The sequence below is a fragment of the Zalophus californianus genome, chromosome 4 (assembly GCF_009762305.2).
Source record: "Zalophus californianus isolate mZalCal1 chromosome 4, mZalCal1.pri.v2, whole genome shotgun sequence".
Lineage (NCBI taxonomy): Eukaryota > Metazoa > Chordata > Mammalia > Carnivora > Otariidae > Zalophus > Zalophus californianus.
Window position 1 is genome coordinate 75,248,335 of NC_045598.1, and position 288,358 is coordinate 75,536,692.

The 288,358-nt window shown below is 41.9% G+C and overlaps 3 protein-coding genes and 3 pseudogenes across 15 annotated transcripts; 2 read left to right on the plus strand and 4 right to left on the minus strand.

Annotated features, from left to right (window-relative positions):
- Positions 1-8,898: 8,898 nt before the first annotated feature.
- Positions 8,899-11,104, minus strand: LOC113926564 (annotated as a pseudogene).
- A 15,593-nt stretch (positions 11,105-26,697) lies between these two features.
- Positions 26,698-28,986, minus strand: LOC113930175. Its single transcript, XM_027607306.2, has one exon. It carries the CDS (start codon positions 28,954-28,956, stop codon positions 28,570-28,572), a length of 387 nt encoding a protein of 128 aa, XP_027463107.1. The 5' UTR covers positions 28,957-28,986; the 3' UTR covers positions 26,698-28,569.
- A 48-nt stretch (positions 28,987-29,034) lies between these two features.
- Positions 29,035-142,535, plus strand: LRRC8D (leucine rich repeat containing 8 VRAC subunit D). Of its 11 annotated transcripts, XM_027607269.2 has the most exons (5): positions 29,035-29,227; positions 50,123-50,270; positions 135,186-135,360; positions 135,744-135,819; positions 139,594-142,535. In XM_027607269.2, exon 5 carries the CDS (start codon positions 139,596-139,598, stop codon positions 142,170-142,172), a length of 2,577 nt encoding a protein of 858 aa, XP_027463070.1. In that variant the 5' UTR covers positions 29,035-29,227; positions 50,123-50,270; positions 135,186-135,360; positions 135,744-135,819; positions 139,594-139,595; the 3' UTR covers positions 142,173-142,535. The 11 variants fall into 11 exon arrangements, with proteins under 11 accessions (XP_027463070.1, XP_027463062.1, XP_027463079.1 ...); XM_027607261.2 differs by lacking the exon at positions 135,744-135,819; XM_027607247.2 differs by lacking the exons at positions 135,186-135,360; positions 135,744-135,819 and having other exon boundaries at positions 29,036-29,227.
- Positions 142,536-160,707: 18,172 nt separating this feature from the next.
- On the minus strand, positions 160,708-160,936 carry LOC113917868 (annotated as a pseudogene).
- Positions 160,937-179,593: 18,657 nt separating this feature from the next.
- On the minus strand, positions 179,594-189,180 carry LOC113926560 (annotated as a pseudogene).
- Positions 189,181-195,401: 6,221 nt separating this feature from the next.
- ZNF326 (zinc finger protein 326) lies at positions 195,402-230,686 on the plus strand. 3 transcript variants are annotated; one of them, XM_027613202.1, is made up of 12 exons: positions 195,402-195,544; positions 197,916-197,960; positions 206,465-206,500; positions 206,596-206,707; positions 208,852-209,257; positions 211,640-211,838; positions 213,948-214,068; positions 219,191-219,338; positions 221,047-221,146; positions 223,051-223,181; positions 224,820-224,915; positions 229,818-230,686. In XM_027613202.1, exons 1-12 carry the CDS (start codon positions 195,529-195,531, stop codon positions 230,151-230,153), a joined length of 1,746 nt encoding a protein of 581 aa, XP_027469003.1. In that variant the 5' UTR covers positions 195,402-195,528; the 3' UTR covers positions 230,154-230,686. The 3 variants fall into 3 exon arrangements, with proteins under 3 accessions (XP_027469003.1, XP_027469010.1, XP_027469015.1); XM_027613209.1 differs by having other exon boundaries at positions 213,957-214,068; XM_027613214.1 differs by having other exon boundaries at positions 209,116-209,257.
- The last annotated feature ends 57,672 nt before the right edge of the window (positions 230,687-288,358 follow it).

Genomic DNA, 288,358 nt, shown 5'->3' on the forward strand with positions numbered 1-288,358 from the left:
ATTTTAAATTTGTAGTTTGTTACATTTCAAAACAATTTCTTGTATTATAAAATGGAACACAGGACAGTGTGAATTAATGTGCATTTCCCATATTCTCTACAGAAAATCTTTCTCTTAACTTATGATGTGTGGTTGCAAGCAGAAAGATAGATAACCTGCAGAGAAGATCAGGTCATCTTCCCTAACCCTAACCCTCTGCTTACCCCTAACCCTTCCAAGGCCCCATAAATATGGAAGGCTGCGTTGAGCCGAGGAAAACTTTGAAACCTGGGCTTTGGCCTCAAATGCCACTGCACTCCCCCATCAGACAAGCCTGAGCCAAGTCACACAGTCACACAGCCTACTTGACCCTCCTATCTCGGCACCCTTTGAACACAGCCCCCCATTCCTGCACTTGATGGTAAGGCAAGGCCAATCCAATGAAAATGAGGAATGAAGGTCAAGAAACGGAGAACACATGAGCCTGTGTGCGCACCACTGCCCAGGGAAGAGCCACTGCGGACGATCAACCCCAGCCCTCAGCTGAACCCAGCTCTGCCCTTCTGACTCACCCAGACAAATGAGAAAAAAGAAGGAGAGAATGAAGTAGCCAGGACTCTCCCTTCTCCCTCCAGAAGAAAACCATCCCCGAAGACAGAAGTCTTACTTAAGCTCCATCTCCAGTGCTCCACACTGGAGAAAGCATGACCCAGGAATATCTCCCCACATGTTGGACTGGCACAGGACAAAGCCATACAAACATCACTCCTCCTGGGATGGACCTCAGCAGTAGCTAAGGGAACATGGAGAGTTTCCTTAGCCTCCAAGCCAACATTTTATATTCTTGATGTAAAAATTTTAGAATTTAATAACATTAGAGAGCACAAAATAATAAATGTTGGGGCTTTTGTGGAGAGCCTTGGGATCCCCCCTACCACCTGCTGAGGTCGTGCCTCATGTGTCTCCCACTGTCACCCTTACAAGCCAACACGATCCACTTTTCTGAATGAATTTATAATGCGAAACCTTCAAAGGGTGGTGTGTAAATTCCACCTACTTCATTTTTACAACAGGGGCAGGATATTTCCAGGAAGGAATTTTGAGGATGTGAATACTAAGTAAGCAGCGCTATTATGTGGATGCGAAATGGAAAAGTCTCCCAGTATTTGGGAGCTGATGCAGTGGACCAGAGCTGGTTTTAATTATGTAGAAGTGATTGGTTACAGTAAAACTCAAACTGGAAAATTGCCTCAGAGTTAGAGAAAAGAATTCTTAAGATTCTAGAGTCGGCAGAGACAAAAGGGCTCATCTCATTCAGTGGTGCCCTGCACTCTATGTAATCCAATCAACAAATATTTCCTGGACATCTATTATGTGCCAGGAACTCAAATACAAAAATTCTTTTTAATATTAAAAAAAGGTCCCTGTCTTCCCTATGAGAGTGATTGTGATTCCAGATATTGAAGGAAGAAAAGGACCTAATGGGGTAACATTAACTTCAAACAGAGTTAAATTTTAAATATTACATTTTAATCATTATTACCACAGCACCTACATTTGAAAATTAGTAGTATATGTAAAGATGAGTCGTATTATTTTCTTCCATTGACAGAAAGTGCTTGATTCACAAACATTTTCTACAATTCCTTGGAATCATACCACAGCTCCCTCTCAGTATAAAGCCTGTAAGTGGAAATCACTGATTTAGTCCCATGTGCTCATGTTATAGACAAAAAAACTAAGGTAGAGAGAAGTTATAAGGACCTTCTATCTGGTCTCACCTAGTTAGTGGTAGAGCTCCATCATGCAGCCTCTGCTTATTCGCTGTCTATAAACATAGGTGACAGAGAACACCATCTCCCACGATTCATTCTCTCCATATTCCGTCCTAACAGTTTGAGCTGAGCACATGGGCAGCCACATGAAGACGACATCTCCCAGCCTCTCTTGCAGATAGGCATGGCCATGTGACTTTGGCCAACTGGACATAAGCACGGGGATAAGAATTGACGTATGCAGTCTGGGTCACATTCTTGTATGGGATTCTTTTACCTCTCCACATCCAATCCCCACCCTCATTTGTACTTGTGAGCCAGCTTTAACCCTGCAGATAAAGTCAGCACCCTAAGGACAAAGGCATAAATAGAAGGAGCCCTGAGTCCCTGGATTCCCGGGAAGAGCAAGGCCACCCTGCTTTGCCCTTCTGGGTGGAGAGTTCTCGCTTGTCTAAGCTACTATAGTTTGAGGTTTTTGTTGCAGAAATTTCATCGAAACATAACAAAAATAAAATACTGTACACAGATAAAAGGCTGTAGGGTGGGAGGGTATGGAAAATAAAAATTATGCTCTTGAAAATAAGAGAGAATGGTATTTCGTTTGTATTTCTAAATAATGACACTAACAGATCACGACAGAAAACTAATCTCTAGGGTGGCCAGCTCCCTAGTGTTTACACCTGTGTGTAGTTCCCTCCCAACAGAACCCAATAAAAGCAATGGTGGGTGATGTCTGAGGGTAGGTCTTTTTTTTTTTTTTTTTAAAGATTTATTTTATTTGAGAGAGAGAGAGCTCGAGGGATGGGCGGGGGGGCATCGGAGGGGCACAGGGAGAGAGAAACTCAAGCAGACTCTGTGCCTAGTGTGGAGCCTGACACGGGGCTCGATCTCACAACCCTGAGACCAAGACCTGAGCCAAAACCAAGAGTTGGAAGCTTAACTGATTGAGCCACCCAGGAGCCCCGAGGCTAGGTCTTAGGTCTTAAAAGCATTGTTGATTCGACCTTGTTCTCTCTCTCTCTCTCTCTCTCTCTCTCTCTCTCAACACCAGCTCTGGGGGAAGCCAGGTGCGTATCATCAGGAGACGCAGGCAGCCCTGTAGAGAGGCCCATGTGGCGAGAAACAGGCTTGCCGTCAGTGGTGAACGAACGAGCCACTGAGGTGAGCACAGAAGTAGATCCTCCAGCCTCAGATAGATCTCCAGATAATGGCAGCCCCAGAAGACATCATGTTTGCCTTATAAGGGAGTCTGCAAAAGAACCAGCTAGTTAAGTCCCTTGCAATTGCTTCCCTGTGGAAACTGTGAGAGAATAACTCTGCTCGTTGGATCTGCTTGCTATGTTACCTTCTTCAGGGTTTGGTAGGTGCTGTCGCATGCTAGAAATGTTGGCCTGCCTCCCCTGGTGAATAGGCTCATGACGTGGAAGGTTTAGCTAACGCTCCCTAGTTTTCTATAGGATTAGAGGTGACAATAGCTATAAACACATCTCTTCTTAATGAATTTTGAAAATGTGGTTTCTGGGGGTGATGGTGGGGACAGGTAATCTCACCAAATACTACCCTAGACCCCAGATAAAAGGGGCAAGTTGGTGTCAAGTTATACGACTAATTTACGTTTAGATTCTTCCCGATGTTTTCATAAACTGAATTTATAAATGTAGAAACCAATTCTTTCATTAATCCTGTAACAGCTACCCAACGCATTGGGGCTAATACCTGGGACAGTTTGTGGCAATAACTATAATCAGGACTCCTCCCACTCCCTTATTCCACACCAAGCTGGTCACTGTGTGACTAATTCTGAATGTCCCCAGAGTCCCTCCTGCTGGCTAAGGCTTAAGCTTTCCTGGCAAGGTCTCAGGGGGAGGTGCTACCACATTGCTTTCCTGGGGGAGGGTGGTACCTCCTTACAGGGGCTCAAAGAGCATCTGAGCTCTTCGCGCTCCTTCCTGAAATGGTTGCCATAATTTCCAAATCCCATATCAGGACATATTTCAATTAAGAACTGTTTCACAAAATCCAGGACCAAGGGAGGACCATCATCACAGAGAGACAGGCTGAACTGACCACCAGCGTCCCAGTGACTGACCATTCGTGCCCCAGATATGCCAGGAGTGTCCACTACATGCCAGACAGGGCACTAGACCGCATGCAGAGGACAGGCCCAGTCCCTGCCCTCGAGGCTCTTAAAGCCTAACTTTCAGGGCTACTGCCCATGACCCCCAGGGCTCCCTCAGCTTCTCCCTCACCCCCACCCCAAGCTGGAAAGTGAAGGCAGGGACCCAGCCTGTGCTTTTCCTTCACTTCCTAGAGTGGGGCCTTTATGGACAGTGGGGGCAGGAGGAGGTCAGAATGGTAGGCTCGTTGGGAAGCTGGATGACAGGGCTGTCACCCCCTACTATGTCACATAGCAAAAGAACTTGAACTAGGCGAATATTTTTTTCAAACACCAAAGGAGCAAAGAGAGCAAGAGCTACGTTTTCAAAAACAATGTTTTGTTGTCCAAACACTGTTTCCCTGACTGCAGCAGTATGTAAGACCACAGTTACGGAGAGGCCCAGGCTGGCCTTTGGAGGCCTGTGTGCCATGCAGTGTATGGCTGGGACCTGCTCAGATGACAACGTAGTCTTCAATGCAGAGGAAGACCCTGGGTCTCCTACTGGTTACAAATACACCTTCTTTTCCTCATAGAGTATTTGTCTGCTAAGATAATGCAAAAACCAAAATGAAGATAAATATTACTTAGATCCATCTTGGGAAAGAGGCGAGACTGTTGAGGGGGGAAAGACCTTTTCCCATTGTTTCATCTGAGGGTAACATTCCCTACCTCATCAGATTGTCCCTACTCCTCCAATAACCCCCTGTGCTTGGAACGGCATCCCACAAAATCCATGTCCACCAGGACCTGAGAACATGACCTTCTTTGGAAATAGAGTCTTTGTGGATTTCATTAGTTATGATGATGCCCGACCAGAGCCCTAAATCCAATGACTAGTATCCTGAAAAGAAGGCCATGTGAAGACACAGGGGTGTATACAGAGAAGAAGGTCATATGGTGGCTGAGGCAGAGATTGGAGTGAAGCCAAGGAATGCCCAAGGCCACCGGCAGCCACCAAAGGCTAGGAGGAGACAAGGAGGGATTCTTTCCTGGACCTTCAGGGGAGCATGTGCCTGCTGACACTTTGATGTTTGCCTTCTAGATTCCAGAACTGAGGGATTAAATCCTGCCCCCCGGTTTGTGAGACTTTGTTGTCCCAGGAGATGGGCCCCCTTGCCTGAGGCCCAGGAGTCAGGGGATGTGTCAGGCTGGGGTGAGGTCCTTCCTGTAGGAAGCCTGCCTTGATTGTGTAAAGCTGATCCAAGACCCAAGAACAGGCACAAAAAGGAGGGAGCAGTGGTCACGAGTCTTGGGAGCAGGCACCTAAGGCAGGACCCGAGCTCTGGCAGGTTTAGACTGAGCCACAATGAGTCTCTGCTTAGCTGCCAAGCATCCCCTCCCTGCGCTCCTGGGGAAGCCCATGCTTAGTATTTCCTTCTTGGCAAAGGGTTAGGAAAGGCGCTACTGAGAGTGAACACAGGCAGACCTTTGGTTGTGGGGAGGTAGGCGGGCTGAGGCTCAGGAGGGTGGGGTTGCAGCAAAGTCCTTTTATATATTCCACTCCCAGGACCTCTGGATGCTGTGGGGGGTGGGGGTATTGTATGCCACAGACGTGGACTCAAACTTTGTGGAGATTACCTTTGAGAAGGGCAGGAAATACGAATTACAGGATAAATGTGGCATTGCTACCACGAGAAGAGCTGTTGTCACAGTGTATTAACACGAGGTTTTTTTGACACAGTGTATTATGTGCTACTGACAAGACAATAGGTGGCAAGGGCTCCCAGATTCCAGAAGGACTTGCGAGCTCGGCCGTGTAGGACATGCAAAGGGGGAGGCTGAGAACCGGTTTTGAGATCTTAGCTGACTTCCCAGCCCCAGTCTGTGAAAGAGGCTGGTGAGTCTGAGCTCGAGGCCAGGGACCTGCAGGAAGATTTGGTGGGTGGAGGGTGTGTGGTTTGCCCCAAGAGCCCACGGTGCACAGAGGTGGCAGGCCTTCAGGGAGACCTTCTGGAGCAATCGACATGTGTGCCTGGAGGTGGGGCTTGGACAAATGTCCACCTCTTGCCTAAGAAACCTAAAGGGCAAGAGTCTGACTAAAGCTGCCTGTGGCGACAGCGTAGACGGTGCAATTCAGGAAGTAAGTTCACTGACAGTGGGTCAAAGGTACGTGTTTACCGTGAAACAGAAGCACGGACACTGGACGGTTTGCTCTGAATTGACCTGGCATTTCGGTAAATGGACTTTGCCCCCAAGAGCCACTCCTGAAGCTGCTCCCACAGACAGAGTTCAACCCCCAAGGACAGAGGCTATAGGGGAGTCTCAAGTGGCCAGTGAGTGAGTAGATCCATGGAATTAGTGAAGTCCAGCTGAAAGATCCCCAGGCACTGGATCTCCAGAGAGTCTCAGAGCCGCCCCTGTGACAAAGAACCCACTTTGAACACTTGCCCATCCCGGAGAGCACCGACCACTGCTCCTCATCAACTAGTCAGTAGAACCTTTCTGGCCCCCTTCTCTCTGCTTCCCCTCCAATCCTGGAGGGGTCAGAGATTGCACCTGGTGGAGGGAGCGGGGGGCCTGGCATCATAAAGAGAGAAGAAACTGCCCAGGTCCCCCTCTCCTACAGGTTCATTCCTGCCCGAAATGAACCAACTTTGAATGATTCAGTTTTATTATTCCTCGGGACTGGGCACGGTTAGTTACTAAACTGAGACTGTCCTGAGATCTAAAGTAACCAGAGTACTTTTCATGATCTTCGAGGGAGCACAAACCTGTGGGGCCCGCCTGGGGGGTCTCATCTGAGGGAAACTCTCCCCTCAGAGTGATTTGTAAGGGCAATCAGGGGAAGAAAATAAGTTTGCTTTACAATTGGCTCTTTAATTCCTACCCTTTCAGTTACATTCTGAAAGAGAGAGATGTAGTGCAGGGGTGCATTCAGAAGAGGTCAGACCTAAGAAGGAAGGAGGTGGGGGGTCTGGGGGCCTGGGGGGCTCAGTCAGTTGGGTGTCTGCCTTCAGCTCAGGTCATGATCCCAGGGTCCTGGGATCGAGCCCCATGTCAGGCTCCCACTCAGTGGAGAGTCTGCTCCTCTCTGCCCCCCACCCCCGTTTGTGCTCTCCCTCTCTCTGAAATAAATACATAAAATCTTAAAAAAAAAAAAAAGAAGAAGAAGGGAGGAAGTGAGGGAGAGCAGAGAAAGGGCTCAGGCTATTGGGACTCTGGAAAGCTCACAGCCTCAGCGAAAGGAGAGGTGAAGAGCAAACAAGGAGGAGGTAGCATAGGAATTAAGATCAATGTGGCCCCTTTCTGAAATACTCTTATGAGAGATAGAATAGTTTGGGGTGACTTCCAAGTCAAGAACCTGGTCGTAGGAAGTGGTATTTGGACTAAGTGAAGAAGAAGGTAAATTAGAGCTGGAGAACCAAGGAAGCTGGGGGCTAGGGCCATCCAGGAGTGGTGAACACCGTCCAGGATGATGGCAGGATTTGAGACCGAGAGAGGTGGTTGTCAGTGAGTGAGGAAGAAAGGATAGGAATCTGCTGGAGCCTCAGAGAAACAGGGTTCCACAGATGTGAACAAGAGTTGCGAAGATGGATGGTCCAGATGGATCTACAGAAGAGCTTGGGGAAGAGAGAGTGAGTGGGAAACAGCTGGAGGAGAGGGAGCACCGATTTTGTTGGGAGTGAAATTATGGGGTGACAATAGGGAAGTGAGGCCACGGTGATGCGGTTCAGAGCACCTTGCCGTGCCGAGTGTGCTCTGAGTACCCACACCAGCAGCAGCCCCACCTGAGAGCTGCGTCCGATGCACATTTGACAAGCTCCCTCGGTGCTTCTGTGCATGTTAAAGTTCCATTCTAGATCATGACAAACTTAATCCAACCATGGCTTAGAAGGGGCATCGTGAGGTTATTACATGTTATCTGGATATTCTTTTTCTTTTAGGTTTGCGCGGGGCCATTACATTGGCCTCTTAGTGTGTGAAAAATAAATGTTAGGAGGCATTAGAAGTGGGCTTTGGGACACATTGTCCCTCACAGGTGGATGGGCCCAGATCGCCATGATGGTATTAGAGAATCTGGTCTGCTGTGTGCCCTTTGTGGCTGCCTGTTTGGTGCGGACAGTGTAGCTGAAGGGACTTGAAGCCAGTTTCATGTCTGGACAGAGTAAATAATTGAAGAGAGCAAGCAAAGATAAAGCCCAAAATATCTCTTCATCAGCTTTGCTTGCTTCATGCCTGACATCCCACATATCTCCCTCCAGCAGCCAATTCCACAAATATTTGCTGGCTACGAACCAGCGGCCAGGCAGGCACTCCCAAATATCCCTTCTCGTTTCCATAGCCTTTGCATAAACCTTATTTTTATTCTCATAACCCCCCTTTCAGGTCAACAAGGAACGTAGGATATACTTTCTCTATTCACAGGCCTTGAGGATTTCCCCCTAATCACAGAGCTAATAAGTGAATGAGTTGGGATTTTCAGCTAGATTTTCTGACTTCGATCGGCCTCCACAGAAAAGATGGGCTGTTTCACGAAGGGGCATCTTTCTTATTTCATAGATGTAAGAGTTTAATGGGCCTTGAATTGCCGTAAAGTGTTTGATTCCCTAACTATATGCGGAAGGGAGTTTGAAATGCAGAAGGAGGGCCTTGTCCCGGATGATCTCCTTTCCCCATCCTCGCCAACATAGCTCATGGGATACCGTAAACGAAGCAAGAAAGCAGACACGCCCGCTTCGATGGACCTATCTGGGGCACCGTGCAAAGAAGCCCTGATTTCCTTTGCAGAGGGAGAGCCCTCGGGAAAACTTAGCCATTGCTTTGCGGCTTACTCAGCCCCCAGGTGTCGACTGTATAGCTGGGTGGCGGTAAACACACCACCATCTGGGCCTTCTGATTCGAAGATGAAGGCACATCATGCTAAATATACCCCTGGCAGCAGTCTTAATGTTTAAAACAAGAGAAATGTGGGAGGGATGAGCCAGCTCGCTGCACCACTCCCAGACACTCGCACCTGTCTGCCCACGTGCCCCACCCTGCCCCCCCTCATGGGACGCCCCTGTCCTCAGGGAGGCGCAGAGCCTCTTTCATCAGTTTCGTCGTGCAGCCTGGGCTCCCCCCTTTCAGTCCCATGGCCTAAAAACAGAAACTGTTTTTGAATATCCAGAGGACATAATGCTGACAGGAAGTTGCCTCATTGATATAGTAGGTACCACTTCCTTCAGTCCACCAAATACTGTCGGCAAATGAGGCCAGTGAGCTCTCCTGGAGATTTTCCTCCATTGCTGAGGCAAACATTCTTTACCCATGATGGGAGGGATGGTTAGGGAAATCAAAGACGACAAGCCTACTTACAGCATCATAACTGGGCCCCAGAAGTGCCTGCCAGAGCCCACCTCTTTTTACTCTGACAGTGGGCTTGTGGTCTTTAATTGGGCCTCTGGTTTTGTCTTTGTTTTCTTTTTTTTTTTAAGATTTTTATTTTATTTATTTGAGAGAGAGAGAGAGAGATTGAGAGAGAGCACAAGAAGGGGTAGGGTCAGAGGAAGAAGCAGACTCCCTGCCGAGCAAGGAGCCCGATGCGGGACTCGATCCCAGGACTCCGGGATTATGACCTGAGCTGAAGGCAGTCGTTTAACCAACTGAGCCACCCAGGCGCCCTGTTTTCTTTTTTTGAAGAACACAGTATGGTGACCAGAATCTGGGTCGAGGACCCAGTGATAAGGAAATTCTGTCCTGCCGCTAGTCCTGACGTTTTGCCTGTGAGGAAGCAGAATGTGGAAGCCTATTCTGGGTGAGCTGGTGCCAGCTCAGGGTGCCACAGGGTCCAGCTGCGTAGAGAATTTAAAGCCCAGAGGATCCAGAAATTGAGGGCGTTTTGTATAATCATCCTGTTTCCATATCCCTGGCCTCCTAGGATCAATCGGGGTACAGAATTTCTGAGTCGGTCATTCAAGGAGATCGCCAGAATCGTTTCTCACCCAGGCATGGACCTCATCCTGTCATTCCGACACAGTCTGAGGCCTTCTGATGATTTTCCTATTAACGGGTTCCTAGAATTAAAGATGTACACTTCGTAGCGGGTCAAAAAGAATTCCCTTCAAGGGTCTGAGAATAAAGTCTTTGATTACTTATGAAAACTCATTTAACTTTTCTTTCTTAGCTTCTTTACCCTTTAAATGCTGTGATGAAATTGATCAGAGAAAAAGAAGAGCGTACACTTAGTGACCTCTTATTTTGTTCCAGGCACTACCCTCAGCCCTTTCCTGTACTTTTTCTTTTCTTTTTTTCAGGAAAAATGACTAGGATTTGGGGCACCTGGGCGGCTCAGTCAGTTAAGTGTCTGCCTTCGGCTCAGGTCATGATCCCGGGGTCCTGGGATCGAGCCCCGCATCAGGCTCCCTGCTCCGCGGGAAGCCTGCTTCTCCCTCTGCCTCTGATCCACCCCTCTGCTCTTGCACACACACTCTCTCTCGGTCAAATAAATAAATAAAATCTTTTTAAAAAGATGACTAGGATTTAAAGTCCATCTTAATGAGAACACTTTCTTACTACTTTTAAATAAAAATGATTTACATTTTTTAATATGAACATGCTCCGGCCCTCGGACTTCACTGCTTCCTGATGGACAGGGTTTCGGTACCACAGGACTCCTGAGTCCCCAGGGCTCCTGAGGCTGGAAGTCCTTGTGGCAACTTCGGGAGCCTGATTCTTACCAAGTGTTTAACCACTTGCCATTCTGCATTCACTGAAGGGATGTTCTTGAGAACTTGAGGAGTATGTGCTCTTTCTCATCCAAGCATCTTTATGATATCTTTTTCCCAATACGGATGTCTTTTTGTACTTTTTAAAAAAGATTTTCTTTATTCATGAGAGACAGAGAGAGAGGGAGGGGGAAGCAGAGGCAGAGGGAGAAGCAGGTTCCCCACAGACAGTGACACGATGCTTGATCCCAGGACCCTGAGAATGACCTGAGCCAAAGGCAGATGCTTAACCAACTGAGCCACCCAGGCGCCCCGTTTTTGGACTTTTTATTCTGGTAATTATATGCAGTTGATGAGGGTGCTGTGGATCCCCACCATATTTTTCACGATCTGCAGGTAAAGGCTGAAACACTTTATCTGGAATTCTTGACTTGGTAAATGTGTGACGAACCCAGTCTGTACAAATGAGAGGCTCCACACGGTTTGTCAGTTTGTAGTCAGCCTGGGGACCTCTGAACTATTGAGTGCAAAATACCTGCCCTGAGCATGGTGCTGTTCTCTTCAGAGGTGAGAGGAAGCAGAGCAGAGCAAAGACTCAGCCCTTTCCTATATTTCTTATATTTCTTATTTAATTACCACAACAATATTGATCCCTCTCCCTTTGTAGTTTATAAATATGAGACTGAGATCTACCTAAAGTTATTGGAGCTACTAACTGGTGGGTTTAAAACTCAGATGTGTTTGTCCTTAAAGTCCTTAGCTGCCATATGTTGTTTACAAGGAGATGACTAGAAAGGGGTTCTTATTTTAGAACCTTGTGTTTTCTTTTGGATTTTATAGTATTCAATGTATTTTGTGAACAGCTCTTTTCTGGGGGGTCTTATAAGAACTGTATATAAGACAGAGCAGGTCTTTCTCCCATTTTTTTCAGGTGAGGAAACTGAGGTCCAGACAGGTTAAATGCTTGGCCAAGGTCCCGGAAGTGGTAAATACTGGAACAGGAAAGAGGTTATAGGTCTTCTGACCCCCTTTCACAGCCCCTCTATTTAGGCAAAGAGCTCATTCTAGAAGAGACCTGAGTGACCATAGAAACTTTGGCTCTCATTTTACATTTGCAGAAACTAAGATCCAGGGAGGGAGTGTTACTTAGCCAAGGTCACCCAGTTAGCCATCAACAGAATTGGCACCAAAAATCAGACTGCTGATATTCCCAATTTAATAATATTTCTACGCTTTCAAAAGAAACTTGTAGGTTGAAGCAATCAATAAAAAAAAACATTTGAAGGAAACATTTCTTCAGTTGCTTTGGAAGCACAGAAGGGGAGGCCTCAGGATGGCGAACTTTTGTGTCTTTGGTTCTATCCTCAACCCCAAAGTATTTCCTAAAAGATTTTGTTTAGAGAAGAAAATCACTAATTGGTCATTGATATGATGGCTATAAATTACAAAGTAATTTGCCCTTGGTGCCATTGGGTAACTTCCTACTAAAAACGTTATTTTTAGGTAGGTTCTATTAGCTTTTAAGGACAGTTTCTTATAAGATCAGGAAACTTTATCCTCAGTTGGAAGACTGAAGGAGTCATTATAGCATCCAGCACTAGAGGGCGCCCTATGAGAAGGCTGGCTACACAGACTCCCAGGAAGCCACCTGAGCAGCTCAGAGACAGGCAGAGTGGAAAAGGAAGGGAAATAAAGAGTAAACAGGTTCAGCAGCTATCATGGGGCCAGACATCACAAGCCACATGACGGGTTATGAAAAGTTGTGTGTGTGTGTCTCTGTCTGTGTCTGTGTGTTTGGTTTTAGCTGTTGTTACTATTTTAATAATAGACATGGTCCTGAAAAAAATTGATTATTCACATATATACCATTTAATCCTTACAACCCTGAAGGGTAGATATTATTAGCTCCACTTTATAGATGAAGAAATCAAGGTTCAGTGAAACTGAGTGACGCATTCAGTCAGGGACTGTGCAATGGAAGATCTGCAATGCCAAAGTATCTAATTATTATTAACCATCCTTCCTATGGTATTTCCACTGTGCCGGGGCTTTTTCTGCTGAAGACCATGTAATGTCCTATTGTCTAAATAAATGCCTTTCTTTTGCAGACCTTCTTAGAATTTTTTCAGCTAAAACTTTGAGATAGTGTCCTTGCATATTCAACAAGCATCCTGGCTGACTCTGATGTAGGTGGTTCGTGAACTTCATTTTGACAAACTACTTCTCAGTGCATTCCTCTGGAGGTATTCACACTCATATGTCATATCTGATGCGATTTGCCATTTGTTGCTGTTCCTTTAGACATTTTCTCAAGTTACCTCATTTCTGTACATTTTGTTTTTCAAGAGCAGAAGCTCCATTCCCTCCCTTCAGACCCATTAGATTCCTATTGGGTTAGCAGTTTCCCAGCACGTCTCTCTGCCTAAAGCATAACCTCCTCCCTGTATCCCTTACCTGTGTAGTTCGTACCCCCCTTCAGGCCTCAGTTTAGGCTGCTCTAAGTGATCTTGTTGCCCGAGTCCCAGAGGTGCTCCTGCTTTGTGTTCCCATGGCACCCCGCCCTTCTCCCACCAGAGCAGGGCACAGGGTACACACACCTTCCTGTCTCACGCACGGGTCATTTCATATTTCCTTAGTGACTTTACTCTGACCTTACCTACTGCATACTTGCTGTATCCCTTTGTGAGAGCAGGAACTTTGGTTTTCTGGTTCATTATCATATTTTAGCATCTAGCACAGAGCCTGATGCATAGTAGGCTAATGCTTAGTTGTAGAATAAGCATTTAGGATCATTTGTAGGATATGTGAATGAACAAACTGAGAAGAATGACTAAGAAGAGAGAAGAAATTTTAAAAAGCATCTTAACTCACATTGGGCTGGGATGTATGGAGACAATGACCTCTGGGGTCAAGTGGGGCACCTAGGAGATGGCCAAGGGGAACCATGAAGCCCTAGTTACTTGGCCAGCTTCATTTTCCCTGTGGCTACAGTCGGTTCAACTCAATACGTATGTAGTGGTGTCTTTGATGCGACAGGCACTCTGCTAGACACTGGGGAAGGAAAATGTGTACACCACAGCCCCTGAACTTGTGGATGTCATATTTTAAAGTGAAACCATTTTGTGATCTCTATGCCCGTGTGTTTAACTATTAATAGGAAACAAGAGCTGACATTATTCCACTCTCAGGAGAGTTCAAATGACTGAGTCTTATAATTGCCGCATAATGTAAGGGAAGTCTGAAAGAGCAATGCAGCAGAATGGGAAAAAGCCAGGTTTCAAATTCCCATGAGGACATGAAGACAGAGCTGCAGAGAGCCTCGGCGACATGTGTGAAATAGGTCTGATGATAACACGACCACTCCTGGCCCGTGATAGCAACGGTTAACATGACGGAGCACTGTGCCAGGCACTCTGCTGAGCCATTTCCATGGATTAATTTACTTGATCCTCTCAGCTATCCAGTGTAAGTGTTTTTATTATTCACATTTTACTATCTGAGGAAACTGGCTCAGAGAGCTTAGGTAATTTGCCCAGTGTCACACCTGATAACAAATGGCACGGTCAGGATTTGAACCTGGGCCTGGCTGATGAATACACAAGATAATGCATGGTGCCTGGCAGATAATAAGCTTTCAGTGAATGGTTTCTCATATTCTTATTGTACTCAAGAAGTGGGGCCCACAGAATTATTGCTGTTGAGGTGAGTCGCTAGTCAGTGGATAGGGAGGAGGGCTGGGATCCTGGGTTTGTGACCCAAGCCAGAGGCAGGAGAGGAGTCCACTCAGCTATGAGTGCTTCTGCAATTCCTCTGGCACTGCGCTTCCCAGACCCCATACCTGGGGAACTAGGACACCTCAAGGTTACAAAGGCCTCGCAGGCCACCCAGTCGAGGTCCCAATCCGGTGCACGTGTCCCCGGACCACATGCCAAGAGGCCTCTGATTGAATCTCTGTCTCAACTCTACCCACCATCCACATGCCACCTCTTCATTACTCTCCTGCAGGGAGGACAGACGATTGAGCCCAAGCTCCAGAAGTCACCACTGGACCACATTTTCAAGATCTTCTACGTTGACCCCATGTGTTGTGCGTGTGGTCCTCCCGGAGAGGGGATTAGCAGGGACGTGACCTTGGGAGAGGCTGGAGATCTTCCCAACCCCCTACAGAGTCAGTCATTCTTTCCCACTCCCACTTCGCTCCTCCCTCCACGAGGCCGGGAGAGCAAGAAAGGCTCCCATGTTTATGAATCCAAATGAACGTTGGTATGGGCAGAAAGGCCCTAAGGCCTGGGGAACTGGTGTGGTCGGCGCCACGGCTGGGAGCTGGGAGGTGTTGCCGGAGCAGAGCTGGCTCACTGCTCCGGAGTCCAGAAGGCCCGGGACACGCAGACCTGTGTACACTGAGTCCAGAAACAACACCTCCCCAGCTGGCACAGGCCCTTGTGAAAGCTCCCGGGCTACAGACTGCTCATTGATGACTAATTTCCATCTCCAAGGCTCCCCTCGCTTTTCCTTTCGCCAACTTGAAAACCTGGGGAAGGAGGTGTCAGAGCATAATTTGCTGCCTCCAGAACCCTCCTGGTTTAGCTCTCAGCACAAGGTCTGCTTAGTGAGGGACCAGTGGATAAAACCCCACTGTCTGCAGGACTCACGCGGGCGGACCTGTTTGTCTTGTCTTGTCTTTCCTCTCGGCACACAGCAGGCAAAGCCTTATCATCCCTGGAGGAGTCAGGACAGTTGTCTTCTTCAAAGAGCCGCTGCCTCCAAGGGAAGCGAGCTGTCCTTCGGTTTTCAGTCCCAGCTGTCTCGTGAAATTGTGCCAGGGCCCGGCATCCCAAGCAGACTGAGTAAGAAATGTATGTTATGACCATTTGGTAGCTTATGGGTTACATGTTAATAGGTGCTTGGTAAAAGCAAAATCGCGTTGACTCTGAGTACGAGTCCATTCTGGGGCAGAGGCTCTGCCCCACACCACCTTGCTTCTGGAGACGCCCAGCCCTCCCCTCCTGCTGGAGGCCCACCGCTCCTGCAAGGGCTTTAAATTTCAGTTGCAAAAACCCTCCCTGGACCTCATCCCCAGTTCTTCCCAACAACCAAAGCTTTCATTGTCTCCAAGACTTGTGCTCAGGCTATTTTTAACTTGTCCTTTCTTTTTTTAAAAAAAAAGAGAAAGAAAGAAATTACACCAGAAGAGCTTAATGAGCCCCATTTAGCTTTTTGTAGAGAAGGAAACTTTGCAGACATTAACCAGTAAGTGCCGCTGAATGCCTTGGCTGCCCAGCACGCCTCTGAAAATCAGCCTTTCCCTCCGCGTTACAATAGCTTATTTTTGGACAGTGGCCTCCGCACCGCATCACAAACTTGCCAAACCAGGGGTCCATCGTGAACTTAGCAGAAGGTAGAGATTTAGGTGAGAGGTTCAGAAGAAGAACTCAGGGTTGCAGAGGGCAGAGTGGTGGAAGGAAGGGAGAGTTCCTTGCGCTGGGAAGTCCTGGAGGCTCACTCTAGCTGCTCTCTGCTCCTCTCACCTACACGCTTCCCTGCCTCTACCCCGCAGTGCCACAGATGTGAAGCAAGTGGGAGAAAGAGTGACATTTCACATTTGGGTTCATAATCATGTAAAACTAACACACACACACACACACACACACACACACACCCGCTGCTAGGGCCCCCACCCTTAAAACAACAACAGGACCAACAACAAAAGAGCTCAAGTATTCTTGCAGGGCATAAAAAATTCTGGCCATACACATCCCTGCTGTCCATCCACCCAAACCCCAGAGTCCTCCCGGGTCAAAGTTGATTCCAGGGAAATGTTCTCAGCTATTCTGCATGGTAAGAAGTCCAAGTCACAAATGACAGGACTGACCCCAGCAGGGTCAAAGCGGGCAGGACGCGGCCATTGGCCTTCTGGACTTTTAAGGTAAAGCAACCCGGAGGCCTTTCCAGGGGGGAAAAGTCCAGCCTCAATCCCTCTGATGCCCACACCCAGCCGTTGGGTTGGTCCAAAGTCTGCTGCTGACCTTCCCGGGCACAGCACGTGCATTCTTCATTGGGGTGTGGCCATGCCTTTGCTTCTGGGACACAGCACAAATGCTCTCTGTGGCCAGATGTTTCTGCATACAGTTAAAGGCACATAAATACAGTCTCTGTAACTGCTGCTGGTGTGTCTAAGGTCTACGGATGGGAGAGGGAGAGACGTAGACTTCATCAGGGGAAGAAGTCCCTCCCGGGTAAATAGCCCACTCTGAGCTGTGTTAGTGTTATAATACACCATTCTTTCGAATCCATGTTATTTCAAGCATTCCATGGTAACTCAGGAGATCAAAAGGCTCACTCAGAGCCGGACAGAGGGCTGTTGGACCATCCTGGCTAAATGAAAAGATTTGGGGGATGCTGGGAAGTAAAAGGGAAATTTGTAAATACCAAGAATCTTTTTAAAGTTTATTATTGTAAAAAAAAAATAGTTATTTGCAGTCAAGATGAATGTGAAGTATGTATTGATGATGTATACAACTTCAATTAATTAATCAAAAGCAGACAAGATGAGAAGAGGAGGTCTTTTGAATTGACACTCAAGTCTAGTGCTTATAATGAAGAAGGCAAAGATTCTCATGTTTAGACTCTCGATGAGAAATTTAAAGGTCAGCAAAGCCCCATCTAAAAAGCAATTGGCTGTGAGGTCTTTACTTGCATGTCTGCTAGCAAGGCAAAAGAAGAAAGCCAATGCTTTTGCTTTATAGACAGTATAAACAAATTGTGTATTTATCCTCCCTCAAGCCCTCATTGAATTTTGGGTAGAAGAAGCTTTGTCCCTCCTTCTGTGGTAGGATAGGGTGACAAGGTTGGGATGGAGGTGGAGAATCAAGCTCTGTCTCTATGCCCATACTCTTCCCACTTTCTGTGGGGCTTTCCCTGCCCTACTAGGTGAACCCTTATTGATCCTTTGGGACCCAGCAAAATGGTCACCTCTTCCATGAAGCCTCCCCTGATACATCTGGCAGAGGATTACCTTTGTATGTGCATCTCTGTCCCTCCCCACCAGACTGTGAGCTCTTCAAGGACTGGGATTAGGCTTTACTGATACGTGTGCTTCAGCACCCAGTGCAGTGCCTGGCTCACAGTTCATAAGTACTCAGTACGTGTTGTTATCACATGTAATGTATAGAAATAAATTCTTGTTGAATGCATGCATGGCAATGGCAGGTCAAACAAATAATAAAAAGGGTTGATGACAGGTATTAATTTATAAATTCATAACCATCCATCAGCTCATCACTGTGCAAGGCAGTGGGAGAGAAGGAAGAAACATAGGACAGAGTTTAGGTCCTGGTCAGGAGAGTCGAAAGAACACACATGAAATAGCAGGAGAACATAAAACAGTGTGTGATACAGTTAGTGGTTCAGAGTAGAAGGAGGTGGGTACCAGAGCTTGGCCCTATGAGTTCTTACCGCCCCCACCAACACACATGCACAAAGAATTACCCCCAAACCAATGTTTAAAAATCAAGTAGCTATCAGATCTCTTTTCTGGGGTGTTCCTGACCCCACTTTGCACCTTGTTCTGCTTTGCCTATTCTCTGAACAGCACAGCCCCTTTCTCATCTCCCCCAATCCCTCACACACCTTCCTGCTTTGCCCCTCAATTCTCTGTTCCTCCAACCCAGAGCCTGTGGCCAACCGACTCCTAGACTGTGACTTCCCTCCTCCTTCTTGGTTGCCCTTGCTCAGACTGACATCCAGCAGGCACCTTCCCTGATGTGACCCCAGAACCCTTGCTCGGGAGCCAGGGCAGATCTGGAGGGTTTGGCCCAGTGGCCTGGTGTTCCCCCTTTCCTTGGCCCTAAGAGGAAATGTCTCTGAGGTCCAAAGGACCTTGGGACTAGAGGAAAGGTCTCTGAGGACCAAAATAGTTATGAAAGATCCTGAAGGAAGAGCTGCTTCACCTCACCACCCCCTCTAGGCTCCACATAAAGAAATGTTCTGCTCCAAGCCCCATGTTTACAGACTTGGTGTCCCAACTGCTAAACCTCACGCATGCACACTGGCTCTCGCCATTCTTGTCTCCTTTTCTGGCCAATGATTCTACTTGCTGTCTATAGCTTCATGCAATGTTGTCTTCTTGGTGTCCAATTCCATCTCCCCTGGCTTCTGATCCTAATTTGCCTCTGGAAACTTCTGAGCATCCCCTTGCCTCCCTGGTGCAGACTAGACCAAGGAACTCATGAGACAGCTGCCTTGGGGTTTAGCCGGGCCCCTGCATTTGCTACATTCCACCTCTGTTGGGCAGTTTCCCACCATCCCTCCTGATATCCTGAGAACTAGGAGGCTTCATGAGAAAGGCAGGTCTTAAAGACTGGGTCGGATGCAGAAAAGTGAATAGGGAACATTGGCAGGTGATGAGAACAGCAAGAAATGGGACTGAAGAAAACAGGATCTTCATGAGATGGGGACCTTTGGATCAGTCTTCTGACGGTCTCATCCTGGGGCCAAACCAGGGTCACTGCCAAAGCTGCCATCTAAATGAAGGACACCACAGTGCTGGAAAGAACCACCAGTGCAGCAGCTAGAGTTTAAGTCACAGAAATCACCTAACTTTGGGCAAATCACTGCTTACTTTATTTATACCTCTCTAAGAAAGGTGTTGTAGATTTTGAAGCTTGCAACCCCATACGTAATCCTGAATGGCTGGACATTCAAGGGAACTGCTGTTTGATCAGTGCACCAACCACGGGGTATTAAGGGCCAGGTTGTATGATCATTCCACTGTGTGAACAAATAGACAATCAACAACGTTCTAGGTTTCCTGTTGCCATACCCTGGAGAACATAGGCAGAGCCCGTGATCTCGGACTGAACCCATCTTTGGGGATTAAGTTGATACCAAGCAAAATGATGGGTCCAAGTTAAGTGGCTCTAATTCAGAAGGACTAGAAAAGCTGTGGACAGCATACACCCCGGTACAGAGCCCTGAAAAAAGGAGCCTAGTGTGTTGGGTCAAAGAAACGGACTGCTTGTGGAGGCTGCACCAGTCAGCTTTCTCTGGGTTACCCCAGGACAAATAGCATCAAACTCTCAGTAAAGGTTGATTTCTTGCTCATGTTGTGTGTCACTTCATATGAACAGGAGATTTGACTCTCTCCTCCTGTGAGTTCACATTGCCCTAGGATCAGCCCCCATGCTGGCTGTAACTCCGTTCCACGCTTTCTTCATCCCAACATTCAAACTGAAAGAACAGCTCCAATTGGCACCTTGCCATTTTCAAGGAAGAGGGGAAAGAGAAATGATGAGAACCCACAGTGACTCTTCAAATTCTTTCTCAGAAGTGACACATGTCACTTTCACTCACATTTCGTTAGTCAAAGCAAGTCTTGTGGCCAGGCCTGACTGGGCGGGAAAGTATAATTCTCCTACAGAGAAGGACAGCAGACACCGGGAACAATCTTGTAGCTAAGACAAGGATGGACCTTGAACATCAGACCCGGTAGGTAGTTTATAGCTAATTACTTGGGAAACCACTGCAAGTGTCTGAGACAAGCAATGGCATCAGGGAGCTCTATTACAAGGCCATTTACTTCACCTGTAAATACAGATTGGAGTGGACAGAGAGTGCTGTGTAAGGGCCTCAGCTGGAGCCCATGACATTAATCCAAGAGTGAGTCAACGGATTTGGGATGAAGGTTGTTTACGGGGAATGGAGACAAACATTTGGGTAGAACAGTTGTTTTAAAGGAAGAATAGACAGGACCATTCACCCAGTTAGAGGTGGGGGCTGCAGGGGTATGAATCATCAAAGATGATTCCAAGATTTCTCCTAACTAGCTGGGCTATAAGGCATCGAAACATGTTCTTGAGTTGATGGCAGAGAACGCTCTAAAGATTTCTAAGGATCACAGCACATGGACTTTCAAGGATGATATGCAACAGCTAGGATGCGCCATCAAGAGCGCTGAACTTGGCCTCAAAAATTTGGGCTTGGTTCCTGGGTCAGGCATTTATTAGCCGGGTGGCCATGGGCAAATTCTTTCACTCCTCTGTGCCTCAGTTCTTGCACTTGTACAAATGGAGGTAATGCTACCTACCTAGCAGTATTACTTGAGGACTAAATTTCTATGAAAAGTATTTATAATGATTTATAGAGTATGATTATCAAAGTCCTGGTTAGAAGTATGTCCTCAGTCCTAACCATCCAATAATTATATTAATTATATAAAGTCTTGGGTTCTTCAGGGCTTAAGGCATTCTACCACTTCATTTTGAACTCTATTTAGATGGTTTTGGGGTTGAAAACCAGGGAGGACTGCCCGATAATAGAAACCATAGATCATAATCCCAAATGCCTGGAGTCACCAGATAGGTAGATAAAATACTGGTCGGGTATGGGAAATGTGAAGCACATTTGTAGGAAGCATGAAGGCATGGTAGAAAGAAGCATTTGCCTGTTATAGAAAAAAGAACAGTGTACACAAAATGACAAAGGCCGATCGCCCCTCTCCACCTCTGGACCAGGGACCCTTCGGAGCCGCTGAGGCTCTTGCGCCCTGCGGAATGACAGCCGGCTGAAAGGCCTCTGCAGCTTCTCAGCCCTGGCAGGATTTGGTCCACAGGAATTACTCCAGGTTTGCCTGCTGTTCCGGTTGTTCAAAATGCTGGGAATCTGGGTATTTTTGTGACATTTCCTGGTTATTAAATATTGGCAATGAATTAAAAAAATTTTTTTAAGAAAACCCTATGCAGGAACAACACATCCGTAGGCTTTGAGTGTATCACACAGAAAGGGAAGAGAGACTCACAGTTAACTCACAAAACTCATTTAGAAAGTGAGAAAAGAGTAGAGGTTTGGGGAGAGGAGGCAAACATTAGTGAGGAAAGCGGCAAGAGGAACTGTCCATTAGTGAGCCAGAGATAAATTTCCAGGGGATATCACAGAATCTGAGACATGGATGGTCACCTCGTCTCATGCTTTCAGATTTAGATCTAAATCTAGACTCATGGCCTGAGCTCCCCTTTGGCTCAGGCACCATGCCTGAGCCGGGCAAAGGCCCCTGACTTCGAGACGATCGGGAACAGGAGATGGGTCTGCTGTCTCCTCCTTACATCCGCATGGCCCAAGGAACAGCTCGCATGAAAGCAATGCTGACTTTTAGTTCCACGATGACAGCCGCTCAGTCTAAACTTTATTTTCAAGTCATCTCTGGGCCACACTGTTTTGAAGAGCTGTCAGATGAAGTTTCAGACAGTGCCCAGACAATATTACTCTTTGAATCCCAGAATGCTAGGATTTCACCCATGAGTAAGAAAACCCCACAGGCTGGCTTGTCTCCCTGTCCTCTGCATTCCTCTCCCCAGCTCAAGCCCTGCTCTACCTCAGCTTGACGTTTCAGGTTTCTGGCTCTGCTCATCTTCTCTTCCCACAGAAGAGAGCTTTCAGGAGACATCCTGACAGAGGGAGTTCCGTGTGGATTTTTAAACATTCAACTCACCATTTGGAAACAGCAATTACTCTTCCTTCCTCTTTTCAAATGGCTACACAAATCAGTTTGCTTTGGGAGCTGGTTTTATTTTGTTTTGTTTTAAAGTATTGCCCAATTCCTTTTCATGGTGCTTTTTCTCATTTTGTGTCATTTCAACTTTCCATTGGCAAAGCTGTAATTAAGAGTCCCACTTACTATTTTATGCCCCATCTATGTTCTTCTGTTCCATTTGAACTTTTTCTCTGAGCCAGGTTAGAGTACATAGCAACTTTACTACACAGCAAGACATTTTTAAAGTAAGTGATATGTTACAATGAGCATTTAATCTGTTCTAACTTAATTCTTTTCACTGTTGCGTTACATTGCTTATTTTCCTTAATAAGAGTACAATTTAGAACTTTGGAATTATTATTTTGCAATTCTGTTTGTCAACTCAGGTTAGATTGTTTTCCTTTTTCTTTTTGCTGGGGAACTAGAACAAAGGTAATATGTTCCACCAAGTTTCTTCTTTTGCTGCAGAAACTCCTAGGTGCTGGGTGTCATTTTAGTAAAAGGTCTAGATTTGGACACTGAATATGAATGCCTTTTCTCATTAACAAGTACTTAGAGAACAGCATGAAAAAAATCTCCCCTAGGAAAAATTTTCCTGACTTTATACTGATTAGAAATCTGGACTAAATTCATTCATTCATTAAAACATCATTCTTGACTGCCTACTATGTGCCAGACACTATTCTAAATGCATGCAATACATCAGTAACCAAGACAGATAAAATGTCCTGTCTTTAAAGGGCTTATATTCTAGCAAAGGGAGATAGATACTAAACAAAAAGTACATATAATAAGTAAATAATAAGTGCTGAGAGGAAAATCATAAAGCAAGGTAAGAGGAATGGGTAGGCATGGAGTTGCCATTTTAGATAAGCTTGTCAGGATATGACATTGGGAGGGAGGGATGCAGATCATGCAAGAACCTTGCAAATCACTGTAAGGATATTGCCTTTGCTCTGAGTAAAAAAGGGAGCTATCACAGGGTTTGGGCAAAGGCATGAGCTGATTTGTCTTACATGTTAAAAAGCTCACTTTCACTGCTGTTGAGAATAGCCCGTGGGGAGGGATGGGGCACGCGTGGAAGCACATAGACTAGTTAAGTGGCTAAGGAGTTAATCCAGGAGGGAGATGATGGTGAATGGAACCAACGTGTGACAATGAGGTGTATGTTTAGAAGGTAAGCCAGACAGCATTTCCTGGTGGTTTCAACGTAAGTTATGAGAGAAAGACAGAAGAGTCAAGGATGACTGACTCCAAGGTTTTTTGTTTTTGTTTTTTGTTTTTTGTTTTTAAGATTTTATCTATTTCTTTTAGAGAGAGAGAGCAAATGAGCATGAGTCGGGGAAGGGGCAAGCCGACTCCATATTGAGTGTGGAGCCTGATGCAGGGCTCCATCCCACGACCTTAGATCAGGACCTGAGCTGAAACCAAGAGTCAGATGCTCGACCAGCTGAGCCACCCAGGCGCCCTGACTCCAAAGGCTTTTAGCCCAAGCAACTAGAAGGACAGAATTGCCATTTACTGAGAGGGCAAAAGCTGTGTGGGTTGCATAGGTTTGGGGGAGAAATCAGGAGTTTGGTTTGGAACTTGTTAAGTTTGAGATATCTGTTAGAAGTCTAGGTGGGAAAACCAAAAAAGTAGTTAGAAATGCAAATTGGAGCTCAGGAGAGGGAAATACGCTGGGAATATAAATATGGGATTGTTGGCATAGAAAGGGAATTCAAAGCTGTAAGAGTGGATGAGCTCCTTGAAGAGAGTGAGCCTGGTGTCTCAGAAGACCAAACAAGGTAGTTTACCAAAGAGGAGGGAGCAGTGGTTGGTGTCTAATACTGCTGAGAGGTCAGTTAAGGATTCAGGGCTGTATTTAGCCAAGTGGAAGTTGTCAGTTACCTTGGCAAGATCAGTTTCAGTGATGCATTGGCAGTGGAACCCCTTTAGATTGAGTTGAAGAGAAGATGGGAAGAAAGGAATTGGAAACAAGGAGTATAAACAATTCGTGTGAGACGTTTAGATGCAAAGGCGAGAACAGAAATGGAGTGGGGAAGGCAGGGTCCGGAGACATTTTATACCTGAAGATGGAGGAGAAAATCACATTTTTAAAAAGGTTGATGGCAGCCATCCAGCAGAGAGGGGGAAATTAGTGACATAGGAGACAAGGGACACTTGTTGCCATGAAAATTTGAGACTGGATGAAATTGGGTGCAAAAATGAAGAAACTGGTTTTCGATAAGAACGTGTATAGTCCACTCCTCGTGGTGGCAGGCAGGAAGGCAGAGGATATGGGTACAGATCCTCACGCGGTTAAGTTTGGTGTTTTTTAATACTTTTTTTTTTTTTTTAACTCTCCCCAGTGAAGAAAACACAGTCCAGGGCTACCAAGTGAGGAACCCTGGCTTGCCTAGATAGACAACCTTAGTTTTTTCACTCTATGAATCCATTTTAGAAGGGAGAGGTCCACTTCTCCTCTTTGTGGTTAAGACATGTACCCTTAATTTTTCTAGTTTCAATTTCACCATACCATTTCTAATTATAACAGTCTGGCAATTTCCCTTCCTCTTTGGACCTTGTGTTACGTCAAGAGTCATGGAGAGTCACCCCGCATCCCCGCCCAGTTCCATTTCCCCCACACTGTTCTCCTCCCTCTACCTGCTCACTCCTTTCTGATCTAGTCTCCAGCATTTCAATTTCCTCAGCTGTGAAGAAAGACGACAATTTGCTCTCTACCTCCAAGGTTGGGAGTTTAAATAAGTCTAAGAAGTGAAATGGTTTTAGCCCATCTCAAGTAACAGAAAGAAGAGGAAAGTGGGAAGGTCAGACAGGAGAAGAGGGAGGAGACCACTGGGTTTTCATTTGCTTTGACTGAGCCCCTACTCTACAATTTCAAATCATGATATGGATGTGAGCTCCCAGATGTTGCCTGCTATGGTGGCTGTAAAGTTTAGAGGGTCACAATAGTTTAAGAAATTGGGTGGCTCATTCGGTTAAGTGTCCAACTCTTGATTTCAGCTCAGGGTCCTGAGATCGGCCCTTGTCTGGCTCCACGCTCAGCATGGAGTCTGCTTCTCCCTCTCCCTCTGCCCCTTCCCCTGCTCTCATTCTCTCTGTCTAAAATAAATAAATCTTGAAAAAAAGGAAATTGGGTCACATTTATACTATACGGACACACTTATAGTAGGTAACATTTACTGAGCAATGCCTATGTTCTAGGCACTTAGCTGAGCCCTTTCCATATGTCAGTTAGTTCTTGGCCACACAATAACTTAAGATATGTATCGTTCTTCCCATTTCAGAAACCAGGAGGTGAGAGAAAGAGGCTCAAATAACTTGAAATTTTGTATCCCTTCAGCTGTTCAGCATGACAGCCACTTTCCAAGCAAATATAGTCTGTATTTATTTATGTATGGTTATGCAGGTGTATCCAGATTTAGCCCTGTGCCCCAGGACTATTCTTCATTCTACAAGGAATTCATCATGATATTATTCATAAGCTACCCCAGTGTATTTGCGATCAATTTATAAAGCTTGATTTCTGCACAATATTTCAAAAACATGTTTACAGATTATTGAAATTCCTATTGCTTACCACCTGTTGGGCACTCTACCAGGTGATAAAAAAAAGGAACAATGCAATCTGAGCTTCTCCAAGGAGCTCAGATTCTTCTCTATAGGAAAGTCGATTGTTCAATCATTCATTCATTCATTCATTCATTCATTCATTCATTCATTCATTCAGTATTACTGAGTGCCTCAGGGCATGCCAAGTGCTATGGTTTAGGTAAGCACAAATCAACCTAGAATTACAATACTTACTAAAAAGAGATGCACATATTATGGCCTTTATCTCAAATGGTCCTTTCAGACAGTATTTTAAATGCTTACCTCTAGAGCCACTTATAGGCTGTGTGAACTTGAGCTAATTACATAACCTCTTCAAGCCTTTATCTCCAGTCCTAAAAAATGAGGATAGGAATAGTATCTATTTCCTAGGGTTGCTGTGAGAACTAAAAGGGAACATATGTAAGGTACTTAGAGCGGTGTCTGGCTCTGGTTGTTATTATTAGTGTTATTACCAGGTGCTAGAACGGTTGCTGATTCCTGACCATCACAACTCAGCAAAGCATAGTAAATGCCCTCTGTAAGTTTCTGTTAGACACAACTTCCTTGAAACCTTATTGTGTCCCCCCATCCCTGTAGACGTATCTGGAGTAGCCTCAGATTCCTTTTCTGTCACATTCCTTAATTTTGAATCCAATGTCGTATCTGTTATTGTCCTCTGCTGTCCACTTCCTATTTGTTTTCCTTGGGGCATAAGGAAAGCAGACAACTTTTTACATCCTGGACCATCAGAGTGATCTTTCATTACTTGTCATTGGTAGAGCTCTTACCAATTTTACCTTTGAAAATGTTTTTATTGCTGGGCGCCTGGGTGGCTCAGTCGTTAAGTATCTGCCTTCAGCTCAGGTCATGATCCCAGGGTCCTGGGATCGAGCCCCGCATCAGGCTCCCTGCTCAGCGGGAAGCCTGCTTCTCCCTCTCCCACTCCCCCTGCTTGTGTTCCCTCTCTCGCTGTGTCTCTCTCTGTCAAATAAATAAAATCTTTAAAAAAATGTTTTTATTATTTTTCTTGTCATCAAAGCAATATGTGCTCAACATGAAAGCAATGCAAACACACAGAACTTTGTAACAGAAAGTGGATGGCCATAGTGACATCACATCCAGAGATAACCACTGTTAACTGCTTCTTACATGTACTTCCAGATTTCCTCTAAGCGTGTGTCTGATAACATGTATGTTTTGAGACAAAAAAAAGTGCAAATACAAATGGGATCATGCTATCTATATTGTTCTGTGGTTTGCTTTTTTCACTTATAGGTTTTGGACACTCTTCCATGTACAAGTAGATTTATCTTATTTTTATTAGTGGCTACGTACAGTTTCCTTTTACAGATCTAGCAGAGCTTGCTTAAATAGTTTCCTACTGGGATTTGGTTATTTGACTTGTACACTATTACATGTTTTTGCTGTTACAAACATGCCTGTACATATGTTTTTATACACATGTGTAAATATTTTTGAAACACATCATTTTTGCATATATAACCCTGAAATATAAATTCCTAGATGTGGAATGACCTGGTCAAAGAAAACACACACTTATTTTTTCCAAAATTGCCAAACTATCCTCCAAAGGGATCTGCCCAACTTGTACTCATGCATATAGTATGTGTGAATATCTGTTTCTCCACATTTGACAGTTTTCTGATTATTACTTTTTTTCCCCTCAAATTTATACCAATCATGAAATCATACTTCTCTCAGATCTAGAATCATAGTTTAAAGCCCAGGGAAGATCAAAACATGGAACAAAGTGTTTTTACAAACAGCAAACCATTCCAAATTAGTTATAATAGTGGGGTGTTTTCAATCAAAATATTATACCACGAGATGTTAACAGTTTTTAAAACTGCTCTAACCTCCCAGATGAGCAAATCTGGTACTGTGATTAGATCACTTACCACACAGCCCCTGCCCACACACCTCCTTCTTGGCCGGGTGTGTGGAATAGGAGAGACTGCTGGCTCGTGAGGGACAGGGCAAGGAAAGTGAGAACGCAAGGGGTCAGAAGGGCTCAAAATCTAGTGTCGTGTTGTAACCAGTCTAGAACAGTCCCTTGAGCGTGCTCTGGACCTCTGTTCATACTCCTCCCTGCCAGGGCTGCCCTTCTTCACTTTCAGTGCCTGATCCACAGGGGCTCACTACGCCAGGGTCCGTTCTCTTCCCCCTCTTCTCTCTGAAGCCCTTTCTGAAACCTTAGAAAACCACTTTTTGTAAGGCCTTGCTGTATCTGAAGACACACCTTCCTGAGCGCCCCTCCCATTTTGTGCAGCATGTTTACAAAGAACATTGACACTGAGTAAATGTTGATTGAACATTCACTGACATGGAGAGATCCTGATAGAGATGAGACTTCCCATTGTTCACAGAAAAGGGTGGATTCTGATAAAAGGAGATACTAAAGTATCGGGCTGGGACCATTTGTCTTGTTATAAACCTACAATTCCGAATAGTCTTCCTGGCCTTATTTCTTTATCCCTGCTTCTCCCCACCCACGAGAAAGACGGGAAATACATTTCCCTCGTACAACAAAAACAAGAGGAGAAACTATCAGGTTGGAAAACACCTCTCAGCAGAGGACAACCTTTCATCTGCCTGCTTCAGACACAAGACAATTTTGGCGAAAAAGAATGGGGAAAAAAAGAGTAGACTCGGATTAAAACAAGAACTGACTCTCCAATAGATCTTTCATAGCAGAGACGGACCACATGAGGCTGGGTAGCTATTCGTTCCAAGATAAAGTTGTGAGTGCCCCAAATCCGAGGCAAGGACTTTCTCCTTGGGTTGGAAACTGCTTAAATGACTTTTACCGCAAATGTCTCCCTACCACTTCATGGCATTTCTCCCTACGTCTTAGTATCAGAGTTTTAGTCAAAAGGAAAGACCCAGGAAAGGCGAAGGTTGCTGATCTTGCCCCGCTCCCGCCAGGCGACAGCGGCAGCCTGGCACGGCGCCCTGTTCAGGTAGGCGTTTGACAGGTAAGTCTTTCGGTGACCGGCGATCTTCCCCGCCCCATGCACCTGCCTGGCGTCTGGCAGCCTCTCGCCGCCAGTCCCCGACCCGGGGCCACCTAGCCCGCCACGCAGCCGCCTCCGGTGAGCCTGGCCCGCTGCGGGCGCGGCCGTGCGGCCGGGGGAAAGTGCTCGCCGTCACATGGAGGCCCGGGCCCGCCCCATTGGCTGCGGCCGAGCCAGTCGCGGCGCTCGCTGGCTGCGGTTGGTCCCGGAGCTGCAGCGCCTGCACGGGCCCGGAGTCCATGTTACGCTTTGTCTAATTCCCCCCGTTACAGAGTCATGTGCTGCTGCTCCCGTCGCCGCCGCTGTCGCCGCCCGTGGTGCCCCGGCTCCTCCGCCGCGCTTCGAGGTGGCAGCCGCGGGCGGGGCCTCGGGAGCAGGGTCCAGGGCGCCGCGCGCCTTCGCCGCCCCGGCGCGTCCCGGTGCAGCCGCCGCCCGCCGCAGGTGATGCCGCCACCTCCCGCCTCAGCATAAGCCGTGGCTTGGCGGCCAAGCTGCCCGGGCTGCCCCCCAAGGTTGGTGCGCGCCTCTCCGGGGCCGGGGCCGCGCAGGTGGGAGCCGCCCCGGAGGCGAAGCGCGCCCCTTCCCCGGCGCAGGCGTCCGGCCCCGCGGCGGGAGCGGAGGCTGCGGCCGGGAACTCGCCGCGAGGGGCGGGGGCAGGGGGGGGGGGGGATGCGGGCGGCGCGCGAGTCTGCGCTGGGCTCCCGTCTGCGACCGCCTGAGCCCAGAAAATTGTGCCGCTCGGAGCAGCTGGAGCGGCGGGCGCCGCGGACGCCTGCGCCGGCGGCGGTGGGCCCTGGGAGGGGAGAGTGCGGACTGCCTCCCTCCTGCTCCCCGTCGCGCGCGCTCCCTCCTCTCGCCCCCGTCCGCGCAGTCGGGAGGGCGGGGAGACCCGGTTTCGGCTCCGCTGATTCCTCTCGGAGGTGGGTGTTTGGTGTCTGGCCTTGCTGGCCGGGAGCCCAGAAGGTGAGCCCTTTAACTTCTCCAGAAACGCCTCCCCCTAGCCCGCTTCCCGCGCCGGGTGGGTTGGGCGGGGAATGAGGGCCGCGCCCCGCCCCCCGAGCCGGAGGGAGGGAGCTGGGGGCCCGCAGGTGCACCCTGCCCGCCGCGGGCCATCTCCGGGTTGGGTACCGGTATAATCCGCTTCTAGCTTGTTTGAAGGCGTGGGCACTTGGGAACGGGACTTCTGCTCCTATCCTGGCCAGGGTCTTGGGAAGGAGGATTGGGGGGAAGTTGCTTCCTGGAGGATTGATAGAGGCCTTCCTCTTAATGTCCCCCCTAATTTGGGGTATCCTTTAGGGATAAAGAAATTAGGGTTTTGGCTTTAGGCGGGCTTTGTTTTTTGTTTTGTGTTTCTTAAAAAGCCAGCCGCAGTGAAGAAGAGCTGCTGCAGGTTCGAGGGAGGAGAGGTAGGTCCCTGCTGTAGAGGAAGAGGTGGGGATTTGCGGTTCCAACGGGCACGCAGTTGGGGGGTTGTGTGGCAGAAGATGGGGAGGTAGGGCTTCAGGAAGAGAAAGAAACGCAAAGGTGAGAGCGAGCAAGTACTCAAGCGGTAGGCAGAAAGATGGAGAATAGGTACTGGGGAGCCCTAGCCAACCGTGGGGCCCAACTTGAGCTACTTGTACTCCTACATGGTTCCCTCTGCTTTGCAGATTTCTTCCTTTCCTCTTCCTTGAATTTGAAAAATATTTCTTGTTGAGCAGAGAAAGCTATGAGGACCTATTTTGAAGGAGATACAGGAGTAAAGACCTAACTTCTGGAAGCTTTCCTTAGATTTTTTTTTTTTTAAGATTTTATTTATTTATTTGTCAGAGAGCACAAGCAGGGGGAGTTGCAGGCACAGGGAGAAGCAGACTCCCCACTGAGCAGGGAGCTGGATGCAGGACTATCCCAGGACCCTGGGATCACGACCTGAGCTGAAGGCAGAGGCTTAACGGACTGAGCCACCCAGGCGTCCCTCCTTAGCTCTGATGATAAAATTCCATCCAGGCAGCGTTTATTGAGCACCTATTTTGTGTTCTGTGCTGGACTTTGAAAGAGTCTGCACAGGCAAGGAATTCTTGTCTGCAGTAATGGTGAGGGCTGTTTACCTCATGAACAACCAAAGGGCACAGTCCGAGTGCCAAGGATGACAGTGATTCAGACCTGCCCCACCAGAGCTTTTGGGACCTCTGCTTTTTACTGACCTGTGGGAAGAATCCTGCACCATAACCAGTAAATGAGGTCTTTAGACAACGTTTCTTTTTACTGTCCACAAAATACTAACCAAACACTTACCATCAGCTAGGAGAGGGGTAGAGTTGTCGCTTCTCCTGCCTTCCACATCAGTTGACTAAAACCCTGTTAAGATGCCAAAGCAAGAGAGAGGAAAGATCCTGAGATGAGTTAAAGTAAGGATCCAGCAAAGTTGATTTGGAGTGTTTGATCTCTATAGGTTAGGTCGGGAGCCTCCCATAAAACGATTAGGTAATCCATGGAGCTGGAAAAAAAAATTCCAGATCTTGAATTGGCATGGTTTATTTCTATATTTGAACATTTTATCTTAGATTTGTCTCATTTTTATTGAGGGTTTGTGTGTACTTTGTTGATTAAAACTTAACACATTAGCAGGTGGAAGAGGAGACTGTCCTTAGATGACCCAGTCCCCCAGTCTCTTCTGTTACCATGTTGAGTAGTTGGTGATGCAATGAACGGGGGGGAGGGGGAGGTATGGAGCCACAGTCACAACTTTTCCTCCTTGCCAAGGTTTACAGAATTTTTAAAAACTTGGTCAGAGGGGCGCCTGGGTGGTTCAGTCATTAAGCGTCTGCCTTTGGCTCAGGCTCAGGTTATGTCCGGCTTTCCTGCTCCACGGGAAGCCTGCTTCTCCCTCTCCCACTCCCCCTGCTTGTGTTCCCTCTCTGGCTGTGTCTCTCTCTGTCAAATAAATAAAATCTTAAAAAAAAAAAAAACAAAAAACTTGGTCAGAACTTGGCCTTTTCCCCTTGACTTTTACATTGTGCTGAGCTTTTTTGATTAATTTTACAAAATTTTGATGTGTTTGTCTTGTCCCAGTAGCTAAATTGTTTTGGTAGCTATATGATGGAAGTTAGACGTGGTTCAATCCCAGTCACGTAGGTGGATTGGCACTACGTATGAAGAAGTCAAACTTGTTCAAACTGTGTACTCATGATCACATACGTTCTTGAAATGGTAGTTGGTAAGGGATTTCACATATTTTCCACGTGTAATTGGAGCTGATGTTTGACATTCTAAGAAATACCAGACAGGATTTATTGAGCGCTAGCAGCAAGCAGAGAACCAGAGTGGATGCTGTGGTTCCTTACCGAGGAAGGAGAGGATTCGTGTACAGATCGAGGGCCAGTAAGACAGGTATAGGGGAGGACACCAGCAGCAGCAAAGGATTACATTTTTCTCAAAGGTCAAGGAATACTGAAATGGAAGGGTTTTTGGAGCCAGATGAAAGTGTTTGTGCTTTGGGAAAAGGGGAAGGAGCATGTGTTAGGGGAAGCAGTGAGCTTTGTCACAAGTCAGAGATAGTAAATAGGTTTGCCTGGCTGGAGCAGAGAACATGACTGATGAAGGCAGGGGGAATCTAGTTAGTGGAAAACTTGAACCACAGGTCAGTGGTGTTAATCATTTGCCTCAAGAAGACTGGTTCTCAACAAGGGGTGATTTTTGCCTCCCAGCAAACATTTGGCAATGTCTGGAGACATTTTTTTGGTCATAGCTGGGAGGCAGGTGCTACTGACATCTAGTGGATAGAAGCCAGGGATCCTGCTCAACATGCCTCCTGCCATGCCCAGGACAGCCCCCACAACAAAGAATTATCCTGGTAAAAATGTCGGTAGTGCCAGGGTTGAGAAACCCTGCTGTAGACAGTAACCAGAAGGGTCACTGTGAAGTGAAGTTACATCTCAGAATAGGCCTTGAAGGGGGTGGTTCTTGACACATGAGGAGGGACGTCAAGGTTGGGAAGCCAATCTAGGAGACTTCTGCTGTGCTCAGGCCTGAAGTGATTAGGATCTGGGCAAAACCTAATCAGAAGAAAAGGGCATTTTCAAGAGATTGTGGCAGATGAGCCAGCAGGGCAGTATAATATTGGGTAGGTGGGGAATCAGAATCAGAATTGGAATTGTAGAGAGGTTCTGGTCTAACTTCTTTAGTAAATTCTTGCACTTGCTAGGCAGCCTCTATTTAAAAAACCCCAGAAACAGGGAACTCTGTACTTATGAAAACATGTCGTTGTATCTTTGAACTATGTATGATTATTATTTGAGCTGAAGACTGCCTCCTGGGAACTTCCCACATCAACAGGACAGCCCTTTGACATCTTTCACAAAGAGAGTATGATGTATCCTTCCCCTTTTCTCAGTGCAAAATAGTCCACTTCTTTTCATAATCCTGTGTGGGACATGGTTTGTAGATGTCTTATTTGTCAGCATCTCACATGGGGAATAACGGTGTCTGGAATTGAATACGGGAATTGAAATGTGTTCTGGTCAACAAAGGGTACAGTAGGACAGCTGTTTCCTGAAACCAAGGCATAAGCATCTATTTACTACAACTTAAACTTAAAAAAACTGCCTTTTTAAAAAAAAAAATAGCATGTAGCTAGCACAGATCCATGCATAGGTTCTGTCCAAACAGAACATCCAGATATTTGTTGTATGAGCTGCTGCATCCTTGTATTCATTGGGCAGATTTTTGTATGTGTGTGAAATCGAATGGAAGTGTTTTGGTTTGTTTTTGTCCATGTTCAGTGCTATCCTATTTATTTTGGTCCAGTCTTAAGGTCTTTTGAGATTTTAAAGTCTTGCTTCTGCCTTCTAATCCTATGAGAGAGGAGTAGAGGATGACTTAGCCAAAAGCTTTGTAGCCGCCTGTATTAATACTGTGTGCAGTCCAGTAGTTTGGCACGGTTAGTCCCATTCCGGACCTGGGGTGCTGAGTGATGGAGGTGAATTCCAAGGGTTGACTGGCCTGTAGGGGCTTCTGAGAAATCTGTGTTTGTGGTCAAACTACATTGCATTTAGCTTTTGCAAATGTTTGCACCTGTGATGCCCCTTTGAAATTATTTGAGTCTGTTGCAAGCTTCTGAAATTAGTACTCCATCCTCTGGGGTCTTTGTAATACTGTTTAGACATCTGGAAGAGAATTTCTAATGTTCTGTGTAAATCTGAAGCTTTCCAGATCAGAGTTGCTTTTGAAATTTGTGAAGAGGTAAATAGGATAAGTGGTACTGAAAAAAACACATATGAACTTGGTTCCCACTCGGGCCAAGCTTTTTTTTTTCCTTTTCTTTTTGTTAGTACGCCCAAAATACTTCATTACTGACAGCTTTACATTTGGGGAAGGAGAGAGGATTGGGGATTAGAAACAAGCGTTTTTCCCCAGAATTGGGGTTTAACTTGTCATTGGTATAATTTCATACTTACCAGATTTCACATGTCATCTCTGAAATGACATTAGGAAATCACCATGCTCAAGTGTTTTTTGAAGCAGGCAGTTCAGAAAGAACTTAGTGCCAAGTCCCCTAAATGTTCTAGATCTATTCAACAAACTAGATTTAAATAAATTATTTGTTTGGGGTGGTAGCCATCTAACATCATTGAGAGCGCTAGAACAGAATTCCAGATCTCATAGCTAACCTGTGCACCTTCTTTGTTAGGAATGTCCATTGTGCCCTAATCCCCCGCTGGTGTGTTGTCTGTCCAGATGGTCAGTCTGTTTGCTCTCCCTTCCGTTCTCGTCCACGTGGGACACCTGTCCATGTCCTCTGGAGATGAGGGATTTTCCTGAGAGAAGGGATGTTTTGTGAAGGTATGAGATTTCTTGAGAGAGGAAAATATTGGAAAACCCCTAGGTATTGTCCTTTTATACTCTTAAGGGCTGTATCAAACTTGAAGTCACCTTGGAATTAAGGATGTGATGTACTATTTGAATAGAAAGGTAGAATTTTATAGAAGGTATCAACACTCGAATTTCGTAGATGAGAAAATCAAGGCCCAGGGAGGTGATGTGACTAGCTGTGGCTTACACGTGAAGTGACAGAGCAGGCATTAGAATTCATCGGCCTTAAAGACCACAAATAAAATAAAGGCTAAGGATAAAGATTTCCCCTCTGCTTGGAGATGTGTAAACAGTGGGTCCCTCAGGCCTTATTTGCATAATTGATCCAAAAGAAGGAGCACACAGTGGAGTTTCTAGGTTTACAGATGACAGCAAGCTCTTCTGAATTATGAAATAACTAACCAATGGGGATTTACTCCAGGGAAACCGTATTAGGATATGTGAGTCATCAGAAGATTTGCAGGTGAGTTTCTCTGGGCAATAGGAGGTCAGGTACTAAGAAATTATGGAACTGTCAGAGGGTGGTGTTTTGGTGGCAAGACCCAGGAAAGGACTTGGAAAACACTTTCACAGTGTTGTCCCAACTTGCTCTCGCAGATTAAAAAAGACAGGAAATGCTAAGCTCCATCAAAAAGATTTTGAAAAAAAAAAAAAAAAAAAAAAGATTGTGGAAACCAAACAGAAAACAATCTTATTTGAGTTTCCACTGTGCTTTGTTCAAAGCTGGGGCACCTGACTTTAGGAAGCACCATGGAGTTGGGACAAGCAATGTAATGGTACCTAGAAAATGTAGGCATTCCTGCTAGAATGGAAGCTCCACAGGACAGGGCCTTGCCCATCTGCTTTTCTGATAAAAATATTGGGATTTTTAGTATCTGGAAAGAAGATCGGGAGATGTTACTGAAACCCATGAAACCACACGGATAAGGATGGAGGAACCTGGAATGTTCACCTCATCCCATGCCACAACCTGAAAGTGGTATTTCAGTTGCCCGCCTCCTTGTCTGTTGCCCCGGTACCTGTCCACGTGGTGAGGGCAGGGGCGTATCTGTCTTGTTCTCCACTGATTTCCTAGTTCTGGCACATGGCAGGCCCTCCGTTCATGTTTGTCCCCTGAAGGAAGGCCCAGAGAGGTGTACCTTACAGCTTTGTAATACCTAAATTCAGGATGAAGGAAAAAAAAAAAAAAAATACGGCACCAGTTTTCCTCAGCCCTGCCTGGCTCTCATCCAAGTCAGCCTGGGGAATATTTTAAAGTTACTTGAGCCCTAGGTATTGAATCAAAATCTCTGGGAGCGGAGTTTCATTTTGAAAAGAGCTCTCTCTGGGGGCACCGGGGTGGCTCAGTTGTTAAGCATCTGCCTTCGGCTCGGGTCATGATCCCAGGGTTCTGAGATCGAGCCCTGCGTCGGGCTCCCTGCTCCGCGGGAAGCCTGCTTCTCCTTCTCCTTCTCCCACTCCCCCTGCCCGTGTTCCCTCTCTCACTGTCTCTCTCTCTGTCAAATAAATAAATAAAATCTTTAAGAAAAAAAGAAAAAGGAAAGAGCTCTCTCTGCCCCCAAGTGATTCCATATGTAGAGCTGAGACTGAGAACCACTGTCTTACAGAGCCTACACAAAGGCTGGGTACTGACTGAAGACACTCTCAATAAGGTTTCGAAACATTTGTGGCTGACAGGCTCACAATTAGTTACTAAGACAAACATGGAGCTCTAAGGATACATCTGTATCCTTGGAAGGTGATGACCAAGACACTGGATGGTTCACAGTGTGGCCCTTCGTGCTCCCATGAGGTGCTGCATCCCTCACCGGATGGCATAATGGGGCCAACTGGAAGGCCATTCCAGAGGGGGTCCGTGGTGACAGTTCCCCAGCCTAGGGGGAAAGAAAAGAAGGGAGGCAATGTGGCAAGCTTTTCAGTTTTGATTTTGATGCTGAGTTTATTCCATTTAAAAGGTCTTTTTAAAAAAAATCTGGGTTCTTCCTGCTTTGAGGTATTACTGTTTTTCCTCTTGTGAAGGATGGTGGTGGTTTGGTTTTTCCTATCATTTCTTGGTCGCCTAAGCCCTGGCAATTTTATGACAGTCTTCCTTTCAGATTTTACTAGTCTGAAATCAAGTCTGGAACAACCACTGCTCTGAGGTTTTCAAGATGTCCGTATCCTCTTGTGGATACCTGCTGCTGGGCACGGCTCATGCATGTCACCGTTAGATTCCATTATGAACATTTCTTAAAACCCTTTTTACTTTCCTCTTCTGCTTGCTGGTAACAGTTAGGAACATTGCCAGAGAAGGCTTCACTTCCCCAGCAACCCATAAATTCCTTTGCTAAATCTCCACGTCAACAGATCACCAACACTGCAATGAATTCTACAAAGCAGGAGAAGAAAGGAAGTGCAAGACAGCCATTCTCTCTGAAGGATGTTGATCACCCAAGAGCTGCCTTTCCAGATCTCATGCAATGGAGACAGGACAGGTTCATGCCCATCACTTCGGGTATGAAGTACCATCAGTCAAAATTCTCGTCACTGATTGTTCCAAGCTTAGTTCTAAGAAGTATTTGAAAATTAAAATTCTTTGGAAAATGTTCTCCGTGATGCTACCCAACTGATAAGCTTTAAAAATCAATTTATTATTAGATACAGCTAGGTTTTTTTTTTTTAACTTAACTGCTCAAGAAGCAATTGGACGATTTGTGGAATACCCCAAATTAGTGCTAATAACTATTTATTAGGCATTTCCTGATTGTCCAAGCCTATGCCCTGGAATTTACATGCATTCTCATTCAATCCTCAGAGCAATCCTGAGTGGAAAGTGGACTACTCCCGTCTTACAGATGAGGTAACTGAGGCTTGAGAGGTTATGTGGTTTGCAAAAAAACCAGAGGTGGTGGAGATAGAATTTGAAACTACACTTGTCATTTCAAAGCCGGTTCTCTTATCTACTGTTCTCATTTCTCTTGTATTTCTTTGTATTCATTTTATGATACCTATTCATATTCTTGCCAAAAAAACAAATAAGAGAATGGGACTTTGAGGTGCAGAGGGACCTTACAACCTGTCTGGCTCGTGTTCCTCATTCAGGGATCAGATCTGAACCTGGGAACACAGGCTGTGAAGAGGGGATTGTAGTGGTACCCGGGTCTCCTGGCTTCCAGGCCCGTGTTGTCACCAGCGCAGTGTTCTCAAAAGTACCAATCAGAGTAAAACCACTTGAGGTTAAGTTTATCGTAGAACTGAGAGAGTATTTTAAAATCACCTGTTGTGGAGACTTCTCTAGCCCTATTCTCCTGTCCTCAGTGTTGGTGATGGAGTGCCACCTGTAGTGGTATACGTCGTAGGAGTATAATCCTCAGGAGATAGGACCTTAACAGTGACTGCTGTCCATAAGTATATACAGACGTAGCTCGTGTTTGTAAGGTGTTACATCCAAGTGCTTGCTAAATTAATGCCATAGCAAACATCTGCACTGAAACAATAATCCTATCTGTGTCCGCTAAACAACGAGTCAAATCAATATCCATATACGTGTATCACATATACATACTCCATTTATAGATGTATTCTACTCCAGTATAATCACTTCAGGGGATTGAATTCATTCTTTTAGGATTTCTACTTCAGCGGTTTTATTTTTCACACTAACATTCAGCCAATAATAAAGTACAGATCAGGAGAGGGTCTGCAGTGTTAACACAGCTTGCACAAACGCACCCCCATCCCATGCACACACACCCCCAGAGAGGGAGGGATGCTTTTCTTTCTCTTTAACCTAGTTCTTTTCAGATGTCTTTCTATTATGGTACATTTTCCTTCTCTCTCAGTTCTTTTCCTTACACATTATTTGTATGTGGCAAATTCTGTACGAAGCCAAAACTTTGTAATTGTATCTGTAGTTTCTGCACTAACCAGAGGGAGACTTAGAGTTGGAGGCCAGCCTTGCCCTGGGGTCTCAAGCACATACCAGGCACTGCCTGAAGTAGGCCTCTCCGAAGATGATTTGTGGCAGCTTGTCCTCAGCCTCAGGGTAGGGTGATCAGGAGGGAGTGGGGTGGACCTGGGCTGAACTAGAAAGTGCAGGTCTGTCTAAAGGGGCTCTGTTTAGCTGATCTGTTCAGCAGCCAATTGTTGCCATATGGGAATGTGGGCAAGTCTTGCCAGATCTTCTGATTTTTCACTGTAAGCCAGAAATCTGGATTATTACTTTAAAATCTCCTGATTTTAAAAGATTGGCTAGCTCAACATTTTAAATAAGAACTTCCTGCAGACCAAACAAAATGGCTTTGTGGGCTGGATACAGCCTGCAAGCTTAGGCCCTTAGAGATAGATAGCCCTTAGTGGCCAGGTAAACAGAAGGGTGGGATGTGAATAAAAGCACAGTACACTTTGACAGTCAGTTTAAATGGAAACAGATCAAAACTTGATTTCATTGTTCCGCGCCCGGTCCCCCCACCCCCATACACGCACACAGCAGAAAAACAACAACAGAAGCCCCATACTTGTAACAATTTCTGCCCTTTAAATTTGTTATATCTGGAGTGAATGCATTTGAAGGGTTGTCTTGCTTGAGGAGTAAGAGATTCAGGGAGAAACGTGTAGTTTGGGAATGAAGCAGCGAGGCCAAGGTGATGCGGGTATGGGGGCGAAGGGGGCAGGTGGGCCCAGGAGTAGAGACTGAGGGGTAAGCGCCACTTGGAGGTGAAGAAAGATCATCTACCCCCTGAAGATAAGGGAAGAGGAGCATTTATTTACATCTCAAAATTGATTTGGGGGTAATAGAGAGGAGAGACCAGAAGAGTCCTTACATGAGAAAGGGAAAACTGTGACCCGATAAATGTTTGGAAGTAGTGTAGAATCTATGTGGGTGGGCAGAGTGCCATTATTTTGCCATTCCTCGTGGGTGCGCATTAATTTGTGTTGCGGCTTCTGCAAAAGGAGAATTGGAGTGGAAAGGAAGGGAAAGAGTTCCCGTCAGAAAGGAGAATACAGAGGCAGGAAAAGAAGAGACCGCAGAGCAGCTGATAACCAAAAGGAAACCAGGAGAGCTGGCCAATGTCCGCCCTGCAGAAAGTTGGCTATTGTTGGAAGACAAACCGCAGCGGCATCCTAGGGGGTACACCCGGCAGCCCCCAGCTCCCACAGGGCTCTGGACTCCAGCTTGCTTTGCTCATGGAGGGCTTGTGTGCTCAGCACGACTTGGAGCAGCCCCCACAGTCCCTTAGTGTGAAGTCAGCGGCAGCACGCCGGCAGCTGCCCAGTCGGGGAACAGCGGGGGCTGGGTTTCTGCCCCTGCTCCCTGGCGGGGCGCCCCTGTGCAGGGCACGACCTCAGACGTGTACTGTGACCCGACTAGTGCTGCTGTCGTCAGTTGTATCTGCTCTTCTGGGGAAGAGCCTGCCTTCGCTTCCTAAGAATGTGTCCTATACATGGCCCCTCTGAGAGGAGGAGAGGTGATCCTTGAGCAGATCTCTGTTAGGAGCTGAGGCTAGGCTCCTAGCCTGAGGGGATTTTTAAGAGCATTGTTCTCTTAATCATCCCAAGTATAGCACATTGTTCCTGGAATTTCAGCATTTTCTGGGAAAGGAATCTTTTGATTCATCAGCAGGTTTTATTCCAGTCCCTGGGACTGTCATCCCTGTGTGAGCTGAACCATGTCCCTCTCAGCTGGTGTAACTTTAAAATTTTTAATGTTTTGGTTGCTTTCAGAATAAAAACCGCATTTTTAAAAATGTGCCCCCCCCCCCGCATTAGTTTAATGCAATGAAGGTCTTTGTTTTTGTTTTTGTTTTTTTTTATTATGGAAGCCGGTTTGCAGTATTGAGAGAATGGGTGCAGATTTCCTTGCTCTATTGCTGGGAAGAAGAAGAATTCTTCAAATTCCACTGTTTGTTCTTCCAGGGACTCTAGTCCACAGATGGAAATCCTGGAAGATCCTACCAGGAAGTGAAACTTGTAAATAATCTTTGTCCTGGTTTGGGGCATTATGGATAAACAAATTTATACGAGAAGTCTTCTTGAACCTTCTGATAAAATACACTTGACAAACACGATCTTAGAGACCAGTTCCATTCTGGAAATAATAATAGGAAACATTTATGTAGTATCACACGTACTGGGCACTGTTCGGAGTACTTCGCATGGAGTAGCTCATTTGCTCCACCCCCGTGCTGTGTAGCCTAGGACACTGAGGCCCAGTTCCACAGGCTGGCTGCACTTCTCCATGACCTTGAGCAGCTGAGGGACTCAGGGCCATAATACTGGCAGTGGCAGAGCAGTGATGGGAACCCGGGCCCTCAGTGGCTTCAGGATCCATGCTTTTGAGGACTGCATTACTGCCTCTTGTGCTCTCTCACAGCAAGGATCACAGATTTGCTTCCCACATCACCTCGGCTTTAAACTCAGGATCGAGATTGGATTTGAAAAAAGAATGACAATTTTGCTCGTTCCCCAGTCACTCCTCCCCAAACCGAATGAACAGAGTTGTCAGGAGACAGTTTCCATCCAGGAACAGAAAGCTGCAGATCTTCCTGGAACGGCGTGCTGGCATACCGCACAGACCCTCCTCAGGGCTGCCGCTGGGGACTCGCTGCTGCTGACAGCCCTCACCAGAATTGTTTTTAAGAGCACAAAACAGTTTTACCTTTATCTTTACAACTAGTGGATTTGGAGTGCTTCTGAGAACATTTTGAAAATTGCTTTTCGCACTTAATGTAAGGCAGTGGGAGGGAGGACCATGGATCTGGGGCTTGAGGACTTGAGATCTGGTGGTGGCCCCGGCTTCTGCTGCCTGTGGGGCCTTGGATTTATTTCACGTTGGGTTTCATTGGATTTCATCTCCATGGGAATGATGGAGGGGATAGTAACGGCAGTATGACTGCTTTGAGAAAGAGCAGGTCCTATCATACAGGACAGTTGTTTGTCAACAACAGTAGCCGTATGTGTTAGGCAGTGAGGGGACCATCGTGGCCTTCGTGAGCCCTGGAAGTCATTGTCCATGGGTGAGCGGCGGGGGTGATGCTTGGGAGTACTCGGGAAGGTTTGTGTTGATTTGAACGTCTTTCCTTTCCTGTTCTCTCCTTACCTGTGTTACAGTGTGGATGATCGTGCGGGTGTCAGCTCAGTTTCTGGCCCAAACTTTCCTTTTCCTTGGCTTTTCCCCCTCCTACTTTGGGCTCGCCTCCAGTTTGTCTACAAAGTGCCGTTTGTTGTAAGGGTGAAGCAGGCGATTCTCTGGGCAGCGACACTGTGGCTGTAGGCAGTGACTGTAGTTCAGAGCACAAAGTCAGGCTGGAGTAGGAGGGACACTGACAGGGCTTGTTCATTAGAATTTTGTACAGTGATTTTTGAAGGAAACAAAGGGGGAGGAAGGGATGACTTGTCACTAGAAATACTATGAAATACCCTTCATGACAGAACAAAATTGGGTAAGGAGAAAGGGCATTGAGAAATCATTGCTTATTTGACAACAAATGCTTTTTGAGCACTGGGTCTTGCAGTACATTCCTGTGGCATAGGAAACACAAATTAATAATAATAAGGAAAAGCTGTCCTCTTGGTGAATTTTTAGGTAGTCTATATTGAGCCAAACATTCTTTTATGCTTCATCTTCACTTCAGTCATGAAGGTATCATTTGTCATTGTTCCCTTTCAAAGATAACAAAATTGAGGCACAATGTGTTTAGATAACCTACCAAGGATTGCAGTGCTATTAAGTACCTGGAGGAACTGTCCCTCATCCACAATATAAGACATGAGTTACGTACGCCCCTGCTCTCAGCATGCGAACGGTTTAGTGTAATTTAGCACAGGGTGCAGTGTATGGTAGGCTCCTGTTTTTTGAACATTTGCTTAGAGGAAGGAGAGACTTGATTTTTGACTGGAAAGATCAGAGAAGGGGCGCCTGGGTGGCTCAGTCAATTCAGCGTCTGCCTTCGGCTCAGGTCATGATCCCGGGGTCCTGGGATGGAGCCCCACGTCGGGCTCCCTGCTCAGCGGGAAGCCTGCTTCTCCCTCTCTCGCTCCGCCTGCTTGTGCTCCCTCTCTCGCTGTGTCTCTCTCTGTCAAATAAATAAATAAAATCTTTAAAAAAAAAAAAAAAGGAAAGATCAGAGAAGATTTTACACACAAAAAAGCCATTTCGGAAAATTAACTGGAGCAGGGCCTTAAAGGATGGTAGAGAAAGGGTGGAAGGCTGAGGGGGTACAGGTGGCAAAGTATGGAGACATGAAAGAAGCACGGAATGTGTTTGGAGGCGGTGCTGTGACAGAAGGAGGGATGTGGGAAGAAAGGATAGCAGAAAAGCAGTTTGGGACAGATTACAGAGGGCCTGGAGTGTCCTGCTAAGGAATTTGGACTTCATTCCATTGCGTTGGAAGGTTATTCCACTAAAGGTCCATGGGAAGAGACATTATTTGCTCCAGTCTCTGACTTCAGCAGTTCTGGTGGTTGAGTGAAGAAAGGAGTAGAATGTCTGCAGCAGAGGTTCCCCAACCAGGCTGCACCTTAGGGCCCCCTGGGAGTTTCTTAAATGGACAGATTCACACATTAACCCCCAGCAGTGATTCTGATGGTGTAGATCCGGGGTGGGGCCTGGCCTGGATGATTGTGTTTAAAGGATCCTGCAGGTGCTTCTGAGTTGGGGGGGAGGTGTCTGGGCTGAGCCTAATGGGTTTGTCATTGTGTGGATAATTTTTTAAACCATGGGAGGGGGCCACTAATCAACGCTTGGGGAAGATAATTTCAGAACTTGGTCATTTTCCCATTCATATCTAGAATGTAGTACGGCTCTAATCTTTATGGCTTTGTGTTAAATTTGCCTTTTTTCCTTTGTTTGGAAGGAAAGGGAATATGTAGGATTTCCTTGGTGACTGTTCATCAACAGTCTCTCAGAGCGTGAGTTCTGGAGGCTGCAGGGCTCCCTGTTCAGTCCAGTCTCTTAGGAGTTGAATGAAGTGCTGCTCACTTGTACATTTCCTGGGAGCCAGCCTGAACTTAAGCCATTTTTTTCCCCAAATGTTACAGACCTCTTTTACTCCCATTTCTTGAGTTCTAAATAACTACTGACGTTTAAAGTCTAATTTCTGCTGGGAAGGCAGGCAGCTCTACCAAGGGAGAAGCAATTTCTCAACATTAAAGAAATTAGAAATTATAATTTATGCTTAAAAAAATAATGTTAGTTCAAGTTTTAGCTCTCTTCTCGCTTCCTTCTCCGCTGCTCTTTATCCTGCCGTGTGTTTGCAAACCATTCTCATGACCTTCTGCTTGTGTGGCCTATTTGTAGTGGGGCCAGATGATACATACACTACTGACTTTTTCATCTGACCTCCAAATTCAGCCTTTGAGCCCCTTTGTTTCTTTGAATTTTGCTAACAGAGTCTTCTTGTGAAAGGAATATTATTTCTTATGAAACTTTACATGGTTTGTGGAATAATGGGATCGTGCTTTTTGAAGTTCAAACCTAAGGTCCAGAAATTGTAAACCTATCCAGTTTGCCGTTGCTTACTTTACTTAGCTCAGCCTCGGCATTTCAGGTCTAGAGGTGGTTAGTACCCATTGGACATCCTAGCCCCTCCCTGAAAATTAAAAGGAGCACAAAAATGAAAGTGAATTGCTTTTCTTCACCTCTCTGTTAATTTAACGGATTCAATTGGCTCGCCCTCATTTGCCCTTTTACACCGCCCAAGTTAATGCTATGTGTACATTTGATTATAACGGTGTGAGTAATTTCCAAGTTACTTTTGAACACTGTTCCTTGTGGTTCTTTTCTTCATCATATTAGTAGATATATCCAGTGTTTTTCTTTCTAGCCTGCTTAACTCCTGTGTGGTTCTTGTTGCCACATAAGTTTCAGTTGATTTAGTGATCCTGATTTCATGGGACATTGTATCAAATGCTTCAGGAAGATCAAAGTACATGGGGTTCATTGCATTCCCTTCCCTTGCTAACTCCCCTGTGCTGTAGCCAGGCGATCCTGGAGTCTTGCAATCCAGGATTCCACTCAAGGCGAGGAAGCAGCTCTTCTTCCTGAGGCTTTTCCATTCCACAAATATCTTTTCCTTTCTTTCCCATATTCCTTTTTTTTTTTTTTCCCAGCAACATGTAGCTGGCTGTATATCCCTTACCACTTACAACCATTTTTGCTGCAAAAAGGAAAAACTCTAAGCCTCTCATCTGCCATACCCATTGTGCCATTCCCATGGGACTATTCTGCCATGACCTTTCATGCTGGAAGAAGCAAGCCCAATCCAGTTGTGCCTTATTGGTAGTAAAATGTGTTGGTTAAAAGTAGATTCCATGGCCAGCCAGGCTGCCCAAGTTCTGGTATTTGCTAACAGTGTTACTTTGGACAAATTGATATCTCTGCATCTGTTTCCTGATCTGTGATACAGAGGTAGTGCTAATTTCTACCTCAGACGGTTGTTGTCAGGAATAATTGAGTCAAGACATGTCAGGTGGTTAGAATTTGGTTTAGTTTAAACATTGATGAATAATCTTTCAAAAGTTTATAATGTTTCTGGATTTTCTAGGCATTTTGTTACTCTTTTATGCTGTTTGCCTTAGCCATTCCATTACAGGCAAAGGAAAGGAAATGAAAATCAACTATCCGACTTTGTCACCTTAAATTTTTCACAAATTGCTTTTTTTCTTTAAGATTCCATTATAATAGATCACTGAGAATTGATACATTTGATAGACAATGACGTGTGTAATGTATTCCCTATCAACTCATGTATTTTTCTACCATCAGATGTTTATATATTTTTAAAATCCTTTTTAAGAACATTATTTTCTTGGTAGTGAGCATTATATTTATTTGACTTGTTGGGGCCAACCCTTTTAAGTTGTTGGATTTTTAATAGATTATTTTTTAAATGGGTGCCCAAAGAGAATTAAATTTTTTTTGAAGATTTTATTTTTAAGTAATCTCTATACCCAACATGGGGTTCAAACTTACAACCCCAAGATCAAGAGTCACATGCTCTTCTGACCAGCCAGCCAGGCGCCCCTAAGTATTTTTTTTAATAAGGAAGCAGAAATACCCACTACAGAAGATAAATAGACAAAACATGCTTTCCAAAGAAAAATGTCTTACAGCACAGTGTTTAGTCTACACAATACACATCACGATCAACAGTCGGTAAATAATCCAAGGCTGTCCATTGCTAACAGTTTGTGCCAGGAACATTTTGAATACTCTTAACTTGTATACAGGTATTTGCATTTAGTCAAACTTTTGTGGTTTCTTGCTATTCTTTTCATATTTATGCTCTTTAAAATCTCTGCACATCAGCCACTGTGGCCTACTTTACTTATATATTTGCATACTAACTGAAGAATGAGAGGGGAAACTTGGAAAAAATATATTGAGATTTTTCATCATCACAGTTTGACTAGCGGATCTTATTTATTTTATAAAATAATGTTCAGCTGCAGCCCCAGAGCATATTTAACCTAATTTCTATGGATTTTCATGCTAGGGTTTAAAAATCAGTGGGCCTGTTGGAAAATACATGTTTATAATTTACACTTTAGAGAAATTTGGCAAGGTGATGAAGTAACACGATGCAGCTGAGAGAACGTTACAAGTTGTGTTTGAAAAGTAAGAGTCTTCTGAGTAAAAGTTCTATAGCACAGAATAATAAATCCACAGCTAAGATGCACCCACTCGTTTCTCTTCAGTTAAAAGGAGGAAGAACAGACCCAGGGTGAGTTTTAGCTCCATTACCTGCTGCTTTGAGAAAATGACTTAACATCTGTGAACTCTGCTGCTTCTTCTCACACAGTATTAATGCCTCGTCCCTGAAAAAGCAGATCTGTAAATCCAGGGGTCAGGGCATGTGAGGGTCCCAGGTAAAGTTACTAATTCTGTGGAACATGGGTGAATTTGTACGTGTGATTGGAAGCTGGGGAAACCGAGGCACTGAGTCAAGAGATATAGCAGCCCAGGCCTGTAATCAGCCTGGCCCTATCTTTCTGCTTTGTAGTGGGGTCTTCTAAGTCATGCTGTAGGGTGCTCTAAGCAGTGCTTTCCTTCTCAGCTTGTTCAGAGCCAGGAAACTGTGCCCAGAAGGGACCCTAAACTGTCTTGCAGGCAGAATTTTAAAAAATGATTTGCACCCTTCTACTGCATTTTTGCCATGGAAAATGACACTCTGGCTCCTCGAAAATGGCTAATAACCCTTTGTGGGTAAATGCCAATCAAGCCAGCCAGTTGGCTCTGAGGACATCTTCCTTGAAAGCCATGGCCCAGGTTTGCAAAGGCTGGGAGGTGAGTGTGAGTGCCAGAGACCTCCTTCTCAGAAAAGCCTGTTGCATTGCCACCCTGGAAGTGCAGACAGACAAGGGACACTGATGTGAAGGCTGCTAGTACAGAGAGGCACTCTTGTCAATTTTCTTTTTCTTGTTTGCAAAATCCATCTGTAATAATGACCAGGAATCCTCATACAATGAAGTCTGTGGCAAACATTTTTAACCACCAAGGTAAGGTCTTCGTCTTTCTTTTTAAGATGAAGAAGGATAAGCAGTATCATTTAAGATATGAGTTTATCATCTCCTCCTCCACACTTGTTAGTCCTCAGAGAAGCTTTCTCTTGTCACTTAATTTGGAACCTCCAAAATGGCTTTCACAAAGTTGCCATCTTAATCCATGGACTGTTGTACTTAGGGAGTGGAGACTTTCAAAATGAACTTCCAGTATTCTTCCAAAATCAGTTTTATCTCTTGTGGCATGATTTGTACCTATTGGGGAGCATATTTTTTCTCTTCCTATGAGGTTGTGATTTAATTTTTTTTTTCTACTCAACAGGTGTAAGGTAGAAACACTTCTCTATGAAACACAGAAGGTGCAGGAGAATAGCTGAACAATGGGAAAGAAAGATACTTAGACCTTGTGGCTGTTAGGAAACAGGTCTGGGACTGATGCAGTCATAGGAGTGTTGTATTACCCAAACTGTACACTGGGATCCATGCAGGTTAATTTCAGCATGTTTCCTTTGATTTTTCTGAAGAATTTCCTCTCTTCAGAGGTTTTCCTTCTAGGCTCTTGGAGTCATAATGAATAACAAAAATGGAGGCAGGGATACCAAAATGTATTTTAAAATGGAATTGTATCCTCAAAAACATGGTTATTATTGACAGAGTTGTTTCAGATGAGAGAGAAGTGAGATAAGTTTTGAGCTACATGCTTCCCTCCCACCATGTACTTTGTGGGGTAAAAATGGTAGTGCTTTGGGAAAAAGCATTAAGTCTGGGAAAAGAGGTGAAGAGTTGATAAGTCCAGGGAAGCAAGGGACTGTGAGAAAGTAAAAGGTGGCAGCCAAAGCAGAGCTGGACCCTAAAAGGATGCTGAGACCCCTCAGTAATAAGGCCTCATTAGACTGTATCTCTGCCCCTCCCCCCACCCGTGCCCCCTCCCCGCCGCCACCACCCTGCTGCTACACTTGGACTGCCCTTGGCCGATCACCTGCACAGTCTACAACTCCAGAATGTGCTCCTTAGTGAGGGGGTTGGAAAGGGCAAGTGAGATGCAGTTCATCTGGACACAGGATAAAAGCACTCACCTCCTCCCTCAGGCTCCGCAAGTGTCGGGGTCTTGCCATTGCCAAGGTTCTTAATCACCTTTTTACATGTGCTCTGTTTCTTGGCTTGTCTGGAGGCTGATAGCGTGCTACTGACAGGTGAGCGTGAGCTAAGTGCTGAAGCAGAAGGAAATGGAAAACAGAGAATTTCAACAGTTTCACGAAAAGTTGAGGCCATCTGTGTGTTGTGTTGTTTTGTTTGCCCTCTTAAAAAATCCCAGTTAGAGAAAAAGAATTCAGGGAACAAATACTAGTCAGCCGATTAGATTCTGAACTTGCTCAGACTTTGTACCTTGGCATAAGAGAGGCTATCCTCGCACCTTTTGAACTTTTGCCACTGAGTAATTCTGAAAAGGCTGAAAGAGCCAGTAGTAGGTAGTAGGAAAGAGCACAGTGTCCTCTGCTTGGGTAATCAAGGTACATGTTACTGAGGTGGGTAAGGAGCCTGGCTAGTTCAACGGGGTTACAGCTTGTAAACTGCAGGATCATTTGGAGATGAAGAAATGGATTACAGATGGTTGCTGGGCTTGATTTTTCTCCCAGGATTCACTATTGTTTTGAGAATTAGCAGAATGTAGAGGAAATGGCCCAGATTTTATACTTAGGAAAGACCTGTTATTCAGCTCTCCATTTGACCATTTTCTAGCTGAGACATCAGGACAGTTAACTTCTCTGACCGTGTTTCCTCAGTTGGGAATATGAGAATAGGACATTTGTAGATCTGTTGGGAAATGTTAAAACTAAGAGCACATTAGAATGAGATGCTGCCTAGCACAGAGTAGGAGCTTACCACCAATTTCTGCTTCAGTCAAAGTTTGGCTTTTTATGTAGAATAATTATCCTACTCTCCATGCTGAGTTTTGAAAGATGAATAACTTTTATTTAAGGCATCAGCTTGATGATAAAAGGAACTGTTTATCCGAGACAGTCCTGTAAATGCCTTGTGACCCTAGAGATTTGTGTGGAAGGGCAGGCAGGGCACAGGGCACAGCCATCCACACCTGGAAGCCCAGAAACCCGGCACTGAGCACACGTATGAACTCCATACGCTCTGCATATGGCAGATTTTTAAACCACCTGTTCACTGTTTTTTAAACACTACCCTGAGGTTCACCTAAGTCAGAGGGTAAAGCAGTGAACCCAGACTCAGAATTTTGGAACTGCTCTGTGATTTCATAAGCACAAAGAAGTACTTAACTTGTTTCCTGAAACAGTACACTGTACCATTATCTTCTGTGTGGAATTGGTATATGGAATGTTAGGGTACTGTGAGGATGAGGTTTTCCGCGTAGAGACCCCAGAACCCTGGAACTCCCCTCCCCCACCCCCCACCCCCACCCCCAGTTTGTGGCAGCTGTGTGCACGCTTTCTTTTGAGTCAGCCAGGCGCAAGACAAGTCATTTCCCATCCTGAGGCTCTTCAGTTGCTGAGTTGGAGTGGATGTACTGGGATGTGGCTATTCACTTAAAATTTTTGCATAAATCCAGCCTCCACTCCCCTGGAAAGGCTCGGTCCTGTCTTTACACCTTCCCCACGGCGATTTTGTTGCAGGGGCGGGGGCGGGGAGGAGAGGCGAGGAAAGGAGGAAAACGGAGGCCGACTACACGCGGCGCGGCGCTCTGCGCTCTGCGCTCGGGATGAAGCGTGCAGTCCCTTGACTCGGTACAAGTGGGGAGGGGAGAACCCGGGCAGGGGCTGGAAACGGAAGGGCTATGAGCGTTCCGGCTGCGCGCTGGCTGCGAGGCCTCCGGCAGGGGGAGGCCCGGGCCGGCAGGGAGCCGCCGCGCTGGGAGCCGGTGTGGCGGGTCGCTGCCCGCCCGGCGCGGGGGACAGCTCCTGGAGCGACCATGGCGAGGCGGGCGGGGGCGGCGGTAGTTATGCAACCCGCAGCCCCCCGGTGCTCCCTCCAGCCGGTCTGCGCCCCTCCCTCCATTCTGCCAACACTCGGATCTCTCGCTCTTTCTCGCCCCTGTTTTCGAACAGGAAGTGCACGGCTGTCTGTAACGTGCCGCCGGGTCCCAGGATGGAGGAGTGAAGTCTCCGTCGCCGCCGGTTCCAGCCTTTGGAGCCCCCACCTGAAGCCAAGTCCCCAGAGAGCGCCCTGAGGGAGCAGGGTGGCCGCCTGGTCCAGGTGCGTGTGGTCAGGTCGGGAGCCCGCGGGCCGGGCGCTGGGCTGTCACTGGCCGCCGCCCCTGGGTGCTGCCGAGCCAGCTCTCCAGCTCTGCGCCGCAGCCGCACACCGTGTGCCCGGTCGCGCCCCCCGTCCCCGCCTTCGCCCCCAGGGGTCTCTGTTGGCCGTGGCCTTGCCGCTCCCGGGTGTGGGGAACCCACGCGGGAGGGCGGGACGGCTTTGGGCGGCTGCCTGTGGGACCTGCCGGAGCTCACTCTCTTAGCCTTGGCGGGCGCTTTCCAGCCTGGGCTGCGTGTGCCCAGGAGGCTTCCCGGAGTCCCCAGCTGCCCTCTCCGCCCTCTCTGCCTCCTCCTGCCGCTGCCCGCTGCCCGAAGCGGGGCACTTTGTTGCTCCCTTGCTGACCGGGGGTTTTCTGCGGGAAGGCCCTGGGAGGCTTGGGTGTTAGAAGAGTAGTGTGTGAGAAGTGGGGACCGGGCAGGGGAGAGAGGGTGAGTGGCGGGCGAAGTGTAAGGTGGAAAGAGGAACCAGAGTCTTGGTGCCCAGGCTCCGAAATCCCACCTCTTCAGCAGAGCCCCACTTTGTTGTTCTTTTTTGTTTTGTTTTGTTTGGGGGGGGTTGGATTGGGGGGGCCAGTGAGGGGGGAGCCAGGCTTTCAGGAACTGAGGAATTAGTGATGCAGACACGCTGGAAAGGTAGTGACCAGGAATGAGGGACAGCTAGTTCTGAGGTGTTTAGTTTGGTGTCTGGCTTGTTAACTGCAGTTGTGGTTTCTTAGCCAGGCTCCCTTGCTCAGACAGAAGGTCCTATTAAAGGTATGAGTCAGATATCTTTATTCATTATATTCCATTTTCCATCAGAGTAAAATTGAGAATGACTTTTCTCAAATTCACCAAGTAGATGATAGTTTCACATCCATCCATATCTTGCTCGTTCTCAGATGTTCATAGGTGGAGAGCAAACCTCTAGAGAAGAGGTTGGTGTTAGGCACAGACTTTGTGCTTCTTCGTTTCCCTGGCAGCTCCTGTCTCTGCAGACTAAGTCAGATTGACTTTTCCCCTAATGAAAGCCTGGCCTTGTTTCTCTGCCTATATTTATCCACCTGGTGAAACTCCAGTCTGGTGGAGGGTCACTAAGGGAGGTTGGATGGTTGAGAAGAATCAGTTTGATGGGCGGATTGGCCTCAAATGCAATTTTTGAACAATGTGAAAGTCAGTAGTATCCTCTCACTCTTCTGTTTTGGAGGAGGGATATGAACAAATGACTAGAGGGGAGGAAAGTGAGAGTCTGCAAGGAAGGGTCTTTTTCTGCAACACCGGGGGAATATGCATAATCCCACTACCACATGCATTTAGCTCCTTCACCTTATTGGGCGGCCAGGCTGCCTCAGGAAGCAGGGTTAGTTGTAGATTTAAATTCATGACATCACATGCTGGCTATGCCGTTCTAATTTGTACTTTTTGTAATAAAACATGTTTCCTGTGTAATTTATTTTGCTTAGAAAGGAAAATCTTTTGTAGTCAGGGAGCCTAGTAAATTTGTACTGTCCTCTCCCCCCTTCCCTGGCCCCCAGAAGTGATTTGAGTTCTGTGATCCCATTATTCCAGTAGTCCTTCGGAACTTTAATCAGTTTTAAAATGCAGCTGCTCTAAGCCTTGCGATAATATCAATAATTGGCATGATTGTGTTAGCAGTAAATAGTCAAGATACATTATAAGAGCTGAGCAATTAATTTTATCTTTTCTCTAGATAGATGGACGTGGGCTTCTTAAATGTGAATTTCATTGTGGTATGTCTGTGTTGATGCCTCTTCTCTTGCCAAATACATGACAAGACTAAAAGTGAAAACAAGTCAGTGAGAGAGACTCTTGAATGGCCTGTACCACCATAGTACTTTTATACCCGAGTATGCTCCTGGCCCTCCAGTTCATTAATTTATTTGAGGACTTTGTTGAACATCGGTCGCTGTACCTCAAGATAAAATAGAACAGCCTTTGTGACTCTCTGAACTTGTACCCTATTTAGAAACAGGATTTACTCCTACCCTAACAGAATTTACTAATAATTAAGTAATAACCTAGGAATAGTGATAACTGATCTTAAGATCCTCATTTTCTGTTTACAGAGCACATTTTCTAGATCTCATTTATAATTTGTTATTCCCTTTAATAGTATGGTGAAATAGGACTCATGTACTCCATTTTATGGAGAGAGGAAACTAAGGCTGATAAAATGTGACTTGTCCGTGGTCATATTAGTAAATGGAGATGCTGGGACTTCAACAAGTCTTTTGATTTGTAGTCCTGGCCCTTCTGTAATCTGGAAAGTTGCCACCTAAGGAAGAGATGGCAATGCTGATTCAGGGGTCTTTCGCCATTCCAAGGGAGTTGGTAAAACTGACTTGAGACTAGCTTTACCTACATCTTCAGATCTTTTCCCACTCTCTCCCCCCAGAGCTCAGGGGTTTCTCTGTGGTGTTCCCCCCCCCCATTTGAAATTTACACTTCCTCTGTTTTATTTATTTATTTATTTATTTTGTTTTTTTTTAAAGATTTTATTTATTTGACAGACACAGCGAGAGAGGGAACACAAGCAGGGGGAGTGGGAGAGGGAGAACCAGGCTTCTGCGGAGCAGGGAGCCCGATGCGGGGCTCGATCCCAGGACCCTGGGATCATGACCTGAGCCGAAGGCAGACGCTTAACCATCTGAGCCACCCAGGCGCCCCACTTCCTCTGTTTTAGTAACTAGATTTAGCTGTGCTTGCATCAATGTGATTTGTTTTCTGCTGCCAAAATTCTAACGGCATATTTTAATTTACAGAAATTGTATGTCAGGTCTTAGTGGCCAGTATCTTTTTGAGGGTCAGATTAGCATATTATATCTTTTTAAGAATAAAACAGTACTTCTGGTTTACCCCTAGAACACTTTATGTCCCAGAAAAGAAATACTAAATTAAAAAATGATGTGTGTGACTCTCTATAGCCCACTGCCATACTTACCATACCACCACCATACATAGCTCTCCCAACTCCCCCACTCCCCCAGTTGGGGATACCCACTAACAAGGTCATATTACAGGGGCATCTGGCTGGCTCAGTGGGTAGAGCATGATCTCGAGGTTGTGAGTTCGAGCCCCATGTTGGACATAGAGATTACTTGAAAGAAAGAAGGGAAGAAAGGAAAGGTCATGTTATGGAAAGACACTGGCAAACCTGTATATACTTTAAATTATATATTAAGTCTTTTTGTAGTACTCCTCAGATGGAAATAAGTTTATTTTTCTTATCTTTGCAATGCTTAAAGTTAAGCCTCTCTTTAGCTAATATTTTATATTGCATTGAAAAGGATATAAATTAAAATGGGGAGTACATTTTCACTGGGAAATGCTGGATAAAAGATTTATTTTCTCTTCAACAACTGGAATATCTACATTGAGCTATAACTGCTCCTCCTTAGAATTATGTCAGAGTATCAGGAGAAGGGGAGAAATTGGGGGAGGAAAGAGCTAAAGTGAGTGATTTTTCTTTTTATAAGTAAGGAATGAAATATGTATATTTTCTTAATACACAGTGCACTGCCATTTCTGTGTGGGACAGTTGCAATGGCTTGTGAATAGGAATGAAAGCATAACAAGCTTTGATGTTAAATGCCAAGGAAAAGTTTATGACCAAGAGAGGACAAGGGATGGAGATAAATGTGTTAGGATTTTCATCTTTTCAAAACATTCCCTTTTTTTCATGTCTATCATAAAATAAAAATTGTCTTCTGTTGGAATTTGTAACCTTTAAAGCAGTGGTTCTCAACCCTTACAAAAATCAGGAAGCTTTTATTAATACTTAAAGATTTCAAAGATTTTGACTTGCTTAGAGTTTTACTTCTTATTTCTGGTTGCTAATATTTAGTGACACAGGTACTATTAATATCACTCAACTGAGTATATATTATAAATAATGACCACAGCATCTTCCTGTTTCTATAAAGTAGTATTACATATATATGTGAGACCGGTTCAGTGTACTGACCTTTGCCAGCACCTTGAAGTCCATAGGGTGGGAAATCAGGGCCAAAGTAAAACAACTGCTCCAGGCTGGAAATGCTGAGATGGGAATTTAAATGTACAGTACATTAGCCACCAGATTATCAAGATTCCCAGGTGGAGATTTTCCTCTTTGGTGTCCGTTAAATAGATGATGTGTAAAGTCCTGACTTTGGATCTGATTTTGTTTTGAGGTTGTTTTTCATGGTCTGCTTTGAAGTCTTAGATTACTCAGTCACGGATAACTGGAATTCTCCCAAGAGCATTTTCCCTACATTACTTCTGTGAATACTCCGTCCTTACGTTTGTTGAGTCAGGACTCTGACACGAGTTGCACAATCACCACTGTCTTAAGTACCACCAGCAGCAGCCTTATATTCATTTCCCAGAAGCTAAAAGAAGCTTCCTCCCAACCTTAACCTTTACAGTTTTTGATAAGTATGTGAAAAGAGATATTATTTATCCCTATTCTTTAGTGGAAAAAACAGACATATAAGTTCCCATTGAATCAGTCTCTTTGGTTTCCATGCCTCTTGCTGTGATTTTGGTATTCTGTTTAAGACAGGTTAGGCTGAGCACCCAAACCTCTTAGGGTTAATGCATGATATTCTTTTTTTCTGGTTTTAAAAGAAAAAAGTCACTTCTGATTTATCGAACACCTCATATGTGTCAGACACTTTACATGGATTATCTCTAATCCTCCTGGTGTTGTGCAGGATAGGTAATATCCCTGTGTTATAGATGAAGAAACTGAGGCAGGCAGAGATGGTAACTTATCCAATTCACAGAAACAAGCTAAAGCCTGGACTGGGATTCAGATTTCTGATTCCCCATGCTAGAACAGTCCCTTTTTTACATCTGCTTCTTTGTCAACCTCACCGGTGAAAAGAAATGATCACACTTTGTTTAGTCTTACCTTTCGTTTTATCGTTTCAGCAAGGGTTAAGTTACAGCCATAGAGAATATGTGTTTGGAAATAGGGACATGGAAGAGTCAAAATTTTTATAAATTTTATAAAAAAACATTTTATAAATATTTTTGGCTTTCATGCAGTATGTATTCATTTCTCCCCCTAAGGAGCCTAGATATATTGAATCTGTTGGTGATAGTTTCTTGAGGCAATATTGTCCACAAGCAGAATTGCCTGGATCTTGGGATGTAAGCATACTGATTTTACTAGGAAACCTGCAACTTGTTGTTAGGTTTATGTCCCCACCAATACTGCACGATGATTTCTTTTTTTCTTAACAAATTTCCTGATTTTTGCCAATCTGGTGGATGTTATTTGTACTTCATAGTTTAATTTTGCCTTTTTACGATTATAAGTGAGGTTGAGCATCTCTTCATTTACTTAATTTCCCTTTTCTGTGAATCGGGTCTCTTGCCCTTTTCTGGCAAGAAGTTCCTTGAAAGCGTTCTCGTGGAGTTCCTGTATATTCTAGAAACAAATTCCTTCTTAGCTTTAGGTGTTTGGAACGCTGTCTCCCAGAACATCACTTGCCTGATAACTGTCGATGGTGACTCTCATTAACAACAACAAAAATCCTTAATTTTAATGTAGGTGAACCCACCAGTTTTTAATATTAATGTGGTCTGTGCATTGAGTCATTTCAGGAATGCTTCCCTATTCTGGGCTTACAGTTTAGTCTCTCCTCCCTTTATTAACTTTATAGGTTTACTCTTGAGTTTTTAAACTATTTGGAATTGAAGATAGGAGGTAGAAACCCGTTTCTACTTTTAAAAAACTGGTCATATCGTGAGCCAGTTTCACCAGCACTATTTATGAAATAATCCGCTCTTTCACTACCTCTGGTATATAAGTGTACATTTATATAGATCTCTTTCTGAGAACCCTCATTTGTTTAGGTGGCTTATTTGTGTGCTTCTGGGTCATTGATACACTTTTTAAATTACTATGGCTTTAGGTGCACCTGGGTGGCTCAGTCGATTAAGTGTCTGCCTTCCTTTGGCTCAGGTCATGATCTCAGGGTCCTGGGATCAAGCCCCACTTTGGGCTCCCTGCTCAGCGGGGAGTCTGCTTTTCCCTCTCCCTCTGCCCCTCCCCCCTGCTCATGTGCGCACTCTCTCGCTCTCTCTCAGCTAAATAAATAAAATCTTTAAAAAAATACTGTGGCTTTGAAATATGTTTTATCTTGTTACATGTACATTTATATAACTTGATCTTATTATCAAGATTGAAATAAATTTAAAAGTTCAAAAATAGATGATTTTAGCTAGATTTCTTGCTGTTATCTGCATGTTTGTTAACTCTTTACACCTGCATACATTTTTCTAGAAATGTGTTTACTTCACTGGGAACATTCTGTATTTATTTAATAACATATTTTAATTTTAACATCCCTCACTTTACATTTCCTTCTCAGTTTTATTTATTTATTCATTGTTAGCAATATGGCTCCCTTCCATACTTGGTCACCTATGTAGGGCAGGGGATGTCTCACTTCAAAGGCTTCTCTTCTTCAGTGCTCTCTATGTGCTTATAGAGCTAGGATGTGCTTTCCTGGTATGGCTTTTGAATGAATGTTTTATGAGGTGTGATGCTGTAATACATGGCTGAATACTCTTGAAAGCCTGTTAATTATAGATGTGTCTTTATTATTGGGAAAACATTGCCAGTTTTGGCTTGGTTTTCTCCAAGTTTACTTTTCACCACTCTCTTCTCAGTTCACTTAGTCTCATTTCTCTTCCAGGCTCTAATATATGTCCCCCTGAATGCTGGATCATTTGATTTGGTAAACGGTCATTTGCATGCCTATAGAGAATAGAGTGTCCTTTTTGCTTAGTTGATGAAATGGCATGGAACCATGTTGTACATAACATGGCTTATTATTGTAAATTAATTTGAAGTTACTGTGGGGGACAAATTGTGGTCTCAAAATAGATATCACAGGACATGGTTGTCTGGACCAAAGATGTTCCCCTTGGCCATCAGTTCTACCACTATATGGGTGACAGGCTATATTTTATTTTTCTTTCATCTGGAGTTCTTAAGGTGCTTTATGGATATAGGGGAGGGTTGCAATCTAACTACTGAAATTTAGTAAGCTTGCACAAAGTCCAGTAAAATTATAATGTAGAATGTTCTAGAGTTTAAAACCTGCTTAGACAGATAAGACCATGTCCTCTGGGCTGTTGGAGTTGTTCTCCCAGTGTGCTTTAAACAGGATTTATTAGGTATTCATCTAAGTTTGATTATAACAACCCTAGCTACTGACCTGATTGAACTTACATACTCAGGAGAGGTCTTCATCAGTGCTGACATTTTCCATTTCTCGTTCAGGTTCCTTTATGCTCAACTCACCAGCTGTCAGATCCACCTGTCTTACCAGCCTTCTCTCTCAGTCATTTATTCTAATATAATTGACAGCAGAGCTACTTCATCCATTCGACAGACATTTGCTGAGCTCTAAACTACTGAATCTTAGTTCCCTTATCTCTCTTCCTTCTACCTGCTGTGTACCAGTCATTGCGCTAAGTTCTGAAGATAACAATGTGAGTATGACACAGTGCCTCACCTCAGAAGATAGACCCATAAATCATTAACTGGAACTTAGAATGTGAGGTGCTTTACAGCAACACGTTGTGATAAATAATAATAGAGAGTGGGGCACAAAGAAGGCAGTGATTTGTTCTTGTCTGTGAGGAAAGAATTCATGAAGGAGGTGATTTTGGTGATTATTAGAGGGATAGGATTATTTACCAGGCTGAGCAGGAGGGGAAAAAAAAAAAAAAACCCAAAAAACAAAAAAACCCCAGAAGAAATAGCCCAGGTTCAGAGCCGGGAAGAGCTCAGTGTGTGAGGAGCAGAGTGTGAGTGACTGGCGCAGAGAGGTCTTGGTGCAGAGGGGAGAAGGGGTTAGGGGTGCATCTTGGTCTAGATTCTTGATCCAGCCATGTCTAGAGCCACACCTGCTGTTTCTAGAAGTGTGGGCTTTTTCCCAGCAGCATTGTGGAATCACCAGAGATGAAACAAATGCTTAAACCATGGTCCTAAGGTATATGAGAAGGAAGCAGGGAGAAGCCCAGTGGCTGTTAAAACAATCCACGTAGAAAGTGAGGACTGAAAGTGTGGTGACAATGGTGGAAAAGGAAAGGACAGGGTGGATTTGAGACTAATCTAGGAGAGAGAATTGGTTACTGACTGAATGGAAAGTGGGAGGGGAGGAAGAAGAAAGAAGAAAGATGACTTGATGTTTCTGGCTGGGAGGATTCACTGTCTGAAGGTGTCGTTAGTCAGAATGGAAAATATGAGAGGAGCAATTTTGGAGAGAGAGCAATGCGTTCCGTTTGAACTTAGGTTGAGGTGCCCCTGGGACACTGAATTGTCCTTGAGAGGCCTCGCCCCCAGAGAGAAGTCAGGGCTGGAGATGTGTTTTGGGGAGTGACGGGAACTGATGATTGTTGCCATGAATGTAGTAGCTGAGACCATTCATGGATGGCCCAACGACCGAAAGACCGAGGAGAAAGAAAGAGGCTCAGGAAAAGACAGAAACAAAACTAATGGAGTTATTATGCACCAGGGTTTTTGTTTTGTTTATATATATTGTCATACAGTCCTTTCAGGAGTATCCCCTGAAATAATTGTTGTTGTTGGCTTTTACAGATAAGCTCTCCGAAGCTCGGATAAGCACCTTGCCAAAGCACCCAGGTGTGGTAAAAAGGGAAAAGCTCTCAGGTCTGTCAGAGGCCACAGGAAGGTCAGGTAGAGCAAGGATTGAAAGTGGGAGCCTGGGTTTGGCAATGAGATATTCAGCTGGTGTTCAGTAGTCAGAAGAGTTCTAAAGTCCCAAGTCGGCATAGTCGTGGGTGAGGAAAGAGTAGGCCTTGAGAGGGGAAGCGCCAGTTGGGGGTGTGTGTGTACACAGTTGTCCATGAAGGACTATTCTTGTGTGTGCAGTCGTGTCTAGAGCTTGTATTTTGTTTGAGAAGTGTGGCGAGGGAGTGACTAAAGGTAGAAGAGAGAATGACTGTCAGAGGAAGGCTCCAGAGAAAACAGGCCTAGCCAAGATCAGGAGTGCAAGCATGGTCAAAGGAAGTGTCTTGAGGGGCACTGGGTGGCTCAGTCATTGGGTGTCTGCCTCCGCCTCAGGTCATGATCCCGGGGTCCTGGGATTGAGCCCAGAATCGGGCTCCCTGCTCCGCGGGAAGCCTGCTTCTCCCTCTCCCCCTCCCCCTCCCCCTGCTTGTGTTCCCTCTCTCGCTGTGTCTCTCTCTCTGTCAAATAAAATCTTAAAAAAAGGTGTCTGAGAAGGAAGAGGGACATTCGTTCCTTTGGGGCAGGAGAGGAAGAGAAGTTATGTGTGCCTGAAAAGGGGTGTGCAGGTGGAGAAGGAAGTTGAGAAAGTTCGTTTCTAAAGGTTTGGGTTTTCTCAGTAAAGTAGGAGCTGATAAAATCTTCTGGGAATGAAGGGGCCTTGAGAAGACAGTTTAAAGTTATTAATAGTAAACTTGGAGAAAGGACCTCACTGATGGAGGTAGGATGTGTAATCATCGAGGGCCCAGTTGGGGCTTTGTTAGCGGGCATTAGGTGGTGATGGTGGGGTTTTTTCTGGTTGATAGAGTACGATGAATATCACGACTGGTCTTTTAAAATAAAACACAAAGGCCTTGCCTGCAATGTTAGGTTTTGATGGTGATTTAAGGACACTTAAGGTGCCGGGGAAGGGAGGAAAGGAGCACAGGAGTGAAGAGATTGAACGTTAGGGAACGTGAGTTCTGGTCTGAGTTCTCCATTCACAGGGGGCGGCCTTGGGGAAGTCAGCTCATCTCACTGAGCCTCACTGTCCTCCTCTTTCAGGGGAGGAAGTTATAATTAGCGTCCCCCTGAGTCTCCTATAAGTCCCAGAATGTCTGTGAGACTTGTCCATTAGTAGACAAAAAGAGTGGACAGAGGGGAGGGGGGTGGGGGATGGGTTAGCCTGGTGATGGGTATTAAAGAGGGCACGTTCTGCGTGGAGCACTGGGTGTTATGCACAAACAATGAATCATGGAACACTACATCAAAAACTAATGATGTAATGTATGGTGATTAACGTAACAATAAAAAATTTAAAAAATGAGTGGACAGAAAGTGAGAGTCGCTAGATTCCTGTCATTTATCATTCATGAGTTCCCCTGCTAGCAGCTCTCCCCAGTGCCGTCGGGGAGTCGACAACTCGAGGCCAGACTAGCTGTCAGGTGAGCATGTCCAGTGCCCGCTGCCGGGCCACACTGGGTAGGCTGTTGGGAAAGGGAGGCAACGGGGCTGTGACTGGAGTCGGGCGAGGGGTCGGCAGGGTGGGTTTGCTGGGTGTGTGTGCCGGCTCCCCAGACATCACACGTTACTTCATCCAGGCGGTGGTGCTCTTTGTGTTCATCATCTGTGCTGGTTCTTTCCCTCGTACGATTGCATTTGATTTTAGCTGGGTTTATTTCTCCCTCCTCATTGAAAATGTAGCATTGTAGAAGAGAAGTCAACAGTTGAAGAAGGTTAAGCACTATTTCTAGCATCTTACCTCAGAAGGCCTTCTTTTCTCCTTCCCATCTCCTTCCGTACACCTGGATTTCTTTGCTGGTAGAAAAACCAGAAACAGTTTAAAGTATTTCATCACTTAAGGCTCAGTTGGGTATGTTCTTCCCCTGGAAGGTTTACTTTTCAAAGCCATTTAAACTGTCTTTGCCTCCTGTTAAAAACAGGGATGACATCTTAAAACCCTAGAGGTGTGGCTGGCATTAAAAAATGAATCCAGATCAGGTGAGTGGCTCCAGAGATGATTATAATAATTTAACAAGCCTAAACAGGTAATAGGACACTCTTCAAAAATTCAGTCTCTAATCTTTCTCTGTGCTGTTAAATATTTGAGAGAAACTTGGGCATTTCCTTTTTTCCTCATTAAGCTATTACACAACTTAATGCTTGGAAAATTCTTCACAGGAAGAAACAGGGTGTAACAGTTTGCATGAGACCTTTTTTTTAAAAATTCATCCTTTTAGCTTAAGTCTGAGAATACTATTCTCTTCATCCCACTGCTCTAGTTTCTTTCTGAAAGTCTAAATTTCTCCATATAATTAAATATTCTTCAAAGTGGAACATAGTTAAAAAAATTAAAGCCATTTAAATGTGAAGTTAAAACATAGTCTATAAATGTGTTCTTCCATTTCCTGAGAAACAACAGGAAGGATTTGCTTTCTCAAAATAAACTAAGTAGCCTGACTGTGAACTTAGAGTAGTAGAGATCAAAGATTCCAGCATCATCACACAATGGGAAAGTTTCAGTCATTTTTTTTCCAACCTCAGAAAATCAAATCAAATGCTTCTTTTTTCACTTTTAACACGAGGAGCGAGGATATGTATGTGAAATTCAAAAACATACCTTTGGCATATGTGAAATTGTCATAGCCTAATCGCTGGCTAATCCTTCTAGGAGAGTCCTCTTCCACGATGTATTTGATCAATATGGGCATGCTAGACATGCAGCGATGAAAATGTCTTTTTTGGGTATTCAATTCAGGACGATTAGAGAAAGGCCAGCTGAGTTTCTGTAAACTTATAGCATCTAAACTTAAGCATGCTAGATCAGTGAATTATTTCATAGCTTTGCTAGTAAGAAATGTTTAACAGCTTGTATTGGTCATTGAACTACATGGAAAAAGGAATCTGCTACAGTAATATGTGTATATATATATATAATAACACACACTCTCAGGTAGGAGTAAGAACATTTATTAATATTTCTCGACTTCCAGAAACAAGGAGTGAGAGCTCATCTTAAAGAAAGGAAATCAGTTGTGTTATGGTCAGCAGATTTTTGTTTGTGAGTTATAAGCAAGATTAGGGAGAAATATATGCATTAAGTATTTAGCTATCATTAATTTGGGGGTTCAGATAATGTGCAGTTCTTTATTTCTCAAATAGTATAAATAAGTCAACATTTTGAAATACTGGACATTGTTTATATGTATTGGGGAAATTATATATACATTGAGAACGGTATAGAATTTCTCAGTAGACCATTTTTTTTTTCTGTACTTACCTTTCAAGAAAAGGTAGAAGAACAGAGCTCAGAGCACTTTACAGCTTTAATCTCAGTTTCTTTCTTTCTTTATTTTTAACCTAAGTTTATGTTTACATTGGGTATCTCATAGACCGTGTATATTTGGGTCTATTTTTTAAAAAATCTAATCTGATAAGCTGTGTCTTTTAATTGGTGTATTTACACGAGTCACATTTAAAGTGATTATTGATATATAGTCGGTTTAATATCCACCATGTTTGTAACTGTTTTTTATTTGTTGCACTTGCTATTTGTTTCTTTTTTCCCTTTTCTTCCTTCTGTGGTGTGTGTCTGTGTTCATTTCTTTCTTTCTTTTTGGGAGAGAGAGAATGTATGTGTGCTTGTACACTCAGGGTGGGGGGGGGGAGCAGAGAGAGAGGGAGAGGGAGAGAATCCTCAGATTCCCTGCTGAGCATGGAGCCTGATGCAGGGTGAACTGAAATCAAGAGTTAGCCCAACTGAGCCACCCAGGCGCCCCTCCCGCTGTTGTTTTTAAGTGAACATTTTATATGATTCTATTTTATCTCCTCTTTAAGCATATTTTACAAAAATTTTTTAGAGTTTACAATTGATTTTACTTTCTTAAAAAAAAAAAAGCAAAAACATGTTTATGTGCATACGTAGAGAAAAAATTTGGAAGGATATGTACTAAGACGTTATGAGTAGTTAATCTCTGGGTGGAAAGATTATAGATAATCTTTACTTTCATTTCTCTAGTTTTCTGTATTATCTGATTCTTTTAATGGCAAGCAGGTATTGCTTTTATAATCAGAAACAACAAGGCTCTTCATTTTGAAGAGAAAGGAGAGGGCAAATCACAGCAAAACAAGCTGAAAATCTCCTATGGTTCTACAATTTACACCGTCTCTTGTCTTCCAGCCTGAGATAACCACACTTTCCCTACAACCCCCATCACTGCACTGGGAGGACAAAGGAAAAGGGTTTGGCCGCTTCTCACCTTGCACTGGGAAGGTTGTCAGCTCCTTTTCTGTACCCTTTCTGCCTACACAGTGAGAATGAACCCTCCAAAGGACTTAGGACCCATCCACTATGTGGTTTGACATAAAAACGGTTTTCACCTAATACAGAGTTAACCAAACCCCTCTCTTTCTGTATAATTAAATTTTCCTGTGCATGGAATGTCCTTATGGGTCTTCACTGTCCTTAAAAAAAATAATGAGCAGAGGAGTAAAAAACTTGAAAAGTAGTTTAAAGCATAGCTTTCCTTGTAAAACTTGTAATAGTTCTTTGGTTTGCTGGTATGAAACCTGCTGTCGTCTTGGGCAGGGCAGGGCAGGGCGATGGTGTTAGAGCCGGTACCTGGGGTAGTAGGTGAAGAGCTTGTAAGTAATGTGAGGTCATTGCTGTCTGTATTTTAGAAAACTCCCCTTTACGCAGTTTTAGAGAAAATTACCATTATTGTTCTTGCGATGTTGATTATATCCTCTGACTTTATTTGGGTTTGCATGTAAACCAAACCCAGGTTAAGGTTTAAAAAAGTTTCATAGCTCAGGGCAAAAAGATGAAATGTAGATTTTCTTTAAAAAAATGGTTTTAGTACCAACTAACCTGCCAGGTGTTTTCAAAAAAAGTCATAAATTTTATAAATACCATAGTTTGTTAGCCTGTAAAATTGGGATCATTATCTTTTGCTGCTTACCTGCTGCATTCAAGTCAGCAAAAGACCAGCGAAGCTTTTTGTGTCTTCTGATCAGAAGAGAATCTTTAAAAAGCAAACCAGTTATGTATCTATTTCCAGGTGAAAATTATAGGTCTCCATTTTAATATACCTTGTTATTAGAGCTAGGAAATTTCATTTACGGTAAGAAATAAATTAGTCTTCATATTCTGTTTAAAGCTAATAGAATTAAACATTTTGGTATATACAAAACAATAGGAAAAATTATGAAATAAGCATAAAAAAGAATTCATAAAAAAAGAATTCATTGATTATTGCAACTATGTTGAGATATATACAAGTTTTGAAAGGAATACAAAAATATAAATATTGCTATTTAATGATTATGGGTAGAATTTAATACATTTTCTTTATATTATTTTGATATATTTTGTAAGTAGAGAGGTCAGAAATCAAGTTTCTGATTTCTGATGCTTATTAAGATAAGCTTGAAATGAATTGAATTTTTATATTTGCAGTATAAACCATATTAGTAAACTCTTCAGTAAGTCTGGAAGTAAGGGTAAGTAATTTGATTCTTTTTTAAACTCACTTTTGAATGAGACTTGATACATGGAAATGTTAGTGGAGAAACAATGAGGAGAATTCTAGGGGTTGTTACTATGTTACCCCTTTGTCTAAGCATTACCTGTGTTGGCTTTGGTGCCTTTGACCTGCACTGTCATTGGTCCCTTCAGTTTCTAACTTGTCAACATCTACGTTGTAACATTTTGTCTGCCTTTTTGTTCCTCAGGTACAGCTGTGAAAATTACTTAAGTGAGAAATGGTTTGGGGGTAAGAACTGTGAATGGAAGAAAGAAATAATCCTCTCATTTTAAATACGGGGGGGCGGGTGGAGAGGATTATCTGCAACCCTGAGCTTTCACCCCAAAAGAACTAATAGTATAATAGGTTATCTTTGCTTTTCTAAATGTAAAGCATAATGCTTTAATAAGTACTCTTAGGAAAAAATCAGTAGGCACTAATTTTGGTCTGCCTTATCACCCATTTATTCCGTGATGATTCCTCCATGTGTTTCCTAATCATTTGCTCTTTGAAAGAAGTGTGAGCTTGTGATCAGCACTGCCACAGATGCCCAGTATGCGATCTGGATATTAGAGCAGTGCTTTGACAAAGAGGCTAACTCCCATTTTGTGCCTTCAGGAGGTGGTTACAAACAGTGAAGGGAAAATTCAAAAATTGAAAAAATGACTTTGGCAGTACCCTGTAAAAATACTGAACATTAATATTTATATAATTGCCAAATTAATATATGTTGTATAAACACATCAAATATATGAGGTATTTTATATATTTGTTAAAGTAAGTTTCCTTGCTTTTTTTTTAGTGTTTCATTCTAGACGAGTAATTCATATATTTTGGAGGGCAGTAAGACCAAAAGGCAACATTTTTACAGCAAGTTTAAAATATGATTTACCAAGTAATATTCCCACTTCATGGATGGAACTTAAAAGCCAAGTAGTTTAGGTTGAAGGTCACATATTAGATGAGCTTTTTCATTTTTAAGTAAGCTTTCATCAGTACTGGGAAAGAAAGCTTCCAGATCTCTTGCTTAAGGCAGGCTTTTATCTGAACCATTCCAGGATAAAGGAAATGTACAATTTAAGCTTTTCTGGAAGAAATAAAAATCTCTGCACTCTCTGATCTTAAGTCAGTAATATTTTAAACTAAATTTTTTATGCTAAAACTTAAGGCAACTCTGATTCCTTTCTTAATAGAAATAGATGTACATCATCCTCTGTGAAGTACCTAATCAAAGACCCAATTGCAATCTTCTCTGTAGTTAGTTTACAAATCCCAAGGCTCTTAACTCTTATCTTACAAGTCTTTTTTTTTTAAATTATAGGATTTTTTGAGATTTTCCTTGAAAATTTTCTTACATTTTCCATTCCCCCCTTTTAGTTATTAATGGAGGATTTGACAGGAAACCTTGTTGCTGCAAGTGTGTTGATCTCTTGGGATAAAGATAAGTGGAAGTTGCAGATAGACAGACTTTGGCTTCCTATGAGGAAGAAATCTTCAAAGCTCTGCAGAGCTGGACTGAACTACCCTGTGCTGTCCAGGGTCCCAGCGATGAGGGCACCTCGGAAAGGCTGTCCTCAGTAAGGGGTGCAGAGAGCCCAACACCTCCCCTGGTCACAGAGTAAGCTCTCTGAGGTCACAAAGTGCACACATACCATTCAGTCTTAAGTTAATTTCTCTGAGCCTCAGTTTGCTCCTCTTTAAAATGAGGATAAAATGACGTGAGGCTTATCATGTGAATTTAACGTATATAAAGCACCTGGTGTAGTTACTCCTTCCAACTGAACACAATTCTGTAGTTTTTATTCTGTGCCCCTTTTCATTTCTCCCTGTTCTTCCTTTTCTGTCCTCCCATTTATTCTTTTAGAGCTTTTAATTATTGTCTCTTCTTTTCTCATCCTCCTTTCTATACCTATGCCTTAGGGTCTACCAGTGGTGTCCAGGGATGCCCTGAGCTCCTTGGGTAGCATCCCTGTCAGTGTCTGATACCTGGGCGAGTCAGCGAACAGCGACCCATCCTCCGTTTCCTTTGGATTTGGCACAAGGGATAGCCCTAAAACCCTTGATAAAACAAGATCCATTGCTGCTTTAGCTTTCCTATGAGCTTTTACTGTAGCACTTTCTGCTTCAACGTTAATGGTCATGAAAGCACTAAGGGGCAGTTGGATATGGAGAGAGAACAATCTTACTATACTAAGGCTTATGGATGTAGAACTCTGTATTGGTAACATTTAATTTTTCCTCTATTTAAGTTTCTGTTTTGGAGCCAGGCTCCTGATTGCAGATGTTGTATTTGAGAGAGAAGAAGAATATCGGGTCCAGAAGGGCCAGAAGCGTTATTTTAAGAGAGAACATTCAACATAACTTTTTGGGGACTCTCTGTAGATACTAAACGGGCAACATAAAAAATTTATTCATTACAAGCTATTTGAAGACCTACTTGCTTGACAGAGTGGTATCACTTAGAAACGTGATAGAATCAGCCCAGACTTCATGACTAAAAGAGAGCAGGTGTATACCATCAGAGAAATACAGATTGTTAGAGCTAGAAGGAATCTTTGGGACTACTCAATTCAATGATTTTCTTGTATAAATAATGAAACGGAGAATCAGGTAAAGTAACTTGTTCCTTGAAATATAGCTCTTCACATTAAAAAGGCAAATCAGGGAGACGTGGCTCCTAACATTGTAGTTATTTTCTTAGACTCCAATGCAGCACCATGATGCAAGCCTTTAGATCTAGGAGTCATTTCCCTGTGGCTCAGAGATGATCTCTAGGCTGTTAGCCCTGTTGCTAATTGCTAACTAAGGCATGGATGAAAACCTTTCTGTGTTCTTACTCAGCTTCTTTCTTTTGTCCATGTTTGGTTATTTTATGAGATCTTTGGAAGGTTCGATTGCTCTGGCCCAGGAATCATCTAAATAGACAAATATTTGGACAGTTTGGTTCTCCTGTGCTTAATAGTGTTTTGACCTCTTACTCTCTACTAGGCACTTTTCTGTTCTTACGTGGTTTATGTGAGTGAATTCTGGGAGACAGGTGTAGCTGTGGCCATTTGGCAGATCAGAAAACCGGGGCTTACAGGGCTTAAGCTGCTTATTCTAGGTTTATACAGCTTAGAAGCTGGAGCTAGAACCCAGGTCAGCTTTCCGGACAACACGTTCTTCATTGCTACCCTTCTGCAGATTTTCTGCTCCCCTTGCTACTTGTGTAATGGGGGGAACAGGGCACGGAACTAAAGATCTATGGCAAGTAACCCAAAGAAGATCATCTGGCCTAGCCCCTTGGCTTCCAACAGACGAGGTGTTTGTTCCTATGATTTCATAGAAGAGGTATTTGAGGTCTTGTTTTTATTTCTTTTTTTGGTTTTCTGTTTCAAAGTAGAAATGATCTTTTAGCTTTTCCTTATTGTGAAAGTAATAAATCCTCATTTAAAGAAAATATAAAAATATAGGAGAAAATTAAAATAACCTTTGTAGCTCCACAGATTATTTATTTATTTGTTTATTTAAAGATTTTGTTTATTTGTCAGAGAGAGAGAGAGCACAAGCAAGGGGAGCGGCAGGCAGAGGGAGAGGGAGAAGCGAGCTCCCCACTGAGCAGGGAGCCTGATGCGGGGCTCGATCCCAGGACCCTGGGATCATGACCTGAGCCAAAGGCAGGTGCTTAACCAACTGGGCCACCCAGGCGCCTCACAGTCAGATGATTAAGAGTGGGTTCAAATCTCAGCGGTATCACTCACTAGCAGTTTGACTCTTGGCAAACTTTATTGTCTTTGCATGCCTCGGTTCTCTGCATGTAAAACAGGAATAATCATAGTGCCTCTCTCACACAGTTGTTAAGCATTTAGGACAGTGTCTGGCACATAGTAAGTACAACACAAGTATTGATTAAATAAAATAAATGATCTCCCATGGGGGCGATACCCAGGGTGGTTAAGTTGGTTAACCGTCTGGCTCTTGATTTCAGCTCAGGTCTTGATCTCAGGGTTGTGAGTTCAAGCCATGCATCGGGATCCACACTGGGTGTGGAGCCTACTTTTTTAAAAAAGCATAATAAAATAATAAATAAATAAATAATCACCCATGTAAATACTGTTGACCTTTGAATAACATGGAGTTTAGGGGCACTGTTGACTCCCCCATAACTTAATTACTGATAACCTGCTCTTAACCGGAAGCCTTAACCAATAACATAAAGTCGATTAACACATATTCTGTGTGTTGTATGTATTATGTACTGGGTTCTTAGAATAAAGTAAGCAAGAGAAAAGAAAATGTTATTAATATCATAAGGAAGAGAAAGTACATTTATAATACTGTACTGCATTTTTTATTGAAAACAGTGTGGGTACAAGTGGACTCTGCAAAGTTCAAACCCGTGTTGTTCAAGGGTCAACTGTAGTCTTCCCAGCTCTGGCCCCTGGAGGAAGAGATGGAGACAGACCCAGAAGGTAGATCGTGCAGTGCAGTGAGTGGGTAATGGGCTAAGCTGTGCACAACCAGACAGGGTGGGTGGCCCTGGATCCTCTGCTTCTATTTGTCTCCTTAGTAATCCTAATAACTTGGAATATTACTAAAATTCTGTCTCTTACTTTCAAGATGTTCAAAATGGTTGTGATTCTCCTTTCTCTACTTACTGCTTTTAGGAAGCCCACAAAAACCAAGCCTGTTTGAGATTTTTCTGTTGCAGGCTAGGCCGGACATGGTTTCCTTTCATGTGATTATTTTCTGCGTCTGTGTTAGTTTAGTTCTTCTTTTGTTTTCTTGTGCTTTGGTGTGAAGAAGATGCCCTGTTTATAGAGCCTTGGTGTCTTTCATGTATAATGCATTCTTAAACTAATTCCAATTGCTCTGACCCTTTGAGATTTCAAACTTGCTTTGTTCCAGTTTTTAAGCATTTTTGAAATATTAAAAATGTTCATGAGGAGGTGGGTCATGGGAAAATTTTCCCAGAGTTGTTTGTTCCTAGAAAATTGTGAATTTGCATGGAGAGGCTTAATGCTGGGTTAAATTCTGCCAGGTGCATTGGACACTTGAACTTGAGTTTCCAGTTCTTTTGATACTTAAATCCTTCTTTCTGTCACATAAAGTGTAGAGTGAGCCTCTTAAACCTGAGTGCCTGTGTTGAGCTGTTGCCCTTTGTCCCATCAAAGAAAGGTCTTTAGTAGTGCTTGGGTTTGCATTGAAGCACCATGTCAGTAGTAAGGATCAAAAGATTTGTGTGTTCTCTGATTTTTGTCTTTGAACCAAGACTTTCCAAAAAGAACACAGAGTTGTTTTGAATATTGCCGCCCCTGGGTGTGAGTGATTATGCAAGTCGGTAGTATTTTTGTTTAAAAAAAGCAAAACTATCCATAATAGATTTAGAGGTATGAAATTGCAAGAAAAACAAAATACTTTTTTCAAACAGCTTGTACAAAGCAGTCTTTGAATGCAGGTGGTCCTCAACTCGTAAGGACTTGCAATTCTTCCTCCATCTTGGGAAAGACACCACTGTCCACTGGTTTCCATTGGGCCATTTTTCTTAGTATATCCTTCTCATTTGACTTCCACTTGCAATGAGTTGCCAAGTAGTCTCAATTCTTTCTTAAACTTAAATACTTAAAGTTTATCTGATATCCTTGAAACTCCAATATACTGCTCCAGTCCACAGCTCCAGTGTGCCCACCGTCAAGTCTTGCCAGGACTAGTGAAGCTACCTCCAGCTCCTCCTCCCTGCCTCTGACCTCCAGTGCTCTCTTCTCCTTGAAGTCTTAGAGGCTTTTGCAGAACCAAACATACTATGTCAGTGACTTGCTTAAAACCTTCCAGTGATTTCTCCGTGCCTTCAGAACTCCTTCATTAGAAGTTAAAAAACAGACTCCTTAAGAAGACTTTAAAACCTTGCATGAGGTAGTCTTCAGTTATAGCTATTACCTTGCCTCGTCCCTGACGAGGGACTGTACTCCAGACACACTCCATTTACAGCCTCAGAGAACTTCTATCTATTCTTCAGATCTGCTGTGCTTTCATTGAAAACGAGCCTTCAGGGAGTGTCTGATGCCTGGAACACTCTTTCCCCCTCCACTGCTTCACTTTTGTCTAGCTAACTCCTGTTTCTTCCTTTTGTCTTACCTTAAATGTCATATCCTTCAAGAAGTCTTCTTTAACCCCTAAACTAAATTAGGTCCCCTGATGTTTGTTTCTGTAGTAACTCATATCTTCCCAATATTTCACTTATACATTTACTTATCTTTTCTAATTGATTCCAAGCTCCATGTGGGCATAGATACGTCTGTCTTGTTTCCCTCTGTATCCTAGTGTCTTGCATACAGTAGGATCTCAAATGTTCTTTGAATGAATGAACATGTTCCAAATCACTCCCATGTTACTACTTAATATTGCTTATCCAACAGCCCATACGTGAATTTCTTTTCTTTAAAGGAGTTTTTAGTAAACTCCTTTTATTGACTTAAATTAGCTTTGCTTACTTACACTAAATATGTACAGACATGAAATAAGATATGTACTCCTTATGCTGATAGCTCCTGGGCAACTATTGAAACATTTGAAAAATCACACAAAAAAAATGCAAACAATATTTTGAAACCATTAAACTTTAAGTGAAAAATATTTGTATGATGAGTGTTCTTCTGCTGAAACTAAATCACCTATATTTTTTTAATTTTTTTAGAAAGAGAGAGTGTGTGAGTGGGGGAGAGGGAGGGAGAAGTGGGGGAGAGGGAGGGAGAAGTGGGGGAGAGGGGGAGAATCTTAAGCACACTCTGAGCTGAGTGTGGAGCCCAGTGTGGGGCTCAGTCTCACAACCCTGAGATCAGTGACCTGAGTCGAAAACAAGAGTCAGATGCTTAACTGATTGAGCCACCCAGGCACCCCATATTGATGTTTTTTTAAAATAACAAAGTTGTTGCCTTGGGTCCTAATATTTACTTAATGCATATGTCTTTTGATTTTGATAATAGTAATGCAGAGAATACTTGTTTGTAGTAAATACGTTATTCAGAAGCATATTATGGACTCGAAGGCCTTGCTGACTATCTCAGAACCATGAGACATCATCAGGCCTCATCTGTCAGCGAGCAGTCCTTAAATTACAATTATGATGATTTTAATGATTTCTCATTTTCTTCCTAGTGCTGTAAATTTCTTGTACATTTAAAGATAAGGTTAGCATTCTAGAATTACTGAACTCAACATCAAACATTTACCTAATTCAACTATTACTAAAACCAGGAACAGGGATATATTTGTCAATTTTAGTTCTCATAGATGTGGAAAATTTTTAAAGTTTTAGCATGTGGTCAAGCGTCAGACTGCTGAAGGAAGTCAATAGATAATAGAAATGACTCATTCACACTATTGTGAAAACAACTTGAACATGACTTTTTCTGATAATTGCCTCTTCTTTGTAATTTTTGAACCACTAAAACAAAACCTTTGTTCTATAATACTTTCATGCCATTATGAAGGTATTATTATGAATGCATTAATATCATTTGGCCTTCACTTAGTGTGACTGCATCAGTTATGTATCAAGTCTACCTCTGTCCTTTCCTTATTAGCCTATAGCAATATAGCACAATACTGTCCTGTTTGTTATTTCATGGTGTTGTGAAATCAAAGTCTTATTCAGTAAGTGTCTTACACTGACCTTTATCATTGCCACGTGTGCTTGCCAGCATGTTATAAGTGCTGTTAGTGATGAGGGTCACTAGAAGCCTCTGCAGTCATAAATGCAACCCTGGCACTGTATTGGTAAGGGGATCATTCAGATGGTCCAGTGTGTATTTATATCAGTTTCTTTTAGATTAACAGTGAAGTGAAAACAAAACTGAAAGATTATTTTAGAGAGGTCACAGACTCTTAAATGTGTCTCTGGTCCTCTAGAGCTCCTTAGAGCCCCCTTTGAGAACCCTTGCTTATAGCACTCATAGCCGACTGCAGACCACACAAAAACATACCATTGTGTCATATCCTTGTGTTTCCAAAGGTGTTCTGGCTTATGTGGGTCATTCCCTTGGTTCTCTACCTCGCCAGCCTCCTAAACCATGTCTGCATCTTACAAAGCCTTGTTTCCTTTCTTACTAAGGGCTATAGGCTCTCTGTTGTTGTCTTTTGGTTTCCCCGGGTAACATGAAATAATATAACAAGATTTCCCCAGGTAACCCTGTAGCCCTGTCACTCAGGAGCCCCTGTCGAAGGGGGAGTGTAGTAAGAACACAGCAGAGCAGCTAGGGAAGGCCGGAAGAACTTCAAGTATATCAGATCCATATACTTAACATTAAAAGGAAAAATTGGTACAGATGTTACCGTTACAGATGTCAAAGTTGAAGGCCTTTTAAGCTAAACAGAATGTCATGGCTTTGGCCTAAGGACCTAGCAAGTCACTTAATTTTTTTATTTTGCTTATATATTTTTGACAGCTTTATTGAGATAAAGTTCACATACCATACAATTGGCCCATTTAAAGCATACAATTCACTGGTGCTTAGTACTTTCACAGAATTGTGCAATAATCCCCACAATCAATTTTATATTTCATCACCTAAAAAGAAACTCTGGGGCTCCTGGTTGGCTAAGCATGTGACTCTTGATCAAAGGGTCGTGAGTTCAAGGCCCACGTTAGAGATTAAAGAGATAAAACATTAAAAAACAAAACAAAACAACAACTCTGTACCCATTACAAGTCCTTCTCCATTCTCCCCAATCCCCCTCCCCCCCCGCAACCACTAATCTACTTTCTGTAGATTTGCCTGTTCTGAACATTTACTATAAAGAGAATCATAAAATACGTGATCTTTGTGACTAGCTTCTTTCCCTGCGTATAATGTTTTCAAGGTTCATCCGTGTTGTAGTGTCAGTATTTCATTTTTAATTGTCAAATAATATTCTATCATATAGGTATGCTAAAAAAAAATTGCTAAGTGTCCATTCAGTCTTATTAGGTTCACATTGTGGTAAAACAGATTTTCAGAACTTTTGCATCTGGCAAAACTGAAACTAGATATACCGAGTTTTATTTATCCATTTATCCATTCTTATTGGTTGACAGACATTTGGGTTGTTTCCCACTTCTGGGCTGTTGTGTATAATGTTGCTGTGAACATTTATGTACACATTTTTGTGGGGGTGTTATATTTTAATTTTTCTTGGTATATACCTATGAGTGGAATTGATAGGTTATACAGTAATTCTATATTCTAACATATCAGGGAACTGCCAGACTCTAAGAAGCAGCTGTATCATTTTGCATTCCCTCCAGCAATGTGTGAAGGTTTTAGTTTTGCCCCATTCTGGCCAACACTTGTCATTATCAGTCTTTCTGATTGTAGTCATCTTAGTAGGGCTGAAATGGTGGATCATTATGATTTACATTTCTCTAGTGACTAATGATGTAGAGCATCTTTTCACGTAAAGATATTTAATGAAATTTTTTTTCCTTAAAATGAAGATTTTCGGGGCACCTGGGTGTCTCAGTACGTCAAGTGTCTGCCTTTGGCTCAGGTCATGATCCCAAACCCTGGGGATCAAGCCCCGCATTAGCAGGGAGCCTGCTTCTCCCTCTCCCACTCCTCCCCGCTTGTGCTCTGTCAAATAATAAATAAAATCTTGTTTTAAAAAAACAAAGATTTCCTAGGCTCTCAGGAATTCTAATACACATAAGAAATATACCCTTTGGGAATTCTCAAAAGAAATTATGACCCTGTGATTTTCAGGGATTGGAAGATAGAAAATAACTGTCCTCACTTTAAGGACTGACAATTGGCAGGTTAGAATTTAAATGGAAGCAGTTGAGCAGTCTGTCATCTTCAGGAACCTATCAAATGGAAAGCTTGCCTGTGATAAGCAAAGGAAGCCCGAGAAGGTGGAAGATGGGCCCAGATTTAAGAGTTTTCTTTTCACGGTGCTAAATTACCAGCCCAACCAAGCCACAGAATGGCCTTCAAATGGTGGGAAAATACAAAAGCCATCTTTATATCTCCCAAGGTATATATACTTTGTTTTGGTGTCTGGCACAAAGTATTTATTCTTGGTTTTGAAGAAGATGTAATGGAGCAGACAAATCAAAAGAGTGTAGAATCATAAAAATGTAAGAATTAGAAACTGTTGATCCCTTGCAGGGAACTTTCCATCATTTTAAAAGGGGTTGGGGCTGGGGGAGGCCTGGGTGGCTCAGTCGTTAAGCGTCTGCCTTCGGCTCAGGTTGTGATCCCAGGGTCCTGGGATCGAGCCCCACATCGGACTCCCTGCTCTCGGGAAGCCTGCTTCTCCCTCTCCCACTCCCCCTGCTTGTGTTCCTTCTCTTGCTGTGTCTCTCTCTGTCAAGTAAATAAAATCTTTAAAAAAAATAAAATGGGGTTGGGGTTGCAAAATAAAACATCCCCAGATTAAGTTCTTAAAAGCTGACAGGCCCCCTCAGATCACACAGATTTCTTCAAAAATATCTGCCTCATGTCACCAACGACTACTGCACACACCACTGCACGCGCTTGAAGGGTATTTGTGAATTCCATGATGCCGATGAGGTTTATTTAGGTAAATATACCTCACTTCATTCCTCCCCATAGAAAGCAGAGCAACTCCCATGGTTGTGGGGCTAGCTGTGGAGCTCCAGCTGTATACCAGGCACTGTGCTAAGCAGCATACACTTCATGTGTCATTTTACTGACACAGCGCTTGAGGTGAGGTTAGTCCTCCTCTTAGTCCCGTATTACAGAAAAGGAGATTTAGGCTCAGCAAGATTAAGTAACATGCCCAGGATCACACCAGCTCTAAAGAGGCAGGCCAGGAGGATTTCAGCCTTCCAGCCCACGCTCTCAGCCCACTGTACTCAGTATAAAAAAGTCTTCCTTAACCTCTCTGAGTCTTTGCAACAGCAATTGGGGAAAGGTGTAGAGGAAGAACTTTCTTTAAATATCACCAGAGTATTATTTTGATGGCGATTCTGTCATTGCTCTCTTGGCCTGCTCACTGCAGGTACAGGTAAGTGCGGCAGGAACCTCACAGGGTGTGTGTCCGTGGGGCACCTGAAGGTGGTCACTGCAGCTTGTGCACACCTGCAAAGGTTGGACTTGATCCCAGAACCAGCAGGGGAAAGTTACAGTTAGATTTCCTTTTTCTTTTCTAAGGGAAATAGGCTGCTGTAGGTAGAGATGGGTGGCAGGGAGTCCACCTGGGGTTAAAGCCTAGATTTAGGCAGTGGGGAGGGCTTCACAGGGTGAAGGATTTCTAAGCTGAAACCATTTGGACTTAGCAACCTTCTAGATATGAGAGCTGACCGAGAGTTGACTTGAAGATGGTTTCAACAGTTCTACCTGGGGGACGTGGGGAAGGTGCTATATGGCTGCGGAGTTGTAGGATTGGGGAAGAGGTGGGGTGAGGGCTACCAAACCCAGTGGTGGACTCAGGTTCAAGGCTCTGCTCTGATGGACTGAGAACCTTAGTGGTTCTCTTGAGCTTGGGTGCTTTGGTCAACTTAATTAGAAGATAAAAGAAGTTAAATTGCGTTTGCTTGCCTTTTTGGTTTTTCTAGAAAATTGTTGGAACACTAAAGTTTCTCTTGGCCTCATGTGGTTGTATAAGGCGAGCAAAGGGTTTAAACTCTTAGTACTTTGACTACAGTTTTCCTACGATTTTTCAAAATTTTCTTTTAAGGAGGAGCATTTAGAAAGGAAACTCATTTTGTCAGGAGATGAGAGGCATTTTGCATTCTGCCCCTCCCCAAGGGAATCCAGTCTGTGGTGCGGGTGCTTTCACAGTTCTAGCTCCCAGCAGCCAACCCATCCTTGCCTGCAAGATTCCTCACATCTGAGCTCTAGTTGAGTGGCAGACACTGCAGGCAGTGGTGCCCACGTGGGACTGAGCCCCCTGCCTGATTCAGTTCGGTGACAGTTGGTCCGGTTTGATAATTTGGAAGTAAGCGAGTAGTAGTGTCAACATTTTGTTCTTCTGGGAAGTGTATTACATTTAGATCATGTCTGTAGGACCCTCCATACCTTCCATTTGGGCACACAGTTGAGCTTTACTAATTCTACTTCAGATCTGTTTCCTAGAGGAGATACTTAGTAATACAGCATTGAAGTGGTGGATGATGAAGTTACTTCCTCTTTTGTTTCATTCATGCCTCACAGTTGCAAAGTTACGTAAGTTGTTTACAGATAAAATGCTAGTGAAGAAAAGTCCATTTGCCACCCGCTAGAAGGTACAGACCCCTAAGCAGTTAGCATGATGATAATCGTCGGCCTTTCCTTGCTGCTGTCTTAGGTTTACAGGGTCAAGTTATCTTATGCATATCTAGGGTTAAATGTCCTAGTCTCCTGGGTAATACAGTGTAACATAGTTTCTGGTTTGTACTTTGTTAAAGAAAGTTGAGTAGATGATTGCCTGAGGTTGAATTGGTATTTGGAGCCTCATTAATGATTAATTAAAAACGTACAGAAGTGCTTTTTTTCTGAGTACCTGTACATAACGGTCTCAGGGTTCAAATATTCAAAAGATATTCTTTTACCCCTCCTAAGAAGTATGTCTACTCATAGACTTAAAATATATTTGAACAGAATTGAAAGCTTAGAGTTCTCAGACTGTTTGCATTTACATTAATTTACATAGGGCATAATTACTCTTAGGTCTCTGATAGCCGCAGAGTTCTGCTTTTTTCATTAACACTTGTTTCTTTCTGCTGCTTACAGGAATACTAAACAAGATACCTTAAGTATCATCTCAGGTGTTAATGATTTATGTCATTCAACTTCATTATAAAACGTCCTGGTGATTTGCAGTTGGAAAATGTTGGTGACCTATAGTATCTAGTTTGGTTTGGTACAGATGGTAGACCGATTTATTTCAGTACTTTCAGTGACTCTTTTCCGCAGTAAAACTCCATTGAAAATTTTGTGAGGTGGTTTTGTATGTGTGTACTTTTATTTTGTTGTCTTTATTTTTGATGGTTTGCTTTCAAGTGCTACCTTATGTTTCTCCAATTTTTCCTTTGGGCACCTATGGCTTTTACCACCATTTGGCCTATTTCTCTTAACCTGGTATATAGAGCTCAGTCCCTTAATGATTTCTTCCTCACTAGCTAGCAGTAGATTGCAGAATTTCAAATTTAGAATTTGGAATATGGCTTTCCTGAGAGTATATTCTGTCTCCAACTTAAATGCAAGTTCTTTTGGGACAAGTACTATAGTTTGTTTATTGAGGCAAGTACAATAGTTTACATGTAATTATCCACTGACAGAAACTAGCGTGGAGCTAACTACATGGTGCTTTCAGGGTAAGTGCTCATCGAAATGAGCTGCCTTTGGGTGTGTGATAGACAGCCTTATTAACCTGGAAGTGGAACGTAGACCGCGTTCTCCTAACAGATTTCGGAGATGCCACACTGCTCACTGCCGAGACACGAAGTCTGAAACCGCCCCGTTGAGGGGTGGGGGGGCGGAGGCCTCCATGCTTTCCTTACTCTTTATGGGGGTTCTTCCACTCTAATGATCAGGACTTTGTTAGGCTGTTTGTTACGGAGCAAGCCAGACATGAACCAGCCCAATCATACTCTGTACGAAGATATTAGCAGTCTGTTCTGCTTTCCCCAGCTTCTGTTTTCTTCATTCCACGTCTCCAAGAGAATTACCATAAGGATAGCAGTTGTGAAAAATCTAGGGCTATTGATGTTGAAGGGCAGCCTCTATGTTGTCCTTTGGAGAAACCAAGCAGTATCTGTAGTTCACTATTGTCACTTTGCTGTGGGTTCTGTCTGCTGACTTAATACAACTGCATTTCCATGAAGTCAATGTTGGGGTGTGTTTGTTCCGTTCCCCGGCTTCACCCTGCCCCTCTGAGGTGAAAGTGCTACCCATGTGGCCTACCCCACTTGCCCTCCTGTGCGGTGCCGGGTATATAATAAGTGGTTGTGATATTTGTTCAAAGCCTGCATGAATGACTATTTTTAAGAGATTTAACTCTTAATTAACAATATTTTACTTAATTTCCACAAGTTTGGGAGAGGATTTACTTGGAGTCAAAATTGGGATAGAATCTTGGGAATTTTAGGTGGGAAGAGTTTATGGCCTAAGAGGAATAAAGATGGCATTTTAAAGCCATATTATAGCCAGGCTTCTAGTACAAACGATTTACTTATTCTGTCCAGACTGTGAACAGTTGTCTTGTTCTCACTAAAGGCAATTTTGTTGAAATGTTCTTAGAAACAATGTGTACAGGCTTCTGTAATCATACAGGGAAGAGATAGAGATCCAGGGAACATCAAGATACTAACTCAACCTGTCCTTTTTGAAAAATATTTGACCCCTTCCCTCTCACTGAACAACCCCTCAACGCTGTCAACACAAAGTTGCAAAATAGGAAAGAGATCAAAACCAGTTTCTGTGCGACAGCTTTCGGGGAAGAGGGTGCTAGGAGAAAAAGTAATACGTATTTCTAAATATATCATTTCAGGGGCGCCTGGGTGGCTCAGTCGGTGAAGTATCTGCCTTCGGCTCGGGTCATGATCCCAGGGTCCTGGGATCAAGCCCCACGTCAGGCTCCCTGCTCAGCGGGGAGCCTGCTTCTCCCTCTCCCTCTGCCTGCCGCTCCGCCTACTGGTGCTCTCTCTGTCAAGTAAATAAAATCTTAAAAATAAATAAATAAATCATGTCATATATACCCTTCTTAGGTTCCCCTTGTATTTTCAGTGACCTAACCTTGAACATTTTTGATAAGTTTCTTTCTTACAGAAACACCGAATGACCCCCCCCACCCCCCTCCCAGCAAGCAGCTGGAGGCAGTGAAGGACCAGGCAGCTATTGAAGCTCATGGCTCTTTTCCGTGGCTTCTTTGTACACTGCTCCGTGTTTATGGCCAGAATGAAGTGACAGCATCGTTACGTTGCAGATTTGCTGGAGATACAGTAGAGGAGGGCACTTACTATCCTATAAAATAGGACCCTCTATAAAGCTAACACTAATCATTGAAGAATTAAAATACGAAATACATCCTTGTCATTGTGTAGGATTGGAAATGATCTTGATTTAGACTATTGAGTCAGATTTATATGTGGCATTGTTCTTAACAATCCTAAATTTTATAATCCTCTCCATTAAGTTGGTTAATGCAGCCCCAATGTCTACCCTTATGTGCCTCAAACAGATTTATAGGGGCAGAATATCAGCTATATCATGGCAAACTTAGAGTGCCCTTCAATGCTGAATGACCTAATAGGTTATTACTCTTTTCTATGGGGAATGCTTTTTCTTCATCAGCTGTCTAAAATATTTGGGAAATTATATCTTGTGGGAGTTACCATTCATCAGGAAATGCTTGTTCATAGATGTAAGCCAGACCACATGTAGCAGTAAATGTTATGTATCACTATGGAAACCAAAAATCACAAATGGGATAGTCTTAAGTATTAAGCATTCTGCTTATGGGGATAAGTCATATCCAGATTTGGTTCAGTTCACTCAAATATTTATGGAGCATTTAACGATCAAAAGGTCTGTGGGTACTTTGTTTAATGACTAATTTTCCTCTACACGCAACCAAAAACAAAGGGAAAAACTAGGAGGAAAAGATCCCAGTTTATGTGGATTATCAAGTTTGTAAGTGTAAAACTCTGAATTAGGAGGCAGGAGGCCAGGGTTTTAGCTCTGGCTCTTGCAAAAACTAGTTGTGTGGCTTTCCACAAATCTTTTAGCTTATTTGGGTCACCATTTTCTCGGTTGTAACAAGATAGAGTTGGATTATATGACTCCTAAGTGATGAATCTGTTTTCCTTCATTGTTCCTTCAGCTGTGAAGCTGTTTTTTTAATGAGAGATATTATACTTGGATGTTTTTCATTATTTCAGGAGTAATGAGGATCATTGTTATACTGCAATGACTTTATCACCTAAAAAAATTCACGAAGGATTGGGGTCACATGTTGCCATTTGTCAGTGGGTCCTGCCTTCCTCTCTCCTCGGTGTGTATTGACGTGGGAATGCCAGGAGAACCTAGTAATGACAAAGTTTGCAGTAACTTGAAGTATAGATGTTTAATTTGACTTGTAGGGGAAGAAGCTGGCTGAATTGGTGAGGAGAATGTTTATTCATATAGCCATTTAATTCTCAGTTGTAAGACTGTCATGACTGTCATTTCAGCAGTTTCTATAATAGGACTATCTCGTAAGTGGAATTGGAATCATTTGGCCGTAATGATTCAGTAAACTTGTGAGAGAGGAAGGGTGTCCATGTTTCCAGCTTTGTTGCTGATATGGGTGTGTGTGGACAAGGAAACCTCTCTGGCCTATTTTCTCATTATTAAGTGGGGGAAATAACCTATCCCATCCTCACCCCTTAAGAACATTGTAAGGATAAATGAGAGACCTGAGTGAAGCTATAAACAATGTTGTTTTATGTGTTAAATAACCAAGTAGAATCTTTAGACTTGCTCAAAATACAAATGTCCTTTTTATGGTCAGTTCTCGCTGTTGGGTTTTTTTTTTTTTTTTAACATGGGAGGGTTTACTAGATTATAAGTGTTAAAATATGCATGTGAGTAAAAGTGAGGGGCTCCAAAATATTGGACTACCAGGCCTTTACAAAACCCTGTAATATAATAAGGATTTGTGGAATGTTCTTCATCTACACTTTATTTCATGTCAGAAATAGGTTTTGATCATTTACAATACGCCAGGCACTGTTTGAGAAGCTAGAGATGCAGTAGTGAACTTAACAGAGTCCTTATCCTCAAGGAGACCATGAAGTGGGTGGGGCTGATAAGCATTATCTGCCCTGTAATACGTGTTAATAAAAAAATCAAGCAGGATAAGAGAGAGAGCAGTGGGAGAAGGGGGTGTTAGTAGATAGGAGCAGAGACCTGAAGGAAGTGAAGGTACCTTGCCAGATAGGGTATCAGGAGGATAGACATTCCAGGCAGAGAAAACCTAAGTACTACTGGCAGCTGTGTGGCTGAGGGTGAGCAGTGTGGGCGGAGCAAAGGAGACAGGAGGGGGTTGCAGGGCGGTGAGCAGATCCCCCACCCAGGGGCTTCTGGGCTACAATACACACTCTCCATTTGGGTTTTTGTTGTTGTTTTTTGTGTGTGTTTTGATTCTTTTTTTGTTTTAAGGTTTTTTTACCTATTTGAGAGAGAGAGCGAGAGTGCGAGCACGAGTTGGGGGGGTCAGAGGGAGAAGAAGCAGGCTGCCCATCTAGCAGGGAGACCAGTGCAGGGCTCGATCCCAGGACCCCGACCTGAGCCAAAGGCAGATACTTAACAGACTGAGCCACCCAGGTGGCCCTTGTGTATTTGTTTTTTAGAATAACATACCATTTTTAGTTTTCAGTAAGATGACAAATCCTTATCTAGGAAGATAATACCACATATCACAAAACTCCAACCACATAAATCCACAATGGAAGTCATTACTAAAGAGTCTTCCTGGAACATCGTATCATGGAATCAAAGAGACTAGTTTATAACATGAGAGTCAAATAGTGAATTTCCTTTAAAATAATAAAAAGCCCCTGTTTTCTGATTGATAGTATTGAGTCCCAGTAAATGATATTCAGGATTTATTGGGGTTTTTTATATTTTGGTTTTTTGTAATTACTGGAGATTTAATAATGAACAGACTAACCACTGTCTCAGACAGCCTAACTCCTGTCCTTCCCACGTGGCACCTCTGAGCTCCGTCCACAGCCTATGTGGGAATCTAGTCTGCTGTTTAGGAACTGGGTCTTCCCTTACATCCCTGTGCAAACCTCCTGCTTATGTCTTCTGTCCAATCCCAAATTACCCCGATCAGCTTTTCTTCCCCTTTCTCCTCACGCCCTCCCTCTCATTTTCATTTGTGATTTTTTTTTTTTATTGTGGTAAAAAGCACATAACATAAAACTTACCATTTTAACCGTTTTTCGGTGTACATATGCACACTGCAGGGCAACAGTTCTCTAGAATTGTATCCTTTGTGTTCTCACCGCGTTCCCTTATTTATACACCTAGTATTTCCAGCAGTGTTTCAATTTCTGTCTCCCTCGAGGCTCTCTTTATTTCTGTATCTTTGCATCTAACACTGTATCTGACTGGTAGGAGGTGATTATTAAATGGTAAGTGGCATTTTTTCTTTAACAGACGTCTCTGGAGCACTTACCCTGAGCCACTTTTCTAAGCCCATTGCATCTACTCATTGATTTGATTTTCACAAACCCTCTATATACTTTGTTTCATTTTAGGAGGAGACTGAGGCACCAAGATATTGAGGGACTTGCACAAGGTCACAGCTAATAATGAACGAATCCGTTTATAAAGAAAAAAGATAAAGACAGGAGGACTTCTCAGAGATTCTTTGGGCTGCTCCTGGGCTCCAGGAACAGCAGACAGGGTGGGAGTCTGCATGCTAGGGAGCATGTCCACTCCTGAGGTCCTATGGGAAAGAGTCTTTGTCCCCTGCCACCCCTGCCAGGCCGACTCCACTCTGCCCAGGCTTCCTTCCACCCAGAGCTCTTGCGTGCTGGCCCACCGGGAGCCTGGTTTGTTGCCTCCTCTCCTCAGTTGACACTTGGACTTTCCTGGGCCTGCCGGGGATAAGTGCTCCTAGCTTCTCTCCCCGGTTTGGGGATTATACCTTCTAGAGGGGAACTTACCACCTAACTCTCCATCTCTTCTCCCACCCAGTGTTTAAAAGGCTGGCAGCGGTTTTCATGCTGTGGTGCACAGAGGACCAGGAGTAACACCGCCGTGCAGCTCATTTAACATGCAGCTTCCTTAGCTCAACCTCAGACCCACTAAGTCCGTCTGTGCACATGGGGCCCCCAGATCTGTATTTTAGGGTGCTTAAGAGCTACTGGGTCAGGGGCAACTGGGTGGTTCAGTCGGTTAAGCGTCTGCCTTCGGCACAGGTCGTGATCCCGGGGTCCTGGGATTGAGCCCCGCATCGGGCTCTCTGCTCAGTGGAGAGTCTGCTTGTGTCTCTGTCTGCCCCCCCTACCCCGTTCATGCTCTCTATCTCAAATAAATATGTAAAATCTTAAAAAAAAAAAAAAAAAAAAGCTACCAGGTCAGAAGATGTGTCCTTGCCCTTGTGAGGGGAAAGAGATGAAATTAAGAGTTCTATGACCCAGGTTCCTCTCCACAGAGTGCTGGGGATCCTATAATCCAACTGTAATTTTTCTCTCTGTTAAGAGAAGTTGCAGGATGGTGGGAGACCAAACCTTAAGGGCAAATCTACGGGAAAGCTCAACAGTCCTCTAGAATAAAGGGATAGGAAGCTGTGGCCTGTGTTTTTGGAACATAGCCACATTCATCCCTTCTGTCTTGTTTGTGTCTTCTCTACACTACAGTGGCAGAGGTGAGTGATTGCCTCAAAGACCATACAGCCCGCAAAGCCTAAAATATTTACTATTTGGCCCTTTCCAGAAGAACTTTGTCAGGCAGTTGAGCTATCCAGTAGAACTTTCTGTAAAGGTGGAAATATTTCTGTCTGTTCTCCTTAGTCCGCTAGCCAGTGACACTTGTAGTTTGGGTATTGAACACTTGAAGAGTGAGTAATGTGCCTGAGTAACTGAAATTTTTATTTTATCTAGTTTCAATTCAATTTTAAAAATTAAATTTAGAAGTGCCTGGGTAGCTCATTTGGTTAAGCGTCTGCCTTCGGCTCAGGTCGTAGTCCCAGGGTCCTGGGATCGAACCCCACATCGGACTCCCTGCTCAGCGGGAAGCCTGCTTCTCCCTCACACTCCCCCCCCCCCCCCAGCCAGCCCCGCTCATGCTCCCTCTCATGCTCTTTCTTTCTCAAATAAATAGAATCTTGAAATAAACAAATAAATAAATAGAGCTACTTGTGTCTGGATTCCCCTCTGCCTCTTACCAGCTTTCTGGCCTTGGTCAAGTTACTTAGCTTCTCTCTGCATCAATTTTCTCATCTGTAAAAGAGATAGTAATAGTACCTACGTTGTAAGACTGCTATGAACTTTGCTTAAGCAGTGTCTTGCACATAGTAAACACTTCATGAGTATTTGTTGCCCTTTATCGTTATTTCATAAGTTTTTTGTGGCCTAGTTTAGGAAAGTAATCCTTATTATTTCCCCCTCTCCTTTTTTTTTTTTTTTTTAAAGGAAAGTGGATTCTGAATTCCAGGATAATTTGTACACTAATCTGGCTAATGTAATCTGTTTCTAATTTGGAGACCAGCTATGCTTCATATCCTTCCATGTAGGGTCATTAACGTTAACCCGGGTGGGTCCAGCAGGTGACATTTGTGACAAGGTTATTGTCTGAGTTTTACTGCTGGGTCACTGTAAACTTGATAGGTGGCCAGATTATTTTGCAGAGACTCTTCACAAATAAATTAGGTATATTTAATTAGAAGCAGAATATTTCTTAGTGTCAGTGCTTGTTCCTAAGCTGAAGAAATAAGGAAGTATGTTTCTATTTTATCTGGAGACGTGTCAGAATCTCCTAACATGAGTAAGTTTAATGTCTTCCTTGTTACAGAAGGGTGAGCGGGCCCGGCAGGAACATTATGGGGAGGGGTAGTTGGCAATCGTTTGTGTAAATGATAATAGTAGTAGAAAAGTGAAAAAAATTTCAGAATAAAATCACTGTGGGATTTTTTAAGTTGACAATTTGGTAACTTTCTCATCTTCAGTATTACCTACTAATAATCCAGTGTATATACTTGCCATGGCTAAACAATACCACTTTTAAAGACTTCCCAGAAGCCAGTGAAGGCGGCCTCTTGGAAATCTACTTTTAAGCCCTCCGAGATAGCGATGATGTAACAGTACTTTTCAGTCCTTAGATCTGTTCTCCAAGGCTGGAACAACAGTGTTCAGCAGATATTATGTGCTCAGCAGTTGCTCTCCAAGGCTGCTTTTTTGATCTGTAAGACCATGTTTCAACACTCCTTGATAAGCAAATAATATAAGGAGAAACCCTTGCCCAGATGGCAGGCACTGTTTCATTGTGCAAGTGGTGATCCCATCCTTTAGGTCGTGGTGTCCTGTTGGTTTTCTGCTTTCAAATTCCAGATCGTGCTTGAATGTATCAGACATACATTGAACCTGCTGAAAGTTCTCATGGGCTCATTTTGCACAGAGCAGAAAGAGTGAGAAAATAGTCAACTGTTCATATCCTCCAGCTCAAAATCATGTGTAGCCTGACACTTTAGCCATCTTAGGGAGGGGAGGATATGGAAGTATCGAGGTCTCTGATGTGATGTGGCCCCTGAGGGATGAGGCTGCCCAGTAAGCAGGGCTGTTTGACTTGCAGGCTCTGTTTTTGCGGGCACTTTTGTGCCCCTCCCTGCCCCGTATCACCCCACCCCTTTTGCCTACTGGACTTTATCTACAGCTCTTCTAGCACATTTCTTTACAGCCCTTTGACACCATTTGCATCACTTCAGGTTGAAAGAGAGTAAGCAATAAAAACGTCTCCTGCTATAAATTCAATATTTTTCCTCTCTTTTTATTTGAACTGTAGAGAGGGGAGGCAGTTTACAAGTTTGGAGGACTGTGCCTTCAGTTATAAATTTCCTTGGGGTAGAAACCTTATTAATGTAAATTGCAGAGCTAGAATTAATGAGTAGAAGTTCTGAGAAGGCTGACTTAAGCTCAGTATAAGGAATCATTTGTTAAGCACCGGAGCTGGCCAGCGAACTGCTGTTAACAGCCCTTGGATGTGCTCAATCAGACCATTCTGTGAGGGATGTGGGAATGGCAAGCTGGACGAGATGATGTTGTTTGCTGTGATATTGTACCTGCCAAAGATACTATAATACAAATAAATATTTTCCAATTAAATCTGTGATGTTACCTTAAAGTGTTGTATAGAAGGAATTATTTCTTGCTAAATTGTGAGACTAACTTATTAAATGTGACGCTCTAGTAGATACATTTGTTCTAATGTGTGTTGTATAATCATCTTCCCTGCAAATTCATTTTAAGATTAATTAGCAACTTACTAATTAAAGTATACATGGATAAATTCAGCAATTATTTATTTGGGACCTACTGTACCCTTCACACTATGCCAGCCTCATGGAGGATAAAACTATAAATAAGATAGTGCCTTAGTGTTCTAATTGGAGAAATAGACATGTGCTTTTTAGCCAGAACATAAAGGAGACTATAAAAAATATTAAAGTCAAATTGCAAAAAGAGCAAAGAGGGAGCCATATAATTCTTCCAAGGAGAAAATTTCAACGCAAGGAGTCAATGGGGACTGAACTTTAAAAGACAAGGTTGGAGGGGCAGGTATAGTAATGCACATATATTTTGGTATCTACTATATGTGGGACCTTTTTATGTGTGCTTTGTGTGTCTCTGTGAGGTTTGGCACTGTCCTCTTCATTGTACAGATCAGAAAATTGGTTGTGTAAAAGAGAATGCAGTCAGGATATGTGAGGAAAGAAATATTGGGAGTCTGGTGTGGCTGAATACAGGGTTTGTGGAGACAGAGAACTGGATAAAACCGGGGAAAGGTATATTGGAGGCAGATTATCTAATCCAAATGAAAAAGTTGACTTTCTAGAGTCACTTCTAGGACTGTCACAAGCAAAGTGTTTCTTGCAAAATATGAGCTTTAGATTTCAGTTCTAGGGGTGCCTGGGTGGCTCAGTCGTTAAGCGTCTGCCTTCGGCTCAGGTCGTGATCCCAGGGTCCCGGGATCGAGCCCCACATCAGGCTCCTTGCTCAGCGGGGAGCCTGCTTCTCCCTCTCCCACTCCCCCTGCTTGTGTTCCCTCTCTCGCTGTGTCTCTCTCTGTCAAATAAATAAATAAAATCTTTAAAAAAAAAAGATTTCAGTTCTAGACTGTAATACAGAGAGATCTCATTAGGTTGAACATTTGTCATGACCAGAAAGAATACCCAGAAGACCTGGACTTGTTTTTTTTTTTTTTTTTCTTTGTCCCCACCTCTTTCTTGCTGAGTGTGCTGCAGAGAATTTGTCTCTCCATCCATAATGTGAGGGGCAATAATACTGTTCCACGAGTATGTGGCAGGTCCAGGTTTGGTGTCATATATACATGTCTATGAAGGACTCAATAAAATATCAGTTGAATCTAAATCAGAAAACAGGATTTAAAGCAGCAGCTCTTGACCAGCTAGTCAGACCCCTAAATATATTTCCTTTCTATCCCCTTTCAACCTCTTGGGCTTACACCTATTTCTTCTTACGTGGACTATTACAAGAGTCTCAACCAATTTCCATACTTGCTCTCCTAAATGTAGAGTGCCGGAGTAATTTTTTCAAGTATAACATATGTCACTTTATTGCCCTGTTCAGAGATCTGCAGTGGCATTTCATCTTCTGCAGAATGAAGAACAGGTTCTTACCTACTGGTTCCAACTATTCCAACATGAATCTCTCTTTCTCTCCTGCTTATCTTTGGCTTCTTCTCATTTCCAGCTCCGTTTCTGTTTCTCATCCCCCTGGTCCAAACTGATTTCCCCTTTCTCTATTGCTTTTTATATCTTGCAACATTTTTCATTCAATTATCTGTTCAACATTTATTGAGTGTCTGATACGTGTCACAAACCCTGCCCAGTGGTGAAGACACGCAGGTGAATAATATAAGAGTCACATCGCCATTTGAGTCACCTGGTGACATTCACAGGTGAACACATCTTGCCACTGCTTCCAGACCACAAGCTCCCTAGGATTAAAGTTATGTATTTATACATTTCTGTATAGCTCTAGGCATCTTACATTAATGACACGTAAATTTTGTTGAATAAATGGTTGAATTTAAGTTAGTTTATTCCAAATTCCAAAATTATTCCAATTTCTTGTCTAAACTTCTGGATACACTGTGGGAATTTTAGTGAGACAATGAACACTTACTCTGTCTCTCAGTCTTTGCACCTACAAAATGAGTACCTCAATCCTTTATGATTAAAAACATGGGCTGGGGGGCACCTGGCTGGCCCAGTCGGTTAAGCGTCTGCCTTCGGCTCAGGTCATGGTCCCAGGGTCCTGGGATCGAGCCCCACATCGGGCTCTCTGCTCAGCGGGGAGCCTGCTTCTCCCTCTGCCTCTGCCCCTCTCCCTGCTTGTGCTCTCTCACTTTGTCAAGTAAAGAAATAACATCTTTAAAAAAAAATTAAAAAATAAAATAAAAACATGGGCTGTAAAAGAAATAGCTCTTCTTTGGACTCTTCACACACAAAGTGATATTGATAGGTATTTGTATATAATTCAGTCTGTTGAAAGAGGGAACATTTTAAGGTGTCTGTACCTCTGGTATATATTTTTTTCTGTTTATATTTTAAAGTTTTTATAGAAATCTAAACTAGTTGGGAATTAAAACCACATACCATATAGAGAAGATTGTCTGAAACTATTGAAAGAGGAAGTTAGGAATGAATGGAGACTTGGAACAGGATGTGGACTCAAGTCTCAAGACCCGGCTCCAGAAAATAACATGTGCAGTTGAGCCTTTTCATGTTAATACGTATGTGTCGAAGTTGTCTATTTCCTTAATTTTAAAATTTAGTTACACATTTAAATTATAAAAACAAAAAAAAATTATAAAAGCAATATGATAAATTTTGGCAAATAGAGAAAAGAAAAAAAGTTACCTACTACATAGTTATTATAATAAACATCTTGACCTCTTTCCATTCAGTGTCTCTAAAAATGTAAAGTTGTTGTATGCAGAACATTTGAGGTACTACATTTTTTCATATTAATATTTAACCATCATTGTTATATGACTAGATAATATTCCATTTAGTGGCATATGGTGGTGTTACTATGGTGGGAAGATCAAGTGCTTCACTGTCATGCAAAATGCTACAACCTCTAATGCTGATTAGCACGTGCTTATAGTTTTTCCCGGGTTTTGACATATTTCCTTAGGTGATGTTTCCAAAGTGGCTATTCTCCTCTTTCTGATATTAAAAATAACAGTGGAACCATCAGATGGAATCATTTTTTTTCAAAACACAAGACTTGTTTTACTTACCACCTCCCTGCACGATAGATGAAGAAATGATGGCACTATTTTAACCAAACAGTGGTTTGAATATAGTACATTGACCGCAGCTTTGAGTGACTTGGTAAAAAGAAATTTGATGTCTATGTCCACCAAATGACTTTTAGCATTTGAATGATTAAGAAATAACCTTGGGGGGATAAAAAATAAAGTTTTTAAAGACATTGTTGAAAAGCATCTGATTGAATAGAGTTTTACGCTCAGTACATACTTTCATGTCACTTAGTAAGTGGCAAGTGTATGTGTAATCCATCACATCGGGATGCCTGAAGACTTGCACTGAGTCAGGAGTGTTGACCCTATCCGAATGACACACCTAAAGTGCTTCCTAGCAGCCTTCCCAGCCACCCATCGAGAGTTGCAGACATGTCTCCCCACAGAAAGGAAACTGCTTAGAGAGTACAAATTATATACTTCAAATGATAATCCAAGGAGTATTCTGTGGTCTTAGAACATCCATGGTCATATAGAACAAAAAACCCACACACATTATCATATTCAAAACTTAGTAATGAGAAAGCCAATGAGAAGGGAGAGAGATGGAGAAGAATAAATAATAAATTTACAATAGGTCGCATGTCAGTAAGGGCAATGGAGAAAAATAAAACACAGGGTGGAGGCGAGGCACTGTCAAGATGTGTGTGTGAGAAGGTGCTGATCAGGGAAGCCTGGGGGAGGTGATGGCAGGAGGCATCCGGAGATAGCTCAGGGGAGAGTGTGTCAAGCAGAAGGGCCAGCCTGGGCAAAGGCTCCAAGACAGAAGAACACTTGGCGCGTCCAAGTGTCAGCGAGGAGCTTGGGTAGCTGGTGTGGCGTGTTCTGGTGGAGTGGAAGGGATGAAAGCCTGGTTCCATGGCTTTTCAAGAGAATGGGAAAAGGGGCACCTCGCTGGCTCAGTCGGTGGAGCGTGTGACTCTTGATCTCAGGGTTGTAAGTTCAGAACCCGTGCTGGGTGTAAAGATTACTTAAAAATAAAATCTTAAAAGAATAACAAAAAATAAAGAGAATGGGAATGAATGTAGACATATCTTGAGGAATTTCCTTTTAAAGGGGAGCAGAGGAGTAAAAGAGAACTTGGAGGAGGAGGTAAGGTGAAAGGGGCAGTTTTTAAAGTGGGGAAAATTGCAGCGTGCACTTTGCTGATGGGTCTGACCCAGTGGTGAGTGGAAGATCGGTGACCTGAGAGAGAGAGAGAGACAGTTGCTGGAGGAATGGTGGTGTGGAAGTCGGAGAAGTCGGGGTCTAGAATACAAGGGCAGGAGTTGCTTTAGATAGGGCAGACCATTTACCCGTGGAAACAGAAAGGAAGAAGAGGGAGTGTGGGTCCAAATGCAGGAAGGTTGGAAAAGGTGGAAATGGAGAGTGTGTGGAAGTTCTCCTTCCATTGCTTCTGTTTTCTCAGTGAGACACAGAGCACAGGGTTTTGCAGCTGTGGGTAAGGAGATGTCTAAAGAGAGGAGAATGTGTGAAATAGTCACCTAGGGGAGAGGAAGAGTCATGGAACAGGGAAAGACGGTCAGGTTGCTGAGACTACACTAAGAACCCTCCAGAGATCCAGTGGTCATGAATTTTTAAAATAGAGATCTCGTCAGGGCGCCTGGGTGGCTCAGTTGGTTAAGCGACTGCCTTCGGCTCAGGTCATGATCCTGGAGTCCCGGGATCGAGTCCCACATCGGGCTCCCTGCTCAGCGGGGAGTCTGCTTCTCCCTCTGACCCTCTTCCCTCTCGTGCTCTCTATCTCTCATTCTCTCTCTCTCTCAAATAAATAAATAAAATCTTTAAAAAAATAAAATAAAATAAAATAGATCTCGTCAGTCAGCAGGATTACCTGTTTCTCTCCAGCCACATTCAGCAGCCCGGGTACGGTGCCGAGCAAGCCGACTTGTATTTGGAACAAGAACTGTGGTTTGTCAGATCTCTAGAAAGAAGAAGAAAAGAGAGGCAGGGGGAACTGAGGTGGAAGGCAGGGTTTGTAATCCTGTGGAAAGAGCTGAGTGACACGGAGAAAGTAGAGGATCCGTGGAGTTTAGTCCCACTGGGATTAACAGATTATTAGCGTGACTACCAGAGGGAGTGAATTGGAAAATTCAGAGTTTCAGGACCATTTAAAGAGTCAGTAGAACTTTCTGTTGATTACATATAAGGGTGAGGAAAAGAGTGAAGCCAGGGATGGTATTCAGGCTTTCGCTTGAGTTGACTGGGTACATATGGTTCCCAAGCTCAGATATTCACCAGGCTTGGCAGCTAAGCATGTCAGAAAACAAGGAGTGGTTAGGGGCTGTTGCAAACTGGCAGACGTGTGGTGCATCTGAAAGGGAATAGCTCGGCTATAACCGTGGAGTGTGTGGATCCCAGGCTGCTAGATCCTCCAGTTTTAAAAATAGAGTCAGGTTTTTAACGTACGATCGCTCAATTTATAAATGCTGACTACCTTTTTATTTAAACAGCTAAACAGTGGTGAGTTGTATTTAGACCCCAGACCATTTTTTCCCTTAAGGAGATTCTGTCCAGTAAATAAGATCTATATACGTGAAGCTGCATCTGTAGTTCATCTTAAGAAAGAACTTGAAGCCACATGAGGTAGAGGCAAGAACCGGGTGCTGAGTTGTGTGGTCCAGGCCACACATCGAGAGCAATTCTGAGAAGGGGCCCAGGAAAGGTTACAAGGCTCTTGGTGGTGCTGATTATGTGCTATCTCCCAGAACCACGGGCCTTGCCCTCAGGCATGAATTCTTTGTGGTTTCCATCCCATTAACCTTGAACAGTTTCACTGAACTTTATTTTTAGCTTCTGCTTTTCATTTCCAGATTGATAACCAAATGAGGAAGCATTGGCCCAGAGTGGCAAGGCCATTCCGAGGGGGTATTCCCTGGCCATGATCTAAGAGATGGAGTTGGCCCTGGTCACTTTACACCTTTCTGCAAGCTGCTCAGGGACCTCCGTCTGGAGGCAGTTCATCCACACCTCTGCCAGGTGATGTCTCAGGAGCGCCGGGGGCTAAAGCCCGACCCAACAGAGCAGCTGCCAGGGAAGGTATCATGAAGCCAAGACCTCACTCCCATGGGAATTGGACCCAGGACTTCTGTTTCTTATTAGAAAGTTGCCTAAGAGCTTCCTCTGGCTGAGTGCTGGGAGAGGAGACTAGAGACCTGACAGTTGGCTGAGAGACAAGTTCTTCCTGGACAGTGGCTATGGTTATTTGTTAAATGTTTGTTATTTTCCACATGTGCCAGGCCCTGTACTGGCCCCAGGGACACAAACATTGACAAGGCAGTCATCCCTGTTGTCATGGTGGCTTGCTTCTTGCCTCCTTCCCTCTCTTCATTCATTCCTGAGAATTACCAAGAGACTACTACATGGCACACATTGGAGTGGCTGTTGGGAATGTATAAAAATTACTGTCAGTCTGCTCAGGGATAGGCAGGTAAGTTGCAGTACATTTACATTCTGTAATTGAGAGAGCTTGAGAGTTTTGTGAGTCCACAGATGGTATTAAGTGCTGTGGGAGATACTGAAGGAGAGGGTTCTTACCCCATCATCAGGGAGTGTATGGACTAGTGGGAAGAAGGGAAGCCACAGTCCCCCCTTCCCCTCCCCCAGAAGCACATACGGCTGTTTGACAACTTGTATTTCTGATTTTAAGTGTCTTTTTATTCCCAGCAATGTACCTGGTGCCCAAGTGCTTGATAAGTGTTGGTTGAATTAATGAATCAGTAAGTATGCTTTGCAAGACAGAAATTAACTTGTTGCTAAATAGAGAGCCATTCTCTCAGAAGGAGTGACTTTTGAGCCAGGCCTGGGAAAATAGGTGGCAGTTCCACATGAGAAGAGGGGAGGTGCCCCAAGGCATATTCCAAACGTGGGAAATGGCAGGAGCCACTCGTTAAGCCCAGGAAACAACAGGGGTTCTGTTTGGTGATGAGCACAGGGCATATGGGGAAATGTGGAGAGATGAGAAAGGTCGGGAGCAGGTAACGGTGGGACATGGACAGCCAGTCAAGTGAGTTTAGACTTTGTTTAGTAGGCCACAGAAGTTTTTAAAGGGTTGCTCCGGAGGGAACTCTCAGAAACTACCATTGGTGGCAGTCTGATAGGTAAATTGGAGGGGCTGCAGGATCAAAATAGGCTTGCATTTTTTAGAGGGGTGTGCGGAGCAGCCATGACTGGAGGCTGAGAAGGGCCCTAGTGGGAGAAGGAGGGTTTTCTAAGGTTACAGGGTCACTGTGAGATGCTAAGGGAGGGTGAGATGAGCAGCATGCCTTTGGCGGCCCTGTCAGCCCAGGTGCCCAACACCCTCAGCAAAGCCCCCTGCCACCCCCCAACCCCTCCCACCTCCCCGAGAGAGATGCTCTTAGAGGAGCTGGCCGTGGCTGCAGATTCTGAGCCTCTGAGGCCACACATAAAATGGCTAACCGTGGGGTTTCAGCTGGGCAGGGGGACAAGAAAGGAAACCAGAGGAGACTAATTCTACACCCCTTCTGTGTTCCGTGGCCTCTAACACGTTCAGGTGGTAGACAATTGGGCATAAAATGCAGAATGTTGTACATTCATCCCTCGGGGCCTTAATGACCTTCTTTGTCAGCACTCTTGAGATCCTGCTCAGCACTAGCAGCCTGTGAGGGACTGGAGAAAAGCGGGGTGCTTTCTGAAAGCCCAGCCAGCCACCCTGTGCCAGCACCCAGCTGGGGGAGGGGGACATCTAAGCCCCGCCCAGTGTGGCTACTTTGATCCATTTTTTTGCTTACTCATTACTAATACTTTGTAGGTAAAGTTTATAGGAAAACAAACCAGCTAGTTCCGAGTGTTTCATGTTAACCTTTTTTTCTCTTTGTCATCGCCGAAGAAAGTAGGGCATGTTGTTTGAACAGCATCTGCTCGTGCTACAGCCTGCACCTAAGACTGCAGATGGGTCTTTCTGTAAGAATCCCGAGCAGGTGAACACAGATTCTTCATTTGTTCTGTATATCTTGGTATAAAGGAAAATGACCTCACAGTAAGCCTTAATAAGTTCATCTTTAGGGTGGGCTGTAGACCAGATAGACTCTGTGTGTAATGGAGCGCTTTCTATTTCCTGACATTAGTCACTGAAGGAAAACGCCCACATAATAATAAAAATAATACCTAACATCTGTTCAGCACTTTAGAGCTCCCAAGTGCCGTATATATTCACAACCAAGTATCAGAAATCGTATACGTGATGTTATACTGTAAACTAGTGAAAGGAAAATAATTAACAGCTATTGAGTGTATAGGAGACTGTGCTCAGTTAGGTAACGGTTTGTGGTGAAGGGCAGGTGGCTTCTGTTTCTCGAAGCCTTGATGGAGGTGGGGGGAGGGGGAAGCAGTGGAGTGAATAAGAGCCACAGAGTAGGCACACAGGGGTTCAAATCCCAGCTCTTCCAGCTGGTGGCCTTCAGCGGGCACTCAGTGTCTTTAAGTCCAGGCCTCCTCTTTGTAAAGTGGAGTGATGATTCCCCTCAGAGTTGGTGTGACAACAGAAAGAAATGGGGTTCGCACCGCTTGTCAGGCATGGCCTGAAGCAGAGAAGGGCACGGCGGCTGATAATGCCTAACCAAGATGGCTGACGTGGTGGTGTGCTGGCAGATCCTGGCATCACTGAACTGTCCTCACCTCTGTTCCTCCACACTGTCACATGGTCCCACCTGTGTTTCTTGTGTCGAGACAGCACATCTGCTCGCTCTTTTTTTTTTTTTTTTTAAGATTTTATTTATATATTTGAGAGAGAGAGAAGCAGGCTCCCTGCTGAGCAGGGAGCTCAACTCGGGACTCGATCCCAGGGCCCCAGGATCATGACCTGAGCCGAAGGCAGACGCTTAACCGACCGAGCCACCCAGGTGCCCCTGCTCTTTCTTTCTCAGTCCCACTGATAACAGATTTGACCTCATCTACAACTACACACTGACAACAACCCAGCAGCCAGGCTCCAGCATCTCTAACACCCCCTGCATCGCCACTACCTCATATCTCATGTATCATGGTGTGACTCTGCTTTCCAAAGCTGTTCCATGTTATTACGAGTTTGCACGGTCTCTCTGTTGCCGTACTAAATAAAACCAAACTCTCTTGGATTTCAGTGTCCTCTGAAATCTAGCTAAACCTTAACGCTTTGACTTCATTTCGTATGACTCAGTACAGTTTTGTGCTCCAGTCACACAGGCATCTTAACTTTAGGCATATGATGAACTCTGTCCTGCCTCTGTGCCTTTGCTTATGCTGTTCCTTCGGCCTAAAATGCACACACAGCATTGTTTGTATTTCAAAATATGCATGCATCATCAGTCATAAAAGAAACATGAGGGCCCAGAAATACATCTTTCTTATAAAAAATGATGAGGAGCTTAATACCTTGACACATAGCCCTCTGCTCTCCATTTCATTTCTGCCTTGATAATTAATTTTCTGACAGGGTTGGGGGGATATATTACCTTCATAATGGCATCAGTACATCCTAGTAAGGTTAGTACCAGAGTATTCAAGTGCCCAGAGGAAGATGTTTTTGAATTAGGGGATTTGGAAAGAGCAAGAAGGCAATAATAAGTTTCCTGTTTATAGCACTAAGAAACGTTTTCCTAAACCTCTTAGAGAATCCTTATTTTTACTATTGCTAGGCTTACTGTCATTCCTTAACCTTTTACTTAGATGGAGTAAGCAGATCACGCTTAGGAATTAGCAAAGACCTTGTGTGCGGAGCCCTTCATGGGAAGAGTGCCAGGAACCTCAGCACCATGAACTGTGGCTTCAGCTCTCAAGCTGTGGAAGCAGAATAGTCAAAAAGCCGTTTTAAGTTCACTCTCCAGACTCCTTTGCATTATTTTTTGTCAGGTGTAACCAGGTACTTTTTTGGACATATAGACTGACTTGCATTTTTCCTTCTGTCCCTTTATCTCCATAAGAAGAGGTATTGGAAAGCAGAGCGGGAGACAGTCTGTTCCCTGTCATACCTCATCCATGATGAATTTCTCTCTCCCATTTTCTAAGGTATATAGCGCCTCATCTGTGGCAAGTAGTAGGAATTTCAGTAGCCTAAGATTTCTGTTTTTGCCAATTCATTGAAAAGGAGGAGAGACTGCCTTAGGACTGGGAGGCTCTCTTCTCGAGAGCCTCAAGAGGGGTTGTGATTTGTCACTGCCTAAGAGATAGCAGTTACATTTAGGATTTTCTTTCTTACCCAGGATTTTTCTTAGAGGTTTAAGTAGTGGAAAAAGGATCTAGTAACTCTTGTAGTCTAGCTCACTCAGTAAAATTTCTCCTTATCCAATAAGTGCTCATTAAATGTAGCGATTAAGAGACTACTCCTCTTTTTCTATTAGTATTCATCTCCAAGGACAAGGACATTTTTTTCAGAAACCTTAAAAGCTCTTAGTAATGAGTGATTTAAAGTGGGACGAATGAGGAAACATTTTTCTTAGTTTTTATCTCCAAACATATGGTATATTCACAGCCCATAAGTTGACAATAACAGCCTGTTTAGTAAAAGGGAAGAATGCTTGTCAGGTTAACCAGGTCAAATACAAATATGCACATGCAGTATGATAACTTCAATGTAAAATGAAAACCACAAATGTATTCACAGCAGAAAGTGGAGGGGAACTCCGCAAGTGGTAACAAAGGTCGGAAAATCATCTGATTTGTTTTTCTTTTACTTCTCTCTCTGTGTCTTTGTTCTCCGACTTTTCTTTGCTCAGTGTTACTAACTTTATAAGCAAAACGTCACTTTTAAAAAATCAGTTGGTGATGGGTGTATATCAGTTTGGTGCTTATTTAAATGTTATTTTTAACAAAAGAAAATGGGGGAAACATGGTAGAAAATATGGAAGAATAAGTGATTAAATACAACATGTTGAATATAGGGGTTGTTCACTTGGGCAGAAATGGGGAAACCTCAGCTATCTGGAAGATCACCAAGAAGCAAGTCAGTTGTCTGGTCAAATGAATTAACACCTAGAAAGTGCTTTGAGCAACGCTTGGGATAAGATAAGCTAGTTATTTTCGTTGTTATCATTTTCATTCATTATCACCCCTGGGTACTAGCACACTTTATAATACCGCGTACAAATTATAGTACTCACTAAATGCTTTCGAGTTAATCTTTCTAGACCCTTCACCGCTCTGGTTCATCTGATAGCTGTGTCACATTTGGACTTTGATGCCCAGAACTAAACTGAACACAGAATGGCAGGCACGATCTGACAAGTGCGAAGATTAGGGGGACCACCTCCTCCCCTGTCCCAGTCCTTGTCTGTCTGGTAATGTTTGATTGGTGGCCAGTCTCATCTTTGTCCCCTGTTAAGCTCCCAGTCTATGAGAACATCAAAGTCTTTTTCTCATTAGTGTGGTAACTGTTAAGATAGTTCTTTTACCCTGATCTGTGCTCCTGGAATTTTTTGAATTAAATTATTTGACTTGATTCCTACTAAATATAACCTGTTTTGTTTTGGCCTCTTTCAGCCTGTTGAGGTGTTTTTATTGCTAATTCTCTTTTGCTGTCTTCTTAAGCTTTGTGCAGTCATGACTTTTTCTGCAGCAGTATCACCGATTTAAATGTGGGCCTGGAGAGGAACAGGGCAGAGAACCCTGTGCACTAGCATTTAAGGCTTTCTCGTCGGTTGGCCTGGGAGAACCTCTCAGGCCCTTGTTCACCACCTGCTTGTTCTTATTTTGTTTACAATGCTAACAAAGTTCGGGGGCAGTAGCAGCACAATATTAAAGTAAGCTGAGGTGTGGAAAAATAATTGATACTTACCCTTATTTGGATGTGAATGACATAAGTATATTTTCCTAAAGGCAAGATAAATAACCATTTAAAGAGTTGTCTCCTTCCTTCCCTCAGGATACAAGCTATCCCGTATAGTGAGGAAGCTCTTGGCTTACAGGTTATGGAAAGTTCTATTAAGTTCAGAAAGAACCATGCATTTAAAAGAGGAAAAAGCTGTATTCCCTGCAACATGCTCGTGTTCTTTCATTGTTAATCCCCAGCAGCCAGGTATGTCCTCCAGCCCGCCCACCCATCGCTCAGCAGACAGGCTGGTGTTTCAGTGGCTACCCAGAGCAGTATTGACTAACTCCCATACTTGCTCGTCTGAGGACGGATAGGTATGCTGGGACATTGGTAACAACATGTGTGCTAACACAGTGAAAATTTTTGAGAAGCAAAATTATTACATATTCCTAAATAGGTAACTCAGCATTCTAGGAGCATATGAGGACCTTTACATTACTTTCCCCCAAAAAGATAAGCCTTCTATATTCATAGAATAAATTGTAAACATCTGGTTAGATGGCATTTAAATTTGTTTCTCTTATTTGACAAAAGTTTTAAATCTCTGTGTATTTACAAACTTGGCAGACTTGGAATATTTTTTCAAGCTATTGTAAATAAACAGCTTAGAAAAATTCACGGGCAGGTGATTTTATTCCAGCCATCTGCTTAAATCTCAAAGGCAACTTGAGTTAGCCCTTAGCAAGCTCAGAAACTGTGTATAAGTATGTGTGTAGTGAAATTTTTCTATGTAGTACATGTATCTTCTAGGTAACATATATGTTGGTTTGAAAAACATATATATATAAAGATGTAGCTGTTCATTTTCCTGGTGTATCTTTAGTTTCTAATTTTATATGTGAACAAGTTTGACTTATGTAACTTTAAAAATTATTCAAAATATCTTTGTATCTACAAGTTTCTGTTCATGTATGATCAATTCCATTTTATAGAGTGATTGAGCTTCTGAAAAGTTGTTGAGGCCTTGAACTTTTAAAAGTGAAATTATTTTTAGATGCCCTAAAAGAGCTCTTTATTTTTTTATTTTTTTGGTAAACATTTATTCATTATTTATTTATTTGCAAGAGAAAGATCGTGCACGGGAAGAGGAACAGAGGGAGAGAGTGTCTTAAGCAAATTCTGAGCTCGGAGCCTGTCTTGGGGCTCTGTCTCAAGACCCTGAGATCATGACCTGAGCTGAAACCAAGAGTCAGACATTTGGGGCACCTGGATGGCTCAGTCGGTTAAGCATCTGACTTGGCTCTGGTAATGATCCCAGGGTCTTGGGATTGAGCTCCGTGTCAGGCTTCTGCTCAGCGGGGAGTCTGTTTCTCCCTCTGCCTCCCCCCCCCCCCCCGGCTCATGCTCTCTCTCTCTTTTTCAGATAAATAAATAAAATCATAAAATAAAATTTTTAAAAAGTCAGATGCTTGGCCGACTGAGCCACCCAGACACCCTAAAAGAGTTCTTTAAAGGGGCGCCTGGGTGGCTCAGTCACTAAGCGTCTGCCTTGGGTTCAGGTCGTGATCTCGGGGTCCTGGGATCGAGCCCCGCGTTGGGCTCCCTGCTCAGCAGGAAGCCTGCTTCTCCCTCTCCCACTCCCCCCGCTTGTGTTCCCTCTCTCGCTATGTCTTTCTCTGTCAAATAAATAAATAAAATCTTAAAAAAAAAAAAAAGTTCTTTAAAAAGAAAGGAATAATCACTTCTAAATTTTTCTGCGATCTTAGTGATCTCTTTACTTTATCATGGTTTCTTAAAGCAGTTTACATCTGTGTGTAATTTGTGAGACCAGGATAGAATGTCTCTGAGTTTGACAGTGCAGAGTATCATCTCCAGCCCGGTGGGGAAGGGGGTGGCAGTGTTTCCACGGGAAATACCAGGAAAAGAAAAGTGTTCCAGAAAATGTTTATGAAACATTTTACATAGTATATATATTACATTTTCTTTTAACGGGCAGTTGTTGGAATCATTAGTAGAGATTATAATCTTAATATAATCTCAGTGTAGTTTATGAATACGTTCTCTCATAAACATAATGTGATACATGAGTTTTAGTTTCCTGACTGGCCTCCAGAAATCTATGTCTTAAGTGGCTTGTTATCAATTCTTTGCCACTAATAGTATGTTTCCAGGGCTTGGGCAGAAGTCAGAGTGTGGGGGGAGGGTCATTACTCAAGGACCCCCCCTTTGGTGGGTGGGAAGGCAAAGGGGTGATGAATTGGGAGTGATAAAGGATAGCTGGGGAGAGGCCCAGAGGGAGGGGTGTGGTGGGGAGGGCTCAGGAAGAGGCTTTGGAGATCACGTTGTCTAATGTCCTCATCTTACAGTAGGGGAAACAGAGAGCCAAGAAATCTGTGTTGCTGACCCAAGGTCACATAGCTAGTGGCTGAGAAGGACCTCGGGTCCAGGTCTCCTGATTCCCAGCTCAATTTATACACCAGCAGGTGCTGATAGGAGCTGAAAAGTCCACAAGTCCACGCTCTGGGGATTTGTGGGGAGAGGGGATGTGAAGAAGGGTAGCGGGTGGGGAAGGCTTCTGTGTAGGGACCAGGTTTTACCTCCCCTGGAGGACAGAGGTGGCAAGAACTAAGCAGAGAGGTCAGGGCCCTAGCCAAATAGATTAGCATTCAGGACAGAGTCCAGTGTAACAATGAGAAATTGCCATACCACAGTGCTGATGATAATAATTACTCTTCTACTTGTTGGATACCTATTAAGTACTAGGCATCGGGCTTTATGTTCTGTTGTAACATATCCTTTAATTTTCATAGTGACCCCGGTAGAAAAGTGCTGTGTTCCCATTTTCAGAGGAGGGTGCTGATATTCAGAGTTACACGGCTTGCCCAAAGTCACATGACTTGCTGTGAGAGAGAGTGCCATGATTGGAACCTGTCTTCACCACATCTTTTTTATTTCCGCAGTGTTATGCTGCCACGCCAGAATCCTAGATCAGAAGGGACTGGGCAAATGTGACAGTGTCAGAGATGGGGAGATGGGGTAAGGTGCAGCATGGTGTGTGTCCGGTCCTGGAGCTTTACAGCGAGGGAACAACATAGTCAGGGTATAATCGGAGGCCACCTCACCTGGTGCAGCAGTTAACAGAAGGAATTCCCACCTTATCCCTGTACTTACTCCTGAGGAGCTAAATAAAGATGACTCATTATCTCTCCAAAATGTTGCCGAACCTGCATACATGGTGTAGTGCCCGTAGGCAACTGATACCGGGTATGTGTGTGGAGGTTGGGGGGAGTCTTGGGCTCCTAAAACTTGTAAACTATTTAACACGAGTAAGCAGCTGATGGTATGCCTGGGTACCAGAATCCACTGATGCTCTGGAAGTGATGCCACCACAAACATTTGTCAGCTCTTAGGATTTCAGGGGCGCCTGGCTGGCTCAGTCAGTAGAGCCTGCAACTCTTGATCTCGGGGTCATGAGTTCAAACCCCACCTTGGGCGTAGGGCTTACTTAAAAAAATGAAAAACAAAGCCAAATCTAAGGATTTCAGAGCAGGAGAACTGAGATGGTGAGGAATGGAAAAACTACAGCCTAATGAGGAGTCATAAGTATCCGTGGATTCTAAACATCATCGAAGTTTAGCCCAAAAAAGGGTTTTGGGTGAAGACTTCCACTCCACTTTTACAGGGAGAGAAAGGGAAGCATTAGTCATTGAGCATCTTACAGTGTTCCAGATATTAGGTGCTTTCCAATCCTCACAAATCCTACAAAGGAAATACTCTCACTTGCTTTGGATCAGGAAATTGAAGTTTATTTTATCTTATTTTTTTTAAAGATTTTATTTATTTATATGTCAGAGAGAGAGAGCATGTGTACAAGCAAGGGGGGGCGGCAGGCAGAGGGAGAAGCAGGCTCCCCGCTGAGCAAGGAGCCTGAGGCGGGACTCGATTCCAGGACCCTGGGATCATGACCCGAGCTGAAGGCAGAGGCTTAACCATCTGAGCCACTCAGGCGCCCCAGGCAATTGAAGTTTAGAGATCATTTGCTGTGGGCCACTTAACACACACACAATAGTTTTACTGAGATACACAGACTACCCCCGACTTATGATGGTTCAACTTAATGATTTTTTTGACTTTACAGTGGTGCAAAAGTGATACATGTTCAGTAGAAAACGTGCTTCGGATTGTGAATTTAGATCTTTCCCAGGCTAGTGGTACTTGGTACAATACTCTCTTATGATGCTGGGCAGTGAGCTGAGCTCCTGGTCAGCCACAGGATCACGGGGGTACACAATATTCTGACAACCATGCTGTACCCATACAGCCATGCACTTTCAGTACAGTATTGAATAAATTACATGAGATCTTTAGCACTTTATTATAATAAGATAGGCTCGGTGTTCGTTGATTTTGCCCAGACATAGGCTAATGTGAGCACAATTAAGGTAAACTGGGCTAAGCTGTGGTGTTCAGTAGGTTAGGTATATTAAATGCATTTTTTAAACCATTTCATTCATTTATTTATTTTTTGGAGGTGGGGAGGGGCAGAGGGGGAGGGAGAGAGAGAATCCCAAGCAGGCGTCACACCCAGCACTGAGCCCGATGTGGGGCTCAGTCTCATGACCCTGATGACATCATGACCTGCGCTGAAATCAAGAATCAGACACTTAACCAACTGAGCCACCCAGGTGCCGCTGTTAAATGCATTTTTGACTTACAATATGTTCAACTCACAGTGGACTTATCGGGCTACAACCCCATCCTAAATTGAGGAAGATCTGTACTTTATGTACTGTAACATTCACCTGTTCTAAGCATATAATTCCAAAGTGCCTTTTAAGGTAGCAAGTTTTTCCTGTCATTGAAAATGTTTGAGTAGAAGAGGCTGGAAAATTTCTCAGGGATATAGTAGAGGAATGTTCTGTTGATTTTAAGTAATGCAAAAATGGTTTCAGTACCCCCAGAGTGCTGAACAGCTAGCTGTTCACTGCGGTGCTTTAAACTTTGATGGACTCGTGAAAAAAGGAAGGGCCCAGAAGACGTTTTAGTTGAGCTTGTCATCTTCACTTTGTGCACTGGAATTGCAGAGGAGTTTTTTGTTTTTTTAAGATGTATTTATTTATTTATTTATTCATTTTTAAGAAGGAGAGTGTGGCAGGGAGGGGCAGAAGGAGAGGAAGAGAGAGTTTTAGGCCGACTCTGCACCGAGCGCAGAGCCCAGCACGGGGCTCGATCTCACAACCCTGAGATCACATCTCGCGACCCTGAGATCAGGACCTGAGCCAAAACCGAGAGTCAGATGCTTAACCGACTGAGCCACCCAGGCGCCCCTGCAGAGGAGCTTTTCAACACTTCCGATGCAGATATGAGGCCCACCCGCTGGGGCCAGCCTGACAAGTCAGCACTTCTGTGCTTGGGCCCCGGCCTTGAGCACACTTTAGAGGCTCCCTCACATTTTTCTAGGGTACAGCTGTGCTGAAACTGCTTTCCTCAGCTGAGGAGGGTTTCAAGTGCACTTAAGAGGGTAATTTATGAAGGGTCAAAGACCCAAACCAGCCCCGTCCCGCTAGCAGCCACAGTTCCTACCTATAGTTGCTCCTCTGAGCCCTAATGGTGACTCAGCCACATCCAGGTGCCTTCTAGCTGCTGCTGCCATCCGATGTCCAGCTCTTTCTTTTTTTTTTTTTTTTTTTTTTTTTTTTTTTTTATTTATCTATTTGAGAGAGAGAATGAGAGAGAGAGCACATGAGAGGGGGAGGGTCAGAGGGAGAAGCAGACCTCCCCCCCCCCGAGCAGGGAGCCTGATGCGGGACTCGATCCCGGGACTCCAGGATCATGACCTGAGCTGAAGGCAGTCGCTTAACCAACTGAGCCACCCAGGCGCCCCCGATGTCCAGCTCTTTCAAGATGTTGGAGGCCCCCTTGGCAGTTGAACCAGAGACGGTTTGTCTCATGACCTTTTAATCAGATGCACTTTTGTCTGTCTCGTTCACATCCACCAGACATTTCTACAGAGCTGGAGGATAGAAAGGTCCTCGAGAAAAGAATAAGTGTGAGTTCCGTCTCTGGATCTGATCAGTGTTCCTGCTTTCAGAACAATGATTTTATCCATATTTGAATGTTCTGTATCTCTTCTTCAAGTGTACAGGTCACCGCATATATGCCTACATCAGACGATCGGTGCTTTCTCTTTTATCGTCTCCATAGAGCTTGTATCGTTAACTGATGATAGTGCGGGCCGGCGCAAATCTAGCCAGGAGCCAGAAGGTACCAGAACTGGTGGCCTTGGGGAGCCTATAAAACCCTTCTGCACCTCGGTTTCTTTGTAAAATGAGACTAGCAATTCCTGCCTAAGTGTCACTTTAAGAATTCAGGTAAAGACTGTGTGTGACAATGCCTCACAATGGCGTCATGTATTGCACTCTTGCTGTGTACCAGGTGCTCTTACTCGTCCTTGGGGAAACAAGCATGAATAAATAACGATCCGTGCCCTGGAGAATCTTACAGCTCCGTCAAGAAGATAGATTCAAAGCCAGATCATTGTAAAAGGGTGCGCGGGCTCCAAAATGCACAGGATGCTCTGAGAGCCTCAGAGAAGGATTAGAAGGAGTAGGTTGCTGGCGTAGAGATTTCGGGAAGGCTTCCTACAGGTGCTGATGGGCGACCAAGGGGAAGTCAAGGTGAGTCCGAGAAAGCTGGATATTCCCAGCAGAGGGAACAGAGTGGCAGCGGCGTGCGGATGGGGACCCAGGAGGGGGATGTTGTGATGCTAATGCTCGTAAGTGTTGTATTCAGTTCCCCTTTGCTTTCCCTAGGGAGAAATGACCTTTTTATTACATAGAGTGCTTTGAGAGGGTTCAGAGGAAGAAAGAAGGCAAGAGATGTAGTCATCTGTTTTCCTCCTCATTTGCCTGATTTTGTGTAGGTGTCTGGGATATGGAACAGGAACGAGGCTGAGCGATTTATGCACATCAGCAAAACCCCGAGATTAAAAAGAACGCTTTGTCCAGGTCAGGTACCACGTATATGTTTAACACTTGAGGTGGGCATTGCAGCATAGTGATACTTACAGAAAGTCTCTCTCAGAGGAAGGAGGCTGGTTTTCATAAAGAAAGCTTTTATAGCGCAGGAGGTCTTTTAATTGTAATTAAACCGAGAGATGGTCCACAAGCCATGCAGAGCACTGAGCAAGAGCATCTGTTGAGCCTCACAGTAATTTTCTGTGTCTGCCCCAATTTTATAGCCAGCAAAACCACAACACTATCCCTTTCAAGACTGTTCTTAAAGCAGCCCCCTCATCTGGTTCACGTGTCCTACCCTCACCCTGCGTCCTTCACAGTTGTACTCCCTCGGGAATCGGGAAACCCACAAAGCCGTGCATCCAGCAGTGATTTCGTTTCTTCAGCGATGGCCAGTGGAGGCAGTAGAGGCACCAGGAATGTAAATGGTGCCCCGTTCTGTGCTGTGTGCTCTCATGCCTTCCGTTGTCAAGCCTGGGCCCCATCCAGCCAGACTTGCTCCTGGCCGGGAAACAGCTTGTGCCCATGCATTTCTAGTCCAGGGAATTCTGTCAGAAGGGCAAATGGCTTCATCAGAAAAATGTGATAACCAGGGGCCTACTCTTTCTTGCCTCTTCCCTTGAGTGTCAACAACACGTGGCGTTGAGGCATGGGGGAGACCGCAGCGCTTTTTCATGGCCTCTTGAGTTCTCAGCTGCCTCTCTGAGCCCCGATCCCCCGCGCCTATGAGTGTCCAGAGGAGGGGCTCTACTAAGTGGGAAGGGCTCCCACGAGACAGCGGGAGACCCGCATTCCAGTTCCTGCTCTGCCCCACACTGGCAGCTTTGGCCTTGAGTAGGTTGTCACCAGTGGGTTGTAACTTCTCTCCCACAAAAGGAGAAGGTTCTCTGCAATCCTCTCTAGATCGAAGCTGGCAGGAATCGAAGTTGCAAACCTCCCTCGAGCTGCGTCGGTGCCCCATTTCCAGCTGCCATCTCTTCGGTTCCCACTGTCTTCTTCACTCTTCCTTCTCTACCCACCTGCCCTTGCCCGACTCCCTTCTTTCAGGCCTGCCTCTCAGTGTCTGGAGGGAATCCTTCGGTGCCCAGGTGGGGCTAGATTACCAGGTAGGCAGGTGAAACATGCGTTTAGGGCACCTGCAAAGCAAAGACACCACTAGAAAATGTTTTCAAAAGAATTTGATACTCACTGCTTTAAAAAAAAAAATATCAAAGTGACCATCATGGGGGAAAAGCAGACTTTTGCTGGACTTCCCTAGTATTTTATGGTTTGTCATTTTAATTTAAATTCTACTTGGGGGAACTCTGTAATCTTTTCAGTATTTAGGATCACTGAAGGCTTAATCTTCTACCGCTAAACTTCCAGGACTCAGCCTTTGCACGAAAGCCTCAGAGAGGTAAAGGCAAAAGTACGCTGCTTTGCTCCGTGCCCTTTACTCTGGACTAGCCACGTGTGCGCTTATTTTAGTATCGTAACAGGTATCTCTGTAGCACCTGCTCGCTCAGAGCCTTCCACTGCACTGTGTACTTTCCAGGTGAAAATGTCCACGGTGGGGGTTCGGCCTTGGGACAGACATAGGCCAGGAAGAGAGATGCAAGAGTATAAGCCACACACATACCTCCTTCCAGAAATTACAATCAAATTGAGACATCAGTTATGCTCCAGAACGATTCCATGGAAAAAGTAGCCATAAAAACGTGAAGGAGTGCTATAGGAACTTAGAGCAGTTTCTGGAAGATGCTCCCTGCCGAAGGGACCTTGAAGAAAAGGTGGTGGAGAGTTTTGCCATATTAACAAAATGTGCCTATCTGACTGGCCTGTTACTTTCTTTCTAAGTTCTAAATCCCATGATTGTCAACTGTTGGCTGCTACGTCTTCTCAGAGCTGCCCCAAACTGGTTTCTTCCAGACTCAAGCACTCTGTCTCTGTTCCTCCATATCTCTCCTGCCCTGGCTTTGGTCCTTTGAGCCTGCTCCTTCTGATAAGCCACGGGAACCACTGAGAAGAGTCAAGTTGAGTCCCCTGGGACCACAGAATAAGAGGGCTTTTTTTCTAGTGGACTCTCCACGTGGTTGCCTGGGGAACCTGTGGGGTCCCCCAGGTCCTTGTTTTTCACCACAGTCTGGTTAAGCACATGTCCTTATTGTCATTGTTGCCATCACTACCGTCACCATCAAAGTTAGATGTATGGAGTGCTTACAGCGTGCCAGGCACCGTGCTACAGTGTACCTGTCCGGATTCATTAACTCCTCACCACAGCCTCAGATGAGTGCTGTTTTTTCCATCTTACTGATGAGGGAAAGGGAGGGACAGAGATGTTAAGTAACCAACCTGAAGGTCACACAGCTAATAAATGGCAGAGCCAGAATTTTCACTCTCGCGGTGGGATTTTTCTGAGCCCTGTACCATGACACTGTACTATGTGTTCAAAGGAAGAGGAGCTGGGGAGGTCTGGTGAGCTGCGAACAGCATGGGAAAAGTGGTAGTGCTTTGTGTTTGAGGAGAGGAAGAACTGATACTGAGTTTCTTTCCGTCAAGATGAAGGTGGTTTGAATTGTTGACAAGAAAGAGCTTCCTCTTAAATATATTAGATAGTATCTTTTCTCTGTAATGCCATTTTTTTTTTCATTCTCCTCTTCGTGGGTTTTTTTTTTTTTTTTTTTTTTTTTTTTACCCTATATCTGATCAAAACAAAAGTCTGATAGGGATGCCTTTTCAATGAGGTACACAGTCTCACATTGCCAAGTGTAATTTCCACTCAGGTGACACTGTTCTCACCACTGAGGGAAATGGCAGGATTGGCCAGAAAGGCTGGTATTAGGTATCTTACCTCTCACTCTTCACGCAAGCACAGTTACACATATTGAAATGTGTCTTTTCAGCATTCTGGTTTGGTTTATTGATTTGTTTTAAAAAAGAGGGTTTCCTTACAAAAGCTAAGCATTGTTTCCTCTGCTTCTTTACCACCACTGACTTTTGGGGGTGTTTGCTGACATTCGTAATAGTGGTGATAACCCTGACTCCTAAAAAGGAGTTTCTTACTTTATGAACATTTCAGTCTGCTACTTCCCTTGAATGGAGTTCTGAGGACTAATTTTTTTTTTTAAGAGTTTATGTATTTACTTGAGAGAGAACAAGCAGGGGTGAGGGGCAGAGGGAGAGGGAGAAGCAGGCTCCCTGCCCTGAAGAGGGGCTCGATCCCAGGACCCTGAGATCATGACCTGATCATGACAGACGCTCAACCAACTGAGCCACCCAGGCGCCCCTGAAGACTAATTGGATGCCTCAGATTGAGCCCAGAAATTTTATAGTTGCCTCTGAATTGATTTCTTCCAAACGTAGTATACTTTTTAAGATCATAATAACTCTGGTATCTGACATCCACTAGTCATTTATTTATTTAGTGGCTTGGGAGGCTCCAGTTACTCGTTGTTTTTGTCCCTAAGAGTAATTATCATCCTGGAACTCCCAGTTTAGCCTGAGACCACCCAACTTCCCCCTTCTCAGGACTCAAGCCTGTTGCTGTTTTGCTAAGGACAAACCAGAGAAGGTGGGGTCTCGAGAACTCAAGTGAGGGGACAGGATGTAAACAGAGAGAGAGGTCTTTTGGCGCACTCTGGAGGAGCCCCCTTATCTTCCTCCGCCCATGCTTCCTTCAAAGCCAAGAGCATTTCACCCTTAGCTTGGCTCTTTCAAGAGTCCCCAGGCTCAGCTGCGGTTTTCATCACAGATGGTAATGACCATCTGACCACTGGGGAATTTGAGAAAGTTGGACCCTCGGCTTCTCTTTGGAATTAATGGAGCATCCTATAATTTAACAGATGTGAAACTGTTTTTAGAGATATCAGCTTCCCACTGGTCTGGTTCCTGGGCTGTGTCTCTATGGGTCAGGCCTAGGGAAGGGAAGGAAGGAAATAAAATGAAATGAGTTCACTTACTTTTTTTCCTTAAAAGGACTAAGAAGGAATACAGAAGTCAGGGGAATCTATCCTCAGTGAGCTAGCTTGTTCTTCTCTCTGCTCCAGGTTACTTTTGGTTTTTGCTGCCCAGGTCTCTGGGAAACTGCACGGGAGGGTGTAGACACCCTAGCATCCCGGTTCCAGCATCATGACGTTGTAGAAAGCACGTAGGTTTTACCATCAGAAGACCTGGGTTTGGGTCTCAGTGCTGCCAACATTAATTAGCTGAGTAATCGTGGGCATCGAGGTGAACCACTTGTGAACATAGTTTTCTCCCCTAACTTGAGGTTGAGAATAATACTTACTTCACAGGGTGGTTTGTAGAGATGCACTGCAACCGTGACACATGTTAAAAATCACTTTGTTGGTACACCTGGGTGGCTCAGTCGGTTAAGCATCTGCCTTCGGCTCAGGTCATGATCTCAGGGTCCTGGGATCGAGTCCCACATCAGGCTTCTTGCTCAGCAGGGAGTCTGCTTCTCCCTCTGCCTGCCACTTCCCCTGCTTGTGCTCTCAGTCTCTCTCTCTCTGACAAATAAATAAATAAAATCTTTAAAAAAAATGTAAAAAAAAATCACTTTGTTAGCTGTCTGGTATCTTTGCTTGTCATGGTTCTAGAAATCATACTAAGGGTTAAGTTTTCACCTTTGTCATTTGACTTCTAAAATACTTGGAAGAAAGTTCCAGGTGTTTCAACTGCTCCTCATATGTCAGAAACCTATTCCCATGTGCTAAGTCATCAATAATATGTTTGATTGAGCTGTTTCTCTTTTGAATATATTTTAGATGAATGGTTTCCCTCCAAGATTTCACAAAAATTTGGATACCATGTTTTGGACTACCTTCCCAAGAAACTGGTGGGATGGGATATGGCCATAGAACCACCCACGAACAAATAAGACCAGATAGATTATTTTCACTTCCTTCTCACCGCGATTTTGTACATACATCTTCAATAAATAGTTGCTAAAAACTATACTGTAGACAAAACAAGGTGACCTACCCACTCTTGAGGTTTGAGGGGACCCAGAAATAACCCCTCCTCCATTCCCCAAATCAAAAAGCCACTGAGAAAGACAAAGGAGTCAGGCTGATGGACAGCAAGATGCCATCTTTATTAATGAGAATACTTTTTGGAGAACGTGGCTTTGGGTCTGCAGCCAAGTGGGCCTTTTGAAATTTCATCCTTGAGTACTCTTTCCCGGGCAGAGCAGGACAGCGGAAGCCAGCAGGAGAGGAATCCAGAATGCATCGTCTCTGCAGGCAGGCAGATCCCAAAGGGAAGAGGGGGGGAAGGAGAAGGTGGAGAGGCCTGATTTGTTATTGTGGGGAATTTTGAGAAGAGTAAATAAAAGTCCTCTTGAGACACCTGCCGTGGTGTCTCCGAGGGTGGATTAGACCTGTCCCTGTTCACCAGGAACACTTGGTGAGGAAGGGAGATAAGGTATCTGTCAGTGTGATTGAACCTGAGATTGCCCTTCTTTGCACTTCTTCACCCTTTAGCTAGAGCTTTAAATGTGGAGTCGGGGTACATTTTATGTGGCCCCCATCCCTTTTTACTTCTGATTCCTTCCTACACCTGAAGCTTCTTTCAAGCACCACTTTCAGGCTTTAAAAAAATCATTCTCATTTGACAAAAACAATAGTGAGAGGACTAATTCCTTTTCATAAAGAGCCAAACCGTATTGCCTTACATACATCTGGTGGTGTATATAACTTAGCCCAGAGGTGAACAAGCAGGAAACAAAGTACCTTGTGTGGCAGCACTCAGCTCGAATAGAAGCAAGTGCATTGCAGCTGCTGAGGAATAGAAAAAAATAGTCATTGGAAGGAGTTTTACTATTTTTAATATTATTATTATTACCATGATTAATTTCATAGCTTTGGATTTTGATTTTTCATTGATTTGTAGCACATCACTGACAGAACCCCACAATCCCGCCTCCCACCCAACTTCTCTTTCCTATTTTCCCCAACGTCTGTGCCATTCTAAAGACTAGAATTTTGTAGAATTTAAGGTGGACCATGACCTTTTTGTTAGTGTTCTCAGCCAGACTTTGGGGAACTGGTTGTCCACCAGGACCCGGGGCTGGCTTTCTTCGGGAAGAGCTGCCCATGTGTTGTGCCAAGCTGTGTTAGCCATTCCATTGTTGTTCTCACATGGGCTCTGGAGTAAGACCAATCCGTGCCTGTGCATTTGTAGTAGCCACTGGATAAGAACCAGAATAATGAGTCCAGAAGTAAAGGGGTCATGGCTCTAACCTGCTGAGTCATCTCAGCTCAGCCTTGTTGGTAAGAGTCCCAAGCTGCATTGAGTTTGCTTTACTTCTCATTGTATTTCAGCCTCTCAGGGGCTCTTTCACAGATGGGGGCGGGGGAGGGGGTACTCATGTAGAAAGGGATAGGTCTTGGTAGAGCCCAGGAATCTGGGTTCATAATACGTACCCCAGCTTATCTTGATTTGGGTGTTACTTTAGAAAAACACGCGAAAGAGTGGGTCACTCAGTCTCCTCCATGGAAACCTGTCAGCATTTATTCCTGCAGAGAGGCTGCTGTGAGCTGCCAGCAAAGGGTCCGTCCCAAAGGGCTTCTTGGCCATCCTTCAGGTGCTGGCTTCCTGTCTTCTCCCGAGCCTTTATGCAGCAGTACCAGCAGCCTTCACTCCCTTTTGTTGCTAACCGCCAGGGATGTGCATGAACAAGAAAAATAAATACCAGAGAACCGACAAGTGCTACATGAAATTTTGTTTGGGAACTTGAAAGCTAAACCCTTCCAGGCCAAAAAACATATATTTTTGCTTCCTTTTTTTTTTTTTTTTTTTTTTCCGTGCCCTGGCCTGCGGTAACCTCACGCTTTGACTTACAGCACCCCATTAAAAATGTTTGTTAATCTTTCCTAAACTTTTTTTTCTTCTGCTTATCTTCAGGTGTCTAAGTCTTTTCCAGCCCTGAATCAGTCGCTACTCTTTTGAGATCATTTTTTCTTCTGAACAATTGAATCATTAAAAATGAGCACAACAGGGCACCTGGGTGGCTCAGTCAGTTAAGCGTCTGCCTTCGGCTCAGGTCATGATCCCAGGGCCCTGGGATTGAGTCCCACATCGGGCTCCCTGCTCAGCGGGGAGTCTGCTTCTCCCTCTAATCCTCCCCCCTGCTCCTGCTCTCTCTCTTTCTCTCTCTCCCAAATAAATAAAATCTTTTTTTAAAAAATGAGCATGACATAGATTCATGCCCATCATATAGAAGAGGAATGGAGGAGGGAAAAATGGTAAGGCTCTGCAAGGTGGGTCATAAAATGTTAAAGCATCAAAGGGTCTTAGATATCTTAAATTCTGAGAGCATGTTTTTTTCTACAGAACTCACTTAAACTTATGACTTAAAATGCACTAAACTTGTATTATTAATCATCATCACCCATGATTGTCCTATTTCTAAATTGCAAATACTTTATGGTTGGGAACTTTAGTCCATCTCCAGAATGTGGTCTAGAGCCCAAACAAAGGAGGTACCACATGAATGCTTGCTTGATAGTGTGGTTCAAAGAATTGATTTTTAAAATATTTGTTGCATACCTTTTGTATACCAAGCAATTAGAACCTGTTATATGACAGATATACAAAGATCAGTAAGACATAGATTCTCCTCTGGAATAACTTACACTGTCTTGGCCAAACAAATACTTACATACTAATGATTACCCTAATGAACAGTGAGTAAAGTAGTGTGGGGACTCAGCTACCCTGAGCAGCTGACTATGCCTCAGGGTGAGAATGGGAGGCAGATGGCTTCTGTGGAAGGATATATTTGAGTTTGGATTTTAAGTGTGAACTGAATCTTAAACTTTTATGTCAGGAAGGGACAATCTGATACAGTCTTACTGTTTTACAGATGGAGAACCTAAGACCTAGAGATTGCTAGGATCCAATAGCTAGTCAGTGCCAGAACTAGAGTCCTACCAGAACTTTCCTGTCGCTTCTAGAAATAGAACTTGGGGTACCCAAAGAATTCACTGTTTTGGGAAAATGGGATCAACTTTCAATATAGTTTCTCCTAGAACAACCTGATATTTTTAGAGTCACCTTTATCATAAAGCTGTCTTAGAAGGATTAACTGTTAAATTGTCTTTTGTATGAGCCTACAGTAATAGCTGTCCTGGCACATAAACTAGTTGCATTATTTCTTTTATTACAAAACAGTAAAAGGCAGGGCAGTCTGGAAACTTGCTAATTGGAATAGTTTGTGGCCCTCAGGTAATCTAGGAGTTCTAAATCATTGCACCAAATATACTAGAACGTCACACAGTATAATTAGGCAGATAAAAGAAAGGATGAAAGAATCTTCTAAGTGAAAATAGAATTATTTGAATGTTGAATGCTATCTTTTTTCTTTTCTTAAAAATTGTATTTATTTATTTGCAAGAGAGAGCACAAGCAGGGGAGAGGGGCAGAGGGAGAGGGAGAAGCAGACTTCCCGCTGAGCAGGGAGCCCAACTCGGGGCTTAATCCCAGCACCCTGGGATCATGACCTGAGCCGAAGGCAGATGCCTAACTGCCAGAGCCACCCAGGCACCCCTGTTGAACACTATCTTAAACTTTTTCTATAAAATTATTAAAATATCACTGTACTTTTTGTTTTTAGTTTTTAATTAATTATGATTACAAGGATTGGTTAGTTGAGAAAGTGGCCTTTTAACCTTACAGGGGACCTAAATTATTCCTAACTCTTTGACCATATGTCCACAAAGCACTGTTAAGTTGATTTTATGTCATTGATTAGTAGAATTAAGTAGCTTCATCTAGTACCCTCAGTAAGAAACATTTGAATGCCTTCCTTAGAGGTTTCTAAAATGATTACCTGGACAACCTACAAAAAAGTGTGTGTGTTTGTGTGTTTAAGTTTAGTTTTGCTTCCTGGTCTATCAACTTGGTTTTGGGGTTTTTGTAGGTTTTTGGCAGGGAGGTTAAGATTGTATTTGTTTGTTTATTTGAGAGTGAGAGCAAGTGAGTGGGGGGAGGGGCAGAGGAAGGGAGAGAGAATCTCAGGCCGACTCCATGCTGAGCTCTGAGCCCAGGGCGAGGCTCCATCTCATGACCCTGAGATCATGACCTGAGCTGAAATCAAGAGTCAGATGCTCAACCAGCTGAGCCACCCCCTGGTCTATCAGTTTTTAGCTCTGTAACTTAATGAGGATGTTACCTGACATTTCTAAGCTTTTTTTTTTTTCCACCTATAAAATTAGGGAAATAATTTTCCTCAGTTTGCCTTAAGAAGTTGTACTTTAGGGGCGCCTGGGTGGCTCAGTCGTTAAGCGTCTGCCTTCAGCTCAGGTCATGATCCCGGGGTCCTGGGATCGAGCCCCGCATCAGGCTCCCTGCTCAGCAGGAAGTCTGCTTCTCCCTCTCCCACTCCCCCTGCTTGTGTTCCCTCTCTCGCTGTGTCTCTCTCTGTCAAATAAATAAAATCTTTAAAAGAAAAAAAAAATTGTACTTTACTCTTCATAAAACCCTTCCCCAAATGTGCCTAACATATATTTGAATCAAAGTAAATTATAGCTTGAAGTATTTTGCTTCATTTCCTATGGATATATTATAAAGCATTAAGTAGAGTCACAAAACAATACAAAATACAATGTTTTGTATTGAGAAAAAGCATCCCATTTTTTCCAGAACATAAGAGTATGATAAATACCATGCCTCTCTCTTTATTCTTTTGGGGTTCTAGTGAACACTTTTTGTAGTAGCAGGTTTTAATGATTAATTTTGAGGCCTGAACCTAAGCATTATTGACTAAGATGAAAATCACAGGCCCCAAGAGTCAGTCAGTAAGTACTGATGTTGGTTGAGAGCCAATAAAATAATGACGTTTAATATATTAAATATTAAATGCAGAATCTTCTGGTTTGGTGAGTGTTGCTTATGCTGCCAGTTAAAACATGGCAGTTTGATTTATAGAAGTTTAGTTTTATCTGCATACAATCCATTTCAGCTGATGGTTACCATATAATAATGATAAAACACTGTTACCAGCCCAAGTAATTTCCTGAAATTTTGTGTGAATTCAGTGAGAAAAATGAAAAAAACTTTGTTATTTAAATGCTTACATTTTTCAGTGGGTGGTTAAATTAGCATTTTTTAATATGACTTTGAATGTTTATAATTATTTTTAAAGATTTTATTTATTTGAGAGAGAGAGAGAGAGATTGAGAGAACAAGTGGGAGGAGGGGCAGAGGAAGAAGCAGACTCCCCAGTGAGCACGGAGCCTGATGCAGGACTCGATCCCAGGACCCTGGGATCATGACCTGAGCTGAAGGCAGACGCTTAACCGACTGAGCCACCCAGGTGCCCTGGATGTTTATAATTTTAAAGTACTATAAATGATGTTTTAAGTATAAAACCAAATAGAAAAAAAAATGTGGGAATATAGGCATCCTACCTCTTTCATTTTGTCTAATTCCAAAATGTCATCCAAAACTCCTATGTAGTCACTGTAAAGGCGAACAGTTTTCTGAAGTGCAAACATCTCTATCACTGTAAAGCTGTATTGCCTGTGTGAGTTTTGTATCCGCCACCAGAAATGGGTTTTTAAATCATACTTAGTATGTTTCACTTAAGCAGAATTGGGGGAATGTATTTCCAAAGCAGCTAACCAGCATTTCATTATTGATTAATGGAACTTTCCATAAATTTCTGAAAAATGAAAATGGTGGTTTGAGACTAAATTGGAGACTTCTAGGCATAAGAGAGTATCTGTAGAAGAATAGTCCAAAAATACCAATTATTAAACTTTTGCAAATCACAACAGTAGCTAACTCAGCCTTTATCGTGCGCCAAGAACTGCTCTAAGTACACGTATATAGTACTTTTAATCCTCCTAACAACCCTATGAGGTAGGTGGTGGTGTTATTATGACCCCCCACCTCTACGCCGACCCCCGCCACCGCCATTTCATATACGAGGAATCTGAAGCACAAAGACATCGGGTAACTTAGCTGGTTACACAGCTAGTGACTAGTAAAGTCAAGAGTTTAACCCAGATAATCCGGCTCTAGGATCTAAGTCCCATCATTAGTGCGAATAGGACTAACTATAGACCCAGCTCCCATACACTTACACAGACTTCCAAGTATGATTTATTTGTATTTGAGTAATATTCTGAAAAATCTTATTGCTCAGAGATTTCTGAAGTACACTTTCCTAGCACTTAAGATACCTACATTATTTTTTAAATGATGTGTTGACTATGCACAGGTGTTTAAGAGGCCTCGTGCTGCGTATTTATACCGCCAGTGCTCTCTCTCAGCCTAGTTTTCTGAGAGCGTTAGCCCCAAAAGAGACATTGATAAATGCACAGTCTGATTTCCTTCTTTTCCCAGTTTACAAATGAGAGGAATTCTTCCATGAGTCCCCCAAAGTTAGTCATTTCCTGCTTTTCGATCCCAGGGCACTTTGCTCAACTCCATATTTTAAGTAAATACCATTTTATAATTAATCTGTTTATATGTCACTTCTTTCCATCCCCCACCCTTGCCTCCAAGTGAGTTCTTCAAGAGCCCAAGTCAGGTCTAATTTTATTTTTGTCTCCCACCAGCCTGGTGACAGATGGATGAATCATGTTGCCTGGAGAGGTTAAGGGACTTGCCCAGAGTAGCAGACCTGAAATGTGAACAGCTTTTGTAACTCCCAGCGTAGTACTTCATCTCTCACGTACTGCCAGAAATGTTTTCCAATGATTGGGATGCTGCTAAGGAGTTAAGACGCAGTTTTCCTATTATGCTCTTCCAGAGCAGCTCATTTATAAAACAGTACTAATAACAGTGTTGGTGTTGATGCTGCTGCTGCCACCAGCTAAGCCACTGCATCATTTTGAGGATCCAACGAAAAGATAATATTTGTGGTAGTACCCCTTCTACGAGGATATGTATCCCTGTTACTCTGGATGTTGTGATTTACGTGTGATTTGCAAGGTATTTTGGCATTTGTCGTCCTTTTGACCGCCCAGTACTACCATGTGAAATTGGGCGGTCTTGTTGCCGTTTCACAGATGGGAGAACTGAACCTGAGAGAAATAAAGAACATCAGCCACAGTTGCAAGTGGCTGAGGGAAGCTGAGCCCGGCTCTCCTGCTCTTTCCAACACCAGCCGCCAGAACCAGGCTGCGGAGTCCTTCGGGGAGTGGGCCCTGAGAGAGACCTGCAGGAGAGCAGGGGGAGCTGGGCTCTGCTAGCACCGGGGACATTACGTATGTGTGTTTCACTTCTGGTCAGATTGTTCGTTTTGTCAAAATGTAGGGCCTGGGCACGGAAGGCTTTCAAAGATAAAGTGAGCAGTTTGATTTTGAAGTGGCCAACCAGAGTTGTGACAGGCATCAGCAGCATGTGGCTGTGGGTCCAGGTGGGAGGAGGCTGCCCTGCCATGGCTTTTGTCTCGATGGGGAGTTCCTTACTACGACTCTCAGAGGAAATGAAGGACGATAAATCCAGCTGCTGCTTCCTGTTTCTATAATTCTAAGATTTCTTTTTTTTTTTTAAAGGGTAGAATGCTTTATTTTTAAACGAGTGGAAAATACCCTCAACCTGTTCCTTGTTACTAGTATTTCCTTAAAAACTAGATGTACTCACTTGGGCTTTAAAGTGTGTGTGTGTGTGTGTGTGTGTGTGTGTCTGAAATTCCCATGATGCTGCCTGGGCTGGCTCGCTCTCTCTGTTTTTCAACAGCAACAACAGAAAGAAAACCAATTAAGGCAGATTTTACTGGGCAGGAAGCCCTCTGTGAGATTGAGGACAGTGTCTGATTCAGAGGAGGCCTGTAATTTGTATCAGTGGTATGACCATCCCTCAGTTATGCTTGTGCAGTTTGGGTCTGGTTTTTCTTCTCCTTGTGATTGTGTTAATAGTGAGTAACGACCCAAGTTATTTAAGAAACACACTACCTGCTCACGTGCGGTAGTTTATGGAAAGTAGCCACTAGGTATGGATTATTAGGTTGTCACTTGCTGGGTTTGATTGTGTTATCATTGAATTAAAAGTAATAGGTAGAAATATTTTCTCTAGTAGCAGTTTTTTTCATTGCCCAATCTAAGAGACTGAGAACATCATAGGGGCACCAATGGTGCATCTTTCCAAGAGCACTAAAGGAAATTTTTATTTGGTGGAGTAGAATTGTAAGAATATAGTAAATGCAGGCAGTCCCCCCTACCGAGTAAGAATGTTAGCTCTGACTGGAGTCCCTTACCCTTCCTGTGGTATTCCTGTAGTCACAGTTAGAGCAGTACTCGGGTTCACACTGGGTCATTAGTATGTATTTTGCACCAAGAACAAGTGAGTTACTTACTCTTTATGAAGTACAGTTGCAGTTTATAGTAAATGAATTCAGAATAAAAAGGAAAGCTTCATAAGCTACATTTCAAGAAGGGTTTACAGAGACTATTTGGTCTGACGTCGTTAACCACTCCTGAAGATACGTAAAATTGTGAGACCATCACGCGTGTCGGAGCCTGTTCTAGTAAGTAGGAGTATGCCGCTTGAGGCTTCCAGAGCTCTCCACTTAAAATTTCACCTGGCCACTGCCTTATTGCAACAGTTTCTTGGCTAAAAAACTGAAGCTGACACTATTTCGTTGTCTTGTAGCAGTTTGTAAGGATCAGATTAGTCGGAATCCGGGCAAGTGGTTTTAAAAGCTGAGATGATGATAAAGACGTGAGGTAATCCTGTTATTAAATGGCAGTCGGGTTGTAAATTGTCATTTCACTTTTCAGACTTTGCTCCTTGTGTCCTGAGGCAGCCTTTGAACACCAGGGTTGTGTCTCCTTTACTTAAACATTCCTTCTAATAATTCATAAATTTGGGGGGAAATTTTTTTTAAAGATTTTATTTATTTATTTGGCAGAGAGAGAGACAGCGTGATCAGGAGCACAAGCAGGGGGAGTGGGAGAGGGAGAAGCAGACTTCCCACGGAGCAGGGAGCCCGATGCGGGGCTCGATCCCAGGACCCTGAGATCATGACCTGAGCCAAAGGTGGACGCATAACCGATTGAGCCACCCAGGCACCCCTGGGGGGAAATTTTTAATTGATTTAGAGCTAATCTCTAATTTAAAACAAGCTGCGGGTGGGGGCAGGTATGGGCTTGGTAGGGGTCAGTCAGATCTGGGTTTGAATCCAGGTCTACTGGATCTTAGCTGAGTGACCTTGGTCATTGCAAACTTTCTAAACCTCAGATTTTTTTCTCCATAAAATTAGAACAGGAATGCCACTGCTTGGCATGGGGGGGTGTGTGTGTGTGACAATTTCATGAACTCGAGTGTGTGTTGATTCCTTATCAGGGGCAGTTTTCTTCTGTCTCCCGTGTGTGCGCAGCAGTCTCCGTGTTCTGTGATGGTGTCTCCCAGTCAAGCTTGTCATTCACAGATGCCGGCAGCACACACCACCGCCTTCACACCCCATCTTCCCCTCCATACTGCGGCCAAGGAAATGAGAAGTAAATCGAGCTGATTTAGGTCACTAACACTCTCCTTAGGAATAATAAATATTTCTTTAACCACCTTCTTGCTTTCAGTGTAATCTCACTTGAGTCCTTTTAATCGCTTGACCTTAGCAGGGAGTTTCAGTGGGTGAGAGTGCCTGATACTGTTTAGACAACTTGAACGTACACAGAGCTACTCACTCATATGTCTGTATGCTGTGTTTTCTTTCCAAAGTTATAGGAGTCGTGGGATTCTTTTATTTATTTTTAAATTTTTTTTATTTTTTGCAAGTCACCTTTTTTTTTTCTCTCTCTCTCTCTCTTTCAACTTTCCCCAGAAAGGAATCTTTAAAGTTTTACAACTGGGTAAGTAATGTGGTGGATAGCAAGGTTAATGTTTATCGACTTAACTGGAGAGAAAAAGCAAACAATATATGCCCAAATTCTGTTTAAGAATTTCTGTGGAATTATGAATTCCTTAATCTTGATACCTTTATTTGGTCCTAACAGCATGCTACATACTTGAGCTAGAGCTCCTTGTAGAAATGTGTTTAATGCATCTGTTTTAACTTGATGTTCCAAATAACAGCCATATAAAGAACATCTCTGTACCTTCTCACCCTGTTCTTTTTAACTTCTAACTCCCTGGTCCTTTCCCATCCTAAAAAGTAAACCCTTCCCTCTAACCCGCCTCCCCTTCTTGCCATTGTCCCAGCCTTTTGTTTTTCTCCCCAGCCAACGTTCGAGAAGCAGACATTCCCTTTCCCACTTACTCCTCACCCTCAGTAAGCCAGACTTCTTCATGGACAGTGCTTAGGCTGTGGTCTTGAGTGACCCTCACGTGGCAGACCCAGCAGTCACTCTTTACTCCTTGACCTCCTTGACTTGTCACCTTCGGTTTCTTTCTCTTAACCACCACCCACACTCCTTCACTGAATCCTGTTCTCCCCAACAGGATTCCTTGACCTTTTTCTCCGTATGTACTCCCCTTGGGTACTCTCATCTTCCATATACTGATTAGCCACAGGTGAATAATTCCATCTTGGATCCTTCCCCTGAGATGTAGGTCACATGACTCCTAGTAATCTCTACTTAAATGTATTACACACAGGTCCTGGCTATTCACGCTGAAAAACTGAATTTACCTGGAAGGCACCTTGACTAGTATAACTTTCACACTCACTTCCCCTCCTCCAGCCTTTCCTACTTCCAGTCCCACTTCCATACTCTGGGTAAGATTTCTTTCTAAATCGGAGCGCTGATCTCATTGCCCGCCTCCCCGTTCAAACCCTTCAGAGATTCCTTATTGCCCTTTTTCCTAACTTGGATCTGATGATGTCGTGCTCTCCCTGAGCCCTCCTCTTGGAAAAGCCTCCACTCTTTTGTGTTCCGGAAAACCACAGAGAAGTACTCACAAATGAGTCTATCCAAATCTTTCTATTTCTGGATCCTTGTATTTAAGAGGCATTTTTGAGTAGTTCAGAATTTTCTTAATTTTGGTACCAGCTAAACTGCTGTAGCAGACTCCCAAATAGAATGGCTTACAAGGCGTTTCCTTCTTATACAGCAGTCCAGATGCGAGCAGCCTGCGGCTGGCCGGACGGCTCTGCTGTGCCTTGCACGTGGCTTCTGAGCTTTTGCCTGCTTCCCCATTTTCTAGCCCACAGGAGAAAGGAAAAAGGAAGGCCAAAGCAGGCAGGCTTATCTTTACAGGGCTTACCAGGAAGTGAGCAATCACTTCTCACATACTCTTTGCCCAGCTCAGTTACAGGGCCATACCTGGTTGCAAATAAGGCTAGGAAATATTGCCTCTAGCTGGGCAACAGTCTCCACCCAGCTCAACTAAGCAGTGGTGGTAGCAGATGTCTGTAACCAAAAAGGAGAAAGGGAGAATGGTTTCTGGAGGATACTTAACTTGCCTTTATCATAGCAACAAAATACTACGTTGATTAAAAGTGAAACCGGGGAGGGGCGCCTGGGTGGCTCAGTGGGTTAAGCGTCTTGCCTTCTGTTCAGGTCATGGTCCCAGGGTCCTGGGATCGAGCCCCACCTCAGGCTCCTTGCTCAGCGGGGAGCCTGCTTCTCCTTCTGCCTGCTGTTCCCCCTGGTTGTGCTCTCTCATTCTCTCTCTCTCAAATAAATAAATAAAATCTTAAAAAAAAAAAAAAAATTCAAACTGGGAGAAAATTAGTGATTTTTTTTTTTTTTAACCCATCTGGACCTACCCTGGAAGATTTAGCAGTTACCATATGTTGGTAATAGGATTCAACACCTCTTACTTATTTCCTTCCCCTTCCAAAAAAGTGTGTCATCCAGGGTTAAGGGTATATACATGGAAAGGGCAGTTTGTAGCTCTCACTCTCAACTAATGCTTTGTGGTAAAAGTTGATGACACCAGACACATGAGCATGTATAGCATGGAATTTCCCTCCAGACTTTTGTGTCAGTACTTAACGTTTGTTACATTTAGTACAACTCTTGGTAGCATTTCATCTCCATCTTCAGAGTATTTTCTGAAAGGTAATGTTGACATATTCTCTTTCTAAGGGAAATTATCATTCATCCTGCCCTCTTGTATTCTTCACTCTCAGACATGTAAACAGACAACATCCGTCAGTGTGTTACATCATTTGGGTCAGTTTCTCAGGAGGTGTGGTATGGCACACTAATAACAGAATTACATACATTTTTGCCAAAATACAGATGCTCTCAGCCCACGTTGCGGGGCACTCCAGTTATGAGCAGCTTCAGTGGTCTTCTACTTTGTATAGTACAAATATTTTCTGCACATATCTTGGTGGGTAAGAAGTGCTGGTTAGATGGTTTATGTCTGTTTCATCTTTTTAAAAATTTTAGATTTCTTACTAGAAAATAATTGTAATATGTATCATGCTACCATGATAAAAGGTCAGTCCCCATTCATAAAGTAGTAAAGACTATTTTGAGACATCTACTGCTTTGAATCAACGGCTATAGAGTGAAATATTTGGATAGGATGTGTCTAGGGACGCCAGGGTGGCTCAGTCAGTTAAGCGTCTGCCTTTGGCTCAGGTCATGGTCCCTGAGTCCTGGGATCAAGTCCCACATCGGACTCCTTGCTCAGCGGGAAGCCTGTTTCTCCCTCTCCCACTCCCCCTGCTTGTGTTCCCTCTCTCTCTGGCAAATAAATAAAATCTTTAAAAAAAAAAAAAAAAGATAGACTGTGTTTACAGATTATTTGCCTTAAAAAAATCTAGACTTGTGTTTACACATCAGCCTTACATAATGGCCCCAAATATTTCTAGCTCATGTGGCCCTATAAAGGTGACAACAGCTCCTGGTTTTCATGGGAGAGTCCCAGTTATACCTCATCCCGGCTTCCCCTTTTGTTTTGCATTTGTCACTCTCAAAAGTTTTCCAGTTCAGAAGGTGAACTATATTTTCACTTTTATTGCTTATCACTGGTCTCAGCTCTCACAGATTTTCTAACAGTCATATACTTACTTTGTTGTCATTTTAGATTAGGTTGTGTTAGGACTGTTTACTCTTAAGTAATTCTGGGCAGAATGGTGGTAATGGTTCATACTTCATCTTTTCCAGAGTACGTAAGGTAAGCGTGGGCAGATCTTTAAGCTGTGGGAGGGTAAGTACTATATATCTATCTTGCTTTATTATGTACATATTCTCAGCACCTATCGCTACCTAAGCCAAATATATGTTGATAATGTGTAATGATATGAGCCTGATGGCTTCATGACAGTAAAGGTTTCCTGAAGTCTATGATGGGCCAGATAAGTTATCTTCAACTACAGATCCTTAATACCTTAACACATAATGCAGTGCTTGACAGGGAATCAATGGGTGATTGAACAGCCACCCTCCATTTTAGCCTTAGCAGCATCTACCAAATGATATCAGTTCATCAAAACAGTACATATCATTATTATTATAGTTCTAATGTGTTGCATGTAAAATGACATAAATGAGCAAACTGTTTCTTGGTTATAAGGATCTGTTTTTACTGGGGTTTTGGCTCATGAGGAAGAAAGGAAAATAACGTCACTCCAAAAATTACCACATCTCAGATGGATAAATTCTATCACTTAGAAGATTTTAGATCTTTATTTACATCCAGTATCTTATACTTTAGTCTGGAATTCCCAGTCTGTGCCAGGAATGGGTACCAGATGGCTGAAATATCAGTTCATTTGGGTGGAGCCTAAAGCCCAGGGCCTGATAGTGTTCACCCTCTTCAGTTTACACAAGGGCTTATAAAAATGCCCTTTTTTCTGTGGACCGTGACATGAAATGGGCTGAGGAACACTGTTAATGATCTCTACAGTTAAAATAGCAGATGCTTAAATAAATACGTTGGCACTTGCGTATGTAGCACCTTTTTTTTTTTCAAAAATGTTATCTTGAGTCATTTTTTCAGAGTTGAATGGATGTCATGCTTTGTCAGAAAGCGAATACCCCCAATTTTTTAAAGTCAAGGATCTTCATGTAATCTTCAAAGGAGCAACTCCTCTAAAATCAGTAGCAGCATACTGAATTAGCAGTTATGCTGATTTATGTGTAAGGTAACCATGTGCATATAGGTAAGGTCATTGTACCTTCCCAATACAAAAAGGCTCGGGAGTTTTTACAAACCGTGGGCTATTCAGTTGTGCCTTAGTTTTACATCTCCACTATTACTTTATAACTAAAGGGAGATGTTATAAATGATCTCATGATGATTGTGGCTCTCTCTTAAAACTCTGCTAATTCATCCTAATTTGGGAAGAGGGAAAATATCATTAACTCCATGCACACGTTAGCTAGTGAAGGGCTTCCAGTTCAATATCCTATCGGACCCGCTTTTCTAGAGATGCTACGGAGTCTTCACAAGGTCTACACAAATAGATCTTAAGAACTGAGAAACAAGATAAAATGAATTGTGAATAAAACATTCCTTTCTTTTATCAAATCCTTTAAAATAGGACAAAAGTGATATTCAGCCAAGTTTACCATTTTAACACTAATTCTAAAATGAGGCTTTGTATTACTTTAGAAGGCTGACCCTTCAGGAGAATTTTTTGTTAAACCTCAGATGGTTTCTAATGTCAATAATGAATTCCACTCTAACAGAAATTATTTTGTCAAATGTCATTAATGATTTTTAAGAGTTTTGATTGTTTTTCATCTTCGCGGTATTTGATTTATACCTTTATTATCTTGAAGTCCCCTCCTTCTTATCTTGTTGTTTTGGGTCTTTTTCCTGTTCTCTTTCTTCTTCATTGTTTCCCAACCCCCCCCCCACCCAAATCCTTGATGGTCGTTTTTTCTCTCTATTGCCACCACATTCTTCAGGGTTTCCTTTAGGAGCTCCCACCTTCCTTAATTTTTTCTGGACATCTAGGGCCAGTTTTGGAGCGTGGTTGGTGTCGGAACATTGAGTGAGCACGCCTGCTGTGTGTTCAGCGTTATACTGGTATCTTGTGTTCACAGTGATATTTGATCCCCGCTTCACGGACGAGGAAAATGAAGGCCTGAGTTTGCACAGCTGGTGATGGGAGACATTAATTGTGTGTCCATTTTACAGATGAAGTGGTCAGAGGTGGAGATGGGATGAAAACTCAGGCAGGCTAACTCCTTAAGCCACATTCTTATCCATTATGCTACCAACGTGTAAGAATTGAAATTCTGTTTTAAATTATCAGTTCAGTGAAAGGAGACTCTCAATTATTTGTGCATAGATTATGCCATTTTTAAATTATTTTTGTATAAGTTTAAAGTATTTCATTACATTCTCATACTGTTGCCCCTTATGTCTTTGCCCCATCTTCACCGCCACACCACTGCTTGCTACTGTATACTCACAAAATATGGACTCATTTTAATATTGACCTAAAGAAAACATGGGAAAGAACAAAACTAGGCTGCCTTTCCCTGTCTCCCCTGAAAGACCTAAAGAAGGTGTGTGTTTGGTTTTTTACTAGTTTCCATTTTAGTTTATTCCAGAAACCAGGTTTTATTAGCACAAAAAATTACAAGCTTTGACTATATGTGGGATTCTTACAATGTTAAATGCTGACTCTCTTTTGATTATATTGCATATAATGTACAGTACAATGCATTATATGTACGCGTTCTCTAAATATAGATGAAAGCAGAACTGTTTTTCATTTTAAAATTGTGTTTCACCCCAGAAGTACTGTAAAAAGATAGTTATCCATCATCTATATGTTGATAACACTAAAGTAATGTTTTTCAAACTGTCTTAAGCTTATAGATTTCATGCCCTGACACGTGAGGACTTATATTTCTTTTCACTTATTATGTATAATCTGCTTACTTTTTTAAAGTATCTGGAAAAATAAATAAAGAAGAAAGGATTCTGGAAGATGTGTGTGGGGGAAGGAAAGGATTTGAAGGGCTTGGGGAAAAAAGATTCAGTTACAGTGAAATCCTGTAAATGAACGTAAAAGAACAAGGGTACGGAACAATGACGGAGAGAATTAAAGGAAATCTGGGGATCATACCCTCTCCCCTTCGCCTTCCTCATCAGTCCATTAAGTCTGGTGGTTAGTTCTTGGGCCTGTTAGCTCCTAAATCCTCCGTGTTCCCCGCTGCCTCCCTTCTCCACTCAGAACCCAGTCTTCACCTTCATCCCTTGCCCAGAGTAACCAGTGGCTCTTTCTCCTAATCGCCCATCTTCCCTCACTAGCCTGTCCACCCAGCCAGAAGAGACACCACCCCGATTGTCATCTGCCTCCTGTCTCAATCTCCAAACACATCGGTGGCTCCCTGTTGCCCTTAGTTCGATGACATCAGAAACTTCCACATGGCTCATGGGACTATATCCCTCACACCACACACTCTCCCTCCCTGAGCTCCAGGCTGCAGACCCTTCCCTCCCTTGGATGCTTTTTCCTCGTTGTCTCTCTACAGTGTGGGGCCTTTGGACCTTCTGGCCCAGCCCCTCTGCACTGTTTCTCCACACCCTGCCCCAGTCGTTACTTCTTCCCTGATCTTGCCACCTGGAGGAAAAGCCCCTGTTACCTGCCTTCATGATGCATGCAAGCAGGGGAAGGTCAAGGAATCCTGACACAGGGGAGCTCTCTTTTAAGAAAAAGAACAGAAAGTTAAGAGATACAAAAAGTAGGTGCAGGGCCTTGAAATGGGCCGGTGACAGCGAGGGGTCCTGAAGCTTACATTTCTCTCCCTGCAAAGTAAATCTGCCTCTGGGGCGCCTGGGTGGCCCAGTTGGTTAAGCGACTGCCTTCGGCTCAGGTCATGATCCTGGAGTCCCAGGATTGAGTCCCACATCGGGCTCCCTGCTCAGCAGGGAGTCTGCTTCTCCCTCGGGCCCTCTTCCCTCTCGTGCTCTCTATCTCTCATTCTCTCTCTCTCAAATAAATAAAATCTTTAAAAAAAATTAAATCTGCCTCTGAGTGGCCCTCTTCTTGGTAGCTCTTCTCAGTTGACCATTTTTATATCTTCAGTCATGAAAGTTCTCTCTCCTAGACGGTGCATGCACTCTGTGAGAAAGGAGATATGTCTCAATTTGCTCACCAGAGTTTCTCCAGGAATTTGCATCGTGTTAACACTTGAGTACATAGGTATATTTCATGGATGGAGGGATGAGGGAGTGAATAAGTAAACGATTCAGGCTAAGGGTTAATGCTTATAATGCCATTATAAAATTCAGCTGACTTTCTTGGAAGCTACAGCTAAGTGGTGAACACCCAGATTCCATTGCTCTTATATCAGCACATCATGAAAGGCAAATTCTTCTCTTCGTCCGTAGTAGCAAAGAATTTTTATAGAGTTCTTTATATAAAATGCCTTGTACAACACAGGGAATAATGACAGCAGCTTTCACCGAGCATTTATACCATGTGCTTTGGGTACTTACTTGACACTTCGATACGGTATTCTGATTTAAGTGTTTATTGACTCCAGCAAACCGTGCACACACCTTTAGATGCGGTCAGAACATCTGCATCCAGTACGTGTGCGCAAGGGCAGAAAACGCCATGAGGACAAGGAGAAGGAAAGTCTGAGGTTCTGGCAGCTTCCTGGTCTCCGGGAGTCTGCCTCTCTGGAGTTCCTTCCTGCTTGGTCTTTTTATATCACCCGGCTGTGTGCTAAAATGGTGCTCTTTTGCCTCTGTCCCAGAGTTCACACTGGCTTATCACCTGCCCGCCATCAAGGATCAGACCTCGGTCTTATCTCCTGGTGAGGGTGTGCCCAAGCTTACCTTTGTCTTTTTGTTTTCCTGTGGAATGTTTACTTACAAGCCAAACTGCATGCAGATGGTCTATCAATATGAGTCACCTTCAGAATAAACTGTTAAAAAGAGCTGTATGGTACTGTCCATCTGGACAGTGAAGAATTCCTGTCAAAGGCGATCATTTTAACTTTGGCACAATTAATAGTGACCTCATATGTCCCTGTAATGAACAGCAACAGAATTTGGCTCACGGGTTCAGTGCCTTCTACGCCTGCTCCTAGAATGATGTTATAGGTCACCAGGATTTGTTCTGGTCTGGTTCAGACCTTTATTGAGTTTTTTCTTTTTTTCCTGTGTCCTGCTCTGGGTACAGGCCGATAAAAGAAACTCCTCCTTTGGGTTAGGAATCCAAACCCAGGTGGAGGGAGAGGAGACAGACAGACAGATGGAACTCCCAGTTCAGCAAGGGTCATGAGCAACTGTTGTCTAACTCTGCGTTCATTTCTAGTCCTGATGGCTGGGCTGTCCTAATGAACCACCAGGTAGCCTTTTTAACATGAACTACATGTCCAAGGTGTGGTATATCCCTGAGTATCTTTACTAACTTTGAGTTTTCTTGGGTTAGTAAGATGAGCACCAGGCAAGGTACTCAGCTGCTTTCTAGCAGTCTAGACTGTATCAGGAACAAGGACTGGTAGCCTCCCAGCTGTCTATATCCAGAGCATATACCCATGGGTTTGTGATGAGAAGGACTATCTGTCCCAAAGACAACTGGAACAGAATGTGGCAAGACTTCCCGGGACCATGGAAAGGTCCTAAGGGGGTCGGGGAGCTTCATTCTGGTTCACTTTCCTTAGTCCAGTCTCAGGCATGTCCAATCATACTCTGGAGAAGCAATATTAAAGGTGAGTAAACTTAAAAAGAAAGTGGTCAGTTTGGGTCTAAGATGTCTATCTTCCAGGCAGGAAGAATTTAGAAATGCAAACAGAACTCGCCTTAGCAATCCCACTGGCTTCCTGGAGAGCTGGATGAAGTTAGAATTGGAAGGGTTTGACCAAACACCTCTCTGAGCGTGGGATGGCTTTCTCTGGAGCCTTTATTAAGGCCCATTAGCTGTCAGCTCTCTTGTTCATGGCTGATCAGGCTGTCGCCATACCTCTTTCTCTATGTTTCCTCTAGGCTGCTTTTTCAGTAAGGACAGCTACTAATTTTTCTTATTATTATTTCCCTTTTTATCCCCAGCACCTGTATCTAGTACATAGATACTCTGTAAATATTTGTTGCATGAAATGTAGTTTCTGGTCGAAGGTGCACTAAGCAATGCCTGTAGGTCCTGAAGGATTTGTGAGATTCTGTTGGCCTGAGTTCCTGGTCAAGGCAATGCTGGTGATCATTTGTAAAAGAAACTCTGATGGTTGCATGAAATGAAATGTGGAAGCCATTGATTTAGAGACTCTTTTGTTCCATGAATAAGATCTCAATTTTCTAGCTTTCAAACATGGGGCTTGACTTTTAGAATTAAGAGCTAGAAGAAAAGGCAAGAAAATACACAATGGTGTATTAAAACATTTTTTGTTAATTCCTGAGATATTTTGCCTTAGGTCTTCTAAAATGTATTGAGAGTTCTATTCCTTAGCTTTGAAGTGGATTTTCTCTGTGAATAGCAGTAATCTAGAGAGAAACTCCAGATAGGCACTAAAATATACTTTGTGTAAAGTTGTTTTTGTAGCTCACAAGTTCTGAGTTTTCTCAAGTCCTCTTCTTTCAGGTGTTAAATGGATTTATAAAAAGCTTTTGGAGGGGTACCTGGATGGCTCAGTCAGTTAAAAGTCTGGCTCTTGATTTTGGCAGGGTCATGAAATCAAGCCCTGTGTTGGGCATGGAGCCTGCTTAAGATTCTCTCTGCCCATTCTCCTCTAAAAAAAAGAAAAGCTTTTGGAGTTAGAAAAATGGGTGGATTTTGCCCGATGTGAAATCTGGTTTTAGTAGGTTTTAGATAGCCAAGTGGTTTGTAAAATCAAGGGACGAGTCCCTAAACATTTTTTTCAGTTATTTTTGAGGTATCTAGGCCAAAGTAGTGTTAGAAGAAAATTATTTTTTATTTTTATTTTTTTTAAGATTTTCTTTTTAATATTTACACTCAACATGGGGCTCGAACTTAGAACCCCAAGATCGAGAGTCCCACACTCTACCGACTAAGAAAATAGAAATAAAATTCTATTTACTAAAAATGGAAAAACGAGTTTAAAAAAAGAAAATTTCAGGGCACCTGGGTGGCTCCGTTGGTTGAGTATCCAACTCCTGATTTCGGCTCAGGTCATGATCTCAGGGCTGTGAGATTGAGCCCCACTTTGGGCTCTGCACTGGACATGGAGCCTGCTTAAGATTCTCTCTCCCTCTGCCCCTCCCCTCTTCTTAAAAAAATAAAAGAAAATTTATTATAATCTTTTAAGGAGTAACACTAAGTGAGTTGTTGTATTTATATAGAGAATCATATCAGCTAGAGTATCTTGCATAATTATAATATCCATAATACTTATTAATAATTATTTTTTTTAAAAGATCTTATTTATTTATTTGTCAGAGAGAAAGAGCACAAGCAGGGAGAGCGGCAGAGGGAGAAGCAGGCTCCCCGCTGAGCAGGGAGCCCGATGCAGGACTCGATCCCAGGGCCCTGGGATCATGACCTGAGCCGAAGGCAGACGCTTTACCGACTGAGCCACCCAGGCGTCCCAATTAATAATTATTGAGGAGACTCGGAACTTGTGAGCTACAAAAACAACTTTACACAAAATATATTTTAGTATTAATCCTATTAGGAGTTTTTCATGTCTGAATTGGGTGTGGGATGCGTGTGTGTTCCTGCACATGTGTGTACATATGTTTACATGTACATTGAATGCTGAGGAAGGGTTACTGGTAGTGATATAGCTTATTACCTCTTCATAAACTTTAACTTGTTCTGCTTTGATTTATTTCACTGAAGGATTTGAGAATTTGATCCTCACCAGTCTCGGGTGTTCTCCCATTTGCCCAGTTTGGCCAAGAAAACTGACTGGTTTTTCACAGAACACAGTAGAAAGAAAGTGAGAATTGGTATTTGATTGGGTAGGGAACTCATACCTATGTGAAAAATATACGTATTAGAAGGATTAATCAAGCTCTTTGCTATTTCGTACTCTAAACTCTTTTCATTAAATAATACTTCGGAGCCACTTGTCTTCCTTTTAATAGGGGTATTGAAGGCCTCCTTGTGCAGATGGGATTAATTTTTAAAGTTTAAATGAGGTGGCCATATTTTTCTGTTTTGATGCTGGGATTTGGTATATGCTAATAATAATCTCATTAATGTAAGTTTTCCAATGGACACTAAGTTCCCCATGTTTACACTGCTGAAGAGCATGGGCAAAAAACAAGATTTGAAACCAGTCTCTTTGGCATCAAACTTTGCCACCTCCTCATACAAGTAATTTTCATTGTGGGGCACCTGGCTGGCTCTGTCGGCAGAGCGTGTGACTCTTAATGTCGGGGTTGTATGTTTGAGCCCCATGTTGGGTGTAGAGATTACTTAAAAATAAAATCTTGAAAAAATTAGTAATTTTAATTGAAATGTTTTTGAAAGAAGTGAAATTGAAACCGAAGTTTTACTGTCATTTATTTCAGGATTACTTCTGTGTACATAATGCTACATGCTAATTCAAAATGCAAGAAATTGGCCTAACCCTCTTCAGTTGCTTGCTTTATTCCTCAGTGATTCTTTTTCTGCATTCAGATTCAGCAAACATCTTTGGGGCTTACTTGGTGTCAGACCCTAAACTGAATTGTTTCCAATACATGCCAATATTGTTACCAAGATTTAATAGTTGAGGCATGGATGCTCAGAGAGGATAAGTGCTAAAGATTTTTTCTCCAGAACCAGTTCAATGTAATCATAATAACATAGCAATCATTTTAGAACATATTTGAACCTCGAATGCAGTGTAGCATGACTGTCTACAATTCGGCTACCTACTTTCACTATCCTGTTTCTGTTGAAAGACGGTTTAGGCAGTAAAATAAAGATTGAGGTCTGGCTTCTAAATTTTCATGACTTTATTGAGGTATAATTCATATACCATACAATTCACCCAGTTAAGTGTACTTTTCAGCATTTTTTAGTATATTCACAGGGTTGTCCAACCAACATAGCTTCTAATTTTTGAACCTGGCTATCAGTTATTGGTTTAGTCCATTATTACTGGTCGTACTTTCAGATAAGAAAATAGAATCATATATTGTAAAAGAATTTAGATTCTTTAGATTCAGTCGTTTCTGATCCATCATTGTTCAACCAAAGTCCATTAATTTCCCTCTTTCAGTTCTAGTACAGAAAACTTTCTCAATTTCCATGAGAAATGTGTGCTTACAGGAATGTTAAGCTGATTTTCATATGTACCATAAACAGAGAAGCCTTGGAATGTGAAATCATCATGCTTGTAATGTAATTCTTTAAGTCCTTTGCAACAGATATACTATAAAGGAGAACCCAAAGAATGTATGCAATTAGTACTGACTAAATGTGCCTTTCCTGGGTAAAAAAAATCCACTGATAACCATGTATATCCATTCTGAGTCCCAGTTCGCTAAAGAGATCAAACCTTAAGATATGGAAGTTAGGTACTGATCTCTCTCCTTGACTTGACTTTCACATTAGGAAGTCACTTGATCATCATGTACTTAACATACTATATTATATGAATGTATATTTAATATACTTGGTATGCACTTGCATGTATGAAAAGCAACTTTTGTTTTCAAAGCGCTACTGCATTTTCAGGCAGTTAATGGTTGAAACACTCCCTGGGAGGTAGGAAGTTTTTACTCAGTTTTTTGATGGGTAAAATAGGATAACAGGCACATTGACTGAAGTCCTGTGTTTGAGATAAGAGCTAGTCAGTGGCTGACATTGCTGGAAAGTACTGGTTTCCTGCCTTAGGCCCAGGGACTTCCTTAAGACTACATTTAAAGCATCCATGCTTCGGTTTGTTTCTACCTTGTGACTTACCTGTAAAGTGTGCTGTCTGTACAGGGGCATGCTAGACTATAAATGGGTTAACAATAGAATTATTTGTAGTTTCTGTAATACCTAATTTCTCCCATATCTCTGTGCCTTTGTGCTTGCTGCTTCTTTCAGAATCGTATTTCCTACCATCCCAGGCACCCCATGACTGTCCCCCTCCTGATCTCAGCTTAGAAACCACCTCTCTATGGAACTGCCCCCCCCCCCCCCCCCCCCCCCCCCCGTTATCAGATGCAGACATGGGTTTGTCCTCTCCTGCACCTCCTGTATTTTGTATTAACCCGGTCAGGGCAGTTTTCTTACTGTGTTGTAATAGCACACTTACTGCTAGTGGGGATGCCCATTAGACTGGGAACTCCTGGAGGGCAAGGACTAAGTTACATCATTTCCACATTCCCCTCCATGGCGCCTGGCTCATGGTTTTCTTGAATTCTGAGCAGATGTCATGAAAGGTCACCTTAGGGAAGGAAGGTGGTGATTACATAATTTCATTCCTCTGTCTCCTCAAAGCCAAGGGCAATGGTCAGAAGTTCCCTCCTTCAGCAGCCAACCTTAGCCAACGGAACAGGCATTGGAAGACCGCGTGATAGAGAAGGAGATAGCTGAAAGACTCTGTTAGCTGTGTCACTTAATTAGCCCAGGGAAGTCATTTGAACTTCTTGTGCTTTGGGTTTCTGCATTCCTGGTGGGCAGTAGCAGTGCCTCATTCCCTGCGTTGCTGTGAAAACCAGCTGTGAAAACTATGAAACTACTTTCATAGAAAAGTAGTTTGCAAACTGCAAACATGAGAAGTAAAGAAGAGAGGCAGTGTAGCCCGCTAGAAGGAACATGTGGTTTGGCCTTAGCTGAGATTTTTCAATCCAGATCCCACCACTAATAATTTGACTTCCGCAACTTAACTCCTGCAAGCCTGTTTATCTGTCATGGGAAAGTGGCAGATGAGAGTAACGTGGTGAGGGTTAGATGGAATTCAGGCAGGGTCCACTGGTGTTCCGTCTGTGCACATTCCCCCCAGTCCCAGCCAGAGCTGAGAGATTCATACCTCTGCATCTGCTTCTCTGTGGCAGATTTGGTCCTTTGTACTCCAGGGAGAGTAGGTCCCTGGCCTCTGACCCCAGCCAGCCTGTGCAAGCCTTAGGATGGGGGAAGGCGAAGCCTTAGTCTGCTGCACTGCACATTCATAGGGCAGGTGTTTGCGCTTTTATCATTTCTTTTGAAACTTTTTATTGAAGGTAAAACATAATGAGTACCCAAAAAGGCACATAGCCTAAGCGTACAGATTGCATTTTATAAACTGAGCAGACCCGTATAACTAGGCCATTCATTCCCATGGATGCCGGATATTCCACTTTGTGAATATACCACATTTCATTTTTTCTTTCTTTTTTTTTTTTTTAAAGGATGTTGCAGTCTTTTTTTTTTTTTTTAATGATTTTATTTATTTATTCATGAGCGACAGAGGTGGGGAGAGAGAGAGAGAGAAGCAGAGGGAGAAGCAGGCTCCCAAGGAGCAGGGAGCCCGATGCGGGACTAGATCCCAGGACCCTGGGATCATGACCTGAGCCGAAGGCAGACGCTTAACCATCTGAGCCACCCAGGCGCCCCCACATTTCATTTTTTCATTCTATTGGTGATGGACATTTAGCTAGCTGCCATGGTAGGGCGATTGCAAATAGTGCCGCTGTGAATGTCTTTGTATGTGGTTTTTGATAAGGATATGTATTTCTTGTGGGTATATTGCTGGGTCATGGAGTGGGCACATGTTCAGTTTTAGTAGATACTAACCCAAAAGTTTCCCAATATGGTTTTACCAATTTATTCCTACCAGCAATGTTTAAGGGTTCTCATCGCTCCACATCCTCACCAGCACTTGTTTTTATCTGTCTTTTTCATTTCATTTTTTTTAAGATTTTTTATTTATTTATCTGATAGAGACAGCGAGAGAGGGAACACAAGCAGGGGGAGTGGGAGAGGGAGAAGCAGGCTTCCCGCGGAGCAGGGAGCCCAATGGCGGGGCTCGATCCCAGGACCCTGGGACCATGACCTGAGCCGAAGGCGGACGCTTAACGACTGAGCCACTCAGGCACCCCTGTCTTTTTTATTTTAGGAATTCTGGTGGCTTTTATGATACTGTGTAGCATTTTGGAAGTGGAACTGTTTCCTCAGCCCCCAAAACCTGAAACTCTAAACTTTTTACATTCATTTTCAGGAATGCATCCTGCACAAAAGCAGGATATAGTACCAGATGTAAAGCTCCTCTTAAGTGCTTGGCATGTGGAAGGAAGGCGACACATGATAGCTGCCATCATCATCATCATCATCATCATCACCAAATGCCTTCTCTGTTCTTTAGAGGGGAGAGAGTAGGTCACGGTGGATCAAAGGTGAATAATAAGGCATAGTCTCTGCCCATAAGGAGCTCAAGATCTATATGAAGAGACAAATACTAGAAACAGATATTATTAGACCAGACAATAGGAGTTTGGAAAAAGAGGTAATACTTGAGCTGGTGCTTGACGAATAAGTAGGAGTTGAACAGGAAGGAAAAAGGGAAGTGGGCTGGAGGAAATGGCAGGGGCACAGAACCCTTGGTGGGCAGTGGCAGAGTAGACAGCATGGTGGAGGAGAAGAGCCCACCCTTGCATGCTGGTCCCTGTTGTTCAGATGTTGTCACCCTTGCTGGGATGTGGGGGCTGAGCTAGCGATCATTCAGGGTCATTGTGAAGTTACAGTACCCTAATGCTCTGTTCTCTGTCCCCCCTTTTAGCTCTTTCTCCCTCCTCTGGGAAAGTGATCAACCTCCTCTTCTCTCTCCTGGAATCAAAGCCTGTCCCGAGTCCAAGGTGCTTTAAAACCATAGATGATGCTTTAACAGCTACGAAATACTGGTTACAAGGATCCCATAGTTTCTTTGCTCTGTGATCCTTTAGCTATTTATTTTTATGTGGAGGCCTGCCTTAGAGTTTTTATTCTCATAAGGGCCTAAGTTGCACTGTGGTGGCAATTAAGTTTAATAAAATGCTCTTCTGCCCAATGCCATATATAGTTGATAGTTATTCTTGAGGAATTTTGAGGAGGTGCAGCATGCTGAAGATGACGATCAAGAGCCATACAGTCTTTCCTTGATTAAGCACCTGCTATGCATCGGGCAATTGGCTATATGGGAATGAGGAGGTTGGACATGGTCCCTGGCTCCTGGCCCCACTGAATTTAAAGTCAAGTATGGGATCCGCCAAGTAATCAGTTGGTTCCACCACAGTGTGACAAGGGCTCTCATGGGTAGAGGTACAGAGTCCTGTGAGAGCGCTTTGGAGAAGAACCCCACCCAGACTAGGGGTCAGGGAGGGCTTCCTGGGAAAGATGACAGAAACCTGATAGCCTAATGAAGGTGATTGAGAAGGAAGTAGAGGAAACAATGCATAGGAGGACCAGAATACAGGGGGCAATGAATGGCTGGTTGGAGAAGCTAGAAGACATTATCAGCCTAGGGCAGAGAGAATCTTGGGAGAAGAGGAGTTTTAACCAGAGGATGTAACATGCAGCAGGTGGGAGATGGATTGAAGGAGGTCAAGAATGGAGGCAGACAGACAGCAAAAGACAAACATTGTATGATTTCATTTATATGGGGAAACCATAAAAGACAAAACGAACAAACAAAAACAGAAACTGACTCACAAATGCAGAGAACAAACGAATGGTTGCCAGAGGAAGGTGGCAGCTCAGGGATGAATGAAATAGGCGAGGGGATTGGGGAGTACAGACACCCAGTTATAAAATAAAGAAGGATGAAATGTACAACGTAGGAAATACAGTCAATAATACTGTAGTCCCTTTGGTGACGGATGGTGACCACACTTACCACGGTGAGCATTTCGTAATGTACGTAATTGTTGAATTGCTGTCTTACACACCCAAAGCTAATAGAGCATTTCACGTCAGCTGTACTTTAATAACCATAATTAAATAAATAATAAGTATATAAATAAATAAAAAGACGAAGCAGAGAAACCAGTTCTAATAGGGCTTAACAGAGAAGTAACTAATATTCTCAGCAGGATGACTTTCAGAATTCCTTTCTCCTCTCAGTTCTCCAACCCAAACATCCTGACTTCTTGAGAGCCCAATGCAACTATTTGAAGAGTAAAGAAAAATCTTATTAGAAAGAGGTATTATGTGCAAAAGAAAAAAAAAAGAAAAAGAAAACCTGTTTTTTTTCTCTATTATTTATACGGATGGCCCTTTAAAACCTTGGTCCGTGGGTGTGACAGTATGAAGTTCATTGCCAGGAAGAAACCTGTGAGGTGTGTTCTGCAGTCTCTATACACTGAAGTAAAAGTCCCTCTGTAACCTGTGGCTTGGGGCTGCAGTTTGTGCATTCTGTATAGGGACCAAAGAGCTCACATGACATGTGGTTGAACTGTTTCTCATGTAGCTTGGCCCCCTGCGCATTCCAGTAGCCTTGCTTCCTGCTTAAATTCCCAACCACTCACAAAACCAAACACACACACACAAGATATAAGAGCTCAGAATAACGGGATTCTGGTGAGGATGTTGTTTCCCACTTCCTTGGTCAATTTTAAATAAACACTGGGTGCCAGGCATTTCTTACTTCAGCCCTGAAGTCTAGAAATGTGATTTCTAGCCATTTTCACAAAGTATAGGGACTAGTTTAGATGTATTTGGAGTTCTTGGGCTTACGTTTACCTAGTTACATAAAAGACATTTCAGTTAAAAAATAAAAACTACAGATATGAGAATTGCTATTACAATTGAATAGATATTCATTGTATTTTACTACAAATTATTATGTTCCTGCCTTGTACAGTACTAGGTGTATGTAGAGAGTTTCAGAAGAAATAAGACATGGTCCCGACCTTCAGAGACTTAACTCTAAAACAGAGCAAGCAGAGTCAAAGTACTGATGCCAGCTCTCTCTGTTTTGTCATCCAAGGGAGATAGTAGTAACCAGTCATGTAACACTTTCCTGCTGAAACCAGAGTCAGCCTCAGAATTCTTCTCAACACAGCAGTCCAGGCAACTTTTGTATAATTAGATAAACATCTATCTTCTTTCCTTTATTTTAAGAAATGTATTCTGGGGCACCTGGGTGGCTCAGTCGTTAAGCGTCTGCCTTCGGCTCAGGTCATGGTCCCAGGGTCCTGGGATCGAGCCCCGCATCGGGCTCCCTGCTCCGTGGGAGGCCTGCTTCTCCCTCTCCCACTTCCCCGCTTGTGTTCCCTCTCTCGCTGTGTCTCTCTCTGTTAAATAAATGAATAAAATCTAAAAAAAAAAAAAGGATGTATTCCAAGAACTTTAGGTATTTGCCTGGCCTTTCATCTTTCTGGTGTTTTTACTAGCTTTTCAAAGAAATGAGTCATTTTATATATGAATATTGGAACCTGGGAGCATCCCAAGAAAGTAGAATGGGATGATGTTACTTTTCAAGAAGTTGAAACTTCCAAATTCAAGAAGATAAGCATTTATTTCACATATATGATTACAGAAACCCATTCCCATCACTTGCCCTATAAACATTGTGTTTTTCTTGGTTTCTCCGAGGGTGATTGTCCTGGTACTTTTATTCTTGTAGGAACAGTTTCAGCACTGTAATGCTGCCAGCCATCAGTGACTGGTGGCCACATTTTCAGGTGCCGTGGTACTGGAGTTCCCTTCATTGCGGCTGGGGTCACCTGCTTTGGTAGAGATCCAGGGTCTTACTGGCCCTGACCTCTTTGGTGTCTTGTCACTGATCATTCCCCTGTGACTCTGGCCTTCTTCTCATGCCACATGCTTCCACAGGGGCTGTATCCAAGGCGATGCTATTTTTATATTGATAAATCCCAAGTATATATATATATACTAAGACTCCTCTCTTAAACTCTAGACCCTAATTTCAGCTGTCCATGGCACATTTCCACCAGAGTGATAAGAGCTAATGTAACGAGCGAACAAATACTTGTGGCCAGAGCGTGTGCTAAGAGCTTTATAATCAGGACTTAATTTAAGCTTTCCAATACCCCTCAGAAGTAATCGTCCCCATTATACAGATGGGAAACACAAGGCTTAGAGAATCACACCATTAGTAAGTGGTAAGCCTGAGTCTGGTACACAAGGCTTATGTAGAGTTTAATAATATACACGGAGCCTTCCATTTTGGCTTGTACAAAATAGAAGTCAACTCACCTCTCTCCCTAAAACTCCAATCTTAACCTTGAATCAGTCCAGTCCACAGTAAATACTGTCTTGTTCTCATATCCTTCTTCAAGGTCCAAGAAGTTACAAGTCTTTCAGTTCTGGCTCTCAAACTATTCCCCCCTTTCTACTCCAACTCTTTGGTAGGCTGCCCTTATTTCTCACCTGGAAGGCATTCCTTATTCCCCACCCTTTTTTTTTTTTCTCTTCTCTTCTCTTGGGTTTGGAGAGAAAAGCTCCTATGACAAACCACCATTTTTCTCATAGATTTTCCTTTTAGTTTATTTTCTACTACACCTGTCTTGCATAAAAAGCTAGGATGTGGAGGAGAACACTTTAATTTGGAACAAGTAAGGAGTGTTTTTTTCATTTAATGTTTTCGCTTGCATCTTTGTAATGATGTCTTTTGTTTTCTTGTTTTCCAGGAATGTTTACCCTTGCAGAAGTTGCTTCACTTAATGACATTCAACCAACTTACCGAATCCTGAAACCATGGTGGGACGTGTTTATGGATTACCTGGCTGTCGTTATGTTGATGGTAGCCATCTTTGCAGGAACCATGCAACTTACCAAAGATCAGGTGGTCTGCTTGCCAGTATTGCCATCTCCTGTAAATTCAAAGGCACACACGCCCCCGGGAAATGGCGCTGTCACCACCAATATCCCCAAGATGGAAGCAGCCACTGACCAAGACCAAGACGGGCGGGCGGCAAGTGACATTTCCTTTGGCACATCTGCTGTGACACCTGACATACCTCTCAGAGCCACATATCCTCACACCGATTCGACAGTTCCAAATCAGGAGACAAAGAAAGAGAAGAAAGATCCAACAGGCCGAAAGACAAACCTGGATTTTCAGCAATATGTATTTATTAATCAGATGTGTTACCATCTGGCCCTTCCGTGGTATTCTAAGTACTTTCCATACCTTGCTCTCATACATACTATTATTCTCATGGTCAGTAGCAACTTTTGGTTCAAATATCCCAAAACATGCTCAAAAGTAGAACATTTTGTTTCAATATTAGGAAAGTGCTTTGAATCTCCTTGGACTACTAAAGCGTTGTCTGAGACAGCGTGTGAAGACTCGGAGGAAAACAAGCAGAGAATAACAGGTGCCCAGACTCTCCCAAAGCATGTGTCCACCAGCAGTGATGAAGGGAGCCCTAGTGCCAGTACCCCAATGATCAACAAAACAGGCTTCAAATTCTCAGCCGAGAAGCCTGTGATTGAAGTCCCCAGCATGACCATCCTGGATAAAAAAGATGGGGAACAGGCCAAAGCCCTGTTTGAGAAAGTAAGGAAGTTCCGTGCTCACGTGGAAGACAGTGACTTGATCTACAAGCTCTACGTGGTCCAAACATTTATCAAAACAGCCAAATTCATTTTCATCCTCTGCTATACTGCAAACTTCGTCAACGCCATCAGCTTTGAACATGTCTGCAAGCCCAAAGTGGAGCACCTGACTGGTTATGAGGTATTCGAGTGCACCCACAACATGGCTTACATGCTGAAAAAGCTTCTCATCAGTTATATATCCATTATTTGTGTTTATGGTTTTATCTGCCTCTACACTCTCTTCTGGTTGTTCAGGATACCTTTGAAGGAATATTCTTTCGAAAAAGTCAGAGAAGAGAGCAGTTTCAGTGACATTCCAGATGTCAAAAACGATTTTGCGTTCCTCCTGCACATGGTAGACCAGTATGACCAGCTGTATTCAAAGCGCTTTGGTGTGTTCCTGTCAGAAGTCAGTGAAAATAAACTTAGGGAAATTAGTTTGAACCACGAATGGACATTTGAAAAACTTCGGCAGCACGTGTCCCGCAATGCCCAGGACAAGCAGGAGCTCCATCTGTTCATGCTGTCCGGTGTGCCCGACGCCGTCTTTGACCTCACAGACCTGGATGTGCTAAAACTTGAACTGATTCCGGAAGCTAAAATTCCTGCTAAGATTTCTCAGATGACTAACCTCCAAGAGCTTCACCTCTGCCACTGCCCTGCAAAAGTGGAACAGACTGCTTTTAGCTTCCTCCGAGATCACTTGAGATGCCTTCACGTGAAGTTCACTGACGTGGCTGAAATCCCTGCCTGGGTGTACCTGCTCAAAAACCTTCGAGAGTTGTACTTGATAGGCAATTTGAACTCTGAGAACAATAAGATGATCGGACTCGAATCTCTCCGAGAGTTGCGGCACCTTAAGATTCTCCACGTGAAGAGTAATTTGACCAAAGTTCCCTCCAACATTACAGATGTGGCTCCACATCTTACAAAGTTAGTCATTCATAATGACGGCACTAAACTCTTGGTACTGAACAGCCTTAAGAAAATGATGAATGTTGCCGAGCTCGAACTTCAGAACTGTGAGCTGGAGAGAATCCCCCATGCTATTTTCAGCCTCTCAAATCTGCAGGAACTGGACTTAAAATCAAATAACATCCGCACAATTGAGGAGATCATCAGTTTCCAGCATTTAAAACGACTGACGTGCTTAAAATTATGGCATAATAAAATCGCTACCATTCCTCCCTCCATCACCCATGTCAAAAACTTGGAGTCACTTTATTTCTCTAACAACAAGCTCGAATCCTTACCCGTGGCAGTGTTCAGTTTACAGAAACTCAGATGCTTAGATGTAAGCTACAACAACATTTCAGTGATTCCGATAGAAATAGGATTGCTTCAGAACCTACAGCATTTGCATATCACTGGGAACAAAGTGGACATTCTGCCAAAACAGTTGTTCAAATGCGTGAAGTTGAGGACTTTGAATCTGGGGCAAAACTGCATCACCTTCCTCCCCGAGAAGATTGGTCAGCTCTCCCAGCTCACTCAGCTGGAGCTGAAGGGGAACTGCTTGGACCGCCTGCCAGCCCAGCTGGGCCAGTGTCGCCTGCTCAAGAAAAGCGGGCTTGTCGTGGAAGATCACCTTTTTGACACCCTGCCACTCGAAGTCAAAGAAGCATTGAATCAAGACATAAATATTCCCTTTGCGAATGGGATTTAAACTGAGATGATCCGTGCACATCCGTGTGCAGGAACAACTTCCTAGATTGCAAACACTCACGTACAAGTTATTGCAAGATAATGCATTTTAGGAGTAGATACATCTTTAAAAATAAAACACAGAGAGGATGCATAGAAGGCTGATAGAAGATGTAACTGAATGTTCCCTGTTTGTAGTGTTTTCAGTCATTCATTTCCAAATCTTTTTTTCTTTTTTTCTTTTGGGGAAAGGGAAGGAACAATTATAATCACTAATCTTGGTTTCTTTTCAAATCGTTTGTAACTTGGATGCTGCCGCTACTGAATGTTTACAAATTGCTTGCCTGCTAAAGTAAATGATTAAATTGACATTTTTCTTACTATACCACCTTTTTGGAGGTGTCTTGATTTACTTTGCCTCATCAGTGCAGTATTGCTTTAATTCAGACCACTTAAAGACACGTCAGGTCCCAGCTTGGAAATCTGGATTTGGGCTAGGGCTTCTACTTCTGAGAATCCCATTTTAGAGATTTTACACTCTTGAAGGCCTGGAACACAGTAAAGGTGTGTAGATTGGGGGGGGGGGGGTGGGCGGAGAGAGGAAGTCGATTGTTTTTTAAAAAATAAGAAAAAAATTAAAAAATGACATCCCCCTTACTAATAGCTGTTTTTCTGTAGTCTGGAGTTATTGTGAGACACATTTTTCTATCAATACTATAAGGTTGCCAATAAATAGAAAATGTTTTTTAAATTATTTACTTGAGAGAGTGAGAGCACGCCCAAGCACAGTAGGGAGGGGCAGAGGGAGAGAGAGAATGTCAAGCAGACTCCCCACTGAGCGGGGGACCTGATATTTATAAAGGAAAAAGTCTTATATGTAATTGCTAGCACTTTCTCTGACTGCCTCCCCTAACCTCAAAGATTAGGACCTGAGCTGAAACCAAGAGTTAGATGCTTAACTGACTGTGCCATCCAGGTACACCCCCAAGACGAAATTTTTTCTTAAAGATTTTATTTATTTATTTGACAGAGAGAGACACAGCGAGAGAGGGAACACAAGCAGAGGGAGTGGGAGAGGGAGAAGCAGACCTCCCGCCGAGCAGGGAGCCCGATGCGGGGCTCGATCCCAGGACCCTGGGATCATGACCTGAGCCAAAGGCAGACGCTTAACGACTGAGCCACCCAGGCGCCCCCCAAGACAAAATTTTTAATGGCTTAGTGATTAATGCATTCCCATATATCAACATTTGCAAGATAACACAAAATCAAAGCAATTATCATTAATTTCTTGCCCTTTTTTAGTGCTGGGGAAAAATAGGACTTGTAGCTCACTGAGTTGGAAACCTGACTTTGTGTATTTATTTAGTGATAGGCTGTATTTCTTGTGCTTGCCTGTGGCTAGGAGGGCTCATGCCCAGGGAAGTGTTGGCAGAATTTACTTTTTAGATGATGATTTTCCTTTTTTAACCTACAAAGTGTCCAAACCCATCTCAGAAAGCAAAAACATTCCCTGCCACCTGTTTAGGTATTGGTCAGCAGGTGTTTCTCAGCCTTTCTATAGATGTGGTTTTTTCAAGAGAAGAAGACTGTTTGGCACTCCAGATGACAACGTAATGTCCTCTCTACACGAGACACCGGACTCCTCTAATAAGACGCTGGAGGGGCCCCTGGCTGACTCAGAAGAGCATACGACTCTTGATCTTGAGGTTTGGAGCTTGAGCTCCACGCTGGGTTGAGTAGAGATTACTAAAAATAAATAAACTTCAAAAAACTAAAAGACACTGGACATTCTCTTGTTACACCTTAGCATGACTTGAGGGATTTTGCGGAGAATGTGAAAAGATGGATTCACATCCTTGCTTTTCCTCCCAAGACTCGTCTCAGGCTACTGGCCTGTTGTAAGTGGTGGTGAATCTTTGCTGGCTGTGGAGTTTATAAATATTCTGAGAAGTGGTATCACTAATAGAGAAAGCCTTGGCCTCTCTGGCTGAAGTAGAAACTGACCCCAGCTACAGCATCCCAGCCACTCTCTCTCCTCCTTAGAAGACTAGTTTATAAAATCTCGAGTTCAGAAAATGAGACGGCAAGGGCAAGTTTGGGATATAGAAGCAAATTGACTATTCTTTTCTTTTTTTAAAGATTTTATTTATTTATTTGAGAGAGAGAGAATGAGAGATAGAAAGCACGAGAGGGAAGAGGGTCAGAGGGAGAAGCAGACTCCCTGCAGAGCAGGAAGCCCGATGTAGGACTCGATCCCGGGACTCCAGGATCATGACCTGAGCCGAAGGCAGTCGCTTAACCAACTGAGCCACCCAGGCGCCCTGCAAATTGACTATTCTATACGTACCTTCCATTTCTCTTCAGCATTCACTGACGTATTCAGTAGTAATGATTATGCACCTACTGTGTGCCTAGCCACTCCAGAGAACTGGGAATTCACTGTTGGAATGAGTCAAAATCCTTGGCTGCTTCCTGGAGCTTTAACTGCCGTCAGAGTTCACTGCCATCAGCAACTTCGAGCTTAGTTGCTGGTTGACTTTTAGTTTAGGGGTGGCAGGCAGAGAAAGTGCTAGCAATAAAACGTAAAACTTTTTCCTTTATATATAAAAAAATGTCAAATGGGCAGGAACTGTTGGCAAAGTGGAAGAGAGAATGTTAGTAATGCAAATTATACAAATGGTTATAACTGTAATCTAGAAGGCGTAGAGAACCTGTGTGAATGAACTATGGCTGGGAGGGGGCACACTTAAAAGAGGAGCTTCAGGGAAGTTTTGCACCTACAAACTCTGCCTGTAAACACTCCTGGACTTTTCCTTCCCACCAGCCACATAGGGCACTCCTTCCTGCATAGTAATGCCACCATCAGACATGGGTACAGCATTTTTAGAAGGATGCATTATCTTGCTTGTGAGATAAACAGGCCAGATCTTGTGATCCTTGCTCTACAGACTAGGAAACTTGTCCTCCATTCTTAAAACAAGTGCATGTCATTTTGGAAGGGCATAAATGGCAGGACCCCCACTGCTCATCTTGCTTTTCAGAGAGGTCTGTAGGAGCCAATCTGTGTGACACTCCCAAGCTTGACAGCTGCCTGTGGGCACCAGTTTCCTAATCAATACTTGGGGTTCAGTCACTTAGAACTGATTGGTGTTACATGCCTTCAGACAACATCAAGGGGAACGTTTTCTCTTACCCAAACTTCTACTGACTTTATCAGCCCTTAATGATTTCCTTGAACTCTGAAGAGTTCACGGTCAATTGATTTAAGTGCCTCATTCCTTGCCACTGTTTGCAAATAGCAATATTTTTAAAAGAGGTTGCCCAAGAAATGCTGATTCATCTAGCAGACTTTAAATATACTGGGTCTTGGAGTCTCAACAAAACAGCAGATGAGAATATGGGGAAATATACCGTCAGTCCATGTATCTTCAAATTTACATTGGCACCGCGTGCACCAGACATGGGAGAGAAACAAGTTAGAATGTACGCGTCTCGGCTCACTAGTATTTTCATACCTTCTTCCAAAGTCCTCTGAGCACCATCTGAAGAGAATTAATTTAAAGAAGCTTTAAATGTTCCAGGTCTGTGTGAGTCCCACAAAGTCTGAGGTTTACTTTTGGCTGTTTGACTCTTTTTTCCCCCAGCTTTCATTTGGCTCAACAGAGAAAAGTGACTTTTCCAGGGATTCAGAAGAATAAACGAATTGTTACAGGGACCCCAGTCTTTGTAGTGGAGATTTAGCAATTTCATAATAGGTAGAAAGAGTTCATTGTATATAAGCCCTGGCCAACAGTTCCTGCGCATTTGACATGTTTCATATATAAGGGAGAAAGTCTTCTATTTTATTGCTAGCACTTTCTCTTAATACCTCCCCTAAACTCAAAGTCAACCAGCGACTCAAAGCTGCTGATGGCAGTGAACTCCAAAGTGCCCTTGATAGCGATGCCCAGTAGCTGTTTCCATTCACCTTGCTGAATAAAAGCCAGAGTGCTGGCCTCTCGCTAGGATTTCTGGCAGCACTTGCGTCAGTAATTCATTCCAATAAAATGGTCCCTTTATCCACTGAATCCCCAGACAAAGCCTGTACTAACAAAAAGCCCTTTTCATGAAGAGAAGAAGGAGGGGGGAGAACTTTGGAAAACAGTTTTCCAATGTCCTCTAACTTGTGACTGACACCAGAAGTGGTCCCATCTGGTCCTGGCCAGTGGTGGCTCTCCTGGGACAAATGCACCAGGGATTCAGGGTAGCGCCGGCTGCGGTGGCGGGGTGACCACAGCAGGGCCACAGACCGCCGCCTCTCAAGCCTGGGATAGCCTCAGGTGACAACCAGGCCGCCAACACCTGGGGCATAATAAGCTCCTTGGTTCACACATCTTAAAAACTCCGAAGGAGAACGTCTTCGTCATTCTGCCCCTGGAAATACATGATGTAGAAATTGTCCCAGGTAAGCATCGTCTTTCTCTTTCACAGTGGAATGTGCAAGATTTTTGGTGTAGTCAATCCCGCGGGGTTTCACCTCATAGGCTCACGACCCACCGCCCTCCCACTGCTGGGGGCCCTCTGAGGGTTGAAACCACCCGGCCCCACCTGCTGTTTCTATCGTCAGTCCTTTCCCTACTCCTAAGATTCCAGGCTCTGGAGTGACAGTGCCTGGATTTGAATCCTGACCGTAGCAAGCTACGTGACCTCCCTAAGCCTCAGTTTCTTTATCTGTGAATGGGAACAATAGTACCTACCAATGGTGATTGAATGAGGTGATTCATCTAAGGCGCTGTTGCCTGCCAGAGAGTAAGGACTCAATAACATTCCAGTGCCACGATTATTTTTATCCCCAACTGTGACAGAGACTGCTAGCGTCCCCTAGTGTGCATTCTCGCCTTCCTTGGTAGGGACTTTTCAATGCACACCTGGGAACACAGCATAAAATATGCATAAAATAAAATATGTCCCAACCTTACTTGGGGCTAGATTTGGCCATGTGACTAAATTCTAGCCAAAAGAATGGGAATGGAAGGGGAATGTGCAATTTCTGGGTTGGACCCTTAAAGGGAAGAGCATGCCATCGCCTTCATTGCTGCTGGTTAAATTGCAGGTTTTAGAAGTGAGTCCAGTGTAGACTGCAGACGCAGGGCAACAAAGCAGGTATGGCCCAGCATTAGGACAGAAGACTAGGCCACTGGCAATTTCGAAGAGCAAGGTTACATAAAGGAGGAGTAAACTCTTGTCTTGTTGAAGCCCCTATTCCTTAGGGGGTTCTCATACATGCAAGTCCTAAAGACTTTGCTGCTCAAACTGCAGTGCAGGGAGCTTCTCAGAAACGCAGAATCTCAGATCCTTACCCAGACCGATGGAATCAAAGTCTCTATTTTAACAAAATGATACCCAGGTGATTTATAGGCATGGTAAAACCCGAGAAGTGTCCTAAAGAGCACACCTAGCAAGAACCAGTCAGCTGGTCACCATCAGGAGCTGGGAAGAGGATGGTGCTGGTGACTGGTGTTTCTACCACCATTGGGTTCTGCTCCCATTGGGTTCTGCTTCTCCCATTGGGCTCTCGATGGGGAGGAGTTGGGGTTTTGCTGGTGCTTGTGGCTTATACCAACTTCCATGCCTCCCTTTTGCTCCTGCGGGCAACTATGGCATTCATGTCGCCATGGCAACCATAGGAAGGCGGCCTGATACTCATACTGCTTTTGTTGACTGCTTGAAGAGGTGGTGGGAATATGTGTCATTCTCTCAGGAGTTGGAGGGTTTTGAAGGTCCTATAACTGTTCTAATGACATATGTACTTGTGCTCAGGCCATAGACACCCTTCCACAAGCCCAGGTAGCTAAACTACCCCATTGTGTTGTTTCACCTTCAGGCTGGGTCTGGGTTAGCTGCTTAAAGCTCACTCAACCATGGGATAACCTGCTCATTTGAGCCTTTCCAGAATGTCCCTGGGAAACTGCCAAATAGCCTGGCATGGAAATTGGCTGGAGTCGTTTCAGGGGAAGACCCGCCCAAAGGACTCACCCAGGTGTTAAGCCAAGCTGTGTATATACTGTAAAGAAATCTATGTTTTCAATTTGCCACTGGGAAACTCTAATTCAGTCGGAGCCACATAATTCAGTACTTTGAAACGAAGTACTGCCTGGATGGAAACCTCTTCAAGATGTATTTCCAGGGGTTTAACCCAAGTCTTTCCCACGACTTAGGCCTGCTGGCTCTTTATCTGGCTTGGGTTGTGGTGGAAACAGCTGGTCACCAGCCAGACGACAATCCTGCATCCTTCATCATCTTGAAGATGGTGATTAAATCACTCATCATCTCCTCTTCACCAGGATGTTGTGAGGATTATGTCAGCATGGTGCCCAGAGCTCCCTGGAGATAAACGGTGAGCAAACACAGTTTGCTATTAATTTATCATCACGCTAGGCAGAAAATTCAGTCCAAGTCAGTATCTTCATTCCTGCCTGAGAAGTAGCCGATGCATATTCAAGATTACACCTTCCACTTGGCAGTTCTAAGTAACCGTTGTTATTTAGGGGATTATGTATTTCAGGTTTCCATTTCTGAAGGTGGAAGAAGACCTTTGGACATGGATTGGACAATATAAGTAGCAATAATAGCTCGGACTGTATACTAGATAGGCACTTGACTTTGACTTACTTGTCACAGCAAACCTGGGAGGTGTGGATTATCCCCATTTGACATATGAGGAAACTGTGAGGTTAGACAACCTGCCCCGGGTCACTTAGCCAGCAGGAGACCCAGGTACTGTCAAATCAGATAATGTGCATACCTTTATCTCATTCGATCCTCACCAGACCACTGAGAGAAAGGCATTATCCCCATTGAAGAGACGAACAAACAGACTCGGACAGGCTAACCCGTCTCTGGTTCCACATTGTAAGCAGCAGACACCAGCCTCAAACTCAGGTGTGCCCACAACCAGAGCTATACTCTCCCACCAAACTACACAGCACATGTCTGGTGCTCTGTCAGCAACTCAGAAACAGGTTGTGAAACCTGCATTGACATCTGGTTATGTAAATCTGCCCCAAGCTAAGGGTTTCCTTCATTCTTTAGTAATAGAGGTTTTTGATGTGTCTCAGCATCTGTCCTTAGCGTTACGACTTGTTTCCTCTGTTGGGCCGTCTGACAGTCATGAAAGGGCAATCCACCCAAGGTAATGTAACTATTTCCCCTCACTAAATGTTCAAGGCATGACCATCTTTACTCATGGTCATTTATGCAGAAATGAGAAAACTCTGTCTTAACTATTTGATGCAGAGTAAATGTGGTGAAGAGTGACATTCAACAGGTCCAGAAAGATGGGTGCAGGAAAACACTGTAACATTTGCCGGGCCCTCCGGGCAGATGTGACTTTTCTTTCCAGCATGGCATTTCAGACAGATTCTCAAGCTGTTACCAACCCAGGCAGCACCTGCCGCCTGCATCTCCTGACCTTTATTTTTTACTGGATCTCTTTCTTCTTCTGTTGATGGTCACTGTACTCTACCATCTGGGCTAGGACAAGAATCAGATATTTGTGGTCCCTGGGGAGAAAGAACCAGTTTTACTGGAAGAAATCGCTTAGAAGAAAGAAAGAATGTATCTGAGTTGAGGAAACTAACATTCCCACCCCTGCTGGTACCCCTGTAACCCATCCTGCCCCCCCTTAGATTTACATTTCAAAGCCTCCAGACTGTTCTGGTTGTTTTCCCTTGGCCTTTCTTATCCTTTGTAATTGTTCCTACTCCATTGTAATTTATTCTAATATCTTACCTAATGTGAGCTCGGTTTGCCGGGAGTACATTTTAACCAAAACATGAATTGTCATTTGAAAAACACACATGTGTTCTGTATCTTTGAGCCCTTGTAAAAGTGAATAGAGCTCTTACAGGATGAAACAGCTAATATGCAGACAATATAAGCAGAAGAATCTTCTCATTCACCAGGACTAAAATTAGAGTCAGTGGTGACCAAGAAAGTATGCAGATGGAGCAATCAGAAGGAGCTCAGAGGAGGCCTAGAAAAAGGTGGGAATGTTTGAAAAATATTGTAAACAGTTATTCTATTATTTACAGAATGAAATTAGCCCAGTGACACATTCTAAGTATGGCCTTAGTTCCTCCAACAGCCAGAGCTAAGGACATGGGAAATGACACGTGTGCTCAGTGACAGTGAATCAGGCCCCGTGCATTTGCTTTTGGGAAGATTGCAAGAGGTAGTCCGTTAACTACTCATACTGAGTCCTTAGGTGCTAGAACTTACTTTCCTAACTGTATGAAGTTAAATTAATTTTTGGCCTCAGGCTTAATTCCCTGTTTATAAATAGAGCCTTCTGCCAGTGTTCAACTTTGACACTGAGACTAAGAAGCTGCAGAGTACGGTGGTGAGAGCTCCAGCTACTGGAACTGCCTTGGAAGCAAGTTACTTCACATGGGTGTGCTTTTGCTTCCTCATCTGTGGAATGGGGTTAATGATAGCGTTCACCTCATGGCATTGTGTGGATTCAGTGAGTTAGCACATATGAAGCACTTACGATGGACTTAGGACGGTAGCTTGCATGCTGAGTGCTTAATACATTTTAATGGTTTTCATTAATGAAGTTTCTAAAATATTTGGAGGATATGTCCATAAGCAAAAAAAAAAAAAAAAAATTGGAAAATAAAGCTCTTCAGATGTAGTATTATGCTAGAGCTAAGGAAATGGACACTGCCCAAGTAGGAACGGATTGTGCCTTTCTCTCCTTTCAAAAGTCAGCAAAGGCAAGTCATTGGGGACTTAATGTCTCACAAGCAGCCTTTCACACATTCATTAACTTGTTTATTTTGCTCAGCAAATCAGAGTAACCAGACTATGTATTATTAGGAACCCTCTTTGGTTGGTTATGAATGTTTCTAAGTAGTTCTCTAAACTTGGGTCAGACCCAATGACCCATCTGGCCAAAGGCCTGAAGACAGATTTCTGAAGAATAGCTGCAAGGAACTGTGTCTTGGGCTAATTTATTGGATCCTCAAAAAGGAATGTTGACTATTTTAATTGCATAAAGGATAAGGAATTGGTTGCTGATATAGGGGAGGACAAAAAATTGTTTTCCCTTTACCCATCTTAGGTTCATTGAGCTGGCCCTGAAAGTTAGACTGATAAAAGACATTAACAAGAGGAAGTCAAACAGATGTTTATTAACAAATGCATCATGCATATACACAGGAGTACCCAGAGATGAGTAACTCAAAGGGATAGAATTGGGTTGGTATTGCATTGTTTAAAAATTCCTGTGTGCGCACCTGGATGGCTCAGTTGGTTAAGCGACGGCCCTCGGCTCAGGTCATGATCCTGGAGTCCCGGGATCGAGTGCCGCATGGGGCTCCCTGCTCGGCAGGGAGTCTGCTTCTCCCTCTGACCCTCTTCTCTCTCGTGCTATCTCTCATTCTCTCTCTCTCAAATAAATAAATAAAATCTTTAAAAAAAAAGAAAAAATAAATAAATAAAAATTCCTGTGTAATTAACATACAGTGTTAGATTAGTTTCAGGTATACAATAGTGATTCAACAATTCCATACATTACTCAGTGCTCATCATGATCTGTGTACTCTTAATCCCCTTCATGTATTTCACCCATACCCCCCACCTCCTATCTGGTAACCACCAGTTTGTTCTCTATATTTTAGTCTGGTTTTGTTGTTGTTGTTGTTGATTTGTCTCTCTCTTTTTTTAAAGCTTTATTTGTTTATTTGAGAGAGGGAGAGCATGTGAGCGGGGTGGGGGACAGAGGGAGAAGGAGAGAATCTCAAGCACATTCCCTGCTGAGCAGGGAGCCCAACTCAGGGCTCAATCCCACAACCTCGAGATCATGACCTGAGCCGAAACGAGAAGTCAGATGCTCAACCGACTGAGCCACCCAGGTGCCCCATCTCTCTCTCTCTTTTTAAAAGTAAGCTATACACCGAGTGTGGGGCTTGAACTCATGATCCCAAGATCAAGAGTCATGCTCTACAGACTGAGCCAGCCAACCACCCCTTTGTTTGTCTCTTTTGTTCATTTGTTTTGTTTCCTAAATTCCACATATGGCTAAAATCACATGGTATTTATCTTTCTCTGACTGACTTATTTCACTTAGCATTATACCCTCTAGGTCCATCCATGTTGTTGCAAATGGCAAGGTTTCATTCTATTTTATGGCTGAGTAATATTCCATTGTATATGTATACCACCTCTTCTTTATCCATTCATCTGTTGATGGACACTTGAGTTGCTTCCATAATTTGGCTATTGTAAATAATGCTGCCATAAAAATCGGGGTGCATATATCTTTTCAAATTAGTGTTTTCATATTCTTTGGGTAAATACCCAGTAGTGGAATTACTGATCATATGGTAATTCTATCTTTAATTTTTTGAGAAACCTCCATACTGTTTTTCATAGTGGCTGCACCCGTTTGCATTCCCACCAACAGTACACAAGGGTTCCTTTTTCTCCCATATCCTCTCCAATACTTACCATTTCTTGAGTGTTTGATTTTAGCCATTCTGACAGGTGTAAGGTGTTATCTCATTGTGGTTTTGATTTGCATTTCCCTGATGACGAGTGATATAGAGCATCTTTTCATGTGTCTATTGGCCATCTGTGTGTCTTTGGAGAAAAGTCTGCTCGTGTCTTCTGCCCATTTTTTAATTATATTATTTGGGTTTCTTTGGTGTGAGTTATATAAGTTCTTTATATATTTTGGATATTAACCCTTTTATCATATATGTCATTTGCAAATGTCCTCTCCCACACAGTATGTTGTCTTTTTGTTTTGCTTATTGTATAGCATTTTAACAACAGAACAATACATTTTTAGTGAAGTGTCAAAGAAACAAAAGGACTTTGACCTTCTAGGGGTGGCAAATTGTGGAAAGGCAAATATATGGGGAAATTAATGGTAGATAAGGGGTAGTTTTAGCAAAGATTGTTTTGTAGATTTCTCTGATGCTATCTCTGCGCTGACAAGGGTCTAGAGGTGTCTCCAGTGATTAACTTCTACCCTTCCTGGTAGAGAGAAGAGACAGGGTACCTTTGCAAATTTACATCCTACTTTTAGGCAAATAGGCGTGGGCAGAAAGCTTTTTTTAAATCTGCTTCTTCTCAATTGCCTTCAGCTCAAAATAATCCTTATGCCAAAGTGGCATATTTTGGGATGGCATATTCTGGTCCCCACCCTTCGCTGGTCTGATCAGTATTTTGTATTTCTTTTTCATTAACTTGAAACTTGCACTAAGACTGGTCATTGGGGCTGAACATGTTCAAATTTTTCTAATCTATTCAAGAAGATAAAAAATTATCTCTGTGATCAGAAATAATTGGTCATTGCTTCCTTCAAATAATTTTTATAAAATACCTGATCCATGAAATGCCAAATTTATAGAACAGATGACTAAGGGGGTGATCATTCACAAAACACAAAGAATGTTTCCTTCTGTTCAGCAGAGTTAGCTCCTCTGGAACTCAGAAAAAGAAGTGGGTTATATGTAATGTTTAGGAAATGCATCTGTTGCTTATAGCAAAGCACATTTGCACTTTAAACAGAATGCTCATTTAAAAAGTACTCTCTGTCCAGGCTTGCATTAAGCATCTTTATCTATTCATCTATCCCTCTGCCAGCCAAAGAAGAAAAAAAAAGTGAATGGAGGTCTTGCAAGATAACACAACTCATACAGTCTTTCCATTGCACTTTTTAACTCTGCCAGTCCCAGTCCACACTTAGATACAAACAACGGTGCGATGTAAAGTGTTTTCTGAGAACCTGTGAGATCTCAACCTTACTTGAAGGTTCAGCTCAATTTGTTAGATTTTTCAAACTAGACACGGGGCTTAAGCCTTCATTTTATTATGTCAGTGATCCACCCTCCACTATGCCCACTCTGACTTAAAGATCCCCTTTAGAATTCAGTTGTACTAACAAAGAAGAGGCGGTAAGAATAGGAGAGTGGGGTGCAGAATAACTGCTCAGGTCAGTTCATTCATTTCTTCAAGAAATCATCTAGCTCTTACGCTATAGAAGTGGGGCAATGTGCTAAGTGCTGGGGTAAATCAGATGAACTTGATCCCTATCAAGAAAGAATTCAGTCCATGCTTCAGTCTCTGTTCTTGCCCCACCCTCTGCTCCCTGCCCCCCGTCTTTTGCCCTGCACCATTCCAGAGAGGTGCAGTTCCCAGTGGGAGAACAGTCAGAGAAGAGGACAAATCCTCAAAGAATCCAAGGTCAGTGGCCTGACGAGACATCAGCTGCAATCTACCCCACCCCACCACCACCCTTCTATTCCTCTCTGCCTCTCCTTGCTTGCCTCTGTACTCACGTGTTGGCATTAAAGGACACAGCTTGTACTTGTTAGCTCATTCTCATGGAGCCTTCTAAATGGTCTGGTGTCTTTTTTTTTTTTTCTGATTATAAAAGTAACACATGTTCATTGTTACATAAAAGTCAAATATTACAGAAATGCATGTCCTTTGAAAATATATCACTCCATCCCTCCAAACTCTGCAGACTTTCCTCTTAACTTCAAGTAAAAGACAAAGCCTGTCAAGGGCCTACTGATTTGCACACCCTTCCCCCTGGCCCCGGGGGGGTCTCCAGTTCGGGCCCTATTTCCTATGCTCCCTCATGACAGCATTCAGCTTGCCTGCGTTTCAGCACCTTTATGCTAGCTGTTGCCTGTTTGCAATGTTCTCCCCCAGATATCTGTGTGCCTTCTGTCTTAGTCAGCTTGGGCTGCCATACAAAATACCATAGCCTGGGTGACTTAAACAGCAGAAATGTATTTTCTCACAGCTCTGGAGGATCTCAGTGCAAGATCAAAGTTCTAGCCAATTTGGTTTCCAGTGAGAACTCTCTTCCTGGCCCACAGACAACCGCCTTCTTGCCGTGTCCTCGCGTGGCCTTCCCTTGGTACGTGCTCACCACCCCAGTGAGCCTCACTGACTTCCTTAGAGGCCCCATCTGCAAACACAGCCACAGTGAAGGATAGGGCTTCACCATAGGAATCTGGGGAAGACACAAACAGCCATCTGTAACAACCTCCTGCGTCTACTCTTGTTTATGCATCACCTCCTCAGAGAGGCCTTCTCTGGCCCCCTTAAAACACAGCTGTATTATTTCTCACAATTCTGTGGGTCAGCTGGGTTCGCTGGGGTCATCGAAGAGCTGCGTCATCTGGCTGAGCCCAAGGGGTGTGCCATTGCCTTCCCCTCCTGCCCGGGCCCCAGTCCTGCTGGTACAGGGCCTCTCTCTTCAGGGAAATCTCATTCTTTTACCATCTGGTCCAGCACGAATGTTGGACTAAGGTCCAGAATGGAAGCTCTGAGGCTTCCGCAGGCCTGGGTTCCTGATGAACAGCATGGCCCATGGCAGGAGGGTGGCGATGCGTAACAGTAGGATTGGTCAGGTGTCATGACCGGAACAATCTGCCTCATGCTCCTATGATAAGTTGCCACTCCACTCTTAACTGTTTTTTTCAGTTATTCTCCCTGCTGAACAAATGACAAATGTGACACAAAGAGAGATATTTGCCTGTTTTTGTTCACCGTTGTATCTCTATCACCTAGAGTGGAACCTGACCAATGGTGGGTGACTAATAATTATTTAAGTCACTGAAAACATTCATTTGAAAATGTTTTCCATGCCCTTCATCTTTAACAGCTTTAGGACTGTGGACATGCTTCTACCATTAAAAAAAAAAAAAAAAAAGGAAGCACCTTCCCGTAAAAGTATCCCATTTTACTTTTCACAATAACCTCATGAAACAGGCAGTGTATCATTGCTCCCACTTTCTAGATGAGGGGAGAGAGGCCTAGACGAACACAAGTGGCTTGGCCCAGCTCACATGGCTGGTAAGAGAGCTTCCGACTTCCCAACTTCCCGTGCCAGGCTTCCCAGCAGCCATCATGCAACCTTTCAGGTGCAGTTGAGAAATGGCACCCTCTGCCTCACATATTTCCCTCCCCGGGGCTTTGTGCTTGAGGAGCCCCGTAGGGTAAATAGTTTTGGTTACCCAACTGGCTACAGACCATGAGGTCTACCAGCGAGAAGAAGCATTATCTCTTTGAAATCTCCCTATGGAGGCCAAAACCTAGAGGCCTCAATGACCCAGAGCCACCGAGACACTAAAAGTTAAGGGTGTCAGGACCTGTCTCCGTGGACCTTGCCCGGACGGCACTGCACTGTTTGTGTAAAGTTAAACTTTAAATCTGCGTGTCTAACCAATGGTTGCCAGGTGCTTCTGGTCTGGACAAGCCTTGGTTTAGCCTGTAGGGAACAGAAAACAATCGCCTTCCAAGCTGTGAGCTGCTATTCCATTCAGAGAAGGTTTGGTTAATGAGTACATCTTCACATCAAAGGGAAATCACAGCAGATGGAGAAAGTACTCAACTCTGTATATACAAAACAGTTCGCGGTGCTTTAGGGGGTAGAGAGGAACGCTCATCGTCTTTAAGGAAAGCCCCTTGAGAGAGAATTTGCAGACCATAGCTAGAAGCAAGTTAGAGGTTAGAGTAAAAGCAGTCATTTTTGAAATAGGAAGTTTTCTCCTTTTTGCCTCATTCTTTCTCTTGACCTGTGATGGTGTTTTTTGTTTGCTACTTAATGTCATTCTAAGTAGAAATTAAAAATTTGGATTATTATCATACAGTGTACCGTTCATCTTTATATTATGCATGTCCTTTTTTCTTTTCTTAATCATGTAACTTTTTTTTTAAAGATTTTATTTATTTATTTGACAGAGAGAGGGACACGGCGAGAGAGGGAACACAAGCAGGGGGAGTGGGAGAGGGAGAAGCAGGCTTCCCGCGGAGCAGGGAGCCCGATGTGGGGCTTGATCCTAGGACCCTGGGATCAGGACCTGAGCCAAAGGCAGATGCTTAATGACTGAGCCACCCAGGCGCCGCCCCCCCCCCCCCCGCCTTTTTAAAAGACTTTGGTTTTAAGTAACCTCTACACTCAACATGGGGCCCGAACTTAGAACCCCAAGATGAAGAGGCACATGCTCTACTGACTGAATCAGCAGGGCAGCCCCAGCTCTTGCACTCTTAAAGCAGGCCTTCCTTGCTCCTTGCTCTGCACACCAAGGGGAAGGATGGTTTGCTTGAGGAGCGGTAACACACTCCCTTCCCACTGTGCTCCCCATTGTTCTCCCCACATAGTCTCCATCTTTGGCCAGAAGAGTGTTAACATTTGTTTATGGAGTTACCCATCCTGAAAGAGATGAGGAAAAGAAACCATTCTTTTCTTAATTCATTCAGTACGTAGGTATTGATTGCCTACTCTTTGCAAGGCACAAACTTCTGATGTTTAATTACCCAATTTGACTCTCAATAGAAATGGAGTTAACAAGTGATCATGAGGAAGTCTCCATAAAGTCTCAATAGTATGGGCTCTGGGAAGCTTCCATGTTGATGCACACCTTCACCTATTGGGAGGATGAAGCATGTGGAGCCCTCCCCGACCTTATCCTATGTATATCTTCATCTGGCTGTTCATGTGTATCCTTTATCACATCTTCTAATAATCTGACAGTAAACTGTTCTAGCAAATAATCAAATCCACGGGGTGGAGGTCATGGGAACCTCTGATTTTAGCCACGTCAAACAGAAGTTGTGGGTAACCTGGGGACCTACTACTTAAAATTGGCATTTGAAATGGGGGGCAGTCTCATGGGACTGAGCCCTTCACCTGACCCAATACCATCTCCAGGTAGATGTCAGAATTGAGTTAATTTGTGGGACACCCAGCTGGTGTCACAGAATTGCTTGATGTGGAAAAAAAAACAACGCATACATCTGGTATCCGAGGCGTCATGAGCACTGTAGTCGTGTGAGAATAAAGGAGAAACACGGGACTGAGGCTTTTCACTACACACATGTTGTTAACATACCTTTTCCCTCTTAGTGACTCCTAATCGGTGATATATTCCTGGCGGTACAATAGGAAATATAGACCCTCTTCACTGGTCTACAAACTCTAGAAGGTGAGAAATAATAAAAATAGCATAATTTGCACCACGCTGGGGAGCCCGCCGCGATCTTCTCTTAGTTACCTCTGTGGTCCCAACCTCTGCAGGCCTTTGCAATCCATTTCATTTATTACCCTGTCATCTTCCAAGACCCAATCATCTCTCTCTCCTTCCCTCCTTCCTTCCCTCCTTCCCTCCTTCCTTCCCTCCTTCCTTCCCTCCTTCCCTCCTTCCTTCCCTCCTTCCTTCCTTAAATTCCATTAGGGTACTGCAAGTGATTTGTGCCAAAACAATTGATTCAATTCAAAATTTTTTTCTAGCTGGTAATTATGTCAGAAAAAGCCAGCTAAACGCAAGTCAAAAACTTGTTCTATTTCACCATCTCTTTAATCATTAAGATTAAAGTTGTATTTGAATATTCATTTATCTATCAAATATGTATTGATGAGATAGGCTAAGTGGGAAAACAGTAAGGGACAACATATTCATGGCCCCTGCTTTCACAGAGCTTACACTCTGGTGGGGAAAAACCAATAAAGATATTAGTTAATAGATATTTTCTTCTAAAGGTAACTGCTGGAGTGCCTGGGTGACTCAGTCAGCTAAGCATCTGACTCTTGGTTTCAGCTAGGTCATGGTCTCAGGGTCATGGGATTGAGCCCCACATTGTGCTCTGTGCTCAGCCAGGAGTCTGCTTGGGATTCTCTCTTTCTCTCCCTCTGCCCCTCCCCTGTCCAAAATAAATAAATATATCTTTAAAAAAAATAAAATTAACTGCCATCAGAAAAAAACAAACGGCATAATAGAGAGTGATTTGGGAAGCCAATTTAGATTGAGGGTCAGCTAAGCCTTTCAGAGGAGGTAATGATTGCATTGAGACCTAAACTAGACCTTCTCAAACTATAATTTGCATATGAATCAAGTGGTGATCTGGTATAAGTGCAGATTATAATTTAGTAGGTGAGGGGTTGTGCCTGGGATTCTACATTTCTTATAAGGTCCCAAGTGATCCCTATGGTGCTAGTCCATGAAGCACTTGTCAGGTAGGTGCTGAGGTGAGAAAAAGTTTTGATGTTTGGGTTAGAGAAATACTGTTTGATAGAGGCTAGGGACAGTGAGTAAGGGATGAGGAATATGCAAGAAGGTCAAAGAAGTGGACCAAATCATGCAGGGCCTTCTGGGCCGGAGTTTCATTTTATTTTAATGGGATGGAAGACAAGAAGATGTCAAGGGGGTGAAAAGTAATGATGTAGGAAAGACGTTAGGGTTAGAAGCTGAAGGCCAAGAAAGAATTCTTGAGACATCTTTGGTGCAAGACGTCTTTTGGTTTCATGAAAGCTTGGGCACAGGACCCGTGGGCAGAGAGAGCTGTACCAGGGTCATGAGGAGTGGCCCATTCCATATTTTCCCTTTGTGAGGGGTGTTAAGGAGAGCATAAGTCTCTAAGAAATTGGAAGTAAGGTTTCCAGGACCTTGAGGGGGCTAACTATTGATGGGAAAACGTCATTTATTCCTGTCTAATAAAACCTGAGTCATGAGACCCTTCAGATGTATATTGGTGGGTCATATGCTTGGGGGATGATTGCCAACATGTTATCTTGGTGTGTGTGTATGGGGGGGGGTAGAGATAAGGGAGTTTCTGAAGGAATTTTTGTATGTTAAAATAGACTTACAGGATCATGGGGGTTGGACTAAGATTGCCTTTTGCCCTTAGCAAAGGTATCAACATCGAGGCAGTTGTGTCCCTAGAGGAATGTCACTCCTCCTGTTTCAAGGACTTGTCAATGGGCTGTAGGTAGTAAGGAAGCTTAATAATTTTTCTTCTGCCTTTGTTTCCCACATCAAGTAACGTGATCAGATTTAAGCTCTTGAAGATTAACCTGATGACTATGGGAATGATGAATTTTAGGGGAGAAAGAGTGGAAGGAGAAGAGGTTTTAGGAAATCAGAGTGGTACTCCTTGTGTGAGATATTGGTGGCTTGGACCAGGACAGCAGCAATGGACATCGGGAGCAGCAGATGGTGATGATGGTGATATAGTGGCAGAGCCGACATGACAAGTGCATGAATTGGATGTAGGGAAATGGGAAAGGGAATTAAGGATGTCAGCTGGATTTATGTTCTGATCAATAAAGCAGGTGACACCATGCCCTGAGATGTAAAACCAAAGCAATAACAAAAAAAAAAAATCAAAACTTGTATTTTTGGTAAATGGAAAAGGGAAAATCATCTAGAATGATTCTTACTTCTAAAGTCTCTGTTTCTATGTGTACTGGTACAAATTTCATTTAGAATCTGACATTAGAATCAAGGTGGAAGGGCAGATGCAACCGAGAATTCCTTCTCTCCCTCCCTCTTTCCCTCCCTCCCTTCCTTCTTCCCCCTCTCTCTCTTCTTTCTTCCTTTTTCTTTCTTTCTTTCTTTCTTTCTTTCTTTCTTTCTTTCTTTCTTTCTTTCTTTCTTTCTTTCTTTCTTTCTTTCTTTCTTTCTTTCTTTCTTTCTTTCTTTCTTTCTTTCTTCCTTCCTTCCTTCCTTCCTTCCTTCCTTCCTTCCTTCCTTCCTTTCTTTCTTTCTTTCTTAGCCACTCAGTGGGCTCTCTCTCACAAAGCCACTCTCCTCCTCCCTCTCACAAAGGAAGAGAAGAAAGATCATCGATGACACATGGCAGTGGTAGAGGCAACACTAAGAGCCAATTTCACCCTCAGGAGAGAACACTGCCTCTCTTCCCCATGGTTTCCAGTGCTCTACATGTTCAGAGAAACTTCTCTTAGTAACAAACTATAGAAATGATGCCTGAAAGTATAGTCTTGCATCTGAGAATTTAGAATCATTTGGTAATGTGTCATTTTAAAGAAAGAGAGAAGAAGCAGCTACCCTGATAGGTGATGGAAGTTGTCTGGCAAACAGTGTTTTGCATTATAATGTAAGTTAAATAGACTCTTTTGCCTAAGCCTGGAATTTTCCAATGGAAGTCGATTTCTTAGAACAGGGATGGATGGAAATTTAGGGTATTTCTAAAGACCCACCAGTAAAATAGCAGTGTTTTACCCTCAGAGATTGCTCCCTTTTGGATTCCCGTGAATAATTCTTGTCATTTGAAAGAGTTTAAGAAAAAGTTATGTTTTCTTTTTCCAGTTGAGCCTCTTTTAACACATTTTTTTCTGGTACCATTATTATACTCATATTTCCTGCTGGAAGAATGTTAAGATTGAATTATTGTTCAAATCCTTTTTTTTTTCCTTTTAAAGTTATTTTTCCTTGAAGAAGTTTCTTTGTCACTGTCAAGGTTAAGTGAAGTCACTATTGAAGGAAAGCATAGAAGGAATTTGGAATGCTCTTCCATAAACCCCAGTGACCTATCCCATGAGAATCCCCTGTAGGGCTCAGGGTTTTTAGGATAAATCATTTTGGGAAAATGTTTTCTTCCTTTGCTGCTAGGTTGACAAGGCAAAAGAAATAATACTGTTTGTGTCAACCTTTGTTCTAGCACAATTTCTCAAAGCAGGTTATTGAATATGGGAATTTCTACCTGAATGTACAAAATTGAATTTTTACCACCCAATAGTGCACATAGCAGATACTCAGTAGACGTTAATGTTAATTGAATTACTTGGAATTCAAAGAATCTTCTAGAAATCTTAGATTGGTTCCTTTCATCTTGCAGATAGTGAGCTGGAAATGGAGGGGGACAAGTCTAGCCCCTAGGCAAAAAGACACATGTTGGTTAGGAATCTCACAATTTCCTTTGAAATTGAAGATGTCAGTTTCTTAAGGATGCTTTATAGTTCAAGGCCCTGAATCCATAAACATTCCCTTCGCAATTATCTTGCTACTTCTACAGGCGAACTTTTAAGTTTTTATTTATTGCTGTGGCAGGATAAGGAGTGATCCTCCCCGCCCCCGTTCCGTCTGGGCAGAGATTTGGGGATCAACAAATTCTATCATAGGAAGTAAACAAACATCCTCAACTAACAAGGGACCTTTGTGATGAAATAAATCCAGGAAGGAAACAAAGCCTACTTTACCACAATAATGCCAAAGTTTTCATCATAGGGCCAGGTGAAAAACATGTTAGTGGCTGAAAATATTTTTCTCCAGTGTTCCTGGCCTGCATTATCTTTGGAAGATGAGTAATACTGACCACGGAGAGACATCTGTCCTTAGGCAATTCAGGATGAAACTTGCCTCTGCCTGCAGCCTTTGCTGCCTAAGAGTGAGAGGCATCGAAGGTTCCCCCAGTGTGTTTCACTACAGGACCAGGCCACGTTCGTCCTACTTAAGAGCTAGCCGTAGGCTGGGTAGAAGAAGTCTTTCATTAAACATCCAGCTGAAGCCCAAGGCACTAATTTTCCACTTAAGAAGAGATAGCAGCAACTTGGGACCTCTTCCTCTTATAAGAATGGGGCAGTTTTCTGTGGCAAAGGGATGGGAGTGTTACCTAGGCAACTTAGACAGAGGATGTGAGGAGGATGACAGAGGCTTGGGGAGATGCAGCATCCATGTGGCATAGGTCCTGAAGGCTCAGTGTGGGCCCTTGTCTTATCTGCTCATCTCCACCTTTCCCCACAAGGTCATGGCAAGCAGGTTACTAAGACAGGATATCACTATTGGTTCTCCCACTAGGAATGATTTTGCAGTGCTTACCTAACTTTTTTGGTTACTCCTTCGTCTGTATTCAAGGGTGTTTAGGCTCAGGAAATTGGGTGTGGATGTGTTTAGGAAACAACAAACTTCCTGGGCACTTGGTGGGCCTGGATAGAGATGGGTCTAACAGGGACACAGTCCAGACTCTACCCATAACTAGGATAAAGGGGAGTTTACAAGCCAGTAGATGACACCCCCCAAATTATCTGAGACAAGATGCCTACTTTGGCTTGGTGTCCCCCCTCAAATGTTAGCAAAGCCCATGTACTTCATAGCAGGGCAGGAAGGGGTTCCTGAAACACCTGGTTCATGTGACATTTAATCGTGACTATAGGTGCTGGGCACATTATGGCACTGAGTATTCCTTCTATAAATGCTAATTAAATGACTTTTTAAAAAAGATTTTATGTATGTATGTATTTATTTGACACACACACACACACACACACACACACACACACACACACACACACACACAGCACAAGCAGGGTAGAAGCAGAGGGAGAGGGAGAAGCAGGCTTCCCGCTGAGCAGAGAGCCCGATGTGGGACTCGATCCCAGGACCCTGGGATCATAACCTGAGCCGAAGGCAGACTCTTAACCAACTGAGCCACCCAGGCGCCCCTAATTAAATACCTTTAGACGGTAGACCCTAGACTTATTTCTGAGGAAATTAATTCTTTTGGTCTCTGACCTTAAAGATCTCATAATCTACTGAGGAAGACAACCATGAAGAGATAATTTATTTCAACTCAATTAGATTGAAGAAGGAACTTTGAAAGAATTCCATTTAGTTCACCTAAGAGACCGGAATGACCTGAACAGGTGCAGTGGCAAGAAGGCTGAAGAGGAGAGTGAGGCTGAGTCTGAGAGACATTCTGAAGTTTCAAATGGCTTCCACAGGCAATTGGATACAGTGGGACAGGGTGCAGCGTGTGGGGGAAGAAGCCTGTGGTCTCCTGTTATATACTTCTGACCTCGTTTATTTAGAAAACCGAAAGTGGAAGTCAAAACATCAGTATTGTCTAAGTGAAAGGAAGAACTGAGAGGCTCCTCTGACTTGCTTCTGTCATTTATTGCCCCACATGATGAGATGTGATTGCGTTGAGAGTTGACCTCTTTTAAACTTGGGGGCTTTCAGTGTGAGTTCTAAAGCAACCCCAAGTGGAATTCACTTCCCAGGAGTGTCAGAGCTGCTCCTGGATGTCAGGCCCTAGACACTATCACAACCAAAGAAAAGGGTAGGGGCAGCTACGCTGTGGCATCAGGGCCTTGCTATTCTGTGTCATGAACGAGGGTGTTGTTTTGCCTTTTTGGACAAGTATGTATGTGTGTTGGAGACTTTGTAGATTCTGGCAGTCCTAGGAAGGGTGGGGCGGAGGACTCACCTCAGGGAAGGGATGGGAACAAAGAACATGGACAGAGTAACCTATCCAACACCAACAGCAGATACACTGTTTGCCTCCTGCAAAAATGAAACAAATGTCAAGATGAGGAAGATGCGTTCTGTAGGACAGTGAAGTATAAGCTCCAGAATCAGACTGGCTGGTTACCCAAGCTGTCTGAACTCTTAGGAAAAACCTGGCACATAGTAAGTGCTTAGTAAATATTAGCTTCTACTATTCTAAGTAACTCAGAGCAGGAAAGGGAGATCAGAAGTATTTTTCTAAACCTGAACAGGAGGCTAAGAAAAAGTAGCTTTCAAAGCAGCACTAGAATATAACTCCAAAAGCACACGCAGAAAAGAAAAAAAAATAGATAGATTGGACATCATCAAAATTAAAAACTTTGTGCTTCAAAGGACACCAACAACAAAGTGAAATGACAACCCAGACTGTGGGAGAAATGTTTTGCAAACCATATATATAATAAGAGACATATATCTAAAATATGTAAAGAACCCTTACAATTCAATAATAAAAATCACATAACCTAATTTTTTAAAAATAGACAGCAGACCTCAATGGACATTTCTTTTTTTTTAATCTTGATTTATTTAAACAATCTCTACACCAACCTGGGGCTTGAACTCATGACCCCAAAATCAAGAGTCTCATGTTCCTCCAACTGAGCCAGCCATGTGCCCCAAATGGACATTTCTTTAAAGAAGATATGCCAACAAAAGTAAGCACATGAAGATGCTTGACATCTTTATCAATCAGAGAGATGCGAACTACAACTACAAGGAGAGACTACACATACACTAGGATGGCTATCATGAAAATGACAAATAATAGGTGTTGGCAAGGATATGGAGAAATGGAAATACTATACACTGCTTGTAGAAATGTAAAATGGGGCAGCCACTTTTAAAAGCAGTCTGGCAGTTCCTGAAAAAGTTAAACACGGAGTTACCACATGACCCATATGAGTAGAGCAATTCTACTTCTAGGCATATACCCAAAGGAATGAAAATGTATGACCACACAAAAACTTGCACATGGACATTCATAGCTATCATTTGGCAATAAAAAGAAATGAATCCCTGATATATGCTGCAACATGGATAGACTTGAAAACAGTATGCTTAGTGAAAGAAGCCAAACATAAAAAGACCACATTTTGTATAATTCTATTTATGTGAAATGTCCAGAATAGGCAAATCTGTAAAGACAGAAAGGAGATTAGTGGTTGCCAGGGCTGGGGGTGTTTGAGGAGGAATGAAGGGTGAATGATGATGAATATGCAGTTTCTTTTGGGGAGATGAAAATGTTCTAAAATTGATTGTTGTGATGGTTGCATCACTGTGAATAGACCAAAATCCATTGATTTATACAATGAATTGGTGAATTATATCTTAATAAAACTTATAAAAAAAACAGTACTAGGAGAAGTAGGTATTGGTATGTTAAGAATATTCCTTGTTAGGGATTCCTGGCTGGCTCAACGGGTGGAGCACGCGACTCTTGATCTTGGGCTCATGAGTTCAAGCCCCATGTTGGGTGTGGAGCCTACTTAAAATAAAAATTAAAATTAAAAAATACACCAAAAAAAAGAACATTCCTTGTGATATTACACGATATGGACTGTGTGTTTCAGATTAATAGATCAATATCAAATGAAACATTTCTACTGGCTGTGCAAAAGATTTCCATTCATGGTCCTGGATGTTCCTACATTTCTATTAATGACCCAAAAAAGACCACTTGTGCTGAATATCTTGCCCTTGTTCCTCCAGATCCATTCTCCACCATCCACCCTGCTCTCCGTGGAGGCTGACCTGTGCGAACTATGCCAGTGGGCTCCTGTGGCTTATGGTCGCGAACTATGCCAGTGGGCTCCTGTGGCTTATGGTCAATCCAGCAAGAGATCAAACAGGAGGGAGGAGAAGGAGTTTAGGGACGTTAGCTGAAACCCCACCATGCCTAAGCGGCAGAAAGCAGGATGCAAGGACACCTGGACTAAGAACGATGGGATGATTCTAACAAGAAGATGTTTAATACAAAGTCCAGGTGAAGACAGTGACTACAACATTATGTGAAGTTTTGATTATTGTTGACTCACTGTGAATCAAGAGGTGACAAAATGTATACCCCCCAAATAAAATTCTAACTTTCTAAAGCCCCAGGTAAGGGAATGTTTGCATTCTCTTCCTTTGTGGTCCAACCACTCTTAGAGTACTGTGTTCAGCTTTAGGTGATACATGAAAAATCTGCTGCAGATTTTAACGCATCTGTTTTAATTGCAGCCTGTCTGTTAGGTACATGGACATGAGTGAATACACGCTACAAAATTAGATAATTTGCTAGGTAGACAGGGGGCTGCTTCTAAAATCACCTTTTCCTTCCAGATTTTAAGAAATTGTTTTTTGAACGAAACTCTCACTTCCATTAGAGTAAATTCTTTCCCAGGAAGCTTCTGGAGTTTTTATACAAATAGATTTAGTAATAAACCTGAAGCAAACCTTAAACAAACCCAGACCTATGTACACATTTTAGCCTCAAACCAAGTACATATGGAAGAACTATCTAATCAATAAAGTTGATCAGAAATAGTTTCTTACAGGCCTCACTTTAAATGTATAGTGAAATTTAAATTGAGGTCAAGCAATGTCAGAATGTTCATGCTAGAAGTGCCTTTGATATCATTTAGTCCAAACCTCTGCTGTTGTAAGTAGGGAGACTGAGGCCCAGGGAGGTAAAAGGACTGGTTCTCATCTGACTTCTCCTGATTTTAATTCCAAGTCTATTACACGTGCTACATTGCCTTCCTGATGAACTCATGCTTCTAAGAGTTGATGAGTTTGGACCAACTTGGAGTGGACTTGGCGGATCTTGTTTTCTCAGTGTTTACTTGGTATCTACATTGTGATAAGGCATTGTGTATCACATATCCCAGGCATTTGTATCCCTTACTTGAAACTAAAAAACATATAATACTTATAATGTTTTACTGAGAGACTTTTAAAAAAAGTTTTCCTAATTTTTCATCCTCTCTATTCATTACACCAACATTTATTGAGAATCTGTTACTTAACAGTCATGTCCAAAGAGGTAAGCACAACCAACAGGAAAAAAGTCTTTGCCTTCATAGAACTCATCTTGTAATTTTTATTTTTATATTTGGAGTGGACTTCAAGGGAATTGAAAGAATTCTTGCATACTTCCTGTGATGGCCAGCCTCCAAGACAGCCTCTGATAATCCTTGCCTCCTGGTATTCACATATTCCTGTATAATGCCCTCCCATGTTACCCTGTATGTGGGCTAGAACACTGTGGAAGTGACAGTGTGTGAGTTTGAGTTTCAGTCATAAAAAATATTGCAGCTTTGATCTTTGCCTCTCTTGGCTCACTTACTCAGGGGAAAGGACCCCAAACAGCTTTGTGGAGAGGCCATGTACAGGGAAGAATTGAGACCTCCTGTCAATAGCCAACACCAACTTTCCAGCCATCTCAGCGAGTCTTGGAAGTCACTTGGAAGTGGATCTTTGGATGTGTCTTAGAAGCAGACCTTTAGCCTCAGACAAGTCTTCAGATGACCGCAGCCCTGGCTGACGTCTTAACTCCAACTTCCTGGCAGACCTCGATTCAAAACTTCCAGCTCTGCTGCTTCAGAATTTATGACTCACAAAAACTGTGGGAAATACGAATGTTTATTGTTCTTTTACACCACTAAGTATCAGGGTCACTTGTCATGCAGCAGTAGAGAACCAAGACACCTCCTGTGTTTTAGGAAGGCTTCTTAGAGAAGAAGGATCTGAGAAACACCTGCGTATTATAAATAGGGAAGGAAGAATTATTTTCCCATGCTTCTGGGTCGCAAGAGAACCAACTCTTAGCGGGAAATACACATACAAACACAGGCCATTTCAAATTCATGGTTTCTGACAGAGTGTTCAATGTTTTTGATGCTGTCAGAAATTTGGGGTTTCAAAATATCATTAGGAAGAATATAAAGGAGCTACACCTTTATTACATGGGAGAGAGGAAGAGATCCATGGGTGACGAAAAGGCCATCTTCTTGACTACAGTCAAGAAGATCAGAAATTAAGTTAGTGTAGTTAACCCCAGCAGTGGGCATAGCAACCAAAAATACTGCAAAAAGTACAACAACTCAGCAAGATTATTTGCTAATAATTTATTTTTCTCAAGAAAAGAAAAACATATCCTTGGAAACGTGCCAGTTCTCAACAAGCTAATTCATGGCAAGTCTTTCTCTGGGAAAAGAGATAATTAAATCGTTCTGAAGTCTTTGCTCCCTAACTACAGAGTCATTAAAGCTGTTCACAAATACTCTTGTTCTTCCTTCCTGACATATGGTGGGTTGTACTTTCCCACCCACTCGAAGGTATCACCGTGTGCCTTGCTTTGGCCAGTGAAATGTGAGTGGAAACTTTGAAAGTCAGGATGCTTCCCCGTCTTATCTTTTTCTTGTCATGGCAACCAGCAATGTTCCTACTAGTGACTGTTTTGTCAGCCTGGGGCCTGGAGTGAAGATGACAATGGTGTGGAATAGGACCCCCACCTGACCACACTAGAAAGTAGGGTGAATAAGAAATAAATCTTCAGGGGCGCCTGGATGGCTCAGTCGATTGAGCCTCTGCCTTCGGCTCAGGTCATGATCACAGGTCCTGGGATCGAGCCCCGCATCGGGCTCCTTGCTTAGCGGGGAGCCTGCTTCTCCCTCTGCCTGCCAGTCCCCCAGCTTGTGTTCTCTCTAGCTCTTGCTCTCTCTCTAATAAATAAATAAAATCTTAAAAAAAAAAAGAAAAGAAAAGAAATAAATCTTCAGGGTGCCTGGCTGGCTCAGTCCATAGAGCGTGTGACTCTTGATCTCAGTCGTGAGTTCGAGCCCCATGTTGAGTGTGGAGCCTACTTAAGAAAGAAAGAAATCTTCATATTTAAGTCACTGGAATTTTAGGATTACTTCTAACCATAGCATAATCTAGCCTATCCTGGCTGAAATGCTAATAAATAAGTGAAGTTCATCATCATTGGTCCTGCCTGTTCAGACACTGGGTCAGCAGCTCTCCACGGGTTAAGGGGAGCCACTAAGAGTATAAGAGTCTTGCTGGGAGCCAGGTGCCTTCCATCCTATATCTCAGTATATTTTCACAATAAGCCAGATACTATTAATGCCATTTTGCCTGTAAGGAGGCTGAGAAGTGAAGTGACTTGCCCCAGCTCACTGGCAAGCAGCAGAGCTGGGACAAGAAGCCAGGTTTTCTGAATATAAAACCCAAGCCGAGTCACCGAGCTGTACCGGGGCCCCGCATTACCAATTATGAACCGAGGTAATTTTAGCCTACTTGGCAACTCAGCTGTGACCTCTTCCTACATTAGTCACTTTTGTATCCTCCTTCCTGTCTCTGCTTTGCTATTTTCTACAGGAACCCGCATAATGTTCCCCCACTTTGAGGTAATTGTCACCCTCCCTCTTAAGGGTGAGGAAATAAATACTTGGCATACAGCCCCTGAAAGGTGTGCTAAATATTTTATATACATTGCAATTTTACTTAGTCCATATATGAGCCCTGTAACAAAAGTATTATTAACTTCATTTTAAAAGGGAGGAAACTGAAGTGCAGGCAAGTTATGTAAATTACGTAAGGTCTTTGTTTTGTTGTGTGTTTTTTTAAGATTTTATTTATTTATTTGACATAGAGAGAGAGAGAGCACAAGCAGGGGGAGCAGCAGGCAGAGGGAGAAGCTGGGTCCCCGCTGAGCAGAGAGCCCGAGGCAGGACTCCATCCCAGGACCCTGGGATCATGACCTGAGCTGAAGGCAGAAGCTTGACGGACTGAGCCACCCAGGCGCCCCTAAGGTCTTTGTTAATAATCATTGGTGGGTGGATCTCAAACCTGTGTCCACCTGACACCAAACTTCTTGCTCTTTCCAGTGCCTATTCCCACAATGATATTCTCTGCATCTAAATCCTTATGGGGGGAAAAAACAAAGTTGGAGAGGATTAAGACACTCTGCGGCCTGTTTGATTGGACTTTTCTCTCAAGCAGTAGCCCTTTGGTAACCCAGAGTCTGCAAAGATCCAGTGATCCAATCATCATGAAAAAACTGGTCCCTCCAATCTCCTCAGAGAAAAATCCAGGAACAAGATCAGCTGGAAATGGTCGTTTAATTTCCATCCTTTGATTTCTGTATAGAAAGTGCCCCGTATGTATTTATTCATAAATTTGAGTTCTTAAGGGGCTTCTCAAAGTCTATGGTAGACAAACAAGGTCTCCATAGTTTCTGGCTTTAACGCAGGTTTGTGTACTTGACTGGTCCTCCAGATGGGCATTTCTGGACTCTGCATTTTCCTGGCAGTCCTTTTAACACTTCTTTGCACCGCCATGGACTAAGAAGGTAACCACCTTCTTAGCCCTTGGCTCCAGCTCTACTCCTATTTCACTTCTTTGTAAATTAGTGGCTCAGATCCCTCTGGGGAATGAAAAGACATAATGTTCCTGGGTATTTGAGGCTAAGTATGTGAGCAGTTAATTTACCCCACCTCTTATCCTCAGCTGCCTGGTGATTGATTTGTTGTGGTCAGGTCTTAACTTGTCCATGCTATGAAGGGTTCTCCTTCCCCTGCCTTACCTGTAGCAAGGGGAAATGCCAGAGGTTAGGCTGGAAGAGCTCACAAGCGGCCTTCTAGTTCTCAGATCTATTCAACTAGATGAGTTTTAAGTTGAAGCCACATCTATGTTGGTTTAAGAATCACAGTAGTCACTCCGTCAGTGTTTACTGGGGGCCTTACTCTGTGCCTGGCCCTCCTCTAGAGGCTGGTGACAGACCAGTGAGTGAGACAGACAAGGCCCCTGGGAAGAAAGAGTCAATAAACAAGTGGACAAGTGAACCTGGTAATTTCAGACCATGACCATGGCTGTGAGTGAAATAAACAAGGTCATGTGATAGGCTATGAGAAGGGATGTAAATTTATTACTTTAGGTTAGGTGGCTATGAAAGGTTCTCTGATAAGGGACCTTCTGAGTTAAGATGTAAATGATTAGGAGCCAGAGTGGGAAAGAGCATTCCAGGCAGAGGGAGTAGAAATTCTAAGGCTCTCAGACTGGAGTAGGTTTGGGTTGTTTATGAAATAAGATAAAGTTGGGGTGCCTGGGTGGCTCAGTCGTTGAGCATCTGCCTTCAGCTCACGTTATGATCCCAGGGTCCTGGGATGGAGCCCCGCATCGGGCTCCCTGCTCAGTGGGGAGCCTGCTTCTCCCTCTCCCACTCCCTCTGCTTGTGTTCCCTCTCTCGCTGTGTCTCTCTCTGTCAAATACATAAATAAAATCTTTAAAAAAGAGAAAGCTAATGCACACACAAAAAAAAAAAGAAAAGAAAGAAAGAAGATAAATTTGGGATAATTACCACTCACTGAGTGGTTACTATGGACCAGGCATTGTGCTATGCACTTCTATATAGTATCTCATTTTAATTAATTACAATCCCCACAAGGTAGCTATGATCTCCAGGTAGATCATTCGTTCTGTTAGCACTTGGGGTTCCCTCACCTCTATGATGGCATCCTAGAGAAGTGAGTCTCAATTGTGGCAATTTGGAACTTTATGAATGAGCTCTACTAGAATTTAGTAGGTGGGGACCAGGGAGGAGAGACATGTTTCAATAAGTGGGATGTCCCACGCAACAAAGAATTGTCCCTCATCACACAGCATTCTCAAATATAACACCAGCTCAAGGTTGACGTACGTGAAAAACCTGTTTATAAACTTCAAACCTAGGTTCTAATTCCATTTTACACACACAAATGAAATGTAAAATAATAGAAATATATATATATTTATTATATATATGTCTCAGTCCCCTATTCCTTGCACACAGCTCGTAAAACCCTTGTAATTTCCTAAGTGGTGAAAGCACTAGGAACATCTTTTGTTCTAATATTTGTTCTTTGACCTTGGTTTCTCACACAGAACTCCCAAATTCCTTGGGATTTCTTAGGTGATAGGAGTGCCTTTTGTTCTAATGGGGTGACTCTTGGTGGATTCCTGGATAGCTTTAGGATGGGGGCTGGTCACACATGATTAGAAGCTTGGGACTTTTAGCTACATTCTCTGTCTTCTGGGAAGGGGAGAGGGCCTAGAGGATGAGTTAATGATTGCTCATGCTTACGTGCTGAAGTGTACGTAAATATCCCCCCAAGTACAGCGTTCAGAGAGCTTCCAGGTTGGTGAACACATGGAGGTGCTGTGTAGAGTGGTCTGTCCTAAGAGCACATGGAAGCTCCACACCCCTTCCCATCTCTTCATCTGGCTGTTCATTGATACCCTTTATCATGCCCTTAATTACATAATAAACTAGTAAACATAAGGAAGTGTTTCTCTGAGTTCTGTGAGCTGTTCTGGAAAATTAATCCAAGGAGGGGTTCCTGGTGAAACTCTGATTTGGAGCCAACTCAGACAGAAGAATGGATAACCTGGGGACGTACTACCTGTGATTAGCATCTCCAGGAGGGGAGGGATGTTGTGGGACTGAGCCCTTCACTTATGAGGTCTGTGCTAACTTCACTTAGTGTCGGAATGGAATGGAAGTACAGGATAACCAGGTGGTGTTGAAGAATTGGTTGGTGTGGGAGAAGCATTTGGGAATTCAATCACCAACTAAACGAAGGGAAGATCCTACTTAATTTATTTTGAACTTTATCAAGAAATGCTCACCATTTCAGAAAATCGCAATACCCACCGCAATGCTACTCATGGGATTTGAGTCACCAGAATGACACAACTGTATCAGGCTGCATTTGTAACTGTAACGTGCAAATAGGTAACATAGGAGATCTGATACTTTGCAATTAAATTAAAATTAAGCCTTTCTAAGAATGAAAATCCAACTTCTCTGTTAGCAAAGATGCATAAAAAGCATTCTCTTATTTCTTAACTCATTCGTTATAAGTAAGTGTAAGCAAATAACTATTCGATGGGTATTCTAATGGCCCCCCCAAACATGGCCCGAGCAAAGGCTTCTAATGCATGTTAATTTATTTTTAATTACTTTATATCGCTTCTATATTATAATCAAGAGTTAGTGCCAAAAATCCAGTGTCCCAGAAAGTTCCCCAGTCCCAAGTAAACCAGAACTGTTGGTCACCCTAGATAGTGTTATTATTATTTTTTTCCTGAAATTGTGTGTGGGTAGGTTATATTATCTAAGAATTTAACTCCATGAGAGCAAAGGAAGGGTTACAAAAGATTTGTTGTGCTCGCTTCAGCAGCACATATACTAAAATTGGAACGATACAGAAAAGATTTGTTGTAAGAAAGGAGTATTAGGTCTGGTGGGGTGGAGAACCATGCCCTAGAGAAAGCCCTGAGTCATGGAGGAGTTTAAGTACAGGATCTGTCTCCACAGGCTGTCCAGAATGGGGAACACCCAGGGCTGAGTCCAGCCCTCCCTGCATAGATAAGAGTCGCACCTCCGAAACTGGGCTGGTGTGTTGGGGGTGGGAGAGTAAATCCCAGGACATTTGACATCTCTATTCCTAGTATGGCAGCCTCCAGCCCACATGTCCAAATGAATGCACACAATTATAATTTTTATTCTTGCAAAATCATAGAGCAGGACAAGTTTGTTTTTGCTGCCCTCCTACTTCTTTTTGACACTCCTGTTCTTGTGCTCTCTATGTCTTCATGTTGAAAACTGTCCCCAGACGGAAGCAGTGTGACCAGCTTTGATTCAGACCCCTGCTCTGACCTAATGATTCTGTGTTTACACTCCCTTCACTGTAAAATGAGGGTAATGATAATATATCTGCTGCACTGAGTTAATTTTAGGAATAAATAGAAGAAAAGAACTAATGTCACTCATTCTTAGCATGACACATAGTACATGTCTCATAAATTGTATTTATCATTATCCCTTGGCCTACGTACCTCTGCCCTTCCCAGTAGCGACTTGTGAGCGAAATTACTTATTTCTCATTCTTGTACCTCCTCTCCCACCTGTGTCACTGATGGAACACAGAAAGCATTGTGCTCCATGACGCAATTTATGTTAAGGTTAAGGTTTCCTGCATTTTAAAACTTATTTACCTCCGCCGGAGGATTGTGTATGAGATATTTTTAGAATTGAGAGAAGAGTAGTAGCAGATTTTCCATTGCTCCCTGTTGTGGGCTGAACTGTGTCCTCCCTGAGTTCGTATGCTGAAGCCCTAACCCCCAGCACCTCAGAAGGTGACTGTATTTGTAGAGAGGGTCCTCGAACTGGTAATTAAAGTAGGATGATGTTATTGGGATGGACCTTAATCCAATAGGACAGGTGTCCTTATAAGAAGAGGAGGTTAGGACACAGACACGCACAGAGAAAGACCACGTGAAGGCACAGAGAGAAGGTAGCCAGCTACAAGCAAGGAGAGAGACCTTAGCAGAAAGCGGTGCTGCTCACACCTTGTTCTGGGACTTCTAGCCAATAGACCTATAAGGAAACAAATCTCTCTCTTTAAGACACGCAATCTGTGGTAGGCAGCCCTAGCAGACTTTCACCCTCTCTTCCTCCCATCACAGACCTTTTGCAGATTAAATTTCCTGGGGCCAAATCCCAGATAAGTTCCTTGAATTCCCTATTCTTTATTCATCCTTGTGGCAAACCCTGGAGATTCAGGCGATGGGTTCACAACGGGGAGGAAAGGAATTAATATTTTTGGGTTCTATACATGCCGGATACTTAATCATCATGGTAACTTATGAGGAGTTATTGCTACAGATTAGGAAACTGAGGGTCAGGGAGGTTGCATATCTTAACTAAAGTAATCATTCATTCATTCATTCAACAAGTATTTATGGAACAAATATACCCATACCTATATACCAGGCAATATGAAAGATGCTGGAGATACATCAGTGAATCAAACTGACTTACTCCTTGTTCTCGCAGGGCTAATAGATTAGTGGGCAAACAGATTTTAAACAAATAATCACATGGGGTAGCTGGCTGGCTCAGTCGGTAGAGAATGTGACTCTTGATCTCAGGGTTGTGAGTTTGAGCCCCATGTTAGGGGTTGAGTTTACTTAAATAATCACACAAATAACTATATCATTATAAATGTGATAACTTACAGAGGAGCACAACATATTATTAGGAGAGCCAGATCAGTTTAATTCCATGCAATAAAAATTTACCGAATATCTATCATATGCTAGATGTGCTAAATGCTTGGGAAGTATCAATGAACATGACAGATATGGATTCTCTCCTCTTAGAATTTCCATAGCTAGTGGGGAAAGAAGACATCAAACAAGCCTTACAAAGGAGAGAGAGAGGTGTTATGAGCGATGACTTCAAGGTTATCTGGGGGCATTTAGCAAAGTGTATCATTTGGTCTAAGAAATCAAGGTAGGCCTTCCGGAGGAATTGCTAAACTTGCTGGAAATTGAAGAATCAGGTAGCAGTTGGCCAAGCAGAGTTGTGCAAAACTTTCTTCAGTCATACGATCTCCAGCTCAGATAGTACCTTTCTCCCCATAGACTTTCTGAGTAGGCCTTTTTTCTCTGCCTGGTCATACACGAGGTGTTCAGATAGAACACTGGGCACTAACCAGAGAACTATTTTCAAAGTCTTGTCTTGAAAGGGACATTGACCTTAAGGGGTAAGCCTAGGAAATTCCCATCTCAGTGGGTGACTTTAGGGCCCTTCCTTTCCTCTACTATTCCTTCTGTGGTAGACACTGGGGATTGGCTTACAGAAAGCCTTTTTCCTAGTGCCCTCTGCTATACAAGCCAGAAAACAACATATTTATTTAACCAGATTCTCTTGCTGGAATGTTCGGTCATGTGGCCCAGTTCTGGCCAATAAACAGAAATTACTGGGTAAGTTTTGGGAAGAACTTTTTAATTATTTTTTATTATTTTTTCTTTTTTAAAAGATTTTATTTTTAAGTAATCTTCCCAACATGGGCCTTGAACTTACAACCCGAAGATCAAGAGTCACATGCACGCTCCCCTGGCTGAGCCAGCCAGGCGCCCCAAGGGAAGAATTTTTTTTTTTTTTTAAGTTGGCTCCTCGCCCAGTGTGGAGCCGAGTGCGGGACTTGAACTCGCGATCCTGAGATCGAGACCTGAGCTGAGATCACGACCTAAGCTAAGAGCAAGAGTCAGATGCTTCACCGACTGAGCCACCCAGGCACCCTAGGGGGAAGAACTTTTTTAAAAGGACAGATTCACCTGGCACTTGTTTTTTCCTTTGTCCTCATTCATGCCTGTTTTCTTCTTCTTGCCTTGAATCTAAACGTGCGAACTGGAAGTGCAGTAGCCATCTTGTGATCACGGAGAGGAAGGCGACTTGCTAAGGATGTTGAATGTAAAGAAAGGGCCTGCTTCTCTCATGGCTTCCGTCGGCCTTGCTTATGCCCTGACTTAACTGTTTGAAAGGCTACTGAATCTTTCATTCTTCGGTGTTTTAGGTGACCCCACCACGCCCCGCTGTTGTTCTTATTTGCTCCTAGACACATCCCTGATTTATCCATTGCCCTATCTCCGGTAACCAAAAATAGGGGCTTGAACATTTCTACCTTAGTTTTGAAAGATTGTAGATGTTTTCTACTATCGGTTCATGTCAGGGTATACCTGGTTGGGAAGTTCTAGGTCTTACCACAAATGCAAGCTGAATCATATTCGTTTAGACAATTGTACTCCGGACTGCAGAGCCAGCTTGAAGTGCCCTGATTTAAACCCCTGGGGCACTTATATTCTAGTGCTTCGTGTTAAAACGGGTACAAAGTAGTCAGGGAGTGGCTCCTCCCTAAAGTCTAAACACAATAAAAATGATGCACATTAACTTTAAAAAAAGTTTTCGCTGAAGAAAAAATAGAAAAGGAAAAATTGAAGAGAGAGAAAAAAAGCAAGAGTACAAAGACTAGTTTCAGGTAGTGTATCAGATTATCTTCCCTTTTGTAAGATCTAGATGACTGGAAATATATTCTCCCGAGGGAAGTCTTTCCTTGAGGTAGAAAATTCCTCCAGACATCTCCCTTCCTCCAAATATTACATCTTTTAGTTACAGGGAGGTATTTACAAGACAGATTTTCTAAGGCAATCCCATTGCTCTGCAGTATAATTTCAAAAGTATTTTCTTACTGAAAAAAATTTGCCCTTTTGTTTATAAGAATCTTTCCCCTTGGAACACAGCCTCAGAGTCGTAAATCAAAACTACATGTTTACCTTATCATAGATTACTTTCTCTGATTCAGAAGTTTCGATCTTTGTGAAGTCGATCTTCAAAGAACAAGACTAGCCACCTGGATTCAGTGGTGTGTGCTGTGTGTTGTCTGCCTCACCAGTTGAACTAGAGAGATTGCAGTGAACTGTGTTTATTGACTTGGCCAGATCATTGCCTGTGGGCAGAGGGAAAGGAGAGCAGCAGAGGGTCTGGAAATAAGAACATCCACCTGTCACAGTGGGATTTGAGAGACCTATTTGTCCCACCCCTCCTCCTCCTTTGGGGGACCTAACAGGGGCCACTGCTTTAGGAGAGTGGGCAAGGAACACTATAAGGTGGAAAGTGAAAAGTCTCCCTTGGTTTTAAGGAGCAGAGAAATACTGAGCCTATCTAGGAAAGAGAATCTATCACGGATAGAAAACTGGAGCCAGAAAGCTGATCAGCGGGTCCAGGCGGCGCGAGGGACTGGTTGTTCTGTTTGTCGCTCCCATGCTGTGGGTTTTCTCCCTCTTGTGATCTCTCTGCCTTTCTTCTAAGATATGTCTGCTCTCTTTCTCTGTGTGTATTAATGGGCCAATTCTTCAATCCAAATGCCAGAAAGAGCTAGTCCAAATGACTTTGCTTAATCACATTGTCCCTTTGGGTAGCGCTCTTGGCCCAAGGCAGCTTCATGAGCCATTAGCCTGCTGATGGACAGGCGGCCCCAGGCCAGGTGCCCACCTCTATCCCCCTCAGTGATCACTGATGCACAGACGTCAGCCTAATCTGACTTCCCTGATCCAGGGGGCTGTGGGCAGGGCAGTGTATGCTAGAAGCAAGTGTCAGATAACACGGTCTCTGGGACTTGCATCTAGACCAAGTCCCAGTGCCATCTCATGCCCACTTTGCTGGACCAGATTTGCACTCAGATTTCCTTTTCTGTAAATAGGGGATAAAAATGAAACCTATTTCACAGGATTGTGGTGAAGCTTGAGCGGGATAGCGTATAGGTGAAATGGCTGGGTAAATTGTTAAATATTACACTCATGACATTATTATCAGAAAGAGACAACCTCAAGCCATTGTGACCCATTTTGGCTTCTCAGAAAGGCTAATGGTTCATCTATAAAGAGAACAGTGACGGGAAGCGTGTAAGGAGTGGGGAGTGCGGGGCAGGAGTGGGCAGGAATGCCCCGCTACCCTGAGTTAAGGGGTGTCCGGGGGTAGCTAGCCACAGTCCTGGTCCTCAGGGTTTCACAAGGCTCTGGATGCTTGGGGTGTGTGTGTGTCTGTGTGTCTGTGTGTCTGTGTGTGTCTGTGTGTGTGTGTCTGTGTCTGTGTGTGTGTCTGTGTGTGTCTGTGTCTGTGTGTGTGTCTGTGTGTGTCTCTGTGTGTGTCTGTGTGTGTGTGTCTGTGTGTGTGTCTGTGTGTGTGTGTGTGTATAAAATGATTGACAGAGAAGAGAGAACCCTCTTTTTTTAAGATTTTTTAAAAAATTTATTTACTTGAGAAAGAGAGAGAGCACAAGCAAGGGGAGCAAGGGGAGAGGGAGAAGCGGGCTCCCCGCGGAGCAGGGAGCTCATCGTGGGGCTTGATCGCAGGACTCCTGGATCATGACCTGAGCTGAAAGCAGACACTTAACAAACTGAGCCACTCATGTACCCCTAAAGAACCCTCTTCTATTTCTTCAGAGCCTTTCTTCCCCTTTACTGAAGGTCCCCCTCCCTTTTTAAGGAATATTTTATTTTTAAGTCATTTCTACACCCAACGTGGGGCTCCAACCCACAAGAGTCGCACATTCCACCAATTGAGCTGGCCAGACACCTCCTGATGGTCCCTTTTTTGCCACTAACCTCTCCAAATTTCTTTAAATACCAGGAATAAAGTAAACAGGAAATTAAAATATCAAAGCTGAAAAGAGAGAGGTGACAGTGAATAGACAGAAGTCATATGATATTGGGTGTGAGTTCCCCAGAAGGGCTGGGAGGTTCAGCCCACAGAACTGGGGAATTTTGGCTCATGAGCAAACATCCTGTAGATGCCAGTAAGTATCAAGCCCTTTGTATGAAAAGTGGCCCTAACCCTGGCCAGAGCTGCATCTGGGCCCCCCGGAACTCCCTGACTCACTGCAGAGGTAGCTGAATGAGGGCGTGGTCCTGCCAAGTCCAGTGGGTTTACTTGCTGAGCTCACTGGATCTCTCCTTAAAGCACAGGAGGGAAGGTAAGGAGAACCGCCTACCAAGATGCTTCTTTAGCAGACCTCCTGTCCTGGACTGGAAATTTAGGCCCTGTTCGAGTAGGCTCAGGTTGCTCACATTCAGGCTGTCACATAAAAATGTACCGAAGTATATGGGAAAAATTCAAAATTTATTTATAAAAACAAAGCTTTCCAAAACACACTGCAAGCTGGAATGTCTTGGTATAGCAGGCTATCTACTTAATTCTGCCCTCTGAGGTGGGCCTGTACAGGGCCTCATGGGGCAGGAAGGTTAAACAGGGGAGCAGGAGAAGTAGAAGCAAAGTTTGGATATGTTCCTTTGAGAAGCATACAGGAAGGGCAAACAAGGGGAGATAGGGAAGTGAGGGAAGAGATGAATCATTCTCCTCTATACTTGGCTAATTCCCTCATTGGCATTGGCAGATCTGACTGCTGAATCGAAGTCCTGGGGTCCTTGTTTTCTTCTTCCAGGGCTTCCTGTTCTCTGTTAATTAGGACATTGGAGAAATTGTCATGATAATTATAGTGTCTAGACTTGGGGAACCATGGGAAGCAGTAAGTGAATATTTAATTGCAGAGTTGAGAAGACACAGGTAGACGACAGTATTTTGAAAGTCGCTTCTGAGAACAAAGCTGCACTGAGACGTATTTCTTGGGCTTGCCCTGACGTTGCCCGTTATGTAAAGGGAATCTTGGATGTTTCGTCTGAGCATTTAGCGTTGTCAAAATTTTCATTTCCTCAAGAAGATTCCAAGGATCTGCAAAGGAAGTTGTGCTGTAGTGCTCTGATCTTTATCAGTTTTACCCTCAGAGAGTATCGTCGTAAGGGGTGGCGAGGCAGATGCTCTCAGTTTGTTGCCCAGACTAGCAGATGTTGACTGATTCTCTTGGAAAGAGAGGTCAAGTCATGAGGATGGAAACTTCCCACCTTGCCATGTTCGATAATCATATTTTCCCTTCCACAAATTCAATGACACACTTTCTTTAGCTGGTTGGTGGAAGAATGGAACGGAATGTTTTCCTTCCCAACATACAGTATATCCGTGCTTATTGGTATCTAGTTAGAAATCCCCATTACTCAGCATTTCCCCACTTGGAGAGCACAAAATGATTGGTGTTCTAATGATGCCTGGAAGGTTCCTGACCATCTCCAGCTGTCTTTTATTTTTCCGGAGGGAAGTAACATTACTGTTTCTGCTGATTATGCATGTAAAACTGGCTTATTGTAAAGATTCAACATTGAAAAACGGGAAAGTGGAAATCCCCTTTGTAAATGTCTCACCCCCATGGTTAATCCCCCAGGTAAACACTCAGTAGACTAGTATAGGTCCCTTGGAAATTTTCATGCTTATAAATATATACATGTATATAGAATATATTTATGCAAGTGAGATCATATTATGCATACTGTTGAGTAACCTACCTTCTTAGTTTATATGTCATAAACAACTATATTAAACATATAGAACTACTTCAATTTTTTTAGAGGGGGGCGGAAGGGGAATCAAGCAGTCTCCACGCCCAGTGTGGAACCTGATGTGGTGCTTGATCTCACGACCCTGAGATCATGACCTGAACTGAAATCAAGAGTCGGACGCTAAACTGACAGAGCCACCCAGGCACCCCATCATCATAACTGATTTTACTACATATCTGTTAATGAATACTTAGGTTGCTTCCTATTCTTTGCTATTATAACTAATTCTGCAATGTCATTTTAGCAATGCTCTGATTATTTTTTTAAAGGTTTGTTTATTTTAGAGAGAGAGAGAGAGAGAGAGCAAGCAGGATGGGCAGAGAGAGAGGGAGAGAGAATCTCAAGCAGACTCCATGCTGAGCATAGAGCCTGATGCAGGCCCGATTTCATGGCGCTGAGATCACGACCTGAGCCGAAACCAGGAGTCAGAGGCTTAGCCAACTGCACCACCCCGGTGCCCCTCTGACCATTTTTTAAAGATAAACTGTATTTGTACTTCTGTTTAAAATTAACTTAATTGAAATACAGTTTAATAAAAAAAAAACTGAACTCATTGAAAGTGTACAGTTCCATGGGTTTTGACAAAAGTATCCCCTCATGTAACTGATACCACTGCTAAGGTATACAGTGTTTCCATCACTTCCACAATTTCCTCATATCCCTTTCCGGTTCACCAACCTACTGGCCCCAGGCAACTGTTATTCTGCTTTCTGCTACTGTAGACTAGGTTACATTTTCTATAATTTCATGCAAGTGGAATTAGATAGTATGTACTTTTTTGAGTCTGGCTTCTTCCACGTCACATAATGTTTTTGAAATTCATCCACAGAGTTGCCTGCATCAGTAGTTTGTTTCTGTGTGTTGCTGAGTCCTATTCCATTTTAAGGGTATACCACAATTTGTTTAGCTATTCAACTGCTGATGAAAATGTGGATTCTTTCCAATTGGGGGCTGTTATGAATAGAGTTGCCATGAACATTTGTGTAGAAGTCTTCGTGTAGACATATATTTTTATTTCTCTTGGGTATGAACTTTATAAGCAACCACCAAACTGTTTTCTGAAGTTGTTTGTACCATTTTCCATTCGTACCAGCAGTGTGGCCAAGTTCTAGCTACTCTACATTTTTCTCAATATTTGACTCATTGGTCTTTCTAAGTAGAGCCATTGTATTGGATGCACAATAGTACATCATTATCACTTTAATTTCTATTTTCCTGGTGATACATGGTGTGGAGCATCTTTTCATAAGCTTTTGGCCATTGTATATCTTATTTTAGGAGGCACCTTTTGAAATATGTTCCCCACTTTTAAAAAATCAGGTTGTCTTCTTATTACTGCATTATAAGAGTTCTTGATATTCTAGACACAACTCCTTTGTCAGATGTGTTCATTGCAAATATTTTCTCCCAATCTGTGGCTTGCCTTTTTCTTTTCTTAATGGTATTTTCCAAAGAGCAAAATATTTAAATTTTAATAAAGTCCATGAATTATTTTTTGAAATGTCAAAAAAAAAACCCACAAAAAAGAATGAGATTAAACAGTGGTTAGTGCAGTTTTTGTACCAAGTGCCTACAATATTTCAATTCCTTGGAAATTGTCAACTGTGTGTTTCATTAGAGTATTGGATTAAACAAAGCACTCCTTTTTCTTATTGCCTTGGATGACAGATTTTGCTATATTTATGTGTCCTCATGCAGTGACTCTGAAAGTCATCTTAAACCCTTTCCCCCTTTTAAAGAAACTTAATTGGGAAATGTAGAGAAAAAAGAATACGTCAGATTTCTGCTGACCATTTATACCAGAATACCTTTTCCCTAAATGAGTGATCTATAAAAGTCTGTCAAGAGTTATAATGAAAGCATATATGGAGTGCTTACTACTATCAGGCACCATGTGCTAAATGGATTCTTTCATTTAGTTCTTACAACAATGACTCTGTGAATTGGTCACCATTGTTGTTTCCCCTTTATAGATAAAGAAACTTTTCAAGTTCACTGAACTGAATGGAGAGCTAGGATCTAAACTCTAGCTATATATGTGCCTATATGCTTTATTTAAAAAAAAAAAAAGACTTATTTATTTATTTTAGAGATGGCGAGAAGGGCAGTGGGAGAGAAAGTCTTAAGCAGACTCCACACTGAGCATGGAGACTGACTTGGGGCTTGATCCCACAACCCTGAGATCAGGAGCTGAGCTGAAACCAAGAGTCAGATGCTTAATGGACTGTACCACCCAGGTGCCCCTGTGCCTATATGCTTTAACTACCATCCACCCTTTACTCATTCTGTGAGTTTTCTTTGGTGCATTAGAAGAGATGTATTATGTGTCGATCACAATGTAGCAATGTAACTAAATTGTTGTACTCTAAGATTATTTACTACCCAATCTGTATTCTGATTTCCCAACATGTCCCCCAATATATTTTAACACCAATATTTAATCCCTATTAATAGCACGTTTGATGCTATTAGTAGGCCTATAATACCCAGCTATTACATGTCAACCATATATTTTTATTTTTAAATAGCTTTTATAGGGCTGTCTCAACATCCTTATTTAGGCATTTGTTGGTTTTGAGGGTGAAACTTTTTGAGAGTTTTGACTATTTCATTTCAACCTCAAAATGAATTTTTCCAATGAGGAACTTCATTTTTAAACTCACACTTGCCAATGTTCTTAGGTAAAAAATTAGAAGATTCTGGTATTGAACCTTCTAACTCTCTGGCAAGGTATAGCTCAAAGGACAAGAATCTGGAAGGCTGGAGAGAAGTTGCTAAGGGAGACAAAGGTTATCCCTCATAAATAAGGAATTTTGCTGAGTCACAGCTGTCCTTCTGCGTTTTCAGAAAAAATAATGAGAATTAGTGGAGCCATGCAGACGTGAGATCTCCGTACCTCACAGAGCTGACTTCTAGGAAGGGGTGATGCATTTTCAGCATGGGGTTCGGAAGGGTGATATGGCACATTAGCACCATGAGCACTGATGACTGAATATGGCTTTGTTACTAGGTCTGCAGCTACATCCTCCACGGGTATTCTAATGGTTGTCCCGCGGGAAAATGTCTGAGTAGAGTTGCAGAAGACAATTATAGGACATGCAGTAGGACCTCTTCCTCGTTACTTTGTGCTTTAAAAATTAAATAAAGTCAAGTAAACATTTTTCTTTCTCCTCTTCAGTTTCCTGAAGCAAAAAACAACAAAGAAATTAAGCGGTTTGGAAAAAAAAATTCCTTTGTTTTACATTAATTACTGAACTGAAATCACAAAATTATGACCTTTCTTCCCTTAATAATTTGTATCAGTGGGAATACTTAGGTCGTAAAACGACTTTGGGGAGAATGGTGTACTATGTAAATAGGACATCTACTACCTTCTGTAAGAGCATCATTCATTTCTAGGGCCAGGGCACATATTTTGTCAAAATAACTAGAGCCTAACCTACCTCTCCCAGGCAGGTTTGGAGTAAGAGAGGGAGTGGAGGGAGGAAATTGTAGAGAAGTGAGTGGAAAACAGCGATTCAACACTCAGCCCGAGGTGTGGGTCAGAAAGCTCCTTGGATTAACCTTACCAATTTTCTAGTCTTACTGCTTCGCTTGTCAGTTAAGTGGCCTTGGAGAAGTACCCCCTTGTCCTCATCTGCAAAGTCAAAGGTTGGGATTAGAGCTAGATGGTCTTTGAATGCCTTTTAAGACCCGACAACCGGGACTGTCTTTTGTAATTCTCTGGTACAGCTTTGCACTTGCTTCATCCAAGACAATGCAAAGTGGTGTGTGTTTTTCGTACGGGTCTGTTGAAAAATATCCAGGCACCTTCCTTTTAAAACAACTCTCTTTCCTACATTCATAGCGTTCTTTAAAAATAGTTATGAGACTAGTTGGTCAGAATAATGTGCTTCTAGAACTATCTGGTGGCAGAAGGCCACTGATTGATCAGATGCATTACTTCTTTCTCCTTAAGGACTACATATTGGCCAGAGTATGACTCCATATGCTTTCCTTCCTTCCTTGCCTCCTTTGTTTCTTTTTAACAGGATTTAATTCACATTCTTTTTCTTTCAAGATTTTATTTATTTGAGAGAGAGAGTGAGAGATCACAAGCAGGGGGGAGGGGTAGAGGGAGAAACAGATTCCCCGCTGAGCTGGGAGCCTGGTGCAGGACTCCATCCCAGGACCCTGGGATCGTGACCTGAGCCAAAGGCAGATGCTTAACCGACTGAGCCACCCAGGCGCCCCACTTTATTTTTCTTGCATAAAACTGTGGCGGCCACAGCGGGAGCCAGGGTCCTCTGCACAAGATGGTCAGTGAATTCCTGATAGGGAGACTTGGTGAACAGTCTCTTTCCAGAGGTCAGGGGTAAGATAGCTGTAGGTCTTGGAAATGGCATCAAAAGTGGCCTTGGCAAAGTTGCCCAGGGTGGCAGTTCAGCCCCTGGCCTAGGTGTAGCACTGGCCACTACTGGCCATCATCAGAAGCTCCTTGGTCACAGGGCCTGAGGCAACCCCCCTGGGGGCAGGGATGAGGCGCACCAGCACAGAGCCACAGCAGCGGGTCACCTTGGTTGGGACAGTGTGGTGCTTGCCAACCTTATTCCCCCAGTAGCCTCGCTGCACGGGGATGATGGAAAGCTTGGCCAGGAGGATGGCCCCACGGATGGCAGTGGCTACCTGCCTGGAGCACTAACACCCTGAGGTATCCATTGTGATCTCCAGTGGCAACAAATGTCTTGAACCCGGTCTGCTGGCCAGCACAGGGCTGCTTTTGCACAGGCATCCTCTTCAAAACCTCGTCCTCAAGGGATGCCCCCAGGAAAAAAGTCAGTGACCTCAGATTCCTTGATGGGGAAGAAGAGGAGACGGATCTCCTCCAGGGACTTGATCTTCATGTCCTTGAGCAGGTGGCCCCGCTTGGTGACAGGGATCCACTCCTTGTCCTCAGTCTTGCCTCTGCCAGCTCTGCAGTCCCAGCCTCGGCCCTGCCAGGGCCCCCCCACTATGGTGGAGACCTCAGCCGGGATGCTGCTGCCACCCATTCCAGGTTCCCCAGCCCCTCCAGGGCCCTCCCCCAGCACCAGATGTCATCCATTTGGTGTTTTCTTGGAGAAGAAGCTACTTTCCTTTCTTTAAGCCTGATCCCAGGTAGTTCACTCTTCATCAGGACTGTGGATGAAACTATACGAAAGGTGAAGTAAGCTTCTCTTTCAAGTCAGGAGAGTGAGGCTATGTGCACTTACCTCCCTGCTAATATTCCCCTGGATTAAAAATAAACAAGTACAAAAAAAAGTGTGTGAGGGGAAAGGATAGAAGCCAATGGAGTGGAGATTAAAAAAAAAAAGTCTGAAAGAAAGGTAAAAGGGGAAGATTATGGTTGGATTAGGCAGAAAGTACCACAGGCTAGAATATACAAGATAAAATGGCAATTAGAAACTTGAGAAAAAGCAGATTCTGAACAATGAAGTCATAGGCCACACATGAAGCAAACTACATCCAGGCATGAATATAAGCAGTTAACAGAGTGGAAGAAAAGGCAATCCATTTGACCTTGACGCTAGAAATAGCCTAATTTGAGAGACCCAGGGGTTATAACACTGGGTTCATGGAAAATGTCATCCTAGCATATTAATATTAAACAATGTTCATATCGATCATAAAATATATGCAGCATATTGGCTTGTTTCCATTTTATATTTTAATAAATATATTTTTTAAAACAGTTTTAGATTTACAGAAAAATGTAAAGATAGTAGAGAGTTCCCCTATTATTAGCATCTTATGTATTATCCATGTGTTATAATGAATGAATGTTGATACATTATCATTAACTAAAGTTCATGTTTTATTAGATTTCTTTACTTTTTTCCTAATGTCTTCTATTCCAATTACATTTAGTCATCCTGTCTCCCTAGACTCCACTTGACCATAACAGTTTTTCAGGCTCTCCTTGTTTCTGATGACCTTGATAGGCTTGAGGAGTACTGGTCAGGTATTTTGTAGAATGTCCCTCACTGGGGATTTGTCTAATGTTTTCTTTATGATTAGATTAGGGTTATGGGTTTTGCAGGGAACACCACAAAGATCAGCCATTTTTGTCACATCAAACCAAGGGTACATACTATCAACATGACTTATCGACTTATCACTCTTACTGACCTTGATAACCTGGCTGAGGTAGTGTTTGCCAGGTATCTCCAATGTAAAGTTACCCGCTCCCCCATTCACACTGTACTCTTTGGAAGAAAGTATATAGGCTTTTTAACTTCTTCTTCTTTTTTTTTTAAGGTTTTATTTATTTATTTGTCAGAGAGAGAGAGAGAGCACAAGCAGTGGGAGCGGCAGGCAGAAGGAGAAGCAGGCTCCCCGCTGAGCAGGGAGCCTGACATGGGGCTCGATCCCAGGACCCTGGGATCATGACCTGAGCTGAAGTCAGACACTTAACCGACTGAGCCATCCAGGCGCCCCAAGGCTTTTAACTTCTAAAGTCAACCTGCAGTCAAACTAGAAAAGAATATTTTTTGGTTGCAGTACAGAATGTAAATATTGGCAACTTTGTTGGTGGTAAAGTGGTGCTGACAACAATGAAAGGCAGAGGAAAAGTGGAGCAATGGGAAGGGGGGCAATACCTTCATTTTATAGAAGAGGAAACGCACAGATACTCTATTAAAAGAAATAGAAATTAGAGTCCTTATTTGAAAACATAAAAGTTTAGTTCTAATAGAGGAAATAAAAAGCTATCATTGCTATTGAAATTTGGAAGAGAAGGATAGTATGAGATACATGCTTATTTTCAAACTGTGGAATCAACTGATATTCACTAAAGTTGGTAATCTAAGAAGAGAGATAATAGAGTGCAGTGGAAGGAAACACCAAATGATCTCACCCTGGATGAAACCAGAGTTTTCACCTGTAGAGGGGACTGGAGTTAAGCAAGGAGAAGAGGAAAGACTGTTGCTTTTCATTGGAAGTTCTTTTATACTATTGCATTTGTTACCATGTGCACAAATTGTTTGCTTTAAAACCAGAGATGATGTGTAGGGTGGTGCCAGGACTCATAGTAGACCACCTAATATGACCCCTTTTGCTAACCCATCTTCGGTGATCCAAACCAACCAGCCATTCACACAAACCACGCTACCACGAGGTGTTTTGTTGAGGCAGGAACGTTACTTCTGAGAAAGTAAGAGGGTAATCTTAGGTCTTTGATTTGTAGGAAAAGCATTACAAACAAAACAAAAGAAAACAAAACAAAAAACAAAACTCCTTTTGTTTCCCTTGAAATAAGGATTAGGAAGATTTCAGTTGCGAAAGGGAAATTGGCTGAAAGATGCATCAACTGTTTCTTGTTGAAAAGTATTGGCAGTCAGTGGAAATCCTCTGTGTGTTTACTGTGTTTAGCATTTATACAACATGTTTCAGTTTAAAAGCCCTTTACTGTCATTAGTTAATTACCTCCCAAGGGCTGCAGGGTAGTTGCAGGGAATACCGGAACCAAGCCAGGTTTTAGAGCTGTAAGATGTACAAGTGTCTCTACCAGCCCCATTTCAGCTGTAGTTGTTACACCGTTTCCCACACAGGGATTGATTGGTTAATGTGTGGTTACTCAATCTCTAAAGTTCCTTTTCTAAACTTGACATCTCAATAAGCACAAGTTACTGAATCAGAAGTGAACTTATCCCAATAGCATCTCTTGTAAGTGTCTTGAAAATCAAAAGTGGTAATAGTTTTAGGTTTATCTTTAAATAAGAATCTCCAAAGTGAAGCCTAAATACTGGCACTTATTAATAGTGCCCTGGATGATTCTAGAGTAGAGCCAGGCTTGAGAAAACCACTGACTTAAATGGCCAATCAAAGCGCCTTCCCTTATCCCCAACAATATTTATATCTACAAAGAAAATGAAATACAACATTTGGCTAAGCAGAACTATTGTTAATAGATGTTACATCTTGTTTTGTATCAAATACATATTTTACATTATAAAAATGCTAAAGGGGTGCCTGGGTGACTCAGTTGGTAAGTGTCCGACTCTTGGTTTTGGCTCAGGTTGTGATCTCAGGGTCGTGAGATCAAGCCCTGCATTGGGCTCTGTGCTCAGTGCAGTCTGCTTAGAAGTCTCTCTTTCTCCCTCTCCCTCTGCCCCTCCTCACCCAAATAAATAAACAAATCTTTAAAAAAAAAGTGCTAAAGAAATTTGGGGAATATAGAAGAGTAAGTATGTATGCCTCTGAGTATATAAAAAGTTATCACAAAAAGAATCACTGTTGATGTTTCACAATTTTTCTTTCCATTTTATCTTTATGCTTTGTCTTTTAAAAAAATTACTGGCATCGCTGTTATCAGATTCCATAAACAATTTTGTATCTTGTTTCTCAAGTTTACCATTATAATAAAGATTTTCCACTGTTCTGTGATTCAAAAGATCATCTCTAAAAACAAAATCTACTGAAATGAGGCAAACAGGGAAATTTATATCCACGATTGACCCAAAATAGAAATTCAGGTACTTTCAGACAAGAGGTCCCCAGGTATATTCTCTACCCCATGTCCCTTTAGAACACTTCAGACCAGCAGGAACTAGATTGAAAGACATGCTCCATTTCTGTAGTCAAACCTTGACTATATTTGGTGTGTGGTGCCCTCTACTGGTTATCCTAGGACTGTGCCCTCTTTCTGTTTGTAAACTATAGGTGTTGGTATGCACCCTAAAGAAGGTGGTTAGATCGCATGTGTACATGTCTGAATTTTGTTTGTCCTTGTTGTTTGTATTTTTATTTACATCTGTTTCCCTAATATAGAATTGAAGCTATTTAAATACAGGAGCTGACTGTGGGTCTGTTTCTTTCTTATTCATCCAGCAACATTTTAGAGTCTACCATGTGCCGGGTACGGTGCTACCGGGCTGGGGACGCAAAGATGAGATCTTCACCTTCAAGTGGCTCATTAGCTAGTGGGAGTGTCACAGTCAGGTGGGATAACCTACTTACTGAGTCCTGGACCGTCCAGCGGGAGAACTTGATTCCATGTAGATGCTTGTTCTCCTCTCTCTAGGAAAATCATCCTCTTCAATTAAGCATGCAGAGACACGTGTAGCAGAGCCAGGAAGAAAGGGGACACCTTCCTAGCAGGGCAGATCTACCAAATCAATTCTGGCAATCAGTGGGGTTGACAGATGTCATAGCTTGTTCTCAATTTATTTAGAAAATTGAAATTTATGGTGGACTAAACACATTAAGAAGATAAAATGAGTGACAATAATTCAGAGGTTTAATTGAGCCCCTAGAAGGGAATAAACATCATTTTCTAGAATGTATACTTTATATAATACATACCTAACGAAGGAAGGTAACTCTTACATTTTGCAGGGTTTTTTTTTTTTTTTTTTTTAATAGAGGGCGGAAAAGAGAGAGGTGGGGGAAAGAGCAGAGGAAGAGGGAGGGAGAGAATCGTAAGCAGGCTCCATACCCAGAGTGGAGCCCAACATGGGGCTGGATCTCATGACCCTGAGATCAGACCTGAGCCGAAATCAAGAGTGCATCACTTAACTGACCGAGCCACCCAGTCATCCCATACATTTTGAAAGCACTTTTGCATTTGGAATTTTACTTTGCTTTTTGGGGGAGGAAATGCATATGAAACTAACTGAGTTCTTCTAATCTGAGGAAGGCCTGAAGCACAGGACAAAGTGGGGCTATCTCTAAAGTATTCATGATCACTTCCTTGCTACATACATAAAGAGAGCACCTTGCTCTCTCTACATTATGTACGATTATGCAAGATGATCTGTAGACTGGCAAATCTCTCTTTTTTAACCTGAGCACCTTGATGATGACATTGAGTCTACAAGGTTGGCTCCATACGGCAACAGACCTAAGCATGACTATATAATATTTGTCACAAATATGGAACCAACAATTGTTCATTGTGCAGTCTTAGACAGGTAACTTAATTTTTCTCTTTAATTTCCCTCATTTGGAAAGGATATAGCCTAGCTCATTGTAAGGAGGAGAACTAAGGCATGTAAAAACATCCATCAAAATACTTAGCACACAATAGCTGCTCAGCAGAGCATGATTGAGATGCATTGTGGGCTCTGGAGCCAGGCTGCTTGGGTTTGAATCTTGGCTCTACTCTCTTTTTCAGTGGTGTGACCTTGCGCAAGTAACTTTGACTTTCTGGGCCTCAGTTTCCTTATCGGTAAAGTGGGGGCAACAGTACTGCCTACATCATAGTCCTGTTAGGCAGATAAAATGAGTTAATACATGTAAAGTGCTTTGGACCATTTATTAATATATAGGACTTACTAGAATTTAATTATTATTTTATTTTAAAGATTTTATTTATTTATTTGACAGAGAGAGACAGCCAGAGAGGGAACACAAGCAGGGTGAGAGGGAGAGGGAGAAGCAGGCTTCCCGCGGAGCAGGGAGCCCGGTGCAGGGCTCCATCCCAGGACCCTGGGACCATAACCCGAGCCGAAGGCAGACACTTAACGACTGAGCCACCCAGGTGCCCCTAAAAGTTAATTATTATTTTAATTGCTATTCATTTTAGCTTTGAGAGACACCTGCATCTTTTTGAAGTTGCATATTAAAGTCAGAGACAGACATCTTCTCCTATGCATAAAACACAACCGTTCAGTGCTGTCAACACCAACTGTTTTCAGCAGCTTTCTATTGTTATGGTTTTGTAACCAGCTCTCCTTTGGTAAGTCCTCAGAGTCCGTGGTAGGAATTACTTTGTTTATGTTAAGTTTGGCTGCTTTGCTTTATGATAGTCATTTTTAGTTCTTGACCTCCCTAAGTATTTATGAATTCCCTAAAGAACATGGGGAGGAACAAAGAGTTATTTGCAGCAAATTAGGCAAGCACTGTGAAATTAGGACTCCCCTTTGTAACCCTCCTGTCACTTACTCTCCAAAATAATCATAGGATGCTGTGGTTTTTTCCAGATGAAGCCCTGGACATTTAGTTTCAGTCTCATTAGGTCTTTTCTTCAGTGGTGATTTTGTTCCCCCTCTTTAATACACAGTGCCAATGTGCTACCTACAGGCCACATAAATGGGGTACAAAGAAGGTCTCCAAAGAGTCTGAACAAAGAGCTAGACAAGGCTATAACTAACTAACTCACTACAACAAGAATCCGCCTGTGCTAACCGCTATTAAGGTGACACAGAGGGAAGGGTCTTCTGAGAGCTTAGGGAGAGGTTTAAAAAGAGGCCACATGATTATTGAACCTTGAAGAATGGCAAAGGAGGAGAGGGAATGCAATAGAAGCAGAGAGAACAAGGTGAGCAGGGGCTCGTAAAAATGCATGGCTTGTCTGGGGAGCAGCAGATGGTCCCATGTTGTTGGAGTGGGAGGTGTGTAGGTGGGGGCTTAGGAGATGAGGAAGAGGGGGCCCTGGTTCTTCACGGGGTCCACTCATCCAGCTCTTCTCAGGTTCTGGGGAAGGGGATGATGGGGCTTCTCTGACAGCTCTCTCAGGATCGGGTCTTAGGTATAGCCCCCCCATTTCCTCCTTCTCCCTGCAGGCTTCTCTTGGCCTCAGCCCATATATCCTTTTAACCTCTGCACTTAGAAAGCCATTGTTCTCCTCTCTTTTCCAATAGGCTTTGCTGGTGTGGCGTTGACTAACCTGCTGCCTATTGCGAAATGAATGGAGGATGGAATGGCCTGAGACTTTGTACAAAACACTGGCCCCTCAGGATAAAAATCTAAGCCTAAGCAAGTGGGAACAGGCCCAGGAGCATGGCTAGTTTCTGGGGAATAGGAAAGAGATAACAATGAAGGAAGAAAATGATGTTTGGCACATAGCTGGTGCTCAATCAATATTTGTTTGATACAGGAATTAAGGGATGACTTGATGGACTGTCAGGTATTGCAAGGTGTCTCAGGTCTTGTGGGGTAACTGAGGTATTGCCACCTCTGTCAGAAACTTCCTATTTGGGAAAGAGGAAGGAAGGAAGAAGATATCTGTGTATTCTGGCTCTCCATGCATTTGTGCTGAGGCCAGATTTCTTCTGGAGTTAGGAGAAAACTACCTTGACTGGTAGTTTTCTCTTTCAGCAGAGAAAGAAGTGTGTGTGTGTGTGTGTGTGTGTGTGTGTGTGTACGCATGCATGTGCGCACACATGCACATAATACAGAAATACAAATAGTGACCCAATTATTTATTTCCTTACACTCATGACAAGACCTGACTACCACAGGTTACAAACCATTCCTTTGCCAAGATGCCAAGAAAAAAAAAAGTTAAAAACGTCAAGAGAGCTCAGTTTGATTTGGTAAACGTATGTGCTCAGCACTTAGGATACAAAGAAGACTTGGTTCTAATCTCAAAGGGCTTTCAATATGGGTGGACATAAAAGCCAAACAGAGTATTTAGTGCAAGGGAGATAGTGCTCTAACAGAGGTTAGCTCAGGGCCTTGCTACTGCAAGTATGGTTTGACCAGCTGCAGCAGCATGTCCTGGAAAAACCTGTGAGAAATGCAGACTCTCTCTCTCCAACCCAGACTGACTGAATGTGAATCTGGGCTTTAACGAGATTGCTAGGTGAATCATATGCACATTAATATTTGAGAAGTACTGGCCTAGGGTGCGGGGATGGGATGTGGGAGTGTTTCTTAAGGAAGTAAATCCTGAGCTATGTTTTGAGAATGACTAGGATTCACTTGGGTGGTTTAAGAAACAGACAGAACAGTGTAAGTAAAAGTTCAGTGGCATGAAGAAGCGGAGGGATGTTTGGGGACTTAAAACTGCTCACCAAAAGGGAGAGAGCATGGGAGAGGAGGGAGAAATGGAGGAAGATGGCAGGTTAGGCAGTGGCCAGATCCTGCTGCACATGCTCTAGGTTACGGAGCTTTGCCCTGACCCAATCCATAAGAGAGACCCGTGATGACATGTTCAGATTCGTGTTTAGAACACTGCAGCCCTGAGAAGCCTGAGAAGGTCAAGGCCAAAGGGCAGAGAAATTATTTAGGAAGCCACAGCAATAGTGTAGGAGAGAGAGAATGAGAGTAGTGCAGGTACCGCAGGTAGTGCAGTGGGAATGGAGAAAAGGGAACAAGTTTAAGATGTTTTAAGAGGTAATAAGCCGATGAAAGACTTCAGTGTGGACAGGGGAGGGAGGAGAAGCCTGTGTCTTGACTAGATGAATCGTGCAGGCTTCCAGCTAGGATTAGTGGGTGGTTGCTCATGACACCACTAAAAGAGATGAAAGAATAAGGATGAGCAGGTTTGAGGAGGGAAATCATGAGTTCAGTTTTCAACATGTTCAGCTCAGGTGAATAGAAAACATGTATAGGAAGGGGGGAAAAAAGGAAGAAGAAAACAAGAGTGGAGAACCGGGTGAATCAATAGGGGTGGAGAAGGAAGGCGATGAGGAAGAAACAATGCCCTGTCAGGGTTTGGGGCTACGGTAATACACACGGTGTATCCGTGAATTTTTCCTCTAGTCCTATCTCCACAGGCTGCCGTCTTGGAACTTGGTTCCAGCAACTGAGCGGACCCCAGAAAAGAGAAAATGGTTTTGATTCATGGTTTCCTATCCTGTGATCAACCCATTGTTGACACTATTTGCTCTACTAAAATAATAATAATAACAATAACCTGGAGTTAAGCTGCGGCAGGGTCAGAACGAACAATTGTCTTTTTCCATATTGCCCTGTGGGGTGAATAATTTTGCCCACTTCCCCAATACTACTTCCCAAGTGGCAAGAATACAGTACCAATATGTGTGGGGGTTTGCGTACGGTCATTTTTCAAGTTCTGGACGACTTCTGCCACAGATCTTCTCTGTCTTTGAACTTTTACAAGCCCTTTATTTTGCACCTTAAAATTCAGAAATTAGTAATAGCTTGTCTTGGATCATTCCCATGATTATTTCCTATTCAGCAATCTGTTCTCCTCGGCTCACACAGTTGTAAAAATCGTCCGGGACTTCTGCGTCTCCACAGCAAAACAGTCCATAAGTACTTTTAACATTTTCTGTACAGTCGTAACCAGCCAATAAGAAGCAAAAGGTCGGCACGTGGTTTATTAGTTTGGGCAGGAGGAAGGTATTCCCACCCGATCCTTTCCGCTCTTGCCAGGATCAAACATGGCGGGCCTCACCCAGAATTTCCCGAACACCCAGTTCGCTTTCCCGTGACCCTAGTCAGTCTTTGGCGCTCCTTTTTCCACCTTCCTTCCTCCTCTGCGGCTCCAAGAGGGTCAGCACCCCGGAGCGTGACAGCGGACCTGCTTCCCGCCCCCACCCGAGGGCCCGCCCACCAGCCAGCGCTAACCAATCGCAGGCCGCGTTGCGCCGGCTGGCAGCGCCGGCCGGCCCCGCCCCTCAGCCTCACTGTGGCCTGCGGCTCCCGGGCCGGTAGCGCCGCTTTCGGTCGCGCGGACTGGTGGTGTGGAATCGCGGGTCCCGGGTGTTCGCCGCCGGCCACAGCTCAGCCCAGCGCCACCGAGCCTGTGAGCCCCGAGCCTCCGCCATGGACTTCGAGGACGGTAAGCAGAGCCTTTGGCTGGTCGCCGCGGCGGGCGGGAGGCAGGGTGGCCGCCCCGGGGGTCTGTTTACGGTCTCAAGATGGCCGTGTGGGCTTTGTTCTGCGGGCCCGGAGGCCGCCCGCCCGCCGCGGGCCCAGTGCCCGGAATCGGCCTGTGTGGGGACCCGCGGCGCCCTGTCGCGCCCGCCCGGCGCCGGATGCCGCCGGGGACCTGGGAGTTCCGTACCGGCCTCGGTGCGGGGAAGGGCGCGCCCAGAGCACCACGGCCTCCGGACTCGGGCCCCGGACTCGCGCTCCGGACTCGCCCCGGCCGCCGTGCGTGGAAATTGCCCCGACGCCTCCAGCTCCCCGGGGTCGGACAGAGGGGTGAGTGGGGCCTCCCCCGCCTCGTCTCGCGTTCGCCCCACAGGGCGGCGACCCCGCTCGTCCGTTTAGTAAATCCTCTACCAGGTTGCTTCTTACCAGACCAATTTTCAGAGGCTCGTTCACAGTGGATGTCTCTTGTCTTAGTTTAAGCTGAGTTTAAAGGGCGTCTGTAAGTGACAAGCATAGGTAGGTGTAGATATCTGTACAGAATGGAAACTAAGATATTACCGGCTAGCAAACTAGGATGTTTATCCGCCAAAGTGACCTGGTCGTTAATCCCTAATTTGAAATACTTCTGTGAACCAAAGCATTTTTCGTCTGGATTGTGTATGGATGGGACTTAAGTTAGAATTCTGGCACAGCATCACATGCCCTTCAAATTCAGGTCTGTGCACAGCCGCTTGGGTTGGACTTACCGTTTAAATAAACTGTATTTCAGCAATACCTTTCAGTTGTCTCTAACACTAGTTCTTTAAACCATTTTCACGGGCTCACAAAGTAAAATTAATTTCGTCTTCACCTTGTCTTCAAATCTTGCCTAACTTTTATAGGAATTGGTGTCAAGATAAAATGCGTCGGTAATGACAGCATTAGGGAGAGGTGAAGAAGGGTTTGAATGATTAAACTGGACTTAATCCTGAGTAGCCAGACGTTTCTAATAAAACAGATTCACTAACTAGTTGTAAGTCCGAAACCCAACCAAAACCTGGTTTTCTTTAACATTGTATGTAGTGTGAGGTTAGCATGTGAGTCTGACTAGATGATCTTTTGATCTTTGATTTGATCTCATGCCACAAAGAATTAAAGCTGCCAGATCTAAGTATGTGAAAGGGTACTAGAATAACCCTTTTGTGGATCCTTTTAAATTACTTTGAAATAGGAAGTTCAGCTCTTAAGACTAGCACACTGGTGTTTTTGTTTGTTTTGGTTGGACTTTGACTCATTTTGGCATAGATACCTTTAAACTATGAATATTTGAAGTGCCAAAGCTAGGAATGAAACTTAAAAAAAAATACATTATTGTATTTTCATGCCAAAGTTTGATGACAGTATCAACACCCAAGGTACAGCGGGAGCTCCCTAGGTGGGGGGAGGGAACAATGGGAGTGGTGTCTCTGCCCCCGCCCCTCGCCCCCGCAGGAGAATCCATTTTCTGTAGAGAATTGAAAAACAATAATAAAACTTGGTATGTTTGCTTTTATTGTCACCATGTGCCTACAATTCCAAACAGTGTCAGTAATAAAATTATAAACAGTTGTCAGTGAGAAAATACTCCCCCTCTCTCTTGCTTCCTCTTAGCCTATACTGCTGTATTTGGGAGTGGAATTTGACTAACAATATGTCTGAATCTAATCCTATGTAGTGTAGCTGGACTCTTTGTATCCGAGTGATCACTATATTAACTTCCTTTCTTTTAGTATTTATTAGTAAAATTAATTAAATGATTTAACGATTGCCAAGTCAGTTTTGACTTGGAAATTGCCAATATGGTTTTTGGTGATGCCATATCCTGGGTAGATACAGCACAGGCATACACATACATATGTGCATATGCATTCTCCAATAAAATCTTGAAAACCTTAGAGAGCAAATAGGTAAAAGAACTATATTAACCTTGAAAAAATTACATGTTACATAGAATCAATTCTCAGATGGCCCTTTTTGCAATATTTGATACATAATTTAATCTATCTGCTTTCCCTTTGTTACCCTGTATAAATCAGTACTGGATTCCTCTTTTGGCAATTATATATCAGGTGTTATAAGCTAATTTTTACATTATCATAATTTGGATGATAAACCTGCCTCTTGGGGAGATAGTGAAGAAGAGGAAGAGATCTGTGTTTTCCCATATGAAATATTTGTAATTATTTATACCCCAATTTTGCAGATAAGTGAGTTAATGGTATTTTTAAAAATTGTGTTTCATTTGAATAGATGAGTATGTAATTTCAGATTTTCGCTAATGTTGTACTAATTTCTTTCTGTTAAATGTGTCTTCATAGATTACACACACTCTGCTTGCAGAAATACTTATCAGGGCTTTAATGGTGAGTATCCTCTTTCGTTTGTTCTTAAATGTGTTAAGGGAATGCATTTCAATTTTTCTCCACATGCACATAAAGTAACAATGTAAAAAGCCAGTTCTACCTTGTTTCAGTCATTGTGTTGTCTCTTGATGTATCACTGCTCCGTGTTAATGTTGTCATACTGTGTATAGTATTTGAATTAGGGAATTTGGGATCAGAAAAAGTTAGGGCTATTCAGATTAGTTTGACTCTTTGTTTTATTTGAATTATGATCCCTTTAATTTATTCCAAAAGGCCTTGACTACATTCTGAGTGATGAGTTACGAGAAACTAGCTGAGTTATTTTTGCTGAATGAGAAGCTTTGGTATTGAATAATGTAGATTAAGTGGCTTATTGGCTTGGTTTTATATTCCTTCTAATGTAATGCATTTTGACTTTGTTTCTGAGGTCATTTGCTTTAATGTGTCGAAAGGTGTTAGTATATAAAGAGCTGTCTAGAGGAGCACATGAAGAAGCCTGATTATTTACTGACTTAAGTGTGACGTTAGAGTTGTGACTACAGAGCTAGATAAAATCATAGGAGGTATGCGGAATACAATTGGATGTTATTTTATTAAAGTTAAGATTCTGCCAGGCAGGATGATAACATAAAAAAGAATGTGGAACAATTCAATGAGGTTAAAAAAAGGACCCCATAGTGGAAGTAAATATCCTGATTGCCCGAGAAATGGAACAGAATATAATATATTCGTAAAATAAAACTGAAGCAAATGTACTACTAAGTAAAGCTGTGCCATTTTATGAGAATAATTACTATCTAGTTAATTTCTTTGTATCATCTCTAAGAGTTTAGAGAAACTTTGTACTTGATATGGGCTAAAAAGGCTCAAGATATAGGAAGTGGTCAGTATATATTGAATGCTGAAGAATATAGTTGTTTTTTTGTTTTTTTTCTTTTAAGCTTTTATTTTTAAGTAATCTCTACACCCAGCCTGGGGCTGGAACCTACAACCCTGAGATCAAGGAGTTGCACGCTCTACCAACTGAGCTGGCCAGGCCCCCCTGAAGAATGCAGTTTTTTTTTAAAGAATTTATTCATTTGAGAGAAAGAGAGCACAAGATGAGGGGGAGAGGTAAAAGGAGAGGGAGAAGCACACTGCGCGCCGAGCTGGGAACCCAGTGGATGCGGGGCTCCATCCCAGGACCTGGGGATCAGGACCCAAGTCGAAGGCAGGTGCTTAACCCACTGAGCCACCCAGGTGCCAAGAATACCGTTTTGAACAGGAGAGTGACATAATAAAATTAGCAAAGGAAGTTTGATTTGTATCCACACAGGTAGATTGAAAACTGGAAAGTTAGGAGTGCCTGGCTGGCTCAGTTGGTAGAGCATGCGACTCTTGCTCTTGGGGTTGTAGGTTCAAGCCCCACATTTGGTGTAGAGATTACTTAAAAATAAAATCTTAAAGAAAAAAAAAAGAAAACTGGAAAATTAGCTAAAAAACCATTTCATAAATTTAGGTGTTAGGACTTAAAGATCCTGAACTTGGGAGATGACAAAATTAATTTTTTTTTTTAAAGATTTTATTCATTTACTTGAGAGAGAGAGCAAGAGAGAGACCACAAGTGGGGGAGAGGGGCAGAGGAGAGGGAGGAGCAGATTCCCTGCTGAGCAGGGAGCCCACGCGGGACTCGATCCCAGGACCCCAGGACAGTGACCTGAGCCAAAGGCAGATGCTTAACCGACTGAGCCACCCAGGCACCTGACAATAATAATTTTTAAAATATTAAGAAGTTTCTAGAGAAAATTAGCAGAACTTGCAAGCTAACTAGTATTGAGTAGAAAATTGAGAAGGATGAATAAAAATGGGTCCAAGATTTTAAACTGGAATGAGTAGGACTAAAACTTTCACCAAAGAGATTTGGAATGATGGAAGGCTTCAGTTTCTAGTAGTGTTTAACAGAGAGTTGGACTTAATGTCTAAATGTAGGACCTCGAAATGCAGAATCATACCAGTCCAGAAGTTTGTCTTAATGTACGGTCATCATGCTATACATTATATCCCCATGACTTATTTTTTTATAACTGAATATTTGTACTTCTTGATTCCTTTTGCCCACCTCTACCCTCTCCTCTAGTAACCACCAATCTGTTCTCTGTATCAATAAGCTTGGTTTTTGTTTTTGTTTTTTGGTTTGTTTAGATTCCATATACATGTGAAATCATACAGTATTTGTTTTTCTTTGTAACTTATTTCACTTAGCATAATGCCTTCAGGGTCCATCAGTGTTGCAAATGGTAAGATTCGATTCCTTTTTATGGCTGAGTCCTATTCCATTGTATATCTATACCCCATCTTCTTTATTCGTTCTTCAGTGGGCACTTAGGTTGTTTCCATAACTTAATTATTGTAAATAAAGCTGTAATGAACATGGGGATGTATATATTTTTTTGGATTAATGTTTTACTAATGTTATGACTTTCATTTTTTTCTCTTAATGTAAGTTCCAACATTGTGATTGTTAAATTCCCCTGGAGAGCTTTTTCAAAGTGTATCTGTTCAGGTCATACTCTAGTCCTCTTGAATCTTAATTTTAGACAAGTGGTCCCTAGTTGTGCATGTTATGAAAAAGTACTCTGAATGATTTTGGAATGTGCTGCTGGTTAAAGATCATTATTTGACATTATTTTGAGGTGTAGATTATCTACATTTTGTAAATGAGGAGCTTAATTTCAGAGATATAATTTGACTTCATTTAACAAATATTTCTTGAGTGAATGCTGTATATCAGATACTATTCTAGGAGCTGGCAGTATAGCAGCCCATATTCTTGCCCTTGGGGGGAGCATACAATCTAGTGGGATGAAATGGAAAGTAAACAAGATAAAGAAGTAATATATATTGTATGTTAGATGGTAATAATTGCTTAGGAGAAAAACGACAGAGGGAAGGGGTGGTGGTGCTAGTAGTGGTGATGTTGGTAGTATGTGTGTGTTTGTTGGGGAAGGACTTATTAAGGAGGTGACATTTGAGCACAGATTGGACTAGGTGAAGATGCAAGCTATGGGGCTATCTAGAGGAAGAATGCTGTAGGCTTTAGAATATAAAAGATGTGTAGTTACCAAATGAAGCCATCAATACAATTCATTGTTAGCGTTGTATTTTTCAGTGACTGAGATGAAGTAAAAGATACTGGAAAACCTGTCAAGTTCCAAATTCCCTTCATACCATTTCTTGGAAGGAAGTTGTATTTCCAGTGTTTCCATGTTTCCTTCCTGCTTCATAATAACTTCTTATATAAATAGCAGACAAAAGAGGGAGAGCATTCCAGATAGAGGGAAAGCAGGAATAAAGATAGGGTTGAGTGCATTGTGGTTCAGAGAGACTCATGAAGAATGGTTTTTTGTTTTTTGGGGTTTTTTTTTTTTCTTTGTAAATAGGCTCCATGCCCAGCATGGAGCCCAACACGGGGCTTGAACTCATGATCCTGAGATCAAGACCTGGACGCTTAACTAAATGAGCCACTCAGGTTCTCCTAGACTTAAGAAGAATGTTTTGACTAGAGCAGATGATTTTTGCTAAACAGACTTTTTTTTTTCTTTTTAAATATTTTATTTACTTACTTGACCGAGAGAGATAGCAAGAGCAGGAGCACAAGCAGGGGGAGTGGGAGAGGGAGAAGCAGATCCCCTGCCGAGCAGGGAGCCTGATGCAGGGCTCCATCCCAGGACCCCGGGGATCATGACCTGAGCCGAAGGCAGACACCCAACGACTGAACCACCCAGGCGCCCCTGAACAGTCTTAAGACAAGGTTAGAGTGGTAAGAGTTGTAGCCAGAGGCACTGAAAATCAAAGATACTTTGTTTATATCTAAGAGAGAGAATAGGAAATAAAGACCTGAAAGAGTGGAGGGATTGAGAGGTGCAGATACAGAAGAAGAGCATTCCAGGCAGAGGCAGCAGCAGATGCCAAAATGGGTGTATACTTATTGTATTCTAGGGACAGCAAGGGGCCTGGTGTACCTGGAGTGATAAGGGGGAATAGTAGATGATGAAGTTAAGAAGTGATGGGGTGAATTATGTAGGGCAGGATTTCTCAACTTCAGCAGTATTGACATTTTAGACTAGATAATTCTCTGTTGTGGGGGATGTTTTGTGCATTTTAGACTGGTTATCTGCATCCTTTGCTTTTGCACTAGATGTGAGCAGCACCTGCCCTTCGGTTTTGACAACCGAAAGTGCTTTCAGACATTGTCAAATGTCCCCTGGAAGGCAAAATTGTCGTTGGTTCAGAGCCACTGTATAGGGCCTTACAAATTATTTTTTTTTTTTTTTTTAAAGATTTTATTTATTTATTCATGAGAGACACAGAGAGAGAGAGAGCGAGAGAGAGGCAGAGGGAGAAGCAGGCTCCCAAGGAGCAGGGAGCCCGATGCGGGACTCGATCCCAGGACTCTGGGATCATGACCTGAGCCGAAGGCAGACGCTTAACCATCTGAGCCACCCAGGTGCCCGGGCCTTACAAATTATTTAAGGCTTTGGCTTTTACTTTCAGTAAGATGGGAAGCCATTGGAAGTTACTAAGCATTGAATGTGATTTAAACTTAAACTTTAACAGAATTATTTTGGCTATTTTCTTCAGAATAAACAAAGGGAGCAAAAGTGGGAGCAGGAAAACCAGTTAGGAGGCTGTTGAAGTAACGTAAGTGAGAGATGCTGGTGGCCTGTAGCAGGATGCTGGGAGTGTGGATATGGTGAAAAGTGGTCCCATTCAAGACTTAGTGTCACACAACTCATTAATTATTTTGATCCTAAGTCAGTTGTTTTTTCCTGTTATACTCCTCAGCTCCTTCCTTGTGATTTAATTGTAACTAAGTTTTAATATTTGTTGAGCTTATTTGTATGATAGAGTGATCAAAACAATAGATTTGATTTAAAACATTAGGTCAGTTTTATTTTTGAGTGAATTAGTTTCATTTAGTATTAATAGTAAAGGTATAATGTTATGTTCTTACAGTTTTATTTTTAAAGTGATTTTTAAGTTCATTTGGTAACCTGGAAGGATATTGTTTATATATAAGCAGTCATCTTATAGACTCTATATCCCTTTAATCACACTGATTACGTATAGTATAAAGACTGTTCCTTCTTTCCTTTTTAATTAACTGAATAATAGCAGTACTATGAACAATAAGCCAAAATCATTGCCATGTAAAGGTTGTTCTCTTAATTTTTGTGTATTCCACAATGCCTGGCAAAAGGTGGGTGTTCAAGAAATATTAGTAATTTATGACTCCGTAGTGAAATAAAAACACACAGAATAAAAAACAAAGGATTTAGTGTCCAAATACAGCCTCTGTGAGCTCAAAATTGGAATTGGCAGAAATAACAAAATGCAAGACTTTTTACTTTGTGTACCTAACTGAACCTAACTCTTAAGATTATTATTTATATTTTAAAAAGATTTTATTTATTTATTTGTTTAGAGAGAGAGCACGCGAACAATGGGAGGGGCAAGGGGTAGGGAGAGAGAATCCCAAGCAGACTGTGCTGAGTGCAGAGCCCAAGGTGGGGCTCAGTCTCATGATCTTGAGATCATGACTGGTGGTGAAACCAAGAGTTGGATGCTTAACCTACTGGGCCACCTGAGCTGCCCCTTAAGATTATTTTTAATATGAGGCTTAGAAGAAGGCTTTTAATTTTGAAATTTTTATTTTAATTTCAAAATTGCCCTCTATCTGTGATAGTATGAGCATAAGTTACCAACTTTAAAGACAAATAATTGACTATTCTATTAGTCTAGAACTGTGTTGTCTAATATGGTCCATTATCTGCATCGAGCACTTACAATGTGGACAGTTGAAATTGAGATGTGTCGTAAATGTAAATTACATACCTCATAGGAAGTCTTAGTATAAAAAAAAAAACAATGTAAAAGAGCTCACTAGTACTTTTTGCATATTTTTTTTTTTAAAGATTTTTTTATTTATTTGAGAGAGAGAGAGAATGAGAGATAGAGAGCACGAGAGGGAAGAGGGTCAGAGGGAGAAGCAGACTCCCTGCTGAGCAGGGAGCCCGATGCGGGACTCGATCCCGGGACTTCAGGATCATGACCTGAGCCGAAGGCAGTTGCCCAACCAACTGAGCCACCCAGGCGCCCCGAGTACTTTTTGCATATTGATAAACTTTTTGTGCTCTGTTATGCATATTGGTACGTACAAGTTTTATAAAATTCTAAATTTCACTTGAAAGATCAAATTTTATTATTGGCAGCACGTACTGTTACTTGTTTTCCTTGAACTGACAGTTTTACTTTGTTCATTTTTGAGAAAATGTCTGCCATATGCTCAAGTCTGACAACCTTAGTTTTTGAATGTTGGTCTGTCTTTCTAGTAAAAATAGTCTTCCTTGTAAAAGTGGCTAATTCAGTTAACGAAGCACTTGCACACTGGCTTTTCCTGGAGATAACTGTGCTACTTTGGTATGCAGCAAAATTGCTTTCTTTCTGTGTACTTTCTGTTTTACTAGAGAATATCAGAAAGAAAGTGTACTCAAAGGTGACGATTTAATAAAACTGATAATTCTGACTGCTTCATCAAGGACTTCTATAAGTGGAGATGGCAGTTCTCTTTTATTATTTTTTACTGCAGGTGTGCCGTGTTGAGGACTGCATTGGCTGCTAGTACAGTTCGGTGCCACTGCCTTGATTTGTGCTGTGGCACTAGCAGTTTTACGTACCAGTGCGTTTGCATGTTCAGTGCAAATGTCACCCTGTGAAAAAGGCACATAATGTTGTAGTATTATTAATGAAAATAGTTTGAACTTGTGGATTCCTGAAAGGGTCCTGGCACCTCCCAGTGGTGAACAGACTATTCCTTGAGAACTGTGGCTCTGGGGTGTAACAGAATTAATAAAAATCAGACCCTGACCACAAGACTAGTGTATATTTAAGATGAGGCCACAAGTCTCAGAATGTAAGGCAGAGTATCATAAGCACCATATAAGAGCTACAGACTTGTAGATAGTTAGAAGAAAGATATGATAGTCAACTGAGACAGTATCACTAAAAGTGTTCTTGAAAGGGTTAGTATTTGAAACGGACTTTAAAAGAGATTTCAAGAAGCAGATATTTGGGGTTTTAGAGGAGAGTGTTTCACGTAAAAGCAACAGGTTAAAGCGGGAGGGGTGGATGCTTACTGAACTTTGGGAAAATAATTTCATCTGTTTGGATTTTAGCACCCTAATCTATAAAATAAGATTGAATTTTTTCTTTAAATCTATAAAATAAGATTGCTTCCAGCTTTCAAGTTGCAAGATTCTGCGTGGTATTTTTGTGAAGTTGTTGCTGTTGTCATTATTGTTGTTGTTAGGACCAGCAATATGTAAGTGATTGTAATTAAAATTTAGTGTTTAAAAAAATACAAATTAAGGTATTTGCTCTATGTATACTATTGTATATATTAGTGCATAAAATTTGGGGAGGATGGTAATAAAGGATTTTAAAGGACTTTATAGGACACATTCTAAATGGTTTTTAAATTTTTTCATTTTTAAAATCAGTAAATTCCTTTTAGCACCTCTTGTTGTATTTTTCATGTCAGAGGTTGGGATATAGGTGGAATTGCAGTGTAATAAAATATACTCAGTACCCTTAATGTATTAGAATTTTTTTTAGTGTTTTGCATTGCTAGAGTTCACATTCATTCCCTTTATTCAGAGTATTTGAGGATTTAAATGTTTGTTGAGTTGTTATTAATTACAGGCGTAGTACCACAGATTGGCCCCCTACTCCATGATTTTACTTTTTTAAAAATGTCTATTTCAGGGCACCTGGGTGGCTCAGATGGTTGGGCGTCTGCCTTCAGCTCAGGTCATGATCCCAGGGTCCTGGGATCGAGTCCCACATCGGGCTCCCTGCTCCTTGGGAGCCTGCTTCTCCCTCTGCTTCTCTCTCTCTCTCTCTCTCTCTGTCTTTCATGAATGAATAAATAAAATCTTTAAAAAAAAATAAAATAAAATAAAAATGTCTATTTCAGTTAATATATGAACGAATTGAAATTATACTAGTTGAAAATGTGGCTGCTTCTGGGTTTTTAGACATTTTGAGGACAGTTAGATGCAAAAACTATACTTAAAACAAAAATTTTTCTTTTTGACATTATTAAATACTGACTTTTCTTGAGAGTAGGAGTTATTTATTATTGATTACATACTATGTCATTCCTAATACAGAACCTTAAAGGAGTACCCTAATCAAATAAATATTGGCTAAAGTGAAAAAAATTCTAACATAGAACTTTTTAGTTGATAGTTTTTTTTTTTGAAAAATTAAGTTTTCTTAGCAAATCTGATTTTTCAGTAGATTATTCTGTGAGTTTTTTCTGTCCATGTCTAGTGTGAGTTTAGCTTAAATGTTATTGATGGATTGTTATCTCAGATAACTGATTGAGTATCTCATGTTTTATGCTAAGATTCCCAAAGAGAATGGTATATCTTACTGACCTTTTGTTATTGACTCTGTTTTAGGAATGGATCGTGATTATGGCCCCGGATCTTATGGAGGTCTGACATTCAAGGATATTTATCTAAAAATTCTTCTTTTGGGTACCAGTAAAGGTGAGCATCATTTAATTTTTTTCTTTTTAAACTCTTTATAGGGATGGACCGTGACTATGGCCATGGATCCTATGGGGGTCAAAGATCCATGGACTCCTACCTAAACCAGTCATATGGCATGGACAATCACAGTGGTGGTGGTGGGGGTAGCAGGTAAATTGCTTAATCACTTGGCCAAATAATTAGATGACTATAAGATTCTGGATATTTTAATTTAAGTATTCCTTACGCATGTTATGATACTTGAACTTCACTATTTGGTATTGAATAATCACCTTAAATGTTTAAAGGTGTTAATTAATGGTTCTAAAAATTATCTCAGGGTCACTGACAGACATTATTTTAGGAAAACTTCAAGTAGCTATTTTCATTTCAATACAATAGAGTAAATTTTCTGTCTTCAGTAGTGATTTTTTTTCTTACGTCTTTTACTTTTAACTCCTTATCATTCAGAATGTTCTGAACAAATGACATAAAAATGTTATTGGAAATATTATTTGTGAAGTTTTTTTCTTTATCAGTTTTAAAAGTATCTTTTCTAATATGGAGAGTTCTGTAAAGCAGCAAAGCAGTCTTTGACTGGAATGGGTTTAACTGAACCAGTCTAGCAACATTCAGTTTCTGAGAAACATTTAAGATAGTTATTCTTTTAATTTCAATTTTAGAGTAAGTTGTAAGAACATATTGTAATAATAAAACGTTCTTTAAGTTCATGCCTAGGTTATTTATTGGCAGGTACTACTTATACCAAAAACACGGTGCTCTAAGCTAGGAGCATTGTATCAAATCCATGAATACTATGCCTTCGTTTATTTTAATGCACTAGAGTTTAGATTGTTTTTATATTTCACTGTTGATACCTTGTAAAGCTTAATACTAGTTGAACTAGTATAGTATGCTTTAGGGTTGTGACCACGTTTCAGGCAAAGGGGGTATACCTTTTGAGGCACAGATATTTCTACTAAATATAACTAGTTAGGTAACATTTGAAACTATCCTCCTTCTTCATAAGTTGAAGGATCTGGATTCCTTAAGGATGGACTGAATGATGCTTACTTTCCTTCTTTCTGCTTCAAGTGTGCCACTATGGTTTATAGTAGAGGAAAATCAAAAAAAATGAACAGATACAACAATTTTGCTTATGTGATAGATCTTTTAAAAAGAGTTGGAAAGAGGAATAATTTTTATAAGGTTACCAGGATTCAGAAGTAAATAGTACATTCTATTTAGTGATCTGTAAATAATTGAAATAATGTAACACATTTAAATGTTTTAATATATCCGTTATTGCCCTATTGCATTGTAAATGTGTTGTGCATAAACTATGTAGATGTTATTGTTTATCTTATGTGTAATTGTGGGCCTTTATAAAACTATGTTGTAAGATATCAAGCAACTTTTGTAATCCATGCTTTGGATTTGTGAGAAGTAAGATGATTTGTTTCTTCTGTTGACTCTATTAAAACCTTGAGGAGACTGTGTGCTCCCCTTTTTTAGCGTAGTTTTATGTGATAATTTCCTGCCAGGAAAGAATTTTTTAAATAATTGAAGACTTAAAATGTATTCTTTCTCATCTGCCTTGATAATTTATGTGCAGAGGGTATATGTTGGTGGTCTTTTACTTTTATGTTCTATTTTATGTGCTTATCCTTCTAGATTTGTTAGATTTGCTAGTCTACAAGTAGAAAGTGACTGAGGATTGATTATTGACCTTACCCAAAGTTGGGCAGGATATCAAATTTCATAACCAGAGATAATTCTTCAAATTTTGACTGCTATAGACACGATGAAGCAGTTTTGTGATATAGATTATTGGGGGTGCAAAAGGATCTCTTTTGTGTCACAAATAGCTTGTATCAGTGTAGTCTTCAATTTTTGTCCCTATAGAAAGCCAAAATATTGTAAATATTTGGTATTTTCCAATACTAGGGATGGATTCAAAGAAAGTTTGAGTAGTTTGTGAACTTTAGTAAATGACTTTTTCCAAGACTAGGGCTGGGCTTAAATACCGACAGACAAATCTTTTTAATAAAATAGAAAAGCTGCTACAAAGCAGATTTTTAAGCTAAGGTTTACTTAACTCAATTCATATTTAAAAACTGACTCAGATAGCTTTCTATCTGGTCTCATGTTGAACTGCCCAGCCCTAATCAGGTGTGAATAAAAGTAGAACTGTGCAAACCAGTATGGTATAAATGAATTTTAGTTGATAAATGTCATCTGATGATTTGTCTTTTGAATTGTCTAACATTAGTAAGCTTACTTTTGTTTTTTCCCTCACTGTGCAACTTTTCCAGGTTTGGACCTTATGAGTCTTACGACTCCAGGTCTTCTCTGGGTGGGCGAGATCTGTACAGATCTGGCTATGGTTTTAATGAACCCGAACAAAGCCGCTTCGGAGGTAGTTATGGTGGTCGATTTGAGAGCTCCTACCGGAATAGCCTTGACTCTTTCGGAGGTAGAAACCAGGGCGGGTCTAGCTGGGAAGCACCTTACTCCCGTTCAAAATTGAGGCCTGGGTTTATGGAGGACAGAGGAAGAGAGAATTACTCTTCCTACAGCAGTTTTTCTTCACCCCATATGAAGCCTGCACCTGTAGGCTCTCGGGGGAGAGGAACGCCTGCTTATCCTGAAAGTACGTTTGGAAGCAGAAACTATGATGCTTTTGGAGGACCATCAACAGGCAGAGGCCGAGGCCGAGGAGTAAGTACAACAGAATCTTTTCAGATTCTTTTCACTAGTCACTCTTTTAAACCCTTTCAAGACCATGGTTTTCATCTAGAATAAACACTGTTCATCCCAGTGTATTTTGAAGCAAAAGCTCAATCATAAGCACAATTTTTAGGTTGCCTGTAAAAGTTTTTCCAGCACTTCAGAAAATAAGTGGCAGTGTGAGATGATTGTTCATAAGTTTTGCCAAATCTCCCTTTATTAAGAAGGTGAGGATATTAGGTTTTGGTCTAAAAGGGGTTAAAAGGAGTTGCATTTTTCCTTGTAAACACTAGCAGTTTTGCTGGTGGGACAGTTCTTGGATTATTGTAAAAGGTAATTGAACCCTTTGGAGTTTTTGAGTAGGTTAAAGGTGCAATGTATGATAAAACGTTTATACTTTGCTGCTAACTCTAGCACATAGAATTTCTTCAGAGCTCCATATTTCACATTAAACACAAGGGACTAAAAGTTGGTGATAGATGAGGGTAGCTGAGCCATGATTACATGGTGAAGAAGCTGATATGTTTCATAGGTTGTAGAATGATTTGTGGTCAGTGTAATGACTAACTCACTCTCTTGCAATATGTCCCATTCCTGGGTGTTCTGTTTTCCCTCGTGTCACTAGTTTTTACTATTGAGAAGTAAGTTCCTACCTGTACAAACATGTCTCTCGCTCCTTCCTAGGAAGTAATATTTTGTAAATCATTGCTTACATGAGTAAATATACTAGTCTTCAAGTGTTTTATTTCAGGACATAGTATAAAGATAATGACTTATGTTCTTAGGTAACTTGACTGACATGAAATTTTACCTAGGAAGTGTATGTAGATGTGGAGTTTTGTAGTTTGGTCATATGAAGGATACTGTACTTTTGACTTAATGTAAGAAATGTTTTTTTTTCTTTTTTTAAGTCAGTTACTCTTAATATTCTCTTTGCAGAGGAAAGTACTTCTGATAAAAAAAAAATGTAGTAGGGCACACGTTTTTAACTGTTCATTAGCCTTTGGTACATGAGTGTAGTTTGTCACTTTTGTGTAGAAATTTTGCATTTATAACAGTTACCCTTTACTTAATGTAAAATGCATTGCACCTTTAATGGATAATTAATGAAGGTATTTCTAATGTGACTCTATAAATTACCTGGTAACACTAATCTGTTCAAGTCTACTAGGTTAGCTAGGGATTCCTAAGCATAATACATAAATGTAAGCAACTGATATGTTGCTATTCCACCATAATTAGTGACTATAGGTTAATTGAAAATTGTTGGGGTAGTAGGCTTTGGGTTTTGAAGTTGAAAATCAATTCCAGTTTGAAAATTTGAAAAATGCTTAACATTTTCCATGCTGTGTATTACTTTAGGCAAATGATTTTTTTCTTAATGAGACTTCAAATATTTTGTTTTCACGATAGAAAAACAGGCATTCCTGTACTTTGTGTTCACCATTCTAGTCTGAATGGACTTTTCTTTCTTTCCTCCTGTTAATGAAGTAGATGAACCAACAGGACTTTCTTTTTTAATCTTCACTTGTACAATTCCCATTGGATCCTTCTCTTCAGATTACTCCTCAATCTTTATCTTCTAAAAGTAAGATTAGCAGAATAAATTTCTGTGGACATGTGGCCTCTTGGTGTAGTGGATTTTGTTAATGACAAGAGAAGAGGAAGGGACACAAGAGTCGTTTGGTTGCATGACTCTTCGTCTGTAAACTTTTCGCTTCTTGGGCTTCTGGGTCAGAATATGTTTCTCTAGGTAAGAATGTGAATGGAACGTCAGATGTAATTCTTTATCTGAAGTGTGTCCTGGAAGTTGATGCATGGTTATGCTTTAACTCTCCTATTTCATACTAATGTTCCATCTCGCCTTCTCATTCCCTTTTTCAACAGGGAGAAATCCCAAATGATTTCTGGATCTTTTTTACTTCAGACTTCAAATATGGTCTTCTTTATGCATCTTAGTTTTTAAGCCAGGTTTTAGTGAAATAAAGATGTCTTTTAAGGTCTTTTCATGGGAAAACATCAATTAGGAACTCTGAAGAGGAGTTGTCAGAGAGTTGTACAAGTGGTAATATTCTGACAGGCACATATGTTGTTTATGATCTCAAGTAATTTTGAATGGTACAAATAAAAAAATAGGTAGGAAATATCCATATTTGTTCTACTGGAAATAAAAATACTAATTCACTGGATTTGAGTTCATGTAATAATTCAAAGCTTTTCAATGTGTTTATTCAGAGTGACATGTAAAATTTAGTTACATTCTGGGGAGTTTTCAGGTGAAAATTATTAGATAGATAACACGTAAAGTTTGTGTGAATTCCTACTTTATCTTTGGATACTATGCTAATATTTCTTGATTTCACAAATTTGCAGCATATGAGTGATTTTGGAAGCATTCATAGACCTGGAATTGTTGTTGACTATCAAAACAAACCCACCAATGTGACAGTTGCTGCCGCAAGAGGAATAAAGAGAAAAATGATGCAACCATTTAATAAGCCTGGTGGAACCTTTATCAAGAAACCCAAGCTAGCAAAACCTGTGGAGAAGATGAGCCTCAGCAAATCACCCAGTAAGTAAGAAAACATAATTGCTATGGCTTAGGGTACTGCCAAGTTTTTAAAAATTTAGTGCTTTTAGATAATTTTTTCATGTTCATATGACAGACTGCATAGTAATTATAATCGTAGAAATTAGATTTGTGAGTCACCTAGTGTAGTTATTAATTGGTCATGAACATCAAAATTACCCAGAGATACTTCTTAAAAATGCACATGCCCTGGTCCACCTCTCTTCCTTAAATCCTTATTTAGGATGGAATCAGAACATCTATATGTTTTAAAAGGCTTCTCACATGATTTTGAGTCAGAGTTTTGTCTTGGGTATTATATTTATTGTTGGGAGCTATTGTTGAGGGTATAGTATTGTTGCAATACACAGAATCCCCTTTAGAGGACAAAAGGAAGACATTTTTCATGGTTCCTGATACCAGGAAAGTGTGTGTTTCTTCTGGAAAATTAATTTGCTTTTAATCTTGTGGACATGACGACTCTTAGAGATAGTCACATTTCCAACTTTACATTGTTAAAAAAATCAAGAGCCAATCTGAAAATGAAATTAAGAAAACCATTTCATTCATGCTAGCATCAACAAGACTAGATATTCAGGAATAAATTTAACAAAAGAAGTGTAGAACTTATACCTCAAAAACTGCAAAATGTTGAAAGAAGTTAAAGAAGATCTAAATAAATGGAAAAACTTAAGTAAGTGGTTCATGGATCTGAAGACTTAACATTGTTAAGGTGGTTATACTCCCAAACTGATCTATAGATTTAGTACAATCCCTGTCAGAATTCCACCTGACTTCTCTGCAAAAACTGACAAGTTGATTCTAAAGTTCACAGGGAATTACAAGGCATCTAAAATAGTGGAAACAATCCTAAAAAGAAAAACAAAATAGAAAGACTCACATTCATGATTTCAAAATTTGCTACAAAGCCACGGTAATCAAGACCTTGTGGTACGGGCACAAGGACAGACATATAGATCAGCAGAACAGAACTGAGAGTCCAGAAATAAATTCATAAAACTATGGTCAGCTGGTTTTTTTTTTTTTTTAAAGATTTATTTATTTATTTTGAGAGAGTGAGAATGAGAAAGAGAGAGAGAGAGTACATGAGAGGGGGGAGGGTTAGAGGGAGAAGCAGGCTCCTCGCTGAGCAGGGAGCCCGATGCGGGACTCGATCCCGGGACTCCAGGATCATGACCTGAGCCGAAGGCAGTCGCTTAACCAACTGAGCCACCCAGGCGCCCCGGTCAGCTGGTTTTTTAAAAAATTTTTTAACAATGTAAAGTTGGAAATGTGACTATCTCTAAGAGTTGTCATGTCCACAAGATTAAAAGCAAATTAATTTTCCAGAAGAAACACACGTTTTCCTAGTATCAGGAACCATGAAAAATGTCTTCCCTTTGTCGTCTAAAGGGGATTCTGTGTATTGGGACAATACTATACCCTCAACAATAGCTCGCAACAATAAATATAACACCCAAGACAAAACTCTGACTCAAAATCATGTGAGAAGCCTTTTAAAACATATAGATGTTCTGATTCCATCCTAAATAAGGAGAGGTACACCAGGGCATGTGCATTTTTAAAGATCTGTTTGTTTATTTGAGAGAGAGAGTGCAAACTGGGGGGAGGAGTAGAGCGGGGGCAGGGGAGAATCTCAGGCAGACTCCTCGCTTAGCATGGAGCCTGATGCAGGCTGCATGTTAAAACCCTGAGATACTGACCTAAGCCGAAACCAAGAATTGGAGGCTTAACCAACTGAGCCACCCAGGCGCCCCAGGGCGTGTGCATTTTTAAAACGTATCTTTGGGTAATTTTGATGTTCATGACTGATTAGTACTATACTAGGTGATTCACCGGTTTTACTTCTACAATTGTAATACCATGTAGTTTGTCATATGAACATGAAAAAATTATCTAAAGCACTGAATTCATGATGATGGTATTCAAATGAGTGGAGTTTCAGAAATACTGATTAATCTCAAACTCAGATTTTTCTGGTGAGTTTAATTTAGATTGTGGTCAGCAAGTAAACCTTGCATATCTATACTTTATGAAGTGGAAACTGAAAAAGGAGAATGGAAAAATGATTTTTAGTTTTGACTTTTGCTGATATCCTAGCAAAAACTGATCCTAAAAATGAGGAAGAAGAAAAGCGACGAATTGAGGCTCGGCGAGAGAAACAGAGGCGCAGAAGAGAAAAAAACAGTGAGAAATACGGAGATGGATACAGGTTTGTGCTTAGTAGAGTCTGAAAATTGGTCTTATTAAAAATGGTTTCCTAGAAAATGCAAATACATTAACCGGAATGTGAAAAAATTCATGAGGGTCAAATGAAAAGGTTTGATCAAAGATTTTTGGTATTTATGTGCAGTCACTACTTAGAAAATATAAAAAAGAGTTCTTCCATTCACAATGGTAATCCAAAAATAAAAAATACCTGGAAATACAGTATTCTTAAAAAGAAATACATGTCATAACATGAATAAAACCACAAAGTCTTCTCGAGATTTGAGTACATGGAGACATAGTGATATTCTTGGATAGGAAAACTAAATATTTAGAAATGTAACAGGTGTTGTCAATCTTGATTCCAAAGAAGATCCTGTAAAAGAAGAGTAAATGAGTAGGTACTAGCTTTTCTAGATAATTGAAACATTACGAAGCTATAATAGTTAAAAATATGTGATACCAGAAAAAGGTTATTAGTATAATAGAATTATTAACTTGTAAATACATTGTGCTATATGTAAGAATGTAATATATAATAAAGAAGAGGTTGCAAACAAAAGGGGAATTGCTTAAAAATAGGGGGGAGAAGGATTGCTTGAACAACTGAATAATAAGAAATAGTTTAGATCCTCTTATACCAGTGAAGATGAAGTCCAGGTGGATTAAAGAACTTACAAAATGGAAAATAACAGGAAACTAAAATAGAATATTTATAATACTCACTGCAGAAGTTTTTTCTCCCCCCCCAGGCTTAAAAATTGTAGAATAAATTACAAAGGAAATAATGACCACATTATTTTAAATAAAAATTTAAAACTTGAAAGCAAACAGACTTGGAAAATACTATACACACAATGATTAATGTCTTAAGATAAATATCACCCAACCAGTATTATTATTATTATTTTTTTTTTTTTGAGAGAGAGAGAGAGTTGGGGGGCGGGGCAGAGGCAGAGAGAGAATCTTAAGCAGATTCCATGCTCAGCAAGGAGCCCGATGTGGGGCTCGATATCATGACCTGAGCTGAAATCAGAGTTGGATACTTAACTAACTGAATCACCCAGGCACCCCCGACCAGTGTTTTTTGAAAAGGAAGAAAACATGATGCTCAGTACATGATTGGCTGAAGGAACACCAGCTAGTTAACAATTTTTGGGAAAATGTTGAAACTCACTGTAAGATAAACTGGAAATTTAAATCATAGCATGGCATTTTATTAGTGAGGAGAAAAGAAACATTGATTTACTAACAATGAAACAGTCAAAGCACACTGTTATAATTTGTTGGTAACCAAATAATATGGTTACAATTATTGGGAAGCAATTAAGCAGGTTATTTATTTATTTATTTATTTTGAGAGGGAGAGGGGAAGGGCAGAGGGAGAAGGAGAGAGAATCTTAAGCAGGCTCCACGCCCAGTGCCGAGCCCAATGTGGGGTTCCATCTCACAACCCTGAGATCTGACGTGAGCCGAAACAAGAGTCGGAAGCTTAACTGACTGAGCCACATGGGTGGCCCCAATTTAGCAGTTTTTAAAAATGTCTTGAATTTTTTTTCTAGTTGGTGATCTCTCCAAGAAAATAATATAAAAGTATAAAAGAGTTTAATCTAAAAAGATGCCCATTACAGCATTGTTTGTAATAGCTCCAAACATGAAATAAATACCAGTGATAGCAAGTGGTCAAGTGTATGTAAGTTTTGATACTTCCCTTTATGAGCTCGTAGGCCATTGTTGAAAATGAAGGTTATAAAGCCTGTAGTAACATGGAGAAAATGCAGGCGAAGTAGAAAAAGTGATATATACAACATGTAAAATAATCATGAGAAAGTCTAAAAGAAAAATTTTTTTAAGGACAGTAATTAATATTTTTTCCATCATCTTTCTCTTAAATTACTGCTTATCCTAGGAAAATAAAGATTATAAAATTTAAAAAGTAAATTAAGTGTATTTTCTATTCAGAATATAGTTTTGCTCTTTTTTTTTAAGATTTTTATTTATTTGAGATAGAGATCGAGTGAGAGAGAGAGAGAGAGAGAGAGAGAGAGTGTGTGTGTGTGTGTGTGTGTGTGTGTGCGCGCGCGTGCAAGGAGGGAGGGGCAAGGGGCAGAGGGAGAAGAAGGCTCACCTTTGAGCAGGGAGCCTGATACGGGACTCGATCCCAGGACCCTGGGATCATGACCTGAGCTGAAGGCAGATGCTTAACTGACAGCCACCCAGCCGCCCCTAGTTTTGCTCTTTAAAAGTTAATTTGTTTTGGGTAGCATGAGGGGAATGAAATATTACACATTAGTGAATTTTCTAGATGTCTAAAACTTTATGTTAGTTCAGAATGTAACATTTTTAAAAGACAAGCATCTGCAGACCTTTCCATGGAGATATTTTTTAAATTGTGTTTTCTTCCACATTAAACAGGATATTCTTGGTTACTACTTGGTTTTAATATATACGTTGATTTTATTCATGTAAAATGTAGTAAAAGAAAATTCACTGGCATCTGAATTCCCAGATTTTTTTGTTTGCTTAGACTCTTTGATTTTAGTGAGCTCGGTATTACACTTGGCCCTTAAACAGCATGGGGGTTAGGGGTGCCATCCCTCCACACAGTCACAAATCCATGTGTAACTTTGGATTCCTGCAAAACTGCTAATAGCCACCTGTTGACTAGAAGTCTTACTGATAACATAAACAGTTGATTTAACACACATTTTGGATGTTACATGTATTATATACTCTATTACAATAAAGTAAGCTAGAGAAAAGAAAATATTAAGAAAATCCTAAGGAAGAGAAAATACATTTACAGAATTGTGCTGTAGAAAATCTGCACACAGGGAACCTCTGCATTTCAAAACACTGTTGTTCAAGGGTCAGCTGTATTTGTATAATCTTTGTGTCCAGCTTCAATAACTTTTTCCTATGTTCTTTCTGATTTGTTACTCATAATTTGTAAACAATAGGATTTTTTTTTTTTAAAGATTTTATTTATTTATTTGACAGAGAGAGACACAGCGAGAGAGGGAACACAAGCAGGGGGAGGGGCAGAGGGAGAAGCAGGCCTCCCGCCGAGCAGAGAGCCCAATGCGGGGCTCCGCTCGATCCCAGGACCCTGGGATCATGACCTGAGCCAAAGGCAGACACTTAACGACTGAGCCACCCAGGCGCCCCTGTGAACAATAGGATTAAGCTAATTTAAGAATTAACTCATGAAAAGAAGTTCTGGTATTTAAGAGGCAGCTAGTTTTGATCCTTGTGAGTATCTCTGCCACTGTTGCTAGAATTCCTTCTTTTGACAGGGATGGAAACAAATTGAAATGAACTCTGTTTCAGGTGTGTAGGAATCTGGAGATGTTTTACATTATAAGATTAATTTCTCTATTTACCCTGTGAATACTTCCCCCTTTAAAAATTGTAGCTTTGGATAGGATATATCTATGTTATGTAATAAGTACGTTGACTTGGAGAAAATGGAAGAACTGAACTTTTATTTTTTTCTCCATAAGTCTAAATATAAATCTGAGGACATAAGCCAAAGAATGTCAGTTCAATTAAATTGTCATTTTTAGGATAAGAGCCATTTAAAATAATCTAAAATTATTTTAATTTATCAGAGCAGTTTTATTTTGAGTTAGGAAGATGCGAGAGTGACGGTAAATAGCTACTCTTAGGATGTGTTCTTTTGGGATATTTGAGTGCTTTGAGTGTAATAGGAAGGGGGCCTGGGGCGAAGAGGACGGGGTGTGAGGGGTGCAGACGAACAGCAGTGTGTGGGGAGAGGGCCCCAAGAGAAGTACAACGTGGCTTCCAGGGATGACTGCTCAGTAGGAGTGCAGGAAGATCAGGGAACTGGATGGAGGTGGCATTTCAGCTGACTCAGGGAGGGTAGGATTGCAGTAGGAGCTGTTGGGCAGCCCAGGAAGAGGGCATGGCTCGAGGCCAAAGCAAAGAAACAGGGATGTTTCGTTGACATTCAGGAAATGGAAAGCTGTGTAGATTGAAAATGAATCTAGTGGGGTTTGAAAAGTGTCATCTAACTGAAATAAGGAAGACATACCGTGTGCCAGACACCGCTGAAGGTATTTAGTGGTTAGGGCTAAAAAGATAGAGGGGAGATTAAAAACTTTCTTAAATGGCAACTAACAGGGTTTCGACTTTGTTTTTTGAGGCTTAAGTCCGTGAAGCTGGCATTTTGAGCCTTGAAGTGCTGTTGCCTCCTTTAGGAAATGACAGTTACTAATTGAATTATTACTATGTGCCATGAACTGTCCGAAGGGCTTTCTATATGTTAGTTTTTTTTTATTCCTCACAGTGCTTCTGCAAGGGTTCTCACCTCATTAAGATCAGAAAACTAAGGCCCAGAGAAGTTAAGTAGTCTGCCCAACACCACACGAGAGGGCTGGGTTATAAACCCAGGAGTAGGCTCTAAATCCTATCCTATAATCTGGACCAGGAAAATAAATAGAACAGTGGTATAAAGAATTCACTGGGAAATGGAGACTGGAGACAAACCAGCTAAGAAACGGTTGTCATGATTCAAGGAAAAGGAAATAACAAGAATACATAAGGCAGGAACACTTTATGGGAGGAAAGAGGGAAATTCATATTGGAGTGGCTCCTAGTCCAGGCTGATCAGTCATCCTGAAGTGGTCCCTAGAGGGCAGGCTTTTGCTCACCCACGAGCTCCAGGGGAGTGAATTATGGCTGTCTGGTGTTCCACCTGGCTTTGTTGATACTGCCTTGGTGGATTGCAAGCTTAAGAATGGAACAGAAAATAAAATAAGTAGGGGAACTTTTGGAACTTGATATTTTTTTGACGTTTGCTTTGGCTTTCTCATTAGTCTAGGCTTGAAGTGGATAGCTTAGGACTAGATTAAGTAGATCCACTGATTCCATCATTTGTACCCAGAAGCTCCAGGGTGGGCCAGAAATGCAGAGTGGTATAATAACAGTTTTGTCCAAATAGGTATTTGAAGAAATACTGGTTTTTAAGACTTCAGCTAAATTTAGATCATAAAATGGAATAAAGGAAATCATTTATGCTGGTAAAATTAGTTTTATTGGTATGGTCTTATGAACTCTAGGTAAATAAGGTAATATTTAAAGAAAAACTTTTTTTTTCCTTATAGAATGGCATTCACATGTTCATTTTGTAAATTCCGAACGTTTGAAGAAAAAGATATTGAACTACATCTGGAAAGTTCCTCACACCAGGAAACACTAGATCATATTCAGAAACAAACCAAATTTGATAAAGTAGTTATGGAGTTTTTGCATGTAAGTAGCTGTTTTTAAAATGAGAAGCACTTTATCTGATATCTTAATGTTTTACTTTTTCAGTTTCCCATCGTTCTCCCATTTTAACTTTTTAAAAATTTAGTTTACTGTTTACTTAAAGAGTTCTTAAAAAATATTAGCTCGGACTTAGATGTGAATTCCTCTGTGATAGATTTTAGATTTGTAATTTGAGGGATGATTTTATGTTTTTCACATTAGTTTCTAGCAGAGGTGTCAGGAAAAGGATTCCTTTAACAACTGTTTATTGATGCAGAATCAGCCATCATTCACTGAGAGTCTACTCTGTACCTTGTGCTGTGCTGGGTACTTTCATTCATCGTTTCATTTGAGCCTCAGCACAACTCCTTTTTATCATGAAAGATCATACTCAGAGCAGTGTAGTGACTCAGTTAAGTGGCAGTCTGAATTCAGAGCCAGAGAGTTGGTGCCTGTTTGGTGTCCTTTATATTATCAGTGTGTGGTCACCAGTTCAACAGTTCTTCCTGAATACTTAACAAAAGGTGCTGTGCAGGGACCGAAGACACAGATACCACCCTCTGTGAACTAACAGTAATTGGAAAGAGAACACTCTCGTATATCCACAGATGGCACAGTTAAGTTGAAGGGCCAGGAGTGAGTATGTAGGCAGGGGGGTTTGAAGAAGGGGAGGATAGTTGGGGCCAGGGATGCTTAAGGAGGGGACTAGAGCTAGACTGCTAATTGTACATACAGTTAATTTGGACAAAAGCATGGAATTTTTATGGGATTAGAAATACAATGATCATTCATTCCTCCACATCCTTGCAGAATTGTGTACCTTTACAGACATTTCTTTCTGTAATTTCATTCCTTAACCGGTTCCTAGTTGTCATTTAGGACTTAAGTACTCAACTGCCTTGAGAAGACCTCTTGACTCTCCTTGATTTCTCTTGTTCTTTATGCCTAAAGTACATTTTTTTCTTTTTAAATTTTTATTTAAATTCTAGTTAGTTAACATATAGTGCAATATTGGTTTCAGGAGTAGAATTCAGTGATTCATCACTTACATACAACACCCAGTGCTCATCATGACAAGTGCCCTCCTTAATGCCCATCCCCCATCTAGCCCATCCCCCACCCACCTCCTTCCATCAACCCTCAGGTTGTTCTCTATTGTTGAGTCTCTTTTGATTTGTTTCCCTCTCTCCCCGCCCCCCTTTTTCTATGTTCATCTGTTTTGTTTCCAAATTTAATTTAATTCCACATATGAGTGAAAGAAATCCCATGGTATTTGTCTTTTCTGACTGGCTTATTTCGCTTAGCATAATACACTCTAGCTCCATCCATGTCATGGCAAATGGCACAGTTTCATTCTTTTTGATGGCTGAGTAATATTCCACTGTGTATGTGTGTGTGTGTGTGTGTGTGTGTGTGTGTGTGTGTATACACCACATCTTTATCCATTCATCAGTCAGTGGACATTTGGGCTCTTTCCATAAGTTGGCTATTATTGATATAAAATACATTTTGAAAGCAAATACTTTTTATAAGTGTTTTAGTAATTTCTTTGTATTTTATGATCGTCTTTTTCAACTGAATTGTAAGCTCCTTGAGAACAGATAATAGTTCTTCTATAACACATGTTATCTTCCATAGGCTGAGTTTGCTGCTAAGCACATTCTAAGTGCTCACTGAAAACTTTTTGGCTTTCTTCCTATTTGTTTTATAGGAATGTATGGTGAATAAATTCAAGAAAACATCTATTCGTAAGCAACAGACAAATAATCAAACAGAAGTAGTTAAAATAATTGAAAAAGATGTTATGGAAGGTAAGTATTTAAACAAATTATTTTAGATAATTTAGATTGAGTTCATAGTCAAATGTGGTAGCCGTGAGTAGGTTATTAGAAATGAACTTTGACTTCCTCTTCTCATGCTTATAAGCTTATCACTATCTACCATTATGTCTCTCACTTCAGTTACAAGAAAAACCAGCTTTTACTCTAGATGGAAGTGAATTCTTCCATCTGTCTTCTGTTTTATTCCTTCTCATCTCTTCTGCGCAAATAGTGAACTCTTCTGTTTTTTAGTCTTTCTTTCTTTTTTGATTCTGTTTCTGAAGCCTACACTTTCATCTTTAATAAAGAAAAAAAACTCTCCAAAGAAACAAAGGAAAAGAAAAGAAAAACAGACACTAGTTTCCCTAACTCCTTGAACTTGCTTTTCTCCTTGAACAACCGTGCTTCTTTAAGCATAGTCCACACTGATCTGTTTGTTCACTACCCGTCACTACTGTTCCACAGTAGAACACTTTCTGCTACCAGTGGTCTCCTGAAACTGCTCTGATGGAGATTTCTGACACTAGCTTCAGTAGGTTCTTCTGAATCATGATCTTACTTCTGCAGCAGCATTTTTTATTCCTCTTCGTGAATGTGCTTCCTCCCTTGGATTCTGTGGTATATCACTGTCCTGATGTTCTTTATTCCCTTGCTGTTGTTTACTTGTGCTTTTCTTTCTCCATGAGGGTTTTACAAGTTGGTATTTCCTATTGCTCTTCCTTAGTTCCATTATCTTCTCTTTTTGTATTCCTTCCTCATGATTCATCGATTTGCAGAGATCAAACTGACACCTATATGTTGATTACTTATACATTTATATCCCGAGCACAGATCCCTCCTCTGAACCCTAGTGTCGAACATCCAACTGCCCACTGCCTTCTCTCTTTAGCAGTCTCACAAAATCCGTGTATCAAAAAAATTTGTATACTCTTTGAGCATCCTCCACCCCATACAGAAAAATAACAAAAACCCTGTTGACCTGTCTTTTATCTACCTTGGAAGGTGGCCCCATGATCAAAGCCTTCTAGAAGTATGAAGTTAGCCCTAAGTAATTTTATTTTACTATATCTGTAACATTGTATCTTATCACTTCTGTCTTTTAAATATCTTTCAGGTCTGCTTCTTTACCTCTTTAAATATTACATTTGTTCAAATCTCTATCTGTTCTCTTGGCAGTTATTATTTTCTTAACTAGTTTCCATACTTCCGGTCTTTCTTATCTCTAATTCTACTGCATGATTTATATTACTTCAAGAATTTTAGCTCGTTCTCCATCCTCTACAGGATAAATTTCAAATTCCTATGCCTGGCATGCAAAGATTTCCATGGTATAGGCCCTGGTCTTTTTTTCTCTTTTGTCCTTTCTTTATTCTTAGTGCCCCAGCCATACTGAATTACTTGCAATTCCCATAAAGTGCCATTTTCTCTCACACCTTTCCCTTGCATATATTTATATCTTTACCTATAATAAATCTTGATCACAGTTTTCAGGATCCAGCATGTATTTTGTTTCTTGTCAATCCAATCTTGACATCTTTTTTCCTATCCCTGCCCACCCACATTTATTATGGAAATTCTTTTCTTACTAAAAAATCAACATTTGTCTTCTTTTATGTTATATTTTTAGGGGATGGACTTTTAGGCCTCAGAACATGATTGTATAACATGATTAGGAAATATAATGTCATTATACTTTCTAATTTTATCTGTTATCCATATTTTTAATCTTTATGTGTAGATTTATGAGATGTGGTAGAAAAACTTACATACTTCGATCCTTTTTTGGGAAGAAGGGGTTATAAATAACCATGGAAACAAAATTATAAAAACTCGTTTTGTCAGAAATAAGAATATGTAAATCATTACTTTTATTAATAACTGGCTTTCTTTTGTAGGTGTTACTGCAGATGATCACATGATGAAAGTAGAGACTGTTCACTGCAGTGCATGCAGTGTGTATATCCCTGCTTTACATAGCTCTGTGCAGCAGCACCTAAAATCTCCTGATCATATCAAAGGGAAGCAGGTAAGTTTTGATCTATCTTAATTAAGTCATTGAATTATTCATCAATCCTTTATTGTCCTTTAAAGGCCATTGTTTCACACCTAACCTGCTTCCATACAGCCTATTAATCTCCTGTGTAAAAAACTATAAAGATTACCTAGAAGGGCAGCGTAGCATCGTAGTTAAGCATGGTGGTTGAGATTGGGCTGTGGAGCAAGAATTCCTGGGTTTGAATTCTGGTTCAGTACATAACATGTGGTAAGCAAGGAAATTAACTTTTCTTTGTCTAAGTTTCCTTATCTGTAAAATGGAGATGGATAATCATTCTACTCTTGCATAACTGTTTAAAGATAAAGTTAGTTGAAGTATAAACAACACTTAAAATGGTGCCTGCCTAGTATAAGCCTTACGTAGTGTAAGCTTAGATAGTGTAAGCCTTCAGGAAATCATAGCTGTTGAATTGTTCTTCTCATGAACACTTTTTTAAGTTTGTACAAAATAGTTTTATGAGGAGAGACAGTGTGTGTATGTGTGTTTTAGATCAAAAAAGAAAGATTTGATTATAACATAAGTTTTTCTGATGGCTGGGAAAAATAAACTAGTATTATCAGTTATTGTCTGTTGTTACGTTTCTGAATAGAATTTACTCAGAAATTCTAGGAAAAATGTACTGTTTTCTTTTTGATTGGCATATTTCTGCATTTGTATTGGTTGATTTTATTTAGTCCAGTTTATTTAAAATAAGAAGTGTTTATATTGTGGGAAACTAGCTCATTTGAGAAGCAAATTTAAAAATTCAAATAATAGGGACTTAAGTTTTATTTATGTTTTTAAGATTTATTTAGAGAGCGAGAGAATGCATGCACATGTGCGCGCCTGCGCACAAGTGAGCAGGGGCGGGAGGGGTGGGGGGAAGAGGATCCTGAAGCAGACTCTACGCTGAGTGTGGAGCCCAACCCCGGGCTCAATCCCAGGACCCCAAGATCATGACCTCAGCTGAAATCAGGAGTCGGCCACTTAACAGACTGAGCCACCCAGGTGCCCCCAAAGACTTAAGTTTTAAATAGAACATACCCGAGTCTTAAATTCATATTTTGTATTGATCTGATCCTCACTTAACTCAGACTTTGTTAGACACTTTGAGCACGTATAATCTTTTAAAAATCTTTGTACTTTCTCTTCTCTTTTGATATTCCCTTGACACTTTTTTGGCAACTAGACATTCCATATTATTACCTTTCCTCCTTTATATAATGTAGTCTTACGCTAACTACAGTCCAGAGGAAGACTAATTACTCTAGCAGTATGGAAAATTTCTCTTTCTTTTTTGATAGCATGAAAATTAGTAGTTGGAAGAGTTGGGGCAGGGGGACGCGCATGTGGAGTAGGAAGGAGAGAAAGCAGCTATCTAGTAGATCTAGATGTATCATATTTGGTGACAGTGTTTTTTAATGAGTCTGATTGGCTTATTGAATCTTCATTGTTTTAATCCATGGATGATTTAGATTGTATCACAGTAGCTGTTGTTGCTTTATAGCTTAATTTGCCAGAACGTAAATCATTTAAATCTAAGAATTTGAGCATACAATGTTGTTTTAATTATAGAAATATTTTCATGGTATGGTTTTCAAGTACCTCAGTGTGTTCTATTTTTCATAGGCGTATAAGGAGCAAATAAAAAGAGAAAGTGTCTTGACTGCAACAAGCATTTTAAATAATCCAATAGTGAAGGCACGATACGAACGTTTTGTTAAGGTAAGATTTTACGGCAAAACCTTTTTAGGTTGTATCGTAGTATCTTTATAATTGAATGGTGACATAGTAACTATGATGTCTAAATATAGTGCAACATTAGGAGGACTTTTACTTAATATCTTGCATATAGGTAAAACATCCTTTTTCCTAATTGTTGGGATTTTTTTGGGTGAGGGAACAAGAAGCCATTCCTCTCTTATCCGTTTCTCACTCTGGATCATTTGAGAGATATGCGGGAAGGAGTCTGATAGAAGATCAAAATGTCAGCTTTATTCTTGATTTTTATTTATTTATTTTTTATTTTATTTTATTTTTTTAAAGATTTTATTATTTGAGATAGCGAGAGAGAGAGCATGAGCAGGGGGCAGATGGAGAGGGAGAAGCAGACTCCATGCTGAGCAGGGAGCCCAACACGGGCCCCCATCTCAGGACCCCAGGGTCATGACCTGAGCGGAAGGCAGATGCTTAACTGACTGAGTTACCCAGGTACCCCTATTCTTGATTTTTAAAGAAAGGACAACTTGGGGATATGTCTTACGTGTGTGGTTACTGTGGACCTTTTTTATTTCACTTCTAAGTTGGATGAACTTACCTCTCCCCAGCCCCTGTTACTGGTTCATCTAGACAGCAGTAGGCTTCCCCTGGTTTACCACGTGGCCTGGCCTACAGTAGACTAGAACGCACCCTGTCTGTTGCTAGGAAGACCCAAAAGAGGGGACCCAGAAAGGACTAAGTTGTACATGCCCAGTGTCTTCTTCCAAGCATATTAATTGGTTAAGTTGTTCTTCCTTGGATAAAAGTTGGAGCAAAAGTGGGAAGTCAGGTATGCTGCTTCAGAAAAAGCTCCCTCATGGAATCAGGAGGCCAGGAGGAGGTTTGCCCTGAATGTTAGTAAACGCAGATGTGAACAGTTAGGTAGACCTGGCACACTGCTTCTTGGGATTTTTAGCCATATGCTCTTGTGGTAATCCTTCTTTACATAAAATTCTTTACATATTATATATACTTAGTGTACAAATAAGAATTTACTATTATTCAGGAAATTAACAGAAATGCATTTTAGAGGTTAGCTTTTGAGTCTTTGTAAAATAATACCTCATTTAAAATCATTCTACATTGAAGAGAGCTGTTATGTTGAAAATTTGTAAGTCTGTTATTTACATTTGTAACTAAATCTTGATTTTGTGGATTAGAGAAGTTTATTTTGGCTGTTGTAGTGATTAACAGGTACTTTGTGAAGAAGCCTGATTGACCATTAACTTATACCTCAACCAAGTGACTTACAAGCTGAATAAATCTCAGTTCTTTCATCTTGTTCCTGAGGGTCCTATTTTCTGATTTGTCATATTTGTCACTTTTACTACATTCTTGGCACCATTTTTAAAAGGTGAATGCAGAAATTGTAACAGAGTAATGCAGTCCAACAACAACAACAAAAAAATAGTGACTGCAGCCCTAATTGAAATTCAATTTTTTGGGAGATATGGCATCAAAAAGGTAAGAGCACCATTGCTAAATGAGGAAAAATGAGATTTTTATCCTTGCTATATCACAAACTTTTGAGAAGTTAATAATGGTTTCTATTGATGTATGAAAGTAATAGTTAATGAGGGAAGAATACAAATGTGAGTTTCTATGTAGACTTTTCAAGCTACACTTGAGAGTCACTTCATGGAATGAGAGACATCACTGGTGGGAGTGTCTTTCTCATGTGCATATTGTGGAGAAAGTACCTGAACTGAGGAGAACTCTTCTAGAATTTTTTTACTATGAATGTGATCCATGGACCAGCAATATTGGCATCTCCTGGGAGTTCATTAGAAATGCAGTTTCATTTGAACAAGATCCCAGTTGATTCATAGACATGTTAAAATTCAACAAGCATTGAGACATGTTAAATTTCAAGAAGCACTGGTGTCACATTACTCAGTGATATCCCTTTGTTCAGCTTTCCTATCTGCTCTGTTCCCTGCTATTACTCCCCAGAACATCCTCTGCCCATGGTCAGCTCTGTTTATCACTTAAAACTCTTTAATCTTTAAGTGTTCTCCGTCTGACAAAATATCTTTTTTAATCTTTGTCCCATGAAAATAATCAGTTCGTCAATTTCCCCTAATTCTCCAACTGTATCACCTTGTTTTACCTTCACGCTCTGGCCTGGATACTCATGGTCAGTCCTTATAACAATGCAGTGCTGCCATTCTAAAATTCCTCACTTACTTGTTCTGCCACTTAGCAGTTCCCAGCACTATGCCATGGTTAGGTTTTTTATTTTTTTATTTTTTAAAGATTTTATTTATTTGAGAGAGAGAGAGATTGAGAGCACAAGCAAGGGGAGCGAGAGGGTGAGGGAGAAGCAGGCTCCCCACTGAGCAGGGAGCCCAATGCCGGGGCTTGATCCCAGGACCTGGAGATCATGACCTGAGCCGAAGGCAGACACTTAACAAAGTTAAGGGTGGCAAAGGTGCCACCCAGGCGCCCTTCTGGTCAGCTTTATTAACTGTCTTGCCGTAGATGTCATGGAATTGTACCAATACTGTGTTTGCTAGATTTTCACTGCAGTTCACACTAACTTTGCCTATTATCATTCAATGTAATGTGCTTCCTACAGTGACTGTTTCAAAGCTTTAACACTCTTAACATATCTAGATGTCATCCTTACTCTCTTTACTTCCCATGTTATCACTTCTCTTGCTTTAGGGAGATTGAGACTGTTAGATGTGAACTGTAAGTTTTCTCCTTCCTGCATTAGATTTATGTACCTTACTCTCACCTTTATTGTTATCTGTGAAGAAAGATACCCCCTTTTTGCCCTTGACCTGTATTCTTGTTTGCATCAGTTTTCTCTCTCCTTGCTTGTATCTTACTTGTTCCCTGTTTATTATTTTATTCTTCTGCAAACAGACATGCTTCTAAGTTCCCTAAACTAAAAATGACACACTTTTCCTACTCTGCCCCTTCCCATCTTACCTTTTCTCTTTTATCACCATCCTTAGGAAGGTAGTTTACCTTGCATTGTGCTCTTTACTTCCGCTCTTTAACTTGGTAGTTCTCAACTGGAGACATGTAATTAGAATTCCTTGTGAAGCTGAAATCAAACAAAAAGCTGCCTAGGCCCTCTTTAAGAGCTTCTGAGTTAGAGTTTTCCAAACTTCTCATTAATATCTCGTGAAATGCTTCTGAAGTGTGCAGGTTACCACATCTCTCCCCTGGAAAATTTTCATTCAGGATGTCTGAAATTGGTTCAGGAACTTGTGTTTTTAGCAAGAGCTCTAGTACTTGACTAAATTAAAGTCTCAGAGTGTGGGACTTGGGCCTGTGGGTTTTGAGAGCTTAGAGGAAATTACGACGATTCATTCTTGGGCAGTCGTTGCTGTCCGGCTTACACTTACATCATACTTTTGGAACTGCTCTAAGATAACTGGTGACTTAATTTTCAAATAAATTTTTTTAACATTTTTTATTTACTATTTTAAACATATGAAAGTTAAGGGGATAGTGTAATAAATCCCCCAAGTACCCTCATTCAACTTTAATAATTATCAACTCTAGTGACCTTTTTCAATTCTTTTCTAGTATTACCTCTTTGCATCATTTGATACTGTTAATATGTCACTTATTCTTGAAACTTTGTTTTGTCAGATAATATTTTACTATCTGCGGTTTCCTCCTGCACCGAGTATTTTTTTTTCTTTTTTTCCTAACTTCTGTCCCTGTAGTATAGGCACTTTCAGTGGGTTTTTATCATCAGCCCTTTTATCCTGCTTACTTCCCTGGCCTCACTATTCACTCTGTGCAAACAATTGACAAATCTCAATGTCTTACTTTGAACTCTCTTCTCTTTTGAGTTGTGAATTTAAAGCTGCCTCTTAGACATTTAGACATCTTAAATTCTAACTATGTAGCATACATCTGCTTCTTCCACTTTCCCCATCCTAATTTACATATTCTGTTAATGGTGCCGCTGCATCTTTTACACTCCTTTCCTGGCTTAGTAGAGTAACCACCTCACTGGTATTTCTTCTCTTATGACTTCAGTTCATCCTGTGCATTCCTACCTGATGGGTCGTGAAGTATAGCACCAGGCTTAACTTTGCTGTTTAATAACCTTCATTGCCTCTTCATTTCTTACTATATTAATATAGCCTTCTGATATGGTCTAGTTTATGAGACTTAATCCAGACACATAATCAAGTATTTATGTACCTTAAAATAATAAAGTTGTATCTGTGAATTACAGATTTTTTTTTTTAAGATTTATTTATTTGAGAGACAGCATGAGCAGGGGCAGAGACAGCGGGAGAGGGAGAAGCAGACCCCCTGCTGATCAGGGAGCCTGATGCGCAGGGCTCCATCCCAGGACCCCAAGATCATGACCTGAGCCAAAGGCAGACGCTTAACTGACTGAATCACCCAGGCACCCATAGTGAATTAAAGATTTATCTACTTTTTTAAAGTAAAAGTAAGGCATATCTAATAGGTACCTGATTTTCATTCATTTGAATTTTAAAAAAGACTTGATTTTCATTTGAGTGTTCTAAAGAGATCCTACCATAGTAGTACATTGAATCCTGGTGTAATTTAGTAGAACATAAATCTTTGCTTTATCTACTTTATTTCTACCAAGCCCATATTTGCTTTTGTCATATACATATGATTTTAGAAATTCAGTTAGGAAAATGTGGCCTTTAAGCATTCCAGTTTATGGGATGTTAAGTAGTGACTTTAGTAATCTATATACCCACAATTGGTAGGAAATAGGTACTGAACAATTAGTGAATTTGTCATGAGTTAAAAAGCTTCAAATTGTATTTATTTTTAATGTTATAGCAAATAAAAATTTCACTGATAACAAAAATGAATGTACTGATTTTAAAAGCTATTTTTCCTCATGCTTTTTAGGGTGAGAATCCTTTTGAAATTCAAGACCATTCTCAAGATCAACAAATAGAAGGAGATGAGGAAGAGGAAGAAAAGATTGATGAACCTATTGAAGAAGAGGAGGAGGAGGAGGAGGAAGAAGAGGAGGAAGTGGGGGAAGTAGAGGAAGTAGAAGAAGTGGAGGAAGCAGAGGAAGTGGGAGAAGGAGGAGGAGTAGAGGGCGTAGGAGACCCAGAGGAAGCAGGGGACATAGAGGCAGCGGGGGAAGGAGAGGCAGCGGGGGAAGGAGAGGCAGCGGGGGAAGAAGCAAAGGAAGAGCCTGTCGACTTCCCTGTTGACCAACCTGAAGAAAATTAAATATAAGGTATTAGTCAGATTTAAAAGAAGCTTTAAATTTCTCTCCTAATATGGAAAAGGGTAAGAATTTTAATAGTTTAAAATATGAGAATTAACACCCATGTTGCATGCATTCCACACATTCAGATTTGTTTTATATAATTTCTAAATGTTCGGCATTTGTTTAATAAAATGAAGGTAAGACTATTTTAGTTTAGTTTTTATAGCTACCAAACTTAGATTAGATAAATTGTTTGTATAATTTTTAAGCTTAATTTTTATTACTTTATTGGTGTTAAGGATAACAGATATGTATTGTTAGTATATCTACTCTAATCATTTGAACTTAAATGCTGCTGTTGGGAGTATATATTCAAGTGTGCGTTAATGTTTTGAATACTTACCCTGGAAGAGATAAATTGGGCAAGTATTTTGTGCTCTGACTGTGTATTTTTTTACGGCATTGGACATTGAATAGTAATTTGCGTTAAGATACGCTTAAAGGCTTTTTGTGACCATGTTTCCCTTTGTAGCAATAAAACGATTTTTACAAAAACTCTTTCCCTGGATTAGCAATTTTAAATGAAACAGAATTCATTAATTAAATGAATATTTAAAATGAGCTTTTTGCCTTAATGTAGGAATTTAGCTCACAGATATATCAAGATGATTGAGAAGAGTTGAATTAAAGAAAAAAACTTCAGTCATTTTTTAAAAGTACTACTAAAATATTTTTTAACATACTTCACATTGAGGTCAGTCTATAACTGACTTGTTTATACTTGTTTCAGTTCCTTCCTTTTCTTTATGCCTATGTCAGTTCTTGAAATCTTCTTGAAAATACATTTGGATACAAATGATTTTTTATAGTTGTGTTAGTTCTTTTGTCATGTCTGTTTTTAGCTGAAGAACCAAGAAGCAAACTATCACTTTTCTAAAAAAGAAGTATTTCTCTCTTGAATATATATATATTTTTTAACTTTTTGTAGTTTATAGGCTTACATACTGAAAAAGAGAAGATGAGATTGACAGTCTATTTTCAAATGACCATCTATGTCACTGAAAAGTAGTGCTCTTATTTCTTTGAATCTTCACTCTGGCCTCTTTTGAGAGAGGGACTCTTAGTGAAATAAACTAACTTCCCAAAATTTTGAGGCATTGAATGGATGAGTATACATACGGGAATATTAAGTAATTTTAAAGCATTAAGTACATGAGTGTATAGGCATTTGTAGCATTTCACAGGTAATTTCTCTTTTTGCATACAACAGAGCTTTTAAAAATACATTTTTGGGGGCCAATATGGGTTCATTGTTTGGGGCTAGATTTGCTTATCTTTAAGCTTTAAGTCCTTTGTATCCACTTATAGGAATTTAGAGCCAAATAAGAAGGTTAGTTGAAGACTGGAGAAATTTGGATCCTAGCTAAGAGTCTGTATTTACTTAAATAGGCTTCAGAAAGCCTTTGTGCTTAGGAGTTAAAATTTTAAGGGTAATAGGACTTGATCAGCGGTCTTGATTCTCACTTATTTATTTATTTATTTAGTTTCTCCTTTATTTGAAAATGTTTATGTAGGGGTAAGGTCAAAGGAGAACAGATCTTTTTGGATTATAATTAGTGGGTTCTTTTGGTACTAAGTAGGGTGTTTTTTTTTTTAAAAAGAATGTCCCTAGTAATTTGAGATTTGAAACTTTTGGAAAGAATCCTGTAACAATCTGTAGAACAACTTCTAAGTAAGCATTTTATTTATTTATTTGATTTTTAAAAATATTTTAAGTAATCTCTATACCCAGCATGGGGCTCGAACTCAAAATTCCAAGGTCAAGATTCTGACACTTCACTGAGTGAGCCAGCCAGGTGCTCCATAAATGTTTTAGAATAAGAGACGACATCTAAGTAGTAATTTTGGTGGGAAACATGTAAAAACCTTTATTCAGACTAGCTTATTTGCAAGGTATTATTATTAATAAAGGCATTTTGTTATTGTACTTACTTCAGATATTCAAATTTATGTATATCCTATTAGATAATTTGTAGATAGGCAGTTTAATTTGCAGGCAGATTAATTTTTGTGATCCTTTGAGTTTATATTTTCAATACTTTTGTGCTAAGAATTTATATGATATCCTTAATAACCTTTCAGCTTCTGTTATCCAAGTATTACTTGTTTATTAAACATCTAAACATGTAGTTTTAATAACCAAAGAAATTTATTTACAACTTACACAGTTGTTTAAGCTAGATGCCTAAGGACCATCCTGTATTCCCTTTTTATCACCTCCCACCTCCAGTCTATCAGAAAGTCCGTGTTTTCCACTTCCAAAATTTATCTTCCCCCTCTTCCACGTCTTGTGCTACCAATCGCAGTTCAAGTCCCCATCATCTCTTTCCTGGACTATTAAAATACTTTATAAACTAATCTTGTTTCTAGTTTTGCCCTGCTAGATTCAGTTTTTCACACAGAAGTCTAGTCTTCTAAAAATATAATAAAGATAACACTAGTCTCCTGCTGCTTTTTGTATCTTACACTTACTCATGGTAATTAGGCCTGGCCTAGCATTCCTGCTTTATATCACGCTGTTCTTCTCACTGGCCGTGGTGGCCTTCTGTTAGCTTTTTTTTTTTTTTAAAGATTTTATTTATTCATCTGAGAGAGAGAGAATGAGAGATAGAGAGCACGAGAGGGAAGAGGGTCAGAGGGAGAAGCAGACTCCCTGCTGAGCAGGGAGCCCGATGTGGGACTCGATCCCGGGACTCCAGGATCATGACCTGAGCCGAAGGCAGTCGCTTAACCAACTGAGCCACCCAGGCGCCCTTCTGTTAGCTTTTAAATGAATCTTTTCCCTATGTCCAGACCTTTGCACTTTCTGTAATCTATACCTGTCAGCTTTTTTTGGACTCTTTATCCTTTAGGTCACCTTAAATGTTAAGATGAGGCTTTTCTAAGGAAACATAAGAGCAGTAGTTCTTAAATTTTTGTAAAAGTGAGGGTTTGGGGCCCCTGTACCCCAGATTTACTAGACCATATTCTTGGGAGATGATGTATTTTAATAGATACCCAGGTGATTCTGATGGTAGTGGTCAGTGATTGCATTTCAAGAACACTTAATAGTGGCCTCTAATTTCTAGTGCACACAACTCCTGTATCAAAGCAGGAGCTTCTGCCCTTTAGTCGACAGGCACAGGTTTGGGGAATTCTCATAATGTTTTACAAAAGCATTGGAATGACCTGTTAGAAATTTCTGGGAGTCAGAAAACTGGACCTTGTTCTTGTTTTTGTTCTTTTTCTCCCATTAGGTTATGTAATTCTTACAAGTTGAAGTTCTAATAACAGAACTAACAGTTTTCCCATATAACAAGCTCTTTCATATCATTCCCCTACTTGAAATCCTTTATTGGCTTTTTATACCTATCAGTGTAACATCCAGATTCTTTTGATATGCCCTCTGTGGTTCTGTATGTTCTGTTCCTTGCCTGCTTCTCCAGCCTTGTATCTCAGTCTTGAACATATTTATATTAACTGCCGGTGCCTGTAAACATTTGAATTGATGATATGCTTCAGGAGGCAGAATGTTTCCTAGAGTTGCCAAGATTTAATTATAATCTGTGTTACAAAATCTAGCTATTATATTTTATATTACTATACTATAGCATATTATAAAATATACTTGTATTTTATAATGTAATATTTTATAATGGTATAGTATTATGTAACACATCTAAAAAACCATTGATCCTAAGAATGGGGTGAAAATTCTTAGCAATTTGTATACCCAAATCATGGACATATAGAAAAAAAAACTATAAGGGCAAATCTTGGTAATGCATGTTAAAATGTGTTTGAGAATTCTCTTTTTATTGGCAAGATTGTTCTTATTTACAAGTAGTTGGTATCAGATTATCTTATTAACCAGACTTACATTATTTGACATTTACTTTGCCTACCAAGTTGTCCTTGCTGTGAATACAAACTATGTATATGTAAAATACACATAGCATAAAACTTAACACTTTCACCATTTTTGAGCATACATTTCAGAGGCGTTAATGACAAACTTGATTACAATTTGGAATCCGTGGTAGTTCTGCTGATGGACAGAAAATGGAGTAGTCATACAGGCAGAAGTGTTTTAGTCCATGTGACAGTTACAGTTCATATTTAAATTAACAGTGTGATTTTATTTGGTAGTTCCTACCCAGATGGCTGGTTCTCTCTTTGTTATGCCGACAAAATCAGGGAACCTGCAAGCCTGGGGGTAGACCTTTGGGTGTGGGAAATTCAGTCCCTGTTGCCACCAATTTGGGCCTCCTTCGGAAGCAGTTATGCTGGTCTCTTCCCGCATTTCCCTTCCCCTTCTGATTTTCCTAGTTTGTGTTTAAAAATTTTCTTAAAGACTGTGTTTGAGGTGGGGGTGAGGCAGAGTTGCTGGTGATAAGAGATGGCCTTCTTGGTGACCGAGAGTGTAGAAGGGAACAACTGTAAGCAGCTTAGTTATTAGATGAATAGAAATTATGAATTTGGGGGGAGATCCAGATCAAAATGACATACTGGGTTCAAGTCATTATCTTCTGAAGTTCTATTAAAATTACAGAAACTATACAATGATAATTACAGTAATAAAAATAAATTCATAACTACACTAGAAAGATACCAAGGTTGCTGTGAAGCATTTCTAGAAGATACAAAACAAGGAACCAGATCTTGGTGAAACAGAGAGCCACAGTCCACATAGAGATGGAAGTTAAGGAAGCACCTCCTTATTTATTTATTTATTTATTTATTTATTTATTTATTTATTTATTTATTTATTTATTTATTTATTTATTTATGAGAGAGAGAGAGTAGAGGTGGGGAGGGGCAAAGGGAGAGGGAGAGAGGGAACTTGGGCATGGAGCCTGACGCGGGGCTGGATCTCAAAGCCCCTGAGATCATGACCTGAGCCGAGATCATGACCTGAGCCTAAATCAAGACTTGGATGCTTAACTGACTGAGCCACCCAGATGCCCACACCTCCATTTTTAGAGGCAACTGTCAGAGTGGGTGGCTTTAGTATGGTAAGCCATGTTATTGAAAGACTGAATAGTTATGCTAGTCCCTGGCTTGGGAATCTTGGTCCATGATATTCCTCCAGTTTAAAGCCATAACACAGCTTACTGTTTGCCAATTAGAGTGAAACTTCTGATGTAGTAGACTCACAGAACATATATATAGCAGCCATCAAAGTATGGTAATGCCTTAGGTGTTTTGTGGATACCACAAGGGGTTTTGATTCCTCATATTTAGAAAACAGGCAATCCGAAAAACCTGGTGACTGTCCATTTTCCATTTTTCCAACTGATTCCACCCCCCTCCTCCCTCACACAATTGAAATGCCAGGTTCTTTGTAATCAAAATCTGCCAGGGAGTTTCACTCAAATTGAGAAAATAAACACCAGGTAACAACACCAAAAAATCTAGTAGTTTTGCAAATCACCAACGGCAAGCCTCCCACTGCCTGTTTCCATATGGATTTTAAAATTTTTAAAGGTTGTAGAGAACAAAAATAAAATGTGACAGATACCTAATGTGTCTTCCAAAGCCTAAAATATTTATTAACTGGCCCTTTACTGAAAAAGTTTGCTGACCACCTAGGTTCAGTTCTTATTTAGCCATGATAGTCTGTGCGGTAGCAACAGATACTTAAGGAAAAGAGCAGCACGAAGGCTAGATAGTAAACTTAACAAGCAGAGATAATCCTGGGGATATAATGCAGGTTAAACAAAAACAAAACCCTTTAAACTTTAAAGTGTTTTAGTAAATACTAAAGTAAATTTAGTATTTTATGTAATAATAATTAGCAATAATTATACAAAGTATTTTTATATGTAATCCTTAGATATAGTATTATATATCATTATATTATAATCTCCGAAGAATTTTAGAGGTTTTTGCACTAATTTAAAAAAAAACACGAACTGTAATAAAAATATCTCGGAAATAAAAAATAGTTGCTAAAATAAAAATGTATTTTAGGCCAAGGAGTTGAATAAACATGGCTGAAAATCAAATTATTGAGCTAGAATTTTAAGCTGAGGGGCACTTCCAGAATCGTGTAAGAAAAGGTCAGAAGGTAGAAATTATGAGAAAAGTTGAGACAGAAGATCCAGGTAAATACCATCCATTTAAAATGAAACTTCTTGAGGTTAGGAGCCATATGTATAGAGAATTTAGCATTGAAAGTCCTACATCTATCACAGTGCTGGGTGCATTGTAAATGCTCAGTGAATATTTTTGAATCAGTGAATATATGTATGTATGCATAGGAGGTGCAGAAGTTGAGAGCAGAAAAAAGTGAAGAAAAGAAATAGACAGGAAAAATTTTTTTTTCTGATGAAAGACTGACCACATACTAAAAGTCTGAAGTACTGAGTAAAAATAATGAAAAAGGAGACAAGCACTTAAAATATATCCTGACAAAATTTCTGTAATCCCAGGATAATGAAAACAATCTCAAAATTTCTAAAGAAAAACAATTTACCTATAAGGGGAAAGAATCACATTGGTCTCAGATTTGTCATCTGTACGTTGGGATGCTAGAAGGTACTGTTATTTTTATAAAGTGGGAAAATTATTTTGAATTTAGAATTCTATAGAGTTAAACTGTTGTTTTTATTTTTTTTTTAAAGATTTTATTTTATTTTTGACAGAGAGATAGCAAGAGCAGGAGTACAAACGGGGAGCAGGAGAGGGAGAAGCAGGCTTCCGATGTGGGGCTCGATCCCAGGACCCTGTGATCATGACCTGAGCCGAAGGCAGACTCTTAACCGTCTGAGCCACGCAGGTGCCCCTAAACTGTCATTTTAAGAAAGAGGGCACAATAGAGACATTTTAGAAATTCAAGAACATGGATTCAGAAATTAACTGTCACAAAACTGCACAACATGTTAATCAAATTATAATGAAAAACTTGACGAGGAACTGGCATATTTGCAATCAGAGCTAAGTATTTGAACACAGCTCTTTATCAGAAATTATTGGCTGAAGAAATTGAGGACACTGGTTTTGAACCATGTAATTCAAAAACTTTAAGAATTATAGAGTATTTCTTTTCAAATACCATGAAAAATGACCAAAAGCAGGCCACAAAGAAATTACATACAGGCTCCTTCCTGTTATCACAATGCAATAAGTTAGAAATTAACAAGTGGGTAGCAATCAATTAACAAAATCTAGTCAGATATAAAAGAAAACATGGTCCTTGTAATGCTTACATTTAAAATGAAACAACAACTTATGAAAATTTAAGGAAGAATTCCTATTTTATTTAAGCTCTTCCAGATTATACAGAAATTTGAAATACCTCTCAGTTTGGTCTCTGAGACTAGCAGAACCCTTATTCTGTAATGTTGCCCATCAAAGACAACTATAGGCCCATCTCACTTAGGAACAAATGTAATTATTGAAAAAACATTAGCAAATTAAATCTGAGAGTATGTCATGATAAAATGGGGTTTATCCTGAGCATAGAGCATAATCTTACTATAACTCAATACATTAGGAAATCTATTACTGTAATTAAAAAAAGGCAGATGAATTAAAAAAAAATCACATGATAATCTCAACAGATGCTGGAAAAACATTTCCTAAAATTTAACACTCAATCCAGATTTAAATCTTGTCAGGCTTGGAATAGAAAGAAAGCTGTTTAACTTGGCTGAGGATGTCTTAACGGAAACATTCAGCAAACAACCACATTTGAGATAGGAACAAGCCTGTTGTCTATAGAATCACTTAATGACGAGAAATAGAAATATTAGGAGAGAGAACAGCCATTATTTCAGGCAGTGTGATGTGAAGATAGTACATCTAAGAGAATTAATTGACAAACTATTGGAGATAGGGGTGCCTGGGTGGCTCAGTGGGTTAAGCACCTGACTCGATTTTGGCTCAGGTCATGATCTTAGGGTTGTGAGATGGAACCTTGCTTCAGGGAAGTCTGCACTGCACATGGAACCTGCTTAAGATTCTCTCCCTCTTCCTCTGCCTGCCATCCCCCCCACCCCCCATGGGGCATGCATGCACTTGTGTGTACTCTTTCTCAAGAAAAAAAAAACTGTTAGAAATAATAAAAGGTACTTTTGTTTAATAGTTCAACATATGAAAATCTGTAGCTTTCTGTAGACCAGTATGGCCAATTAGAAATTAACTTAAAAAAATCTTACTTGCAATAAAAATCTAAACTATTATTTAGTTATAAACTTTATGGGAAAAATGCAAGATCCATATGAGGAAAGCTACACATTTTTTTAGAAGATTTTATTTATTTGAGAGAGAGAACAAGCAGTGGGGAGGGGCAGAGAGAGAGAGAGAGAGAGGCAGACTCCCTGCTGAGCAGGAAGCCTGATGCAAGGCTTGATCCCAGGACCCGGAGATCATGACCTGAGCCAAAGGCAGACGCTTAACTGACTGAGCCACCCAGGTGCCCCCAAAACTACAAATTTAATAAAGGGTATAAAATGCCTGAATGATTAGTAAACATTCTGTTCCTGTTTGTAAAAACTTAATATTGTCCAAATGTTAATTATCCTCAAATGAATTCATAAATTAGTTACAATTTTGTTACTTAGAATTTGTGTTGTTTGTAAGAGAAGGTTAAAAATAATAGTGGCTTAAGATTGCAGTCTTTCATATGAAAATTCAGGTAGGCAATGCCAGGGTGGTGGTGCCTTTCCAGGTGTTGTAAACTGAGGCTCACTCTGTATTGTTCTGCCATCTTCAAAACCCTAATCTCTAGTCATCCTGTCTCTGTTTCTGTCAGTGGAGAGGAAGAAGAGAAGAAAGTCACACACCTTCACAGTAGGAACAGGTCCCAGAAATTGCACCTGTGTTTGTACATTATTTCCATTGCTTATAACAGCCACATGAATGCACCTGCCAAGAAGGCGGGGAATTGTATTTATTCGATAGGACATCTTTCCAGCTAAAAAGCAGGGGTTCTATTTTAGGAAAGGGGAAAATGGATATACATAGCAGTGTATGCCATTTAAACTGATTCAGAAGTTCATATGCAAATAAAAACAAAAAAAAAAACATGAAAATTTAGTTTATGTTTCTTACTAGAAATGTAAAACAATATGTCAAATACAAGTAGGTAAATAGATAAGTGAAACATTAAAGAGTCAATATTATTTAAATATATATATAGTATATGATGAAGGTATAATTTTGAATCATGGATAAAATATAAAGTACCCTAAAAATGGTTTGGAGACAGAGGAGTCACACTGGGAAAAGACCTACCTATGTCATACTTTGCACAAAAATAAATTTCAGGTGGATTAAAGAGATAAAGGTACGAACCCCTACACAAGTATTAAAATGTAAGAAGCTTATTTATAATTTTGTGTTTTTCTCAGTAAGATCTAAGATCCAGCAGACATAGGGAAAAATACTGACAAATATGGTACATAAAAGAAATGACTGCGGGGTGTAAGACACTCTAAACAAAGTTGAAAGAGAGTAGTAAAAGGGAAGAATATTTGCAGTACAAGAGACCAAAGATTAAGTCAATAAAGAGCTTCCATTTTTCAACCATTATGTTAATAAACATTCAAAGATTTATAATAGCCACTTTTGGTGAAAAAGTCCCTCTTCTGCATAGTTGATGGGTGAATAAATCGTTTCACCTTATTTGGAGGGCAATTTGGAAGTAACTAACAAAATTTTAAATGTACGGACTATTTGATCCAGCCATCCCGCCTATAAATAGCTATTCATTTGCTTGAGATCACAAATGCCTGAAATGTGCATGAATACAAAGATTACTTATTTCACCTCATCTAAAATGTATTGAGCCTAATACTCCTTTACTTTTACCAGAAGGTGTCAAAAAAGGTTTTTAACACAACAAATACCACCTGGCTGATAGCAATGGTGAGATGCCATCAATTTTAAGATGTATTCCAGCCTGATGGATAATAAAATGGGGGGGTGAGTGTGTCTAAGAACTGCTGAAACAAGAGTATAAAAGAATGGTCTTTGCAGCATCATTTGTAATAATGAGAAACTGGGAACCTAAATATTTTGACGTGGAAAAATCTCCAAGACATACTGTTCAGAAGAAAAAAGGAGTTCTAATATATGTATTAGAGTTTTACTTGGAAGAGATATATATGTATAAACTCCAAACTATGTACTTGTATAGAAATGCACAAAAATAAAAGTAATGTATTTACATAGAGGAGAAATTGGAAACGGTACATAGTGTTTACTTGTGAGGAGGAAAGTTGCATTGTGAAAATGTTTTTTTCTTAACTGCTTATTTCTGTTTTTTTCTTTTTTAAATAATAAGGATATAGTCGTGTCATGTTTATAATGTAAATGTTTCAAAAGAATCTGGAAAATACAGAGAAATATAAAGAATAAAATAAACACCCAGAGTACAATCACCCAGATAAATAGCACCATTAACAGTTTTTGTGTATTTCTTTCTAATCCATTTTTCTTTGCAACTGGGTAGATGTTGACACTGTTCTTTGAGGTAGGAGGAAGCAGGAATAGCAGGTGTAGGTGAGGAAGACGAGAAATCATATTGGGGGCGTGTTAAGTTGGCATTGCCTGTGGGGCACTGAAATGGTGATGTCAAGTAAGCAATTGGATATATGGTCATGGAGCATAGGGGGAGCTCATGATCAACTTAGAGTATTAATGCTTTCCCTTTCAGGTGATGGATTTTAATATTCATGTGTCTGACACAAATAAAAATGTCATTTCTTGTGGCAGCATAGTGTAACATGACATATTAGCCCTGGAATTCAGCAACTCTTCCTTCCCTGCTGTTCCCTACCCCCTACCCTCGTGTATCATTTTCTAGTCCCGTCCATCTGTCCATCTTGGGAAAAACATTTAAATGAAAAAAAGCCTCAATTTTCCTATCTACAAAATGAAGGTAATGTTACCTGCCTTGCACTATTGTTGCCAAAATTAAATATGTAGCACTGTCTGGAGTGCTTTGCTCTCAACATTTAAATATTAGTTTTTTTACTGTTACCTAAATATATCAGTGCACATGTATTTGTTTCTTTTTAAGTAGAGATAAAAGAGAAATGGGAGTACTGACTTGGTAAGTCCTTGGTAAAATTAATACAGAAATTTAGTTTTTTTTTCCACATTCATTTTAACATAAGTCTTGATCTTTCATGATGTGTTTTAAAGATTACATTACGTCTACTCTTCTCCATAAGGTTTGCACAGGCCTTTGGTCAAAATTAACAAAGTCACAACCTGGTAATTTAATGTAATGAAAGGGAAATAATTCATGAATGTCTCATATAACAGATCTAATTAATCGTAATTATTCCAAACAACTTTTTCCTTCAGCATCAGAGGTTCTCACCTCACCAGGATATTAAATAACCTGCTAATGTTAGAACTCCAAACTCAGCCACCGCAAAGAGGTAAATAACTCTCCTCAACTGGGATTTGGATTGCTTGTAAGTGCTGAGGTCACTATCACTGTTAAATGACAGATGTTTTCCTGAAAATCCCTTGTATCTCTTCTTGTAATATAAAGTTCAGTGCCTGCAACAACAGGGTGGTGTTCTTTAATAACTGTTAAATTTATTCTTTAGAGATTTTACAAAGATGTCCTATTGCTCCTGGAGGACTCCCTTGACACCCAACTCTGCATTTTCTTTTTGCATAATGCCTACAATTTAGAGCCACCAGGCTCCCAGTTGTATAGCTCTTGTATCCTTGGTTCAGTACAACCAAAATACTAATAAATCTCCTTTTCTTCCAGTAGCTTTCTGCAGCAGCTGGGGTATGACAGTGATGTCCCTGATCTATAATTCTAGACAACCCTAGGGTGAACACAGACCAATCCAAAGCTACTACGTCAGATAAAGTGATGTTGTTTGCACAACTCAGTGTCCTCAAGAGGTTGTCATGTAATACTCCCAATTTGTATTCTGCATAAAACTCCTTTTACTAGTTATAAACTTCCTACAGGGAACAAACGTATCCAGCTAAAGGATGGCTGCCGATCATATGACTGTAATTTTAAACTCGAATGGGCTAAGCCTTTTCATTCCTAGAACTAAAAGCTATAAAAAAATCCAAATTTCTTCGTAAGTGTGACATTCTTCAATTTGGAATTCTAATGAGGTAGTGTGTTCCTGAGACCCTGCATTTGATGTGTAATATTGAGAATATGACTGATTAATATAAATATTTGAATTGTACATGAAACTTAAGTGTTTTATTGATAGTCATCACAAAAATTTAATTTTTTTTATTATTAAAGATTTTTATTAGAGCAAGCAGGGGGAGGGGAGGTGGGGAGGGGACGATCCTCAAGGAGACTCCACGCTGATCGAGGAGCTGACACGGGCCTCAGTCCCGGGACCCTGAGATCGTGACCTGAGCCAAAATCAAGAGTTGGACACTCAACTGACTGAGCCACCCAGGTGCCCCTAATTCACTGTTTTACTGTTCGTACTGTATTGACTTACAGTTGAGTCAGCTATTAAATGATTCCTATTATATTAATTGCATTGGAAAAACCTTGAATAAATGATACACAATTGACCCTTTAGCAATATTGGCAGGTCCACTTACACGCAGATTTTTATTTTTATTTTTTTTAAATATTTTTTTTTTTATTTATTTGACAGAGACACAGTGAGAGAGGGAACACAAGCAGGGGGAGTGGGAGAGGGAGAAGCAGGCTTCCCGCGGAGCAGGGAGCCTGACGCGGGGCTTGATCCCAGGACCCCAGGATCATGACCTGAGCCAAAGGCAGACGCTTAATGACTGAGCCACCCAGGCACCCCTACACACAGATTTTTAAAATAAATATAGTACAATATTGTAAATGTATTTTTTCCCTATGACTGTTAACATTTTCTTTTCTCTGCCTTACTTTATTGTAAGAATAGGGTATATAATATAGCATACAAAATAGGTGTTAATTGACTATGTTACCAGTAAGGCTTCTGGTCAGCCATAGGCTATCGTAGTTAAATTTGGGGGAATCAAAAGTTAAACATAGATTTTTGACTGCATGAGGGATTGGCAGTCCTAACCCCTGTGTTGTTCACGGGTCAGCTGTACTCATGTTTTTATTTGCAGGGCACTTCCTAATTCTCTCAGAATGTTTCTAGACATTAGCAAGGTCCCTGGGAGGCAAAATCTCCCCCAGTTGAGAACCACTGGTCTAGATACATTAAAGGCAGTTGGGTGTGAAATTGAACTCTAAATGATCTACTTGATAATATTAGGATTAAAAAAAAGTCACCTTAGATTCAGCTCTTCTAGGAAGTACTCCTGGGCTTTCTCGACCTTTTCTCCCTCTCCACCAGTAAGCCATGCTGGAGATGTTTCTTTCTCCACTCTATGTGGTAGGCCTCTGCTTCCCAGAAAGGTCTGTATCTTCCTCTTTTTTTCTATGTCCCGTGTCTGGCACAGTGGATGGCTCTTTTGAACTGGATGTATGAATGGACATTACAGTTACTTTTCTCTTGGAAGTTTATAAAATGACCTTTTAAAAAATAGATGTGTGCAGCTCTTATTTTGCTTTGTGTTATCTCTAATTGTTACAAGCCTGTGAGACTTTACTCATAAATCATTATTCATTCACCTAATATTTATTGGGTGCTTACTACGTGCCAGACGCTAATACTGGGAGCTGAGGACACAGTTACGAGCAAAACAGACATAATCCTTGTCCTTAGGAATTTTGCAGATGAATAAGACAGTTATGATCCAGGGATGGTACCTGTGCACTCATGTCTGACATCACTGGTTTCCAAGTAAATCAAAATTATGTAGGGTCTAGAAACCTCCTATAGATACATGGCACAGTAGAATCATGGCCTGTAGACATCCAGGCTTTGCCTTCTGCTTCAGAGAGCCTAAATTCTTTCTTACAGGTTTTGCCATGCTCTAGAACACCAGAGGAGGAAATTTGGGGTCAACAGTAGTGGGATTATCATTAGGAAGTAATGAGGAGGCAGTGCTGCTTTTAAGGGTCTCTTCACAACAAAGGGCCTGCAGGAACCTAGAGAGGCAGCATTCCAAGAAAGCCCGAGATTTTGCTTGGGAAAAAAAACGTTGAATAGCTTGCTTTCTCCTCTAGTTACAGATGTATCCCTGAGTTTGATTTAGGGTCCATCAGCTTTCTGTGGATGCTGATGGGATATAGTAACAAAAATAGTTCAGATTCTCCTGCTCTCACCCCTGTCTGCTCGCTAACTTACTCTTTTTGTTTCCCTGTAAAGTTCCCACCCTCCCCACTCCAGCTTTCCACATGCACCAAGGAGTGTCCCACATGTTCATGAATATTTGCTCACACTGCATACGGTCCCTGCCGACACCAAGGTCCCCCTCTGCATGACATCTCTAAAAACTTCATTGGAATCTGCAGTTGGTACCACGCCAGCAATACCATACGTGATCCTGCAAATATCTTTCGACCTCATCTCCTGCCTTACTCATTATGCCACAGGTACACTGGCCTTTTTGATACTGGCCTTCTCTGATACAGCACACTTGCTTCTGTCTCATGGCCATGGTGTTTGTTTCTTTCTCTGCCCAGAATGTTCTTTTCCCAAACCACTGCATGACTGGCTCTTCCATCATTCAGCTATGTTAAACTGCAACTTTCTCAGACATGACTTTCCATGCAGTCATTCTCTTACATACATTACCCTTTGACTACCCACCCCTATGGAAAATCATTGTATTTATCTGTTCATCACTCCTTTATTAAAATGTAAACCCCATGAGAACAGGAATATTTTCTTTTAATTCAGCACTGGATCCTTGGCACATAGAATGGTGGTGGGCACTCAGTAAATACTTATTAACCTAGTTAGTTAATCCAATAATGCCATAAATGGCTGAGCAGAGGTATGTGGCAAAATGGGAGAAGATATCTCATCCTTATTTGTATCATACTGTATTAGGACGAGGTTTCTTAACTTTGACACCACTGGCATTTTGGATGGGATAATTCATTGTTGTGGGGGCTGTCCTGTGAATTGTAGGATGTTTACAGCATCCCTGGCCTCTGCCCACCAGATGCCAGTGACACCCCTCCCCAATTTAAGACAACCCAAAATGTCTCTAGATGTTGCCAAATGTTTGCTTAAGGGCAAAATCACTTCCACTTGAAAACTACTTTTTAAAGAGATCCAAACAGGGAGACTTGTGCACCTGTTTCTTACAGTTTTATTAGAGATACATTTTTTTTTGTTATTTTTATCCTAATGCTGCATACTCTGAAACTCAGTGACACATAGCTATATACATATATTCATTTGTTTCTTCTCATGTGCCTGCAGTTTGGCTGGGATTGTGTTGGTCTTGGTTGGGCTCGGCTAGGTTTGATGTCAAATTGCAGATGTGATCAGGTCTGTTTCAATTTCTCATTCTCTCTGGATCAGTGGCTGCCTGACTCATGTTCACCATGAAAAGCAGATGTGCAAAAAGGCCAGCCCAATAATGCTAGCATATTTCAAACTTCTGCTTTGTTATGTTCTCAAACATACTGACTGAGGCAAGACACGTGGCCAAGACCAAAGTCAAAGGGCAGGGAAATCTACCACCTACGGCGGAGGTGAAGGGGATTGAATATTTGCTGACTGGTAATCCAAATGATTATACAGATCTTTCCATTTTCACTCAACAGTTCTTGATTTAGATAGAACCAATAGAGACTAGAGCAGGAGACATAGCTGAGTGATAAACATACAGAAATCTTCCTTGACAAGATTTTCTTAATGAGTTCTTGTGTCTTCTTCCCTCGGGATTAGTTTGTTTCAGGATGATGCTTAGTTTAATTTGAATCCCTTTTAGACTTCAAGGTAGAATCCCTCCTATACAAAGTTTGATAAATTATTTGACTTTTAGGCATTGAAGATTCTTTGAAGAACGTAACTATTATTAATTTACCTTTTATAATATTCTCTTACATATACCCTAAACTGTTTTAGGAGGCTGACTAGGTTTTAGATGTGTTTGGCTGCAAGTAACAAAAGTCAATTTATGTTGGCTTAAAAAAATAGGTTTACTTTTCTCATATAACAAGGATTCTGGAGTCAGATAACTGCTGATATTGGCTCAGCTGTCAGTGTCATCTGAGTTAGCATCTTGGTTCTTTTGGTCTTTCCCTTGTCATCTCAAGATGCTGTTGCAGCTCCAAGTAATGTATCCACATTTAAGGCAGCAAGAGGGATGGAGGGGCAGGCAGTCCCCAGGCATATCTGTCTCTGTTATTGGGAAAGAAAGTATTTTCCTGGAAATTCTCCAGCGGGCTTCTGCTTCTATCTCTCTGGTCAGAACTGGGTTACTTGGCCATCCACAGTTGTCTGTAGTGGAAGATGGCAAGGAAGAAGAGTGTTGGTAAAGACTATTGAGTCAGTTTTCCAACAAACTCTGGGGAATAGTTTTGATATGCTATGATTTAGAGGAAAGCAGTCATGATAAATAGCAGTAATAACCTCAATTTGTCGACATATTGACAATATTGACATATCAGAGATTGTGCTAGTTGGCTTGCTTTTATTATATTAGTTAATCCTCACCCAACCTCGGATAAGTCTGCTGAGGCCCAGAGCAGTTAAGTAATGCCCCTGGACCCATCACACCCCAGTTCACACAGCTAAACAGGTAAAGAGCAGACTTGTAATTCATGTCTAGTTCTCTCTGATTCCAAAGCTTGTAACTTAAATCTGTTCTGAGTACAGTATAAATGAATAATTTTTAAATCAGGGAATCCATAGAAGTTGTTAGACTCTCAGAGTTTGAGTTAATCCATTTCTTGAACTTGGAAAGTGAGTAATGACCCTGAAATTCAGCCATCTAGGAACATTTAATACTTTTATTAACTTATTCAAATACGTATTGAATAATAAACACATACAAGACAGTCTGTTAGATACTATGTGTGAAAGAGGCATAAGAAGTGAATGGAACGGGTGCCTGGGTGGCTCAGTCGGTTGAGCGTCTGCCTTCGGCTCAGGTCATGCTCCTGGAGTCCTGGGATTGAGTCCCACATCGGGCTCCCTGCTCAGTGGGGCATCTGCTTCTCCCTCTGACCCCCCTTTTGTGTTCTCTTTCTCACTCAAATGAATAAATAAGATCTTTAAAAAAAAAGAAAGCAAATGGAACACGGAAACATGGATGCTGTACTTACAAGATTTTCAGTCTAGGAGGGAAAGTAAGATGCACAGAAAGAACACAAGTTGGAAAGTGGTAAATATTAGAATATAAGATACACAGGGGGCATGTCATGTCTGTTTTTGTTTGCCCCAATGTACCAAGACCTAGTATATTCCTGTACATAAGAGGATAAATGTTTGCTCGTATGAACTGAAGATAGGAACAGATGGAAGATGATTGGACTTCAGACAAAGGTTTACTCCAGTTGAATGAATTAGGGAAAATTTTGTGGGAAAAGTGGCATTTGACCTAGGACTTGAGAGGTGCAAATGACTTGGATGGAAAGAACTAGGGATAGTGGAGGTGGTGGAGGAAAGACAGTCAAGGAGGCAGTATCAGGAGCAAGGCAGAAGGAAACCACAGCCGTCTCTAGGGCTGTGCGTCCGTGTGGCTGCCGTGTAAGGCACTTGAACATGGCAGCAGAAGCCGTTGGTGGCAGATGGCACAGACCATGACAGACTAAAGGGTTTGGATTTTATTCTGAGGCAAGCAGGAGATGGTAGAGTGACATGAGCAGACCTGGACTTCAGGAAGATAAATCTGCCAGCAATTTTAAGTTGTATTGGAGTGAAGAAAAGCTGGTATGAGTTGGAGCCTGCAGTTAGGTTAGTGGAACATTCCAGATAGAAATAGCCGCGGCCCAATTAGCGCCAAACCCAGGGTGACAACGAAGAGGACGATGTGGGTTTGAAAGGTGTTAATAGGGAAGGACAGTACCTGCAGTTCATTTGATGTGGGGAGTCCTGTGAGGGGGGGAATCAGCGATGGAATAAGATTTTTTGACTTGGGTGACTGGAGATTAGTGGTGCCATTAAAAGAAATCAAGCTCACTGAAGGAAATCCTCGTATTGGCTGGTTTATGAGGGAAAATGCTGTTTGGTTCCGGTCATTTTTGAGTTGAGAGGCATTGTGGGATATCCAGGTATGAGTAAAGCTTGGGTGGTATGAGTTGGTGATTCTCCTTTAGCGTGGACGTGATGGCTGGAGTCAGATTATTCCAGGACGAGCACAGAAGGGCAGATTCATGCAGGGCCTCCCTGTGTCACTGTGTCTAGGGGACCAGTGTTTAGATAATAGTGGGGCTGAGATGACGGAGGATGTTTTTGGAACCCTTAAGTTTTGGGGTGTTGTGCACGTGTGCGTTCATGTGCGTGTGCACGCGTGTATGTGTGTGAGACACAAAGATATGTCCTTCAATGATTTAGTTATTTCCAATTTTATCCTAAGCAATTTTTACAGTGGAAGGCAGGGGGCAGCAGAGTCCCATTTTTCAAAGGAAAGTCTGGCCATAACTTCAGAAGAAAGATAGTTTTCACCTCCCCGACTTGTACCTTTTTTGTTGATGAAACCATATCCCCTTTTTAAAAATTGGAGAACGTGGGCGCCTGGGTGGCGCAGTTGGTTGGGCGATTGCCTTCGGCTCAGGTCATGATTCTGGAGTCCCTGAACCGAGTCCCGCGTCGGCTCCCTGCTCGGCAGGGAGTCTGCTTCTCCCTCTGACCCTACCCTCTCTCATGTGCTCGCTCTCTCATTCTCTCTCTCTCAAGTAAATAAATAAAATCTTAAAAAAATAAATAAAAGTTGGAGAATGTAATTTGATTCCAAAATTGCTGTCTTTGGGTGCAACATACGGATCTGAAGCCTGACTTCGGGGGAGTGTGCCTCCAAGCTGATTATATCAACTTTTTTTTTTTTTCCATGGAGAGAGACACAGCGGGAGAGGGAACACAAGCAGAGGGGTTGGGAGAGGGAGAGGCAGGCTTCCCACCAAGCAGGGAGCCCGATGCGGGGCTCGAGCCCAGGACCCTGGGACCATGACCTGAGCCACAGGCAGACGCTTAAGGACTGAGCCACCCAAGCATTCCTGATTGTATCAACTTCTTTTAAAAGAAAGGAGTTAAGAACTTCTATACTGGTGACGGTCTGATGCGATCTCAGTGGAAGGCTTGGTGTTGGACTTGCAACAGGGAATTGAAAGAAAAGAAATTAGGCCCACAGCCATAGCATTCTTTTAAGATCCATTTACTGTTACCGTTAGAGTCCTGCTAAGTATAGTCCCCAGTCCTTGTTGCTGCTGTTGGCTGGCTTCCTCTAGTCAGGTTGCGGGATAAGGGTGGGAAATGAAGGCACATTCACAAACGTAACTCATCCTTCTTTGGTTTCTGACCTATCGCACGACTGCTGTACCGCCGAGCACTTTCCAGTCTCTGTCACTGTACCTCTCAGCCTCCACCTACTGTCTCCACCGTGAAGCAGGGGCATAGAAGCCTCTCATTTCTCTTTCTAGTGCTGGGCTGGGCTGTCTTCCAGCAGGTGGACCCGCTGATCCCTGAGCAGTGAGTCCTACTGCGGGCCTTCGGTGTGCGGGTCCTGCCGGGCACTGTGCAGAGCGGCCGGGCTTGCTTCCCTGTGGTCCGCTTTGTGACACGGACACGCGGCTACCGTAGACCGCCGTGTCTGTAGCACCAGCGCTATGCCGGCGATGGAACGGATGCTTGATCGTTTTGTTGTTGCTACTGAATAGGCACCAAAGTCTTTTCACTTTGATGCCATATGGAATTTTTAATAAAATTTCTCTTAAAATACAGCCCCCCCACCCAGGCTTTTTACTTATACTTCTTTCTCTAGGTGTCAGGCATTGACCATGGGAATAAGTCCGAAAGTACAAGCTCTCCTGGGCTCCAGGAGTCAGGTGGCGACGGTGTGCAGATAGCCGGTGCTCAGTGCCAGGGGCTGAGCGGCGATGAGCCTGCGGCAGGGACTGGCACGCGTGCTGTCATATTGCTCCAAACCCCGGTCACGCCACACTGTCCTCAGTTCTCTGATTACGCCATGTCCTTTAAACCTCCGGGCCTTTGTTCATACTGTTTTCTCCCTCGGAACATCCTTCCTCTTTGCTGTTTCATGAACTTCTTTTTCCTGCCTTACTCTTTCTTTTGCCCTTCATAGAAGTTATCTCTTTTTATCAAGTTCTGTAGTTTATTTATTATGTGTGTTGTCTGTCCCCCCATCCTGCTAGAATATAAGCTCTGTGAGAGCAGGGATCTTTGTTTGCCTCACTGATAGATCCCAAGCACCCAGAGTACTGTTTAGAACATATTAGCAACTCAATAAATATTTGTTACATGAACAAGCGGATCCTTGAAAGCTCGACTTATATGTCATCACCTCCGCGAAGCTTTCCATGTCTGACGTCTCCCAATCCTAGATAAAATTCACTTATCCGTCCTCCATTTTACTGTAGCATTTTGTATTTACATTTGTATTATAGCACTTACCCCACTGTATGATAGCTGCTTTTTATATTTCGATAAAGATAACAAAAATAATGTAACAGAATTTTAAGTTGAAAGTTTTGATTGAGGCACCAAGATGTAATACATACAAAATTTCAAACTGAGGTGTCATCCAAAGATGGAAATTTCCACGAGTTTCTTGACTCGGGGAAAAAAACAAAAAACAAAAACCCTGCTCACATTGAGGATATTGAAGGATCAAGAGAGTGCAGAGGAAGAAAGTTTTGGTGAGGAGGATTTCTTTTGAAAGAGCTCCACTGTGAGTCCTCTGTGCTCAGCAGGAGGAGCAGGGAGGGTGCTTCATCTTCACCTCGAGTCAAGGAAGGGCGTCGCAAGGACTATATGGAGATAGTGGGTCTCTGGCAGTTAGGGAGACATGACTCCTTTCAAGTCTCGCCTAGAAATGGTAAAAGGTAAAGACGGGTCAGTGAGCTGCTCTGATGGCAGGAACAAGTTTGGGTGAGACGTGAGAGACTTGAAGCAGTCCGGGGTCATTTTCAATCTTCCCCACGATTGCTGCCTGGAAGTTCCCCTCCAGGACACCTGGGGAGAAAGAAGGGGGCCAGCCAGAGCAAAATGCATTACCTCTGACAAAGGAAAGTAGTCCGATACGACTCAAAAAATTCTTTTGCGGGGGAGGCTTTGAATAATCCGTGAAATTCTTTTTTTTTTTCATTTTTAAAAAAATTTTTTATTGTTATGTTAATCACCATACATTACATCATTAGTTCTTGATGTAATGTTCCATGATTCATTGTTTGTGCATAACACCCAGTGCTCCACGCAGAACGTGCCCTCCTTAATACCCATCACCAGGCTAACCCATTCCCCCACCCCCCTCCCCTCTAGAACCCTCAGTTTGTTTTCCAGAGTCCATCGTCTCTCATGGTTCCTCTCCCCCTCCGACTTACTCCCCTTCATTCTTCCCCTCCTGCTATCTTCTACTTTTTCTTTTTTCTTAACATATCTTGCATTATTTGTTTCAGAAGTACAGATCTGTGATTCAACAGTCTTGCACAATTCACAGCGCTCACCATAGCACATACCCTACCCAATGTCTATCACCCGGCCACCCCATCCCTCCCACCCCCCACCACTCAGCAACACTCAGTTTGTTTCCTGAGATTAAGAATTCCTCATATCAGTGAGGTCATATGATACATGTCTTTCTCTGATTGACTTATTTCACTCAGCATAACACCCTCCAGTTCCAACCACGTCGTTGCAAATGGCAAGATCTCATTCCTTTTGATGGGTGCATAATATTCCATTGTGTATATATACCACATCTTCTTTATCCATTCATCTGTTGATGGACATCTTGGCTCTTTCCACAGTTTGGCTATTGTGGACATGGCTGCTATAAACATGGGGGTGCACGTACCCCTTCAGATCCCTACATTTGTATTTTTGGGGTAAATACCCACTAGTGCAATGGCTGGATCATATGGTAGCTCTATTTTCAACTGTTTGAGGAACCTCCATACTGTTTTCCAGAGTGGCTGCACCAGCTTGCATTCCCAACAACAGTGTAGGAGGGTTCCCCTTTCTCCGCATCCCTGCCAACATGTGTCGTTTCCTGACTTGTTAATTTTAGCCATTCTGACTGGTGTGAGGTGGTAGCTCATGGAGGTTTTGATTTGGATTTCTCTGATGCCGAGCGATGTTGAGCACTTTTTCATGTGTCTGTTGGCCATTTGGATGTCTTCTGTGGAAAAATGTCTGTTCATGTCTTCTGCCCATTTCTTGTTTGGATTATGTGTTCTTTGGGTGTTGAGTTTGATAAGTTCTTTATAGATTTTGGATACCAGCCCTTTATCTGATATGTCATTTGCAAATATTTTCTCCCATTCTGTCGGTTGTCTTTTGGTTTTGTGGACTGTTTCTTTTGCTGTGCAAAAGCTTTTTATCTTGATGAAATCCCAATAGTTCATTTTTGCCCTGGCTTCCCTTGCTTTTGGCGATGTTTCTAGGAAGAAGTTGCTGCGGCTGAGGTCGAAGAGGTTGCTGCCTGTGTTCTCCTTTAGGATTTTGATGGACTCCTGTCTCACGTTTAGGTCTTTCAACCATTTGGAGTCTATTTTTGTGTGTGGTGTAAGGAAATGGTCCAGTTTCATTCTTCTGCATGTGGCTGTCCAATTTTCCCAACACCATTTGTTGAAGAGACTGTCTTTTTTCCATTGGACGTTCTTTCCCGCTTTGTCAAAGATGAGTTGACCATAGAGTTGAGGGTCCATTTCTGGGCTCTCAATTCTGTTCCATTGATCTATGTGTCTGTTTTTGTGCCAGTACTATACTGTCTTGATGATGACAGCTTTATAGCTTCCAATAGAGCTTCCAGCAATAGAGCTGGAAGTCTGGAATTGTGATGCCGCCAGCTTTGCTTTTCTTTTTCAATATTCCTCTGGCTATTCGGGGTCTCTTCTGGTTCCATACAAATTTTAGGATTATTTGTTCCATTTCTTTGAAAAAAGTGGATGGTATTTTGATGGGGATTGCATTGAATGTGTAGATTGCTCTAGGTAGCATTGACATCTTTACAATGTTTGTTCTTCCAATCCATGAGCATGGAACGTTTTTCCATTTCTTTGTGTCTTCCTCAATTTCTTTCATGAGTATTTTATAGTTTTCTGAGTACAGATCCTTTGCCTCTTTGGTTAGATTTATTCCTAGGTATCTTATGGTTTTGGGTGCAATTGTAAATGGGATCGACTCCTTAATTTCTCTCTCTTCTGTCTCGTTGTTGGTGTATAGGAATGCCACTGATTTCTGTGCATTGATTTTATAGCCTGCTACTTGACTGAATTCCTGTATGAGTTCTAGCAGTTTTGGGGTGGAGTCTTTTGGGTTTTCCACATACAGTATCATATCATCTGCAAAGAGTGAGAGTTGACTTCCTCTTTGTCGATTTGGATGCCTTTGATTTCTTTTTGTGGTCTGATTGCTGTGGCTAGGACTTCTGATACTATGTTGAATAGCAGTGGTGATAGTGGACATCCCTGCCGCATTCCTGACCTTAGGGGAAAAGCTCTCAGCTTTTCCCCATTGAGAATGATATTGGCTGTAGGTTTTTCATAGATGGCTTTTATGATATTGAGGTATGTACCCTCTATCCCTATACTCTGAAGAGTTTTGATCAAGAAACGATGCTGTACTTTGTCAAATGCTTTTTCTGCATCTACTGAGAGGATCATATGATTCTTGTTCTTTCTTTTGTTAATGTATTGTAGCACATTGATTGATCTGCGGATGTTGAACCAGCCTTGAAGCCCAGGGATAAATCCCACTTGGTCATGGTGAATAATCCTTTTAATGTACTGTTGGACCCTATTGGCTAGTATTTTGGTGAGAATTTTTGCATCCATGTTCATCAAGGATATTGGTCTGTAGTTCTCCTTTTTGATGGGGTCTTTGTCTGGTTTTGGGATCAAGGTAATGCTGGCCTCATAAAATGAGTTTGGAAGTTTTCCTTCCATTTCTATTTTTTGGAACAGTTTCAGGAGAATAGGTATTAATTCTTCTTTAAATGTTTGATAGAATTCCCCTGGGAAGCCATCTGGCCCTGGGCTTTTGTTTGTTGGGAGATTTTTGATGACTGCTTCAATTTCCTTAGTGGTTATAGGTCTGTTCAGGTTTTCTATTTCTTCCTGGTTCACTTTTGGTAGTTGATACATCTCTAGGAATGCACCCATTTCTTCCAGGTTATCTAATTTGCTGGCATAGAGTTGCTCATAATATGTTCTTATAATTGTTTGTATGTCTTTGGTGTTGGTTGTGATCTCTCCTCTTTCATTCATGATTTTGTTGATTTGGGTCATTTCTCTTTTCTTTTTGATAAGACTGGCCAGGGGTTTATCAATCTTGTTAATTCTTTCAAAGAACAAGCTCCAAGTTTCGTTGATCTGTTCTACTGTTCTTTTGGTTTCTATTTCATTGATTTCTGCTCTGATCTTTATTATTTCTCTTCTCCTGCTGGGTTTAGGCTTTATTTGCTGTTCTTTCTCCAGCTCCTTTAGGTGTAGGGTTAGGTTGTGTATTTGAGACCTTTCTTGTTTCTTGAGAAAGGCTTGTATTGCTATATACTTTCCTCTCAGGACTGCCTTTGCTGCATCCCAAAGATTTTGAACAGTTGTGTTTTCATTTTCATTGGTTTCCATGAATTTTTTTAATTCTTCTTTAATTTCCTGGTTGACCCTTTCATTCCTTAGTAGGATGCTCTTTAGCCTCCATGTATTTGAGTTCTTTCCAACTTTCCTCTTGTGATTGAGTTCTAGTTTCAAAGCATTGTGGTCTGAACATATGCAGGGAATGATCCCAATCTTTTGGTACCAGTTGAGACCTGATTTGTGACCCAGGATGTGATCAATTCTGGAGAATGTTCCATGGGCACTAGAGAAGAATGTGTATTCCATTGCTTTGGGATGGAATGTTCTGAATATGTCTGTGGGGTCCATTTGGTCCAGTGTGTCATTTAAAGTCTTTATTTCCTTGTTGATCTTTTGCTTAGATGATCTGTCCATTTCAGTCAGGAGGGTGTTAAAGTCCCCCACTATTATTGTATTGCTGTCAATGTGTTTCTTCGCTTTTGTTATTAATTGCCTTATATAATTGGCTGCTCCCATGTTCGGGGCATAGATATTTATAATTGTTAGATATTCTTGTTGGATAGACCCCTTAAGTAGGATAGAGTGTCCTTCCTCATCTCTTATTACAGTCTTTGGTTTAAAATCTAATTTGTCTGATATAAGGATTGCCACCCCAGCTTTCTTTTGATGTCCATTAGCATGGTAAATGCTTTTCCACCCCCTCACTTTCAATCTGGGGGTGTCTTTGGGTCTAAAATGAGTCTCTTGCAGACAGCATATGGATGGGTCTTGTTTTTTAATCCAATCTGATAGCCTGTGTCTTTTGATTGGGGCATTTAGCCCATTTACATTCAGGGTAACTATTGAAAGGTATGAATTTAGTGCCATTGTATTGCCTGTAAGGTGACTGTTACTGTATATTGTCTCTGTTCCTTTCTGATCTGTGCTTTTTGTCTCTCTCTTTGCTTAGAGGACCCCTTTCAATATTTCTTGGAGGGCTGGTTTCGTGTTTGCAAATTCCTTTAGTTTTTGTTTGTCCTGGAAGCGTTTTATCTCTCCTTCAATTTTCAACAAGAGCCTAGCTGGATATAGTATTCTTGGCTGCATATTTTTCTCGTTTAGTGCTCTGAAGATATCATGCCAGTCCTTTCTGGCCTGCCAGGTCTCTGTGGATAGGTCTGTTGCCAATCTAATATTTCTACCATTGTAGGTTACATATCTCTTCTCCCAAGCTGCTTTCAGGATTTTCTCTTTGTCTCTGAGACTCGTAAGTTTTACTATTAGATGTTGGGGTGTTGACCTATTTTTATTGATTTTGAGAGGGGTTCTCTGTGCCTCCTGGATTTTGATGCCTGTTTCCTTCCTCACATTAGGGAAGTTCTCTGCTATTATTTGCTCCAATATACCTTCTGCCCCTCTCTCTCTTTCTTCTTCCTCTGGGATCCCAATTATTCTAATGTTGTTTCATCTTATCATATTGCTTATCTCTCGAATTCTGCCCTCGTGATCCTGTAGTTGTTTCTCTCTCTTTTTCTCAGCCTCTTTATTTTCCATCATTTGGTCTTCTATGTCGCTGATTCTCTCTTCTGCCTCATTTATCCTAGCAGTTAGTGCCCCCATTTTTGATTGCACCTCATTAATAGCCTTTTTGATTTTGACTTGGTTAGATTTTAGTTCTTTTATTTCTCCAGGAAGGTTTTCTCTAATAACTTCCATGCTTTTTTCAAGCCCAGCTAGTATCTTTAAAGTCATGATTCTGAACTCTAGGTCCGACATCGTACTAATGTCCATATTGAGTAGGTCCCTGGCTGATGGTACTATCTCTTGTTCTTTTTGCTGAGGTGATTTTTTTCGTCTTGTCATTGTGTCCAGAGGAGAACAGATGAATGAGAGAACAAAATGCTAACAGGTTAACAACGTCCCCAACAAATATACTCTATACAAATCAGAAAAGACCTGAAACCAGGGGAAAAGAAAGGGAAAGAAAGAAAAAAGAAAGAGAAAAGAAAGAGAAAAGAAAGAAAGAAAGAAAAAAAAAGAAAAGGATTAAAAACAAAAAAAGAACAATACAAAAAAACCCGAATATGATCAAATATGATCAGGCTAGTGCATAGATCAGTTCCGCACACGAGATTTTGGGTGTATTTTGGTCTGTTAGATAAAAGTGCCTCCTAAAATTTTAAAGGAAGAAAGACTTATATATGTACAAAATAAGGGTTGATACAATGAAGGGATGGAAGATGACTGTAAAGATGAAAATTATAAAAGATTTTATAAAAGGAATTGATACAATAAGAAGTTGTTTGAAAAAAGAAAGAAGAAGATTAAAAAAAAAAGGGGAGAGAATGTAATCAGGCAGGAGACTAGAACAAAGCCAAACACTAGTGATTTAGGGTATATTTTGATCTGTTAGAAGAAACTGTATCTCAAAATTTTAAAGAGATAACAACTTATATATATATATGCCAAAAATAAGGGTAACTACTATGAAGGGATAAAATATGACTCTAAAAATGAAAGATAAAAAATGTTTTTTTTAAAAAAGGGATTGATAAGATGTTGGTTGAAAAAGGGAAAAAGAGAAATTAAAAAAACAGTTAAAAAAATTAACTTTGAAAAAGTAATGAATCATGGTAAAAAAAAAAGCCATGAATTCTATGTGCAGTATTCCCCTAGCGCTGGAGTACTCTCGTTCTCCTTGATCGGTAAACTTGGTCTTGGCTTGCTGGCTGTTCGTGCTGATCTTCTGGGGGAGGGGCCTGTTGCCATGGTTCCTGAATGTCTTTGCCGGAGGCGGAATTGCCCCGCCCTTGCCAGTCCGGGCTAAGCAAGCTGCTCGGGTTTGCTCTCAGGAGCTTTTGTTCCCTGCAAGCTTTCCGTATGGCTTTGGAGGATGACAGTGAAAATGGCGGCCTCCCAATCTCCACCCCAGAGGAGGCAAGAACTCGGGACCCCGCTCCTCAGTGCGCCCCCAGAGAAAAGCAGTCAGTCACTCCCGTGTCCCCGGTCTCCGGCCGCACTCCGTGCTCACCTGGGCTGTGACCGAGCGTTTCTATCTCTGGCACCCGACCCCGTGTGGAGTCTCCAAACCCAGCAGATCCCTGCGGTGCGCTCCTGCGCCGCTCCTCCCGGGGGAGGAAGGGGAGTCTCCCTGGATCTGCCGCTTGTTGGGTCCCTGCTGGAGGAGCAGTGGCCCGACTGGGCCGCGGATCACAGTTTATGGCAACCCCGAGCTGAGAGCCCGCGCCTTGGCTCCGTCTCTGCAGCCGGCTTCCCCGCTCTGATACCTGGGAGCTCTGCCGCACTCAGGCACCCCCGGTCTTTCTTGTGACCCCGAGGGTCCTGAGACCACACTGTCCCGCGAGGGTTCCACACCCCGCGTAGCCACTGGAGCGACGTCCCTCCGCGGAGCCGACTTCTAAAAGTTCCGATTTTGTGCTCCGCGGCTCTATCACTTGCCAGAAGCGGCCGACGGAGGCCCCCTCCCCCGCCGTCTATCCTCCCGAATATCGCCTCAGATTCACTTCTCTGCACATCCTACCTTCCAGAAAGTGTTCGCTTCTCTGTTCAGAGAGTTGTTGCTACTCTCCTCTTCGATCTCCTGTTGAGTTCGTAGGTGTTCAGAATGGTTTGATCCCTATTCAGCTGAATTCCTGAGACCAGACGAAATCCAGGTCTCCTACTCCTCTGCCATCTTGCTCCGCTCAATCCGTCAAATTCTTAGAAAGCGTCATCTTTAAACGCCCACAGCAAAGAAGTGTCCAAATGCATGAAACTGGCCCCAAAGAGAATCCTCCAAATTAGAACTTTCCAGCCCCTCTTTTCTGCTCCTCCATCTCACTTTCTTTGCCTCTGGCAGGGTGAGAAACCTAGTGACAAGCCGGGGGAGGGAGGAAATGCTGAGGTCTGGGAGTCACCTCGGGGAAGACGGAGAGGGCGAGTCTGTCTGTCTCACTAGGAACGCTGTCAGCCCTCAGCAAAACCCTCCAGAGATACTGAACGTTAAACCAGCTTCGAGTTGTATTTCTTTCATAGGACTAGACATTCTCATGGCTGGATTAATAGTTTGTATGCCTTCAAGTGACCTGAATAATCTTCTTATTACCTAGGCATCTTCAGAATGTTGTGATGATGTCCGCGATTTTGTCCAGGGTCAGCAGAAGTACTCCCCCTTCAGCTTAAGTTGTGAATGACTGGTGGGATCATGCTTTGTGATGACCTCCCAGGAGCACTGCCTGTTCAGTGTCGCACCAGTAATCATACTAGCTGATGTTTTTTGTGTGTCCACTGTGTTTTCTGGGCACTGGGCTATTAAGGTATTTGTCTCAAGGTTCCATCCAACAACCCTGGGTGGTAGAAGCTCTTATGGTCTTCCACACGCAGGGGATCTGAAGTTGAAAGACATTAACTTCCCTGAAGTTTACATACCAGGTAGAAGTAGAGTTGGCATTTGAACCCAGGTGATCTGACCATACCGTGTTTTTTACTAGATTCCAGTTTCCTCAGGAATAGGGCTGTGCTCCTGTCCTTATTCCCCACACACAGCCCAGGGCCTGGCCTTTAGTGCTCCACAAAAGTTCCAACGAATGAAAGGTGCATAGATGTTGGTGGTGGTATTTCACAGTAATGCATACAAAGTTCAGCAAAATATCGTAACTAGGAGCTTAGGCTTTGGAACCATTGGACATGGGTTTGAATCCTGGTTCTTCATAGCTGTTCAGTCTTCGGGAAAATTACTTAACCTGTCTATGCCCCTCATTTGTAGAATGGAATAATAAAGACTCCATCATAAGATTGTGTTGTACTGTGGACCAAAGAAGAAAATAAATATAAGAGCAACTAACAATACCTAGCATTTAGCACACAGTGAACATACTTGCCATAGCATGTGGCTCAACAATATGATGATGTTGACTTATTTGGGTTTGGTGCTACAATGAATTCCGAATTAGCAGAGGTGGAGTTTGATAATGGTGGACAGACCCAGCCCTAAGCAAATTGTGAAGTACGACTGAAGCTCTTGACCAAACCAGCTCTTGCCGTCTGATGCCCACAGCTGGCTGAGCCCTCCTGTCATCTGGCTGCTCTCCAGGGTTCCCACGGGCACCTGCTTCTCTTGTAAGGTGTGTGATTCCAGTGGGTCCCTATTCTTGTCCCTAAGTCTGCTTATTTGTAATTATAATTACATAATTTAATTAAATATTTAAATGAACTATGAATGGGAAAGATTAGAGCACTCTTCCAGTTATCTCCCCACCTTTCCTTTCCCCTCCACTTGGAGGGAGAAACTCTGTCTTCATGCTTTCTTCTCTTCCTTTTTTTAGGAGAAGGAACTGACAAAACTCATTTATATATTTTTCTAAAGATTTATTATTTATTTATTTTAGAGACAAAGAGAGAGGGGGCATTGGGGGAGCAGAGGGAGAGGGAAAGAGAGTCTTTAGCACACTCCATGCTGAGTGTGGAGCCCGATCTCAGGACGCTGAGATCATGACCCAAGCCAAAACCAGGAGTCTGAGGTTTAATCAGCCGCACCACCCAGGCACCCCCTGACTAAACCCATTCATATTAAGAAATAAATGACTGCAGCCCCTCTCAGGGTCCATTGCATTTTAATAGGTGTTCAATGCTCTAGCTAAAGGAAGAAAGCTCTCAATATGGAAGTTGAGTACTAAGGGCAGGGTGACTATTTCATCCTGTCCAAAAATATGTCATAACTCTTCCTTTATCCCTACTCTACATACTTGGAAGAAGGGTGCTCTTTCTGTTATAAGTGCGCATGGTATCTACATTCTCATGCCTCTGGACGGAGTAAATATAGGCTAATTGTCTAACTGGCACTTATCTTATTTCACCAAGAGTGGTACAGTATGCATTATATTGGAAACAAATGCCCACAGAATAAGCTCCCAGATTTTATTCTTCTGAGGTAAACCCCAGGTCCGGCACTACTCACAACACTTAGTCTGTGCACCATCTTGTGAATTCCTCTGCGGTGAAATGTGTCTTTATTTATCTTTGCACACTGCTTTGGTAAATGCTCATGGAACAAAAAACTTGATTCCCACTTAATATATGTCTATTTTAACTTCCTTTTAATGCAGAATTCAGAACATGATACAACTGGAATCATACAGTTGGAAAGGACTTAGGGAAATTGTAGTTTAACAATCTCATTTTATACATGAGGAAATCAAGATGAAGAGAAATGAAGTGACTTGCCTAAGGTCACACAGTGAGTTAATTCTGGAGCTGGGTTTAGAACCCAGGTCTTCTGACTCCAACCTGGTGCTCTTTTGCTGTTCTAGCTATTTCATTTGCTAATGTGCCAATAATATACAACATTTATTGACTGCTTATGATAGTCCAGGTGTAATTGATAGCTCTTTACATTTCTTGACTCATTTCATTCCCTCAGCAACCCTATGAAGTAGACACTATTATTATCCTATTTTAAAAATGAAGAAACAGAGGCATAGAGAGGGTAACGTAAGGTCAAATGGTAGAATCAGATCTAAAAACTAAGAACTTTGGCAGAAGGCGTATGGATAGACAGGTGCTTCTTTTTTTAAATTGAGGTATAATTGATATATAACATTACATTACTTTCAGGTATGCAATATAATGATTCAATATATGCATATATTGTGAAATGATCACCACAGGAAATATAGTTAACATCCATCGCCACACAGTTACACACTTTTTTTGTGATGGTAAATTCTAAGTTTTACTCTTTTAGTAACTTTCAAATATGCAACAGAGTATTAACTATAGCTGCCATGCTGTATACCACATTCCCCTGATGGTTTTACTTTATAACTGGAAGCTTGTAATTTGTCACCCCCTTCACCTGTTTTGCCTAACCTCCCCCCTCTCTGACAACCACCAATCTGCTCTGTGAGCTTGTTTTTTCTCATTTTGTTTTTTAGTTTTTGTTCCTTTTTTTGGTTATAGATTCCACAATAAGTGAAAACATACAGTATTTGTCTTTCTTCATCTGATTTATTTCACTTAGCATAATGCCCTCGAGGTCCATCCATGTTGTTGCAAATAGAAGGATTACCATCTTTATTGTGGCTGAGTAATATTCCATTGTATATATATTTCAGATTTTCTTTTTTCATTTATCCATCTGTGGACATTTAGGTGGTTTCCATGTCTTGGCTATTGTAAATAATGCTGCAGTGAACATGCAGATGCAGATATCTTTCAAGTTAGTGATTTCATTTCCTTTGGATATATACAGAAGTGAAATTGCTGGATCATAGTAGTTCTACTTTTAATTTTTTGAGGAGCCTCCATACCATTTTCTATAGTGGCTGCACCAATTTACATTCCCACCAGCAGCACACAAAGTTTCCCTTTCTCCACATCCTTGCCAACATTTGTTATTTCTTGTCTTTTTAATAATAGCCATTCTAACAGGTGTGAGCTGATATTGTCATTCTGATTTGCATTTCCCTGGTGATTAATGATGTTGAGTACCTTTTTGTGTACCTGTAGGCCATCTATATATCTTTTTTTTTTTAAAGATTTTATTTATTTGACAGAGAAAGGCACAGTGAGAGACAGAACACAAGCAGGGCGAGTGGGAGAGGGAGAAGCAGGCTTCCTACTGAGCAGGGAGCCCAATGAGGGGCTCGATCCCAGGACCCTGGGATCATGACCTGAGCTGAAGGCAGATGCTTAACAACTGAGCCACCCAGGTGCCTCAAAAGAGAAGGTTTTTTGTTTGTTTGTTTTCTATTTTTTATTTTTCTTTAAAGATTTTATTTATTTGACAGAGAGAGAGAGACAGCAAGAGAGGGAACACAAGCAGGGGGAGCGGGAGAGGGAGAAGCAGGCTTCCCACTGAGCAGGGAGCCCGATGTGGGGCTCGATCCCAGGATCCTGGGATCACAACCTGAGCCGAAGGCAGATGCTTAACCAACTGAGCCACCCAGGCACCCCTGTTTGTTTGTTTTTTAAAGATTTTACTTATTTATTTGACAGAGTGAGACACAGCGAGAGAGGGAACACAAGCAGGGGGAGTGGGAGAGGGAGAAGCAGGCTTCCCGCTGAGTGGGGAGCCCGATGCCAGGCTTGATCCCAGGACCCTGGGATCATGACCTGAGCTGGGGGCAGACACTTAACGAATGAGCCACCCAGGTGCCCTGCATATCTTCTTATCTATTAAAATATTCTGACCATTTAAAAAAATCGGATTGTTTGGGTTTTTTTTTTTCTATTTTACAACTGGAATCATACAGTTGGAAAGGACTTAGGAAAATTGTAGTTTAGTAATCTTAGGGAAATTGCTATTGAAATGTATGCATTTTGAAATATATTTTGGATATTAACCTTTTGTCAGGTATATGATTAGCAAATTGTTTTCTCCCTTTCAGTAGGTTGCCTTTTCATTTTGTTGATAGTTTCCTTTGCTGTGCAGAGGCTTTTTAGTTTGATGTAGTCCCGCTTGTTTATTTTTGCTTTTGTTAATTTTGCTTTTGGTGTCAAATCCAAAAAATCATAGCCAAGACTGATGTCAAAGAGCTTACCGCCCATTTTTCTTCTAGGAGTTTTATGGGTTCAGTTTTTATGTTCAAGTCTTTAATCCATTTTGAATTAATTTTTGTATATGGTGTATGATAGTGGTTTAGTTTCATTCTTTAAAAAAATATATATATTTTTTGCTGTCAAAAAGCTTTATTGTTTCTGCTCGGTCCAGGCTTGGGAGAGGGCTTGGGGTGGTCAAAAAGCTGCCTAGCCACTGCAGGGAGACCCTCAGCCACAGGCCCTGACACCGGGGGCGGGGGGGGGGGGGGGGGGGGGGCGGTGCCAGAAGGTCCCTCAAAGCCTGCTGGGCTTTGGAGGCTCCTAACCGTGCTGGAGGATGGGCGTTTGGAAGAGACGCCCGCCCGGGTCCAGCCTGGGGCCACCAGCCTGCCAGGTGAGTCAGGTGGTCGCCACCTTCTGGATGAGCTTCACCTGCGGCCCCAGGCGGCGGTTCTGCGGGCAGCCTGAGAGATGGGCGCCTGCGCGGGCCGAACCCAGGCCGGCAGATAAAGGGCCGGCTTCAGGGGCCGCTCCAGGCCGCTGGTGGCTTGCGTGGCGTCCGGGGCTCTGCGCCCCTCGACTTGAGACGGCTTCTGCTGCACGGCCGGAAAGAGGACGGCCGCCGCGCTGGTTTCGCATCTTCGAGAGAAGTCGACTGGCTTCGCGTCGGCCAGCCCTGGAGAAGCGGGCCGCCCTGCGGAGCCTCGTCCTGGCGGTGGAGAGAGAAGCCCGGAGAGAAGTGGGTGCGGGAGCCCCGGGAGCGTGTTGACCCGGCGGTGGACGGCTGGGTGGCCTCCACCCCAGGGGGTAGGGGGGAGTCACTCTGACCAGTCTGGGGGCTCGTGGTCGATCCACTACCAGGAGCGAAGCGCAAAACACCGTGTTGGCTGGTCCCGGGGACAGAGGGTGGCCGAGAAGATGGTTCCCAAGGTTGGGACTGGAAAAGAGGTTGCAGGGTGGTGGGAGGCTGGAAGACGGGGTCCTGGGACTCCTGTCCAAGCACTGTTGAAGCAAGACACAGATCCACGGGGCCCCACGGGGCCGCCCGGTGCGCTGGTGAAAACGTTTGGTCTTTGACCTTAATGGATGACGTAGGCTACAGGTGTTTTGTAGATGCCCTTTAGTAGAGTGAGGAATTTCTCTTCTGTTTCTGGTTTGCTGAAGGGCTTTATGGTGAATGGACATTGACTTTTTTATTGTTATGTTAATCATCATTAGTTTTTGATGTAGTGTTCCATGATTCATTGTTTGCGTATAACACCCAGTGCTCCGTTCAGTACGTGCCCTCTTTAATATCCATCACCAGGCTAACCCGTCCCCCCACCCCGCCAACGACGTTGACTTTTATCGGATTTTTTTACCCCTGCTGCTACTGAGATGATCACAAGTTTCTTCTTTTGTCTTTTGATAGGATGAATTACATTATTTGATTTTTCAAATATTTAGCCTTCCATTCCCGGGATAAACTCTATTTGGTCAGGCTAGAGTAATTTTAAAAATGTACTGCTGGATTTAGTTAGCTAATATTTAGTGAAGATCTTTGTGGCTATGTCCAGGAAGGATAATGGTTTGTTGTAATGTCTTTGCCTGGTTTGGGTATCAGGATAATGGGTAGCTTTTAAAATGAGACAGGAAGTGCTCGTTTCTCTTCTATTTTTGGGAAGAGTTTGTGTAGAATGGACATTTTTGATATTGTTTCTTTCTTAAAAGTTTGAAATTTTTTTGCCAGTAAAACCATCTGGGCCTGTGGTTTTCTTTGTAGGAAGTTTTAAACTACAAACTTATTTCCTTTGGTAGATGTTAGGAAAGTTCAAATTATTTATTTCTTCTTAAGTTTTGGTAGTTTGTGTCTTTTAAGGACTCCATCCATTTCATCTTTTTTGTCAAATAAATGGCCATAAGGTTGTTTGTAATATTTACTTATTACCCTATGACTGTATGATCTGTAGTGATATCCCCTCTTCTATTTCTGATATTGGTAATTTGCATCTTACCTAATTTTTTTCTGAATCAGTATGGCTGTAGTGTTACCAATTTTATTGATCCTTTCAAAGAATTAGCTTTTTGCCTCATTGTTTTTTTTCTTTTTTTCTATTTTCAAATTTATTGGTTTCTGCTCTTATCCTTATTTCTTTTCTCCTGTTTGCTTTGGGTTTAGTTTGCACTTCTTTTCCTTGTTAAGATGGAAACTTAGATAATTGACTTGAGACCCATTGTTTTCTTAATAAAGGCATTTAATGCCATACTTTTCTCTTTATGCATCGTATTAGCTACATCTTACAAATTTTGCTTATGTTGTGTTTTTATTTTCATTCTGTTAAGAATATTTTCTAATTACCCTTTTGACTTTCTCTTTGACCACTGGGTTATTTGGAAGTGCATTATTTAATTTCCAAATATTTAGGGAAATTTTTTTTTTTTTAAGATTTTTTAATTTATTTGACAGAGAGAGAGACAGCGAGAGAGGGAACACAAGCAGCGGGAGTGGGAGAGGGAGAAGCAGGCTTCCTGCCAAGCAGGGAACCCGATGCGGGGCTCGATCCCAGGACCCTGAGACCATGACCTGAGCCGAAGGCAGATGCTTAAGCGACTGAGCCACCCAGGCGCCCCTAGGGAAATTTTAAAAATATATTTCTGGTTTAGAGTTCTAATTTAATTCTGTCTCTGCCAATAAACATTCTTCATGTCATTCCAATTATTTTAAATTTAGGGAGTGTGATTCATGGCCTGGAATATTTCTTGATGAATGATCCATGTGCACTTAAAAGAACGTGTATTCTGCTGGTGTTGGGTGTCAATTATGTAAAGTTGGTTAATAGTGTTTTTCAGCTCTCCTGTATACTTACTGAGTTTCTGTTTTTTGTTTTTTTAATTATTATTCAAGTCCGTAGCATTGAAATCATCATCTATAATTGTGGATGTGTCTGTCTGTCCTTTCACCTCTAAGTTTTTGCTTATGTGTTTTAAAGCTCAGCTGTTAGGTATGAAAACATTTAGAATTATTTTTTTCTTAATAAATTGACTCTTTTATCGTGTGATGTCCTTGTTTATTCCTTGTAATATTTCTTGTCTTGCATTCTGTCTGGTCTTAGTATAGCCACTCCAGCCTTCTTTTAATCATTATTTTGCAAGATATATGTAGTTTCATCCTATACTTTTAATCTGTTTGCATTTTTAAAAAAATATTTATTTTAGAGAGAGGTAGGTAGAGCACGCCTGTGTGCGTGTGCATGAGCAGGAGGAGGGGCAAGGTGGGGGGGTGGGCGGGTAGAGAGAAAATCTTCAAGCAGACTTCCCACCAAGCTTGGAGCCCAACATGGGGCTCAATCCTAGGATCCCGAGATCATGAGCTGAAATCAAGAGCTGGATACTGAACCGACTGAGCCACCCAGGTGCCCCTAACCTGTTTGAATTTTTAGGTTTAAAGTGAGTTTCTTGTAGACAGTATGTAGTTGGGTTTTCTTTTTTTATACTGTTAGGTAATCTGTTTTTAAAATGATGTACTTATGTAATTTACATTTAATGTAATAATTTATGTGGTTAAAATTATACATACCATTTTGCTGGTGGATTTTTTTTGATCCCATTATCTTTGCTCCTCTTTTTTTTACTGTCTGCCTTTGCCTTGAGTATTTTTAAAAAATCCACTTTGACTCCATTGTTGGACTTACTATTTATACTTCTTTTAAAGATTTCTTTGTTGGAGTCCAAGTGTTTACAATGTATATGTTTTATCAGTCTACCTTCAAATAATTTCATCCTGCTTCACCTATTGCATGAGAACCTTACAATAATATACTCCTGATCTGTCCCTCTTTCCTTCCAATCTTCTGTGCAATCATTGTCTTATGTTTTACTTTTATGCATACTGTACTATAAACCCTCAATTCATTATTACTATTTTAAATTTAGTCAATTATTTTTAGCACTATTAAAATGAGAAAAATCTTTTACATTTATCTTAATCATTTCTGGAGATGGAGTTCCATTGTGTAGATTCAAGTTTCTGATGTCCTATTTATTACTGAGGAACTTTTTTAAGCATTTCTTATAGAGCAAGTCTGCTGCCAATGAACTCTCTCAGCTGTTGTTAGAAAGATCTTTCCACTGGGTATAGGGTGTTTTGTTTTTTTCTTTTTCAGTATTTTAAAGATATCACTGTATTGTCTTCTGAATTATATAGTTTATGACAAACAGTCTGCTATAATTCATATCTTTTCTCCTTAGTATGATTTTTATCTTTTTTTCTGCAGCTTTCTCTTGCCTTCTATGTTTTCTCTTTTTCTTTGCATTTTAGCAGTTGGAATATGATGTGCTTAGAATTGTGTACCTGTGTTTGTATGTATGAGTGTGTATGTGTGTGTGTTCCTAGCCTGCATCACTTAATGAAGCTTTTCCTGGCCTTCTGCCCTGCCCTTAACCTGTTGTATGCACATAATAGATATCAGAGGAGAAGAGCAGTGTGAACTCTGTGTCTCAGAGGTCAGTAATTCTATGCACTCATACTAGTGTATGCTCAGCCTAACAATTTGTTAAAAATTTTAGTTGAATTCTACTTATATTCTTATATGGTGCCTTGATTTTCTCCTATGCTTTGCCACAAGTGAGCCAGCATTTGTGTTTTTATCCTGAGGCCTGTCTTTCCTTATATTTCAGGCTACTTGGTTGCCATGTGATTTTAGTTCTAGTAGGTTTAAGAAAAGTTAGGATTTTGTCCTTTATCTGGATTTTTCTTCTCAGGTGGTACTGATGCTCTTTCCAGCTTTCTATATAAGTGGAATGGACTTCAGTTGCAAGGCCAGTGGCTCTGAATAATGTTGTATGTGGATCCTATGGTTATGTATTCTCTTCCTCCTTTTTTTTTTTTTTTAGGGGTGATTATACTTTATAATTAAGAGAAAGTAGTGGTAAGGTAACATGAACTATTTCTCCCTCTCCTGAACTCAATATGGAAGCTGTTGACAGAGCAGGAAGAGGGTTGTTGGATCTGAGAGAACAACATAAAAATTGTGAGAAATCTCTGCAGAGAGAGAATGTGGTTGAGCCCCTTTATAGCAAAGCAGTGGTGGCCCAGCGCATAAGAGGGCTGTATGCCAACGACCGGGAATAGGCAGAGGAAAACTTTTCAGTTGTGCCGTTTTGTTTTGTTTTGTTTTGTTTTGTTTTCTCCTCCCATTGCCCTGAGTGGGTCATGACCATCCCTGTCATGGAAAGAAAATTGCATCACCAGATCAGCTATTGGTAGGAGTAGGGAAATAATATCATAGTTGTACTTGGGCCACTCAAGGCATGAGAGCAGGTAACAAAAGCCAGAAGTCTCTATATTGCCCCCTACCCATCCAAACCACAAAGTCTAGGTAATAAGAAAGACCAGAGTGGAGGTTCCTGTGAGACATGGTTATCTGACACAACAAACACCAGTGGGAAGTGGCCAAACCTAGATGTTAACGGCAGCCACTGTGCAGTGGAAGACCGTTTTCGCATTCCAATTCTCACAGAAGGAGAGTGAGTTGGGGCTTGGCCTTTATCTCCTCTCTTTAAGGTGCACGGTGCTGACCAGTGAGTTGGCTGCCTACGGGAACATGAACTGCTGGAAGAAAGTATTGAAGGAGTAAAACCATGATGATAAAAAAAAAAAAAACCTCTGTCTGATGAAGCAGAATTAATACTTCATCATTCTTAAACCTAATAAGAAACCTCTTATCCAATAGGATAAGAGTTTAAAATAAGCATAATAAATACTCTCAAATAGATAGGGAATGTATCCAAGCTACAAAGCTGTCAGAAGAAGTGGAAAAGAAGAAAGTGTAAACACTGGTTGTAAAATTATAATTGTCAAAAACAAGAATTCAATAAACTGATTCGCATAATGGTTATAGCCAAAGGATGAATTAGTCAATTAGTAGATTATGACCAAGAACTCTTTTGGTACACATTAAGAAAGATAAAAAGAGGCACGTGGGGTGCCTGGGTGGCTCAGTTGGTTAAGCATCTGCCTTCGGCTCAGGTCATGATCCCAGGGTCCTGGGATCGAGCCCCGCATCAGGCTCCCTGCTCAGCAGGGAGTCTGCTTCTCCCTCTCCCTCTGACCCTCCACCCCCCCACCCTGTGCTGTGTCTCTCTCTCAAATAAAATCTTAAAAAGAAAGTATAAATGTTAAGAGGTGGAGGACTGACATACAAATCTCTATATTAGTGTATCAGGGTCTTCATGGGAAACAGAAGACACACGAAGTTGAAATTTTTTTAAAAGACCTTGATGAAAGCACTATTTAAAGAATAGAATTTAAGGTGAAAAATGTCATTAGAGTCAGAGAGGGGCATTGTATACTGGTAAAAAAGAACAATAGATCCAAAGGATATAAAAAAGAGTTGACAAACTGTGGAGAAAAAAGGATAAATTAAGAATCACAATTGGAGAATTTAAGAAACAAAGCCGATGAACATAGGGGAAGGGAAGGAAAAATAAAATAGGATACAAACAGAGGAGGCAAACCATAAGACACTCTTAACTACAGGGAACAAACGGAGGGTTGCTGGAGGGGAGGTGGGGGGGGATGGGTAACTGGGTGGTGGGTGTTAAGGAGGGCACGTGATGTAATGAGCCCTGGGTGTTATATATGCAACTGATGAATCATTAAATTCTACCCCTGAAACATCATATATTGTATGTTACCTAATTTGAATTTAAACAAAATCTTAAGAAAAAAAGATACTTAAAAAAACACAAAACTGGGGGATAAAATTAATAAATAATAGATTCTCACCAAACTAGAGAAAATAAATCCAAAATTCTTTGAAAATATCAGTAAACTAGACAGCAGCTAATGCTAACAGTGTTTACTATATTGTTACACTTGTTAGTGCTTGCATATTGTTCTAAACTTTCATGCCTATTAATGCATTTTATCCTCTCAACAACCCTATGAGGCAGGTACTATTATCTCCATTTTATAGATGAGGCAATAAAACAGAAAAGGTTAACTAAAGTTTGCAAAATACAGGGTGTAAAAGGAGAAACTTGCAGAAACTAAAGATATTAAAAAACTGTTAAAGAATATTATGACCCATATCCACCAAAAAGTTGAAAACCAAGGAAAAAACCAAACAATTTCCAGAATAATATAGAATGACAAATAGAAAATTTGAATAAGCCAGAGACCACTAAGGAATTGGAAATGACAGTAAAAGATCTTTCCCTCTTTCCCCCAGAAAAAAAGACCCAGGCCCAGGAGTTTTTATAAATGAGTTCTATCTGTTTTTCAAGGAGAGAACTTCTCTATGGTATACAAGTTATGCAAGGAAATAAAAAAAGACAACTGCCCAAATAATTTTTTACAAATTGAGGTGAATTTCACAAAATACAAAATTAATCATTTTAAAGTGCTCAAATTATTTTATGAGGTTAAGTTAACATTGATTTGAAAACTAGATAAAGATAGTGCAAGAGAAGAAGAAAAGGGTAACTCCATTTGACTTACAGACATGTTTCAAAACTATGAAGAACATCCTAGATGAATGAGCTGACAAAATCTGACCTTATACTACAAAATAATACATCATGATCAAATAGGATTTATCTATGGAATGCAAAGATAGCTTAATATCTGAAAATCTATTGGAGTAATTCACTACATTAAGAGACTAAGGGAGAAAAATTACATGGTAATTTAAATCCATGCAGAAAAATTTTGATACCATTTAAACATCTCTTTTTTTAGAGTGGGGACGGGGGAGGAATAGAGGGCGAGGGTGAGAGAGAACCTTAAGCAGACCCTATGCCCAGTGTAGAACCTGACGTGGGGCTCCATCTCATAACCCTGAGATCATGACCTGAGCTGAAATCAAGACTGAGCCACCCAGGTGCCCCTAAACATCTATTCTTTAAAAAAGTCCCAGAAAACTGTGGGGTGCCTGGGTTGCTCAGTTGGTTAAGCATCTGCCTTCGGTTCAGGTCATGATCTCAGGGTCCTGGGACTGAGCCCGGGTCATGTTCTCCCCCTGCCCCAACCCCCCAGCTTGTGCACGCGCTCTCTCTCTCTCAAATAAATAAATAAAACTTTAAGAAAAGTCCCAGAAAACTGTCAACAGAATGGATGTGATACAATAAAGACCATATTTCAGAAGTCTTCAACAAATATTATACTTAACAAAGACGAATTTTTTAATTCAGGAAAATACAAGATGTCCCTTATACTATTCAACATTGTACTGGAGATTCTTAACCAATAGACTAAGATAAGGAAAAGAAGTGAGGTAAAGAAATTGAAAGGACCTATCATATAATTGTCAACAGAGAAAATCTAGCAGCATTTTAGTAGCCAAACATAAGAACTGATGAGAGAGTTCAACAGTGTTATTGGATACAAGATCAATTTAAAAAACAAAAGTGCTCCTCTCTGCCAATAATCACTAACTAGAAAATATGATTGAAGATATTATTCACAATATCAACTAGAACTATAAAGTATCTAGGAATTAAATAATACATAGGCCCTTTAAAGAGAAAAGATTTAAACTCTATTAAGGAACATAAAAAAAAATCACAACATATGGAGTAATTAACCATGTTCAAGGTTGGGATGACATTAAAAAGCTACCAAATTCCCTCTCTATTAATTCATTAATTCTATTCATAAATGTGTGTAATTCTGATAAGAATTCTAATAGGATTTTTTAAAGAACTCAAACATTTAAAATTTACATGGAAGTCATGAATAATTACCAGTTTTTGAAAAAGAATAACAAAGAGAAGGGACATGTACAACGCTGTTTTATAATCTTGTTCACACGTAAGAACAGACCAATGGAAAACAACAACAACAACAACAAAACAGGGCAGGTAGATCCACTGATACATGATAGCATCACAAATTGGACGGGAGAGGATAGATTGTTTACTACAGTGTATTTAGCAACATTGAAGCCCTGGCTCGCTTTCTCACCAACTGTTATCTCCAGTATAGTTGAATCTCTATTTCACATCAAATACAAATTGAACTCAAGATGGATTACAGACCTAAATATGAAATGTAGAGCTATAAATCAAATAGAATTTATTATAAATATTGGTAACAAACCATTTATATCACAGGTATTTATAGTACCTGTGAATTTTATTAATAGGAATTACAGGTGTCTTTGTGCCATATTAAGTTGTTGCAGATGTCTCAGCACTACTTTGAAATCTGGGTGGTTATTGGATCCACTGACTTCTCATTTAATGCTTTAATGAAGCAGTACACATATTACTCTGTCACAAATGAAAACATTTTTATAGCTGTATGTCAATAAGTTGGTTTCCTTTGTAATTCCAACTCTTTCATTTTATATCTTTAGGGACGATATTCTGAGTAGTCCATAGACTTCAACAGACTGTCAGAGGGGCACAAAAATAAAGTCCAGAAATTGAGAGAAAAGGAATCTTCTATGGGTCACATGTTAAAGAGAGGTCAGACGAGATGGAGACTGCAAAGGAGACACTAGATCTGGCTCCTTTACAGTAGTGATGTTGGAGAGGTGCTGTATTAGGACAAAAGGTGGAGGCAGAAGCTCAATTGTGTTGAACTGAAAAGTGAATCCAGTTGAGGACTAACAGCTAAGTAGACTATTTCTCGGGCAGTAAAGGGAAAGAAGCTAGGTAAAGGGAGTAATAGGATCAAGAAGGAAAACCTGAATGTCTGCATAAGCCAAGGCAAAGGATCTGGTGGAAAGGGCAAGGTTGGGGGAGAGGTTGGTAGAGTAGGGAGGGTAATTGATGCCATGAGGTCCCAGACAAGGTAGGATGGAATGAAAGGGAGAACATGGAGGAATCAACCTCAGAGTTGATGGGGAGGATGGGCTCAAATTTATATAAACTAGGGGAGAGAGGAAACAAGGGTTTTCAACATCTGGTGGTTTCCTTCCCTACCTTTCACCCCCACTCCCCCATCTTCCAAGAATGTTGGGGCAGGGGTCATTTACAGGCTTTCTGATTAAAAGTATAAAGGTGTGGAGGTTGGGAAGGTTGTTGACCAGAGATTAGAAAAAGATTGTAGAGCAGATCTTGGGGATCTGGTGGTCAGAAACCATTTAGTTGTGGGGCACCTGGCTGGCGCAGTCAGTAGAGCAGGTGACTCTTGATCTCTGGGTCATGAGTTCCAGCTCCATGTTTGGTGTAGAGATGACTTAAATAAACTTTAAAAACCCCAAACCATTCAATTGTAATGGACCCAGCACACTCAGAGTGAGATAAGAGACATACAGCTGAGAGCAACTGTGAGTGGAACTCAGGAGTGCTGTTGAAGAGCCTGATCTGGAACTTTTTTTTTTTTTTTAAAGCTATGCATTTCATTTCCTGTGAAGATGAAAGTAGTTTGCTTTAATCAACAATAACATTCTTTGTCTAAATTATGTTTAAAACCTTTTATTTTTAAAAACCTTTGAGATTTTTATGTCTCATGCCCTCCTTATTTCAGTTCTGTATTCTTTTTATTCTGTTATGTAGAATGTTCAAGAGAGGCTAGGAAACATGACGGAAGGTTGACGTATATTATTTTTTCTTCAAGAGAATAGCATTTCCATTAACATACAGCAAAGTCTTCTATATTTTACGCCTTATTTTGCAGTTAAAAATATTTTTCTTATTTGGTAATATTTTTGTCTTCAGATTAAAAGTCATAAAACAAAAGTAGGAATACTTAATTATTTTAGAGTTTTAACTTTGGAAAATAAATTCAGCAGTGACATCAGAGTTAAAAACAATTTGGGGCACCTGGGTGGCTCAGTCAGTTAAGCATCTGCCTTCAGCTCAGGTCATGATCCCAGGGTCCTGTGTGTCGGGCTCCCTGCTCAGTGGGGGGTCTGCTTCTCCCTCTTCCTCTGTGCGTGCACTCTCTTTCACAAGTAAATAAATAAAATCTTAAAAAAAAATTTTATTTCTTAATGTCCTGTTGAAAAAACTGTAAAACTCATTAAATTTTTTGTTCCATTCTGGTTTGTTTATAGGGAAGACTGAACACATTAAAATCTTTTGCTTAATATATTGATTTTTGTTATTTCTATTTCAACTATTTGAAAAGTACTTTAAATAATATAAATATTAATTGAAATGAGAAAAAGAAGAATGTGTCAAACTGGAGCCAACCATCTATGTTTAATAAAAGCCTTGTTAGGGCGCCTGGGTGGCTCAGTCATTAAGCGTCTGCCTTCAGCTCAGGTCGTGATTCCAGGGTCTTGGGATCGAGTCCCACATCGGGCTCCCTCCTCAGGGGGAAGCCTTCTTCTCTCTCTCCCGCTCCTGCTTGTGTTCCTGCTCTCGCCATCTCTGTTTCTGTCAAATGAATAAATAAAACCTTAAAAAAAAAAAGCCTTGTTAAAAAGGAAAATAAAGACTTTAAGAATCCAGTGGGAACTCTGAAGAAAAGAAACCAGTGTTGTAGCCGCTGTAAAGGAAACTTCAGTACATGTAAGTCCCTTCAAAGTGGTCATCTTGGAAATGTAACCCCTGTTCTAATGAGATTATCCTTAACGTTATTTATAGAACACCTCCTTTAGAATTTCCTCTGGAGCCTGTTGCACTTTTTGTTGTTGGTAATTATATTACTCAAGTTGATACATAAAATGAACCATCACAGTGACATTTTTCAGTAATGGAAAAATTTTCCTCTTGGGCGGGAGTGTGGGGGTGTCAGTTTGGCTTTTAGAAATAGCAAAGGCCTCTGAGAAATAGGTCTGGTGAAACAGCAACCAGTCTATTCTTTGGTCAAAGACCAAAAAACATGGTCACAGTATGATGAGACTAATTTTCTTGTGATGGGGAAGAAACCAAAACTGGCTCCTAGGGTGATAACTGGTCATATGTGAAATAAATTAGAAAGGCAGGTAGGATTCAAAGCTGGGATTGAAAAGCTACTGAATTTGAATGTAATTTTAAATTCAGTGGGGAATCCGTTAAAGGTTTCTGAGCAGTGGAATGACATGTATAGTAAAGAAGGAATGAAGGGGAAGTGAATAATGTTTGGGAAACCAAATCAAGTATCTTTCTGAGATCTAGGACCTTATGATATTGTACTGACAATAACTTTTTTCAGTAAAGGAAATGATTTGGAAATTTACTAGTGAACTTGTACTCTATTCTTTCAGATTAAAAATAATTTTCCTTGATGGTGAGGATGGAACTGGAGGTGCAGTCAAAGGGGAAAGGATTGTTTATCAATGTGATACTGAATCATTAATTGATTAAATGGATTAAATCACTAATTAAATCATTATTTGTAATTTAAAAATTATTTTATTATTTTATTTTTTTAAAAAGATTTTATTTATTTGAGAGAGAGGGCACAAGCAGGGGGAGGGGCCGAGGGAGAGGACAAGTAGACTCCCCACTGAGTGGGGAGCCCGATGCAGGGCTTGATCCCAGGACCCTGAGATCATGATCTGAGCCAAAGTCACTTAACCGACTGAGCCACCCAGGTGCCCCCAAAATTATTTTATTTTATTTAATTTTAAAAAGATTTTTATTTATTTGACAGGGAGAGATACAGCGAGAAAGGGAACACAAGCAGGGGGAGTGGGAGAGGGAGAAGCAGGCTCCTGGCTGAGCAGGGAGCCCGATGTGGGGCTCGATCCCAGGACGGTGGGATCATGACCTGAGCTGAAGGCAGATGCTTAACGACTGAGCCACCCAGGTGCCCCCCCCAAAATGATATAATAAACACCTTTTTATGGGGCCACATACTATGTTTTATTTGTATCTACTGAATCTTGTTCAATACCTAAAATTTAGAAATATTTCATCAGGGCATAGCTGATAAATGGTCATTTACTCTTACATACTTCTTTTTTGACTTGGACATAGCAATATTCATTAGGTCAAATTAGACATTTCTGAGTTATTCTAGACACTTTTCTATGTCATCCTCATATAGTATTAAACATATATTCAAGTCTTATTTTGCCACAATATCACTACCTTATTTTAGGTTCCCATGAACTGTCCATAAACTACAACAGTCTTACTGATCTTTTAAAATATGGTGTCAAACCCTTGCAGTACATGTGTTTATTCACTTTATCTTGCAAATAATTACCAAGTGGCTTCTATACCAGTAACTGTACTGGGCTCTGTATATACAATAATGAATAAAATAGACGTGATCCTGGATATCATAGATTTATAATTTAGTTGGAAGATGGGTATAAACCTATATGTGATTATGAATTATGATCAGTGCTATAAAGAAAAAGAACAGAGAAGAGAGAGAATGATACTATAACCAAATTAGTCTTTCTGAAGATGAGATCTGATCATTTACTCCCAGTTGCTGGCAGGATTAAATCTAGACCCATTAAAGTGGTTTTTAAGGAACGTTATGTGTGTACCCTGATAACCATCCAGCACAATGCCACACTCCTAGAAATTCAACAGATGTCAGTGGGATGAATGAATGAATGATGAAACTTAAATTTTTTTTAAATTGAAATGTAGTTGACATATAAAAATGGTTTAAGACGGTCACATTAACTTGCATTTAATAAAGTTTGTTAGTTTTGAAACAGATGGCCAAATACTTCATTAAAAGGAAAAAAAAAGGCCTCCATCAATTTTTGAGCCCAGATTGTGTTTGGAACTATTTTTTTTTTGTCCTTGAAAACACTGCTAGAATTTTAACTGAAATATCAGAAATGTGCTATTACTATAATGTGTAAAACATTGCTTTTGTGTGTGTGTGTGTGTGTGTGTGTGTGTGGCACAAGTCTGTAGTAAGGGTAGTGAAAAGCAGATTGACATTTGGTCATTATTTCTTATCAAGGGTGTTTTGCTTGTAATGCTATTTGACAGCTATATTCTAGGTCTGACAGCATCGAACCAGCATAATTCCCACTGAACTGCTCTAAGTAGGCAGTACTGCAATCAGTTTAACAACCCCTGGAGGCAATAAAATCTCTCCTTTGAACGAATACTCAAGGGGAAGAAATCTAAGATTTATAAAGGGCAGCGAGTATTCAAGAAAGGGGCAAAGTTTATGTGTGAGCCTATAATTGATGTTTCCTTTGTTGGAAAAGAAGCTTGAGGATGCTTTAAGAATTAATCTTTAACAAGTTCTAATCTGCTCTAACAAGTGTGTTCAGATGAGTGAAAGAGATATGTGATTCTGAGAGCCGAGTTGCTTCCAGCCAACTATACAAATTTGGAGGGGTCATGGAATTATGAGAAGGACACTTAAAAATTAAACTGGAAGACTTGAACCATGTCTCTTTGATGTCTATGCCAGAGGGTCACCATCACTACACACAGTGTTGATTGGCTCACGGTTTATACTTGCTTACTGCTTTATGCGTATATACCTGTATAAAGAAAATTTCAGTCAAATATAGTATCCTCATTTTAAATGAACTCTGCAGTTCTACTTCTGTTGGTAGTAATTTAAACACCATTTAAGCAGCATTTAAATTAAGCCCATCCTAGCTTTAATTCTTGGCTCCTGTCACTATTACCCTTGGGGATATTATACCATCATTCACAGTTTTCTCATCTGTAAAATGGAGATGGTAGTTCTTACCAACTGGGGAGGTTTGAAAAGTATATAGCTTACGAAGAGTGCCTAATTCAGTGTGGGCCACAGAGTAAGGGCTCACTTAATTGAGGTCTTACTATGTGCTAAGCAACTGTGAGCTTCGAGCTATTGGATCCTCAGAGTAACCATTTGAGGTTGGCCCCAGAGGTCAGGAGAGCAGATGCTCTGAGGGTGGGGGACATAGGTTGGGATATATCATCAGTTCGTTACTTCTCTATCTTGGACCCAGTTGCTAGGGCAGTAGTTTTGTCCCTGTCAGTGGACTCCATGGAGCTTTGTTTTGAAACTTTGGAATTCCTTTGTACATTATGGTGTTTTTGTCCCTAGAGGGTAGTGAGGGAAGGCATTATCATCAAAACTTCAGGGGCACCTATTAAATTTTTAAAAAAATTTTAATTCCAATAAACATACTAATACATGTTGTATTAGTTTCAGATGTGCAATAAAGGGATTCAGCTGTTCTATACTTGACTCAGTGCGCATCATAAGTGTGCTCTTAACCCCCTTCGCCTTTTTCATCCATCCCACCACCCACCTCCCCTCTGGTAACCATGAGTTTGTTCTCTATAGCTAAGAGTCTGTTTTTTTGGTGTGTCTCTTTTATTTGTTCATTTGTTTTGTTTCTTAAATTCTACATGTGAGTAGAATCGCATGGTATTTGTCTTTCTCTGACATTTCGCTTAGCATTACACTCTCTAGATCCATGCATGTCATTGCAAGTGGCGAGATTTCATTCTTTTGTATGGCTGAATAGGGGGTGTGTGTGTGTGTGTACACATACCACATCTTCTCTATCCATTCATCAATCTCTGGACCCTTGGGTTACTTCCATATCATGCCTCCCTTTGAATTAGTGTTTTTGTATTCTTTGGGTAAATACCCAGGAATGTGATTACTGGATCATAGGGTAATTCTATTTTTTAAGTAAACTTTACACCCAGTGTGGGGTTTGAACTCACAACCCCAAGATCAAGGGTCGCATGCTCTACTGATTAAGCCAGTCAGGTGCCCCAGGGTAGTTCTATTTTTGACTTTCTGAGGAAACTTCATACTGTTTTCCACAGTAGCTGTACCAGTGTGCATTCTCACTAAAAGTGCACGAGGGTTCCTTTTTTTCTCTCCACATCCTCACCAACAGTTGATTCTTGTATTTTTGATATTAGCCATTCTACACCTCTCCATTTTTTATATATGATTGTATGTGTATATGTGTGTCTAGGGTTCGTTACGGATTCCTCCAGCCCTGATTCTTCTTACCTCACCATTTACATCCATGTCATTGGTTGCCACTTTTGTAGCATGAGCAGGACCAGGCGAGGGGGACAGATTTCCCATGCTTTCTTTATATAAATGGTTCCTTCTGCCTCCCTTTGCTGTCGGTTCAACTTATTAAATTCTTATTTATCTTCTGCATGTCGGCTTAAATGTTATGTCCCCCATTAAGTCTTCCATGACTCCTCGAGATCTTCGAGGACTCTGATAATACCCTCGTACCTGCCATGGCCTCTGTCTTTCCACATTGCCACTGTGGCCATACTGCTTCCACTGTTTAATGTAACTGTTTCTTGACTTCTGAGCATCTGAGAGAATCGCACCTTCTCACCTTCTTGAAGTTAGGTGTGGCCATATGGTTTGATTTGGTTGATTTGTGAGCAGACTGACAGTTATCCTGTGCTCACATCCTTCTCTCTTTCCCTCGGCTGTGGCAATTCTGAAAGCACGTGTTGATAACGGAGGTATAGTGGTGAAGCACGATGTGGATGACATCTGCCATGGGGACACATGATGGAGAGATAAACCTTTGTAGCCTTTTAGCTACTAAGATTTTTGGGGCCTCTTGGTTACTGCAATGTAAGTTGACTGATACAGCCATTGCTGGGCCATCATCCTGCCTCCTCACCTGTCTCTACATCTTACTGAGGGAAATACTCGTCTTGTTCACTATTCCATCCCCGGAGCCTTGTTACTGGCCTGCCTGACATGTGGTAGGCAACTAATAAATCATTCATAGAATGAAATGATGATTCTGTATTATGAAGGATCTATCTGAAGATTGCATTTCCACAGTAGCCAAACGCTTGGCATGGTTCTGATGTGAGGAAAAGTGATAAAGGAATATTGAGGGAAAAATAAAGATCATGGTTCCATCTCTAAAGCTTTAGAAAATAAGTTATTGAGAAAAAAATATTTTATCAGTAAAAAAGAGCAATGAATACACAAGAAATGCACAGTTATCTTTATTTATGGATAAAAACAGTGAAATATGCCAGGAATTAGAGAAAGAGGCCCATGCTTGAAGTCACAGTGAAACAATTTTAACTAATTATGCATTCAGTATTGTTTACTAATTGACCTTGTGTACTGTGGTGCGTGGGAAGAAGACAATCTGACACCTTTCCTTGAAGAGCTCACAGACAAGTAGAGGATAAACAGAGACCATACTAAGTAGACACAGTGGAATAAGGGCAATAATAGAAATGCTTCAGGAAAGAGCACAGAAGAAACCTGCAATACTTCTGAGTTGGGCAATGATGAATTTGCAGAAGCATCATTTTAATTGGGCACCTAACACAGGTATGAACTTACCTTTCATCTCCAATGACCATCCTCTGTACTCATCTTCAGCCACTACCATGGCCATATTCTGGGCTTTGTCATCATCTAGAACTGTCCCAACTCTGATACAATAAGATTCATGATCCAACTCTCCGACCAGACTCACCAGTCTTCCCAGTTTGCTTGTTCAGTTATGGTCAGTTACAGCTGTTCCTTCAAGCTTAAGATTTTCTTTTTTTTCTTTAAGTTTTATTTATTTAAGTACTCTCTATACCCAATGTGGGGTTCAAACTCATGACCCCAAGATCAAGAGTTGCATGATCTTCTGACTGAGCCAGCCAGGCACCCCAAAACTTACCAAGATTTTCATTCTCTGATCCCTCCTATTTAAACTTTTCTCTTTTCTCAGCTTAGACCTCCATAGATCAACACTTGGCCGCTTTCTTGTTATCTTTAACTCCTTTATTATCCTTTTGTAGGTTCTATAGAGCCCACCTGGAAAATTCCGCCTTGGATCAAACCACTTGTGGCTCTCTCCATGCTTGTATTTAGATTGCTAGAGGAAGTCATAGGCAGATTGGAGACCTTTAAAAAACCATCCTTTCCAGCTGTAACTAGAACCTCAGCATTTCTCAGTTATCCATTTATGTTTCTCTACTTAATCTTCTTTCCAGTCCTTCACAACAACTATTCCAAGACTTCTTTCCTAATATTCTCGGACCCTACCACTTTCTCCCACATGTTCAGCAGATGCCTGTGCCTGTTACTTTTCAGAGAAAATATAAACCATCGCATAGGTGTAACTTTTTGCAACCCAATGTAAAAAATTACTCATGGCTTCTGTTATCCTTTCTTTCTTGTCTGTTAAAAAAGTTGAGCTTCTGTCTATCCTAGCTAGTAACATGGGCGTGGATTATAAATATCAGGTTTGGGGAAAGGGAGGGAATGTGTTTGGGCAATAAGAAAAGGGCCCAGGAAAGCATCCTGAGGAATGGCAAGGTCTGAGAGGCATGGAGGAGGAAGAGGCCATCACAGGGATGCAGGGGGTGGTGAACAGTCAGAGGAGGGGAGAGGACAAGCAAGGAAGGGTCATGTTAAGGGAGCCAGGGCACGAGTGCATTCCAAACAAGAGGGTGAATGGACGTTTCCAACCTCTACAACAATGGAGAAGTCAAGTAAGATAAAGGTAAAGATGTGTCTTTTGGATTTGGCCACAAAGAGGCTCTCAGGGGCCTGGGTAAGAGTGCTTCACTAGAGAGACAGGGGCAGCAGACAGGCTGGAGTGGGTTGAGAAGTGAATGGCAAGGGGGGAACAGGAGAGTCCCCATTGTAGATTTCCCTTGAGAGAAGTTCAGCTCTGAAGGAGAGGGGGTAAACGGGACCAAAACTAGAGAGAATTAGGGGGCAGAAAAGACGCTATTTGTGTTTTTGGTAATAGAGACTTAGTATATTTAATTGCCCTTGGGAGGAATAATTGGCAAGGGAGAGGTTAAGAAAACAAGTGAAAGAGGATAAGACACTTGATGGAGTAAGGTCCATGTGAAAGCAGGAGAAAGGAGAATCCAAAGCCTTTCATAGCTTCTTTTTCTACCTGAACTAGACCATCTTGTTTCTTCTTACTCTGTATTACCTTTATGCTTTCAAGTATTATGTACATGCTAATGACTTCCAAATCTATAGCTTCCTGCAAAATCAGTCTCTTGAGCTCCAGATCCTTTTATCCAGCTGCCTAGTGGGCAGCTCTCTCTAGCCACAGGGACCTCAGGTCCTTAATAGCTAAAACAACTTACTATCATTTCTTCCAAATATGATTTCTTTCAACGTTTCCTACACCAGGAAAAGGCACCAACATCCAACCAAAATGCTAGTAGACATCTCTGTCTTTTACCTTCCCATCATCTCTTCCCACTTTCTTTCCCTAGTGCATTCCAGGTCCTGATATAGGTTTCCCCTTTTCCAAGAAGCCCTCCTCACCCCTATAGGTCAGGAGTAGGCATTCTACATGCATGTCCTTGTTGCGGCATATATATCCTCTGTTTTGGCACTTCCTACTTTCTTTTCTTTTCTTTTAGAGTACAGAGACAGAGAGAGTGGGGGTGGGGGGAGGGGAAAAGCAATAGAGAGAGAGAGAGAGAGAGACAGATGGACAGACTCAAGCAGACTCCATACCCAGTGCAGATCCCGACAAGGGGCTCAATCTCATGACCCTGACACCATGACCTGGGTGGAAATCAAGAGGCAGATGCTTAACCGACTGAGCCACCTAGGTGCCCCACTACTTTATTTTCTGATTGTCTTTTTATTAGACTAAATGCCACATTGATAGGCACAGCTGTGTCTACTTCACAGTTTCATCTCTATAGGTTAGAACATAGTTGAATAATAATTGAATAAATATTTATTATCTATATAAATAAATATTTATTTGAATAATAGTTGAACATAGTTGAATAAATAAATATTAGTGGAATGAATCATTGTAGCTGCTAACAGTTGTAATATATCACATTAAAGCATTTCTACATTTATTATCTAATTTAATCTTCATCTACAACCATGAGAGGTAGGTATTATTTTCCCTGTTTTATTAATGAAGAAAAATGGGGTTCAGAGAGTTTAAGTAACTTTACCCCAAATCACCCACCTATATCTCACCTTCCTGGTATTTATCTTATAGCGCATTTTCTCTCACGGGTAAGGAGATATGACTTGGGCTAATGCTGGTCTGAGGCAGCAAGGTTTCCATGTGGAATGCCAAATACTTTCTGATTAAAAAAATATATATATATTCCAAGCTTTCTGGGAGATTCCTAGTGTAATGGTTAAAAAACAAAAACAAAAACGCTGGAATCTGGCCACATATATTAGGATCCTGGCTGCTACCTCTATGAACTTGGGCAAATTTCATAACCTCTCCAAGCCTCAGTTTTTTTCTTTTTGTTTATTTATTTTTAAAGATTTTATTTATTTGACAGCGAGAGAGAGAGCGAGCGAGTGAGCGCACAAGCAGGGGGAGGGGGAGAGGGAGAGGGAGAGGGAGAAGGAGGCTCCCCACTGAGCAGAAAGAAGGCAGATACTTGACTGAGTCACCCAGGTGCCCCAAGCCTCACTTTTTTTCAAAAAATAAAATGGGAAGAGTAGTAATGTAGCACCTATCTCACAGGTGCTTTCGTGTGAAGCCCTTAGCATAGAGCCTGGCCCAGATGGGGTTATTCATCAGTGGTACTTATTAATCCCATGGCGTTCCCCCTCATGTTAGCAGTCAGTTCACTTCTGGGCTGGCAACAGGACAGACTCCCAGGTTCCCATGTACCAGGGCAGGTAAAGAGTGTCACCTTGCATTTCCACTTGTCTGCAGTGCCAGACCATTCTGGCTCCCTGCTGCAAGGTGACACTCAGGGGAAGAATCCTGCCTCACAGGCGTCAGATAGTGTTTTGTGGCTCTAAGGAGGGCAGACTGGGTAGGACTGGAGCCTGCAGGCAAGCTCCCATTCAGAATCTGGAGGTTTGCAAATTTGAGGGTGGGATGGAGGAAGATGTATGGGGTTTAGAGGAGAAACCAAAGATCAGGTGTCCAGTAGGAAAGGAGAGGTGAGATCCGAAGAAAGCCAGAAAAAAACAAAAAATAGCTAATAGATATTTATTGCTTAGTATGTGTCAGGTACTTATGTGTATTAACTTTTAAAATTCCTGTAACAATCCATGGGGCACCTGGGTGGCTCAGTTATTAAGCGTCTGCCTTCAGCTCAGGTCATGATCCTGGGGTCCTGGGATCGAGCCCCGCATCAGGTTCCCTGCTCAGCGGGAAGCCTGCTTCTCCCTTTCCTGCTCCCCCTGCTTGTGTTCCCTCTCTCGCTCGCTCTCAAATAAATAAAATCTTTAAAAAAATAAATAAAATTCCTATAACGATCCAGTCAGTTGTGATATTATCCCTCTTTTGTAGTTAAGAAAATGGAGGCCGAGAAAGGTTAAGTAAGTTGCCTGGTGTCTCACAGATGGAACCAAGAGGAGAGCAGGTCTGGAGTGCAGGGCCCAAGCTGGAACCAGAGTCCTAAGAGGTGCTTAAACAGGGTGTCTGGTGAACACCCCTGAGCAGGATGCTTTTGTTTCTGTAGGCTACACGGACTAGCTCGATGTACCTGGTCTCACTCAGGTGGTCCCTTAAAGATGCCGACAAACCTGGCTGCACCTCGCATCCCCCCGGGATCTTGTTAAATGTACAGATGCCCGGGTCATACTCCCAGAGGTTCTGACTCTGTTGGTCTCAGGTAGGTCCAACAAATCCATGTTTTTAACAATCATCTCAGAAAATTCTGAAGCGCCTGGTCCCCTGGCAGATCTTTAGAAATCACTACCTTGAAGCTACCCACCAGCTGGAGGCAGTATGCGGGCTTTATGCGGGCGTTTACTCCCACAAGCTACCTACAGCAGCCCTAGCTAATGAATGTATTGATTACCCAGTTCTTGCTGGGGAAGGGTTGGAACCATGCCAGGAAATTCCCCGGGCTTCCCAAGTCCCAGGCTTCAGAAGGAGACCCGGATTAATAGCCTGCACGTGTAGAATGCAATTCGGCAGTGATCTGGACTTTGAAAGGCATTCCTGTTAAACCGCCTCTGTTCTCCCTAGAATGTCTGTGAGGTTGGCTTGAAATCCTGACTACTGGGCTCGAGTTCCTCAGCAATCATTTGTGTTCTACACGAGTAAAGAGGCAATAAGCATTTGGTCTGCAGCAAGCTAAATCATCCTGAGGGAGCAGTTTACATCATTAGAATGTAATGAAGTAAGTTGTCACCAGCAGCTGCCAACGATATTTCTGGTGACTTAGAAAAAGGTTATGTTTAGCGGATATTTTTCTGAGTTGTATTTACTTTTGTACATGGTGGGGGAGACTGGTTATGCTGGCAGACTGATTTTCTTTCTGATTTCATGTACTTTTAATAATGGTTTGTCTGGGTAAGGATGGATGAATCTAGTAAAGTACCTGATGAAGTGCTCCATGTCAAAGCAATAATTTAATGCTTCCCGAGGAGGCTTGAAGCATCTGTGCTCCTCAAAGATGAAGTGTGTAGCATGCTAAATGCTATTTATCACCAAACTTTCTTATCCTGTTGTTAGGCACAGCAGTCAAAACTCCTGGCTAGGGGAGCCTCTCCCTCTTGAAGTTCAAGTTTTCCCCATGGTCACCTACACTGTTGCCACCCTGGCCCAAGTTACTACAGGCACGCCTCGGAGATCTTGCTGGTTTGGGCCCAGACCACTGCAATAAAGCCGATATTGCAGTCAAGTGAGTCAAATGCTTTTTTTTTTTTTTTTTTTTTGGTTTCCCAGTGCATATAAGTTATGTTTACACTACATTACTCTCCATTAAGTGTGCAGTAGCTTTATGTCTAAAAAAAAGTACATACCTTAATCAAAACATCCTCTCTTGTTTAGAAAATGCTAACCATCATCTGAGCTATCAGCAAGTTATAATCACTGATCACAGATCACCACAGCAAATATGATAATGATAAAAAGTTTGAAATATTGCAGGAAATACTAAAATGTGACATAGAGACATGAAGTGAGCAAATGCTGTTGGGAAAATAGGGAGGCTAGACTTGCTTGAAACAGAATTGCCACAAACCTCCCATTTGTTAAAAAGTATCTGTAAAGCACAATAATGCAAAGCACAATGAAATGAGGGATGTTGGTCCTCATCTAATAAACAGAAATAAGCTCTTAAATGCCACCCCTTCCTCTCTTCTTGCCCTTCTATACCCAGTTCTCCGTTTGGTAGTCAGAGTAATTATTCTCTACATTAATCTGATCATGTGTAGCTGCGAATTCCCCAGCATTTAGAACACTCTTTGGCCCATGGTAGATGCTCAGTTATTTGTTAGATGAACAAGTAACTGTTCCTTTCCTGCTAAAACTTTTCAGGCCTTCCTTCTTGCCTTCAGGATACAGACCCAACTCCTGAACTTGAGTTATAAGACCCCTGCCTCCCAATCCCTCCTTTCCACGCTCCTCTCCACTCCAGACTATCTTCAGCTCCTGCACTTTGCCATCTCTGTCTCTTCTTGGAGCCTTTACACCTGCTCTTCTGTCCACCCACAAATCTTCCCTTCCCCTCTCCTGCCCACTTCTCTTTACTGGGCAACTCATTTCCATTCTTTAGATCTCAGCCTACATGTCACCTCTTCCAGCACATCTTCTCTGATTCTCCCAAGATCAAATTGCTTGGACCTCATTTGTGATCCCAAGTCCTGAACTCCCCCGCCACAGCTTTTTCTCACTACGCTGTAGTTGCTCATTTGCTTGTCTCTGTGCACAGCTGGGCTGTGAACTCCTTGGGTGCAGAGATGACCTCTCTCTTATTCACCACGTATAGGTCCTACCAGCTACCACAGGTCTTGGCCCCTAGTATAATAAATCCTATTGCCGGATGCTGAGTGAATGAATCAGTTGATATTAACAGCTTAGAGAGCCTAAGGCATAGGCTTCATTTTCCTCTTGCCTTTAGTTGAAGAAGGTGCTACAAATACATGCATAGACTCTCCGGAGGGAACAGACTTTGGTTCAGCTCCCTCACCTGACACCTGCGCCGTCACCACTCTGGCCCAAGCTGCTGTTAGTCCTCGCCTGGATGAGAACAACAGACTCCTAACCGGCCCCCTCCCTCTCCTGTCCTTCCGTATACAGTTCTTCATTAAGTGGCCAGAGGAGTTGAAGTTCAGAGTGTTTTGATGACCCATTCAAGACCTTACAAAGGTTTAGTAGCAAAACCAGAACGAGAAACCACTTTTAAGGGAAAATTTTCTTCTTCTAGCTGCTCTATAGGCCCAAACTTTCCCTGGTTAAATTCAATTTGATTCTGATTTCTTAACATAACGATGTTATTCTCATTCCAGCTGTACTTTTCCTTAGGTCTTGGCACAAGTCTTAGGGATCATACCGTTACTCCTTCCTTGCGATTCTGGGGATATCTGCTTAATAAGCAACATTCTGCCCTTACCCAGTAACCATTTGTAGTCAGAGAAAGAGATTTCACTGCCAGGAAAATATATAATAAACTTTAAAATTGCAGAGTACTTATAAAGGCTTAATACCTCAAAAAAATCTGTATTCTCAGTGGTGTGTGTGTGTGTGTGTGTGTGTGTGTGTGTGTGTGTGTGTGTGTGTGTGTGTGTAACTCAGTCTGTGAAGACACACGTGGGAAGGGGAGGGAGCTGGAGATTATTCAATCCCAGAGGTCTGTGTTATCTGTGCTTTGAGCAGAGGTCTCCATCATTAATTCCCTGATATTGTTAGCTTGTTGCGCTGAGCACTCTAGGATCACAATGGCAAAACTTTGCTATTTCCAATTTTTTTGGTGCCTGTTTTTTGTGTGTGTCCATTTTCTTAGCTTCTCCATGCAACCACCATCTTGTATCCTTCATGCAGGTTCTTTTTGTTTGCATGTTTTCCCAGCCTGCTGTTGCTGTAATAAGACACATTATAAAACACAGTGACCTTTTGAAAGGGAGAGAGTAATTTTTTGGTTTTGGGGTAGTCTCAAAGACTTCCTTTTTCTTCTAGCCATTAGTCTAAGACCTTTGTTCTTTGCTCACCCGCAGTTTTATACTGCCCTCGTTTTCCTTGTTTCACAAGTAGCAATTGGGATTGCTATGTGGCCCTGGGTGTACATACCTATAAATAAGTATTTTTTGAACAAAGTGCAGAGTTATTTTTGGGGTTGGTTGAGGTCCTTAGCAGTCACTTGGACCTGGGCTTGGGTAGCGGTGAGGTTGGGAGGGCGGATGGGAAGGTGGCTTTAGAGGTCAGCAGCTAGGACAACCTTCAAGTAGCAGGGGACACATCCCTGGAGAATCTAGCTGAACAGCCTTGCATGTAGCTGGCTGAGCATACAAATCTCAGGGCTTCTTTCCCAGCATTCCCTTGTCAGGGCCATAACTTTTTCCCCCTTCATTTCATTTTGAGTTTTGAAATAATTTCAGATTTATAGAAA

Coding starts and splice junctions, on each gene's coding strand:
- LOC113930175 (XM_027607306.2), bottom strand. CDS start 28,956: ATGGACTCCGGGCCCGTGCAGGCGCTGCAGCTCCGGGACCAACCGCAG.
- LRRC8D (XM_027607246.2), top strand. CDS start 136,767: ATGTACAACGTAGGAAATACAGTCAATAATACTGTAGTCCCTTTGGTG. Junction 136,840..139,593: donor TGGTGACCACACTTACCACG/GTGAGCATTTCG, acceptor CTTGTTTTCCAG/GAATGTTTACCCTTGCAGAA.
- ZNF326 (XM_027613202.1), top strand. Junction 223,182..224,819: donor ATCATATCAAAGGGAAGCAG/GTAAGTTTTGAT, acceptor TATTTTTCATAG/GCGTATAAGGAGCAAATAAA. Junction 224,916..229,817: donor GATACGAACGTTTTGTTAAG/GTAAGATTTTAC, acceptor CATGCTTTTTAG/GGTGAGAATCCTTTTGAAAT.